Consider the following 229,945-nt stretch of genomic DNA (forward strand, 5'->3'; position numbering starts at 1 on the left):
AGCAGCAGGGAGATAGGAACAAGCATATGGGAGAAAAAACACCTTGTAGGCACCAAGGTCAGTGAAGGGAAGGAAGTGCTTCAGGAACCAGATTAGAGATTACCGTGCAGCCCACGGTGAAAGCCATGGTGAAGTAAGTTGTCCCCCTGCAGCCCATGGAGGTTAAGTGTGGAGCAGGTATCTGCCTGTAGCCCATCAAGAACCCCACACCAGAGCAGGTGGAGGTGCCCAAAGGAAGCTGCAGCCCATGAACAGCCCACAGAGGGGCAGGGTCATGGCAGGACTCTGACCTGTGGAGGGGAGCCCAAGCTGGAACAGGTTTTCTGGCAGGCCCTGTGGCCCATGGGGGCCCTACACTGGAACAGTCCATTCCCAAAGGACTGTATCCCATGGACCCCACACTGGAGCAAGGGGAAGAGTATGAGAAGGAAGGAGCAGTAAAGGCAATGTGTGATGAACTGATCACAACCCCTATCCCCCTGCACTGCTCAGAGGTGGGAAGGTACAAGAGATAGCAGTGAAACTGAGCCTGGAAAGAAGGGAGAAGTTGGGAAAAGTGTTTATAGATTTGCTCTTATTTCTTAACCTCTTAAATTCTTATTTCTTTAATTGCAATAAATTAATTAGCCCAAGTTGAGTCTGCTTTGCCTATGCCTGTAACTGCTGAGTGATCTCCCTTTCTCCTGACCCATGAGCTTTTCTGTTACTTATCCCTCTCCTGCTGAGGAGGGGGAGTGATAAGAGGGGCTGGCAGTTAGCCAGGGTCAGCCTACTAGACAGTATCTCCCACCACTCTCCAAGGGTCAGGGACCAGCACCACAAGAGTTAATCCAGCTAGGATTTCACCAGCATGTTCCTCAAACCAACTGCTTGGATGACTGGAAGTTGAATGTTCATGGAGAACAACACAGAGGAGCTGCTATGCCATGATTTGCTGGCACTGGTAAAACAACAGAAATTTTTTGTCCTTGTTAGATCCAGCTAGTTGTGATGAATGAACAGTAAAAATTTAAACAGTTGAATAATTACAAGTACTCTTACTGGAATCATCTAGGGGGGGTCTACTCACTGTGACCCCTTGGCCTACCCTTTCTTGACAATGAGCATTCTCTCATTAAGCCTAGTTATTCCAGTCATGTGTTCCAATTGCAATGTTCAAGGAAGTACTTCTCTTTCTTTTGGCCAGCCCACTATAAGAAAGCAAGCAATATAACAGGCTTGCAGACAAAACCATCTTGCTCTGCTGGTTTGACAGCAAGGCACATATCCCAGCTATTTCACAGCCAAATGAAACAGCCTGCAGTCACTACCCGAGGGTAGGAGAGCTTCTTCCTGGAGCCCTTATTCCCAGAAGAAACCTTTAGATGCCTTTTCTCTGCCAGGTACATCAAGTTTATTCCAAACATTCAAGTTAGTTGGCCATTTCCACCTCCCTCTTAAAGGCAGCTTTTCAGATCACTGGATCAAAGCAGTTGGTTCTGGTCATGCAAAGAGTAGATCACAGAGCTGAGTTAGAGCAACACTGGTGTCTGGCATATGGTAATTCTGGTCTCATTCCGTCACATGAAAAACAAGCAAGGCAAAAGAAATGCACCCACTGAGCTCTCCAGGGTATTGCTTAATACGTATGAGCCAGGGCATACAGCCCAGGGTTTTAGTAAGGCTGCTCATACCCATTCCATTCAGGGCAAAAGGTTTATTTGCTATATCTATTCTATCTCAAAAGCTGAAGCTCCATGTTCTTGCTGTTGGAAGACAGTCGACTTCCCTTCCTGAACTGGGGCTCTCTCCCAGTAGCAGCACTGTTGCTTACATCTCAGGAAGTGCAGTTGCCTAGAAGAGATTTAACTGGAAAGTAAAATTACTAAAAAGAGAATTGGTTCTGTCCTGATTCAAACCAGAACAAGGTATAACCATCAGGTTGTGCTTTCAATCCCCTGTAATGACAAGGACCAACTTCAAACACATTCTGGCATTACTGTGTATTTGAAGAGAACAGGTCTGCTGGTTCCTTTAAAGGGAAGTATTACCTAACACACAGAACCTCACTGCATATTCCTCAAAGAGCCATGCCATGAGTGGGAAGATACTGCAGCGCTGGCAGATGAAGACTCACTGCACTTGTAAGAACTAATTTGCACCCCTGATTCACTGCAGGAGTTACTCCAGCCTTTCCAAACTTTTCCAATCCTATCTTGAATTTCCAGTCACTTCTTTGTCACCTGGATCTTTCCAGGCTGTTGCAGAGTGGCATCTTATTAAAGGAAGAGGAGCCTTAAGTCAAACTCAACACAAGCTGCATTTCCCACTAACTGCACCTTTCCTCTGGTGTAACAGGTAACAACCTGGTCTGGTCTCACCTCAGAAGAAATACTGTATGTTAGTACAGTATGTTAGTTAGTAGCTTCATTTCTTAAAGATGAAGCTTGATGTTAGGGACTCCTCCTGAACTTTACCTGGACTTTTCACCAAAGCTGCAAGGCTTTCAACATTGTCTTCCACAGCAACCTCACAGCCTAACTTGAGTATGGATTGGATGATTGGACAGTGAGGTGAATTGGAAACTGGCAGAAGGACAGAGCCCAGAGAGTTGTGGTAAGTGGACAGAGCCTAGCTGGAAGCTGTGACTAGTGGAGTTCCCCAGGGGTTGGTACTGGGTCCAACCCTGTTCCATACATTCATCAATGGCCTGGACAAAGGAAGAGAGTGCACCATTAGCAAGTTCACTGATGAACCAAAGTGGGAGGGGTGGCTGACACACCACAGGGCTGTGCTGCCATCCAGCATGACATGGACAAGCTAGAGAATTGGGCAGGGAGAAACTTAATGAAATTCAACATGGGCAAGTGCATCTGGGGAGGAACAATCCCATGGATCAGTACAGGTTGAGGGATGACCTGCTGGAGAGCAGCTCTGGGGAAAAAGACCTCAGGGTCCTGGTGGACAATAGGCTGGCCATGAAGCAACAGTGTGCCCTCATAGCCAAGAAGGCCAATGGCATCCTGGGATGCATTAAGAAGAGTGTGGCCAGTAGGTCAAGGAAAGTTATCCTCCCCTTCTACTCCACTCTGGCAAGTCCACATCTGAAATATACTATAATCAATTCTGGGTTCTGCAGTTCACTTAAAAAACCAAACTACTGGAGAGTCCAGTGCAAAGCCACTAAGATGATTACAGGACTGAGGCATCTACCATATGATAAAAGCCTGACAAGAGTTGGGTCTATTCAGTCTGGAGGAGACTAAGGGGAGATCTCAAACACTTATAGATATACAGGACAGGTGTCAGCAGGATGAGATCAGACTCTTGTCAGTGGTGTGCAGTGACAGAACAAGGGGCAATGGTCATGAACTGGATCACAGGAGATTCAACCTAAACATAAGGAGAAGCTTCTTTACTGTGAGGGTAACAGAGCACTGGCTGCTCATCTGAACATGTTCCTCTGTGATCTACTCCAAGTGATCCTGCTATAGCAGTGCATTTGGACTACAAGATCTTGAAGTCACATCCAACCCCTACCTTTCTGTGGTTAGTGTTTTTTTTAACCTTTCTTGCTCCCAGCAACTGCCTAGAGAAAATACACTAGGCCACCCAGAACTACTTTCAAAAGCAATGTTTGTTTGCAGATAGTGATGTTAATGATGCATTCCTGCTCCAGCTTCATTTTATTCTCTCCCCACAAACCTGTCCATAGCACCACTTGGGGTAGTGGTTTGCCACTCACCTGTGTCAAGTCTGTGTAACACACTCCTCTTGGTGAATTACCCAGAGCTGAAGAGGAAACACTTTGCATGTCCCTCTCATTGCATAATCACAACCCAGATCTTACTTCCAAGATCACTGATGGCTCACCCTCAGCTGAAGGGTGTGGTCACTTCTCAGACTAGATGAATCTTGTTTCCAATAAGGAACACATGCAATAAACTGTTGAAGGCCTCCAGTTGCCAAGAGCCAAAAAATTCATGCATGCTTGTGATATGAGTGTCAGGCTGAGTCACACATGAGCTCCCTACCACAAAGACAAGAGTCTCACTTATTCCACACGGTCTGCACTAGCAGTTGGTTTTTCATCAGTGATATTCAGTGAGCAGCACAGCTAACCTAGCCCTAACCACAACAACATTACGCATAGCTGCTAGCTACAGGTCTGCTTCCTTATTTACTGAATTCTTATCCAGGACAACATCCAAACCAGCAAGAAAGCCATTTTGATATGGTGGAAAAACCTAGCAGTTCTTGGTAACTCTGGGAAGAGTAGTTGAATGGTATACAGAGGCTGGCAAGTCAGCATTAATCTCGACAACCTGATGCAGGTTTGGAGAACTGCAGTCACTTGCTGTCCAGCACAAAGTGTCCTGGGCTCAAGACAAATTTCACCTCCTCAGTCATTTGTTCCAGACTATTTCCTAGTAACAAAGCAGCCCAACTCAAGAGTCTAAACATACTTTGGTACTAACAGGACCAGAAAGTACACCAATGGCAAGGCAAAACTGAAAAGACAAAAAGGAAGCAGCTCCAAGTCTTAACTTACACTTCCATAGCAGGACTGGGTAGTATGTTCTGATTTTTACTACACAGCCAAGTCTTAGCTTTGAAGTCCAAAAATCAAGCTTGAAAAATTTTAAAAGCATCTTCAGCTAAAAAGAGATTAATGAAAGAGTCTATCTCACCCAGTGACCACACTTTTCTACAGCTCCTAAACTTTCTGTATCTGCAAGCCAGACTGCCACTCTTTAGAATATAGTACCTAAGGTAGCAGTAGACTTCTAAAGCAACTGCCATTGCTATCACACACATTGTTCCACCCCCAGCAGTAACCCAGTAATAGATCAGGTTGTATTTGACAAGAATGTTCATATCCAGACAGTACTTCAACATAAAAATTGAAACCATATCACTTCCTCATATTTTCATTCAAACACAGGGCAACATCCAAAGTGAAGAACTCACACTTTATTGTACTCATTTACATGGATTAAGACAATAGTTTCCACTACTTAAACTTGCTAACTTGTTTAGATTTAAGTAGAAAAGTTGCAGCCTATAATGTAGCCGAAGCAGTGACTCTTCAATGTCTCCACAGGTGGAGATTAGACTAGACTTTTAATTGTCTCTTCCAGCTTCTCTTTATTGGCCCCAGAGAACTCCTGCACCTGTAATGAGAGATTAATCTTTAAAACTTTTCCATTCAGTGCTTCATAACATTAGCTGCATACCATCCAGACACATACAACTATTCAATCCTGTTACAGCTGAAGTTTTTTCACACCCAAAACAGTGAGAACTAGGACAAGAGTCTGTCAAGAATCACTTCCAGACTACCCTTGCTGGAGTCTTCTACTTGTAAAACAAAGGAAAATAACTGAACCTGAACCAATGTTGTTTAAGACTCAAATACAGGTTTGAGGAGACTCTGGAGGTCATTGCAGAGCAAAGGTAGCTCAAAGTTACCTTGGCATGCTCAGGACCCTTACTAATAAAATTCTGGAAGGATTGCTCCAAATGACCTGTCCCTGAGCCTGGCTTCTCCTGTGAGAATTGCACTTTCTGTAACTTGCACAACAGAAACACAAAGGCAACATTCATGTCTCAAAAACAGGGGTTCTGCAAGGTACAGAGCAGACCACATTAAAGGCCATGAAACTGCTTGCTTGATACTCATGCATCCAGAGGTCTGTCGAGGTAACCGAAAATAGAAAACCATCCAACAGAGTTAAGCATATCACCTTCACACACTGTCACATCATAATCACAATTCTTGCAGTTATATTATAAAGCTGTAGAAATTTGTCCTGAAAAAACTCCCAAGGTTTAGTTATTATTTGCTCCCGTATTGATGTGAACTAACAGTCACCCAACACCTGACACTTTTCAGGTGCAATTCCATTGCCTTCAGCCATGAAACTTCCATCCAGGCATTGTTTTACTTTAGAAAAGCCTACTGTGTAAACTAAAAACCCAAGATAACATTTAGCTCAGCAGTTCTTCAGTTCAGGTAGACAGCCATTCACAACTACTTCACACAGGCAGACCACTCTGCTGTCAGACTGTGGACCACATCCCCTCTCATGCACCTCTGGGCAGAGCAGCCAGAAGAGGTCTCTTAAGTCCTCTGAGTTGGGACTTCCACAGGTTACACAGCCTTTCTGTAAAGGCACCCAAGCATTTGTTTCTATTGTGTGTATATTCAACCACATTAGATGCTTCTGTTTGTGTGAGATTCCATAGGCACATACAGGAATGTCTCTGCTTGAACATGAGCTGCATCCAGAGAACAAATACTAACCAAAACCAGTAAAAAGCAGGCAGACAGACTGGCAGTCCTAACCCAGACATCTAACCTCATTAATCACTCATGAAGCTCTGCCTGTAAGTCTGACATGTGACACTCAGTTCACTACCTGTAAACAGTGTTTGCTTCATCAGGCACTAAGATGAACTTGTTTTCTCTCGGGAGTGTCTCAATGTCAGTGGTGCCCCAGACACATTATCAAGGAAAAGCAGGCTATGGAATTTAACATTCCCAGATTTCAAGGGTTTAGCTTGACTGCGCCAGTCCCAAAGGAGCAGAGCCTACCTTCTTTCCATTCTTGTAGAACTGGAACGTTGGCATGCACTTCACATCACAGTGGCTAGCAACATCCTGGAAGAGACAGAAAACAATCTCCAGCTGTGCATGTCTGAATGATGGTAAATTCAGAACCTACTGGCTGCCTTTTGTTTACATGATAGGGCACAACTGCTCAAAGGTACTGCAAAGGTACTTTAGGTAGTTCATCACTAGCAAAAACAGTGCAGTATTAACATATCCCTGAAGTAAGCCTGAAAGATCCTCCCTTCAGCATTCACTTACTGCAATAGCAAAGACATTTACTACACAGGTACTCTGTTTGGAAAAAACAGACCTCCACATCGAAACAGAGATGACTATTTGTAAGGCTTAAGAGCCCTGTGACAAATCCTGTGTTTCAGCCTGACACTGTTCAAGTACCTATTTGACATGCTGGACCTGCTACACGAGACACTTCATTGCATTTAATTCAAGTCATGAAAGAGGAAATAGTGTCAAAAGCAGTGTGGAGACCAGACTGATCACCAGCCAGTTGAGCTATTAGTTTTAGGGAAGACTGCATCAGAGCAGCATAGGCCTTAGACTAACACTCCCTGCCAACACAAAGTCAGTGTTCCCAAGTTATCTGACACATGCCATAAGGCTTCAAGTGTGCAGATAACCATGGCAATTTGCTCTGTTAAGGTGTCCTCTAAAATTTTACTTTCCAGGCTAACTGCTAAACCCCTATCTCTGCTTCTCAAAGTTGAAGTAATCTCTCATTTCTTTTCAGTATCTGCATGGACTTTTTAAAAAGAATTCTTCCTTGTCACTTGTATGACTCATTTGCTGCCCTCTCTTAGCATGACTCTGGACCATACCTGGGCATCATCCACATCAATTTCGATGAACACCACATCACTATACTTCTCAACCAAACTCTAGAATGAAATAAGAAACCATGCAGTTAGTGTCCAAGGAAAGCTATATTTTAAAAGACATTAATACAATTTTTAAGTCTGGTGCTGCTACCCATCCGGCCCTGCCCACACCCCTACCCCCACAGTGAAACCTGCCTCATTACCTTAAAGCATTCCAGAAAAATGCTGGAAATGACGTGTGGCAAAGGAAGTTTCCTCTGTGTTATAATCCAACAACACAAAAACATTTGTATATACCTTAATACAGTTGCCAATAAAACAAGAAAGGCTACTTACGTGGAAGAAGGGCTTGATCATTTTGCATGGCCCACACCATGTAGCAGAAAAATCAACCACTATAAGCTTCTCACCAGCAGATTTCAGTTCTGCCTCAAATTCAGTCTACAAAAAAAAAAATTGAACTCATTAATGATTTCCACAGAATCACAGAATGGTTTGAGTTGGAAGGGACCTTAAAGATCATCTAGATCTAAGCCCCCTGAATGGGCAGGGACACCTCCCACAATCTCACCTTGCTCATTAATCAAGTGAAGTTTGCCGTTAAAGCCAAATTTTGTCCTTTCCAAAAGGATTTAGACTAATGCCAAGACTAGCTTTCTCTCACAACTTTAACACACTAACCATTCTGGTAGCTATATAAACACTTTAACTAGCTGGGGTATTTGTACCATCAGTTAAGTCCTTCAGTGTGAATCAGTTTTCATCAGTGCTAGCACCAGCCAGGGTTGTACAACACTTCAATTAGAAAAGGCCACAATGCTCAGTCACCTCAACTCAACTGTAGAAACATTGGCTAGAAATTAATCTAGTCTACAATCCTCAGCTCTGGCAGCTCTGTTTAGTCTTACCCCCGAATGTGATCCTTACGGTTTTTAGTAATCCACTCTCATTTGTCTCGGAAGGAAGACGTCCATTTTATTCTGGGACAGACTTTCCTCTGCAGAATTTGAGAAGGACACAAACCTTCGTACACTCCTCCAGTTTGATGCTACTTCCAATCAATGGCCAACATCAAAATGATGTTGCAGGGACTACTCTACAGCATGTTTTTTAAAGCAACTTCACAGAACAGTTACTTTACTTACTTTGCCAAGTGAATGGACATGGCACATGTCTACCAAAAGCGACACTACACATACAGACTGCGCAAGTAAAACCCAAGACTTTAGAGTGTCAAGTCGGCTTCTTGCACTTAGTCACATCAGTAATTTTTGAACAGTGCTCTTTGGAATATAGAACTCCTTACATGCCTTTAACCATGCCTGCTGATCAAAAAGTGAATCTTTTAGTAGAATTTAAAGACATTAAAAGCATTAAACACTTGTACACTAGCAATAAACAAGTGTCTAAGGCAGAAGAAGAACATGCTAATCAGCTACTTCCTGACAGTTTCTTTTCCAAAGCAAGTACAAGCCACTTCAGCATTCCTCAACTTCACTCTCCAGACAATGCAAGCCTCAGGAGAGCTGTTAATATAAATTTCAATTCAGATTATGCATATAGAAGATGGCTGCTTTGTTCTTCCCAGCTTAATAGACCAAAGCATCAGAGTTCTGTCAGCAACTGCTAACTGAAAGCAGTATGGTTACTGCCACACATTGGCTTTGCAGGGCAGGGGTTAACCAATGCCAGCCTCTGCAACCAGAAACAGTATATTGAGACCTGATTCTAGTAAATTATTCCCCTTCCATTAAAGAATGCCATGCAGGTGAGGAGCTGAGACTGGACACAGTAAAACTGGTAATTGAGTATATTTAACAACAAAGCAGAGAGTCCTGCACCAGCATTCTCATGTATAAACTTAGAGACTTTCACACAACTTTAAAGACACCCAGCATTACATCTCCCTCCCTGTTGATAAGACATTTTCCCTCCCAGTGCAGCCATCTACAGAAGCACAGCCTCCCCATGTTGAGTTCTTCCATCCTTGCATCTTGGATATTCCATGTCTACTGTGCTGCAAGATCAGTAGCTAACCTCCTCTCAGTGTGGAAAACTGTCTCTCCACATTCTCCTACTCAGGCACTGATAGCACACATTCCCACACTCCAGTTGCAGAAGTGCCCCACTCCTGCCAACAAAGCTCCGTGTCCCTGTACATAGCAACCTGTGCTAACCGCTCCCTGAAACTACTTACACCACAAATTCCTCAGTCCTTCTCACACCTCTGCTTTGTACCACTACCAGCTCTTCACTAATTCCACCTCCTGCACCTGCCAGTTAGACCCTCCTCTTCTCACCCTTAAGTCTTCTGTGCAGCTGCATAATTACTGTATTCTGCAAAAGATGTCCAGTCCTGGGATGTCTGTCACATGACCACACACCTCAGATTTGCCATCACACAGAACAAGAGGAAGTGGGAGGGTATGATACCTACAGTTGGTGACATACCACACACCACTGGAGACCTGGTCCTGACTGCAGTCAGTATCACCCTGGGAGTCATCTCTAGTATCAGCTAAAAATTGCTGTGGGAGAGTGAAAAGAGATGCAAGGTCCAAAGGTGCTTACTCTTCCAAGTTAAAAAATACTGAACTAGAGAGAAGTTCAAAATTTTCCATGAGAGCTTAAGTTCCCTGGAGGAAGGAAGACAGTGGGGGCACAAGCTACTCAACTTGTCCAATTTACTTCTCTAGTTGTCTTTAGTGTTAACTGTGAAGTAACAAGCTCCCATATAAAAAAACAGTATTTGTAACAGAGGGAGAACCTCTCACCACAAGACTATGTAGCCACAGTACTAGAGGATCCTGTAACTTTGTTAATCATTATTTTCTTCAGATAGCACCTTACTGGGGGAAACCTCTGACCAGCTGATTTTTTAAATTTTTTTTTTAAACTTAACTACAACCCCCCTGAGCACACATGAGACCTCATTTTGCTTGTATTGTCCTCTAGCAGAAAAGCACATGCTGCATTTAACAGATACACTGGCGCCAGGCTCTGTTACCAAGGGACAAGTAAAAGAACAGGCTCTAGTAATGAAAGCCTCTAGTGCAGCAGGGATTCCCAGGGCCAGGCAATACCTCGAAATAGAGGCTACTGACCACAGTGCTGAAGGGAGTCTATTGCCCTCAGCAATAGATAAGGTAGCTTTAATCAAGTCTGCCAGATGGTGTGCACCTTAGTTGTAAACATGATTTTCAACACATATCAAGTCACCCTTGAACTTGGATTAACTTAGTCATCACCTTACTGCCAATGGTTACTACATAATTTTATTTTTTCAATATAGCAACTAGCATAAACAGACTGAAAGTTCACTTCCTGACCTCCCCAGCAAACAGCACTGCTAAAACTATAATCTGCAGCTGCAAGTCTTCAATATTTGCTTTCACACAAATAAAGAGAGGGACAGCTAGTGTGAAGAGGAAAGCTTTGGCAACACCAAGTTTTCTACAGCATATGTGCACCAGCAGCTTCTCCTATAAAAGGCATTATATGCCCCATAGGCCAAACCCATTGCAAGTTACACAAGTCACCCATCTCAAGACCCACACACTTATAACTGAAGGGCTGCCCCTGGTGCTCACTAGCAGGGGATTTCAGAAGGTCCAGGAAAGCACCCTAAAAGTAGTAATTCTTCAGAAACTAGTCAGTTTTTGAAGAGGTGTTAGGAAAAGGGACACATCTAGCTAGATGTCATCTTCACATTGCTTTACAGCTGTCACTCACATAAGTTTTTGCAGGCAGAAGGAGTTTTCCTCTTTGTATCACAGAAGAATACAAATCTGCTTCACTGAAAAACAGAATTAATCCAGAAATCCCAGTTGCATTGTACTTGAATATTCTGGGTGCTGCCAATGTTAAAATCTTGTTGTCAGCATGACTGTTGACTCCATACTGTGGCTGAGCAGCCAAACAGTGCTTTTATTATAGCATACTATTAATGCTTATAGCTGCGAGGATGGTAGAAGCAAAGTCCACTTTAAGTTAGAGCAGATTCTTTCTTCAAAGCCAGGTTTACTGCCTCTCCATTTTTTTTTATACAGGCTGTTCCAGCCTTCATAAAAAACTTAAAACCTTACTCAAAAAGTCCACTTCTTTTGTCCCTCCATAAATAAAGAAGGGGGAGAAATGCAAATGAGAATAAGAATCTCGGGTTGAATTCACACACTGTACCATCTCCACAACCTGAATAAGGCATTTTGTTCATCTTAACTTTGAGGAGCTTCATCGTTTACAAGTATTTTTGTTCAAGAAAAAGCCAATGTCAACATCTTAGACATACAACAGGCAAGTCTGCCACACTTTATTGACATGCATTTATCCAGTAAACTGACTATAGCAGAGCACAGGCTGCTTGGATACATATATAGCAGAGGACAGACAAACTTGGATGCCATACAGCATCACTCGCAGGCTCCTCACAATCAGATTAAACAGACACTTCAACCAAATTTCAAGTTCAAAACACAAGCCCGCACAACGGGACTTGCCCCAAAATGAAAAACTCACTAAGTTTGCACAGGATATTTTTCAAGATTTGGGTGCACAAGTTACAGCTAACAAACACCCTATTGTTGTCTACCAACCATGTCAGCTGCTGTGCACAAGACCACACGCTATTTCACCACTAGCAGAACATTCTCCACGTGTCGGGTCTAGGCTTTACTGCTATTCTGTGTCACAAAGCCACAGACGTGTTTGTATTCACAGAACCACCCAATTAGGTGCTGCATTAGGGCTCTGAACAAGCCAGAAAGTACAGGAACAAGGCAAGCGCTTCTTACACCAGCAGCTCCTGTTATTCGAACACACAAATGGATCCTAGCCGTTTCTTTCGCGTCAAGAGCACCAGATTGGCGTTCTCCATCACCCCCTCCCCAGCAGCACCCCAGAGGCCAGGCCACCCGCTCCCACCGGAGCCCCCGTGCCGTAAGGCAAGGCAGGACTTTCCGATCAGGGGACCGTGTCGCCCTGTTATCCGCTTGAAAAACGAAACAAGGTATCGCCTTGAGACTTTAAAGGGCGCTGAGCAACACTCTGTCGCGGTACGACATTGCATCATCTCCTGCCCCGTTCCGGCCGCCCGAAGCCCGGTGCCCGCACGCCGCTGCGGGGCCGCCCGCCCCAGCGCGCAAAACGCGCCTGTCGCAGCCCCCTCCCCTTCAGCGGGGCGGGTGGAATTTCACGTTGGAGTATCTGCTCCCTCCCGTGCGGCTGAGCGAGCCCTCCCCTCAGCTCCCCCGCTGCCGCGGGCTCCTGCTGCCCGGCAGCCCGCCCGCCTCACGGCCCTGCGGCGGCAGCCGGGCCGGGCCGGGCCTGCTGCGGGGCGGCCTGAGCGGGGCACCTGCCCGCCTCAGCTCCTGCCAGCGGCCCGGCACGCCCGCTCCTTCGGGGAGGAGACGCTCGCCCCGCCGCCCTCCCCCCCGCACCCCACGCCCAAAGGACGGGAGCGCCACGCCCGAGGCGCGGGAAGAAGCGGCCGCGCCGGCGCCCAAGGGACTCACCAGGCTGCCCACGCTCTTCACCATGGCGGCGGCTCGGCGGTGCGACGGCTGCACGGCAAGAAGGCAGGCGAGGGCCTCGTCTCTGCGCTGCGCTCAGACCGACCGCGCCGCCCCCGCAGCCCCAGCGCTCCTCCCGCCGCCGCGCCGGCCCCGCGCTTTTATCCCCCGCGCCCCGCCGCGCACGCGCAGAGCCCGCCCCGCCCCCCCGGGGGCGGGGGAACGCCACGAGGCCTGCGGAGCGGGGGGGCGGCGGGGCGGGGCGGGGGGAAGGGGGCGGGGGGGCGGGGGAGAGGGGAAGGGGGGCGCGGGAGAGCGCGCCCGGGGGCACCCCCCTCCTCCCGTCTCCCGGGGGTCCCGGGGGCCGCCCCCTCCTCCTGCCTCCCGGGGGCTCCTCCCTCTTCCCGCCATCCCGGGGGTCCCGGGGGCCTCCCCCTCCTCCCGCCATCCCGGGGGTCCCGGGGGCCGCCCCCCAGCCAGTCCCGGGCTGGGCAGAGCCGGGGGGCGGCGGTGTCGGGGGGCGGAGGGCGGGCCCTGCATCCCCGCCGGCCTCCGGGGAGAAGCAAGCGACCAAAAAAAAACCAAACAACCAAGCCCATGGAGTGCGGGAAAAGTGCTGTGTAACGCTGAGCAGGAAGTCTCGCAGAGCCGCCGTCCGCAGGCTGGCTCGCAGGGCTTCCCTCCTCCTTCCCCGCCGCAGGGCCCGGCTCTGCCGCCCCGTCCTGCCCGGGAGGGGAGGAGCCCCGGCCGGGCCGGCAGCGCCGCGGCGCGGGGGTAAACCAGGGCAGCGCTGTTCCCTTCACTTGTTACATTCATTTTTCTCGCCCTGCCTCGTCCCCGAAGCAGGGCACGGGGCGGCGGAGCAGCTCTGAGGCTGCCGCCGGCGGACGAGCGGTGCGGGCCGGGGGGTGAACCCCGCGGTGGGTACCCGGGGGCAGGGACACGGCGAGCGCCTTCGCTAGGTCCGCGCTTGGGGGGAGCCAGCCAGGGCCGGAGCAGCCGTCTCAGAAACGATTCCTGTCAGCTTTCCCGGCCGAGGCACTCTGCCGTGGAAGCGTCAATCTCCATTGATCTCGTGTATTTCTCTGTGTTTTGGAGAGGTCTTTTTTTTTTTCCTGCCAGACGCTGCTGCCCTACTGCCTGTCCCAGGGCGCAGGGTGCAAAGTGGGCCTGCTGCAACCCCCTTTCCTTCTGCTGGGACGGCAGGGTTTCATGTCGGAGTACGGAGTTACCGACTGCAGCTCACACTGCACAGGATGCAGGAAAAGGGATGTTAGGTTTTGGGATACTTGGTGCTGGGTGTGTCATGAGAAGGGTATTGCTGCAGGCTTTAGTAGCGAGGATACCAGCCTGGCTGCAGCACACACCAGGAAGTTTGCTCAGGAATGCAACTGAGCAGAAGACAAAGATTTTGTGGAGATCTTGGATAAAAAGATGCTTCTTAATTAAGAAACAAAACTAAGAAAAAACCACAAAAACCCAAACCAAACAACACACACACAAAAAACCCCAAACAAACAAGAAACGCCCAAATATCCTAACACCAAACACAACAAAAGACAGTTTGGCCCAAGCCACAGGAACCAACCCATCCCAACAGGATGTGCTCTGGTATGTTACTTTGCTTTGTGGTGGACACCAAAAAGCTAGTGACGCCCCCCAGAGCCTCCAAGCTTGCCCCATGAGATTTGTGTTGGAGATATCTTAGGTTGCAAATTTGTACTGCGAGTAAGTCAGGTTTTATTTTGGAAGTTTATTAAGTGTGTGGCTTACTAAAGCAGCAGAAACACTAGTCCCCTGACCCCATGGTTTGGTTTCCCCTGGTCTTCTCCCTGCTCATGGATACAACTTCTGTGTGCTCTACGGTGGGTCACCTCCCACCCAGCCCTTTCCAGACCTGGTTTTGCCTACCCAAGGCACTTCAGGTGATGCTCTCTCTCCATGCTCCTTCCCCTGCCTGTCCCATAACCTGAGCATCCCCTTTTTTCTTCGATCGCAGCACCAGAGGAGCTGGGATGTCTGTGGGTGAGAAGCAGTGCCTCGAGGGCTTGGTAAATCCTGCTCATTTTTGCTTTTTCTCCCAGCTGGTCCCTGCTGCCCTTGTGTCCGGGTGCCCCTGCGGCATGCAGAAGCAGCTGGTGCATGTGCCCTGTGCTGCTGTGGGGGGAGCCCTGCTGCAGCTGGCTCGGGAGAGGGAAAGCAGGAAAGCCTGATCAGCCCAGGCACCTTGCTTTGAAACCCACATCCAGAGAGATAAACCCAGAGTATCTTCAAAACCCTGCTCCCCAAAGTCTCAGCTCAGCATCTTGTGGCTCTCCCAGAACCTAGTGAAAGCAAAGGAAGGAAACAACCCATCCACGTAATAAACTCCTTAGCGCTGTTTCCTGTAGGTGACTGGATGGATGAACCCTCTGTGATCTACAAGGAGAGGTGCCAATGTGCTCTCTGTCCTCGGATCCTACCTGTGGCCATTTGCCTTCTGGTGTGCTTACAGTCAAGTACAAGCTTAGGCATGCAATCTGAAGTCCAAAATGTTGCTGTGGGATTGTTGTAGGAGTGCCTAAAATAACTGGACAATAATACAATGTACATAATCTGTGCTTGATTCTTAGAGTGTACTCGTTACTGTCATGACAGCACGTTATAAAAATCACACAGAGGAATGTGGGTCCTCTGGCTGGAAACAAAACACCCACACACAGAAAACACACCCAGTTTTCTTATTATTTCTGTCTTATTTTCTTTTTAAACCATGGAGTGTCTCATTGTTTAGCTGTTCCACACACACAGTCACTCAGCTGCGGGGGCCTTTGCTTCTCGTGTGCCCTCACTCCCATGCTTCCTCAGGGCAATAAATGCAACACACTTGTCTCCCTTGAGCCATTGGAGAGGGAACACAGCTTTTAAAAATATGCAAGTTGATTATGGGGAAGCTGCAAATTAAGAGATTTTTGTGCTTCAGCAGGTTGCTCTATGCCATGTCATACCTAGGAGTCACTTGATAGGATGATGAACTAATAGATGGGTCTTAGCAAATATAGGGGGGAACCAGGAAGAACTTTTAAAGGCATGTCTTTGCCCTTCAGGAACGTGGTTTTGCTTGCTCCTGGAAGTCAGAGAACATGACTCGAGGAAGGATGGAATGGAAATGCAAATTAAGGCTTAAAAAATTGATCCTTAGACAGTTTTCCTTGCAAAAGCTCTAGAGGCATTGTTAAATGCTTATGCCACCCACGTATGATAAGGATGAATTGCTACACTCCTTTGATATGTGGAAAGACTGGGAGAGAAAGTCGGCATGTCTAAATTTAGGTGCCCTCAAGTGAATTAATCTGCACCACTTAGATGTAGACTGGTAAAAATGGTTTGGAGAACCCATGAACACCATGACACTCACAAACATCCAGGTGGGAATTCAATGACAATTTGACCTCTTTTAATAATCTTTAAAGCTCGTATGACAGAAGGCATCTGTTTTTTAAAACTCTGCCTGAGCTGGTCTCTGTCACCTATTAGCTGAGGGCAACATGTACCAGCAGTAGGGAGGAGCTTTTCCCAGAGCCGGTGGTGAACTGTAGTGTGCTCAGGGTCAGGCCTGTGGGATGTTTGGGAGACTGAATAAATTATTATTATGTGTGTGTATGTATATATATATTTATATAAAATATATATAAATTATGTTTTCAGGCCTTTCTGAGCTGCCAAGCAAGGTGGGAAGCAGGATGGGAAACGTGAGCAGCAGTGATCCCTGACAGGATGGCCAGTTAGGTGGGACTTAAATAGTGGTGTTCATCTGGATGAATAAGATGGAGCTGTGGCCCATGGTCCCAGGGTGATGGTCCACAGCCCCATGTGTGCTTCTGCCAGCAGCTTCCCAGCTGCGTTACACTGTTGGCTCTGGATTCATAGATCTGCTTCCTGGGGCATCTGCTTCGTGAGTCAGTGCATGTTTGTGGATGGAGGAAACACCATGGAGTGGTGAGATGTGAGGTGGGCTGGGTGTCTGCAGCCAGACATCCCTCTGGTGAACTGTAGTCACTCATGTTCCATGTCCCCTTGGGCATGTGACAGTAAGTGAGAAAGCCCAAAAGTGAAAGAAGAAAAACAAACAGGAAGAACAAAGGAAAGGATAAGAGAGCAGGGACCCATACCCAGCAGCTTGTGTTAACTTCTCACAGGTTAACCACTCCAAGCTTTCACGAGCATATCTAAGACAAAGCTCTGTCTTCTAAAACCACTCTTATGTCACCCGACCACTCAAATGTCAGATGCAGTAAAAGAGTTAGCAACAGGGAAAATATGACTATATCCATGGCACGGATGGTCAGTCATGTCCATTGTTGCATTAATCAATGGTGCAGAGAGGTGCAGAAATGAAGAAGCTGCTAGAGGCAACAACTCCAGGCACAGATGCATCAGATTTGTCATAGGAAGGCCAGGTTATTTGCCAGTGCCTTACAATGGAAATCATGAGTATTGCACTTGGCCCTGATGCTGCAACAAAAGCAGCAGCCTTTAATTGTACTTTCCCTTTCCTTCCAGCCTGCTCTTCTGGAGGATTTTGCTTTTGTAACTGACCTATTAAAGGTGCAATAAATATTTCATAATTAGATAAGTGAGCTTGGCGTTGTGCCAGCAAAAGTCACAGAGCAAGCATGCTTCTCTCTCCCAGGATGATGTATTACCAGTTCCTGGAATTACCTGTAATTACCCAGAGTCTTTTGAACACTTGGTGTAGTACATCCAGTTAAAAGAGGACAAGCTGCGAAAAAGAAAGGAGAACAAGGATCTTGGCCACAATTCATCTCCCCTTACCAAGGGGGGAATATTGCTTAACCAGGTACTTCCTCTTGAGAGCCAAGACAAAGTGTGTGTTACTGCCCTGCCACTCCAGTTTTAGTAAGTTCTTTGGAGAAATGAATCTCAAAACACTCCAGAACTGAGGAAGTTGGTACTTTTGTGCCTTGTAGTAGAAGGAACATGTTTGTTTATTTTTAAATAAAGTTTCTGTGAACTCATCTAGGTTTATGGCGTGCTCTGGGTCTCCAGAAAGGAAAGTACTGCTGGCACAATGTTTGCAAACATGGGAATGTTCATTTATGCTCTCTAGTATCAAGGTACTTCAGGTCTCGAGCTGAGAGTCTTAGACTTATGTAGTTGCCCTAAACATCTCAAACTCAGCCTGAGATTTTCAGTCTCCTCCTCCATGTTCACAGCCTCCATTTTTCTCAGGGAGTGGGGTGGGCTGGAACAAGCAGACCTGCATTTTTCCTTGCAGCCACATTTTTTTTTTTTTTCAAGAGGCTCCTGTGTTTTTTCTAGGGGATGCTGCTGTATCTGTCTTCAGTGCTCTCACCTTCTTCTTCGCTGACCTTGGTGTTTACATAGTTGTTCCTCTTACATATTCTCACTCGTCTCTCTTTCTGCAGTTTTTTCCCTTTAGATTCGTTACCACAGAGGCACTACCACTGTTGCTGATGGACTGATGGTGGATCTGCTTTGGAGCTGGCTGGCATTGGCTCTGCCAGAAATGGGGGAAGCTTCTTGCATCTCTTTCATGGAATCCAACCCTGCAGCCTTCCTGATATCCAAACCTTGCCATTTAACCCAAATACTCCAGGGAATCAGTCCAGCACTTTTCATTCAGAGTTTGCTTGTACCTGGGAGTGACTGCTGAAGGTATTTCACCTGAGGCAAGGATGTTCTTTGTCGTGTGGGTAGGACCCTGTTCATCACAGAGTTCCCAGGAAATCAACAAGGCCGAAGGACTGGCAGGTCCCACTCAGCATCTGCCATCACAGTTTGATGAGTCCTCTTGATTTTCTCCATCATAATTGCAAGTTCTGTGAATGAAACACACTGGATTGGTGTGTTATCAATGAAGTAATACTCACATGTCTGTTAAAAGCAGTGTACAGGATCAATGTTATGCCTGGGTGCTTTGTAAAGTCATGTAGTGAAGTCACAAGCTGTAATTATGTTTAGCTGCCTTCTAAAAGCTTGGTAACACACAGAAAAAAATCCATACACACAGGAGCCTGGCTCCTGTGGTTTCACTAAGTGTTTGCTCTGACTGTGACCATTCAGATGTCCTCACATCAAGCTCAAGTCTGATCTCCTGGGCAAACACTGGTCTAATGCCTTTTGTCAGGCTGCTGCGGCAGAGCGTGCTGTGCTGCTTGCGGGAATCAGTGCATGAGAAGGAAGTGGTGTGGGCAAAATGGAAGCTCAGCTCTTCATTTTGCTTTGCATCACATTCAAATTACAAACTGGTACCAATGACGAGCTTTGCTTTTGAGTACCTGATGCCCAAAGCTATTTTCCTTTGTTTCGTGCTCTCTCTTCAAGCTTTCACCTCCCCACACACTCTGCCTTGCTTTTTTTCTTCATTCCTGACCTCCTCTGGGATTTTTCCCCTTCTCGTGATCATGGCATGTTGCTCCTCATCTGGCAGTAAAATACTTCATTTCTGTGTAGCTGTGAATTTCCTTCTCAGATCTCTACCTGAAGGGTGTGGGACCCAGACCCAGGGACTTTAGGCATTTCTTCTGCATAAGCCACAGAGATAACTGGAAACTTTAACTTTCAGCAGTGATGCATTTGCTAGGGATGATCTTAAAATATGCAATGTGGTTTGTCTGCTGAGGCCAGAGAGTTGTCCAGGGCTTTATCAGCAGGATGTGGGGATGTCCCTCCAGTCCTGCACAGTCCCTGGACCACTGCAGAGATGAAATCAGCCCCAGGGTTCCTAGCTTAGAGAACTATTATGGTACTTTCTATGGGAAATGGTGGTCCCAAAAAAACCAGAACAGATGCTGGGCATTGGGTCATTTTTACTAGTTTCAGAAGAGCAAGTATGGTGTCTGTCATAGGATGTTTGTAGAGCTCTTTTGTGCTCCATTTGGAACCCTGCAACGGGCTGAGATGGTGCCCGGGGTGATTTTAGCAAGTGTGGTAAGAAGCTGGCAGCAACAGGGAGGAAAAATGATGGAAAGAGCTGGCTTCAGACCACCATCTCATGATGTCTCAGGCCTTCACATTGCCTTATTCTTGTGGTGGCATCACATTCCTCCTGCAAGGTGCACCTCAGAGCACTACAGAATTGCCTCAGCACTGGTTTCTGACCTTGCACTCACAGTTGTCCCTAGGCTGGGGGGTTGATGAGTCTCTCAAAATGCATTGTTGCCTCTGTCATCCATCTATCCTCTGCCTTCCACATCAGTGATGCATTTCCTTACCCAAAAATGAGCGTGCTCCTCTCTCTCTTCATGCTGGCTTAGGTCAGGGAGTCATTGGGTGTGGGTATGGAGGTAAATTAAAACATAGGCTGTGATTTCCTAAAGTCTCATTAACAGAAATGTAATCACTGTAGGGAGATGTCCACAAGCTCCTGTTTCCCAAAGTACACATGCATTCGCATTTCTGTGTCTGAACTGATGATGCTGAAGAGCCTGTGTTTACACTGCAGAAATGATCCAGCTGACAGTTTTCAAAGCAATTGTATTTTTGTATGGACAAAGTATGCATTCTCCATATGCAAGCATTTTTAAAGTGCAGGGATGGGTGAGAAGATAGTCACCACATCCTGGAAAAACTTAGGCTCCTTGAAGCTACCTGTAATAAAGCAGCTGAAAAATAAGGCAACGAAAATCACTAGCCAGATCAAAACAAGTTGAGGACTTGTCTTGTGCTGAGATGCCCTAAAGCAGACAGGAAGAAACAACACTAGCTGGCTGCCTCATGAGACATGCACCTGCTCACCTGCCTCTTCCTCTCGCTTGGAAGTGGCCGTGATTAATGCAATGACAGGAAGGCTTGAGGAACCATAAGGCCAGAGCCCCAGGATGGGGGAACCTCCACTCTAGTCTGACTTATCCATCAGCCATCTCAAGCCACTGCTAAATCTGGGCAGAAGAGATGCTGTAAGTGGTTTCACATACTTGCTGGTGGCAGGGGTCATCTGTTTCATAAGGCTTTTGCAGCTGCTTGGCCAACATGTATGTGGGGCTTGTGGGTCTGTCCATATGGCCAGGGTGACCATCAGCAGATGGTACCCAAGTGTATGCCTGGCCACAGGTCAGGTAAATGCCAGCAGTCTGTTTCAAGCATCTGTCAGTACTGGGCATCTTGTCTGTCACTGCAGAGAACAGAGGAGGCCTCCTCCTGGGCAGCATGCAGGCTGTGAGCAGAAGACAAAGCCTTGGCTTTCCTCACCAGGTATGAAGCCATGTAGGCTGTCATTCTGTGCTGGGACCCTCAGTAGTTATGGCAGTGCATGATGGAGAGAGGAGCATTGGATCGCTCTCCATCCTCTCTATAACCAGGCTGACCTCAGCCTCTGACTGGCACAGGCTTTCACACCACTGGGCCACACTGCCTGTGGACCATGCGCCTCCCAGTCAAGCTTCTGTCACATGCCTAGCAAAGGTGCAAGAGAACATGTGGACCCTCCATCTTCTGCTCTGTCGGAAAGGTGAGTGCTGCTGCAGCCAGAGCTGTTCTGCCAGCTCCCTGACCTGCTGGACAGTGAAGGATGTAAGAGTGAATAATGATGCAGTAGCTGCTGCTTTTCCTTCCCATGTTGCACATTCAACCCCCCTCGTGGAAGCTGTCTTATCCTAGAGCATGTGTGAGACAGCCCACCTTCAGAAACCTCCAGCTGGGGGGAGCAGGGGGAGGAAAGCATTGAGCTGAGGAGAGGAACATCAACACCTGCATGCATCACATGATTCTCATGGCTAGTTAATGTTTACTACCTTTCTGGCTAATTAACAGGAACCAAACAATTCTGGTTTATTGCCACGCAATTTCTTCTCTTGGCAACGCTGTAATGACATATGAGAAGTTTCTGAGAATTGTGACACTCATGAATAGCCTCCAGGCACCCTTGGCCGGATGAGATTCTTCTGGATGAGGACAATGCTACTGCCACCAGAGAGAAATGAGCTGGACACCCCTACATGGCCTCAGGTGCCCTGCTGAAAGGATGGGCATCGATTTCTCCCATGGCCACCCCATGTTTGGTGTCAGTGGGTGGCTTTAGTTTCTGCAGGGGGGCTGTTGGGGAGTCCACATAGGCCTGGTAGGTTTTGGTTTGGTCATCTGCTTTCTGGCTTTTCCCATCAGTGTTGCAGCCCTGCACCCAGCAAACAACAGTCCACAGGGATAGATGAGGCACCCTCTGCTCCAAGAAACCCCAAGAAGAGCACCCCCCACACCTGCCACCCTTGACCATGTCCTGGGGGAGATCCTGTCTCTGTCACAATTGCAGTAAGATTTGGAGATTTTCTTCATATTTGACCCAAATACAAGCTGTAAACTTAAGCCCTGCTGTGGAGCTCAGCAGGGGCCCTTCACCCATGTACATGTTGCACAACATCAGCATGCCGTGCTGGCAGGAATCCTCTATCCTGGCTTACCTTTTAGCATCAAATTTATGTATTTTCCTTCTAATGCAATCACAGCCCTAGCTTTTTCACAGCAGCTACAAAGGACAGAAACGTAGCAATACAAAAACTAATAGAAAAGAAAAAACTTTCTCTTTTTCTCTTAAGAACTGAAAGAAAAAAAAGGCTGTGGGCAGGAAATAAGGTGGTGCAACTTAAAGAAAGGAAATTCAGAGTTTTTTGTGTGGTCTCATTCTCTAATTTCAGTGTTTGTAAGAGGGGCGGCAATAAAAGCGTCCAGACAAGGAGCTGGTCTAGACAGGTCAATTAATGTTTCTGTGTCTTCTGTGCTCTTAAGATTAAGGGCTCACTTGACTCATTTCTCGTTTCAGTATTGGAGTAAAGGTCCAGTTTTTATCATCAGCCTCTTACAGTGGGCACACTGTCGTTGCAGCAAACTGTTGTATTTTGGGGGAAGTGTTGTGTGCAAAAATAAACTGGCCCAGCAGAGACTCCCTGCTCAAGTCAAGGGAAGCATGGCCCCATTCCCCAGTGCAGTTACTTGGCAGCTTTTCTCCTGATCTCCTGCTGAAAATCAAGTCACTAAACAGGAAGAACCAGGCTCCTCCAGCCCAGCTCTCTGGGTGCTAGGCTTTGCACTGCAAGATCTGGGACACCGGTTTTAGGCTGCACTTCAGCAAAGTGCTGAAACTGGTGGATCCTTGCAAACATTTAGCATCTGGGGGTGCAGGCAAAAAGCAAGGCTGTGGTTTTCTCTTGGGTTCTGGGATCTCTACATTCAGGCTAGATTTGCTTCTCTTAAGAGCAAGGCAGTGGACGGCTGGCTGTGGGGGGATCAAAAGAAGTTTGTGAAAGCAGCAGAAATGGAGAGAACGTGCTTGTGAGGTCTGGGCTGTTACATGTTCAGTGTGAAAACTGCCCTGATGATTGCAGTACCTGGGAGTATTTCCAGCCTTTGGCCATCTCTGGAGCAGCCCTGCCCTCTCAAGGGCAATCAGCACGAATTGCCCAGTGCGTGTTGACTCAAAACAAAGCTGGTGTTTCGAAGAGGACCTCTGGCCTTCATTTACATTGGCTGGTCACTGGCCTTTTGTTTTTCTGAACAGGGCAGAAGGCAATGGCTACTGAATTACACCCTGCCTTTTCTTTTTGTGTGTGTGTAACTCTTCTTGTGTCATGGCTTTTGGCTGCTGTGTAGGTTGGAAATACATTGCTTTGGGTTGAGATGTGCTGGGCAGTCTTCCAACACCTACTTAGAACTCTCATTTTTGCAGCCCTCCCAAAACATAAAGCCATTTAGAACCCTGTAAAAACAACTCAGTCCTCTTCCCCCCCCGCCCCCCCTTTTTTTTCCCTTTTTCTTTTTTTTTTTTTTTCCCCATAGATTGATCCCAAACCACTACTAATTCCTCACATGGTTCAAACCATTAGTACCAAAACTGTATTTCTTGGGGTGTGGTCTGATCAAAAGGTGGATAAGAAAATTCCTAATCTGTTGCCCTTGTCTATTCGGTCACGGAATGAAACACTAACCAGCCTTGGACTAGGACACCCCAAGATTGTGCATGACTGTGAGTGTAAACTTAGAGTTTCTGGCTCACATCCACCCAAAAGGTCCTTTTCTCCCGTGTTCTGTCCTCCTTGAGCCCTCAGGGCTGAAATATTACTAAAAGAGGTATATTTGGCGTGCATGCAGTTTCCTGTCAAGAGAGCCAGCTCTAGGCTTGGAGAAGTGGAGGATCCAATGACTCATTGACACAGGCAGAATTAAGTGCCCACTAAATACAGAGACCATGAAAGGTTTCTGTGAAGCATATTTTTGAGAAAACGCACCACCTTCCCCCAGTACAAGCCATGTCTGCATCTAGTCTTACATAATCTGCTCCCAGAAAGGGACGTGCTTTTTCCTTATTTCTTTTCTATCTTACTTGCTGGGCACAGTTAAGAGATTTGCCCATTATGAGAAGCAACCAGCTCTCCCAGATGTATTCCAAGGTTGAAATTCCAACAGCAATGAAAGGTCAGGGCTCTGAAACAAGAAACGCCCAGCTAATGCTACATTAATTTCCTGGCAGCTGGCCAGAAACCCTCTCCTGTTTTCAATAATGAAACACGATGGTCTGTATTTGGTTTGGATTTGCTCGGCCCTCGTCATTAGCTGATGTGGATCTGGTGACTTTTATTGCTAGGCTCATTTGCTGGGGGACAGACAGTGACTTCAGGAAGGGGAATCAGCCCATGGAACTGCCTCTTTCTTCACCCCCTAACACCTCCTTTATGCCCAAGTTGCTGAATGTTACATGTAGAAGTCAGTTTGCTAATTGGTCTGACCCTTGAAAAGGCAGCCTATTGAGGTCAACGGGACTACTTTACTTAGATGAGTTTGCAAGGTATTAAAATCTTGCAGTTGGGGGACGAGAGCTTAGTTGTTGGGTTTTATGCTTGTGATCAAACATTGACTTGATAAAGATAACTCATTCTCTGTTTTCCACTGTTCTACCACTGCCAAATTTACTTCAAAATTACAGAACATCGTGTCACTCATTCCTTTCGGAGTAAGTAGAATAAATGGATTTGCCACGATGACAATAATAAGCCCAGCAATTGTCAGCACTCTCTCTGCCACACAGAAGCTGTGCTGTTTTATCTGAGCACACTGTCTGCAGCCCGTAAGCAGAGAAGAGCTGTGGGATCTCTCTGACCATGGTGTATTTGGACAGGCTGCTCTGCTGCAATTAAACAACAGCACTTACATGCCAGCCAGCTCCTCTAAAGTGACTTCTCCTGACTTGCTCTGGGCTGAGAGCTGAACCGTATTTGCACCTTTGGAGAGATATGATTGTGACAGGTTATTACTAAAGCCATCTAGCAAGACAGAGTCAGGAAGCCTCTCTAGATACCACTTGCACTATGCTTGCTTAAGACAGAGGATCCTTGCAGGTCTGTGGTGCTGCCAGTAAAGTTTTTTTTCTGTGAGCAATACACTGGGGACCATACAAATCCTTGTCCTTCTTTTGGCTGCAGGGTTATTACTGGTGAAGAAGAGAGGAAAGCCTGAGCCAGACCTCTTGGAGCAATTTTCCCCAAGCTTTGGAGAACTTAGAAGTTTGTTCCTGAATCTAGATGTTGCATTTCACCCTTCATTTTCTGTTAGCTGACCCCAGAAATGGCCTTGCCTGGCCTGAGTGCTCAGGGTTTGGGGTTTGCTCCGTGATCAGAGAAGCTGCCTGTGAGCACAACCCACATGGTGCTGAATGCTGTCTTGGACCAGGGTGGCTTGAAGAGCCAGTGCAATGAGCAGTAAGTCCAACTGCCGCTACCTGGATCTGAGGTACCACATCAAAATTCTCACTGCTGCTGGCATGGGCACTGCAGTACACATAGTGCCCTTTCCCTCACCCCCCAGAGCAGTGTGGGCAGCCAGGATTGCTCTCTGAGGCCAAAGCCGATGATGATAGCTGAACTTCCCTCTCCTGCCCATTTCCTGGAGAGGCAGAATCTCTCAGGGCCCTCCCATCTCAATGCAAGCTGATAGCAAGGAAAAACAAACATTTGCCCCATTGGCTTCCGCTTCTGCTGCTCTAAATACATGACCCCACCTCTTACCTCACCTGCCTGGCAGCAAAAGAGCAACTGCAGGAGAAAAGTCCCCATAACTCCCATGAAATCAGAGATTTCCCACAAAAATTATGCTGCATCCACCTGATCCCACCTTTTTCCAGTTGTTTTCTGTGCATTAACAGACCTCTGCCTGATCCTGCAGCAACAGATCAGCACAACACAGCACCCCAAGGTGCTCCCAGTGGCCCAGGTTGTCTGCCCAGTCCCTTCTACCTGCTGTGAAGTTAGCAGATCCCAGCTAAGGTAGGGCCTAGAGGAGAGCCTCCTTCTTCACAGAGGTGTAACACAGCACAGAGACATCCAGGAACAGAGAAACAAGGATGAAGCAGTTTTATCTGTTCCCTCTGGAGGACCAGTTTTAGGTGACTTCACCTCTCCAGCATGCTATAAAACCATGTGTCCTGAGTTGTCCCTCTTAGAAAGGGCCAGGAGGTATTTTTTGAAAATGTACATGCTTTCCCTTTGTCCTGCTTCCCCAAATTTTTAAATCCTTTATACCTCCTTTGAACCTTAGGTGTGAGCACGATTTGCAGCCAAACCACCCAGAGGGACTTGGTTCATGTGAGATATTTCCTCTCTCAGCATTGTTTTAATTGCTCTGCTGAAAGCCTGTCATTGTGCTTTGAAGCAGGGCTGGAAAAATAACCATTAATGACATTCTTAGCCTAACTGATGGTTATTTTACTATTTTGTAGCATTACTTGTCTTTATTACAGGTGGCTATTAACCCTGCAGAGCTGGGACTTCGCTTGGCTTTCATCCTAAGCAGCAAGAGCAGTGGCTGCCTAATGCCTTGAGGCTGATGGGTTGAGGGTCTCTGCTCCTGGAGGCTGGTGTGCCTGGAGGGGCCCTGCTGGGCACCCCTGTGCTGTGGATCACCTCTCTGCTCCTGCGGTACAAGGCAACAGATAATTTTGTGTCATTTTTGCTGAATTTGGAGTCAGCAACCTTTATGTTTGTGGTGAAATGAGCACCTCCCATGAGGGAAAAAAGGATGCTAAATGCCGATGTAGCTGCTGGCTGAAGATGGTTGGCAAATGCACCCTAGAAAACAAAATGTAGTTGGGGATGCAGACATCCTCGCACATCCATCTTCCTTTCTACACTTGAGGACACAAATCTGTAAGCCCCACCAGAGCAGATGCAGTCCTGGCAGTCACCACAGCCATTGCTTTACTTCCTACAAACCTTGGTGAAATATTATCCCCTGTGACGTGATACCACCTCAAAACCACCCTGTAGCCTGAATAAAGACTCCAGCCCTGGCAGCAATGTGCCTGTTGCTGTCAGGACGAGCGCATGGGGTCACCCCATTTTTTGTTGCGGTGCAGAAGCAAAGCAGGGAAAGAGGAAATGAAATGCATTTTGAGAAAAGATTATGTGAGAGTACTTGATGTGGGCAGGGCTCATCCAAGCTTGCTTAGGGAAACCCATGCTGCTCCTTTGCAGATGTTCATGACACGAACAGGTGCTATTGACTTTGCTCACCTGCCCTCAAGGGACAAAGGAGCCTCCTGGGCGCTGCGCGAGGGTGTGCAGGATGGCTCCCCTGCCCTTACCTGCTTTCCACACCACGAACCCGAGAGTTTTGCTAGGCTACATTGCTGGAAAGTAACTCATAAATTTAGAATTATGTAACTGTTTTGTATAAAATGTACTCTGTATACAGATATAAGAGAAAATTGCAGTCAGAGAGGCACAAAATTGGTACCACAGCCAGCACTGAACAAGGACATCCTGCAGGAACCAGGCCTTAAAGAAGCCAATTAATGTGGAGGTTTTAAGGGTGTCTCATGGAAATCACCAACTTGGCCGAGAAGACTTGAGGTCTATACAGATAATTGGACCTAAGGAATGCAGGAGGTGATAAAGAAGAACCAAAATTAAGAAGACTGACAGCTAAACCAGTCTTGGGCAGTTGAAGCTGTAGAAGTTGAGATATTGTGTCCTTTAGATGAACTTAACTCATTCTAATGTCATTATAATACTAAAAATCACATTTCCAGCTCAAAAAGACCCCTGCCCTGGTGAAAACCCTTCCCCTGAGTATATGTGATAGCAGAAATAATGATGTAACCATATTATAACTATATGTAAATGACTAATCAATTGCCATATGAAGGATGGACTTAGAAGCTTACTAACTTTATGGTTTTGTGTATGAATAGGTAATGCAAAATCTTACTTGGTATGATTGATTTGTGGGAAGGCACTAAGTACCCAGCTTTGTACAAATGTACAATAAATACTGCCTTCTTCCTAAACATAGTCATAGTGTCTTTGTCCACATTTCAGGAGCTATCTTAAAACAGTTACAACACCAACAACTCTGCAGTGTTTGCAGGCTTAATTTGCTTTTACCAAGCAGAAGTGTAATCCTAGGGTGATGCCTCAGGTCTAGAGAAGGTGCCCTGATTCAAAATCTTCTGTGCTACCTGGGCTTTGCAAAATCCCAGATGTCTGGCTCTGATCATACCCCACTTTTATACCAGCTCAGCTTTACAGTCATTGCTCAGCACTCCTCCTTTGCTGCTGAGCAAGATAAGGAGAGCTTGTTTAAATGCACAGGAACAGTGTGCAGCACACACCCCTCTGCCCGGCAGCCAGTGTATTCCCAGCAGCCTTCTCGTGCTTGGCAATCCATACAAACTATTTTCCACTTTAGTCATTCAGAATCAGCAGAGTTAAGAGATAGTAAAAGTATGTGATTTAATAGAATGACTCAAAAGTGGGAGTGTTTCTTCCTTTCAAGCAGCTTTATATCATGCTGACTCAGCAAAACAAGCCCAATTCAACTGGTTTTTGTGGTTTTTTTTTTTTGTTGGTTTGTTTTTTTTTCTTCTTATTTAGCAACTTTCTTGAGGATGTTTGTTTTAATGAAAATCCTGTGCTCCAAATCCTGATGCTTATGCTCAGGTAAGTTCCTGCTGCAGGTGGAGTCATCAACATCAAAAAACAAGTCCCAGTTTCACGAGGCTTGGCACTGAGTTTCTGGGCGTGGAGCTTCCTTGTGCCTGCAGAGCGTGGCCCATGCAGAGGTGATGCCTCCATGCATGTCTGTCTGTGCATGCGAGTTATCCAGACTGTAGTGGTGTGTGCCACAAATACCCACACTGCAGGAAAACCCTGGATTTGTGACACTGGACTCAACTCGGGTTTTTTCAGTGGTCACAGCTAGCCCTCATTTACCAGCAGAAAAAATTTCTTATCTGCAGTGAGATATTCCTTCTTCCTTCTTTACTTTAAAGGCTCCTCAATAACAACCTGTTTGTTACTTGCTTCTTCCCCTGCCTGGTCAATAATAAATTATTCAGACCTTTTTTACATTGTGCTCCACTCGACAAATAGGTCAGGATCAGTAAAATAAGACATGATGAGATAGAGAACCTTGCATCAACCCCAGGAAAGTACAGACCTGCAGGGAAATATGGCTGATCTTTCTTCCCCATGTTCTGGTTTTGGTTGCTTTAGCACCACTGAAATTCTGTGTGACTGTGACAGCCCAAGAAGTAAGCTCAGATATTAAAGAAGCCCTTTTCTGAGGGATTTACATTAAAAAGTTTGCAATGCTGACACATGCATCCATAGGCCATCCTGCAGCTGCTCTGATTTTGGGGAGAGGGTGCACCCCACCAGGGTTCTCAGGCTGGGGGCATCTTGCCCCGTCACCTGGGAGCTAGCTGCACCCAGGGCTTAGCAGGAATAACTCCCAGTTTCTTGGATGGATTTTTTTCCTAGAGTTCCTCTAATTGCAAGAGGGGTGTCCCAAAGACTCTGGGCTTTTGGCACCAGCCTTTCTGGGTCACATGCTCTCACTTGTGCCAAAGCAAGGTGTCCTCCTGACATCCCCCACCAGGCCTGGGACACGGAACTGTGAGGTCTCCGGGTCTGGGGGATCGCTTTCTGCCAAACTGCAGGCATGTAGGCAGGTTGATAGCTCAGGAGGGCTGGGCTCCTTCAGCTGGGGATCTGCCTATGTCCTCTGACCATGCATACGTGTATGTGTGTGTGTTTGTGTGTGCATGGGTGTGTAGATGTCATGATGGTATGAGCTTCAACAAGGCCAAGTGCTGGGTCCTGCACTTGGGCCACAACAGCCCCAGGCAACGCTCCAGGCTTGGGGAAGTGTGGCTGGAAAGTGTCTGGCAGAAAAGGACCTGGGGGTTGTAATTGACAAGGGGCTGAATATGAGCCAGCAGTGTGCCCAGGTGGCCAAGAAAGCCAATGGCACCCTGGCTTGTCTTAGAAATGGTGTGACCAGCAGAAGCAGAGAGGTGATTGTCCCCCTGTCCTCAGCACTGGTGAGGCCACACCTGGAGTGTTGTGTCCAGCTTTGGACACCTCAATTCAAGAGAGATATTGAGGTGCTGGAGCGAGTACAGAGGAGGGCAATGAAGCTGGTGAAGGGCCTAGAGAATAAATCTTATTAAGAACAATTGAAGGAGCTGGGGATGGTTAGTTTGAGGAAGAGGAGGCTGAGGGGAGACCTCATCAGTCTCTAAAACTACCTGAAGGGTCATTGTAGAGAGGTTGGTGCTGGTCTCTTTTCACAGGTGATTAGTGATAGAACAAGAGGGAATGGCTTCAAGCTGCAACACGGGAGGTTTAGTCTGGACATTAGGAAAAAAATTTTTCACAGAAAGCGTGGTTAGACACTGGAATAGGCTGCCCAGGGGGGTGGTTGAGTCACCATCCCTGGATGTGTTTAAGGGTCATTTGGATGTGGTGTTGGTGGATATGGTTTAAGGGAGAACTTTGTAGAGTAGGGATGATGCTTGGACTGGGTGATCCCAAGGGTCTTTTCCAACCTGAATGGTTCTATGATTCTGTGATTCTCTGTAATCACAAGATTAATTTACATAAAGGAAATTATAAAACTAATCATGGTGCTGGATGGAGAGAGGCCAGAAAGGGCTTTTTAGACTCCAGCATCATCTCCAGCACTGGCATTATTGTAAGGGGGCTTCCTTCAGTTTGATTGTAAAAGGGAAAGAAAGCTGAATCCAGTACAAGTCCATTGAAAAGCTGGGATCATTATCTATGAGTGCAGAGCTGGAGTTAAAAAAGCCTGCTCATTGATTAAGGCTGCTGGATGCATGAACAAAATGTCAAGTGAGCATGAGACGAGCAATGAGAAAGACTCCTTAAATTCATCACTTTCTAATGGGTGAGTTGTGAACTAAAGGATGGAAAATTGCTAACTCTGACTTAGAAGGCAGAGATGCTTAGTCAATATTTTTGTTTATATTTGGATCTTCAATGTCTTCTTGAGCATGAAATGGGTATTTTCCATGCCATCGTGCACTAGAGGTATTAAATAGGGGAATACTAAAGGTGAACAACGAATGGACACAAGTTTATCGTTACTAGAAAACTGTTTCTGGCTTCTCCATCTCCAGGTGTTCCTAGAAAGATGCTGAAAAACAGGGATGTTTCAAAGAGAGACATAAGAGTGACTTGATGTCTGCAGTAATCCTTTAACCAAGATAGGAGCACAGAAACAAACCTTGAGGTCTTGCTTCTCGCAGTGGCCAGAGGTGGTTGCAGACAGGTATACATAGTGGACCCTCAGCACGTCAGGGTGGGACTACTCGTGTTGGGAGAGGGGACAGCACCAGCCTTTCAGTTATGGGTATTTCTGTGGGTTTCTGTAGGTCCTTGGTGCTGGTGTTGCAACTGAGTGGCAGCTGTGGAAATAATTGTTTCACTACTCTGCTGGATTGGTTATTGCTGCTTCAGCTGTCACCTGGGAAAAGGCTGGATTCCCGGTACAGCCTAGCCAAGTGCGGGGTGAATCACACACAGAGGCCTCTCCTTGTTTCAGGAGCGTGGAGGCAGATGAAAAATCAGCCCTAGTAAACTTAATAGAATCGCAAAATCATAGAGTCGTAGAATCATAGGGGTTGGAGGAGACCTCTGAAGAGTCCAACCTCCCTGCTGCAGCAGGAACACCTAGGGCAAATCACACAGGAACGTGTCCAGACAGTTCTTGAAAGTCATCAGAGAGAGAAACTCCACAACTTACCTGGGCAGCCTGTTCCAGTGCTCAGTCACCCTCACAGTAAAGAAGTTTTTCCTTATGTTGAGATGGAACTTCCTGTCTTGTAACTTGGTGACATTTCCCCTCATCCTATCACAGGGCACTGTTGACAAGAGACTGGCCCGTTCTTGACACCCACCTTTCAGATATTTATAGAGATTAATTAGGTCCCCTCTTAGTCTTGTCTTCTCCAGACTAAACACCCCCAGGTCTCTCAGCCTTTCCTCATATGACAGATGTTCCAGTCCCTTAATCATCCCTGTAGCCTCCATTGGACTCCTTCCGGCATATCCCTCCCTCTTGAACTGGGGAGCCCAGAATTGGACACAATACTCTGCATGTGGTCTTACTAGGATAGAGTAGAGGGGGCAGAGAACCTTCCTTGGCCTGCTTGTTCTTAATGCATCCCAAGATACTATTTGCAATTTTGGCCACAAGGGCACATTGCTTTCCCATGGATAACTTGTTGTCCACCAGGACCCCAAGGTCCTTCTCCATGGGGCTGCTTTCTAGCAGGTCAATCCATAATCTGTATTGGTGCATGGTGTTTTTTCTCCTCAGGTTTGGTACTCTACACTTACTCGTGTTGAACCATATTAGGTTCCTTTCTGCCCAGCTCTCCAGTCTGTCTGGATCTCACTGGCTACTAAACCTTAAGGTGTATCAGCCAATCCTCCCAGTTTCATATCATCAGAAACTTGCTGAGGATACACTCTGTCCCCTCATCCAGGTCATTGATGAAGATGTTGAACAAGGACTGGACCCAGCACTGATCCCTGGGGGACTCTACTCTTTATAGGTCTCCAGCTGGACTCTGCACCATTCAGCACCTTCTGGCCTTTATTGTGCAGCCAGTTCTTAATCCTTCTCACTGTCACTGTCACTCATTTTTCATCTCCCTCTAGTCTCTTCAGCTCTTGCTCTTTTGCTACCAAAAAAAAAAAAAAAAAAAAAAAAAAAGCAAGCCCCTTCCTTTTCTGTTGTACAAACCTCACTTTGTGCTAACTTTAAAGATACTTGATAGTGCAAGAAACAGCCACCATCACCCACAGTTACACCATCATTATGTTTTCATGTAGTTATCTGATTATGTCTGCCCAATATAGTAACACATCTTTATCCTTCAATGACAAATTCCTTGTAAGCCTGGGTAGCCTTACCCTGTTTGTGCAGGCACAAGGCAACAAGGCAGTGCCTTTGTATGAGTAAAACCAAGTTCTGAGAATATTATTTTACCGCTGGATTTATGTTGTGCTCGCTCCTGAGCAAACTCTTTTTTCTAGCAGAGTGGTGTAAAAAATTGGAAGTCCCAGGAATGAGTTTTCAGGGGTTAAGAGAAGAACAGAGATCACTCACCAAGTACAATCATGGGCAAACAGCCTCAACTTGAGGAAATTATTTTATTTATTGCCTGTCAAAAATGAAAGTAGGATGATGAGAAATACAAACAGACCTTAATATATCTTTCCCCAACCCTCCCTTCTTCCTGGGCTCAGCTTCACTCCTGATTTCTCTACCTGCTCTCCACCAGCAGCATAAGGGGATGGGCAATAGGGGTTGAAGTCAGTTTTTCCTTGTCTGCCTTTCCTTCCTCCTCACACTCTTCCCCTGCTCTATCATGGAGTCCCTCCCATGGGACACAGTCTTTCACAAACTTCTCCAGCATGAGTCCTTCCCATGGGCTGCAGTTCTTCACAAACTGCTCCAGCTTGGAACCTTTCCACAGGGTGAAATTCTTCAGGAACAGACGACTCCAGTGTGCCTCCCCCACAGGGTCACCAGTCTGGTCCGCAAACCTGCTCCTGCCTGGGGTCCTCTCTCCACAGGTCTAGCCAGGAGTTTGCTCTGGTATGGGTTCCCACAGGATCCTGGCTTCCTGTGGGCACATCCACTGTCTCTGGTGTGGGTCCTTCATGGGCTGCAGGTGGGTATCTGCTCCACCATGGAACTCCATGAACTGCAGGGCAATGGCCTGCCTCACTATGGTCTTCTCCAGGGGCTGCAGAGGAGTCTCTGCTCTGGATCCTGGAGCACCTCCTCTCCCTCCTTCTTCACTGTCTTTGCTGACTGCAGAGTTTTTTTCTCTCATATATTCTCACCCCTTTACCAGCTGCTGTTGTGCAGCTTGTGTTTTATCCCCTTCTCAAGTATGTTATTCCCAGAGGAGCTACTACCATCATGGATGGGCTCAGCCTTGGCCAGCCTCGGGTCAGACTTGGAGGGGGCTGGAGCTGGCTTTGTCAGGCATGAGGGGAGCTTCCAGCAGCTTCTCACAGAGGCACCACTGTAGCCTTCGCCCAAAACCAGCAACGACAAACAACACCAACACCAACCTGGCCATACAAACCGAATACAACCTGCCAAGAGACCAAAGGGTGTACAAATCTTTCCTTGCACTCTGGCTAGGGAGGACTTTGCTGAGTGTGGCTGCCAAAAAGACCATTCTGCAAACATCTTACCCATCCCACTCCAGTACCTTGGCAGTACTACACATTTTAACTGCTTTTTTGAGTCCCTGTGTCATCCAGTGAGCCTCTTGTTCATATCCTCTCTGGCTTAATTAAAAACATGTGGCAGGTGATTTCTGGAGCATGCCATGACAATAGCTCATCCTCCAGAAACATGGCAGCACGATGGTTATTCTTTTGGCAGGTTTCTGAGCACCAGTGCAGGAAGGCTAATAAAACTCATGCTGGCAAGTTGTTTGGAGGAAAAAGTACCAGCAGTATATTCATGCACTGAGAGAGTGCTGGTGAACTAGTGCCTCTTCCCAAACACACCTTTTTGGTAACAACTGGGCCTGCATTTCATGGCACCCTGTTCTTCCAGTGTTGCCAGTGTAAGACATAAGGGTGGGCACTCTCATTCTCAATAAACGAAGCCAAGCAGCTGAACTGCACACTAGATTACCTTGTTTGCAGTGGGCTGTTTCAATCAAGCAGGGGCAGATGAAAAGAAATTGGGGGGAAGAGGTGGCTGAAAGATGTCTGGAGTCTGCAGCCTGCACCTTCTCACAAACAGAGTGTGCAAGCCTTCCATAGGAAAATGTGTGTTAAAAGGATATCAACAGGCATTCCTCTTCTAAGGCTGTTTCATTGCAGAATGCCTTGGGCAGGCCCAAAACTTAAATTTGTGCTTTCAGTGCTATTTAGGGATTTATATGCATGCCAAGAAAAAACAGTTTGTGAAAAGTGCATTTTCCATAGAAAAAACCCCACCAAAAACCAATCTTAAAGAAAAGAGTGGAAAGTCTTTTTGTTTCTTCACTTTTTTTTCATCTTTAAGATGTGCGTGGTTTCAACACCACAGCCCAAGCAGATCCACTAGCACTCCCAGTCAATATATTGATAGCCTCCTGTATTTGCACCAGTCTTCATTTTGAGGTCCAAGCTGCATTTTTGAGCTGGGTGTTAAAAAGCAAGAGCAAGAAATGAGACCTCAGCCAAGAGGAGGAGAGGTGGAACCCACAGCTGTTAGACATTTACAGGTTATCATGGCATGACAAAATAAATCTTCAAACAGCACAAGAGTTGTCTCAGTCTATCCCAGAACTATTTTTACATACCACTGAAAATTTGCAGAGGGCAGGTAACTTACCAGAAGACTGAAAAAGTGCATCATGGCACCTGCAGAGCAATAACGGAAGATTGTAGTACGCCATCCCAGTTTTCTCCTGTAATGAGGTAAGAGGGGATGCTGACATGCAAGAGCAGGACACTTGGCACATTACTTGGCAATGCCAATGCTTTTCACATCTCTTTTTACACAGTGCTCCACAGCATGGTTGAAATGAGATTGCTAGATGTTGGGAGCAGACTGTAGTGCATAGTTGCGTCTGGTGCTAATGGTTTGTGGCCACATTGCAGAGATAGTTTAAGCTACATTTAGGGTGTTGTTGGTTGGGTTTTTGTTTATTTGTTTGTTTGTTTGTCATTCTGGTCCCTCTTGGTATTTCTATTACTGACCTGGGTGCTGGAATGTGGCATGTGCTTCTGACCTCTGCAAGTGACATTAAACTGGGAGGCACTGCCCTGGAGCACAGGAGTAGGATTGAAAATATTCTTGGTAAGCTGGAAAGTGGTTTGGAAAATAAAAGGGATTATTCTGAAAAAGGACAGGTGCAAACACTTATCTGTGCAAACAAATCCTTTGCATCCCTACAGCATGTCTGGGAAACTTCTTTCCCTTCTGATGGCTGACAAGCTTCTCCTGGGCACAGGGAGTTGAAAATAAAAAGGATAAAACCCAGCCTTATCAGCACAGGACAGGAAAAAATGTTCCTTCATACTGCTCACATGTGCCGGTTTTAGATGGCCCAGAGGTCTGAGGCAGGTGGCCCAGACATGAGGGTGCCTGTTGGGGATGCTCAGCTGTGAAAAGAGGAAAAAAAAGAACATCTTTGGATGTTGAGTTCTTGGGTGCTGCATGGCCCTGAGACCATCTGCTTCTGGAGAAGTGGCCTTGGAGATGGTTGAACTTGGCAGTAATCACTGGCAACACAATGACCAGAGATGTTTCCCTTCTCCCCATCTCCTTATCTCTCCTCCTTCCTTTCCACTCCTTTTGTTTCTGTGCAATTAAAATGAAGACAAACAGGAACAAAAACACCCCAAGGGACTATGAGCAGATACGGTAAAGAGAAGGAACATAGCATAGATTATGAAAGGCTGGAAAGCAGAGGGAAGGGGCTTGCGGGACTCTTCCTGCTGTGCTACACGGGGCACTGAGGTTTCTAAGTATAAAAGGCTCTTGGCTGCTGCAGAAAGAAAAATAGTAGAAAGTGTAAAAGTGTATATGCAGCTTATAAGGACAAGATGGCATGTCCAAAACAGGGCTTTCATGCTCTGGGCATGGCAGGCATGGAGGGACCCCAGCACTGCAGGCACTGCCAGGTGCAGTTGGGCCTGGACAGAGCTGCAGACTGGGAGTGTGGGTTAGTATTCTGGGGCCCCATTGCTGGTGGGCAATAGTCTTTCCCACAGTGCAAGCCCCTACACAACTCACACTTTGGTGTAGGTCTGTCCATGCCTGCCTGGCAAAGCCAGCTCATGTTCAAAGCCTGCAGGAAAACCAATGGAGGACGAGGGCTTTGGCCAGGTGCACACCACGAGTCCTGGCAGGAGCTTGGGAGCCCCATTCCAGCTCGCTGGGTTGTGGCACAGGCCTGACTATAGGGATGCACAGCTGCTGGTGTCACATGTGGAAAAGGTCTGGCTGCACAGGAGTGGAGGCTCAAGGGGGAAGAAAAGGAGGAGCAGGATGAAGGCAGCAGAAAAGACAAAAAAGCTGTATGAGATGTTACAGAGGTGACGAGAAATGCTATGCTGCAGTTATGCATAGCACAGGGAAAGCCAAACTAGGCCTTGGGCATCCCCTCCTTGGCTGCAAGGGCAGTTCATCTCTGGCATGGACTAATGAGGAGGAGTGGGAAGGGGATTCTGCAGGGAGCAGTGGGACACAGGCAGCAGTTTTGGGCTCTCAGGAGAGTTGCTGCTCTATGGTGAGATTGAAGGTAGATTCAAGGAATGTGACTAGCTCACATAATTTTATTTGGACGTATCAGTCAGACCACATGAAATCCTGGCCAAAACATCACAGGGCTGGCAGGGAAAGGGAGTAACCTTCATCTGACTCTTTTGGCCAAGCTGGAGCAGCGTGCACTTGCTTCGCACTTACGGTAAAAGCACTCCTTCCTCCCAGAGGATATTTTGAAGGAAGAACATTGAGAAGAGCCTGTTCTAGGAGGAAAACAGCAGCTGAATGTTGGAGTGTTTTCACCAAGGCTGGAGCAAAAATCCCTCAGAAAAGGTCCCTCAAAGGACTGTTATATCTAAGGCAGCAAAGCTCCCCAGGGTCCCATTTTGGCCTGGGAGGCCCCAGTCCAGCCCTGATGTCCCTCTTTTGGCCTCTCTGACGTTGACTGCTGGGGCTGCAGGCAGGCTGTTTTACCATCTGCCCTTGGGATACTGCTTTGCTGGTACCCAACCCAAAACTGCAAGCAAAGGGCTCACACTAGGGGACTGATGCAACCCGCTGTAACCACAGCCTGGCAGCTCCCTGGGGAGCCCCTTTGCAAACAGTACTCCTGCTGGACGCCTCCCTCCTCTGCACTGGTGAGGGAGCAGTGTATTGCTCAGTGGGGATGCAGGGTCCAGTTCCCCACTGAACATCTCCATGAGCAGTGTGGGTGGCTCCTCTGGTTGTGCGCCTGCCAGGCTGGTCTGAGGCAGGAGCTGCACCAGCAGGCACAACACAGGCTACTGGGACCTGGTAGGCTGATGTGGGGCTGTGTGGCTACTGGCAGTGGCAGCAGAGCTAGAGGCCTTTTCTCCCATCCTGGTTCTAGCAGGTGGGGGTGAGGGTGCCTCCTCCCAGCAGGTGGGAGTATGCCAGGTTTGACCTGGATCTTTCCAGACAAACCTGAACATCATGAAGTGAACTTCTGACGAAGCTGGCCCCATTTGAGTTTTTTTTAATTTTGTCGTGTGTGTTATGGTGCTTTTCTTTTTCCTCTCCTCTCCTCTCCTCTCCTCTCCTCTCCTCTCCTCTCCTCTCCTCTCCTCTCCTCTCCTCTCCTCTCCTCTCCTCTCCTCTCCTCTCCTCTCCTCTCCTCTCCTCTCCTCTCCTCCCCCTCTCCCTCTCCCTCTCCCTGCTTTGCTTTTTGCTTTTCTTTTTGCTTTCTCTGTTGTAATAGGTGTTTTCTTCAGCAGCAAGCAGATATGCCGTTGCAGGACTTCCCATCTGGCTGCATCAGTCTCTCAGACTGAGTTGGTGGGCAGTGCTGCTGCTGATGCAATGATTAATGAGCAGGAGGGAATCTGAAATCCTGCCACTTCCTGCAAACTTTATGAAGACCAAGCAGCCCAGACTGTCAGTCTGCATAGTTGTGCCAGTGGCGGCTCTACATGCACTTGCAAAATGGGAACAGAAAGCCCAAAACTCACTATATCCCAAGACTCAGGTTTTTTACCCATTGCAGATCTTTTTCATTTCTCCCTGCTTTCAATTACTTGCTACTTTTATGGTCCTGGTGGTCTCCTATCTGACATGAGGCTCTCTCAGGGTTTCTTGCATACTTTCATGTCTGCCTTCAAAGCAGAGGGTACCCTGCTAATCATGACATGTGTGACTCTTCTCCTGCATCCTCTGTCACCGCAGCACATCTCTGATAGCCCCAGCAGCCATCCAGTGCAAGCTGTGCTTGGCTGTCATGGGCTGGAAGGAGTATACCACGGGAGATGAGCTGGAAAGTTGCAGCTTCGGCCTAAACTCTATCTCCCTAACTCCAGTGCATGGCAGGGCAGATTACTCAGTGCCTGTACTTCAGTTTCCCGATCTTTGTAGATGACATCAGGAGCTGCAAGCTTTGCTGTGGAAATAAATTACACATAGCCATGGTCTGCAAACAGACCAAGCTCAAGCCCATCTGCAGAGAATCTGACCTGTAATGCTTGGGGCAGCAGGCTGGCAGGGCAATGAGTGACAGCCAGTCTAGTGCTGGCAGCAGAATGGTGTCAAACTAGACCAGCTGCAGCAATGCACTGGTGTGGGCAGTAACAGAGAGCAGCAGCAGTATCTGTCCCATCTACTCACTACATCCAGAGATGGCAGAGGAGCCAGTGCTTCTGGTATCTCCTCATAAAAGCCTGGGCTGCTGCCCTGGCAGCTCTGCCTTGGAGTACAGGGGGGGACACCGAGTTCTGTTGTTCCATCATGGGACAATGGGATGCTACACAGGACATAGTGTTGCTCTTGGAGGCCAGCTATGGACTTTGATATGATAGCTGCATGCTAGTTCAAGAGACAGGGGCCTGTGTGGCTCTTAAATCAGCCTGCAGAGGACAGCAGCTTTGTTGCCCAGAGGAGTCTTGGGTTTCCCCACTAGACCCATCAGTCTGTCTGCTTGGGATCAGGCTTTTGCTGTTTTCAAACTTTAAGTCACTTTAACCAAGGGCAGCTGACCTGGATGGTCCCCTGTAGCCCACAGCCCATTCATGCCTGAGTACAGAGCAGGGAGATGCGGAGCCAGCACAAGTGCAGGCTCAGCTTCCCCGTGGATGTCAGATGTTGTGTCTCTGTGCACACTCATGTGCATGAGGAAAGTATAGACGTAGTTAATGTGATTGGGAATGTCAGCTGTGAAGGTTTTCTCACATGATTTTCTGGCTTAAGTGATGCCCAAGTCTGATAGAATTTTTTGGGGTGTTGGACAATGTGAAAAATCCAATTGTGCCCTTTGTTGTCCTTTTACAAGTATTCACCTCAGCTGTTATTTCCTGCTCTAGACCACTCATGCCTCAGCTAGATGCTGATCCTTGGTTTGATTTGAGTTTCACTGAACTCTGTAGAAGTGAATTCACCCAACTCTGAACACCGATGGCCAGGGATATCTACAACTGCTTTTGGGTCCAAAGACACCCATCAATGATGAGAACAGTGCTGAGGGAGAAGGTGTGCCCCACCACATCTGAAATGTGACAAGGCCCTAAGCCTGTTTGGGATGGACTGGGAGTCTGAGACTAGCACCAGTGAAGAAGAGCTCTTGTGCAAGCCTGCACCTTCATTTTTCTTGCGCAGCTTTTATCTCTACTGCCCTAAGGCCCATTTAAGGATTTTCTTGGAGATGTGGGTGGAGGGACATGGCTCCTTATTCTAATCCATGATGCTTAAGTGTTTGATGGTTTCCAAAGTGTCAGTGTAGCCTGAGTCATGCATCCCCAGGCAGACTGTCTGTGTTCTTCATGACTTTTGTGTCTTTTCAGGAATATGCTGAGAGACTCAAAAAACCCCAGTAACTTCTTGAGAGCTGGACTATAAGAAATCTGTTGGAGTGAGCTCTCTGGACTGTATATCATATCTGTTTTACACTAACTGAACTGATGAAGTCCAGGATTTTCACAGAGGTAGCTCAGCCCACAGGTATCCCAAAAACCTCATACACTTTTTGGTGCAATGGGATATCTGCTCTGCTTATCTCCAGTCCTGTTTTTTAGATATCCTCAGAGACACACTCAGGAACTCCTCTCTGGGGCATTCTCAGACATGATATTTTTACATTCCAGCCACTTGTGTCTGGTTTACTTATTCCAGCCAGGAGTGAAAGCAGGATCAGCCCATACTTTCAGGACAGTTAGGTTGCAAAATCATACTCTTGATCAGGAAGGAAATGCTAGAGCCAAGGCTCCCAGTAGGAACTGGATTTCCCAGTTGTGCTGCTGGTGGCATGACCAGGGTGTGCTCCCCCTGCCCCATCCCCCCTACTCCCAGTCTGTATTTATCTTTCCTTATTTATCTGCTCTTTCAGATCCCTGCACCTCCAGCCCGTGAGACATTCCTCCTCCTCCCATGTGGGCACCAGCTGCCAGATGCCACTTACTTCATACACCAGCACAGGCAGAAATGGCATCAATATTATTTCACTGGTGCCAGGCAGAGAGAAATCATAACCTTGATGACATCAAAACAGAGATGAACCAAAAATCACACAGGCTCTGTTGCTGCATCACTGCTGTGCTGCAGACTGGTTTTTATTCCACTCTCCGCTTTCATGCCTATGACTCTGGCAGTGTTGCTTCTTCCCCAGCAGGAAACCCACAGACAGTGTGGCTGGGAATAGTCAGGACACCAGTATGTCTTCACACTTCCCTCCCTCCCCAGAGGCACATTCATTTGGGGTTTTTTGCTCAGGAAGCAATGACTTGTCATCTCTAACTTTAATTTCACGTCATTTCCCCTTAATATGATTAACCTTCCTTTATGTAATTTATTCCCACAGGTGCTTACAGCACCTCCCTGATTATTAGCAGCAGGATTAATTAATGAGCTGTTTATCCCTTACCCCAGATCACTAACCTAGCTATTTAAGACAATCGAATCAGACATCTGCCCTAGCAATACCCGACTGGGCAGTCACCTTTTTTATCAACCTTCTGCATTCAGCTGACAGCAAATATCCAGTGCAAGGCACTTAATAACCATCTCAACAGTGTCTGCCCTGCCAGCAGGGCAGGCACAGTTTTTAATATTTATTATAATACCATAATGACTAAAGCTGCAGTTCAGAAAAATGCTTAAGCTTATTTTTAACTGCATGGGTGCAGCTAAGTACCCTTAATGGTTGTATGACATGACCATATACTTAAGTGCTTTCTGAACTGCAGCTTTATTGATGCTTCTGTTCTTGACATACCACACAGCCTTCCATTTTGCCATCCCTTTTTTTCCTGCAAGGAAGAAGGGTACTTGCAGGGTGCTCTCCTTACCAGAACTCCCCAGATTCCCCATGCTGGGTGAGATGGGTGTCAAGAGATGACCTGGGCGTAGCTGCAAGTCTGTGTTACCATCAGTAACAACTGCAGGAATTTTTGTCCCCAGGGGGTGGGAGGTGGCCCCTCCAGCACATCCATGCCTGGTGCTCGGCATTAGTGCTTGGCATTAGTGCCTGGCTGCACCCTTCTTCTCCCAGGGTAGATGAGCAGCAGCAGAGCCAGGAGGACAAGGTCCCACTTTGCAGCGTGTGCTGTGTACCTGCCCTTTGCTTGGGGAATTGACTGACCCTCCCCAGCTCAGCTGCCTGGCTTCAGTGCTCTCAGTGGTGTGGAGGCTCCCAGTTGACATTACAGCCCTGCAGAAACAGCTAAGCACAGTAATTCCCTTGGCACTGAGCAGTATTTGGGACTGGCCTACTGTGCGCACACAAGGCAGATGGGGTCTCTGCTGGACTCCTGTTTCCACTTTACCAGCCCAAGGCCCTGCTCACAGCCCCATCGATCAAGCAGCAGCCTGTGCTCAGGGCTGCACAAATCCATTGTGGGTCACACCAGTGGAGAAGGTGTCAGGGAAAAGGGAGATCCCAGGCTGCTGCAGAGCAGGGGGAGAGGGAAGCAGCATCTTCTTCCCACTGCGAGCTGATCTGGATATGCCCTCTGCTCCATGCTTTACGTGTCTGCCTGGAAGGAGGAGTGCTCAGTTCTGCAGGGATGCAGCTTCATGTTGCAGAGGCTGCCAGCCCTGCCTGCATGAGCAGCCACACAGCTTAACCACCCTTCCCACTGAGCCTTCTCCCCAGCCAGTGAGGCTGCTTTCACATCCAATGAATTCCGGTCACTTACGAGTTAGCTGCAGACATCAGGATGCTCCTCTCTGAACTGCATTTGAAGTACTACAGCCAGGGTATTGAAAACCAGGCAAAATAAAAGGTAGTACTGAGGAAGCAGCTAGGAGGTCAAGGGAGGGGAAAGCGTGACTAAGAGCAGACAGGGAAAGCACTAGATTTTTTTGCAGGGCATGGATGAGCAGGGAGTGGCAACTGCAGCGATTGTTCTTTGCCTAGTGGTTGCATAGGGACAAACTGATTTCCTGAGGCTGTTTGGATAAAGCACAGTAAAATTGTCACCAAGGAGAGGATTGCTGTGTGGAGGCACAGGATCAGTCCATCCCGTGCTCCTGGCCTGCTAGGAGCCAACCTGTCCCTCCCTGGCAGCCTCTTTTTCTGGCCTGTGCCATGTGTGCAGGCTATAGGTGCAATCAGAACTGGTGCTGGGCTAGGCTGGCTGTTACCATCACAGCTTCAACATTTCTGAAGACAAAGAGGAGACTTGAGTTTCCAGGATAGTCTGCTCACCAGCCATTGCTTGCAAATGACAATCTGAAGGAGAAAGATTTACATTCAGCAAAGAGACTAGACTGGAAAGATTCAGGTTCCTTCTGGTCCACTGGGCTAGCAGGGAGGTGTATGGATGACGCCTGGAGGGCTACCATTAATAATGACAATAATAATGCTTAAATCTTATCTCTCTGCCTTCTTCTGAAACACCCTGGTGGAAAAGAAAGGGCTCATCTGGCCTGTAAAGTGGAAAGATCTGAAGTGACTTTTTTTGTGGTGACACAGCCTGACACTGGCTGGGAGAAACACCGTGTCCTATCCACTAGGCCATGTGTGGTGCTTCTGGTAGTGCAAGATGGTCATGCTGGTCCATCCACATGACTAATGTGTGGCAGGATGGGCCAGCCTGCATTGAAGAACCAGAAGAAGAATCAGCTTGTGAAGAGCATCAGTTTTTATAGTGTTTTGAGCTCAGATGGGAGAGGGAACAAGCACATAGACCTTGATATTGGCAGGCACTAGCAACATGCCAGCCTAGAAGGCAATGTAATGGAAATGCAGCTCTGGTCCTGGGAGACTGTCATCATAAATGGGAGGATACATGGAAAAGTGCTCTGATTCATGTGCATGAGTGGAAATCAATTCAGAGAAAGAGGTCAGTGATGGCGCTGCATATTCCAGATACTGCAATGCCTGTCTCACTGCTGGAAATGCGTGGTCAGGGTATGTTCTCCCAGAAATCATTTGCAGTGCTGTAAAAGCAGCAGGAATTCTTTCTGCAGTGAGGATCCAAACTGCTCTAAGACAAGTCTGAGAAGCATGAACTGCTCCTGCACTGAGATGCAAAATAGATCTCTACTCAACCTGTCCTCGAGGTAAAAGAGTAACTCCTCATGGTAATGACTGCTGGCAACACTAGTCCTGTCCAGTGTCTCTGAGATCACAGCCAACACTCATACTTTCTCCACTGCACTTCCAAGAGCTGAAAGATGTAGGTATCAGCAGGCTCCAGTTCGATGTTCATGGCAAAGAGGACAGGACCAGGGAAAGAGCCCCATTCTTACCACTCTTCCTTTAAAATAAGGCAGTGATCAGTATTTCTAAAGCATGCAGAAGATCTGAGTCCAGGTGCAGCCCAGCTATTCCCACTCAGGGTTATGACCAGTATCTGGACAATTGTAAGTATCATATGTAAACCTGCATCTTTTCTATCAGATGCACATCAAGTTTCAGGGTTTCAGTAACAGTACTGTTCATAACCTCATTCCACCTTTTGCCCTGGTGGCTTAGGGGGAGGCTTTGAAGTATTGACCAGCTTTTTGCACTTCAGAGTCTCCACTGATGCCTATGTATCAAAACATTGAAAGGCTTACTAACATTACTTTCGAAAACTTCACATCTTGAATTTTTGACTGCTATCTCATATATACTCCTTTTTTTATGGGTGTGGAATTTGAGTTACAGAGTTTTATTTCTGCTATAGCACATTTTTTACCTCAGCTGTCTTTGAATATGGGTGTCTCCATAGCTTTAAGAACTCCAGTACTGGTGCAGAATAAAACAAGCCATATCTCCATCTGGTCTACGTGGAGAGTGAAGTAGGTTTTAATGTATGTCTTTGTGCCAGTGGCGGATTTGGCTGTTACAGGTTTGAAAACATGCTTTAGCAGCCAAAAGGATTTGAAAAATTAGGTGCTAACTGCATTTTTATCCAAGGATCAAACCTAGACTAATCCAGCACAGATTTTAAGATTATGGACGATTATTTTTTTTCCTTAAGTGGAGTTCCATTTCCCTGATACTCAGGCTTTGCCAGCAGGTCCTAAAGGGTAGGCTGATATTTTCACTGTGAGGCACTAAGAAAAGATTGAAACGTTGCCTCTATATGGGTACTAAACAGGGTGCAACTTTATTTACAGTGTAAAGTGCATCACACAGAAGTCGTTTAAAACACACAACAAGCAGTGACATAAATGACAATACAGTACTGGGTAGAGAGGGAAAGGTGTTTCAGCAAGTATCAAAACATTGTCAACAGCACTAATATAACAGCCTCTAGTTTCAGCTACTCTATCCTACCACCACATCTCCTTAGGAAATGTGTTGACTGGGTTCATCCCAGGACTCTGTGTACCAATCACTAGTGTGAGGCTGGAGTGTTAAAAGCCATTCCACAGCCCTAAAATCTTCATCCATATCCTGCTAGCTCTAAGCACTGTCCTCATCACTGCTGTTCTGCTCCGGAGATTACCAGGGCAGAGTCAGGGCACACACCAGCGAAGCACACTGGAAAAGGGACCAAAACATGAGAGTGACATATAAATAAAGATCTGCTTTTCTCCCCCATACACTCTTTCCCTTGCCAAGTCCTGTGTTGCTTACTACAGCTTCCATTCATATGGTGTTAAGGCAGCAAGAAGGTCAAGGAACGAAGTGTCTACAAATGGTAGTGACTATGGGCTGAAATACAGACATTATTTACTGAACACTAACTTCAGTCAAAGCTGTAAACATCGATGGCTGAGGAGCTGGGAGACATAAGATTGTTGCTACGTGCTAGCAAAGTCCATTAGAAAAAGAAGGTTGCGGAGCTGAAACGACTTTTCAGCTGGTCACAGCTTCCACTGGGAAGAAATCTACATTCACATTAATCTGATCCCCTAATGACTCCTATTATTTACCTATCTGTTTTTAGTTTAATTGGCTGAAAGCTCTTACTGGCTCACAACTTTGTTTCTTTCTTCCCCGTTTCTGGTCTTAGACTAATAGTCATGAGTTATGCGTCAGTATTTACTAGTGTCCTGATACTGCAACTGTGAGCTCGTGTTGGTGCCATATCATTTCCTTGTGTCCAAGTTCATGCATCCATAAAAGGAAAGCAAATCTATAAAGGGGAAGGGGTGGGGCAGGGTTTGCACGCTCTTAAGCCGGAGGGTAACTAAGCAGGAATGCTACAGACAGTAAAATTTACTTCTTCTTCTTTCCCAGTGCTGACTGCAATACATGCTTTTCTGTTATTACTGGGAAAAATGGAACTTCTGATAATTGACTTTCAGGTTCTCACCGTAATATCTGCTTTCAGAGATCAGACTTTTTGCCAACTGATGGTAATTACCAAACATGTGACCTCAAAAAATGCCCCTTGTAATTCCACCACTCTGCTTAACCACAGCTAAATCTTAGCATCTCAATTAATAAGAGCATGACTTAAGGAAGCAGAAGTTTCAGCGGTCCACTTCCTTCCCACTTCTGAATCCTGAATTATTCAGCTTTAGAACTACACCTGAACTGCCCATAAGCCACAAAGCCTCAAAGGCTCTTGTTGGCTAGACTTGATGCATCTTTCTCTGAATGACACAATATTCTCTCATCTCTTTTACATTTTTACTATTTTGACAATAAATCTCAGGTAAAATTCACATCAATGCCTTCCATTAAGCCACTCTTCAATTATGTTAATGCCACACAATAAAAAATACAGAATCTTCTTTCTATGTCCACCAGAAACTGCAGTTATAACATAGACTTTATCACATGGACTTCTAATTTACATCATCATGAGCTCAGAAACAGTCCTAATGCAAAGTTTAGTGGCTCACTTAGCCTTGTGTAACTATTTTTTACTGTTGAGTTGCTGGACAGCAGTATGCTTTGGCAGGTGGTAAGCAGAATTGCCACATTTTGTTTAATCATGTTTGGCAGTATAGTATGGTTTAATTAGCTCATGCAATGTAAGAAATGGGAGGGACTTCACTATACCCAACCACTTCCTCAGTGGACAGTAGGAATCTTTACATTTGTATGTGTATTGTGTGTGTGTAGCAGCTTATATTTGATAATACTTTTGTAAATGAAAAATACAGAGGATTTCTTTAAAAATTGAAAGGTACAGTAAAATTGTATCACAAAATAAAATACAAAACAAGGAAGCTGGGGGAGGGAGGGAAGCAATGGATTTGATTTACAATGCATTAGATTCCAAGACCTGGAGACTAGGCTGAAGAAAGACATCTGAATGTAGAACTGCTGCTTTGACTTTAAAAGGGGTAGAATCCAGCCTTCCGTTTCCTGTGTCAAAAAAACCAAACAAAATAAAATTACTGCTGTACTGAACATACCAAAACAGATCAACAGTGAGGCACAAGAGGATGATGTCTGAAAGTGTATCAGGGATTAGATTGCCACAGCTCAAAATGGCATATTGAGAGAGGAAGAGTGTGGGTAACAGAGATATCTGGTATTTAATGTCAGTAATGACTCATCACAGAGTTGTTCGGAGCTAATCTTTCCCTTGATCTGACCAAACCTTTTTGCTCTTTCAGTTTTGCCTTATAAATCACAAGTTAACCTGCAACAGTGAATCTTTGCTATCATGGCTTCTACTCCTGTTCTGCCTGCATTGTTTTTGAGTCCTCAGCACAGTGTGATACCCTGTAAAGAGGCACCAGCAGCTGAGGCCAAAGCTTAAGAAAATATAAAACATACCTCAGTGCTTGTTTCTGACCCTTTTCCTTCACTTCCCCCTCCAAGTTCTGTGTGGGAAACTTCATCCCAAACAGCTCTTGAAGGGACAAGCTGCTAGACCGTAAGTCTCAAGGGCTAATGATCTACCTTCTCTCAGGCTTCATGATGATGCACAGTGCTGTGGGCGTTGACAAAAACCCAAGAACAGTTCAGTTTGGTTAACAGCCTGAAACTTTGCTTTGCCACAGAAATAAAGTTCACAATTTTTGTCTGCTAAATCCACTGGGTTTGAGCTTTTCTGCTTCAAGTCCTAAATGGAAATACTATCAAGCTTTAGATGTACAGCTTTCAATCTAAAGATGGATAGTGTTTGTTGGCAGTACATTTAAGTTGCTTCACTTAGTCACATAAAATCACAGCTGACAAATGAAAACTATTCATTTTCAACAATGTAATTTCCCAAACAAGCACTTCTTCTGTAGCTTTTAGATAAACAGTGTATCAGAAAGACAGGGAGGAATTCACTACCTGTCCAGAAAGAATATTAAACATGTACAATGTCACAAGTTTTGTCAGTTTCCTGGAGAAAAATATTAATATTCAGGTGTTATTTAATTAGATCTCTGGGATAATGACCAACATGTTCAGCAGGAGCCTCTATGAGTTGAGGTATAAATACTTTTGCTAGCAGGTGTCTCATGGCCCTGATCAATATTCCATGCAGGGAGCAGGAGAACTCATGCTGCAAGTTTTGTTATTGTATCTGATTCCTGACCACAACAACATCATTACCATGCCACCTGCTCTTCAGGGTTGTAAATGGCGCTTAATGGCAGCATGAAATAAAACAGATTTCCAAAGAAAAAGTGAGTCCTGTGCAGACTGTCCTTGATGCTAAACTCCCAGACTTTGCAATTTACCTTTAAAAACAAAGCTACAGTTAAGACTTGTGGATGCTGACCCACAGGGTGAGGCTGCTGTCTGATCTGAAAACCCAGTCTGCTGTTGGCCCCATTAGACATGAATCAGGAAACCGAAACACAAGCATTGGTAATGTTCCCTAAAAGAGAGGACACATGAGCCAGATCTAAGCCCAGTTCTTGAGGCTGTTGATACAGGGACTGCACTGAACTAGGACATGACTCAGAAGCACTGTGTTGCACTTTTTAAATGATTACACCACGCATCAGTAGGTACAATGAGAATTATTACTTTCAACAGCTTATAACATTGTGACCCTAGTCTTGAACCTGCACCCAGATGAGGTATATACAGTTCAAAATGACCACTTGTACACAGTAGGCAACTTATATTTCCTGAAAAACATTCTGTATTATCTAATAACAAGCATTTCCATTTACACCATTAAATTAAGGCTAAACTTTTCAGGTTTTGCCTGTTGGCTTACATGTAATTGTACCATTTACTGAGTTTTCTGTAAGTTTGGCGATCATTTGGCAGAGTACTCTCTCAGGTCCTTCCAGATTGCCCATAAATGATGAGCCATCCCATGACCACCGATGTACAGGATCTATTGATGCTCAACACGTGCAAAATTATTTGCACATTCTTCAGATTCAGAGTTCAGTAGGGCGAGATTCTGCCTAGCTATGGGAGAGCAACACTTACCTAGAGCAGTCATGTCCAGTCCATGATGAGGGACAGTAGCACCGATTTGGTCGTATGCACTTCCCACCATTTAAGCAAGGCATCTGGCACACAGCTGCATACAAATACACATACACAGAATTACATTAATGAGCACACCCACAACCTGGCACTGAAAATCCACAGTCTGCATTATTCTGTTAAGAACAGACTACTCTCAAAATGACAACATTAAGCATTAGCTATGACTCTCTTGTAAAAGATGGCTTGCTCTGGAAAGGACAACCTTAGAAACACATCTATGCTGAATGTGCTTTGACTCTCTCTACTACTTTTGCTACCTGCTGCAGTGTATGAGCTGCATGAAACAGCCAGTGTATTATTCACATTGCCTTAGAAATACTGTGTTTTTTTGCCCCAAGTTGAGGGAAAAAAAAAAAAGAATTCACGTGGAAGCAGGAAGAGCAACTAGAAAACAGACTTTATTCTAGGAAAAAAGTGTGGGTGTTTATTTTTAAAGAAATGTGATAGCTAAACAGTAGTCAGGACAAGCAGCTACCAGATGTGGTAAAAAAGCACGGAAAGAGGCAGTACAGACAGAGAAAGTTAAAGGTCAAAAAGCTATTTACAGATCAACAGCAGGCATGGACTAAGACTTCACACAAGGGCACTTCTGTTGAAAAAAGGAAAGGAAGCAGAGAATGACAGTAAGTTGCTGAAAGACACCAGAGAGCCGTAAGAATTGCAACGAGGTGGTACAGGGCATTTGAGTTAGAGAACAAACACTAGCCTGCCAGACAGGGTTGTGCTGGGCCAGTTGGGCCAGCTGTGAAATGGCTGTACCAGCTTTTGTGCAACTGCCTAACTCAGGGATATCAAATAAACAAACAAAAGTAAAAACTCCAAGTATTGCTATCAGTGTTGAGACTGGAAGATAAAGCACTGTGCAATCTGCAAAACAGATTCAGAGATTCACTTGGGTCCTTCAGAGTGAAGCATTTATATGGTGGGAAAGCTGAAAGATGTGAAGTCTCTTGAGCAGATAATGCCATATCTACACCTAAAGACACCAGTGAGGACAAATGCTGGGTACTATTTCTGCAAGGAATACGCCTCAGGAAACATTAAAATGGAATTACAGGAAATAGAAATGAGTAATCACAGGAATGCAAAAGGATATAGAAATACATTACTCTGAATCCTCAGGGCCAAAAACAGATAAGCAATGGCAGGAGGTTACCGAGATAGACCCCCCCTGTGCAATTAAGTGTTCCAAGTTTGTCATGTTGAAAATAACTTCTGATTCTGGCATGAAGGTTATGAATGAAACATCCTTAGCTTTCAATTTATGCAAGTAGTTAGTTATTCCTGTGAGACCAGCAGTTAATCCAAATATTTTTCATTTCACTTTGTCATGGCAAAAGGTCAAGACCAGGAAGTAAAATGAGAAGTGTTTTCATAACTTCATAAGCAGTTGTTACGAGCTTTTATGAATGGATTTTGGCACAGATGCAGTTGCCCACTAGGATTTTTCCCTTAGCTACGGAAAAGCAAGTTAGCTTCAACAGATTTAATTACTGGCCCAAAAGCGAAAAAGCCACCTAACCTCCTCAGCCCCCTATGCTGTAAAGTTTGTGAAAAAGGAAATGACACATTATATGCTAGGCAAGTGCTCTTTCAAAAGTATTTCTAAGTTTAAAGGTTCACTCAGGGATTTCAGTTTGCTAAGGGATGGTTGTGTTGGCAGTGTATCACACAGCTTATCCCCCCAGACTCATTATTTTTATCAGTTAAACAAATAACATTTATTAACAAAAGCAAGAACTCTTCCTCCAGTTGACCTGATCTGCCACTCCAAAGTCTTGCAGGAAGGCAAAAGTGAGCTTTCATGTAAAGGCCCTATTAACAATCACTTAAAGTGCACTTGGACAATAAAAATACACTGAGAAAACTGTAAAATAATTTATAAAAATAGCTAACATTTATTAGTGACTGAGATTTAATAATGATTTTAAGACATTTCAATGATCACTTAATTGCTACGAGTTTTATTGCCCATTTCTACAGGAACAAGCCTTTCAAAAACTGACATTTGTTAAGTCTTGATGTGGAACCATATTTCCTAAACTTGGGTTCAAATACTACCCCTAATTGCAAATAAGCCTCATCTGATACAAGCTGACTTCCCAGGACAGAGGACTGGAGCCTAGAATCACTCCCCTTACTGCCCCTTCCTAATTTGGTGTGTTACAAACCTTTCAGCCTTGGCTAGATGCAAGTAAGAGATCTGGTAAAACACAGTGCATGTTAAATTTGTTCAGAGAACTTAGATGGTACCTAATGTAAGGTACCCACGTACCATGTAAGGTACTATGTACCCATTGAGCTCAACCATCCTAAGCAAACCCTTGTTTTGCTCTGCCCTCTTGCCTAAGTCAGCACTCAGGCAGTTAACTGGGAGTCCACCAAACCAGACACCTATGTGGTGAAAAACCTCTGTAGTACCTGCAGCTTGCTTGTGAGTTTAACAGTGAACTGCTGTTCTTGGAATGGACAGTCTAGTTTTATTCTTCTCTTTGGAAATCCTCACCTCTGCACTGCTTTTTGCAGAGATCACTCTTGTGAATGCTGTGTCTCTTCCGGCAGCCAGCTTTTCTGAGGATTTTAAAGACTCATCAGGAACTACTCTGAGGATAGTATCTGGGAACAGCAAATCCTCCATGAATATTGTCACAGGCCCTGTGCTTTCCTCTGAGAAGCTCAGTAGTTCTACAGAGTCCTTAGTGAGCTGTGCCAGGTACTGATAGCAGAGTCACAAAAAATGTGAAAAAAAATGCAAGTGAAAGGAGCTTTACCTGTATGGCAGCGTGATCCAGTCCATCCTGGGGGGCAGTCACACTGGTAAGGGGCTACACAGCGACCCCCATTGAGACAAGGCAGAATGCATATTGCTAAGGAGAGAAGAAGAGAACCAATGAAAAGAATTGTCTTCCACGAGGGCAAAGAAAAGCGCGTACAAGAAATGAAATGCTGTTTAATGAAAAACTATTATGCCTCAAAATGTTGGCATGTGAGTTGAGTGGGATCTACCCATGAGGCACGAGCAGCAAATATGACTGGCATGGTGGCCAGAAAGGAGAAGAAATTTTGTCAAATGGACAGGCTGGAGCAATTGCTAGAGTCTTCCAGATGCCTGTAGGCTCTGTGCTCATTGGAAATGAGCAGGGCTGTTTGCTTGCTTCTCACATGTAATATCCACAGACATTGCCCACTTCTGTGATGATAGCTAACAAAATCAGTTCATGCTTTAATAACAAACAATTGGATTGTTTGTGGATTCCCTGGGGTCCCACAATGTAACATGCTAAACCAGTGATCCAGGCATTACCCACAGAATAGCACTTGGTCTGGGTCAGTGAAAACATGCTGAGAGGAGTGGCACCACAAGTCCCCAGTGGAAAGGCATCTTTGACACAAGGCGTTTTGGGTGCAACAGGTTGACTGTGGCTGGAAGTTTTGGGGAAGAAACAAAGCAGATACCAAAGAGCTGATGGCATCCGAACTGAGCACTGATCAAGCTATACTGCTCCTGTGAGCAGATCTTCAGAAGTGTCCAATGTGTATCATGTTTGTGACCTAAGCACCTTCACAAAACTACTATCTGCACTAAACTAACTGAACGCAGCACCTTGTGCAAACAAGAGCTAGAGTTTATTTGGGTCTCAAATTTGGACCCTTAAGTGGCACTTCCAGTAGAGTTTTATACTGGGATGGAGGATAGGAACTTCAGAGGACTGATGCACAGGTTCATCTTCTTTTGCTGCACAGCAGAGGTTAAGCTTAGCAAGAGCAGTCAGTCTGGATAAGAAAAGAATATTGAACTTCTTTGGAGCTCACAGGACTAACCCATATCACCAAGAATGACCTGTCTGTATCATTACACTTTCTAAGTGTATGGTTTTTAGAGTGGTCAGGCCTCTCTCAGGAATATGAATCTATCTTGTTATCTGTGAATTGTACTGTGAGCTACAAGGTGGCTAAATTCTGTCAGAGCTCTGTGACCTCACTTGTGGCCTGATCCTGACAGATCAGTGCCCAATGCTAGCACTCATAAATCCCTTTGACTTTCAGAACAGGCCCTCAAGTCCAAAGACTATACCTATCTTTTCTGTTCACTGGTGCACCTTGCTTGACAAGCAATGTGGCAAAACTGAGATGGCAATAACAAACTGTGGGAATTCTTTTCCCCCTCTCTTCACCATCTATGCCAAAATAAAGGGAAAAAAACCCAAAAAACAAAGAGAGAGCTAGTGCTTTTATCTGCATAAAGTGTGATTTCACTAGTCAGCTGCCTGTTCATTTTTATCACACAGGAAAATGGTCTGAATTGGGATGACAGATCAAAATGACTGGGGGCATAAAATTTGTTCTCTGATCCTGAGGAATGCATTAATATCATTACTAATGGTATGGTAAGGAAATAAATTGTGGCATACCAAACACAGGGGTCAGTCCTCTTCTGCTGAAACTGTGAAGCATACAGGGCTGAGTTTGCATGTCTGGCTATGGTGGTACTGACAGACAAAGGGACTGCAAAAGAGGGGCTGTGTGAACACACCACATAACTGGAGTTTCTGTTTTGTCAGAAGCACAAAACTTGCTGAACCTCTTCTCATTCTGCATTTATGGCTAATTTGTGCCACGTGGAACGGACACTGCCACAAAGAAGACCTGAAAGCTGCAGAGGTAGATTTGGAGGACCAGTTTAAGATGTGATACATCTACCTAACAAAATGCTCAAACCACATTGCCCTCCATGAACTACAGGAAGAGATGACTCATCTTTTCATAAGTCTCTGTGTATATTCAGAGCCAGGGACAGTGATATCACCTCAGCTGCAAATGTTCTTGGACATGCTAAAGCTTTACATCAGGTCCACACTGAGTACTAACTACAGGAAGGGTACTTTCCTTCTCCATCCACATAAGCCCATGCCTAAATATGTGTAGAGTAATAAAGCTTCTCATGCTGCAGATACGCTTGTGTGAAAGGGTTAGTCCTCCACATTCCTTGTGCTAAGAGCACCATGAAGAAAATGGGAAACACGGCACAAACTAGCATCCCCTGTACCACACAGGTAATCTCTGACAAACCCAAGAGACAGATGTAGCTCTTTTCCATCAGAACAGATCCAGTTCACAAAATATTCAGAGACCCAGGCCAGATAAAATCCCGCCCAGAACTTATGGGATAGAGGTACACCGGTCAGGAAGGACAGCACAGAAAAGGTGACACAGTTGTATTATTTGAATACAAACTGATCAGGTTCATAATGTCAGACTGGTAAAAAAGGAAGCCAAGAAACAAATACAGCCACCAGCAGAACACTCAGACCTCTTCTGTTCTAACCCCCGTTCTTTCACCAAAATGATCGTGTATTGCTATTACATACAGACTTCGGAGAACTGAAGCAGGCTGTTCTTAAACCACAATGAAAGAGCAACCACAAACAAAATCACATCAATTAAAAAAAGGCTTGTTTTTGTTTGGAGATGTCAGGGGATGGTAATTTCTCTAGAATCAAGCAATCAGTCCTTTCTGCTCTCTCTAATTCACCAAGTAGAATAAAATAATGATTTTTATGTTTTCAGCTCTTATGTCTTTGATTTTCCCACCCAGTTCACCAAAGTAAATTCACTAGTCTTACCAACAACATCCTTAAAATTACACTTGGGGATGATATACTTACGCTCTTCACAGAGACGACCCATCCAGCCATCTGGACATGAGCAGGCATTTGGTCTCTCACAGATGCCACCATTCTGACATGGGAACCGACAGACAGCTAAAAACAATGAAGTTTCATTATAAACTCAAGATGGTTAATTAGAAGCTTAGTGATTCAGCATCTTGCACAGATCTTTGCAGTTTAAAGTACAGCAAACAAATGTAGTGAAGTTCAAAAACATAACTTGACTTTTTAGTTTCAAGGGCTACATAATTTTCTGGCTCTGTGTGTCTGACTAGATACTGTGGGCAACAGTATGTGAAACCCTTTAAGACAATCACAATTTGTCCATGGCAACAATGAAAACCTAAGACGTTTTTAGGGTAGTTGGTTAAATTATTTGGACAATGGTTTCAAGGCTGATGCTATGCTTTATCAGCTTTTTTATAAAACAAAACAAAAGCCTCCCACCCCCCAAAAAAACTATTCATCTTTTTTTTCCTCCTCCTCTAAATTAAGTCTAAAATAAAATCAAGTTTTCTTCTAACGTTGGTATGAGACACCAAGATAATGCTGTCTGACACAATACAGGGTTTGTTGAAGGTAAGATTAAACACTGTGGTACAACAAGCAATTGTTGTTGCACTATAATGAAGCCTAATAAGGAGGCACCAACAAGGGTGCAGCAGTGGCACAGTGAAGTGTTTACCTGTGGAACCCAAAGTATTACTATAAACCTCACTTAGCATGCATGTGGTCTTGTGCTCCTTGGTTTACACACTTGTTAATAATAAGCACTTGATCATGGAAGTGAGGAATCTGAAGTGGAATCTATCATGCTACCCCAATACGTTGCCTGGACTGGACAGGCTTTGACTTCATTATTGTTTCTATGACATTGCACATATCTTGGCATATACATCCAGGAAAAGCAGGACTACTTTAAAAAATAAGTTGGCAAGCTAAATACAAACATGTTAGACTGAAAGATTATTGGAGGAAGTACAATCCTTGTTATGTTGATGTACACACTATATACAGAAGATCAAAAATTGTAGCTTCAAGGTGATACTATAGAACAAATAAGTAATCAGATTAGTTTCTAATTAGTGGTAGTTATTAGCACATACTAACCTCAGGAAACTCAGTCTGAACTGTAAATTGCATCCTATCTTTAATTAGTTACTAGGTGAGCAAAATAAGAGTTTAGCCTTGAAAGTTAGGCTTTGTTTCAGAACTTGTTCAGTGTTAGTATTAAATAAAAACAGTGGTTTAGAACACTGAAACAATGTTCAGACCTGAGCTCCACATTGGAAAGAATGCAAATCTTCCCCTGCTAGAGCCAAACTTGAGTTACTCTTGCAGCTAAGCCATGCCAAGCTGGAAGCTACAGCTTGGAGTCTGCTAAAATGCAGCCAAAGCTTTTCCTGTTTTATTTTCAATCTCAAGAACCTTCCCATCAAATGTCAGCTGATAATGAGACAGGAAAGAGACCTTAGACCCTGGCAGGTTCACAGAAGTTGCAATATTTAACATGTATTTTGAATAGTTTTTGTTGTAAAGATATGTATGACTGTGTAGACATCTGGTTTCTGGGTGTTGACTAAAGCAGAATAGAGTGCCAAGCAGATTTTCTTTGTGCAAAGAAAAATCATGAAAGCTGAATCAAAAACCATTTAAAGCTTTGTGTGATCCACATCACTTAAAACAACATCCCATGAATGTATACTGGGATGGGAGGCAAAAGGTTTGTGCATAAATGATAGCCCATGTTAAATTCAAAGCCCATGAAAAATGGTCTCTGAGATTTATTTTCTCAGTCAAAGGAGATAATGTGAATATTTCATGAGTTAAGAGAAATAGTTTTGGATGGCAGCTCCAGCCTGCTCAGTGATCCAGGATCTCAGGAAGAGATAGGTTTTTCCTGGATTTCCACCCAGGCTCTGACTGAATGAGTAAGAGTATCACCCATAAGTGTGCACTTGTTATACACCGATTTAGGGAGGCACAGACTGTGTCTGTAGCTGTGGGGATTATTTTTCACTTGATGGACAAGACTAGAGAAAGTCTTTAGGCACTGGGATCTCATTCTCTTTTTTAGCTACTGTAAAAGCAAGAAGGGAAAATGCAGTCCTGATGTACTGGAGAGAGAATGGGAACCACTGGCCATGACTTCAGTTAGTGGTAGCCGATCTCACATCCACATCTTTGAGATTCCCTTGTAAATCTGAGCCTGAGAGTTATCTTCACAGGACACAAAAGCACTACACTGCTGCAAGACAAGCATAGTTAAGAAGGGGAAAAAAATAATTCTGATATCTATTCTCAGCTTTGCCAAAGAGCTTTCCTGTTGTTACAAGTGAACAATTTCCTCCATGCCTTAGCTCCCTCATAATGCTCATTTGCTGTTGGGGTATAAACTTTTTTATCAGCAGCTCCACACTTAACCGCTCCCAGTCACCAAGATGTGGGCGGAGAGCAAACAGGCAACACAGATTTTAGAGCATTTCAGACATTAAAAATTGGAGTCAGACAAGATGTGTGCATCTGTGCAGCCTGCTGAATCCTGCGGGTGTTTATGATGGGTAGATCCAGGCTAATACTTCTCACCCCTGAAACTCAGATCAGAATCTGGCCTGCAACCTCTAACCAGCAGTGATTCAGGCAAGTGCAGCTGTGGTGAGCACTCTCCCAAAGAAGCTTATGAAGTCTGCTTTTTAATTATAATATTTGCGTTAACTAACCTGTTCAACCAGGCCAGAATGTTTTAAGCAGGCTTAAGACACATTAATAATCAACTCACAGAGCTAAAAACAAGAAGTGCAACATGAGTCATTACAAAGAGTGCTTTTATGTTGCTTCTGATGTAGACGACAAAGGCTTGGGTCCTGTAGGCCTTTTGTTAGGCAAATCCCTCAAATGAATTATAAAGCAGTTTTGAAAGATTATTTTGACATGTGTCATGAAAACATAGGTTGGTCCCCTCAGGAACATCTTTAGTCCTTTTTTGTTCCCCTTTAAGATGAAAAGAGGAAGGGGGGAGGGGAGAATTGTTATACCTCTCCCTCAAGACACCAAAAGGCAGGTCATTCTGTTCTGTTTTCCTGCAGTACACCCTGATCATGTGTCTACCTCATCACTTTGTTTTTTGAAATAATTTTCCCTAATATCTATTCCTCTAAACAGCTGCACAGACTCCACAGTATTGCAAACAGGAAATTTTTGACAGTGCTTCACACATCAGCCCTTCCAGGTTGCTAGCAACAGTGGCAAGAACCTCTTTTAGCAGGAAACTACAGCTCTTGGCATAAAGTAAGGTTCTGTGAAACTGATAAATACCAAATAAGAATAAGAAGTAAAGCTGTTGATACTAATGGTGCAGTTGAAGAATTTTAAGTCTTATAATCTGAAGAAATAATATAAAAACAGCTCAGGTAGAGTAGCTATTGTGCACAGATCCCCTGAATTCTGTAGCCACCACAGTTTAGAAAAAGAATTAGGAGATACTTGGCAAACATTTCAGAAAAGGCTTGCTGCCTTGGCAGTATAATTTTGATACCTCTTGACATCTGAAGTAACTCAGGTGCTTTTACTGTAAACCCTCCGTGCTTGGCTAATTGACAGGCGATTCTTCATGACAATGACAAGCCATGGTCACATAACCAGGAGAAACCTGTTTTTCAGGAGCAGCTTCTCTATTCCTGACGTTCAGGAGTTACAAGCCCAGTTCTTTGGTTCTGGGTTCTCCTCAAAATGATCTGCTAATCCATGATTTTTAGGCAAGGCAATTGCAAATGTAAGGTGCAGGGTTTTAACAGAGTGCCTGCTTTCACAGACTGGTGCAATTCAGCTTGTCTAGGTCTTGACATTCATAATATTTTGCTGTCAGAATTAAAAAAAAAACTGGTGAGGAGACCCTGGTAAGTCAGGCTTAGTACAGTGTACAATCCTCCATCTCCAAAGGGCTTCTGACCTAAATAGAAAATGGTCAAGGAGGGAGGAAATACTGAACCTTCGGTTTTCAGCATGGGGACCTGAGACTTGCAGGTTGAGAGACAGACCTAACAACTTTGATGATGGCTCTAGTGTTCCCAGATCAGCATTTTGGTACCTTTCCTCTTCCATGGGAGTTCTTGAGCTTAGGGAATAGGACTGGCCACTGAAGTGTTCTAAGTTTTTTTGTTTTGAATAGTCATGTTTCTACACAAAATATGTACAGCTCAGTGTGTAGTATGGTTGCTGTTATACCATCTGAGATTAAGACTTCAGGGTACATCTAACTCAATGCTTTATAGCTACTTGGTAGAAGGCAGCTAGTCAAGCCTCTGATACGGAAATGGCAGATGGCAAGGTCTCTTTCATCCAAACACTCAGACCCCAGAACTCTTTTGCTACAGCTCATCCTTGGTTTAAGAAGGTCTTTGAAGATACTCATATCTGTTTTAAACTGTTTAGCTAATCATATCTTCTATGTTTTGTGTTGTGTTTTCTCCACTTTTAATTCAAAACATTTCAACTATTTGAATATTCTGTGTGGAAGAGTTAATCCTGTAACTTAAACAAGTGCATTTTTTTGCTCAGTAAACCAAAAAGTTACATTTTCTTGTTGGTAAGCAGAGAATTTGCCTTTGGTATTTTGATAAAACCATGACATTTCTGAAGTATTATTGTGTATTACTTAGTGACTTCTATTAATCTATCCTTAAGTATTTAACTGCAAAACAATTTTCAGGAGCTGCAAAGCCCTAAACTAAATGAGATTAAGCACCTATTGGATGTCTTTTGTTTTCTGCAGTGTGAAAATCTGACTGGCAGTGCCTATATGAAACAGCTCAGCATGTCAGAAAGATCACTGGATCTATCCCTTTCTCCCAAAAAGATGTAAGAAAAGAGGATCTTAGGTATGGAATACAACATTGTAGCAACAGAAACTGTAAGAGTAGCAAGGACTTGAAGAGAAAAAATGTGTAAGCTCTCTCTTCCACCTGAAAATAAAGAAATACCCTTTCCTTTAAATGCCCTGGGTGAAACCATGACTGCACTGAAACTAGCAAAAATTTCACTTTTATTTTTGTTGCAGTTAGGATGACACCTCTGTGCTTATGACAACTTAACATGTTTCTCTTCATAAAAAAGACTTACCTTTGCAGGTAGGTGGTGTTGTCCAGGTTCCATTTTCTAAGCAAACGCTCCTCAGGGGCCCCTCCAGCATATACCCACTGTAGCATGAATAGGTGACCATGTCTCCATACTGATAGAAGCTACCACGAATCAGAGCATTCTCTGTGTGAGCTGGGGGCCCACAAGATATCTCTAAAGAAAAGAAATCACCCAGAGGCTGATGAGCTGCAGTGCCAACACAATAGTTTCTAATCCTGGGCACAGTACTTTGCAAAAAAAAACTGGCAGGTGTCAGAGAGACATCTCTGATAGGAAACCAGTAAGGAGAACTTCTTCATGGTGCAGACATTCACAGGGAGAAATTGTACCTACACTTGTACCTACATACCAGAAACTTCCAGATGGTGCCAGTATATACATGAGACCAGGCTTGTAGGGTGAGGACATGTCACTGTCTGAACTAAACAATACTGCTTGCAAGAAGCCAAAAAGCCTTTAGGCATGCCTGCAAAAAGATACTATGCCTTCTATCAGTGTCAATAAATACAGTAATAGACAGGACCTCTCCCTACAACCCTCATCTTATTACCCATAATCTCACAGGCATAATTCTCAGGGTATTCAGGGTATCCAACAACCAATCCCTACTGCAGTGCTTGCAAAAGGTAAATCAAGAAGAAAATTACAGTAGGGTCTACTAGATAGTTGTTGAGGCATCAATCCACAAAGATATATTCTGGATCCTTTTAAAGAAACAACTCTGTTAGAACAAAGAAAGAAATAGCTCTTCTGTACAGCTTCTTAAGTTGCCTGTATGTGCTTGGATCTCTCAGAGTGACCAGCCTCTCCAAATGACAACAGAAGACAACAGCTCTCCTCTTCCAGAATAACTCTGCAGACACACCTGTGCTATCGTGTGATGCAGCTCTGCTCACCAGCCCTCTGGAAAGTACCAAGCTCCTGCAGAACTCTGTCTCATGTACTTACTTTCACACTTAGCTGTTGCTGGAGTCCAGGTCTCATCAGCATTACAGGTGATCACAGACTGCCCTTTCAGCTGGTAGCCTTCCCTGCACCTGATGGATACGTTCTGACCAACATAAAAATCCACTTCAGACAGAAGGGCGTTCTCTGGGATTATGAAAGGCACAGGACACAGGTTTGCTGTTCATAGAAAGAGCAGGAGGGAAAAGAAGAACGGAGAAAAAAAGGATGGAAGGAAGATAAAACTTTAGAATAGTTTTGGCAAATTTCTAAACAAGAAAAGCAATATAAATGCATGAACACTAGTCCAATTTGTAATTTCAGGTACAGTTATGAGAGTTGAGTCATAAAATAATAATAAAAGGTTTGATTCCCTGCTGTCATGTGGCTTGCTACCATAGTCTACTGAAGCAGAAGACATACTAAGGATTTAAGTGGGGACTATCTTTCTTGTTACTATCAAACCATTCTCTCTTGTCCTTCCTGTTTACCATAACTGTACTACAAAAAAGAGAGAGACCTATCCTACTTCTTGTTCTGAGGGGCTGGACCACTAAAGGGCAGCAAAAATCCAGGTGTTTGAGCAGAGACTTGCAATAACATTCATTAGAGTTCAGAATTTCTCTGAGAATCTTGCTGACTGTAAGCTTGTTGAGCTATTTTTACATGGTCTATTATCTCATCATGAATGTGGAAAACGTTGGGCTCTACATACAGCAGAGTGATGCCAGTTTCCTGAAACTAAAATTCTGTGAGCCCTTTGTAATACAAAAATTAAGTGTCTCAATTAACCACCCCAAGACTACAGTAGATCTTAAATCCAGTTACAGACACATACACCAACAAGGAATGCTACTGTGGCTGTGTGTGTACAGTGCACCTGTGTGAATGGTGCTATTTCACAGAATCACAGAAAAACTGATGCAGCCATTAAGTCCAGCCTCCTTCTCAAAGCAGGGCCAACTAAGTCAGAAGTTTCTCTGGGACTCAACCAGATGAAATCTGAGTATCTCCAAGGATGGAGATTTCACATCCTCTCCAGCCCTGTTTCTGTGTTTGACTGCTATGATGGCAAAAATTTCTTCAATTACTTAATTGGAATTTCCCTTATTGAAACTGTGTCCATTGCCTCTCATCTTACCACCACGCACCTCCAAGAAAAGTTTGGCTATTTTTTCTTTACACCCTCCCAACAGTCAGCTGTAGACAAAAATCTTCCCTTTTGCCTCCAAAGTTTTCTCTCCCCTGCTTCTCATATATCAAATGGTTGACTACAATTTACTCCATTTTATGTCAGCTTTCCAACTAAAGGAAGCTATGCAGAACACAGCTCATTGTTTTACTGTCACAAAAATACACTCAGACATGTTAATGCTTTAACATGGCTCAGTAACTGCTCCCTTTGCTCCTCTGTAAAAACGGGATGCACATCAACACATTTCCCAATGTAGGCTAAACCAATTTTTTGAACAGCAAGTGACAAATTCTGCTTATGGCCACTCCAGAAGAAAATTACAGTACATTTCCACAAAGATCTGCAGAAGTTGCTCTCATCTGCTGTCGGTTTAAATGAAGAGCAGCTTAGACTTTCATGCTTACAAATTGAGATGAACTCTTCATTACAAAACAAACACGCACGTTTACAGAGAGGTAAGGGATTACTCCATCTTCCATCTCTTGTGCACTCTGCCTCTGGTTCCCCTTCCAAGCTGTATCCCCCCTCACAGAAGTATGCTATTGTACTGCCAACTGTATTGTTTTCATAAATTGCCTTCCCATTCAGCAGGGGAACTGGAACTTTGCATCTGGTCTCTGCAAAGGAAGAGCTCTCATTAATTCACTTTTATATTAGACCTGGACTTGCAACAATTCCTGAATTACACAATGTGTATAAAGTAACAGCCACAGAGTAATAAATCATAAAGAGCATTAATGGAGAGTTTAGTAGCCCTGGGAAGGAAATGTAGCAAAACTAGGGAAGGAGCTCCTCCTAGTGATGAAGAAAAGCCAGAGCCACATGTTTTTCAAAATGTGGCAGTGGTGGAGAGGAGAGGACACATTTATGACTTCCTACTGAGGTCAGTAGAACAGAACATGGAAATTATTCTTTCTTGCCACTGAGAGAGAATGCATCAACTGGCACCCTTTGCACCCTACTCTTTACTTGGCAAGAAATATCACATGAGGTGCAGGATGGGTGTGGTGCAAGATGCTGCCACTAATATTACTAATTGCTCCCCTCAAGATTCTCAGCTGTGTTTCTGAAGACAGCAGACAGAGTGTCCAAGCTGAGTTACCATAGCTATACACAAGGCAGTCTGTGTAATGCAATGACTGACAATCAGCCAGTCATAAGGCTATCAGGCAAGAGGAAGACAGGGGTTAAAGAGGTATCTGTGCTCAACCTTGTTCGAGATTGTCTCTTGACAGCTGTTCAGCACTGCTACAGCAACTTTTCTTAGGTTTGTGGCTAGGTACTAGAGATCTCCTGTCTGATGTGACTGAACTCTATCAATTTTTCAGGTTGCTATTATACGGCCTGCAAAGCACTAGGGCACTGTAGTGCACAGTGATCTATGCATTGCGTGGTTGCTCAGCATTTCAACTGATGGTCCCTAGACCTCATGCAGTTTTTATGGCTTTGCTGACAGGAAACCTGCGTTGAGTAGAAGATCATCTTACTTCTGTGAAGTTGTCCCAGCATGCAGGTCCCTCTGAATCTGTGTGTGCAGCTGGGTGTGGAGATATCAACATGGATGCTGGGTCTAGCTTGCAAGGTATATCCAGCAGAGACAAGAACAGCCTCAAAGGAAGTGTGATTGGCAAGAAATGAACTAGTGTGTTTCTAAGAGTAAAGAAAAAGTGTGAGGCACAGACTTTCTGTTTTCATGGCAAAGAGGACAGGCATGGAGAACACTCACACTTAATGGTACTGCAATTTAGTAAGCTTCTATATGCCTTACATTTTGAACAGAGACATCCAACAATATGGGCTAAATGTTCCCACTCGGAATCATAAGTTTTTGTTCTCTTTTTGTGTTGGCAAGCCCGTTTCAACACCCTACTGCTCACTCTGTATGACAGACTGTTCTTGCTCAGTGCTCATTCTGCTGGCACGAGCAACAGGACCTACTAAAAGGAACACCTGAAAGCAGTGATTTGCAAAATGATACATTATCAAGCATTCATGGTGTTTGTTCATATGAGCAGTGTGGCGGCTAAAGGCTGAGCTGCTGGGATTGTCCTTGGGGCTCAAAGTTCAGAAAGACAGTATCAACCTAATAATTGACTACAGAAGGCTGCTGGGAGAACAGTTACTTGTCCTCACAGTCCATCATCTTTTGTTAGAGGTTTGGCTTTCTGAGATGGCAAGTAACCTTATTTCTCACTAAACTAATTAAACTGCTGAATAAAACCTTAGGAAAAATTATGTCTAAGCCCCTTCTAGCTTCATAACAGGCACTGCTCCTTGTGACATATTTAATTTTTGATGCACCAATTTTAATGCACATTATAGAATTGTTCCCTGAAAGCAGCTCAATCCCTGGATCAAATGATGTGCATGCATAAGGGAGGAGCTATTGCGTATCCCACACTGGAATGTGCCAGGCTACAAAAGCAGTTACCTTCACATGATGGAAAGGGTTTGCTCCAGCTCCCATTGGAAAGACATGTGATATTCTGGGGCCCAACAAGATGGTATCCAGAGTTGCACACAAAGCTTACATTACTTCTGTAGGTGCTTCCTGTAGAAATGGCCTCTGCTTTCTCTATTGAGGGATGCAGCCCACAATTAATTCCTAGGAGAGGAGGAAGTTGTTTGGTTTTATACAGACAACAATGGCCATTCTATTTGTTACATGCTGACAGCACTGAATTAACAGAAATATAGAAGAAAGAAGCTGGGAAGTATTATATGGAGAAGGGTTATAAAATGCCTTGGTTGCCCTCTCTCCTCAGGTTCAGGTTGCAGACACCCGAAAGAGAATGTGCCCAAGGGTATCTGATGGTGTTGTAAGCTCTGAGGAGTGTTCAGAGTGATCCAGAATATTTCTTCCAAGCAGGATAGAGGCTGCATTTCCAGTTTCCTTTGCTCCCTGTACAAGCGAAGAAGATCTCAAGATTGTACCCAAGAAAAATAGTTAAGAAGGATCTTGCTTCCTGTTCCACACTTACTGTGGAGACCAGGCAAAATGGTCAAATGTGAGAGAGAAGAATGCAAGGGGTAAGACTATGACATCACCATGAGAAGATGAGAAATGATTTATCAGTAAAGTCTATAAAATCTTGGCATTTTATTTATAAACTGTGTGAGCTAAGTACTGAATACTTCTTTCCAAACCCCCACAATTAGTCACCTTCTGCTGCACAGGGAGCCAAGATTTCATCTCCAGACTAGGGAATGGCTAGGATTATTTGCCTTGGCATGGCAGAGACAAACCATCCCAGCACCTGATGTCTAAGGCCCTGCACACAACAATGCAAGGCAAATCAAATGCAGCAGGTCACACTCTTCCCCTGCTGACCTGAGCACAACTCTATGCCTGTGCCATTTTAATGTGCCAAAAGCAGCTCCCTTCAATTCCAAAAGGAACTAGCTGCCAGTGAGAACTTCTCTGCTGGCTTTTCCTTCGGCTCCTGCTGTTAACAGCCCTCCAGCTGGAGAGGGAGTCTGGGAGGAAGCCAGAAAAAGCACTCTCTCGTTTTGCTCCCCAGCTCTTTTGGAAAACTGCCACCATGTGGCTCTGTTTGCTACTTACGTGTGCATGAAGGGGCGGAGGGGTTCCACTTTTTGTCAACGTGGCAAATCCTTCGGCTTGGTCCCTGTAGCTCAAAGCCAGGGTCACAGCTGTAAAAAACCTCACTGCCAAAGAGGAACTCCTCTCCCTGAAAAGATCCATTTTCTATTGTGTCCGGGGGTCCACACGATACTCCTGTAACAGAAGGAATATGCTCCTATCAGACACAATACACATGGCTTGTCCTGTGCACAGGTCCTCCATAGGTTATACTCTGATGAACAGGGAAAGGACACAGTGTTTATCTGGGCAATCCCAGATACTTGCTCCTAAGTAGCAGAACAGTATCATGCTTGGTGCCTCCAGTTCCTGTTGTAAGACAAAATCTATTAAGGCTGTGCTGGCAGGAAGCCTTGGAAAATTCCACTGTTTACATAACAGCCAACAGCTGAAGTCCACATAAGTACTTGCATAGACAACTCCTATTTTGGCACTGCATCACACATCTCAAAAAAGGCAAGTACATTTGACAATTGAGATTGCTAAGCTGCATTTTAGGATGCTAAGTACCTGCAGCTCCTGGCAATGAACATGTTCAGAAGTCCTCAGTAATGCTGGAAACCACAGTCTCAAGTGTCAGAAGTATTTAAACTTGGAAGCTGTTTGTACAGCTTTTTTAGAGATACAGGAGCAAGGCAGAAAGGTGTAGTGATTTCCTTCACACTGTTACCTGCACACACCAGCAATTCTGAAACTCTTCCAGGCTATCAGTGATACTTACAAAAAAAATTTTTTTATGAGTTATAAAGCAAAATTAGCATTACTGTTTTCTTTGGGTAAAATCACCCTTGACTGACATGAAGTCATTAACTCTTTTGGAACATACTTCTGCATGCCGGCACCGTGCCACTCCAAAACTTGTCTTCTTGGCAAGTCCGCTCTGCATCACCCTGTGGAGCAGAAGGAAATGCTCAAAGTACCACGTTACTCAGACAACTCTTTTCTCTCAACAACTCTAGTATTCAGCAAGGCCAGTACTTTTTCTCTCCATATGTACCCATATAAAGTATTAAATGCTTTAGCCAAAGTCTAGTAGCAGAATTTAGGGCAGAACTCCTTCCTGCAAAGCAATGGGTATTGTTTATAGACCAAAGGTTTGTGAGGCAAGTTAGTTCTCTTGTCCTTCTCCCTGGAGTATCATCTTTCTTGTCAGTTTTACCATTCTTGTTCCAGGAATGTGTTATGATGACAAGTCTCCTTCCAGGACTCTCCTACAGAAAATCCGCTAGCATTTTTTTCAACAACAGTAGAACCTTCTGTTTTATAAACATAACATACTGATTTTGACCACATCCCAAACACTCATTCCTTAAATTTGCTCATAAATAATGCTATTTCTTTCTTAAGTACAGGCTTTACAGCCAGTAAATAGCCTGGGATTTATTTCTTATGTTATTCCAAGATGGGAAGAACATCTAGATTTGTTCCCTGAAGTAATGTACTTTAATTACAAAGCAAGCCCACTGACAAGGGCAGCTGTTTGACATGAGTGTTCTGTGTCATCACACAATGGACTTTGCTTCCCAAAGGAAAAAAGGCAGGACTTCTCTTCAACAGCAGGGAGACTGATTGACGCTGGGTGGCAAAGCTGGCATATAAAGTTTGGAAGGACTTTCTACTGTATGAAAGCACTGGCTTATTACCTCCAAAAATTACTTGAAACAGCCATTCTAGGTATCCATCTAAATTCCTAACTACCTCTCTGTCTCAAGTGATATTACATACACAGCAACATAATGCAAATTAAATTTACTGCTACCTAAGTGTTCTCTAAACTCTCATTTTTATACTGAGTGAATTCAGTTAACTGAGTAAACTAACTCCCAACTGGGTAAATTCATATGCGTGAAGTTCTTAATTTATTTTTCATGTTACAAAAGTACAAAGGAAGCACAATCCTGCATTCTGCTTGGTACTCATAAAACACAGCATTAATAGCCAGCCTCTGTCCTGGAGACACCTTATGCCTTTGGACACAACTTTGCCCTACTCTGCCATCACCTGGGAATGGTGGAGGCCACGTAGTGCCTCAGAAACCTACTTCCTGAATTTACTGGAGCTTTTGAAAACACACCTGAGGCAGCTCTGAATTGGCTTGCTTGAATCCTGATAATGGGACAGCAGAGCTGCTCCAGAGCTCAGGTGGGGATAAGCGCTCAATGCTCTTAATAAAAACAATGGACAGGAAAGAACTTTGATCCTTTCTCCATCATCCAGGAATGAAGCTGCCATGGAACTAACTGGAATCTCCTTGCTTTACTAAAACAAGTGATAGCACTTTCATAGCATCTAGCATTGTCATAGAACTGATGTCAGTGTAGTTTATCAGGAGCTTTGAGTCTGAAAGGCACAACGCAGCAAATCTCATGCTTGGGACATTACAAAACTGAGAGAAGAGTGCAGTCTGACTCTGGCCAGAGCACCAGTTCAAAAAAGCAATACATGAGAAAACTTACTCTTCAATGATTTATGGTAACAAGTATATATAATGCTGTCCTTGTATGAGGCTTAAACAACCTTCAGTTAAAAAACTAAGCAACACTGGAAGATATCTGCTGAACAGTTATCTCTGAACAGGATGGATTTGTTTGCTTAATTATACCCTTAAGTCATTCAAGGTCTATCTCAGATAGACTAGAGGCATTCTACACAATAACAACAACAACAGCTGATATCCAGCTTCTGTGGCAGTTAAGGGAATATATCAATATGGACCAACGTAACACATTCTCACTGTCTTCATGTAAGAACTGAAAATGACAACTAAAGGTATACTGTGCTGGAGATTTGAGCTTGCTTACTTGTAAATCATAGCCAGAATCACATTTATAAAGAACCACGTCATTGTAATTGTATTTACTGCCAACCACAAATCCATGCTCTGGAGTCTCTGGGGTCCCACAGGACACAGGAATGCAGATGTCATCAGAAAACGGTGGCACCCAAATACCACTTTCCTGAAAAATAAACGTGATTAAAAGTGTGAAGGCACCACTTTACAAGCCTAATTAATTTCTAAACAAAAAAGTAAGGAGAATCATAGAAATATTAAATGCCTGTGGGTGCACAGATGTGGTTAATGTAATATTACCTGTGCAGTCCTTTATGAAATTCAGTGATTAAAGTAACACTTTTAAGATGTCAACATAGGCTGGAGCTCAGCTTCGACAGGAATATTCATCTTAGACTTACAAGACAGAAGCAACAAAAAGTAAATGGGAAAACAGAAGCTTGGAAAAGCAAGTTCACTTGTACAAGGTCACCTAATAGCTCAGGGAACACATCAGCAGAAGAGCGAAAACTACAGCTGCCTGATTCTACATTCTTTACATCTTTCCTGGCTGAATGTCTAACACCATGACTAAGTGCTTCAGCTGCCTTTCCAGACCCTCTAAGGGAAGTCTGAAAACTGAAGAGACACTCATCAAATACCTACTCCTAGTTCCACAGACTTCTGAAGCAGCAAAATCAGGGGAAAACCTTTACTTCTGAAGTGCTGATTCTGCAAAAACACATGCTTAGCTTTTCTTATATGTACAGACAAGCTTAAGTCAAGGTTGTCCACAGCTAATGCAACAAGAGGTTGCTAGCACAATTTATGAGGATGTTCGCTCTTTAACATACAGAGGATTCAAATTTCTGCAGCTGCACAGTGGTTTAAAATGTGTGCTGCCCGTTATTCTGGAGAAAAAGAGCTCTGCGCACAATCATTAGAAATCTTTGACATAATTTTAAAAAGTCTAAGGCATGATTTATTCCCTGAAATGTTATAGAAGGAATGCTTTTCTAAAGGGCAGCACTGGTTTTTATTTGAAGAAGAAATACATGATTTATAGTTCTGATAATCTACACATGGAAATCCAGTAACTGCTCTTACTGGAGCAATCATACTGTATTTTGCAGGACACAGAATCACAGAATCATAGAATGGTTTGGGTTGGAAGGGACCTTAAAGATCATCTAGATCCAACCCCCCTGCATGGGCAGGGACACCTTCCACTAGATCAGGTTGCTCTGAGTCCCATCCAACCTGGTCTTGAACATTTCCAGGGAGGGGCCATCCACAACTTCTCTGGCAACCTGTTCCAGTGCCTCACCACCTTCATGGCGAAGAATTTCTGCTAATGTCTAATCTACATCTCCCCTTTTCAAGTTTTAATTCATTACCCCTTGTCCTCTCACTATATGTCCTAGTAAAAAGTCCCTCCTCAGCTTTCTTGTAGGCCCACATCCCACACCCTCCTGTCACATTGTCACCCTAATGCCCCCACTTTGTCCCCTCTACAGCCTATGCTCTTCCATTTGAGTATTCCTTTAAATAAATGGTTCTCTTAAAACAAATTTGGTGTATCTGCCCTCTTTCTGCTGTCCCAGGTACAATGGGGAGGAGGCCCAGTCCACCTTCCTCACCTTCCTATGCCATTTTTGCTGTCTCTTTTTCCAGTGAGTGACTTGTGAATGTGTGGGGTTGGCTTTGACAAGGGAGCTCCACCTCCAAATCTCCATGGATAGTGAGCTGCAGGTGACAGGGTGTGATCCACTCCACTTTCAGACCCTTGGACACATTTCACCACCAGCTCCAACACCTCAGCACGGTAATCCATGAGGGCAGTGCTGTACACAGCTGCGGTGGCAGCTGCTTGCTCATGAGAAGTCGTCTGGGTCTTCACGTGCTGGTAGATACAGCCATGGTTTGTGTGGTTTGGTGTTTTGTTTGTTTGTTTGTGGTTTGTTAGTGGGTTGTGGTTTTTTTTGTTTGTTTGGTTGTTTTTTTTAATCCTTAGCTTAAAGTTGTGGGTGGGCCTTGAGCCGATGCTTTTCCCTTTCCCCTACAGCTGGGGGGCAATTGCTGTTTTGCTGTTAATACTATTCCCAGCTAAAGCTTCACAGTGACAGTCAGTCCTTGGCTCTGCAGATATCTCCCCCCCAGTGTCATGCTTGCCTCCTAGGGACAGGCATTTCTGGATCAGGACTGCCTGACAGCAGTGTGGAAAGGAAGAAGCCAGGCTTGAAGCTGACTCTAAAGGCTAGGAGACAACTGAAAACAAAAGCCCAAAAGCAGGAACCCTGTACCGCTCTCAACCATTGTCAGATAGATCACATAATTTTCATGTCTAGTGGATATAGTGAACATTAATTTTTTGCATTTGAACTCCTTTCAGGAAGGCAATTACAGTAATGCAATGAAATTTTCACAACCACACATTGAAAGGATCAAGACCTTTTAGGAACATGAATCAAAACGCACAGCACAAAAGCTGAAATTCCCCAAGGCTACATGGTCTTCCATTTTAAAAGCTATTCTTTTCATGTCATTATCTTTACTATAAGTGGTAATAGCCATAAGAGCATTACTCTTATGGGTCAGCCATAAAAAGGCTACTCTTATCTGAAGTCCCAGGCAGACAAAGGTCCAGATCCACAAGACACACCTTGGACATGCCTTGGCCCACAATCTCAGAAATCCACCATATATCCTCTCAGAGACCTTCCTCTCCAAGAAGGTTACACACACAGATACAGGAAGCTTACTACCTAACTCAGATTCCAGTCTGAGAGTCAAGAACTGAAGAACTATGCCTTTGGATGCCAAGTGCCCTCATGGGTCCTGCCCTCAAAATTCAAAGTTGCAAAAGAGATGATTTATCTCAGAAGGCCAGTGACAGACTTGGAAAAGTCACAACCCTTCAGCTAATGTACCACTGCAGCTGTTATAATCTGTTTTTTCTCATTATGCTTCTGGATATAAGTTGAGACACATGCAAAATTGAATCAGGTATCCAACTTCACCTTGAAAGCGCAGTGAATATAAATTTAATCCTGAGAGTCATATTTAGAGTGATCACTACAGTTTTCTTCTTACATCAGTACAATCCATGCTATCAAGATTTACTGTCTGTTTCCCATAAAATCAACTTCACACTTTTGCTACCAGATCAATAATTCTTTGGCATGGCAGAATAGGCCAGTGTCCACAATGCTGCTTCAGAGTACAGGGATAACAGCATACCATAAGCTTACACAGCACGTACATCCAAATATTGAGTATTTGCCACTTCATTATTCTAGATACCAGATTACATTTAGCATTCTGAAGCACAACTTCTGAAATTTCACAGTAACAGGACAAGAACTAATATTCTGGTCTTATAGGAAGCTCATTAGTTTTAAATATCTTCCTCAGTCAACAATGAAAATCTGAAGCCAGCATGGACCCAGTTATAGAAGGAACATCATTTACATAAGCATACATAAGTAAGTTGCTGAAGAGAACAACCATCATATTTTCCATTTGCACATTCAAAATAAATGGACACATTCTAGAGCTGCATAAAGTTGATATCTACCCTAAAAAAACCCCATTATACCAAATCCAAGTGTAATCTGCATAGCTGCTTTTACTTCAGATTGGAAAACATCAGTTGTGGGCACATGTACAAACAGAACGTGACAAGATGTGACAGAAATATATGCAGCTGGTGCCATGACTAAGAGAATTACTGTGCTAGGTTTTTTCATTGTGTGCAAAAGGGCCAAAGGCTAAGGAGGAGCACTCTTGAATTCAGCAAAGTGAGCACAATAAAATAGTGCAAATAACTATACCTTGCATGTAGATGTGCTTGCTCCCTCCAGAGTATAGCCTTCTATGCATGACAAAGTAATGTTTGTGTTCATTGTGAAGTTGTCCCCAGGGATGATTACACGGGTGATATTTCCTGGAAGGGGACACTTTTTGGGGCAACATGAAATACTTTGAGGAGACCACTGTCCGTCTTCCTGGCAAATGCATACATCCATCTCTGTCATCATTGTGTATCCTTCCAGGCATCTGCAACACAGCATGAAGATCTGACCATAGAGACACAGCAAGAAATTAAAAAGTCATACAGTCGGTTTTCACTATTAGTTGTTCATAAGCACACCTTAGGCTTTCTCTGCTGTTTCAAGGTAATCCTGTAAGGAGCATGCCTGCACTGAGTTTATTCTGTTGCAAAAGCTAGAAGCTTCAGACTTCATTTCCAGCTGCTTCATGCTGCTGCAGCACCACAGTGGAAAGTCAGTTGGTGACTGTAGTGCTTGGAGGGTACTGAACAAACACTTCAGAGCATTTCCTGCACTGCCCTTCCCTTTGCAAGGAGGGGTTAGGTTACATAAACAGTGCGTGAGTGCCAAGCAATTCTCAAGATGATCTCACCTTCTTCCAAGAACAAGCCAAGCCACAGGCTGACCACAGGCCATTTGCTTAGATATCTAAGGCTGATTCATTCAGTTTCACATGGTGCTTCACCAAGAACAACTCAACTGACTTGCACATGTAGAAAGGCAGACACACATGGAAACGACTGACAGTATTAAATTAATATATGTGCCATTTCCCAGTTCTGTCCCATACTATTATTTGCTTTTACTGACAAAAAATCCATCTACCCTTCTGCCAAGGAACTCCTCACCTTGAAAAAAGACATGTACAGTGTGCATGCATACTTCAGGAAATGAAGAAAAACCCCTCCAATACCTGACAAAGGAGTAACTTTGCATCAGCGACACTTGCTGACAGTGCAGAGCTGCTGTATAGAAAATGGGACAAGAGGGAGATCAGCCCTTCTGTATTACAACAGGCACCTGAAACAGCTGTAAGATGTAAATGGGGTGTCAAAAGGGGAGAAAACTTGCACAGCCTGCTGACTGTTGCTGTCACCTGCTCAGGAAACCTGACTGTCAAGACCAGTGTTTCAGAAGAGGAGAAGACGAATGCAAAAAAAGGAATGGGAACTAAAGGTAGTGGAGAAGTGCAGCCTACCAGGCTGAAATCCCTTGCTGGAGTTTTGACAGTAGTCCAAGTAATACTTTATATGTGTATGGGAATGTGGGCTTTGTCAATCTGAGCATGTGATAGGGTGTAACTTTTCTTCAAGGTCTTTTAAAAACCTGCACTGAGAGTGCATAAACCTTCCATTTTCATTCCTTCAGAGATTTTATGGAAACAGAATGGCAGCAACATTCTTACCTGTACTGGACCTTGCTCCCATAGGTGTAAGTGTTCCCAAGAACCTCTGCATTTGGGACAGAAGGTGGTGGGCCACAGCTTAACAGCTCACAGTTAGGATATGGCTTCTTCCAGACACCAGTCTCCACACAAGTCAGTTCTGGACTCCCTTGCATGACAAAACCTGTCAAGCAGGTATAGATAATGGTGTTCTCATCTGCAGAGCTGCTCCCATTGATAAATGCATTGGAGATGATGGGTGGAGAGCCGCAGGAAATCTGCCCACAGTGAGGAAACCCAGAACTCCACTTGCCTGCTGCCACACAGGAGATTTCAGAAGGCCCTAGCAGTTTGAAGCCCTCCAGGCATTCAAACTGGACACTTTGCCCACAGTTGAAATTTGTACCACGAACCACCCCATTCTGAATCTGTGGTGTAGGACACAGACAGGGTAGGCAAGATGGAAGGCTTCCACTCCAGGAGCCATTGGACAAACATTGCCGTAAAGGATTGCCATGCAGCTCATAACCAGGGAAGCATACATACTGGGCAAATTCCCCATAGGCAAAGCCTGAGCCATTGAGAAAGCCATGGGAGATGTCTTCAGGAGGTCCACAAATGACTGGCTCACAGTGTGGAGCTTCTGAATTCCAGGTACCATCACTCTGACAGGTAAGCGTAGACACTCCTTGCAGGCTATATCCTTTGTCACAGTGATAGTGCACTTCTTTCTTAAAGCCAAAATCTGAGCCACTAATTCTCCCATTGGGAAGAGGCAGTGGCAGAGGGCAGGTCACAGCTTTGCAAACTGGAGCAATTCCACTCCAGCTTCCATTTGCAAGGCACACTCTAGTCCTGTCCCCATCTAACAGGAAACCCTCGTTGCAGCTGTACTCTGTATGTCTCTGGAATGTGTACTCGTCTCCAGTCACTTGACCATTCTCCAAAACTGGTGGCGGGCTGCAGGAAACAGGAATGCAAATTGGTTCACTGCCATCCCATTTCTGGTTCTCTTGGCATCTTCTCTCTGTGGGGCCATTTAACTGGTATCCAGGATCACACTCGTAGTAGACAACACTTCCATATGTGTAGTTTTCCCCTCTTATATTTCCATTCATAAGCCGGGGAGGTGAGTTACACGTTATTGCTACGCAGTATGGAGCTGTGTTACTCCACTGCCGACTTGGCAAACACAGTCGTGTGTCAGAGCCAACAAGTGTGAACCCTGGCTTACAGGTGTACTGGACTATGCTACCCAGTGTGTTCTCAGTGAAATGTAAAAAACCATTCTTGGGGGGTGACAGCAAGGTGCACTCTATTGAAACACAGGCAGGGGCAGTGCCATTCCACACCCCATCTTCTTGGCAAGCTAAAACAGGGTTTCCCATCAGCTCATAGCCTGAATAACATCTGTATAAAATGATAGTTCCAAATAAGAAAGTGGTGAGCTGCATTGCACTGTCCTCCTTCGAGGAACTTTTGAAGTCTTTCAAACTATCAGCCAGTAAAGTATGCGAAAGGGAGGGATGCTCTGTAACACTTTCCTGGTCAGAACGTCTTTCCCCATGTCTCACTTGCAGGTACTCTCCAAAGTCAATGTGAGGAGGCAGGCCACAATCTGTTGGGAGGCAGGCTGGTGTGGAGCTAGACCAGCCCGATTCTTCACAGGTCTGCATGGCAAGGCCAGACAGCTGGAAGCCTGGCACACAGCTGTAAATGACCATGGCCCCATAGCTATAATCTGCACCCTCCACAAAGCCATTCTCGATGGGCTGAGGAGGCTGGCAATTTATGGCTTTGCAGGATGGAACTTCTGTACTCCACTCCCCTGTCTCTAAGCATCTCAGTGTTTCCTCCCCTTGGAGCTCAAAGCCTCTGTCACAGGAATACCTAACAGTCTGACCATAATGGAAGTTTGTGAATGAGTATTTGCCATTGAGGATCTTCTTTGGCCTTTGGCATTGAATAGGTTTGCAAGCTGGCCTTCCTCCAAGCCACTGGCCATCTTCTCCACAGAGGATAGTCGTGTTCCCCACCAATTCGAAGCCTGGTTTACATGTATAGAGGGCTGTGCTAAGGAAGGTGAGGCCTTGCACATCAACAATGCCATTCTGAATTTCTTCTGGTTGGGGGCACTCCACAGGAATACATTCTGGCAAAGGCAAGCTCCATGAGCCATCAGCTTGGCATCTGATGGTAGACTCACCCTTCAGTAAAAACCCATCCACACAGATGTATTTCACAGTGCTACCAAAGTGAAGGGATGAAGTCAAGGGATCACCAAAGGGGATGTATGGAGGTGCAGGACACTGTACAACTTTGCAGAAGGGAAAGGAATCATTCCACTGTTGAGAGGGCAAGCATTTTAGTACAGAGGAGCCATGCAAAACGAAACCCTCCTTGCAGGAGAACTGTACAACACCGACTTGGTAAGTCACTTCTCTCAAGACCAGCTGGTTTTCTGCCAAGGGTGGTTCTGGACATTTGGTTGGCACACACTTTGGGCTTTGCTTTTTGTTCCACTTCCCAGACTTCTGACATGTCCAAGAAACATCTCCAGTCAGCTCGTAGCCTTCATCACAGAAAAACTCAACTTTGGAGCCCATATCAAAAGCTTCTCCCTTGGAGTAGCCATGCTGGATGGGTGGTGGTTTTCCACAGCTGAGAGGAGCACAGTAAGGAGGTGATTCACTGTACCACTGCCGATTGGCTTGGCAGATGAACACTGAGCTCCCAACCAGCTGGTAGCCAGAGTAACACTGATAATTTGCCTGGTCCTCAAAGAAGTGTCCAGTTTCCTGTAAAACAGGTAAGATGGGGACATGAAGTGAAGCTGCAAGATTTGGGTAATAGGAGGTTAGTATAATTTATTGTGCTCCCTTGGTTTAGGTTCTAGCTGAATCCCAGCTACCCACTAATGCAATTAACAGAAACAGAATGTCTTGCCTGAAGCAATGCACTCTGCTGTCAGGAAAGCTGAGAACACCATCAAAACCAGAAAATTCAAGTCTTACAAGGCAAAACTTAGAAAATACTTTCTCTGCTTTACCCCTTACTGACCTGTGTGGCCAAAAAGATGTGTAGACAGGAAGACAGAAAAGAAATAGGTCAGGAGAAGATGCCATGAAATAGCCTATTGTTTTTGTGATTATTTAGCTTACAGGCATATTGAAGGCTGAAGTCTTCAGATGTACTACTGCTAGGAGATGTTTAAGTGCCAGACATGCAGCTGCAGGGCCTTGGGCTGGCAGCTGAGGCGTCCCTCAAAGTTGCAGGCTGAACTCTGAGGAATTAAAAAATGTCTCTAACTGGGAGGAATACCTAGAGGAGTGATCCTACCTAAGGAAGACAACACAGAGTATAACGCATTAATTAGAGGATATATCTGTGTGGGAGTCTGAACAGAAATTGTTGCTATTACTGCTGGAAGCCCATGTTGGAACTTGCATGCGAACCCTGTCCTCACTATTTTTAGCAAATGCAGACTGCTAGTGACTAGATTTAAGAAAGGAGGAGGGGATGTTCAGAAGAAAAATGCTTTAAAAATTTAAAGTTAAATATTTACAAAAGTGTTTTTTAACTTCCTTACCACAATATTACCCTTGTGCATCAAAGCACAACATGAGTTAAATACTTGTTACAGATTTGGGCAGCCACAGGGATATTTTTAACTTCAGACATTGCTTCAACTTGATTTGATAAGGAAACAGAAGTTCTGCTTTTAGTAAAAAGGTATGTTTGCATTGAAAGGAGATAAATTATCCCATGGTGATTTATCTTTTAGAAATCAGGGTTTTTTTTCCTAGCAGTGAAAAAAAAAAGGCTTGTGAACTGTCAACAGTACTACAAATGTCTCCAGATGGCACTGGAAAGCCACCCATGGACCACACAAATGACTAGTAAGACATTAAGGAAATAAATTGATTGTCATATGTCATCTTTAGTCAGAAAACCCACTTTAAGATAGGAAATCCTATGGAAGTGTCCATGTTTTTCCAGACACGATTCTGCTGCAAATTCGCCCGTTTCTGCCTTTGCTTATTACATCCAGTCATGTGCTTCCTTAATTTTAACGGAAGAGCAAAACAGAAGCAAGAAAATCCCAATAGCAGCAATTGTGAAGACATGTTCAGTTTGCTGTGGTACCAGGCAGACGAGAAAACTCATTTTGTACCTTAAAAAAGCCATTCTCAAGCTGCGGTGGTTCTCCACAGGACACTGGGTGGCATGTAGGCAAACTGCCACTCCAGTTGCCAGTGGCCTCACAGGTCCGCTTCTTCTCTCCCTTGATGTAGAATCCCTTGTTGCAGCTGTAAGCCACCACTGCTCCGAAGCTGTAGTTGGCCCCACTGGCATAGCCATTGCTGATGTGGGGAGGCTCTCCACAGCGAACAGGGATGCACTGGATGCTCAAAGGAGAAGGATTCCACTGCCCTCCTCGAAGGCACTCGATCTTGGCTGAAGTGTTCAGAACAAAGCCTTCCATGCACTTGAAGCTCACAATGGAGCCAGCTGCAAACCTGGCTTTACTAATGGACTCCAGTATGCTGTATGAGACGGTGGATGGATTTTCACAGAAATCAGCTACGCAGTGGGGCATTTCCCTGCCCTCTGGAGGCACCCACTTCCCTTCTGCATTGCAAAGCAGCTGAGAGTTATCAGCCAGGCTGTAGCCATCTGAGCAGAAGTAATAAGCTATATCACCAAAGAGGCGGTGGCCACTCTCTGGTGATGCATTTTCCACATGGGGTGGTTCATCACAGGATACTGCCAGGCACTGCTGGTGGCTCACACTCCACTTGCCACTGGCTAAGCACTCTATGGCTGCAGGGCCAACTAATGTGTAGCTGTGGATAAGAAATCACATAGGAAGTCAAACACATAAGCATTGTCAGATGCTACCTACAGTTTTCTCAAGCCCCTGCAGTACAACCTTGCTTGCTAGCACCCTGGAAAAACAGGATTTACAAATGCTATGATTGACTTTGGAAGGAAAATCTTAAAGCCTTCATGCCCATGGGTGAGATATCACATTGAGGGATATACTAGCACACTTTGTGTTTACTGCTTCTCTGTCATCTATCCATCTAATTACCATTTCTGAACTTCCATTTTGGTTGAAACTACAACAAACGTAGTATTGTGCTGCAAGAGTCCATATAATCCTCAAAGAAACTACTCCACTAAAAAATTATTCCCCTTTAGCAGCACTGAATAGAGAAGAAAGAGATTAAAAGCTCATAAAGGCCTTTTACATTCCTATATTGGCCCTATCAATCTATTTTCACACTTGCAAGCAATGATAAACCCTTTAGCGAGCTATACAGAGATGCTCTTGCCAGTAATGCACCTGGCAGTTTTTTAACTTCTTCCTAAAAAGGCAGTGTAAAAATTGTTATAAAATCCAATTAAAAAAAGAATGTTGAGTAGAAAAAAAGAAAAAAAACCCCACAAATAAATTCTAGTACATAATTACTGTTAATGTAGTAGTATTTCTGTAATCTGCCTCTGGGATACAGTAACAGGCACTACTCCATGCTGCTCACCATCCTACTTAAAACCCTGCTGCTTAAACATGCAACTGTATAGTCACAGTACCTGTGACTATCTTCCTCTCATAGAAAGCAAGAAACAGTAACTACTGCAAAGTTCCCAGTGATTCTTTTCAACCGAAGGCTGGACAGTGTTAGTTCAGATTTTGATGCCAACATCTGTTAAAGTGTTTTGTCTTGTTTGCAGGATTTGTTTTCAAAGCCTCAAAACTGCACTCCAGAAAAAGACCTTATTACGTGCCAACATTTAATATGATCCACTCTATTCACTGTTACGGACAGCTGTGACCCTCTTCAAATGCTGCTATCTTATCCCATTTACAATGCTTGCGGTGCTTATAAAGCAGTGCACCAGTTTTACTCTTCTGTTAGTCCAGTAGTGCTTGTCTACATACCCTTCTTTACACTTGTAAGAGACTGTGTTTCCAAAAGTAAAGTTATTTCCATTTATGACGGCATCTTTGATGGTAGGAGGGGATCCACAAGAGACAATGCTGCAAGCTGGAGGTGTGCCGTTCCAGTTCCCTGAAGATGCGCAGACTAGTATGGAAGGTCCCTGAAGACTGAGATACAAAGATCATTATTAAGGTTGTCATTTCAGTCCAGGTGAGGAACTGAGAGGGAAAGAGGTGCTTTGCTTCTCACTGACTTCCTGCCCTAGATGAAACCAAGGGGAGTCTCTCACTGACTTCAGCAGAGACCAGAATCTCACCCTCTGCACTGCTGATACTGCAAAAAAAGCTGCTCTTGAAATTACTTTGGAGAGAGCTGGTGGAATTCATGTGGGGCCTGAACGCATCATGCAGACACACATAACTTCTGCTGTGGCTTTGCCCATCTTTGAGCCACAAAAGAAAGTCATGGGGTGATTAAATATTTATTTAAGCCTAAAGATTTACTTCTATTTCATTAACACCATGCCAATTTTGAGACTAACAACTAGGTCTCAGACTGCGACGTGATGCACTCAAGGATTAATTCACTCAGAAGAATGAAGGAAATGCTCCAGTAAAGGTTTGTTTAGGAAAAGGCATTCCATTCCTCCCGGAGGTAAAGAACTTTGCTTGAGTGAATGACCACATAAAATTGATGATATTTCTTAGTTTCCTTGGCTGAGGAAAGAGCAATGCATTGGCACAAAAGGTGTGACTCAGTTGTCTGAAGAGAGGTATGCAACACCATCCTGAGATGCCCCAGGTGAATCCCCTGGCCTCCAGCTGCTCTGTCAGCTGCTATGGATTCCCAGTAGGGTCCCATATAATATCTGAGAGCCCTACAGAGGTGTGCCTGATATCTTACAGTTTAGTCTCAAATAATATTAGAACCCCATGCTTAGTTGACTGAAATGAGCTCAGGGGCTAATGAAGTGGTGACCAAATGAGAGAGGACTTCTCTCATGAAGCTATGCTAGACAGAGAAAGGGAAAGATGCAGCATTTTCTGCCTATATGACCTAAATCCATGGTAAAAAGCCTCACTGACATTGTTAAAAACCCTGCCTAGTTTACTGGGGTATAGGTAAGCCCACACTGTGGATTTACAACTTAACACTACATCGGACTGCAGCTCAGGTATCAGTTTGTATTATATTGCTTAAAACATTCTTCTCACCAAATGAATATACCTTACCTACCTGACTCCATCTTTACAAGGGAATGCTTGCAGCAGTAAAATACAGAAAAAAAATGGACCTAAATAGGTCCATATGAGCCTGCTTATATCAGAATAAATTTGCTAGAGGTACAAGCTCATAACAGGAGAAGTAGACACTTGCACTTAATGCCACAACCTTGGATACAGGAATACTGTATTACATTTTAATTGAGGCATATTAAAAATGTGTTTTAAATCTTATAGCTTACAAATGTAAAACAGAATAAAAGCCTACAATAAATAAGTACTACACAGAGTTCAAGGAGTAAATTAGTACCTTCCAGCAGGTTCTTTCATCAAAGGCATTGTAAAACGATAGCAAAAATAATACTGGGTATGTGCTAAAGCTGTAAGGGTGTGATAAAATTCAACGATGAATGAGAACTTTAAAACATAATTCTAACTAATTTTCCGAATGTTCAAAGTATGTCTCTCAGTACGTATAGAGCAAATTCTGAATGGTCTTGAACTGCTCCAATTTAGGATGAAATACAGAAAGTACCTTCAAGATTTAAGTAAATTAAAATTCTGTTTTAGCATTTTACCTTTCTGAGCAATGATGCCAGCTTTGTCTCTTTCATATGAAAGTTAGACCTTCTAGCAAACATTGTGCCCACATTTGCATCAGGGAAGTTCCTGCATTTACCTGTATCCATTGTCACAGGCATACGACACAGAGGAAAGGTAGGTTGTGCCAGTGAGTGTGTATTTTCCATTGCTGATATCCTGTGGGGTAGGACAAGTCACCGTTTCACACGAGGGGGGGGGATGATTCCAAACTCCACTAGCAAGGCACACAATTTCCTTTACACCCACTAAGTTGTATCCATCATTGCATCTGAGTTAGAAGAAAAGAAGTGCTATCAAACACAGAGCCTTTGACACACAAGGTAGTCAGTCACCCCTTTTCTCTCTTATTCTACACCAGCATACACCATTTTCTTCTGCAGGGCATAGAGAGGTAATACTGAAGTAAACATTCAGTTCTGCTAGTGAATAGCCACAGCTATAACCAAATATCTTTCCATTAATCTCATCTTGCTCCTTTCCTTCATTTCAAGCACTCTCTCCATTCAGCCATTCTCTCATTTGTTGACAGTTCTCAATCTATCATTAATATAGCACTTTAAACTTACTGAACTCCTACCTGTACATCACTTTACTGCGGTATGTAAAATTTGAACCCAAAATGGCACTGTTCTCTGGAATAACTGGACCACCACAGGATACAGCTTTTAAAAGACAAGATCACAAGAGAGGTTGATAGAACACAAATAAAAAAGAACAGAAAATCAGGATTTGCTTTGCTTTCTCTAAATAGCTTTGAAGAGCTGTAAAGCCCTAGGTAACACTGAGTTCTGGACTAAGCTATAACTGACATTTAGGGCTCTATCTGACTTCGCCTTACTGAGAAACTGGACTAACTGGAAATAGGTAGTTGGACCTGCTCTACAAATCACATGCTCGACTGCCAAGCAGACTCTATATCCACCCCTCCCTGTGGACAAAGTAACTGTTTTTTTTTTTCAATGTCTTTGTCATCCCTTCATTCTACCTTGTTGCTTCACCTCATTAGTTCTGGTTTTCTAAAGAAACAGTTTCTGCAATTATACCATGTATATGTACATGCAATAGCCTGTCCTCTGGTTGCTTTTTATCCACCGAAACACAGTTGCAGATCTTTAAGACATTAAGCTCTCACAAGTTACTTAAAAATGGGAGGCTAGGTTGAGACGAAAGACATTCCTAATGCTTGCATTAAAATGAGTCTACACATTTGACACTTCAGAGAATCTGCCTACGACAGTAGCACTACGAATATGACAGCTGTTGGAGAAGCTTCAACTGTTGCATACAACTCTTTAGACAAGAGAGACTTCAACACTGGACTCAGGTCTGCTAGGACAAGCTTCATTAGCTGTCATGGCCCCTAAAGGCCCCACACTACTTTTCCCCTTCCACCTCTCTAACAACACATACTACAATATGCATTCTCCCCAGGAACAACACCTTCACAATATGGTATTGGATGATTCCACTCCCCGGACTCCATGCACTTAAGTTTAGTCACTCCTGTCAGTTGAAACCCTTCTTCACAGGAGAATGTTACTTCACTGCCAACACTGTAAGTGTTCCCATGTAAGCGGCCATACTCTGGATTTCCTGGGTTACGGCACTTCACCGGTTCTGAGGAGGAACAAAGAAACTACCAGTAACATAACTAAGTACCAGGTTTTATAAACCAGTTGCAGAAGATGCCCTTAAGCATTTACTGAATGTAGGGAGGCAGAGCACCTGGAACACACTCAGAAGAAGTTTACAGCCTTACCAGCTTTTCTCTGTCCTCTGTGTAAGTGACAGGCACTCATGCAGACTCAGGCAATTAAGATAATCTTAATATGAAAGAGCCCTCTGTAGCTGAGTTTGCATTCACTGTCAGAAGCAATCACATCTCACAGTCTTTTTTCCCTCTGTGAGGGAAAAACCATTCCAGCGTGTCCAGCCTGAATATGGCTCATGTACCTTTTATTCCAAACTATGCCAGTGCTACCTTCATGGAAACTTACTTTGCCTAATGTTTCCACAGACAGCTCAAGCCCTACTGATATGCCTGTATTCAAATATTTCTTAACTGCACAGATCTGCTCTGAGAAGTGATGCCTTGTGGCATGCAGCTTTCCCAGTCTTCTGCTGAAGCATGTGCTCCACGTGCATGAGGATTTTGCATTAGTGTCTGCCTTAGAGTAGAATCCGCATGATAGCTGTCTCCACAGGGAGAGACGAGCACTCAGCAAGCAAAAGGAGACACTTCATCACAGCTGCAATCACGCCAAAGTGATCTGGAGATGAGAACATGCCCGCCCTGTACCTCCCTAGACATCCATTACTTGCAATTGTCTTCCACAGTGGGAGGAAGGATACAGACCTGTACAGAACCTTGGAAAGGCTAGCCTTATGCTTTTCTTTCCCATACCTGCACATTTTTTACCATCTCCTGTATAAGGAGGGATGCAAGTACAAACATAGGATCCATTTGTGTTGAGACAAGAGGCATGCCCATCACAATCTGATCCAACAGCGCACTCATCAACATCTACAAAAAAGAAACACAAAATAGATGTCTCCAGGGTGGTATTTCTAATAAGCATCTGCTTTAAATTTCTGTCTCACTAACTGTCAAAAGGAATGGCTTTAAATAGTACAATTAAAAATCACTCCTACTTCAATCACATTTTTGAAGCACTAGTAAAAACATGTAAGTTAATATTTATGATTTCTATATAATAGACTATACAATATTGTGTAACATAAGAAAATCAGAGACAAATCCTATTGACCTCAAATAGTACCTAGTTTTCAACTATTGAATAACAGACATTGTAACTCATGTGATGTTACTACTAGTTTGGACTGACACTTTGAAGAAGGACTTCTGCATCAAGCACTTTCTTGGGAAATGCTCTATATCTCAAACTTCCCACCTATAAGACAGGAAAACTTAGCCAAGAAGGGAAACACTCTGAACACAAATCACTATTAGAGCCTCATCTTTGGTGATCAGAATTACATTACAGCATGAACAAGAAGTGCCTGCAGTTGCCAGAAAAGCAAAAATTTGTTCAAACTATGTCATATTTATATTTTATATGACAGGAGTGCCTAGAAATGCCAACTGATGATTTATACTCCATGTAGCTTGGTACTGAAAAATAAATAATAATTTAAAAAATCCCTCACTCCAGAATACTTCCAATCAGCTTTCAAATCCTGACTGATTTTGAAAAAGTGTTCTTGGTATGTAAATGAGTCATAAATTGCAAAGGGTCAGTGTCAAAGTATCTAATTTAAAAATGCTGGCATCAGGAATTACTCCTTGCATAAATCAGACTGTTAGACAGAAAAAGACAGCTCCATTTAAAAGTCCTGCTACAGGACAGCTGTTGAACTAGGTATACCATACAGACATATAGCTGGAGTTCTTTGCCCATTTCCAGGCAAAAAACCCAACTTGGATAAAAACAATCAACAATTTACTGAATTGGTGTGTTTATTCTTCACTCCTGAATGAGTCTGGCCAGCATGAAAGAAGACAACCATGTTATGAAAAAGAGTTTCTTCCTGACATGTAGGATGAAAACGGCACATTAAAATCAGAACAGCTGCCAAATACACAAGCACCAGGAGAATGTAAAGTGCTACCACAGCAGAACTGGAATGACTGCTGGTCCTGTAATGTCTTGTAAGGCAAGCAGAATGGAAGGATACTATGAATCAGATCCCTAACAGAGCTAAAGGAATGCCCCAAGGCACAGGTGTACCAGGTTTTGTTAGCACCTGCCTGGAGTGTAAACCAGAAAGGTAAAGTGTGGGCAGGGTTTCAAAGCCACTTGTTTTCATCTTCCCCTTGGTCTACTCTGCTTTATGAGAAGGCAAGCAGGAGGGTGAGGTGCCAGGCTTCTCCTTTCTGACATCATGAGTCCTGCTTGACTGACATTGAACTATTTGGACAGCCCTGTGGCATCTACCCTGAGCCTGTTCATCTTCAGATCTTGGTGCAAGTGCAAAGAAGAAAAGCAAAGAGAGGAGCAACAGACTGGTCAGTCTGTTCGGAGGTTCTGAAGGAGTCCTGAGAAATGAGGTAAGCTATGAAACCAGATGTAACCTACTCCAAAGTGAATTTTGGCAGAATTAAAAGACTGTTTGCTTTATTTTTGCTTTTCTTGACTGAAAAAATTATGTGCTACACTTACATAAAATTGTGAGTCACATCAAACAGAAATCTTGCCAGGTTGCTACCCCACAACTTCCATGTTAGGCATGATGAAGACAACAACAATCCAAGTACAAATAATGAGTGGACTACTCCAGCAGAAAGCTCCTGGAGATATTGCCCTACAAGAAGAGTCACATCTAGTACACTGTAGTCAGTACAATGCTGGTCTGTCTCTCCTTTCAGCTCCTGCAGCTGCATCTGGTACATCAGACTCAGCTGATCAGGAAGTAAGTCATGGTGTGGCAACTATGTGAATTGTGTTGATAAGTGCACTCCAAGTCCTCTCAGTGCTGCAGGTACTTGCTGACAGACATGTGTGACTGATAAATAAACCCCCCCCAAATGGAAGAAGGCTCCTGGGAGATGGGCAAAGATGATCTGTCCATGAAGCTCAGTGAAATATGTGGGGAGTGACTGACCGCTGCTATTACAAAGAAGCTGGCTCAACAAAAGGTGACTGGAAGATGGTCTTTGTTTTAGGTAAACCGCTGTTAACAGTCGGATGGATCAACTGGTGTTGTAAACCCTTTTCCAGAGCTCCTTAAAGAGTGTGAATGTCTACCCCAGTTAGCCAGACCAACATGAGGGGAACTGAATACACAGCTCAGGCCAACATAAAAACCAATTAGTGGCTTGAGCTGGCTTGAATCCATGTATTCATGCCCAGCCTCTGGGGATGCCCAGTGTCATGACGGTGAGCGTATTATAGAGACTGGTAAGGGGAAACACATTGGTAGGGTGATTGAACTGTGTATTGCAATCACTGCCTAACAGTAACTTGCTTTTATTTGTATTGTGTTATGCAGTATTTTTGGTATCCCTCTGCTAAAATAGAAATCCTGTGCAGCATCAACCATCTTCAAATAAGTAAATTTGATATTAAACATTTCAATTTCCACGTGTGAAACATGTAAAAAAACCTGGTCAGAGAGTATGGGACACTGACAGCATCCTGGAGCATAAGGAAAAGCACAGGTCAGAAGCAGAGAATGCAAGGACTCCAGACTTCAATGCACCTGGAAGGAAAGAGGCTTCTTATGTATAGGGTGTTGGGCATACAAAAGGACTGACAGAGTAAGGTCCCAGAATGTAGTCTTAGTTTCATATAATGCTGAGCACAGTATTTCAGAAGTTTGAGTATTTTGGAGTGTCATTTCTGAGACTCTGGTCAGCCTTCACAATTTCAGAATGAAATTCCACCTAAACCCAAGGGCACAGGAGAAGCACAAGATTGCCAGCACATCTCACCAAGGCAAGATGGTGAAATGCTGCTCCAGCTCCCATTGTCTAGGCACAACATCCTGGAGTCACCCAACAAATAGTAGCCATTGTTGCAGTGATAGGTAACAATACTGCCAGCAAAAAAGTCCTCAGCTGAATAAAATCCATTTTCTAAAGGTGGAGGCACTCCGCAGCTGATTCCTGCAACATGAGTGAAAAGAAGACACAGACCTTAACAGAGCAGACACAGATCACCTTCAAAATCATTCTACATGAGAGGTACCACTGGAGATTTCTTTGCAACTGTGGAATCCTGTGTGCAAGTGGGCCCACACTTTTCTCCAGGTAGCTAACTGATTCCAGGTCTGGTAGAGGGTCTTGTTTTGTGGATGCCTGTCAATCTGAGACTGGATGGGACTTTCCAGCTCCTGCTATTCTGCTATCTCTGGAAGAGACATCTGTGACCAAGATATGACCAGATGCCCTTCAAGTTACAGAACATTTCTCCTGATAATAAATGATCTGTGGTGAGTTTTAAGGAAAACAGAAAAGTAAGTTTGCCTCCATGGGGCTTTCTGTTATTTTCCTTCACTGAGAAAACTAGCTACCACATTACTCCTCAGAAGTTACAGTATGGGTCTGAGACTAGGTGCTACTGGAAAGCAAAGCCTGGCAAATCGTATTGCTGATCCAAATAGACTAATTTCTGTCATTGGCATTAGAAACTGACTGAAAAAGGTGGCAGAACCCAATTGTGGTGTAGTTCCTGCTCAAAAAAGTATGAGTTTTGTTTTAAGTATATGTGTATATGCTGTGACATGGATGGATTCAAATACTCCATAGCTTCAGGGATAAACAAGCCATGGACAGTGATAGGGTTGCTAGGTTTGCTAATCCTGCCAGACCATTAAGACAACTCACTTTCACAGCGGGGAAAAGGCCGTGTCCACTGTCCGAGGTTAAGGCAGTGTTGAACAGAGTTTCCCACTATCTGGAAGCCTGGGTCACAGGACAGGCTCACTTTTGACCCTGGCTTTACATCAGCAGAAGAAGCTCGTAGATGGGGTATGGATCCTTGCAAAGATGGACAGTCTGTGAACAAAATATATGCATACAGTGAGAGATACAGCTATGTGCTGTGAATATATTTGTTATCTGAGTGTTTGATTGTGTATAAGTTTATCCCGGAGAAATCTTTAGGAAGTGTTATGTATGATACATCCTGTTCAGGTTCAAAGGGTTTTGAGAATCATCAACAAATAACATCAGAAAAGGAATCGCTAGGGGAAGAGATGAGGAAGCAGTAGGTATTTAAATAGAATCCAATTAATTTAATAATAGAAGACAAGAAAAAAAATTCTTTCTGACCCAAGACCATCTTCACTCTTTCCCCATCTCAGTTCAGGAAACAATAAATCTCTGTCAGAGATTCCAATGAACTTTTGTTACAAAACCCTGGAATTTGAGGAATGAAGGACTGAATGTTCTAACTGTCAAATAATCAAAATAATTTATTCAAGGTTAGTAGGGCAAAGGCTGCAAGCTAGCATATTTGACCTTACAAAAGAGTCGTATAATATTGTTCAGAAAAAAAGAGTTCTAGGAAATAAAGTTCTAACCAGCACAAAATATACTCTTGTAATCTATCTTCACTCTTCCAACAACTCCTGGCAGGAAATCTGGCCAGGCTAGTACGTTTCCTTTTTGGAGTTCTTCTGGACAGGATGTAGCCAGAGATTTTACCTGTGGATTTAAAACAGTTGATTAGGTGCTGTTTAAGGATAATGTAGGAAAAGAATAAAAAAATATTCCTTCCATGTGTGCATGCAACAGTAGAACAAATAACTAAGTGATGTTCATCTTCCCTAGCACAAGAGGCTTCTGGCTGAACTACTGATTATTCTGTACCTATAAACCATGTACCTGTGGACAAGCATGTACTTGAGGCGATGCCTGAAGGAATCCCTGTTATACAAGCAAAGTGTAAAACATAGTTTTTGAAACACAGTTGCATTTGCTAGCATGTAAGAAAAATGTATTTATGTCTCAGAAAAAGGCAGGTATGAGAATGCAACCTGAAGAGAAAACTTGCAGAAAAATGACAAATAGGAGGAAAAAGGAACTTAAATGTTGAAGACCTGCATTCCTCCAACTCTGCTAGCCCTGCACCACGTTTAAGGAACAGAAACATAAAAAGGAGAAGTCTTATAAAACAATTTGTTGTTTCCAGGATGAAAGTTTTATGCATTTCATGCACCAGGCTAGTGTGTGGCTCTTGAAAACACTGCAGGTAAGGGCTACCCACGCCAATACTGGCAGGAATATTGTCACTGACTTCAACTAAAGCAGGAGGGGGCCATAACTAACCACATACTGAAACTGGAACTTTACAAGCAAACTAAGGATAGGAAAAAAAAAGGATCATAGTTTTAGATCAACAGCAGATAAGTATCTTGAGAGAAGATCTGGTCAAATATTTTTGATGGAAGTTTCACATTTAAAACATAACTCCTCTATCCGCATGACCAGGGGTTTCTTCTGCATTCTTACTACAAGAAACTGAAGTGCCAGTAGGAATCAATCCTTAAGCTGTTTCAGTACTGCATTTTAATGAAAAAAAAATAAATAAGGAAAAAATATTTCTCTTTCTTCACTGTGACTCTTGAGAATACAATAAACATAGTAACATTGTTTGTCTGTCCGGCAACCAATAGAAGGAACCTGGGGACAAGAACCCCAAATAGCACAGTACTTTCAAGCTATTCAGACTCCAGTGTAAATTACATGCAATAGTAACAATATGCAGTCAGACCCTTAACGATGGGATGTTGCATAAATATTCCATAGGGGACTCCTAGAAGTTGCTTAGATGTCCCAACCCCAGCATTTGTAGAAAAGAAGGCTGTCTAGTTCCATTGGATGCTCAGGGAGACTTCTGCTACATTAAAATGTTTTAAAACTGCAAATGACAGAGCAGGGCTTTAGATTAACTCAGCACTGCCTTTATTAACTGAACTCCAGGAACAGAAAGGCAACATAGTCCCAGAAGGTGACTGGGACTAAGGTGTATTATTGGCACAGTGCTCCCCATTACGTTTCTCCATGTCAGGACAGACACAATCATATCTCAGCCACTGAACTGCTGAAAGCAACATGTGCCCTGAGGAGGACAAAGAAACAGTAAAGGGATAATTAAGGATTGCCTCTTTGTTGAAGATATCAGAGAGTGGAATGGTCTACAGAGAAAAGATGGTTATTCAATTAAGGAATACGTTAGTATTAGGCTACTGAAACTACTTCATAATCTTTGGCTCTTCTGTGCTGGAAGGTAATTCCAGTAATTCCTCGGCAGGGAGAAAGGAATGTTTCCTTCAGCACCATGAAAAAATGAATTAAGAAGAGCAAAGATGAGCAGGCCAGTGGGCTGTGTACCTATCAGCACAGCCAACCTACCTGTACAATACATGGAGCACAGCTTCAGGGCACAGCTAGCTGGTTAGAAAGCACAAGTGTGCCCTGTTCAAGCCAAAGAGATGGAAAACTGCTCTTCTCAGAAGTGTAACTGGCTTCTGTCAAGTCTCCATTGAACTAAATCAGCTACCAAAAACAATGTGCTATACTGTCAGTCTTCATGAGAAGAGGAGGCACATCATGAACCTCAGACTGAATTACTCTTATATTCCCTCTACCCTGATCTTCAGGGAGGTGGATCAGACTCTTCTAGAGTCAGCTTAGCTGGAGAAGAGTCCACCTGTTCTGTTTATTCTGAGGCCATTTCAAAGATGTCAGTTCAACAGTGTGTACTCACAGAATCACAGAATCGTCATGGTTAGAAAGGACCTCTGAGATCACAGAGTCCAACCATCAACACAAAAAACCCCCCAAACAAACACAAACAAGTACACACACTTAATAATAAAACTCCGCAACCTCGGCCACTAGAGCATGCAGTGAAGTGCCACATCTACATGTTTCTTGAATACCGCCAGAGATGGTGACTCAACCACCTCCCTGGGCAGCCTGTTCCAGTGCCTGACCACTCTTACAGTATAGAAGTTCTTCCTAATGTCCAATTTAAACCTTCCTTGGTGCAATGTCAGGCCATTTCCTCTGGTCCTATTGTAATTGACTTTAAAAACAGGCTAACATCCACCTCCCTACAACCCCTTTAAGGTAGTTCTAGAAGGTGATGAGGTCTCCCCTCAGCCTCTTCTTCTCCAAACTTAACACACTCAGTTCCCTCAGCTGCTCCTCATATGACTTCTTCTCTAGACCCTTCATCAGCTTTGTTGCCCTACTCACATAAACTGCTTAATCCATGGGCTGCAAAAAGCCCACAATGAATCTGCAGAGAAAAATTTCCAGTGTGGGAAAGGCAGGTCTGTGAATCAGCCCTTCCAAACCATATGATGGAGAATAGAGGGTCAGGAAGGACCTCACAGTCCCATATAGAGAACTTCTGCTGTCTGTGCAGCAACAAAGCAACCAGATTGTTGGTCTACCTATAAAAAAATTGATGTGCAACCGTATGAGCAGCTAAAGTACACAAAGAAAAATCTTAAAGACTGGACTTCACCTTTACATTATTCACTGGGCAACATGCTTTAGCATCCTGCTTTCCATTATGGCTGAGAATAGGAAGATAAGATTTACTGAATAGTTCCAGCTGGCCACAACAAAACTGATAATAACAGATAATGACAGTGAACTCTGAAATGCATGAGGTAAAAAATTTATAGGAAGCTTACTTTGCTCAGCTCACTGTCTGGTCTCACATCTGTCTTTTCATATTAGTAACATGGGTACCATAAACAAAGGGAAGAATTTTCTTCCTTGTCTCAACTGTGCTGCATTTAAAGCAAATGGGAATGCAATCAAGCCTGTCATTAAAGACAGGTGAGCACTGAGAAAATCACACTTAACCTCTTCACCAGTGTTTCCTGTAAAATCATAGGTATATTTATCAGCTTTAAAATTACTAGTGAACAAAAAATATCTGACTTGGCAAGGCAACAATTGGTGACCTCAAAATCCAGGAACAGCAGAACATCACTGGGTAGTTCTGAACTTAGCAGAAAGCCAAAGTCACAAAGAAGAGGAAGCAGAGGAAACATATGGGTGCTAGAAGCAAAGATTCTGCTTTACTTCTATTTTTTGTTCATTCTATTATTTCTTATTTGAGTCATAGCTAACAGTGATAAACCACTAAAGTGTGCTAAAACCTTAAAAATACACCAGGAGAAGAGCAAAACCTTTTGATCTAAAGACTTTTTCCACAAGAAATGCCTCTAACTTTGAACATCAGTCCTTGTTGTTCAAGTGCTACCACGAGTTTCATCACTTCTGACCTTCAGAACTGAAATAGTAATGACCTGGAAGTGGTGATGGAACACACTGTCATGAGGTTTGCAGATAATAACAAACTGGGAGGCTGAGTCCATATGCTCAAGAACAGATCTGCATCCACAGGGACAGGCTGGGAAAATGGGCTAACACAGACCTCATGAAATAGAATAATTTGTTGTTTGGGTTGGAATGGAACTTAAGAATCATCTAGTTCCAACCCCCCTGCACGGGAAGGAACACTTGCTGCTAGACCAGGTTTCTCAAAGCCCCATTCAGCCTGGCCTTGAACACTTCCAGGGAGGGGGCATCCACCATCCTCAGCTTCCCTGAGCAACCTGTTCTAGTGTTTCACAACCCTCATGCTAAAGAATTTCTTCCTAATGTCTAACCTAAATCTCCCCTCAGTTTAAAACCATTTTATCCCTTGTCCAATCACTACAAGTTCTTGTAAAAAGTCCTGCTGCAGCTTTCCTGTAGGCACTTCCAGTCCCGGAACGCTGCTAAGTCTCCACAGAGCTTTCTCTGCTCCAGGCTGAACAACCCCAACTCTCTCAGCCTGTCTCCACAGCAGAGGTGCTCCAGCCCACTGACCATCTTTGTGGCCCTCCTGTAGACTTGCTCCAAGAGCTCCATGTCTTTCTTGCATTTGGGGCTCCAGAACTGGACACAGTACTGCTGGTGGGGGCTCAGGAGAAGAGAGTGGAGGGGCAGAATCACCTCCCTTAACCTGATGGCCACGCTTCTTTTGATGCAGCCCAGGACATGGATGGCTTTCTGGGCTCCAGCACACATTGCCAGCTCATGTTCAGCTTCTCATGGACCAACATCTCCAAGTCCTTCTCTTTCAGGCTGTACTCAATCTATTCTCCATCCAACGTGTATTGTGCTTGGGATTGCCCTGACCCAGGTGCCAGACCTTCCACATGGTCTTACTGAGTTTCATGAGATTAGCATTAGCCCACTTCTCCAGCCTGTCAAGGTCCCTCTGTATGGCATCCCTTCCTTCCAGCATCTCAACACCACCACGCACGGTGACTAACAAATTTGTTGAGGGCGCACTCAATTCCACTGTCCATGTCTCCAACAAAGATGTTCAACTTGTCCCAGTACTGACCCTTGAGGAAGACCACTTGTCAGTAGTTTCCATTTGGACATCAAGCCATTGACCACAACTCTTACGAGTGCAACCATCCAGCCAATTCCTTATCTACAATGTGGTCTGTCCATTGAATCCACGTCTTTCCAATTTAGAGACCAGGATGTTGTGTGAGACAGTGTCAAATGCTTTCCACAAGTCTAGGTAGATGATATCAGTTGCTCTTTCCTTGTTCACCGATGCTGTGACCCCATCGTAAAAGGCCACCAAATTTTTTAGGCATGATTTACCCTTGGTGAAGCCATGCTTGTTGCCACCAACCACCTCCTCATTTTCCATATGCCTTAGCAGAGACTTCAGGAGGATCTTGCCAGGCACAGAGGTGAGACTGACTGGCCTATAGCTCCCCGAGTCTTCCTTTTTTCCTTTTTTGAAAATGGGGGTCATGTTTCTTCTTTTCTGGTCAGTGGGAACTTCACCAGACTGCCATGACTTCTCAAATATGATGGAAAGCAGCTTTGCAACTTCACCCACAAGTTCCCTCAGGAACCGTGGATGCATCTCATCAGGTCCTGTGGACTTGTGCACTTTCAGGTTCTTTAGATGGTCTTGAACCTGCTCTTCTACAGTGAGGGGATCTTCCTTCTCCCAATCCCTGCCTTTGCATTCTGCAACTTGGGTGGTGTGGCCTGAGGCCACAACGGTGAAGACTGAGGCAAAAAAGTTTTTGAGTACCTCAGCCTTCTCCATATCCTGTATGACAAGGTCTCCTGTTTCCTTCTGGAGACGGACCACATTTTCCCCAGTCTTCCTTTTATCACTGACCAACCTGTAGAAGTTTTTCTTGTTATCCTTGATGTCCCTGGCCAGATTTAATTCTATCTGGGCTTTAGCTTTTCTAACCTGATCCCTGGTTGTTCAGACTTCTTTGTACTTCTCCCAGACTACCTGTTTTTGTTTCCACCTTCTGTAGACAAGAACGAATGGGAAAATGGGAAATCCAACAAGAACAAATGGCAAAGAAAAACTTCTGAATGATACAAGCTGGGAAAAACCTGGAGAGGGAGCAGCTCTGTGGAACAGGACTTAGAGGCTGTGGTTGGCAGCAAGCTGAGTGTCAGTCAGCTGTGCACCCTGGCAATAATAAGGACCAAGAGCATCCTTAGCTGTGTGAAGGCTCACGGCCAGAAAATCAAGGATGGGACTATTCCTGCTTCTCAGTGCTTATTAAACCACATTTGGAGTACTGCATTCCATTTTGGGCTCCTCAGTACAAGAAATATATTGACAAGCTGGAGCAAGCTCAGGGGAGGGCATCAAAAAGGTGATGGGCTGGAGCATTTGCCTTGTGAGAGGAGGCTCTGAGACCAAGGCCGGTTCAGTCCAGTGTTGAGAGAGCTTTGGGGACTCCTAACAGCAGTGGGGAAGTTATTAACTATAGAGTCAGGCTCTTCACAGTAGTGCATGGTGGGAGACAGAAACAGCAGTGATAAACTGAAGTGGGAGGTCCTAACTAGACATAAAGAAAAAAATTCTGAGTATAACTGAGCACTGAAGCTTGTCTCTCAGAAAATTTGAGGGATAACTCTCCTTGGAGATAACTTTTGATCTCTACTAATTTTTTAACTCTGTGAAAGCTTATTGCCTAACCTTTTCTTTTGGTACCTCAATAAAAGTAGCCCAGTTATGCTGCCCATTCAGACTTTTCCTGGGACTATATAGCTCAGATTTTTCAGTGTCTCATGCACTGACAAGACATTCTGATGCCTTCCTTCTGAAGTTTTCCTGGTGCTTCCACACAGTAGGATGAGTGAACTGTAATGTGTAATACCAGCCCTGAGCTCATTTCATTGGGTTTTCTCCCTCTTCTCACAGGACTGCTACCTCTGTGTATGCCTTCTTTTCTCTTTCAAAGCTACATATTAGAGAAAGGCTCAGTCAAAATAGTAGGTGACTTCAGTGTTGATTTTACCACATCTAACTGTAGTTACTATGCTAAACTCACCAATCCTAAGCCAGAGCTTCATCTGGTCTCCACTGACCTCTGTGGGAACAGAGGTCTATCCAATACGCCAACAACATGCCTTTTCAAATGTTCCATCCTACATGCAGCACTGCAGTAAGGACTTACCTGCTGTGGAGACAGAACATGGTCCCAAATGTTAAGCTGGCTAATCGAGCCCACAAAAGATTCAGCTGGGTTGAATCCTTCTCCTTTTTGATCTTGCTCTTGACCCAGTGCAAGTGCACCACCACCTAAACTCAGAACAGGGAAAGGAAACAAAGCCTTACAGCAGGGATCTTCATAGGAAGATTAAAAACTTAACAAAACAAAACTTCTGTTACCCTAAGTTACTAAGATTTTGTAGTGCAAGAGACCAGCCACCTTCAACAAATTCTCCAAGCAAGCTTCTGGGAAACCTTAGGCTAGACTGAGGTAAGTATAACAATTTAGTAGTGACTCTTAAATATGAATTAATGCTACATCAGCTAAATTATGCTGATGAGACAAGAAACTTCACATGGCTGCTTCAGGAATGGGATTGGCTCTAAGAGACAACTTCTAGCTCAGTATTTGAAGCATATTAGAGAACAATGCAAAATGCATCATTGAGCAGGCAGCACATCTTTTACAGTGCTAACTAGCTTTCACTTCCTGCTTTAAACAAAATCTCAGAAAGTCAGGTAGAACAAAGTTGATTCCAAACCCTCAGAAGCACATTGGTGATTAGACAGTCAACATTATGACATGCCATACTAGTTAAATTTCCTTTCCTTGACCAATAATGTAAATGATGTGGACATGCATTTTGTACTTCTCAGGCTGTGTGGACATGGGCAAAAAATAATGGAGACTGCACACCTCCTCAGGTCTTGTCTCTGGACATAACTTCACCATAACTGGGAAAGACAGGGACAAGCACAAAGCACATAAAGTAAAACGCTTCACTTTTTTTTTTTTTTCCCTAATACGGATAGTTCTTTGAAAATCTATGTAAATTTGGGCAGTGGTAATATGAAAACACTGTAAAAACAAAATGTCTTTGCAGCAATCAGGCTTTTCCTGACTCTTCAGTGGCAAAGGTATTCCTTCTCATGCCTTCTGATATTACTGGAAAGACAGCTGATCACAGGAAACAATGAATAGAAAAACCCACCCACCTTGTTAGGAACAAATGCAAACATGACTTTAAAAATATGAAAGCAATAGCAGAAGGCTAATTCAATCAATTCCAAGTATACATTTGTAAAGGAAATGGCAGTTCAACTTAAGTTTGTTGTGTGAGAAACCTATTTCCAAAAAGTCATTCCAAGATCAACTCAGCACAGGCTCCTTTGTGAACTAAGTTCTGCCACCCCCTACCAGTTTACCCTAGAAATGTGCAGCTTGCCTTCACTGAGGCTGAGGGAACATGAGCAAGAACAGCAAACATAAGCCCTACACAAATGTTGGAAATGTGAAAACTAAAATCAGCAAAATAAACACTTCCTTGCAGGCATAGAAAATTCTGCAATAAAAACAAGGCAACAAATCTGGTATAACATAAATAAAGCATACCAGGGATTTTTGAGCCAACGGAGAGCCCACTGCCTCCATCAGACAGTTTTCCATCAATGTACACTTTCCATGCCCCATCTGTGCATGTCCATGTGACTGCAATGTGATGCCAGTTACCATCATTCACTGAAGGGCAGTCTGTGATCCTCTCTTTTCCATTCACATAAAGAACCCAGCTGCAGGGAATTAAGATGAAAGCACACTCACTTGCAGGCAGCACCTTTAAAAGCATGGCCTGTCTCATACGACCCAAATAAATGTTATTTGCCAAATGAGGTAACCCTGTCTACATCATAGAAGAAATCTCTCTTGAAAGATCATCACACAAGATATTTCTCTCTCAGAGAACTGTGAAGTTACAGTCACCATACGCAAAGTGTAGTGAAGTAAGTAATGTCCTTTTGTATCAAAACAGGAAGACTGAAGTCATGGCTGCATAGCAGATTCTTAAACTTGTCTCTTAGGCCCATTTCTGCTTTTGGAGTCACACGACAAGCACTCTGAGTGCTGAGCTCCATTTGATTCAATCATTGTCTAAATGCATAATTTAAATATGATGTAAATATAGTCCAGACAAAAATAACACACTTTCTAAACTTCACTGCTTTCCTGCCTTTACTCTTCTACGTGGCAGAAAATGAAGAAAGCAAAGCAAGGAGAAAAACAAAAAAGAAGCGGCAACTCCAGCTATAGAGTTTGGATGCAAATTTTTCGACCCCAAAGAAGGGTATTCAGACTTATGGTCTACATATGATTTATCAATTCAAAATATCTGTAACACAGAGAAAAGCAGAACTGTGATTTACCCATTGTAATCAGTCAGAAGAAATGCATTATCACTTCCATTCTCCACTGCATAAGATATGGGAGTCCCATAGTTCGTGGTGTCAGTGGATTTCATCCAGAATGTACAGGTGATGTCACCAAGAGATGGGAAGACACCATCAAGCATGACATATCCATAGATACCAGAGACTTCAAAATCAAGATTGAAACCAGAGGACTGTTCTGCAACAAAGACAAAGAGTTTTCAGAAATACACGCCTGAAAACCACGAAAGAGAATCAAATTGAACCTAAGCAAACGCAATAAAACGGAAGGCAATCCATCTACAAAAATTATTCACTTTATCGATCAGAAGTGGAAACAATGTATAGAAGTCTAACATCAGCCAGCATACAGAGCTTTCCAAGACTAGAAAACACACAAGGTTTGAAGAAAAATGACTGGACAAGAATATGATTAGTTACAAACAATAAACATGAACCTCGCTTCTCAGTCCTCTGTCAATGAAATGACATATCCATCTGCCATCCAACAATCCCAAAAAGTGTGATCAACTGGTTCCATTTTATTCACAAGAGTAAAGATTTAAAACTTAAAAAAATCAACAACAACAGACTTATGAAATACACTGTACTGGTATGAAACCATACTTCTGTGCTGCTCTTTAATACAGAGTGACATTCTTTACAAGGATACTACATGTAAATGTACCAAATGGAGCTCTCCTGAAAGCTGGGTGTTATTTAACTCTGACACAGGATGGCAGATCTAAATGACCTGTTCTTTGTAAAATCAATGGTTTCTTCTGTTTAAAGATTCACTACTAGATTAATACTTTAAAATTTTCATGGAGCGGCTAAAAGAGAAATGTATTTGAGCCTCGTGGTTGTGTGGCCTTACTCCAGCATCATACAAGAGGTTGCACTAGGTCTGACCCATTTTGCCCCACCATTGGCAACCTGAGACCCTTTTGCCTGAGAGAAACTTGATGCCTTTAGGACTTCTAAAGGCGATACTACCACATACTAATCTCTTAACTCTGAGATGCAAAGCCCTACATGAAATACAAATAACAGAAAGAGCTAATTAACTCAGATACACTGAACAAACAGAAATTAAACTCCATAGACTGACTAGGTATTAAAAATACAGAACTGTGCCTTAGAAAAGAGAAATTAATATAAATATGACATAGCATGCATGCATGCTTTTATTTGTCTGCAGTTACACTTATTAACAGTGCAGTCACACAGGCTCCACTCAGCCTCTCACAGTCCCACCACCCTAAGCTGCATTCTGGGGATGCTGCATTAAATCAGCTCACCCAGTGCAAATCTTGCCCAGAGACTTAGTCAAGCTGCCCTTTGCTGACACATAGTCCTGTGTACCTGTTTCACACCTGCTGCCTGTAAAGCCAGGGGGACATTTACAAACGTACGAGTTCAAGGCATCCACACAGGTAGCTTGGTTTAAGCAGGGACTGGAGTCACAGTCATTGATGTTCACTTCACAGTTAAGTCCTGTGTACCCTGTCACACACAGACACCTACAGGGGAGAAGATGGCTGCTGTCACAACACAGAATCCTGGCCCTGAAGTCAGGTCTGCCAATGGGAGCAGCACATAATGAAAAAGCAAATCAACAGAAGAGATACTACAGAGCTAACGGAGTTTTATTTCGGTTATTCCTTTGAGTATGCTTGAAATATACTTGCCACATAATATTTCTTCTTGATAGGGACAATACAATATTTCAACACAGTGTATACACTTCTCCATGTGAAACTGGGAGTGGCACTGCTATTGATATTTGTAACTTCTGATCTGAGTTGAGATACCATGAATTACAAAAATAAATATTTGGAAGATTCCACTGGTGTTTGTAATTCAACCTCTATATTCTCAGTATGTACAGTTATCCCTGTCATCCCAGCTATAGAAATGTAATATTATCAGGTACATTGTCATCACCTACTCTTCTAGCAGAAAGCAAGATAAGCCCTTGAAGCATGGGAAAGTGGACTTCTTTTGGAAGACCAGTGTTAAAACTATGCAGTCCTACCATGCTCACAGTTCAAACTCTGCCCATTTTCTTGGAATTTTTTAAGAGTGAAGACACTAGGATTTATTTTTTTGCCTTTAAAAATCTCCTTTAATGTGCATAAGGGGACCATTTATATGGAATCAGGTTGCCTTGCTGAAATCTAAGAAGGCTACAGCACCACAACATATCTGATTTTCCACATTGTATTACATCAATTAATCTGTTTCTTCACCTGAAGTTGTTGATACCATCTCTGCACGTAGCTCCATTTCTACAGGGCCTGCTGAGACACTCATCAATGTTTTTTTCACAGAATAAACCAGTAAAACCTGGGAGGCACTTGCAGGAGAAACCACCAACTCTATCTTCACAAATAGCCCTGTTAAGACACGGGTTCGAAAGGCATTCATTGATCTCCATTTCACAGTGAGCACCTGAGTGGAAAAGAAGAAAGTCAGAGCTCTTCTTTGAAGACTATTACGAACCTATCTCTGCTTTTTTCAGTACTGTTGCCAATCTTCTGGGACACAGCAAACACCAGGGTGGCCATACAGGTCTGGGAGGAGATTAAGTGGCCATAGAAGAATTACAGGAACCATCTTTGCAGTTGTAGAAATTAATGCTTCAAAAACTGTGAGGGGTTTAAACAGATATTGCTCATTATGTGAGTAATTTGAGCCAAACGAGGAAATCACCTGAGAAACTATTCTGAGCAACTAACAAAAAGCTGCTACAAAACACATTTAGCTGGAACCTTAACTCTAAGGAGAAACATGAAAGCCAGGAACACATGATTATGGGATTCCTGCTGTGAAAGAGGCTCTGTGTGACAAGCACAGAAGAATCATAGAAGTGGAGATCTTTGGCAACATGGTAACAGATATGCCTAGCTGTTCCAGAACTCTTCACCAAACTGGGTGGGAGTGTTGATCTGCTTGACGGTTGGAAGGCTCTGCAGAAGGACCTGGACAAGCTGGAACGATGGGCCAAGGCCAGCTGTATGAGGCTGAACATGGCCAAGTGCAGGGTTCTGCACTTTGATCACAACAACCCCATGTAATGCTACAGGCTTGGGGAAGAGTGGCTGGAGAGCTGCCCAGCAGAAAAGGACCTGGGGGTGTTGGCTGACAGCTGGCTTAACATGAGCCAGCAGCGTGCCCAGGTGGTTGAGAAGGCAAACAGGATCTTGGTCTGCATCAGGAATAGTGTGGCCAGCAGGACTAGGGCAGTGATCGTGCCCCTGCAGTTGGCACTGGGGAGGCCTGCACCTCAAATCCTGTGTTCAGTTCTGGGCCCCTCACTATAAGAAGGACATCGAGGTGCTGGAGCATGTCCAGAGCAGAGACACGAAGCTGGTGAAGGGTCTAGAGAACAAGTCATACAAGGAACAGCTGCGGGAATTGGGGTTGTTTAGTTTGAAGAGGAGGCTGAGGGGAGACCTCATCACCCTCTAGAACTACCTGAAAGGAAGCTGTAGGGAGGTGGGTGTTGGACTCTTCTCTGAAGTAAATTACAATAGGACCAGAGGAAATGGCCTGATGTTTGACCAGGGGAGGTTTAAACTGGATATTAGGAGGAACTTTTATACTGTAAGAGTGGGCAGGCACTGAAACAGGCTGCCAAGGGAGGTGGTGGAGTCACCATCCCTGGAGGTATTCAGGAAACATGTAGATGCGGCACTTCACTGCGTGCTCTAGTGGCTGAGGCTCTGGTGGTTTTGTCTGATTTTTGTTTTGTTTGGTTGGTTTGGTTTGCTTTTTTTGTTTCTTTGTTTTTGTGTTGACAGTTGGACTTTGTGATCTCAGAGATCGCTTCCAACCATGATGATTCTGTGATCTATGAAAAGAGTAGAAAGCCAAGTATGGGTATGGGTAGAAGCTTTGATAGAGACGACCTTGTTTAATGTTACGGTACTTTAATTTTTAAATTAAAATTAATTACAGGGACTCTAAGAGATTACATGGATCTAAGGAATTTAGTACATCAATATCAACATATAACACATGCAATATGCTGCAATGAGATGGAAATACTTTGGACAGGTTAGGAAGACATCTTTTTTTGGTCAGAAAGAGTGAAGCTTGACTTAACCATAAAAAGGCATACCTGTGAATCCTTTTGCACAAGTGCAGTGGTAACCACTCTTGCCATCAACACAGTGTGCTCCATTCAAACATGGACTGGAGCTGCATTCATTTATGTCTTCCTCACACAAGAGACCTTTAAACAATAAGGGTTACAAGGCATGGTCAGGACATGGTCAATGCTTGCATGCTGCACTGACTGAATGTGGAAGACAGAATAGCACCATACTGCTTGCATAACAACAGGCTACTGAAATCAGGTGATAAAATCCCATGTTTGACTGCACTACTGTAAACACCTACAGAGATCACCTCTGTTATTTAGATGTTGGGATGTGAAAGATGTGAAAAAGATGGTTTGCCTTTATGAAGTTTAAAAAAAACACAGCAAGTGTTGCTGTTGATACAGACATAGCCATAAGAATGAAGAATGTGAGAGACCATTTCTGGTGGAAAACACCAGGTCCGTTTTTTTTAATCACACAGAATTAACTCCTCAATAGTTTATTCCAACATTTAGAAAACAGGTGCTGTATTGCCAAAGTGCTCAAGCATGTTAGTTTCTTCACAGATTTTAATACCTTCAACATGTATGCGGCTGAGAGATGAAAAGACTGAGAAAAAAAGGTAAGAAAAAGCTGACTCACTTACTCATAGGGCTGCTGTAAAGCAACTGCATGAATTTTCTATCTAGTCAAGTCATATTCAGTCTCACAAGCGTCTTCCCTGTGAGTATTTACTAATTCCCTAAACTTTATTCCTTTTTATTCAGACCAGAATTGTCACAAGACAGGAGCATACATGCACACGCATATGCATACAGACTGTCCTCAACCTTGAATACTCATCCTTTTATTTCAAAACATATTCACATACTGTAGAACCTTACTCTAACCTGTAGATCAGGTTGCTTTCCTGTTATAATCCACAAATGTGGATTTAAATACCACACATGTTTTGTGCTACCTACCTGGCACAGAAACAATTACTGTCTGAAGAGGAGTTACGAAGTGAAACAAATTACCTGAGTAGCCGGGTTGACAATGGCAATCAAAGGTCCCAATGCCATCTTTACACATTCCATTGTTCTGACAAGGAGATGATTTGCACTCATCAACTTCTGTTTCACATTTCAAGCCTAGAATGCAAAATAAAGGAATAGGAACAGGGCGTCAAAATTTGAAATTGTTCAGAAACACAGAAGACATGACTACTTAATGTAAGAAAACATGATTGACTATGTACCTGACCAGGCATTCAGGTTTATTATCTTCTCTTTAGGTTGTGTTTTAACACAGACCTAAAATGCTATTAGAAAGGCATGATGGACACTGGGCAACAGACTGCTCAGTTCCAGATAGTGGTACTTAATACCTATCAGAAGTAACAGACATCAGTTCTTGCTAATAGCTGAGTAATAACTCCTCTGTTTCCTTTGAAGCATCTAGGAAGCTAAAAATGAAGAGGAATACAGGCAGATCCAGTGGAATTAGATGTTTAGAGTGCAAATATCCAGCTTTCACCAATCATAAATATTGCCAAGTGATAGCATTTTCAGATCTGCTCACACCACTGAAAGAAGCCCCATTCAAAATCCTTTTCTATGAAACATGATATAATTCAGAGATAACATGAAGAACTATTTATTTTCTTAATACTTACATATGGTAAACCTGTGATGGCTATTCCAATTAGTTAGGCTATGCTCTTGCACTGAAATATTTTTCTCCTTTATCCTTGCCCATGTTAAGGGTATGGAGACATGTTAGCTCCCCCACCAGCTGCTCATTTTTTTACCTGTATATCCAGGTGGGCATAAGCAAATATATCCACTTCCCAATTGTTTGCATGTCCCATTGTTGTGGCATGGTTCCAGGAAACACTCATGAAAGACCTGCCAGAGGCAAGAATTAAACAAGGTGGAAAGGTAAATGTGGAAATACAGGTAGAACAAAATATTCTAAACTGCACACTCTACAGTCACTTTGAAAAACTGGGAGAAAAATGTTAGTGGTATTAAATTCTAGCTCTTCCTCTTTGTCTCTTCAGCAGATCAACTATTTGTTTTCTCTAGAGAATAAAACCAGAAACCTGAATGACTATTTTAAAATGACCTTATACTTAGTGAAATGTGATCATTACATGTTCCTCCCTTAGAACTTTCTTAGCTACAATTTACAGATGACGTTTTAAATTATGCTATCTTCTCTATCAGAGCTCTGCACTTTGCACCCTTTTACTCTGGCTAATTGCTTTCTGCTACTGGTCATCAGGTGAACTTGTGTGGAACTTCACCATGTGCCATTACTTTTTCTAACATATTAAACCCGAATTCAGCAAAGCCCTTGAGTAAACAGCCAACTAAAACCACAGCAAATAATGTTTTAACCTGTCCTGATGTTACATACTGGGGTTCAGGCCAAATTTACCATCAGTCAACTTTACTCCTGTGTACCCAATATTTAGATTAAAACAAAGCAGTCTTGTCAGAGGCACAGACTGTGGGGGAGATGGTTGTGGTAAGGGGGCATCTCTGGCAAACATTGTCACTGGCGTAGCTTCTACTATATGAGGACTTGCCTGTATTTCAAACAGGGTACTCACAGCAGAAGGGAGTTCTGCTTGCCTCCTCTCTAGTGTATCTCTGTTGCAATAAGTAAAACAAAGATTTTACATCTGGGACTTATAAGCCTGGTAGCGTTTTCTGGAATTCAGCATATAGAAGACATCATATGGGTGAGTGTGGTCAATGTACTTTTTACAGATTGGCTGGACCCTCTCCATGGATGTTACATTTATTTTGCAAGTGCAATAAATATTTCATACATCAAGTGAAGGCCTCAAGTCTAGAATTTAATATTGGCAATAGCTGATGCAGCCTCCTTTGTTCAGCAGAAGTGCTTCTATGATTCCAAAGAGAGTTTGAGTGCTGTTCTCATGATTATCACTCTGATTTCTTCAGCATAACAATTACATTTTAAAAGGCCTTAGTAATTTACTCCTGCATAGGGTACTCTTCCTTTCATTTGAGATAATGTTGGAAAATGTATCTTGTCTTGCCTGACTGCTGACTTTGTACTGCTTGCTGATATTTTCTGGAGAAGCTGGTACCATAACTATGCTTTCCTCAGCTGCTGAAAATGTAGAGCCAAAACCTAAAGAGGAAAAGATATGAAAGAACTGTTAATAATACTGTACGGCTAGGTTCCTCCCTATTTCATGAGGGCACAGTAACTGCATGTTAGCAATGCATCTAAAGATAAGCTGAAAAAAGTGAATTGGTAGGAACAAAACCAAACTTCACAGTAACCATGTAGTATTTTATATGTATTATACATAAATATGTATTTGTTAGCACATGTATTTCTAAAGACATGGATGTGTGTGTACATACAAAATACATTTTATGTGTGTGCACACACATATATACATATATATTTCTATATATGTATATAACTCTATAGTATATACATATAGTATCCTTATACAATGTGTATATATATACACACAAATATATCTATATATACAAACAAAGGTAAATATATATATACACACACACTCTGTATTGTATTCTGTTAGTGAGCCTTGGTATGTATCACAGTCTTTCCTTCTATGTAACACAGAGGCAACACCAGTAGGCAAAACCAGCTGTGAACTTCATTGGCTGAAATGGGAGGTCTACATTTGTTAGGAGAGTGAGATGTTTCAGTTAAGAGTACTGCTGGCCACCCTTTACACGCTCCCTTTATTCACTTTCTCCAGCAGAATTAATTTAACTTACTTGAACAATCTGTGATGGATCTGGCACCAATGACAGTTGTCGTTCCATAAAAGGGACAAGACAAGCAGTAGGACTTCCCTGGGTCTGGCTGATAGTAGTCTCTGGGACAAGGGTAGCAAGGTGTCAAACCTGTACGAGAGAACTCACCTGCGAGACATGGTACTGCAAGAACAAAAGGACTTTTTTTGAGTGATCTGTGGCACCCCCACTATATCTCCCCCACTCATTCCTGGTCAGTCTCTCTCCTTCCCTCATAGTTCCTCCTCAGACTTAAAGGATTAGGGTGAAACCTGCCAGGAATTCACATCTAGGAGATGCTTATTTAACTTGTGCTGTTAGGTGACATAATGGCCAAGGATTATGGAAATATCTGGGAAAAATTTCTACCTATTCCTTTGATGCCTTGGGGACAGCTTTCAAACACAATTTCCTTTCCCTTTTATCTCTCACACCTTTACTTTTTTATATTTTTCCTCCTCTTTCCTCTTCAAGTAAGGGCAAAAGACAAGTTTTTTTGGTAATATTAATCCTTACAGACTATTTCCCCTAGGAATCTTCTGGCAAAGGTTTCCAAAGACAATTGGGATGGGCAATTGACAGAGGCCAATTTCTTGAAAAAACTTAGGGAATAAATTGTGTAAAAATTCAGTATTTTGTATAGAATATCTGGATGCTATTACAGACAGTGTCAAACACCCAGTCATTGCCTTTCTCTTCTGCAAGGTAAAAGCTTTTATTTTCATGTAGGTATCAAATCATATCTCATTTTAGTCATCTTTAGATAAGAATCCATCTAGAAAATCAGAAAGAGAGCATTTGAAACAATCCTGCTATTAGAAAGTTACCTGTCATTTTCCTGGGAAATGCCACTTGTACACACTTAATCAGAAGGGGTATTCAATCTTAGGCAGATTAATTGAATTACATTACTGGATGTTTAAACAACACGTAGAAATTTTTAGAATTTAATTTTTAAAATTTCATAGCCTATTTTCTTACAAACCTCCACAAGCTGAGACATCCACTGCACCTCTTTTTACAGTTGATGTATTTTCTGGGCAAGAGATGCAATTCCTGGATCCAAATGTTGGCTGGTATGTGCCAAGTGGACAGGTTTCGCAGGTCTCAAGACCATTTGGTGAATACGTTCCCTGTTTGCACTGAGCTGAGGTAGAAGAATTGATACAGATTAAGCAATGTTCAACAGGAAACATGGCTCCTAACCTCTGAAAATAATGCTAAAATCACAATATATATCACAGGGACTTCTAGAGTTTGCTACACTCAGAAGAACTGCATGGATACAAAGAGGAAAAAAAAAAAAAAGGAACTGTGCTAAGTTACAGACAGCCATTTGTGAAATCTTAACCAGTTAATTCTCTCCCATTCAGATTCACGTGTGATTTACTGCAACTCAATTACTACTTTTTAATCAACAAAATGGTAAGACAACAGACAGGAAATGAAGCTAACAGCTTCTTTTTCAGAACAAGCCACAAAAAGATAACAGTGCTGTGGTGCACAGTGCCAGAGCACTGTAGTGCAGAATGCTGACATTCCATCCTCCATTAAGGTAGGATGGGGAGGGTCTGGCAAGGATAAGAATGGCATTATCACAAGTGTATTAGTCCCTGCAAAATGGGCACACAATCTCCCAGCATGAAGACAGAAATTAACAAAGCTTCAAAGGCCCGCTCTTCTTAAAGCATCTGCCTAGGCATCCTGCATGCCACAGTAGTGGTGAAAGCCTGGCTTTCCTCTTTACATATGCATCAAGGGGCAGCTAGAGCTGCTCCTCATCTGACAGGCTAAATTCATTCCCATACTTCCACAATGGGGACCAAGATGCTGCCACCAGGCATTCAGAGGTTAGCGCCTGAGGAAGACAAAGTTCTCACCTTTGCATTCAGAGATGCTCCTAGAGTGTAGATACTCTGTATAACTACCAGATGGACAACTTTTGCATTCCAGCTGCCCTTCTTCATCTTGGTAGGATCCAGTCCAGCAGCTTTCACAGGTATGATGCTCCAGGGAGTAATAGGTACCCACAGGGCAGTTGACTGTAACGTATGAAACATAAGGATTCCTTCAGAATACACACACATACTTGTTCCCATTTAGCCAAACCCTGGTTTTATGAAATGTGACTGTTCCTCAGCAAAGGGAGTATCTCTCTGGAGCATTGCAAAGGTCTTAGTACACATAGGAAATGGAATCCAATTCCCTGTCTTAGCTACACATCACTCACAAGACTATTAGGGTTAAAGGACTGCATACCATGCACTGTTTTCCTGTGTATCACCAAGCATGGATATGCCTTATTGCCCCATGGGAGTGGAATCCTGGATACAAAAGTATCCTTTTTTCACAGGCCTTGGTTAGGAACATAAACATTCTCCGGGAGTCAAACCGCACAAAGCGTTTTTGCAGTTTATTGTTCTGGGAGACCACAAGCACTGGACTGTGTCAAACTGTAACGCTCTGCAAAGATTGTCTAAAACTTTGCTTTTCAAAAGGATTCTAAACACATGTAAGCAGCAGTAATCTGGCTTACCACACATTCTTCCCCTCAGCACAGAACCAGGCCTGCAGAAAAGAAAGGCCTTTTCAGTCTCCAGTGAGTCGCCATCAGCTACAATGAGTTCAGATGCAAACTGAAAAGAATACATGGGTTCCTTATTGAGAGTCCTATTCAGCCTGTTTGTGATTGTCTCCAGAGTTTTAAGGAGCCGTCGCTGGTTTTCCAGTTCCAATGTATCATTCCTTTCATCAGGCAGTGGCACGCTAGCTGGGATATAAACAGAAAACACAAAAAGTACACAAATTTTACAGTCAGCACTTCCAGTGTTCTCTGGAGTACATCAAGAGTGCAACAGCCAAACCTGCCAGTGGAAAGTAGGCCATATGCACAATGCCCTCCATGGACAGGAGGCTGGGATCTTTCTCCCCAAGAAGAAAGTCTGTGAAGAAATGGGGCTCTCAATGTCTTCAGAAACTGTCACAGGCATCTCCAGCAGGCTTTGTGAACTGAAGGCTAAGTTTTACTGACTGTATGAGAACTACGTTTTTAAAAAAGAAGGAATAGGAGAAGGATGACATTTTGACTTCTCTCACCCGTGATGTTAAATATTAACTTTATTTTGTGGTCAGTCATTGGAACATTCATCTTATGTCTTTTGACTCGAGCAGGTGCGGCCTTTATAGAGGCAGAGAGATGCTTGGATAAGTCATCTTCTTGTGCTACATCAACAAAATCATCATAGGAATAATCCAGCTGGTTCCTTGTGCCCCAGCCAGCAGGTCCTGCGAGGCATTAAGAAAGAGAAAAACGAGAAGCAACATCATGTAGAAAATCAAGTGCCTGTACTTATTTCTAAAATGCAACCTCAATAGAATTGGATGTTTGAAGTGCTAGATGATGCGTGTTGGCTTTGCCTCCACTGAAGTGCCTATTGTACCAGCATTTTGACTAGAGAAAAAGAAAAAAACAGCCTCAATCCTAACTGGTATCCTAGTGATCCTTAATCTTGCACAGTTAGCCAAAGCTTTAAAGAAATACTGCTATAGAAGGTACAGGTTGCAATTCTTTCTCTTGCTCTGCTTTGCATGGACTCTTTATCTGCCAGTAACAACTTCTTAAACAATGCTGTATTGCGCTCTCTTCCTACTCAATTATAAGCAGCAAGGCCTATGCCACATGTCTTGCATCTTCTCATACCTCCTATAGTTCTACCATTGTCTGTCCTCTCAGAAAAGGCTGGTAGCATTACCTTTTGTATTTGCCCTCCGCAGACAGGCATCTCCTATTACACACAGTGAGTTAAATTCACCCCCTGTGCCATACCCCTCACTTCTGTCATTCTTTGAACCAGAAACAATTGTTTCTGTACATGATCTACCTTTTCATAATGACTAAATCTAGAAGGCCATGGTCTGCTGAATTGATCTAGCTCTGTTTAAAAAAAACACATGAAGATAAAATCTGCCAATTACCTGTAAGCAGTCACCTAGATTATACTTCATTTACAGTGAAAACTAGGATAAGCTAACCCCACAGCTTTGCAGTTAACACCATGTGAGTGTTCCACAAATAATTTTCAAAACTGCTGTCTTATATGACCCAGAGAGTTCTTTCCTGCCCCACCAGTGTAAAATCATGAGCAGCTCCAGAAAAACAGCAACAAGATTATTCTGATAAGAGGCTGACACAAACCAGATGTTCCTGTGTTCTCAACACTGTTTGCTCCAAGTGCCTTTACAAGTTAGCTCCAGCTGTCATCTATATTCATCCTTATCCTGGATGACAACTGCAAACTGAACACCCAGCCCCACTGTGTCTGATTACACACAAATGTGCTCTCCAACTCAGTGAAGCATGTCTGAATGGTGAGAATAAGCAGAAAGCTCTACCAAATAACTCCACTATAAATCTATGAAAGAGCCACAGTCCTATGACAGAGTATGCATTCAAATGTTGATCTACCAAAATGTCTCCTGCTAAGATGGGCAATGTAAGTTACCTATGGTTAGCCTTTGTGCTGAGCACCCCCATGGGACTCAGAAATGCCAAGGACAGCAGCAGTACAACATGGACACTAACCTGTTTGAAAATGGATGGAAGATGACAACTTACTTGGCATAAAGCAGAGTGCAAACAATCACTAGGACTGTCAAAGCTTTCACTCTGATACAGCTACAGTCATCCTTCAACATCTGCCCTTGCATACGGGCAGTCACTTCACAGCTAATGGGCAAACTGTTTGTATGGCTTTACATTGTGAGGGGTCTGTCTTTATCTGAAACAGCATCAAGGATGCACCTCATTTCCCTAACAATCTCCAGAACCATCTATTGTACTTTTTCAGTATTTTGGTTTGAAATGATGTGTTTTTAAAAAGTTGCTTTCTTCCAGGCTAACCAAGCAGGTTTGTATGACTCTGTGTGTGTGTGCTTTTTTCACCTCATCCTGATGCACCTCAGTAAGCTTTTCCTCTACACTATATAGGAAGCAGTATCAAAACTGAACAGCAAACAACTCCATAACATACATCCATAATATACAACCTATTATGTGATTGCTTAGTATCTTAAGACCTCTACAGTTATTAAAAAAAAAATCTTACATAACATGTGGTGCACTTCAGTACAAAAGGAATTATGCTGCATTAAATGAGGATGGCTAAGAATCTATGCAATCAATAATTACCAATGGCAAATCCATTTTCATAATCGTAATTATACTCCAAGCAGTGTTTCTGTGTCTGATCTTCCAATCTGCAGTCAATATCATCAACATCATTACAGAATGATGGGACCTTCCAACATAAAGAAGAATAACATTAAAAAATAAACACACATAGCTTCACTCCCTTGACTTCCAAGAACTTCCAGTTAGAAAGTAAAGCACTGGTTCTGCCAATTACACTAGATTTTTCCCTTTCGTGTCTCTTATAACCCTGGCAAGGTCTGCTGGAAGAAGTATGTTTTATTGATACAGCTGGCATATAAGAGGGCAACTCGTAGGCATACACACTCTTTGTTATAGAAAATCTTTTTTGTAAGAGATGTCTGTTCAGTTAACCGCTCTTGCATGTGAGATCCCGAGATATAGAAATAAATTCAGACTTGTTTCTCCCTGCAGTAGATGACAGGAGAGCTCATACCTTTGAAAAAAAATCTGTTTTTTTCCAGCTATGTAACACGCAATTTTGTCATGTTTACAACAAGGCTGTCACTTTGCTCTTAGCTTCCAAACCTTAGTTCTTCATATCCATCTCTACCTACCCATGGAAAGGGACTCAGGCATTCCACCAAGAGACCTCAGAGGACAGGGAATATCATCTGAGAAGGACAGAAACTACAGAACAGAAAACTTGACAGAAACCTTTCAGATATTGTTGATTCCTTCCCTCCAAAAAAGCACTGGAGATTAGATAGGAACAGATGAATGCATGATTTTTTTATACAATCTGTACTTTGTACTTTTTCCAGAAAGGTTTCGGACAAGTTGGTCTCTAGGTCATGTTTTGGAGTTGCTTTGCTTTTCCATATCAATTTTCATTAAAAATATGGATGCTTCTGATTCCTTCTGCCTTTTCAGATCTCTGCTACAATTTCTTTGGAGTAGGAATAAGTATATTTTTACTTTTTTTTTTTTTTAGATTGTTGTGTTTTGATCCAATTGCTTGGGCAGGTCACTAAGTATTTTTTCCTTCTATTTTCCTTCCTCATACTAATGGTTTAAGCACTAGAGCCTGGTGGCAGTTGGTTCTTAGGAAAAAGGAACAGAAAAGAAGCCAAGATTTCTCTACTGGAAGAGAACAAACCTGAAGCAAGGCAAAATATTAACATGTAGGTTAATCTTTTAATCAGAGATTGCCTGAGGTGTTATTTAAGCTTCTAGTCATTGGCTACTGACCCATATTCAAGAGTTGCAGTTTTCCATTAGCTCTTTGTGTTAATAATGCTTTTTAGTTAGTATAGACGCTGTTAGCCTATGGGTTTTGTCCTGCAAAAGATCTGTAACTGCCCAGTGCTCTGTTCTGGAGCAATGCTACCACACTATGCCTGGACATGCACTCCTGAGACCACAAGTCCTGCTGCTTCTTCTTTGCAGCTGAGGACAAACTCATGGATTGAAAGGGTAAACTGTGATACTGAAGTGGAAAGCAAGAGACATGGTAGAGAAGGAGCATGCCACCCCTTCAAATTTAGTGCCATGCAGTTCTTAATGAGAAGAGTGAGAACTCAGAAATGCAAGAAACTCAGGAAAACTAAGCAAGTTATTTAAATCACTACTACTGGATGTAAGTGCCTGGACCTAGGCACTAAATGTGGGACTTATCTATTTGTATACATGTATATTTGTCTATATTGTATGCAAATACGTTGTGCAAATTGTCTATAACATACATATATTTTACAATCACACTCAACTTTCAAAAACAACACTGAGGCTAGGGGACAACTGACTGGGCTTTTCAAAATTGCACAGGTTCAGTTTGCCTCCTGAAAATCTATGAGAGACAGGTTCCTAAGTTACTTGGACATTTCTATAATTCTGTCCTATATATTTTCGCATTGAAGACTAAATTGAAGGACATGAAAATGCTAGTGAATCATCTTAATTTTTAAAGGAGACTAGTCATCTTCTGAAAAAGCAGAAATTCTATTTCCATGTTTCTGTTGTATTCTCCTTGTATGAAATTAGTTAGACAGGAAAAGTAACAACTAGCTACGTTTTTAAATATGTTAAAGAAAGGAATATTTACTAACCTACCATTTTACCAAGCGCACTCTGGAATGCATCTGTAAAGCTATTTAGAAGATTGTTGTCATCACATCGTGTTGCTTTGTAGAGCATCTCAAAGGATTTGAACCCATGGTTTGCAAAACGATTTACTGAAAAATGTTGGAGAAGCAAATTTTTACTGGTCAGTGCAAGAATTTCAGAGCTAAAAGCAAGACTATTAGAGCTAAAACTGGAATGCATTAAGCTGAGAAGCACTGTCTTTAAATCAGCAATATAAATTCCCAGGGCTGTGTACATGAAAATGAATGCAAATGAAACTGAGTATCACCCTTTGACAGGAATTTTTTGGGGAAGTGAACAGGTATTTTAAAAAGGTTTTCTATGTATCTATTTTAGCATTTTCTTAATGGAAGAAACTTATGAGCTGTCAACTAAACTTCATGCAAGAAGTATTAAAATGCTGCTAGGCTAAACATGAAACATTCTCATCTGGAATTTAAGCAAATCAAAGTTCCTAAGTGTTCAAGTTACCAATTTTGAATTGATAGATGGGTCTGAAAAATAACTCTAATTTGCTCATAGTTGAAACACTGCTGTCATTTGCTGAAACCAAGGAATCCAATGTGATGGAAGTGGGTGCAACATATTGGTTGCATATCCTAGAAAAACTCAAACTGAAGAAGGAAGCTTACAGAGGGTACAAGCTAGGGCAGGTATCCTGGGAGGATTACAGAGAAGTTGTCTGAGCAGCTAGGGATCACATAAGGAAAATCAAATCCCAGATGGAATTAAATCTAGCCAGGGATGTAAAGAGCAATAAGAAAAGCTTCTATAGGTATGCTGGGGATAAAAGGACAACCAAGGAAAACACAGGACCTCTCCTGAATGAAACGGGAGACTTAGCTACAAAGGATATTGAGAAGGCTGAGGTTCCTAATGACTTCTTTGCATCAATCTTTTCTGGCAAGTGCTCCAGCCTCATTGCAAAGGCCACAGCAGGTGAAAGCAGGGACTGGGAGAACAAAGCACCCCTGCTGTAGGAGAAGGAGAGGTTTGGGATCATCTAAAGAACCTGAAGGTGCACAAATCTCTGGGACCTGATGGGGCCCATCCACAGGTCCTGAGGGAGCTGGCGGATGCAGTTGCTAAGCCTCTGTCCATCAAATATGAGGTTACGGCAGTCTGGTGAGGTTCCTGCCAATTGGAAACAAGAGAACATAGCCCCTGTTTTTAAAAAAAGGGGAAAAGGAAGATCATGGAGCAGATCCTTCTGGAAAGTCTGCTAAGGCACATGGAAAATAAAGAGGAGATTGGTGACAACCAACATGGCTTCACTAAGGGCAAATCATGCCTGACCAATCTGGTGGCCTTCTACAACAAGGCTACAGAGATGGTGGATGGTGGCAGAGCAACTGACATATCTACCTGGATTTGTGCAAGGTGTTTGACACTGTCCCACATGACAGCCTGGTCTCCAAACTGACAAGGCATGGATTTGACAGATGGACCACTCAGTGGATAAGGAACTGGCTGGATGGCTGTACCCAGAGAGTTGTGGTCAATGGCTCAATGTCCAAATGGAGGCAGGTGACAAGTGGTGTCCCTCAGGGGTCAGTGCTGGGACCAGTGCTGTTCAACATCTTTGTTGGAGACATGGACAGTGGGATTGAGAGTATCCTCAGCAAGTCTGCTGATGAAAACAAGCTCTGTGAAGTAGCTGACACCCAAGAGGGAAGGGATGTAATCCAGAGAGACCTTGACAGGCTGGAGAGGTGGGTCAATGCCAACCTCATGAAGTTCAACATGGTCAAGTGCAAGGTCCTGCACCTGGGTCGGCACAACCCCAGGCACAAATACAGGCTGGGGGGAGAATGGCTGGAGAGCAGCCCTGAGGAGAAGGACTTGGGGGTAGTAGTTGATGAGAAGCTCAACTTGAGCTGCCAGTGTGAGCTGGAGCCCAGAGAGCCAATTGTGTCCTAGGCTGCAACAAAAGAAGTGTGGCCAGCAGGACCAGGGAGGTGATTCTGCCCCTCTACTCTGCTCTGGTGAGACCCCACCTGGAATACTGGGTACAGCTCTGGTACCCTCAGCACAAGAAAGATATAGTCCTGTTGGAGAGGGTCCAGAGAAGGACCACCAAGATAATCAAAGGGCTGGAGCACCTCTGGCATGAAGAGAGGCTGAGAGTTGGGGCTATTCAGCCTGGGGAAGAGAAGGCTTCAGGGAGACCTTACAGCAGCCTTGCAGCACTTGAAAGGGCTACAGCAGAGCTGGAGAGGTGCTCTTCACCACAAAGAGCAGTAATAGGACAAGGGGTAATGGTTTCAAACTGGAAGAGGCTAGATTTAGGTTAGACATCAGGAAGAAATTCTTCACCATGAGGGTAGTAAGGTGGAATAGGTTACCTAGGTAGGTTGTGGAAGTCCTCTCCCTGGAGGTGTTTAAAGCCAGGTTGGATGAGACTTGTGCAGCCTGGTCTAGTAGGAGGTGTTCCTGCTCATAGCAGGGAGGAACCTGATGATCTTCCAACCTTAACCATTCTATGATTCTATGATTCTATAACATGGTGCAAAGACTGGCTTCATATCTAGCTCTAATACATTTATTATTAAAATGTAGCCAAAGCCGAGAAATTCCACAGCTGAAGTTTTGCATGTGCCAATCTCAAAGAAAATACATACATACTTCTGATTTGGTGATAACTAGATCAGTGTATGTTTGGACCAGTAAGTTGCAAATATTGCTGAAACTCCCACTGAAAACACATTCTTAGTGTTTGTAAAAAGCTGTTCAAATACCATTTCATAATAATGACAGACTCTGTCTACTTTGTCATCTTTGCTATTGTGTGATTCCTAGAATTCAAGTTAATTACTATGTTTGTGCTTTAGACAGCTTTTGAAGCAACACATTTAGGGACTTTCAAACTTTCTTTCACAATATTTGTAACAATTCCGAGACAGAAGAAGGTTTGTTATCATTAAGTACAAGTAATAATTTCTGAAATATTTGTATTTACTGCATCGTTAATCACAATGTCTTATGAGTTGCAGACCCATTTTAATAACAGTCAGACTTACAAGAGCAGGTAGGCCGCTCTGGGGAATAAGGTGGCTTCCAGACACCATCCTCATATGCACAATAGTAGTTTTCACTTAATCCTTCTGAAAAGCTGTACCCTTCTGCACACTGCAATGTGCAATTAAGTCCCACTTCATCTGATTTACATGTAAAATCACCATTCACAGGCTCAAAGGAGATCTCACAGGGGGAACCTAAGAAAAAAACCAAAGATTTATATATTGTTGAATGTGATGAAGTAGGTAAGCACACAGGAAAACAGAAATGATAGGATTCCTGAAGTACCTGGTATCAACCTGATCTTGCCTCTGTGGCAAGTCTGTGAAGAATTATTTGCTACTTCCATAACAGCAGGATCAGGCTACTGCTAAATTATTCTCAAATTCTGCCACTGGAGTTTGAAATCAAGAAAAGTGAAGACTTAAAAAAATTGTAATCTATATGAGAAATTAAAAAACTCAGAAAAGCAAGACCTAACCCTTCTGTACTTCTTCAAGGTGCATGCTCAAGCATGTACTTACTAAAATAATACAAAATATTAATCTAAATTTTTATATGAACTTTCATACAATGAATTATAGCAAAATATATACATCTTGAATTCTGAAACTAAACATTACCCATTCTGCACTAGTGCAACACGACATGAGCTTGTCAGAATTATCTAAGGATAGACTGACAGCACAGCCTCAGTTATGAACTATTTTACAGGCCAATTGTAAAGGAGATTGTGACTGTCAGAGAAATTACGTCACAAGCACTGAACCACAAAAAGTCTGAGGTGGTGTAGAACTTGAAATAATGCCAGTTCTAGGCACTGGCTTGTTCTGGTTAAGATCTACAGCAAATCAGAAATTAGCACATCCATTTGCAGCTTTCCTTGTCTAAAATTCCAGTCAGCATGATTTTAAATTCTCTCTTAATTAACATTTTTTATACAGATGTCCAACTGAGACATATGATGAAGTAGAATTTTAATCTTTAGTACATTACCTGCCAAATTATTGTTTTGCCTTTAAAGAAGGAAGTGAACTGTGGGGAGATCATGTCTATGCTATAAACACAAATGCATCAGTGTATCTTTAAGTAGAGACAGCTCCTAAAGAGTGCAGAGTGTTCTGGTACCTACTACAATATTTGTAGGTGATCATAAAAACACTTCTGTACAGTTTTTCTTTTTAACTACAGATTTGAAGGAACACTTCAATAATACCTTTAAAAAAATTTCATATTATTTATGCCATTGAGAAAAAAATATATGGATCAATTACCCTAAGTTTTACTACTTAAAGAATAATAATCTCATTACTTTTATACCTAATTTGAGTTTATAAGACCAAATTCATTGCTGTGCTGCTTCAGTCTTAGACAATTGATGCGCTAGTACTAACAAGAATCTTGACTGCCTTGGAGTTACTGCAATATAAAATGGGAGTAACTAAAAGAAAAAAGTGGAGACTAAATTAAAAAGTGGAATACCATTGTATCCTTAGTAATATGCAGTCAAAACAATGAGATACACTCTTGACCAAAAGAATAAGACAACAAACCTTTAATGACAATGTGGATCTCACATGTCCTGTTATTGCCAGAGGCGTCTATGGCTAAGTATTGAACTGTTGTCTCTCCTTTGGGAAAGTGATCTCCAGGTGCATGACTCCTGGTGACAGTCAGCGGAGCACCTAGAAGAATTAAAATACAGTCCAGAATATCAGTTAGTAAAAGAGGGTTGCTAACACCCAACCTCAACAAATGGAGAGGGACAGTGGTAGAATGTCTTCCAAATGATGTGTTCTTAAAAATAAGTAAGTAATAAAACCCTCCAAAAAAACTTAAACTCTAAGGGATCAAAGGTGAACAGACTGGAGTCTCCCAGCCTTTCACTGTTGATGGATGTTTTGGGGTGCACTATCTCACCTGAATTATCTGAAAATTGTGGTTCCTCCCACGTTGCTGGGGTCTCATTTCCTGCTGCTTGTATGGGTGGTGGAGATCTGCATCTGTCAATTACAGGAGCTTCTGCATCTGCAGAATTTGAAGGCATGGCATGACATTAGCTTACTGAAATGCCTCCACACTCAAATGAAATCTATAAACAGAAGAAGTGAGGTAAACAGAAGTTTTCAGTTCACATCAGAAGGTACAATAAAATTGGGTGCACGCTTGTAAGGTGCTGCAACTGGTAGATGCTGAGGGAATGGACAAGACTAATTCTTCTGCCAAACTCATGTTTTCTGCATTTTATTTGCTTCCTAGAGAGCAAACCTTATTTAACAGAAGTGCTGAACACTGTCTCACAGAAATAGTTGAACAATTATTTGCATCAGCAGTATGTGAGAACCTTGCAAATTTTGCTGGGGTCTTTCAAGGAGAAAAAAATTAATATATATGATGAAGGCAGTATGTGACAACACATTTAAGTATTCTGTCTGCCAGCATAAGGAAAAAATCTTAACTTTCAGAATGAACAACAGAACAAAACACAACAAAAACTGAACATCTGGGAGCACTGACTGTGTGCTATGCAAACTGTGACCCAAGATCAGCAAAGAATTTACAGAGATTATATTATTCCTGGGCTTATATCTGCACACATTAAGGTCACAGTGACTCACAGTCTCTTTGTTCACAAAGTTTAAAGGTTTCAATCATGACAAACTGTCCCCCAGTTATTTTTACCAGCACTTACCAATAACCTTGACACTGAATGTACAGCTTGCCTCATTGCCTGACTTATCAGCTGCTGTGTAAGTAATGGCAACTTCACCAATTGGGAGAAGAAATGGTGGTATGAAAGCTGGGGTAACGTGAACTGAGACCTTTATAGGAAAACAATTGTTATTTAGAAAACAAAGCTGGTTAATAATCATGACACTCATGTTTCAAGAAATGCTCGCAAAATAGTGTTCTTCAATGTCAAGCCTACTCATTCTTAGTAAAAATAGCCTCTTTGACTAATGAAGGTAGACTGCAACTGTCTGCTCTGCTCCCCTTCTCAAGGCTGCCTTCTTTATAGCAACAGGGATTTACTCAGTTAGGACTTAAGATGCTGACCTGTTGCAGTTTACAGCCCTGTGCATTAAAAAAATTCAAGACTGACTTTTGCCTGCCTGACTGCACTGAGCACACCATATGTCAGCTGAGAACCTGCTTTGTCTGCAGTTTAGTTCTCCAGCTGTAAGGGCAACAGACCTGAGAGACAAATGGGGCAGACAGTGGTGGGCTATAAGTACTTACATATCCAGTTTTAATCTGCCTATATTTATGAGTCAATAGCCCACAGACGCTTCAAAATATTGTGGCATGGCAAAGGAACCCTGTATTAGGAGCAAATGACACTTAAGTGCTGTCCACAGCTCTTTCACATAGGTTAGAACTGTCTTAAGGAACTCTCCTTCAAAAGAACAGCTAAGGCACTTGGTTTCTATAGTTCAATGAAGGACCTGTGTCAGCAGAGCTACAATACCTGACCACGGCTATGCTACAGCAAAAAAAATGTGTGAACTTAAAACCTCTTTTACCGGGATAGCTCACAGTTTCAATGGGCAAAAAACTCCTGTGTTTGTAGCAAATTAAAAACACATTCAAGAGTCACAGCTCCTCTGCTGACTCATGGTAAAGCATTCTGCTGCTGTAACTTGATCACCTCTGAGCCAGTAGGGAATGTTTGTTACTCTTTGTGAAACAGCTCTGGAGCAAGTTTTCTTTGTAACTCCACTTCCAGATCTCTGATACTCGTGATAGCAAAACACCTACATCTGAACCTTGCATGGGATAGCTCACCTGGGAAAATGAAACGAGCTTTTACTTATCACAGTATGTTCTTGTTAGCCTTTTAGATTAATGAACTCGTTTACTTCCTTCTGAGAAGAGTTTACTAAACTTCTTCACATTCTAAAGCAGCTGTGTCCATCTTATAAACAAGGGTACATTCTTTCTTTTGACCACATAAATTAACCATATTGAGATTTTATGCACTTAAACACTGCAGTGGCCTGTGACCACATAACCCTAACTAAGCAAGAAAATGCTGAATTCTCAAGATACAAACTTTTCAGTAGAGTTTTCTTCTAGTCCTGCTTATCCAATGTTGTTCTAGTGGTTCAAAAATAAATTTAAAATAGCTAGCTATAGAAGACTGCCTCCAGTCAAATACATAGATTTTAGCTTGCCTCATCTCCAGAGTTATCCTCAGCTGTTGGCACCTGCCAGCTGATATTAGCAGAGTTATGATGTTCCAGAGTCTCAGTCTCAATATTTTCTGGACAGTGGATCCGAGGAGCTTCAATATCTGATCCAGAAAAAGACAAACTAGTTTTATATGTGGGATTATAGAAATAAAACCTCTGTAATAGTTAGACTGCAAATTGTTACAACCAGTTTTTTGTGCTGCCTGGAATATAAAAGCATGTATTTTTGTAAACCTCCTGTATCTGCCCCTTTTTAATTCTTGCCCACGGGCTCATATATAAACAGTAAATTCTCTTGAGGACAGGACTATTTTTTGCTGTTTTTTGTACATCACAGCACAATGAGGCTCTGGTTTCTACATATAACCATAAAAAAAGGAAAAATAGACAGAGTGAACTTGTTTCTCTTATTATTCATCCATTTGCTACACATATATACTCACTAAGAAGGAATGGCTGGGCTCTATCCTTTCACTGCCCACACACGTAACAAATACAGATGTTAACATTTGTTTCTGATAATCAGTGACTTAAAAAAAAAGAAGTATTTGTGGCATTAAATATGTACTACCAATGAGACAGTAGTGATGCTCAGATTCCCCAGAGAACTGTGTGGAATCAACTTGAAAAAAAAAAAGAAAAGCAAGATTTCTGGCACCAGCTGCTGGAAATGTTCCGTTAATAAATTCCTGGTATGAGGCATTAAGTAGGTCAAATGGAGTCTTTTTGTGACATATGTGACAATGCTGGATGGTTTCAACGGACTGGTGGTACAATATGGGTAACATCACCACCGCCATTTAAGCCTCACATTTCCCTGACAAACCTAAAGTATTTCTTCATTTCCCTGGCACAGGGCCTCCCAAAACATTTGTAGTCAGGTCATATTATTGCTGTAGTGTTGTTTGATAAATGTTCTCTAGACTCATGAGACAAGGACAACAGCTTTCTGCTCTGAACTCATCTGTGCCCAGGAGGCTTTAAAACAACTCAGAACTGATATCACTTATATTTTTATTACTAAACAGTTCCAGTAAAGACATAACTCAGGCAATTAAACCTTTGTAATTAATAGTGCAAAGCAATAAATTTTTTTGCCTTCCTCTGAACTCATTCTATTGAAAATTTTATTAGAAATGCACTCTTTTAAACAACTACCAGTTATGGTTCACATTTCCCTGACCACAGCCTTCAGGCTGGGGTAAATTCCATTTAAAAGTGAAACTCTGTAAAAAGAATAATAAATAAGTCAGAAAGAAAATGGCTATTTTGAACTGGCCAAATATGTTGGCAGCAAAATAGAGACAATAACCACAATGAAAGCAATTGAAATGTAACTGTTCATTTTTACTAGAGTAGAATAATCTTCAGCGTTTCTTGGTGCCTCCTATTTTAGGATTTTATGCACTGGTAATATCTAAAGGTTTGAACTCAAGCCATGCTGCTTTATCTTGATCCAAACACTGTAGCTTGTAGCCTTGTGCTGGAATCCCATCAAATATTAAAAACAGTGGTTTGGCGTAGGTTTATGCACAAAGATTCAGAAAAACAATATGGCACATCACAGAGGGGGAAATAATATGTTTAGAGACACATAAAATCTTCCTAGCCATTTTAGAGAAGAAAGTTCCCACCTCAGTTTCTGAAAGTGACCCGGCATGGTTACTGCTGTAACCATTTTCTGTACTGTTCTTTCAGTCAGTGGCTGGCGAGAGCCCCAGTTTGGGGTGGAAGCATTAGTTCTAGAAGCACAATAATTCATGAAGAGGTGAACTACATATTCCAAGAGAAACTGCCCTTCTGCTTGTATCCTCCTACAATCCCAACTCCTTCCAATTCAGTGTGCATGTGTGTAAAGGAATAAATAATGCTTCTAAAAGAGGTGGGTGAACTTGGCAGAACCATACTCAAATGCACATAATAATCTTCTGCCAATCTGTGCACTTGTGTCAGCCAATTTTGGCCTTCACTCTTGTGCACTGTTGCTCGGAGCATGTCAGCAGCCATAGTCAGTTAACAGATAAATGAAACAAACCAGTCCTCTATGGTCTGCCTATCAGCCACTGTCTACACAGTGTTTACACAGCCTCTGACTTCAGAGCTTACATAAGCTTGCTAAACCAGTAACAGTAGTATTATCATTGCTGTTTTACTAAAGGTGTGGGTTCCACTTTGACCATCTTTAAGCTAAAGCTTTCACTTCTACTTAAAAATTTCAAATTTACCTACACATCAGGCCTTTTAGCAGGCACCTTCCCAGCAACACTAGTGAGATGGACCACAGGGGAGTCACCTGATGATGAGCACTTTAAGATGGCACTCAAGCAACCTCTGTACTCCACATCTTTATTATGAACTACAAGTAAATCTGATGGCCAAGCTACAATGGTACAGGCAGTGCTTCATACAGACAGTTTTAAATAATGATTTCCCCAGTTCAAATTTGTTCTCACTCAGCCATGTGCTTCCCTTCAATCCTGAACACATGTACACAGAAAAGATTTTGTGCGGTTTCTACCTTTACACAGAGCCTTCTGGATGTCTGCACTCCACCTCCCAAATGAAAGGCACCTTAGTTCTTCTGTAGTTCCAACCAACATGAATCCCTGGGGACAGCTGAGCTGGCACACAGTCCCAGAAACAGCAGGCTCCAGCCCACAGCTGAGAGGGAGAACTGTAACACCTGCCAGTTTCTGGAGGATGGGGCAACGCATTTCTAAAAGAGATAGTAGCACACAACTTTTAACTGACATACATGAAGAATACATTCAAACTAATTTGCAAATAAAGTCTTACAACAACTCAAAGTGAACACAAACTGTTAAAAGAGCCTGAATGCGTTATGAGTGCACCAAAACAGCAAGACCTGCTGAAGCTCTGTCCTCCAGTGTGGACTGATGTAAACAGCACCAAGGATTTCAGGTCTTCCTTTTCCTTGCCCATGGTTTTCACTGTGACAGAAACAAGGCATTTTTCATGCAGCTCCACTACAGCTTACTCTGTTTTGTTTTGGGTTTTTTGTTTGTTTGTTTAAATTATTATTTTATTATTATTTTTCTTTACAATTTCACATCTCACAGTTGCTTTGTAGCTGCACTCTCTTGCCTTCTGTGGAAACCAGACCTTTATAGCAGGAGCAAGGTAAAAGTCATGTATCTATTGCTTTCTACAGCAGTTATACTGCCTCTTGAAATAAGAATGAGAGAAAAAAAAGGATACCCTGCCATTGTAGGTTAGGGACATGGCATGTTATTTATTCTACTGCATTCCAAACAATTAAATTGGGACTAGTCTTGACTGTGCTCAAACCCAGATGCAAAGACTCAGAGTGACCATAAGTGGCATCCGACCTTCTCTGTAAAGTCACAAAGGGCTAATGGCTGTTTTATTACAGAATTCACTACAAATTCTGAGGTTCATTTGCTTCCAAGATTCCCAATGTGTGTAAATAGGTTAAATTGCCACAAAAGCTTTGTTTCATTTTGGAGCTGTTGTTTTTACTATGTGAGGCAAGGAATGTTGTTTTTACTTCAAACCTAGAGGCATTAACAGTCAGGGCAAAAAGGGGTATCCCATGGATGCAGTTCATAACTTTCAGTAGTGTTTCTTACAACAGAGATTAGACAAACACACAATAAAAATGTTTAATTATTTACAGCTTATGAGAAGACTTATAATTCTTTACCTAGTGAGTGAAGAAAGTGGACAGGTCTTTACACAAAGGGCACACAAAGAACAACTGAACCCAGCTACAGAGGGAAAAGCACTCTTCATATCTTAGCAATGGTCTAATGACATGATTCACTTTCAGAATGCTTCATATCCCTGTCCTCTCCCAAAATAAGCAGCTAGTAGCTGAAAACTGCTTCTTCTGCATGAAACAAAATTAAAGACTAAGTGCTCTAAGTATTTCCTGCCCTTTAAACTCTCAACACTGAAACCCTGTTTAAAGTCCAAGCAATTAAAAACTGCACTTCTTTTAAACCAATGCAAAGATCACAGTTGTTAACCCCCTTGTTCACTTCAGACTGACACAGCTGGCTATGCAATGTAAAATAATGCCAACAGAAAAAAAAAAACCACAAAAAACCAAACCAAACCCTAAATTGCAGTTGCTCACCACAGAAAGTTAATGGACAAATAGCAGAAATATATGAAATTGTAAAAAAATAGTGTTTGAAAAGACAAGCTAAAAGCATTAAAATGTTTGTTACTTAGGGGACAAGTAGAAGAAAGGCTGTGAAAAGCGTAAGCATGAACACCTGAGAAAAACATTAACTTTTGTGGAAGCAGTAACAGCCTTCCCAGTTGCAACGCTTCCAACTATACCGGCAAAATCCTAATAGAGCACAATCCTGAAACATCTCACAAACATGCAGGATAACCTTTGGTATATCTAGCCCACAGGAATCTCTTCTAGGTAGGGCAGGTTTTTACCAGGACAAAAAATCCTGTAATAGTTTTGTTTGTTTTTTTTCACCGTAGTCAGTTCCAGAGCTTGATCAAGCTGACCCAGGAAGTCTGGACTTCATGAGGAGCAAAGTGATATCCATGATATTAGTCATATGGTTAGGGAAATAATAGAGGAAAAAAACACTTCCAAGGAAAGACAGGAATGTGCTTTCATCTGCAACTGCTTGTGATGAACAGCACCAGTGTATCATACTTGTTAGCATCAAGAGGAACTTCAGATTACCAAGAGATTACCAAGTAAACCATGCTTCTTTCCATCAACTCTTTTGCAAACACAAAGTTTCAAGGTAAGAAACAATTGACAAACTGAAATTAGGAAGTGTGGCACAGCAATTCTTTCAACACTAGGTGGCATCAACACCCTGGATGCCATCTGTGTTTATACCCTCACTAAACCTTGAACAAAGCAAGAACAGTATCCTGCAAAATTCTTTAATTTTACTGTGTTGGACATTAGTTTTTCACCAGTGGGGATGGAAACACAAGAACATGACTGGAAAATATTTTTTCAAATTGGGCAATGACAAAGCTTCCATTTTCAGCAGATGCTTTGTTTCCAAGACATCTGTAATACACATATAATTCTCAAAAGTAACTCATATTTAACAGCATCTTTCATGAAAAATAAAGAAATTAAAACCAGATGTAATAGCAAAACTTTAATTAACTTCCAGTCTCTTGGAAAAAGATGCATATGACAACAAATCTCATAGAAGTGACCGTAAACAATTCAGGCTGTCTTATAAGTACAGTGTCAGATACGGTTACAAATTATTTTAAGTACATCCTTAGTGAGCTATCTTTTAAAAATGGTAAACTATGTACTGAAAAGCATCCAGAAAAAGAGCTAGTAGAGTACCATTAAGTCCAAGCAATCTGCTTCAAGAGACTGAACCCAATTCCACTTATTTTTTCTAACAGAAGGGTAGCAAAGTAATAAATAATAAACTGCAAATGCCTAAGAAACAACACAAACAACTGCTATCTTTTATGTAGCAGATGTTAGAGAATAGTCAGCATTCAAACAAAAAATAATTAGAAAATACCTCCAGGATAATGTCCCAGTTGACTGGAGGTTAGTAAAGGTAACATCCCTCTATAGGAAGGGCCAGATGGAGGATGTGTTAGCCTTATATCAGTGCTGGGGAAGGTTGTGTGCCATCTTGAGTGCCATCGCGCAACATACGCAGGACAAGGCAAGCAAACTGTGGGTCCATGAAAGGGAGATCCTGATTGACTAACCTGATCTCCTTCTTTGTCAAGGTGACTCACTTTGTGGATGAGGGAATGGCTGTGGATGCTATTTACCTGGACCTTAGTAAAGCCTTTGACACCTTTTCCCACAGCATTCTCTTGGAGAAGCTGGCCTGCTCGTGGCTTGCATGAGTGCACTCTTAGCTGAGTAAAAAACTGACTGGATGGGCAGGCCCAAAGAATGGTGGTGAATGGAGTTAAATCCAGCTGGTGGCCAGTCACAGGTGGTGTTGCACAGGGCTCAGTGTTGGGGCCAATGCTACTTCGTATCTTCACAATGATGTGGGTGAGGAGATTGCACTCTCAGTAAGTTTCTAGATGACACCAAGCTGGGTAGCAGTGTTGATCTGTTTGAGAGTAAGAAGGCCCTAGAGGGGGACCTGGACAGGCTGGATCAATGGTCTGAGGCCAATTATATGAGGCTCAACAAGGCTCAGAGTCAGATCCTGAACTTGAGTCACAACTGCCCCGTGCAACATTGCAGGCTTGGGGACGAGTGGCTGGAAGGTGCCCTGAGGAAAAGGTCCTGGGGTGTTGATCAACAGCTGGCTGAATATGAGCCAGGAGTGTGCCCAGGTGGTCAAGAAGGCATCCTGGCTTGTAAGCAGAAGTAGTGTGGGCAGCAGGACCAGGGCAGCAGCTGTCCCCCTGTACTCGGCACTGCGGAGGATACACTTTGAGTACTGTGTTCAGTTCTGGGCTTCTCACTACAAGACAGACACTGAGGTGCTGGAGTGAGTCCAGAGAAGGGCAATGAAGCTGGTGAAGAGTCTGGAGGACAAGTCTTAATGAGAAGCAGCTGAGGGAACTGGGGGTGTTTTGTCTGGAGAAAAGGAGGCTCAGGGGAGACTTTATCACCCTCTACAGCTGCCTGAAAGAAGGCTGAAGCGAAGGGGGGGTTGGTTTCTTCTCCCAAGTACCAAGCAATAGAACAAGAAGCAAAGAAGAAATGGCCTCAAGTTGTGCCAGGGGAGGTTCAGATTGGGTATTAGGAAAAAATTACTGAAAGGATTGTCAAGCACTGGAACAGGGTGCCCAGGGAAGTGGTGGAGTCACCACCCCTAGCGGTATTTATAAGATACATAGATGTAGTGTTTAGGGACATGGTTTAGTGATGAACTAGGTAGTGCTGGGTTAACGGTTGGATTTGATGATCTTAAAGGTCTTTTCCAACCAAAATGATACTATGATTCAGATTCTATAGTAATGAAAATTTGGAAAATGAGTACAAAGGGTAGTTTTTCGGGAGGACACCGTATTAGTCTGATTTGCATCCTTCCCTGAGGAAAACTTCACACATCTATATTGAACAAGAATCTCAGCATGCTTGTTCTGAACACCTGTCACAGGAAGAACCAGCAGAGACATTCTGAAGTTAACAGTCTTCCCTGTGTGACAACCAAAGATATATATACTAGATTTTTTTTTTATACTAGATTTTTAGACTCAGCAAAAATAAGTTATTGCAATGGCTAATTCAAGAATGGAAGCAATATTGCATGGTGTGAAGAAATCTTCTGACACAGAGTAGAGCTGGATTTTAGTAATCAAAATGCTAAGCTAGGAAGGATGAATTAAACTGATTAATATAGTTAATCTTCCAATTATAATCTTTCAACAGGATTTCAGGGTCCTTTCCTTTTGAAGTTAATTGAAGTTTTTCCACTGACTTCAACAGAAGAATGATTAGTATCTCTTAACAAACTCTTTTGATAAATTAATACTTGTGGATTATTCTAATCATTTTAGAGAACATATCTACAGTTAGAAATTTATTCTTGTCCCACACGAAGTCCACATTTTCAAGCCTGTAGTAAACCAGTAAAAAATAGCCAAGTTCAAGCCAAGTCATCCTTCTGGCATCACACTTAACAGGCTTAGGTGACATGTACTTCACTCTGACTTCGGCCAGCAATGGACCAGCTTCTGAATTGCTGGACTTTAAGTTTGTCCTATTTTTTCTTCTTTTTTTGGTCAGTCTACCCTTGGAAATGTTTCAACTTTATCTCTTCCTTTTATCTTTCTGAGTTAATTAAATACCTGACACTAGTGCTAAATGGGTACTTCTGAAATCCTTTATTTCTAGAACAGCAATTTATTCTTACCTATCCCTGCACACCTGGTTTGACCTCTGAATCCTGCCTTAGAGGTGCATGGTCCTGAACTTGCCAAAACTCTTATTTCCTGCTGGGAGGTCAGAAAAAGCGACAACTGCCATCTTTCTACTATGTACTCAAAATGCCTGGCTAACATACCTCAGTCCTTGTCTGGAGTTAATCTTAAAGCTAAAGATGGTAACTCAAAGCTCTGGTTGTTCACATTTAATCCATAGCATAGACCTATAAATTGCATGTTTCCTGCAACACATCGTGTGACAGGGTCTTAACACTCACCAGATGCAACCACCTTTTAGTTATCAGCTGTCTGTGCTGGATTTCAATGTTAATCTGTCCACTTACAAATGCTTTTGCCCCTGTCCAGCTTTTAAGACCTGTATAAAACATTCACAGACAAATTCCCATTCCTATCTTAGTTTCACCAGGTATTGAAATAGAGATAGTTTCTCACTGATGACAGCATGTTAGAAACAGCTGCACTTTGACATGAACCAACAGAGTGTGATCAGATACCTACCCACACACTTTGGCTCCTTGGAATCCCACTGTGAGGTTCCCTGGCAGGTGAGCTTAGTATTTCCTTCTATTTCATAGCCTTCATTGCAGGTCACAAAACATACTGTCTTATAGGAGATATCAGCTGTTGAACAATTGATGTGTCCGTTTTCAGGAGCTCGAAGTTTGGGACATGTTCGAACTGCAAAGGGAAAAAGAAACACCAGTTCACCCCGCAGCACTGAGAATCGGCGGAATTACACTTGTATGCCCAGGTTTTCAGGAGTGGCACAGGTATTAGCTTGTACACTAGTTACAGTGGTCTGTATAAATTTAGGGAATAGGGCTGGAACAGGGCTGATCTTTTTCAAAGGCTCAATACCACCCTCTTCCTGGAACAGAGTCTTACAAAGCATGTGTGAGGTTGCGCATACACCTCCAAGCTCACCTAAGGTCTGATGTAAGTCCAGACTCCCAAACAAACTGCTCAGAAATGTTCCTTGCCACCAAAGGCATCTGGCACACAGTTTGTGGCCTGTGCTAGTAATGTCTATCTGACTCCAGAACAGGACAGCTTCAGGCAAATGGAATCCTGCAGAAAAGTGTGTGTGTTTGAAAATTTCTAATCCCCCACCCATGCATGGAAGTTCTTTGGGGGATTTTCACCTGGCAGTCTGGTACAGGCTGAGTGCATGCCAGAGAGGAGGCTGAGAGCTTATTAATAGGGCAGATGACAGTGTCCCGGTGCTCAGGAACACCTTCAGAAACTCTGGAGTGTATTGACGTAGAGATAGACACATGTCAGCCTCCATGAATCATGGTGAGAGAGACAGAGACTGGAAGAAGACAAGGCATTCAAAGACAGCAGGACAACAAGAGATGAAAAGGAACAAATTAGGCTGTGGCTGAGACAACTCCACTGCCCGATGGAGGCAGTCCTGACTGCTGCTCAGCACAGTGGCCTTTCTCCTGCCCTGTCTCATGAACTGCAAGCAGCATGATGCCAAGCAGAAGGCAGTCCTCAGTGTGACTCTGGCAGAAACCTTTAACTAAGCCCATGTTACCCTAGTTATGGTTCCATGCATTAAACACAAAACCATCCTCCTCTCAATAAGGCATTTTCCATGACCAAGAAATATTTCCATAAAGCCCATGAAACAACAACAACAAAAGTATATTCTGCTTGCTCTGGGTTTCCCCCAAGTACATTTTCTGGATGAAATACATGCTTTGTAGTTTTGGTGTTTTGTTGTGTTTTTGGTTTTGTGTGGTTTTTTGTGTTTTTGTTTTGTTTTGTTTGTGTGGGTTTTTTTGTTTGTTCTTTTTTTTTTTTAATGGGACACTAATAATTACATTACATGACTGCATTAATTACTTTCCAATAGCACAGCAGATTTTAGCTAGCAGAGCAAGCGAGGAGTGTTTAATGTCAAAATACAAAGCAGTGTAAAGGGATTTTCTTTCACTTCTTAATTTATGTGATAAAATACTCCTGGGATTAAGAAACCAGCTATGAACTGTGCCTTTGATCTTGCTCCCTTTCATAGTCTGAGTGAATTGAGACTAGCACTTCCAGCACATGTAAAGGTAAGATTTTTTAAGTTTTATGTTTGTTTTTTTTTAAATTGGAAGTCTTCAACGTGATGGAGAATGGCACAAGAAAAGCAAAAATATGTCCTTTCAAAGCTTCAAAGGATATTAACTCAATATCAAGACAATATTTCAAGGCAGACTGTTCCTTGACCAGTTCCAGACAAATTCCCCTGAAGATCATGCACCAGCTTCCAACAGGGGAATATTTTAAGTGCTCCAGAAAGTTTTCCAAGTACTAGAATCTTCCACTTTTCCATAAATACTGAAGATGAAGGATCCCTTCTTTGTGACTGACTGCAGCTTTCCCCAGATTTTTTGCACTGGAGGCTACTGTGGGACAGAGGCTTTGACAGGCAGATGTTCTTTTCCAGTACCTCAGTCTACCTGAAGCAGCATACATCTTCAGTCTAGGTTTTGATTGCTGGAAAGTCAACAGCTGTAAGCCTAGCTTCTCAAGATACCTTCAGAGTACTGCTATGTGTGTCATGAAGTGCTAAAGCCTCCAAGGATTTATCCCACTTCTTTACCTGAACTCAAGGCCAGGGCAAGAGTTATAGAAGGAGCTGATGAATCCTTATTTTCTGCCTCCCAATACATCCAAGTGCATCCAACTCAAGTTAAACATGTTGAATTACAGCGAGCTTCTGAGATACTGCCAGCTGTTACCTAGAAAAACTCAACTCAAAATTCTTCTGAAGACTAGCTCAAGGGATAAGCTTTCCTATTTTTCATAAGAAGGAACTGTAAGAAAGTGAAATGGAATTATTGGTTAATGTCTCCCAATACCAATACCCGTCTATGCCAGGAGTCTAGTGGATATTCTAAAATATCCATATGGCAAGGTCTTGTTATGTATTTGGCTACTTCATAGACTTGCTGGATTTATATAATCCATAGAAGCCAGCTGGAAAGAGGTTTAAGAAGGAGCATGTAGATTCACTTGCAAAGGCTGTCTGTCTAGTAAATATTGCTCTGTATTTTCTGTTGTAGATGTTGTCCTTCCAGTTTGGCTAGAGAGAAAGGGTAGAGACTGGAGTTGGAGTTTACCTTTGGAACATTCTTTCACCCAAAAGCTAACAGGATCATACCTGCATGTCCAACTAGATACTGAGTAGAGACAACCACTCTTAAGAACAAATTAATGCAACAGAAAAAGACTTTTCAAACACACAATGTCCATACCTCTGCAAGTAGCCTCTGATCCAGACCATTGGCCATTTGGCTGGCAAAGCCGGATACTGCTTCCTACTAGATCAAATCCTGCTTTGCATCGGATCCCACAGGCAGCATTAAAGTAATTGTTGCAGACATTCTGGACAAAGTACCCGTTTTCAGGGGGCTTCAGTTCAGGGCAGTGAACAACTAAATAATGAAACAATCACAACAGAGTTATGACACTAGATGGATTGCAATAGGCTACTGAAAGAAAACAATATTTTTTAATTTCCAACTTGACTTGCATCTTGGTACTTCTCTTGTTTTGGAATGACACAGGAAACCTTGCATGCAATTTAACATATCAGTTACAGTGCAAACACAATAACAAAATTTTCCCAAGACTGTATTGTGCATTCTATGGCTATTCTATTCCAAAATGGAAACACTTACCTTCACAGACTTGTCCTACAGCATGATATCCTTCCCGGCATGTACAATCCTCAATGGAGGTACTTCCTGGTGGAGAAGTATGATTCTCATCAGGACACGAGATGCAAGTGCTGATTCCACCTGGTGAACCTTCAGGTTTGTATGTTCCTGGTGGACAAGCTGTTGAGCAAAAGATGAGATGACAGAAAAGACTTTCACAGCTAGCATACTCCTTTTGGTGTGTTGCTTTACATTTTTACATTATTTTTCCTACACTTGGCCTGGAGTATTCTCCACTTACACTGCTGTGGAGTTCTTAAAGGGGTGAAGTAAAGCACACTGAACTGAGTGGAGATCACCCCAGTGACTGCATGGGGACTTACATTACATCCATGATTCATTTTCTTGAAAGGAAGCCCAATCGCAGAAGAGACACTAGATCTAGATTTAGATTTAAACAGCATCAAACCTATGCTGACCTCACAAAATCATTCTTGATTTAGAAGTGTAAAAAATTAGCTCAGACAAAATCCTTGCCATTCAAAGCTACACCAATGCTTAATACATACAAATTCTTACTAACCAGCTACCACAAGCTACAAAAAAGCCCTGCCCTTGATTTACACATTATGGTTATATATGATCTATGCACTGAACTTCCTAAAATGTATGAAAAACAAACAACGAAGTAATCAGTCAAAGCAACTGCTTCCTGAAGCTTTTGCACTCATTTGTATACCATTTAACATTTTTAACTCTACATCTACATGGACAAGCCATAAAGAGATTTGGCAGATGCCTTCAGAGGCAAGGAAAATGCATAGGGAAAAAGAAAAAAGAACCTCTCACCTGAGAACTTCAGATCAGTGAGGTAAGTCTGAGTCTTTTTCTCTCTCTGTCTTGAATTCTGTTCTCCAGAAAACCACCATAATTATATTTATTTATTTTGCAAGGATGATTTGAGAACTGGGGGTAGACTAATCAATAGCTGCTGCTAACTGCAGTATGGATTATTCAGATTACCACTTGAAAAAGAACTCAAAGACAATTGTGCTGAAAAACATACCTCTTGATGTAAAGTTCAGGAAATATTTTGAGAAGGTTATGTAATATTAACATTGAAACCCAGCAAAAAAAGCTCATTTTATTAATTTTGTCATTTACAAATTTTCCTAATGGCCACACTTCCTCTCACAGAGTTCAAGTCAGCCTCTCCTTTCCACCCCCTCAGTACAGTCACTTTGTACCATCTGATGTAGTGCTGCACGGTATAAAGAACTGCACAAACATAAACACCTTCAAGTGCCTGCCCCCTTACATAGCTAGGTTTGCTCTGCTTCTGGAGCAAATCTTTCTTATTGAGGTGTATTTCCTGGAGCTCAGTGATTCTTGCAGTATCAGTCTGTGGTAGATATTGGACCAGCTGTTTTTTCTATGAGTTAGGTCCTAACATGCTCTTGTCTTATTAATGAAAAAAACTTCCTGCTTCCTAGGCAAGTGGAAGAAAACAAACAAACCCCAAGCCCAGAAAAACAAAACCAAAAGAAAACACAACCACTTTTTTCTTCACCTGTCATGGGAGAATTGACTTTCATAAACCAGATTTTACAAATTATACCTTAAAAAATCAAGTCATATGAACAGTTAGCACTACTTCTTTCCAGAAGGAACACACTCTTTTTAATAGCTTCCAGAGATAACATTTTTTTTCCTTTTCAAAAAACTTTGCAGTGTTATTTTTAAGGCAACCAAGTGGCTTGCAGTTAAAAGGTGATTTTTGGGTGCTGTAAAATGGCTTCCCAATCTGCATTTTAAACACACTTTTAAAAAGACTGTGAAAATCCCTAAGCAGTAAAGGACATTAATTACAAATCAAAGCTCTGCAGGAAGGAAAAAGGGCAGAAAATTCCAATCAGAATTAGAGCTGGGAATTTTTTTTTATTTTTTCTTTTGGGAGTTTCAGAAAAGCATTTGCAAAGAAATCCCTTTTCTGTAGTTCACCTGCTCCTCCCATCCAATACATTGCTCTTGGACTGTTACTGCTTCTTTCCTCTCTTCTGTGCAGAAATCCCCTCCTTGGACATTAGGACTCTGGAATATTCTCTCATGCTTCGTCAATCACCTCCAAACTGGCTAATTATCAGAGGTGTTACTCTGAAATCTCTAAAATACTCTTCTCAGGCATTTTGAGGATGTCTCTGCTTTCTTGTTAAAACTAATCAGTATCCAGCACCAATCGAGGAAGTGCACGCAAAAGGATACAGGGAAGAGTGCATATTAAGCATCACAAAGGACCTGCTGTATGAGAAAGCTGCCCTTCATGTGCCAGCAAAAGCAAATTAAGTCTCTTCTGTTCTATGTGTGGCACATGAAATGACATTTAAAAAAAATTATTTCATTAAAAAACCAAAACAACAAAACAAAAAAGCCCAAATCCAACTTCTCTCTTTCTTGCAACCTCACCTTAGATGAAGAAGCAGCAGCTCTCGTTTTTTTTTGGTTTGGTTTGGTTTTTTTTTCCCCTCTGTTTTAAGAACTATGGAATAAAATAATCACCCATTCTATGATGTGGAAATTTTTAGCAACAAATCCAGTAATTTGCTTTGGGCTTTGAATCAGTCTGGCTTTGACAAAAATGGCTCATTCAGAAATTGCACTTAAAATGTGCTCTTTCAGTGAAGCAGCAGAAGGTAAATTATACTGTTAAAATGGTTATTAACATCTCTGCTGGGAAAGACAAATTCATCCAAATGTCCTGATTATTTTTGTATGCTTCAAATGCTTCCCAACACCTTTCCAAAAACTCAAACTACATCCTGTCTTGGCTTTTCATGCAGAATTTTCTCCAAGTCTGTTCACTAAACTGCTCATTGACCCCACATCTCCCCTAGATGTATTCAGCCATGAAGCTCCAGGCAAGCCATATTCAAACTTTCCACATGGTAACACTTGGTTATGGAGCTATTTCTCAATGTGTGACATCACACAGTCTATCCTGTAATACTAAGAGATGGTTTAAGAAAGGAGCATGAGGATGCTGACCTCTGTGTGCTTCCATCACTGCCATAGAGGCTAGCCTGGCCACAGCTTAGGTTAAAACCATCAAAAATCAGCTGTGGAAAAGGAGAGCTTTGGCCATCTGCTGTAGACCGGACTCTCCATACCTGACCCAGTTTCACAGTTCAACTCAGGTCCGACAACAACGCTCTCAAGCCCCTCCCCCTCCCAGCCAGGTAGGGAAGGAGAGAGAGAAAAAGAGAGAGACAGGGCTGGACTGAAAACTAAACTATGCAGCTTTAATTAAAGCTAATGATATAAGAAAATATATACAATTATATACAAATGTGTTCAGGAAATGTGCAAAACCCTTATTGTCTTCTCCCACCCCCAGCAACTCCCACAGCATCTCCTGAGCTGTGAATAGTCCCGAGAAATCCCGGAGCTGCTGGAGAAAGCAGAGAGTGATGAGGGTCAGGAGAGCTCAGGCCTGGGGGTCAGTGGTGCTGGATGGACAGAGTCCTCCCCGGACACCGGCAATGGAGGGAAGAGAAGGGAAGGAGAAGCAGGAAGAAAGTTGTCTTCTGTGATCTCTGACCTTCCTCTGAGCTTAATTAGATATATGGAATGGAATATCTCTGGCCAGTTTTGCTGTTTGTCTAACTCAGCCTCCTATGGGGGGGTCATAGATCTCCTGGTAACACCTGAGCCAGCAGGGCAAAGATATGACCTTGGAGTCCCAGCAATAACATAAACACTCCAGTGTTATCAGTTCTAGGTGCAAAACTTACTGAAGGAAAAAAAAAAAAAAATCAGTAAAAGGAAAAGTGGCTTCATTCTGGCTCAAACCAGGACACCCAGCTAGACTGAAGACCCATCCCCTCCTGCTCCACACAGCACTAGAGCATGGCACAAATGTACACACAGTGATGCATTCACTGCATCCAAGAGAGCTTTAGAGGTAAGCATATTTGAAGAGCACCCACAACCTCATCTATGACTGACCATACAGTTGTCTCTCTGGGGTCTCTTTCAAGAATCAAGCAGTGCCAAATTTTCATTGCATTCTAGTCACTGGGCTGCACTCACAGACATCCTCTCTATACCCACAAAAAATGAGTGCAGGGAGTGCACCTTCTTGAATGCTAACCTGTAACAAAAAATAGTATTTTTTTCCAGGCTTGCTTCCCTTTGCCAGCTATGTCACAGTATAAAAAGGCTCAAAATAATGTGTATATGAACCACAGTGAAGATAAACATCAATCTGTCACTGTCAAGAATAATGGAAAGACAAGGATTTTAAAATGGGGAACCAATTTTAACAGTATCAGGCCTTAAAAAGAAAGAATAATTACGTGCACATCTGCACGTATTACCTCCTCAGCAAAAGACTTAACTACTGCCTGTATGTGAACCATGTTGTTCTTTGTCCAGAAGCATGGCGAGTAGCAAGGAAATCCTTTTTGTTTAATGTTATTCTCCTCTTGAGATCAGAAGAGCGAATACTGAGTTACACCAGAGGATTACCTCTTTGTTACAGGATTGAAAGGCTATCTGGAAGCAGAGATTAGCATGCTAACTCTAACAAGCACAGGCCCCATACTGCTCAAGCACACAAAGATGGGTCACACTGAAGCTGTCATCAACAACAACCCGCTTGCATAAAATTGTAGGTTCTCACCCATGTTTCACATTCAGATTCTACTGTCCATGGCGATGACAGTGCAATACCCTTCTGATGAGAAATGGAAATAAAATAATACAAAGAAACATCCAGAATCAAAGTTTTCATTGGAAAAGACCTTTAAGATCACCAAGTCCAACTGCTAACCTAGCACTGCCAAGTCCATCACAAAGTCCTTCAGCACCACATCTGCTCATCTTTTAAGCACCTCCAGGGGTGGTGACTCTACCACTTCCCCGGGCAGCCTGTTACAGAGCTTGAAAATCCCTTCAGTAAATAACTTTTTCCGAATACCCAATCTAAACCTCCCCCAGCACAACTTGAGGCCATTTCTTCTCTCCTTCTTCTGTGAACCCACCTCACAGCAACATCCTCTCAGGCAGCTGTAGAGGGTGATAAAGTCTCCCCTGAGCCTCCTTTTCTCCAGACAAAACACCCCCAGTTCCCTCAGCTGCTTCTCATTAAGACTTGTCCTCCAGACTCTTCACCAGCTTCATTGCCCTTCTCTGGACTCACTCCAGCACCTCAGTGTCTGTCTTGTAGTGAGAAGCCCAGAACTGAACACAGTACTCAAAGTGTATCCTCCGCAGTGCCGAGTACAGGGGGACAGCTGCTGCCCTGGTCCTGCTGCCCACACTACTTCTGCTTACAAGCCAGGATGCCTTCTTGACCACCTGGGCACACTCCTGGCTCATATTCAGCCAGCTGTTGATCAACACCCCAGGACCTTTTCCTCAGGGCACCTTCCAGCCACTCGTCCCCAAGCCTGCAATGTTGCACGGGGCAGTTGTGACTCAAGTTCAGGATCTGACTCTGAGCCTTGTTGAGCCTCATATAATTGGCCTCAGACCATTGATCCAGCCTGTCCAGGTCCCCCTCTAGGGCCTTCTTACTCTCAAACAGATCAACACTGCTACCCAGCTTGGTGTCATCTAGAAACTTACTGAGAGTGCAATCTCCTCACCCACATCATTGTGAAGATACGAAGTAGCATTGGCCCCAACACTGAGCCCTGTGCAACACCACCTGTGACTGGCCACCAGCTGGATTTAACTCCATTCACCACCATTCTTTGGGCCTGCCCATCCAGTCAGTTTTTTACTCAGCTAAGAGTGCACTCATGCAAGCCACGAGCAGGCCAGCTTCTCCAAGAGAATGCTGTGGAACATGCTTACTTCAGCATGCCTCCTTAATTTTCCTCCTCAGTTATGATTTCCAAGGGCATACAACTAATGGAAAAAATGTATGCAAATCCAGCATGTCTCTTCTGGTTTTGAACACTGCAAGGCTTGATGACTTCTTAGGTCACCAATGGAACACACTTACTCCTTTATCTAAAAAAAAAATCAACTCCTGCATAGAAAAGAAAACATTAGAAAGGAAATATGTCACATGTTTAATTGAAACAAAGACCGAGAGTTTAGACATAAAAATATTTCAGCCAATATATATGTATTGACAGCATAACTTTATGTGAAGATGCTGCCTGGTATGGAATATTGGACATGACAAGTCAGGGAAGTCCACCAAAAAATTAAAGGATAGATTTTTAAAAATTCAGTCGGAATTCTTCTGTTCTGCCTGCCTACAATAATGACAAATTTGGTATTTTAATCTTCAAGTAAAAAGAGTTAACATTTTAAAACACACAACACAAAGCAAGGTATATTTCTAAGATTCACTAAGCAAAGTGTATTATCAAGTTTGGATGTTTTTTTTTACTGCAAATACTAAAGTCAGTGACAAAGTTAAGCAACTCATACTGAACCCACATGACGGCACAAAGAGTGCAATGTAGATTTAAACAGAAGACAACATGTGTCAAAGGGTTCTTCTTACTTTGTGACTCAGGGTCACGATTCTTCCTCTGAATACAAATTCCTCTGAGTACAAATTTTGGAGATAAACAATTCTAGCGTAAAAACATAAATATTTTAAAATCCTGCAAAAGCAGGCAACCTCTTCAACTACAGTAGCATTTCTCAGTCACTGAAATTGAATTATTCTTCATTTATCCTAGTATAAGAGAGAGGAGAGCAAAACTCCATGTATTTCAAAGATTAAGTATTTAGTATTTCCTTCAATGTGTAATATCTCCCACTATCTACATTTACTAAGTAATGCTTGGAATGAGCTGTTCTTTGATGCTAATGAAAAATTCAATGAAGGGTTTGTCTTTTGTGGGATATACCAAGAATCAGCTCGGAAATACCCTGCTCTCGCCTGCATCAGCCTGAGCTCTATTTGTACACTGCTACTGTGATGACTGCAGTCTCTAATTCTCATTTTCTCCTCCTACGTGTAAAGCCTAAACGAAGTTACACATTGATGCAAGACACAAGTACACAGTCTTTACAACTCAGCCCCCAAACTTCTTAAATGAGGAATGCAAGCCTAGTTTTCCATTTAATCAAAGTGGTTTTATCTTAATTACCTTAGTGACACTGATACTTGGATATGCATTCAACACAATGAAGTGGCAAATCTGTCCCAGAATGAGAGCATACCATGAATATCCATTCTCATTTTGATTTGCTGGTGTCTGCTAAAAATGATGCAATCCATAGGTCACAAAATCTCTGTACAATGATCACTCAATGTTCATATTTAATTCTTTCCCTGTTTCCTCATTTTTTGTTACTGAAAACACATAGGGGATTTCTGGTTATGTGGATCTTTGACATGGAATATGCAGTACTGTACTTTTCTTCATTCATTGGGAGTCATGTGGAAGATTCAGTGTATGTAGAACTACTTCAAATTACGGTCACAAAGTCAGGACAACCAAAACCTCAAATTAACTCACATTTATGACCTTGGAGGAGAACTAGAGGTGGAAGGTGTGGTTTGTCACTCCTATTGCTTTATTTTATCTAGGATTCTTGTGCCTTGGCAACAGCAAAAAAAAAAAGTAATTAGAAAATGTGTCACCCTGATGTCTGTGTGTGTAAAACAAATGCTGTGGTAGCTGTATTTGCCAAGTTATGTTTCAAAATTAGCCACCATGACTGACTGTATTTTACTAAATAGAAGCAAAAATGTTCACAAGGAAGGAAGTACAAAGAAGTTACAGTACCTTCTGGTGTGCTACATCTTCCTACTCTGACATCTGCATCTCTTATCCCGACAAGGTACTACAGGATCAGATTTGCCTAGAGGGCCAGGCGCACCGTCTCTTAGAAGAACTAGGAACAAGCAGTTGTTACATATTCCCTGTGGGAATGGCCTGCCAAATAAAATATACTTTACAAGGATAATCCACACTGTCATGGAAGATATTGAGATCCCTGTTCTATACCAAGTAGCTAAAGACTTTCTGGTGCTTTCCCAATTACTGCTGCAGCAGAGTAAGTCTTTGACATGTCTTGCAGTACTAGCATGCAGTGCTGGCTCAACTTTCCCTCCTGCCTCCAAAAACTATTCTGCCTCCATGAATAACATGGGAAGCACATGCATGGAAGCCACAATTGCATGTAACTCCCCAGTCCCCTGCTCTCTTCATATACTTCATAGTAATATCTTTTGGCTGTCACTGGAACTATGGTATTCTGTGTTTACAAGCCAAAAAATGCTCAGCTTGGGCCAGCAGAAAAGCAGACTACACTGTCCTCTGAAATGTATCTCACCAGACCTGCATACGAAGATCTTTAAGCCTGCTTCTCAGTGACCTTCCACACCATGGCTCTCTACTTTAGAGATTGCCTCCAGAAGTTACAGCTTTTGTTGTCATGTTTACATTATCAAAGAAGGTGGATTTTAAAACATCCTCTATATGGTAGGTTTGCCTAAACAGGCAGTTTGTGCTCATGAAATGCCTTTGGAAAGCTAAGGAGAAAAAAATCTAAACCTTTGGCAGATATTGTAATCCACCTTTCTGCAGTTTGCAACATGTATGGTGCCATTAAAAAATCATGAGCCAGAAGCATGCTAGGGTTACAAAAAATATGCAAGGAAGTGGCTTTAGCTAAACATCTGACATGTATGACTTGTAAAATGACTGCAAAAGAAAAAATTAAGCTTGCCTGTAAGTGTAAGGATCAGGGAAGGATTTCTGATACGTCTCAGCATATTATCCAGCTCTTTAATATCTCCTGTTATCCCCAGCATGTGCTCTGCATTAATTTCAGGCAGCATTGAACCTGCTCATCCATCTGCTCTTTGTCAGTATTCCTTAAGCATCCTTCTCACAGCAACATGATTAGCAACTAAAAAAGCTAGATGTCTTCTCTGTTCATATTTAATGTATTTTGATCCATTTCTTTATTAGACTCAAAAATTTCCTCTCACTGGGACAGCAGGCTGAAATAAGTTAGGAGTTACCAAGTTAGCTACTTCTCTACATGATAGACAGAGAGAGGCTCACTCTAACCTTTTTACTGAGTTTACACACATCAAAACTGCAATACTTCACCACCAAGTAGCCTGCAGCATTTGTAATGACACTTAGAAACGATCTAGCTCTAGATCTTTGGGCACTTCAAACAGTCATAACAAACTTTCAGCAGAAATAACTTGTTCATGGTAAAAATGAGAATCTTGGATCTTCTCTCACGGGGCAGAAGAACCGGAAAGCTCCCTGGAAGAAAATGAAGATCCTTGGGTGAACATCCCATCTCAGTATCCCCCAAGCATACACAGTGTAGGGAAACAATCTGCCTGCTGAAGAATATAAGCCTGAGAACTATCACAGTCTGTAAAAAGTTAGGATCTTCTTTCACAGGGAGGTCTGACCATGAGCCACAGCTGTGCTGAGCATCCCTGGGTATGCTTGGGGCCAGCACATTTAGATAGGATTACTGCGAAGCAATTATTCTGACTGTAGATATCCTCCTCAGTAGTAGCAGCAGTACTCAGAATATATAGAAAATCCATTTATGCCCCTTTCAAAAACTTTTTTAAAAGCAGACAAACTGTTATGTTAAAATCATGGTAAGTGCCTTAAACAGATTCATACTTGAACCACACATGCCCTGCAAGGATACAGAGCCTTTAAAAGTATTTAAAATGTTTTACAATACAAAAGTAAGTATACTATATACACTTTTACAGAGGGTAACTTCTCTCAAAGCCACACTTTGAGACATAAGTGGGTTACTTACGAATAAAAAAAGGAAATCCTGATTCCATGTACCATGTAAAAAAAGTCTACCCATGCTTCATTCATATTACAAGTTTACAAGATAAATCCATAAAAACTGTGCAATTTGTATACACAGAAATGGCATTCAAGTATTGAAATTAAGCTCTTAATTTAAAACTCAGTGGCACATTTCAGACAGTGTTTACAGGTTTGCTGTTTGCAGAGACATCAAATCTAGCCTTGGTGATGTATTTGGACGGCATACCCAAAGCAAACATAAACATGCCATTAGCTATGGATGTTAGCTCTTTCCAGCACTTTTGATTTTTAGAGCTTGGATACTGATTTATGACCTCATGCCCCAGCATATTTCTAAAACTTATAGTGCTATAAGTGTGCAACAAATTCCAAAATTACAAAAAAGTCTACCTGGGAAATTAACTTAGTAAATGCAAATAGAGTTTATTTATGAATTTATTTATGTGCAAGTAAAGGCTTTGTCTCCAAAACTTTGCATAGAATCAGACCCTTACTTAAAAGGGTAAATAAAATAAATTCTGAAAATGCTTTGCTCAGAGCAGAACTACTATCTAGGAGGCTTCTCTGGACATTGTCTTCACCATAATCACAGACATGCATTCCTCAGTAAACCCTGATCACTGTTGATGTAACAGCACATGCTACTCTAAATAGCACTTGTCTTAGTGCTCTGGATCTCTGGATAACTTCCTGCTAATTAAACACATAAATCCTGAAAAAGGTTCCTGAAAAGGAACGTCACCATCCTGTCCCAGGAGCACATATTTGCCTTTTTAATATACTTGATGTGAAGTTAGATTTTTGCTTTGGCTAAAGTAAAGCAAGTTCCGTCAAAAAGAACCCCAACATTTTGTTTAGATTGTGCTTCACGCAGATGAGCAAATACTAGTTTCAGAGATGTAACATCTGTCTTGTCTGAAGGCACTGAAACTCCAGATTTCTCTAGGCCTGGTCCAGCCATTATACCAGGTATCGAATAAACCTCAGCTGGTTGAAAGGGTTCTGGGTCAAGAAGGAAAAGGGAGGGCCAAGAAAAGGGTTCATGGGTAGAGGGGGATCCAAATCAGAAGCCAGGAGCAAATTCACTCCACCTTTTTCTTACTGTATTATTACTGCACGTTGCACCAACAAAGCCATCAATCCACCAACTCCCTAACTGAATGTTCTAATAAGCAGCTTCTAGATTTCCAAGGGGCCCAAATTATCCCCAGATCAAATCCCAAGTGATGGCAGCCAGAAGAACAGAAAAGCTCTATTCTGCTCAGTTAAACTGCATGAGCTAGAAGCACATACAGGAAAACAAAAAATAGTCCTCCTTAATCCACAACTGGAAAGAGGGACTATTTGTAAAGAAAAGAACTTGAGCTGGGACTAAGGAAGAAAAACTGGTTCTTAATGGATGTGCTACACTGTTCCTTAACGTGCTACACTCAGAGGAAGTGGGACAGACGGTGAATCTACTCCACTGCCTGTGACTCTTTGGACATGCTGAAATCCTCACAGCACAGCCAGTGATTGCTCAGCACAGCCCATACTTTCAGAAGAAGGGAGCAAGAGTCTCATGTTAGAAGGCTAACTCAACAGATCACCTTCTCCTGGGATTCCTCAAAGGTAATTTTAACCAAAATAAGGGATTGATGTTTAGAAGTCGACAAAGCAGGCATTCCAAGCTTCACAACACTGATAAGTTTCTGCAGTGAAGAACATGCCTGATGGTTCCAGATCCACTTCCATTGTGTCCACCTACGCAGCAACTTGAACACAGTTTTAAGTTCAATGTTTCTTGAGACTTAAGAGTATAACTAAAAATTACTCACTGGTCAAACTCAGCGAGCAAACTGGCTTTCTTGACAGCAACAAGCTGCATGAGGAATCTACAAGGAGTCAAAAACTCTACATGCTCAGATTTTCTCCTCCAGGCAAAAATTGTTAATTTGCTCTCTGGTAAAATACTGAAAAAAACCCCCTCTATGGCCCTAAATTATTTTGCTAGTCTAATACGAGATGCTCCCTTTCTGGTATTGTCTCTGACACCCACTCCCAGCAGCTGTTGGTACATATGATCGCAAAGGAAAAAAAAAAAAAAGATACCTATTTCTGCCTTCTTTTTCTGCAGATCAGAGTAGTTACAGTTGCCGATTCACAGATGGGGCATGCAGCAAGTAAAAGCTATTATAAACAGGAAAGTGAAGCCTTTTCTGCCAGACCTTCAATAAACTGTCACTACTGCATTCAGGTGCCAAACTTGGCCCCTTTTTCACATCCCTTATTTTTATCATTAAATATACTTTTCAACAACAGTGATTATCCTTCTATTAAGTAACATTTCTGAGCATAGAAGATTTAGCACATGACTGTGCAGATGGAGAACATATGTCACTGTTTTCATGTTTATTTACTTAGCAGCCCAGGGTGAGAGTCAGACAATTTTTGGTTAACTTAGGAGAGCTGAAGCAGTGAGAGGAGAGCTGCAGTGGCTCAGGCCAGTAATCAGACAATAAAAAGTGGTGGGTTTGCCAAATATTTTTTTACATATTGTGAAACTAGCCGTGTGTAGAGTTCAGTAAACTGTTGTAATCTCGATGTTATAGTGATTCCCGGAATCACTATAATCGCTACTGATACTCATTATTTTATGTGAAAAATTCCATAAATCCTATTCTCTATTTCTCATGCAAAACCCTTTTGGAAACTGCTTGGAAACTGGAAAATCTCCTGAATTCTTATAATTTATCTAAATACTTAACTCAAACTAGAGTCTCATTTACAGAAAGCAAGAGCACTGAGAAATGCTAGATCACTAAGCTCACTATTAACTGTTGCTTGCTCCATAAACATTCAGAGAAGGGACTACTTCTCACTTCCTTTCCCCCATTTTCCCTTGTCCTCCTTCCCTCTCATTTTTCTACAAGACATAAAAGAAGTCCTTAATGACGGATCTGACTCTTGCTAAAGCCATGTCAGCTGGAAGCAGAAAGATGACCTTAGATTTGAACCAAGGAACGTGTTTTAAGTACTAAGTCCTGTGCCTACCAACAAAATGAACTTTACTACCACAAAAGCTATGGTAAGAAATATTAAAGATTAAAAAAATGGTGTTGCAGTACCACAGCCAAACATTCAGCCTTAGTCCTTAGTCTAATAAAGCTTCCTCTGTTAAGAACCTCCATTACAACATTTCTGAAAAACACCTTTGCATCCACCACTAGACAGCACTTACCTGGACTCAGTCTCTTAGCCACTCTACAAAGACCCAACCTGCAATGCAGCAGTTCTCCGATAAAGCAGGAATCGCTGGCTAGTGAGTAAGTCATGGGTTCATAAGGCTCCTTCTTGCTATCACTACTGACCAAACATGCTAAAGTAGCAGAATCACTTGTTCTCTTTATAAATGGCAGCAAGTGCCTTGGTATGTTTGGGGAAGAAAATGGTCTGCTACATTTCCAGTCCTACCTCCTTCTCTAAATTTATGCCCTTTTTCTGAGCTATTTTGCCATAAACAAGGCCATCTACATCTGCAGAGATGAAGAATAAGAGAACATTCTTAACAGCAACCTGAAGGAAAACATAAAAGAGGTAAGCAGCAACAATCATTAAAACACCGCTTAATGGACCTAAGCTTTATTATTATTAAACCAATGATTTTTAGCTAGAAAATCTATTCCTAAACTGCACTTGATTCCAATTAGTTAGGTTCAAAAGACAATTAATGCCGTCTAAGAATATCACAGTTTTTCCTGAGTTGGAGCCAAGTTGTTGGCTAATTTCTCGCACTTTTGCAGACTGTGAACCAGTGAGGGATTGTAAGTGACAGATGATAAACTACCTCTCTGATATAGGAATGCATGAGGCTCTGCACTTTCCACTTCAACACAGGAGGTCTCTCAAAAATGACTTTATAAGCAGTGAGAATAAATCAATCTCTAACATCACTAGGAACGAAATTTCAGACTTTACAGTCAACTTTCTGAAGCATCACATTCACAGACCTTGAACTTGTTACCTTTAATAGTTGTCTGTGCTTCAGCCTGGAGGCAAAAACCAGACAAGTAACAGCTGTAACCCATCACCTGCATCTTGAGGGACAGGTAGTTAAAAAGAAGTGAGGGACTTCCCATGTGTTCTCAGAGTGTAAGTTGCCCTCTTGCCTATGACATAACAGAAAGTGCCCAGGCAGTTGCTGAAGTAAGGGTGCAGAGCTACCCGGAGAGGGAAGACAGCAGAATCCTGAAGGCTGGCAGAGCATGAGACCTCATTTGTTAACTGAAATTGAGGGCCATGCAAATTGTGCTCTTGGAGCCACAGTATAGTTTAGCACTGCTTCTAGGCCAAGCTCCTCTGGTACCTGGGCTAGGAGAGCCATTATTGTGGATTAAGTACTGAAAAGGAGCATCACTGCTAAGTAGTGTTAAAAGTAGGAAAGATGGTAACTCTCAGCTACAGTTACATTGAAGACATACTGGCAGAAGGTGTCTCAGTGTCTGAGCCTGCTACGCTCCTTCTGAACCCCATTTTTTGTGATCACATTACTTTTGTTCTCATGGGGTTGGACTGTGGCACAAGGTGGGCTACTGGTCCACCTAAAAAACCCATACATGAATACAATTTGGATGCTCTCCTTGCTGAAATCAAATCACTAATGAAGACCAAGTGTCCACGTCTCTATGTACTCCTGTGCCATGACCTAACCACCATGCCTGCACTACCAACGGGAACAGTTTTGTGAAATGTTTTTGGCCAACCTGGAAGAATACATATGCTTACAGAAGTGGCATGTTTTAAAAATGATGCTGTATTTTGTAAGGCATTGTATTTTTAATTTCTATTCAGAAATAGGAGAGACCAAAATGTATATATGCGTGTTTTTCTCCTCTACAATTCACAATACCATAAAGATGGAAGTGAAAAGATTTGCAAGTGACTGCATATTTTGATCTCACTATGGTAAGGAAAAGACTTAGATTCTGAAAAGAGGAAAATTCAGTATTTACTTTTCAGGTGATTCTCTTTTCCAAATTGAAAACAGAAACAGGGCTAGAGGACCAGAGTATACTGAGGTAGTGGTGAGACAGATTAACAATGGAAGTCCAAAAGAAACACCAGCTCAACTACACAGATTTTCTGGTGCATAACCATGAGGTTTCACAAGCATTCCTTACATTGTGTGTTGACTCTAAGACTTCTCAGAATAAGGCCACTCAGCCTCCCACTCTCCTTGTACTTTGAAAAACCTATTCCTGTGAACTGAATTACTCGTAACAGTAACTTCTGCATCATTTCATATCTATGCAGGCAGAACCCTTTTCCATGTCCTGTCTTGACAGCTATGGCATTTGTAAAAGGTAAAAAAGGTGCAGAAGACTTAAATTAGTTAGCTGCTGTGTTTAAAGCAGCTCTACACTGGTGTGGGCTCCCCAGAGCACTGTCACTGCTGTAAGACACACTAGCCTTGTCTCCTATAATGATAAAGTTACTGCAGCAGGCTTTAGCACATTTCTGTTCCCAGGTCTCTGTAGACTTCATGGGATGTTGTAAGGAGCAGACAGTCAAAATGAAGGACAGAAAGAGAAAACAGAGTAAGAGGCCAACATTTTTTTCCAAAGCTCCAGGAGTTTTTAAGCAGACATTGAACTCAGAATACAAATATTGGTCTTTAAATTAATGTGACTGAGAGTATTTCTAGCCCATTTAGATGTAGATGTTTCTGAGTTCCACCAGAACACTGATGTTTCCTGCCTCTGTCACTATAGAGCTTTTAATACCACCTACGTGTATTTCCAGGTAAGAGTTTTTCTAGGGGAATGTGGCCAAAAAGTAGCAAGAACTTTCCTGTCACAAAACAATAAAACCTGGAGCTGAAGCAAAGCTGAGCAATCGTAATAGGAATGTTATACTCTGGGCTATTCTGCAAAGCCCTGACCAACAAAGCTGAAATTAATAGCAATAATTTATGAAAAAAAACCCAACAAAACAAATCGTGCAGCACTAGCAGTCACAATGTACTTGTACTTTATCTTCTGGAATTCTTGTTTAAAAACAAACTGCATGCTAAAGGAGACAGAAACTTTGCATGGGTATTTACTGTGGCATTTACAAGGGAACGAGCTTTGTTTAAACTCTTTGGGTCAAAAATCCATTTATTTTTTTTTTAGCTATCCTCAAAATGTTTCTTTTACTCTCATGTAGGAAACCCCACAGATTTGTCTTATGGCTAGGAGAAGGAGCCAGATCTTATGTTGTTACAATAGGATGCAGCTCTGTGTAAAATCAGTGCAGCTGCAAACACCTACACAGATGGAGGTTTTACCATTCCTTAATGCTTTAGACTAATGAAAAACTGCAACTTAATGTTACTGGGTTTTGTTTCAAACCTGCCAGGTCCAAATTGTAACTAAATTACATGACTGAAACTAGACTATATAATTAACTATATTACGAACACTTGCGTAAAACTAATCCTTCTCAACTCTGCTGCCCCACCCCATCCACTGTCCATTCATTCCTCTCATTCTTGTGGAGGTAAGTAAACACTTGAATACATTTCAGACTAAGATAAAAAACTCAGCTCCTCAAACTACCTTCAGATGTCAGCCCTACTAAAACCTCTGCATTGGAAGTGTAAGTTGTTGGTCTAGCTTTGTTTTGCACGGTAACAAATTAAACCCTAGTGTTTTGGCCTGAAGAGGTTCCCAGTTCTGCACAGAGTCCTCATTTCTGTTTTCATCATAACACCAACAAAACCAGAACCAATTTCCTGTTTGATGAAACTTATTTGTGTTGCTGCTTCCAGATTCTCAATGGGTCCAGTCCACATTCCAACATCCAGTCAGCACTCTTTCTGGGTGGGTGAGAAGACTGGGTCACCTGCAGTAGATTTTACAGTGACAGAAGAAAACAATGCTGCTTACAAGGCAGCAGACCAAACTGCTCTCCTCCATTCTGGCTGTTGAGTACCTGGCAAATAGATTAAACTTGTCCTAAAATGCTTGCAACCTAGTTGCCAAATTCTGCTCCAAGTTGAGTGGGTTTTTGCCCCCTTTCCATCATGGTGTTTTTTCCACCATACTCTTCTTGCTGAATGCTGCCTTTGATGGAGTGGTACTAGAGTCTGAAGTACTTCCGAACCCCTGTGGCTGAAGAAAGGAAGAATGTCAACAGCAGGAGGAAGGGAGAGCTGCAGAGGACAGAGAGAGAGGACTTCTTCCCCAGAAGTGACTGTGAAATGACCTGAGGAACCTGCCAATTTTCCACAGAGAGCACAGAGAACTCAGCTGGACAGGACTGAACAGGGGTGGTAACAGAAAATCCATCCCATCCTTTCTTGCTACAATCTTTCCTCTCTAATGATTGTGGTAGGGAACTGGACAGGAGGTAGTGGAAGGAATGTCTATATTGCCTTTTGGGCAAGTATCCAGTGAAATACTTTGTTTAGGTAAAAACCTGGAATGAAATTACTTAATCAGCTGTGGGTTATGACCTGACGAACCTTTGTGCCCCTTTACTTCTATATTTTCTTCTCCCACTCAGCAAACCCTAGGCAATTAATGTATCACCATCTCTGAATACTTGGAAAATGATACAAACTGCATTTTATACAAAATGCTTCATTCATATTGGAAGATAAGTAAACAATATTGTTTAAGATGTTGAAAGGGATAGTACTCATTCTTACAGAGAGCACACTTTGCAATATTCACTGGCCTGGGCTGAGTGAATATCACTGCTAAGTCAAGATAAGGATGTAAAAATAAAATTAAAATATTCCTATAATCTGTGTTCAATTGGAAGCTGATTCTCAAAGCTAGATGTCAAATTTGTTAGACCAACTGACAAACACACCATGTACAATCCATCAAACTCCAAATGCAGAGACACAGTGACTGCCTGATTTTGTCACATTAAGAGCGCTGTCCTCCAGTATAGTTAAATTAATTAGCTTTGACCAGACCTTGGGAGAAACTTAATGATGCTAAGAATCCTGATACCTATTTACAATTTCGCAGGCTGAGGCACTAAGGCTAGACCTTATGAGTTAATTGTAGCACAAATTACAACATGGGAATTTCTTAAGTACTTAAAGGTGATGTTTTGGAGCCTTAGAGAGACACTAGAGACAAAACAGTTAATTAAAACAAGCTCTAAGTCTCTTAATCTCTCTCATTTCAATAATTAACACCCTTTGCTGGATACTGCCATCTTATTTTATCCCCTATGCACTCTTTAAGAATTTTAGTTGTTTTCTTCTCTAAGACAAAAGCTACTTAATGGCTCACAGAATGCGAAGAGGTCTGTTTTTAATTTGTAAGACTGGCACAAGTTCAGGAATAATATGTGTGTTCACATGTCTGTGAAAACAGCCTGGTTATGTGTTTCTGAAAAGGTAGAGAAGGTAAGATGACACCATGTCATCTGTAGGGCCACCCAAAGAATGTTGCAGTAAAAAACTTTTAATTAAGGGATTCAATAACTATTTCAGTAAGTACATGGTATAATGCAAGTCCCAATCCTGAAAATAATTCTCAGATCTGCAACACCAAAGGCTTATCAAAGGTCTGTGCTAAAACGGTATGAATCTAAACCGTTTAAAACTCTGTGACAACTGGTTGATGAATGTTTCAGGCAGTTCAGGAAGACATGTTCAGCACAAATTTGTAAACTACCACTTCACCCAGGATTGCACCACTGGAAAAGGATGTTTTTAAGCCATGAAAAATCTCAACAAAGGTAAGACAGCCTGCTTTTTATTCCATCTAGAGACACAGGGAAAGTCCAGGCTTAACAGTAATGTTTTTTCAGCCGTTTAACTAAAGGCTAATCCTCTCTGGTGTTGTATTTACACTTGGAGCCTTCTTCACTGTGACAGCCACCTGCAATGGTTATACTGTGGCCAAAGGACAGCTTGAGCACTCCAGGGAGCGCCCAAGTCTGATCAGCAGAGAAAGCTGGAGGCTATTTCAGTGTTTTGTCTATTTCTATTCTGAGCAGTTTCTGCTCCTCTCAGGCTCTCCATCTGGTTGATTTTTCTCCTTTAGTTGCACAAATGAACTTTGGCAATAAGCTTTACTTTCATCATATTCTGAGGTGACCAGCAGAAGCCACTTCTGAGATAAGGAAAAAATGGCAATTAGTGCATCACTTTCCAACTTTCCATCAAATTATTTCAGAAATAGCTCTGGACTTAATACAAAACAAAGAGTCTGCTTTGGCACAGAAACTTATTTTCTAAAGACTCAGATGACATCTAGTCAAAAAGGATGAGATGTTTTTCAATCCTGTGTACAGATTATGTACAGTTACACATCTGCTTTTCTGGTCTGCACACACCAAAACTGAAGCTGGGTTTTCACCTTCACCATATAACTTCATTTTACAAGAATTTCCTCAGAAATGGTGCTAGTATACACAGAAAACTTTTCAGTTGGTGATTTTAGGTTAATCTGAGGGTTTTCCACCAGTTTGTTTTAAAATGCAAAGGAAACAAGCTACATGGTCCAGTTAAAAAAATTCTGTACCTATGAAACATCATTATCCCTATTAGCTATCACATTACTTATTTTTTTTACTTTTGCAACAGAGATGTATATAGGTTGATACTTAAGGCCTAGAGAAGAGAGAAAAATGAGTCACTGGGTTACAAGGCCTTGATCCAAAACTCATTCACACAACTGGAAAAACTGCTATTCATTTCAAAAAGCTTACAAAAACTATGGATATGGTTAAAATACACCAGTACCTACACACGTAATTTGTTTAGGTGAAAAAAAACTGGTATTGAAATGACAAAGAAAAGCTCCTTTTTTACAATTTTGCAAGCAAAGCCACTGGTTAGATGCTCAAATTTTCACATTTCTATGACGGTTTGGGATGCTCACTGTTTCACTCTGTGTTAGAGTTTTTCTAATACATTGAATCTGGATTAAAATTCCACTTTGGAAATTATGAGGTTCACATAATCTTAAACCAACAATCATCCACCAAAACAAAGGAAAACTCCCAAGCAAGTCTGCATCATCTGCCCTACCTGAGTTGTGAATACTTAGATCCCAAAAGAAAGAAAATAAAATCCGAAGCTCATCAGCTTTTTTTCCTACATAAATTTATAAAATGTATACTTAAAAATAATGTTTTGTTACTCTTTCCCTTCAAAGGCTTCACATGGGGAAAGCAGATCATAGAGGCTTTACATTATTGTAAGAAACACTTCAGTAATTTACACAACTTGTTATAACTTCATAGACATTGTGCCTTAGGAACCTTTTCGGGATCACTCTGTGGGTGCAGGGCCATAAGGCTTCAAGAAGTAAACTTAGCAAAAGATGCTTCCATTGCTGGAAATGTCCCATTTTCATAAAGCAGGTTGTACAGTCAGGAAATACTCTTCTTAGGTGCCAGAAGCCACTTAAAATGCAAGCAGAACTACCATAATTTCATGCAAGCTAACATTCGTCTGTCAGAGTCATTTGTACAAAAAAAAACCCTCCTGATTTGAAGAATTTACTGATATGATGCACTTAAATTAAAAAGTAAAGGAAACTGTAATTTTGAAAAATCTTGCAGCATCCAAATCCTGAATTTCCACAAGCAAAGCAGGGCAATTTTTTCAGAAAGCAGGTTTGAATGTAAAAAATCTGGAAAAGCATGACTGCATGCTTCCAGATGTATTTATTTTCCACACCAAGTATTGGTAAAAGAAATTTTTTTCAGTCTTCATGCAAACCATAATTATGAATGTTTTTACATTATTTTTTAAAGTCTTAAGAAGATCTTTATTTTTCAATATTTTAAAAAATCTGGAGACCTTACAGTGGCCTTCCAGCACCTTAAGGGGACCTACAGGAAAGCTGGGGAAGGACTTCTAACAAGGGCATATAGCGATAGGACAAGGGGTAATGGTTTTAAGCTGAAAGAGGGGAGATTTAGATTAGACATTAGGAAGAAATTCTTTAATGTGAGGGTGGTGAGACACTGGCACAGGTTGCCCAGGGAAGCTGTGGAAGCTTCATTCCTGGAAGTGTTCAAGGCCAGGTTGGATGGGGCCTGGGGCAACTCGGTCTAGTGAGAGGTGTCCCTGCCCATGTAGGGGGGCTGGAACTAGATGATCTTTAAGGTCCCTTCCAACTCAAACCATTCTATAATTGTATTATAATTAACCTACTAAAATTCAATAGCCTTGTCTATAGCACTTGCGTCCTATATCCACCTTCCTCATCCACTTGTCTTCCAGTATTCCTACTAGAAAAACAGATGAATTTACATTTCTCTTGTACTTCCCCATCACGATGTTAACACACCCTCACTAGAAAAACACACTCATCTGCATTTCTTCTGTATTCAACCATCACGATGTTATGCTCAAATTGTTATCCATAACGAGTCAAACAAGATGTATAAGAAGAAAAAATACACACAATGAATGTTTTTGCAAATAATGTTTTTGCCAGTATTAATTAGGCATCGATTCACTGTTGCTTAGTCATGGGTATTTTGCATCCTTTCTCAGTTTATATCCCTGCTTTCTTGTTTTCTCTTCTCCTCACTTGACAGGCAGTCATTTTAACACAGTATATTCACAATAGAACCTCTGTGTATTATCACAGACAAAAAGCCACTGAAGAGAGGCTTAACAGAAAGAGCCTCCACTCAGGAGAAGCCTTTTTTTAAATGAGTAAATTACAAATAAAAAAGTATATTATACAAAGGTATCTTATCCCCCAAAAGCGTTACAGGAAGGGGTTCATTATTAGAGAGATGTAAAGCAAAACAGGAGATCCAAATCTTTTTGATTATCAAGATCTTCAGGTTTATGGGGTACAAGCAAACACACTAGTAGCCATTTGACAGTTTCCTCAAGGAGATGCACCTTCATCCATTTTCCATTTTCAATGGCTACAGGTCTCAGGAGAAGCTTTCTTTTAAAGAGAGCTAAACTAAAACTGAAGAGTATTTTGTGATTTAAAAATTAAAAACAAAGGAAAGAAGAGGTACCAAAACAAACTCCTGTCATTTTAAGGTGCAGATTCAGAAGATGAAAGCATCAAATGGCACTGTCTTGTGAGATAGCCTAAGTTCTGAGAGCTTGAAAATCTGTATTTCTGTGAACTAACTAAAACTTTCAGAGTCAAGAGGCAAATTTAGCCTGAGATTTTACTGTAGCTGGAGACATTTTATACATTCTCATTTTCACACTCTCTTTCTTGCTCTCTTTTCCCTCCTTGCCTGTCACTTACTAGTGGAATCTCAGAGTACTGCTGGTGGTTCTCCTCCAGATTTCTGACAGGCACCACTGAAGAGTATAGTATAAGATCACAGAATGGTAGGGACTGGAAGGGACCTCTGCAGATCACCTAGTCCAACCCCCCTGACAGAGCAGGTTCCCCTAGAGCAGGTTGCACAGGATGGCATGTATGGTTAACTCCGGGTGCTTTGGACTTCATTGCATTCTTGTAAACTTAAGAGAAAATTTCCATGTATAGTATGGTAAGTTCAAGATTGTTGGCAAAGCTTCATTAGGCCAGCAACTCCTGCAAGGTAGCTACAGAAACACATACTGAAAAGGAATATTGAGAAAAGGTGACCCAGCCTCCACGGGATAGAAGCTCCTATCAGAAGGAAGGAAGGAAGGACACAGCATGGCAGAACAGATGTTTTCTTTGACTAGACCTTTGGAATCATCACTGGAATTAAAGTTCTTCCTGTTTGACTAAGACAAGAACTGCTAATAATACATTAAACACAAAAATATTATTTTTATTTCTAACTAGAAAACTATCCAACTCATCAACATCATGGTTTCTTTTGCATTCTCAACAAGAACAATCTTGAAAATCTCATGGAAAAAAAGGCTCAGCTGAAATCTGGATCCAAAATCCAAGAAACCACAAAATGTAAATCTTCCCTGCCTCGCTGGACCTACATTTCATTGAAGTTTAAAGTCTTTTTAGTGAATCTGTAATGTATTAAAATTTGTAAAAATAGTGAAAGTTTTCACATTATTTCAGGTTCTCTACAGATCTAATTCATGTGCTGTTTTGTTGCCCTAGTGGCTGTTCAGATGATAACTGGTACACTGCATGCTCCAAAATCACAGCCTAGACAACCTATTCACTACTCATACATATGGTGAAATTCTACACTTTGATAATTATACAGAATCACAGAATTGCTGGAGTTGGAAGGGACCTCTAGAGATCATCTAGTCCAACTCTCCTGCTGAAGTAGGATAACCTAGAGCACTTTACACAGGACTGTATCTGGGTGGGTTTTGAATACCTCCAGAGATGCAGACTTCACAACCTCCCTAGGCAGCCTGTTTCAGTGCTCTTTCACCCTCACTGTAAAGAAGTTTTTCCTCATATTTAAATGGAACTTCCGGTGTTCCAATTTGTACCCGTTGCCCTTTGTCTGACACTGGGAACTACTGAGAAGAGCCTGCCTCCATCTTCCTTGCACCCATCCCTTAGACACTTCTACACATTGATAAGGTCTCTCCTCAGCCTTCTCAACTCCAGGCTAAAGTGTCCCAGCTCCTTCAACCTTTCCTCATAAGAGAGATGCTCCAATCCCACTATCATCTTCTTCGCCCTCCTCTGGACTCTCTCCAGTAGTTCCCTGTCTCTCTTGAAATGTGGAACTGGAACTGGACGCAGTATTCCAGCTGTGGCCTCACCAGGGCAGAGTAGAGGGGGAGAAAGACCTCCCTCGACCTGCTGGCCATGCTCTTCTTTATGCAACCATTGGCCTTCTTGGCAGCAAGGGCACACTGCTGGCTCACAGATAATTTACTGTCTATACCCAAGTAGCCAACCAAAATGACAAAAGAAAGAATAACTAGGATAAACCACAAGAATTTAATTTACTAGTTCTGCCCCACCAACTACACATCATCTTCATGGATACATCCATGCTGCAAAAAATGGGGTCCATATGTTACATAAAATAAACTACTGGTTGTAAGACAAGTTTCCTGACTTCCCCAATAATTGTGGTTCTGCCTAGGAGGTAACTGATGGATCTAAAAGGTCATCCAACACAAGAGCCCACCTGAAGAACTTCCTCTAGAGAGCTTGCTGAAAAAACTGTGTGGAAAGGCTCTGCTAAAGACATATCCCCTAGCTTCCTAAGACAGAAAAGAAGAAATAAATTGAGATCTGGACATCTGTTTTACTTTTCTGTGGAACAAGGAGTTGAATTGAACAGCCTATCTTTTATTGATGGAATGAATGACACAGTCTTAGATAGTGGAAATCACAGATACATTTTTGTTGATCTCTGTGGTTTTTCTGGGTTGTCTGTAGTTTGAAATTCAACATTTGTAATCAAGGAGAGGAAGGAGAAAAAAAAAAGTGAAGTGTTATTGAAGATGCAGGGTTTTTGTCCTCTAGAACACTTAGGACTGGTTATTATACCTTCTTCTTCCTCTTCCTCCCTTTGTCACAACTGTCACAGATGTCTCTGGCTACATGAGGCTCCTAGTGTGGGCCAAGAAGCTTTTGTTTGGTTTGCTTTTTAAAGTAGAGAACAGCCAGTCTGTTCTTCTTTCTGTGGCACATCATCAACAATATTACAAACAGGAGGGGGACATTGAAGCCAACTTCTGCCCTTCAGCACAAAGCATGCGGCTCCCATTTTATTTCATGGAAGCTTTCTAGATAGCGTTTTCAGATAATTAATAAACAACTGTTACAATTTTTACATAGTTATTCTTATGCCTCACATTTAAAAACATAAACAGTAAGGTGCTATAATGCATAAACACAAGAGCATACAGAAAAAAACCCACAGAAAATAACTAAAATAGCAAAAAGAACAGATACGTCATAGAACCATTTCCTACCTTAATGAAAACTCTTTAAATAAAACTTTACTGCATTAAGTAAACATAGGCTAGCAGAGTATCTGCAAGCTTAACCAGTCAAAAGCTAAAAGTACTCCAATTAAAATGTAAGTCCTGTCATTGTAAGCTTGCCAAAGGTCCTCTTTCACATCATACAGTGAAGGAAAGTTAAGATACATTCTTAAGTTTCCTTATGCTTTACAAATCCACAGCTACACTCAGCTGGGAAACATTTTTAAAAAAATATGTTGGAATCCTTTTCAGAATAAAAGATTTCAAAATATGCTGTTTCTCCTTTAAATAACGTGTTGCCTTTTATTTCTGTCTGTCTCAATGAAGAAATGAAGATGGAAATAGTTGAGCAGAGCAGACATATTTTAAAGAACACACTTGAGTTACTCAGGTAAAATTCTCCCTAAAATATATCTATGCATCTTCAGTTATTTTCACATATACAGCAGACGGCTGCAAACATCAGCTTATTTGCAATGTATCTAATACCAGCCCCTTTTACAAACTTATTTTACAAGCACTTGCTGCTGATGTGAAAATGCACATTTCCTCTGCAGTTGCAAAGTACCCACTCAAATAAATCTGACTTTCATAATTTCTGGGAACACTCAAAAGTTATGTTCACCCAATCAAAAGATCCTTTCATGTAGAATGGTTAACTCCAAAATGATAGGCCTACTATATTTAGAAATAGCTCAAGACAATATTAAATAATACAAGCTATTGATAGAGGCAGAAATGCTATGTTTGTTTTGTTCAATAGTTTACTAGAGCACTCAAGGTGGAGGAAATTGACTTACAAAATAGTCTGATTTTGTCCGAAATAAATTAAAACTACAACTGAAAATAAGCAAACTGGAATAATGTATAATTGTTTAGAGTTAACTAAGCACCCAAGAAGCTGTACCCACTTACATAAAATCAGATTCTGGTCCACTATGGCAGTGCGCAGAGCCCTGAAGGAATTCTTTCACTTCTAGTCACAAACCTGCCTGTGTCTATTCTCTAACCAGAATTACCAGCTCTTACAAGTTACATCTAGAGACTTTCTACACATCATGAAAATCACATTAAAAAAAGCAGCATGGCCGTCATAAACAGCTATACAACTATGATCCCTATATCCACCACACTTGGTTCACATCTCATGAAGAAACACCTCACCAGAACTGTGATTACATATGCATAACATAAGTGAGAATATAAGAATGCAAACAAGATACAGAAAAATACTGTATTTTGTTTCTGGTTGAGAAATGTTTGCCCATAAGTACTTCTTTTGTCTAGCTCATAAAACAAATACAACAAGAGTTCATGTATACTCTGATGATGATTTGAAACTTTTGTCCTAGAAAGATCAATGGAGTTGAATAAAACTTGTTTATCTTCCCTGACAATTAAGTAAATTGTTGTTATTTCAACTGTAGACTTCGAATGGATACTAGTAAAAAGACCTGTCCAAAAAGCAGTAACAGTAACAACAATCTTGGAAAATACAATGGCAAGTTTCTGTTTAGTGACCCAAATGCCTTCATCCCCCTTCGTAAATGCATGTTAACATGAGACAATTAAAGAGCATTTAAATGACTGTAACTTTCATCAATTATTTATCCTGCAAAGCTATATATATACCGCTCCTCTCCAAACCTGAACATTTACGAAAGTTTAAAAAGTGAGCAGCAAAATTCCTGAAGGAAAAATGTACTAAGAGCACTGGAGTGCAAAAGACATTATCTCAGAATTCGTAAAGTCTAGCCACAGATTGTTGATGAGCTGAATTTTAGGGAAGTTTTACTGTGTCAGAACATTTGCCCTATTACCTCTTTCCTGTGCACCTCTTTGTGGTATTGCTGCAGACAAGGTACAAGGTGAGTTCAAGTGCTAGAGCTAATCTGTCTTCAGCCAGAGAGTCTTCCAGCAGCCTCAAATGTGTTCTAATCATGTGTTCTTCATAGCCATAATCCCAAATAGAGCTTTTCACTCTCAGCTAGATTAGCCATGTATTCAGTACATGCAGAAAAACCCCAGCACTGAGAGATGAGACTCACCTGTGCATTCATGTTGTAGTCCTTTCCCATAGTACCCTTTTTCACAGATGCACTCAAACTGACCCGTGTGAGTGCCACATTTACAGCTTGCCATGATGTCGCAGCAGTTTTCATTCGCCTCGCAGAGATATGAACAATGTGATATATCTTCTTGGATATAGCTGCCAGAGGGCAGATCTGAAATATTATTAATTTATTAACAAAAAATCCAAACAAAAGTCCCCCATGGCCTCACATGATGTCGTTAGTGAAATGTTTCTCAAAAATGCTAGGTTCGATTTCTGAGCAGTAGCAAAGGCAGCATGAGACAGAGCCTTGCTACACTCAACATGTTAAAAAAAAATTAAAGTGGTGCTCTTATTCTGGAAAAACGCTCACTGAAAGCTACGGTGCATAGAACTTAAAATATTCTCACTCAGCTTCATTTGAGCCTAACACTTCCAGAATGCAGCCTCACTCCCAATAGAGGATGCTGAGACAACTTCTCCCAGCTTTGGTAGATGTCATCTTTAGCACCCGGAGAGCTTGTCATTGTGACATGTATAAGAAGTTGGCTATATTTAAAAAAAAAAAAATTCCTTTGGTACATTCACACAGACCAATTAAACTGTACTTGGAAAAAAAACAGATGGGAGTAAAGCACACTATTTGTGTAAAAGTAGCATGCTTTTAAAAATTAATGGTAGCAAATAAATGCTGCCAGCTAGTCTGATGTACATTCTAAGCCCCGATCAAGGACCTCTGCCTTGAAAATGAAGGTCTAGTTGTGTTCTCACTTGCTAGTCTAAACATACTCTATTTTTCAAAAACTTATTTTTAGAGTAAGATCTAAATCAGTTCTGAACAACGTTAGATTTTGTTGCTGTGTAAAATACCAACAGCTATTCCATTCCTAAGGTGTGTACCAGTTGCCTCTTTGGACAAACATGTATCTGACTACAAGGTTCATTTATCCAAGCAAAAGTTACGCTGGCCCAAGACCATAGTCTGTTTGTAGTGGCAGTAAGCATGTTTATACCAAGGAGGAGAATTTGGCTCGCATTTTGTTCATGATGAGTTAGTCAAATAGTTTAAACAGTTTATAATTTACCTGAGGAATGAACACCTGTGCTAGAAAGAAAAAAAAAAAAAAAATCACCACTACATGAAATGTAATTACAAGACAGTGCTGGAGATCTCTCTGCTCAGACTTCCCTGCTCTCTGTAGAATTCTGAGGTTAGTACAGTAATACCTTCATGAAGAGCCCTGCGTGCCAGAGCTTCAAACTCTGTAAAACTGTGAAGAAGGTAACAGTGATCTTCTTTTGGATGGGATGCCATGTCATTCAGTTCTCGAATATTCCCCTGCCATATCCCAAAGGTGAAGATCTCCACTCCAAATTCACGCAAGGATGCTGCAATGGGTCTTGGGTCTCCGCCATTAGAATATCCATCAGTAATGAGAAATATCACCTTTGTGGCATTTCCACGGGCATGCCGTAATATTTGCTGGAGGAGAAAAAGAAATAGCACACCTCAGCAAGGGGTTAGCAGTGGCTGATCTGTAGACTACTTCTTCCATGACATGGCTCCTTTTATTTGGATTGTACTGCCTGATTAAGTCCTTGCAAGACCACTCGCTGTAACAAATACCAGCCATCTACAAGCAGAGCTTATGGTTAGACAAGGCCAAACACTGACTCACCCATTCGATGGTCAGTCTGCACAAACACAGAAATCATGAAATGATCTCAAATGAGATACTTTTCACACTGACTGATGAAAGTCACCCATGCATCACACAACAACGATCTTGACCACTGATTTAGCAATTTGTTCAGAGTGCAGCTTGAATTGGTAATAAGAACATGGAAAATCTAGTGCAAGACCCATGGGACCAAAGTTCAGATGCTGCCAGTTGTCCCAGTGCCACGGCAGTAATGTGAATGCGTAACAGCTGCTGTTTGTTCCATGTTGCTTTTCTGTTCAAGAACATGAATGCCATTTGGTTCCAAACTTGCTTGATCATTTAGGTGGGTGAAAACAGATCTACTGGAAAAACTATAGGGACTGATAGATCAACAACAGGAGAAGAATCAGTCAAAACCAGAGCCAGAAATGTGAAAACATCTCTTGCACTCAGTATCAACTTTATACGAAGAATCTATGAGTGTTTAAAGCTTCCATTGTGATTATCTGGATACAGGCCTGGGGATTTTTTATTTCCACATATTCCTTCCCACGTTCTCCCTATCATTTGCTTGTCTAAAAGGTGAAATCTACTGAGCTAGAAGACAGAGCAGAAGCTGTGTCATTCTCTTCCCATGAAAGGCAAATGGAAAAGAGCTATTTACCCAGTAAGTCCACAAGAAATTCAATAATGTTTGCACAGACAGAGAACATGCCACAAAACCTGTGCATGCATGTGCATAGGCACAAAGGAAAAGGTAGTGAGAGAGAAGACATTCTGTCAGGAACTGCAGTCTTACAAAAGACCATGTCAGATACCTGATGTAGAATGTAAAAATATACCTGTGCCTACAAGGCTGCTCTATGAAGGGAATCTGACAGTGTTAGAAACAGGTAAGACCATGTGATTAGTTAGAAATTATTAGTTAGACACAAGTTACTACTCATTGTCAGGCTAGTAAATTATAAATTAAAGCAAAGAATTTGTATATCTCCTCTTAAACAAACTTAAAAAGAGCGACCATGCACAGATTGACTTGCTTCCCTAAATGCACTCTCAGCATCCCTCCTGCCATCAGCTACTGAATATTCAATACCAGCACAACTGCACTAGGAAACTGGAACCTGGAAAAATACGCAGTCCTCAAAACTGTAATGCTATACATGGAAAAAAACCCTTAAACCGTGACAACAATCATTACAGTTTCCAATGGCATCATGCATTCATGGATTGAATGTGAAGTCAAAGACAAAAGTTACAAAGTTTAACCAAGTAACCAGTTTAAGAGAGAGAAACAGGCGATTGAAAGAACACTCAGTTTTCTTTGCTGTGTGCAAACTGTTTGCTCCTAAGAGATCAAAATCCTTCTGTCTGTATTTCCCACCACGGTGAATGCCCTTCTGTCAGTGATACATTACTGTTTTTCTTGCAAGTCTGGTAACAAATACGATTACATCTAAACATACCTTAATATAATCTCATGTTTTGATCCACTAAATCATAAGACCCACTTCTCATTTATTGATAGTCTTCTCCAACAAGCATTTGGATTGTTGGTGATTTTAACCCCAGTACAGCGATCTCCATTTGTCCCTGTTGAATTGTGCTTTTCTCCCTCAGAATAGTTTGCTACAATCACTTTAGCTTATCTGTCATGGCGTAAGAAACGGCCTTGCAGTCCTTTCCACTGTTGCCATCTACAGATCTAAGGATCATTCCTTCAAATACTTCACACAGAATATTTGTGACAATAACCAGTAGTGCCTGAGTCAGGACATGCCCCAGAGATTCCTGCTCATTTCATCCTTCCAGTCTCACAGTGCACTAGTGCTAATCACTCTGCAAGTACATTTGTTCTTGGACAACTAGCAAAGCACCTGAAAATATGCAAAGTTAATATGCTATGACTAGAAACCACCCTACGGAGTTACTACTCTCATCATTAGCCGCAGTTTGTCAGAGTGTGAGTAAGTAAGGGACCACCACCAGTCTGCTCTTGGTGGTAGGGGACTGTGAAGGTGTACTTTCTCCTTTCTCTGTGAACTTACGCAGAAATACTTAGATGCAGATTTTTCAACTTGGTAGCATGCAAGTTACTACCATGTTTACTTCAACAATAGATTGTACTATGCTACAGGCAATAAAATAGACCATCAATTTGACACACCTTCAAATGATACTGTAAAAATAGTATCATTGCATGATGAGTATTAAGTGTATTTAATTCACCATTAACAAACACAAATTCCAAACCCAGAGATGAACTGAGTTGAGAAGTTTTATTACAACAACTTAAAGTAAGACTTACAAAGTAAAATTGGCTTTCCACTCAATCAAAAGCTTACAAGTTAGGCTGGTCCAAAGAAGCTGAAGAGATTTTATAACCTTTCTTAGTAAGCCAGGCCACATTTCAGGACAATTTGATTTTGTTTTGGCAATTCATTGAATTCAGGTAGATGCTAAAGAAAAACAAGCATGCACACCATAAATCAAAGCACAGAATATTGGCAGGGTAGTCTGAAAGACTGCCAAGCAATGTGCTGCTGTTAGGCTTGGCTTTTATTACTACTGGTAAGCAAAACCCAAAGGGAGCGAAACCAAATTCTCTTGAAGACAATCGCCCTTTGCAAACTAAATCTATTGTTCTTCATGTGGCTTAAAGCATAAGTGGAAAACCAGAATTAAGTGGAAAACTAGAATGAAAGCAATCAGGAAGCTTAAGACAAGGCAAATCAATATGAAGACAAACTGTAGGAAAAAAAAATGCTTCATTTGAAAAAGCATTTTGAAATGGATACTCTAAGACAAGTAGCATTGCAGGTGGAAAAGGTAGTGCTATTTATTATTAACACATATAATTACCATGTTTAGTATTAACTGTGCTATTTTAAAATAGAATGTAAGCAACTTAAACTTATACCCAACCTTCTAAGTACTCAGGCTGAAATGTTCCACTTGGGATGTTTGTCTCAAGCAGCTTCAGTGAAAATGTCTTTTATTTTGAAAAACAAGATGAGGAAAAACATGTGTTCCATTCATAGTTACTTGTTTTTTGCAACCGTAGCATCTCTGAGCTTTGCAGAAGGAACTTTTAAGATGGGTATCACATTTATAATAAAGGTGGAAAAGTAGGCTTCAAACATACACAAATTGTGGAACCTGTGTAACAGAGGAAGAAACTACTACTTGCACAGGTTTGACAGACATAATGGAGATTGCCTATGCAATTCTCTGAAGATCCCACCTGCATGCAGCTTGCTCTAACAGAGTATGATTTCAATACATGATTATGTCATAAGAGCTACAGAGGGGGAAACAAAGCATAATTTTGGCAGGATATGGCTTTGCAATTACAGTAATATCCTTTTAAGAACAACTTACCCCTGTGCATAGCACAAAGCTGCAAACTTTGCAGGTGAAGGTAGTGGACAGCATGACACACTGCCCTGGTTTTTCAGCAGTATAATAAGAAGCAATAAAACTTCTGTATTTTCTCTAAATACAGGGACAAATACGTCTGTATGGTCAATGAACAAACTAGCTTGTGTCCCAGTACCTTAGCCAGGACACCATGAATCTCAGAAAGGACTATTTAATTCTGATTAGTAAACTAGCAGAAATCTCTGCTTTACAAAACTGGACTGCCACCAGTGCTCTCTGATCTGCTATGTAGAGTACACAAATCCTCCATGTCCTTCTGCGTGATCAAGAAAGGTTCCCTGGATGTAGGTCCTGTGAACCACAGTTTACTAAACCCTCTTGAAAAACACAGGTCATCAAAGTGGGAAGTGTCAGGAGAAGACCATTTTTAAGGGGCAAATAACTCCTTAGGCACATAAGCCAGAAATAAGGCAGCAGCTAATAGCTTTTCTCTTCTCTGCATCTGAAAGGGGCAGCACTGTCTTTGGGGCAGCACTTCTGCCACACACACAGGCACAAATTGAGTTAACAGGTAAGAAAGCATGAAGCTGTCTTTGCTCTGCCTGATGGACTTGAATATTCAGACACAAGTGGATCTGAGTAGAGAAGCAGACAGATGAACAGACAGGATTGCTACATATTGCCCCTAGAAATCAAAACAAAACAAAGCCACTGAAGAGCTTGGCCCTCATGTCTTGCAGCTGTAACTCTAGAAACAGAATCCCTGCTGTATAACAGTAGAGGAAAAAAAAAGGGAAAGGAAAATGAATTCAACATTCATTTGAGGGAGAAAAAATAAGTCATAGATGTATTTTTCAATCATCTGTATATGTCTGGTGGTCTAGAGTTTTGTTTCTTTCTGTGAAAGCAGTGACATAAGGGACAGGCCACCATCCAGAGTGGCTGACAATCCAACTAGCAGTTTGCATTGCTGTGCCTCTTCTCTCCAATATTTGTATGGCATTTCACGTAATTTTTGTTTCCTTTAACCCTGACTTGCATTCCTCTATTCCCACCTCTCCAGAAAGTCCTTTAAAAAGCTTCTTTTCCCAGCAGAAATTTAATCTATTTTAAAATGCCTGTTCACTTAATCACTAAACTTGTAAGCACACACAGTGCTTAAACAAGTATTTAACCAGTCCCCATCAACTTTATGGTCTCTGTCTACATAAAGATAACTTTTTTTCATTACAAAGCCTCGCAGAAGTTTCATAAATTGCCAGGTTCTTCAATAAATAAAGCTTAAAAGCCTACTACACAGTTCTCAGAAGTTAAAAGGACACTAAAAACTTTTTTATCGGCATGAATATCCACATCTGCTTCTGATTTTACCATAAAATAAAACTGAGCAGCAGCCATAACACAAAATAAGGTGCTGTATGACCTGTATAACTGAGAACACAGCCCGTTTGGTCACTACTATAAATTAGTAAGTGATAAGTACAAACCTAGCAAAATAATTAATACTCTTGATTATTGCAAAGAAATCCATGGGTCCACCAGAAACACCTTGTCTTTGACAATTTTAGTATCTATTTTCTTGTCTACATTTTTTTGACAGGAGTAATAGATCAGTCAGTTTCAGCAATCCTTCCAGATCTAAAATAAAACATTCCTTTTGCATTAGCAAAAAGTTATTACCATCTGTATTGTATTCATTCTCTGCTTAGTGTGTACAAATATCTGGCAGACTCGCCATTTCTTTCTGCCAGTAACAGTCCTTAGAACTAAAAAATGAAGTCTTGTGCAACAAAAAGGTTGTCGTACAAAATCCTGCTCTAGAAATTCACTACTGCAAGGCAAAATGAAATCCTGTCAGTACAGACATGAAATCAGCTGAATGTCTAACTTGTCTTTTCAATATTTACTTTGTAATATAAATTAGTAGAACTCAAGACTAAAGACTTCTTCAGCCATTTGACAGCCACAGCAATGATGTTGTCAAAGGTCCTTGGTTACTGTCTCAATTACATGTTCTGCATCTAACCCACAAAGATTTGATCTTGGGCCTAATCTCTGTCCTTACTCAGTGTTTTGCTTTTACAGAAGATTCTGACCATACAGTATTAGCTATTAATATATCTGTCTACAGGGGAAAAAAAAAACCCTAAACCCAACAAACACTAAAATGGGTTAATCTGTCTCATTTTACAAACTAAGCCTTAGATAATATCAGGCAGCCCCAGGATCCTTGCCAGAAGCTTGCCTAAAAAGGTGCAAGCCAGAACATAATTTTCAGTATGACATTATCCAAGCATTCATCACAAACATTACATTACTACTTATATATCTCATAGTGAATGCGCTACCTAAAGCTACTAAGGGAATATTATTTTTTTATAGGTCAAGAAGAACCATCAGAACTGAAACAGAAAGCTCTCCATTAAAAGAGCCATTCACTTCTACTATACCGCTATTCCACTTACACTGAATTTTTTTTCACCCTAGAAATTACACAAAACATGCACATCATGGGATGAGTTCTGAATGGAACAACATTATTGTTTTTCCCAGAGGATCACTTATTCGTTATAAAATAACTAATTACCATTTTATAATATTACAGAATAAATAACCACTTAAAAAACAATCACTTTAGTTTATGAATAAACTAAAAATGAATAAACAATATTTTATTACAGAAAACACTGCACAGATTTGATCTATAAATTCATCAGAATATTAAAATGGTATGTCTTCATTTCTCACTGATGGCTTCAGAAAGGGATCTGCATGTCATTAACAAAGGGAAACGGCAATGCTAAACCCTTTTGTGATCCTCATCCTTTGTTTCAAGGTTGCTTTGCTTTAATCCTTCCTGCAGGTAAAATAGTCCAAATCTGCTGGGAAATTTTAGGTAAATAAATATTTTGGAAAGAAAAAAAATCAGTACTGGGATGAACCAGACCTTTTGGTGGAAACGACGTTAACTTATCACTGAATTCTGAGCCATCCCAAAGAAGTTGGTCATCTCACAAGAGTAATGCAAAGCTAGGGGGTCACAACGATTGTTCTCCTTAATCATGATACAAATTGTTACTCCTCTACACAAAAGAGCAAGTTATACTTCCTCTGCCCCATCTCTAAAACAACAAAGGTCTCATTTCACCACCTTTCTTTTGGTCACTGAACACTGCTAGTTTCGCTGACCCACTCAAGTAAATCTTATTCCCTCTTTAGGTTTTGTAGGTTCTCCTTTCAGGAGAGGAACTAAGAGATATTCCACATTTCAGAGTGTTTGTCTTCTAAATGTCACCTTTCACCAATTTCTTCTGCAGAGCTAAACAAGCTCTAGAGAAGATGCTGTTACCTATATGGAAGAAAGTAACTAATCTAAAAGCTTTCCTTGAATATGCCCCTGGCAGAAGCTGCACTTAGAATTCAGGGAAAAGATGCACCTTGGGGATCAATCTGAATATTTAAAAAGTGCTACAAACAATAGGCTGTTGAAGATAACAACTTAAAAAAATAAAAATTAATTACTTGAAATACAGTGTTTTCATGGTGGTCTAGACTTGCATTATAATGATTTTCACTTCAGTTAAATAATGTACTAGCTCTACAAATTATGTTCTCATGGTTAATTTATGCAACACTGGGAGTGTCAGCAAAATACTGTGCTTCATCTGTGCTTGTATCTTTTAATCTTTTCTATCCTTTTCACCCCCTTAATCTTCAACCTTCATCTTCTCTTTCCACAGTGTCACCCTTGCTGCATGTAAGTCATCTGTCACTTGTCTTTTACCTTTTTCCTTTTACCTTTTACCCTTTTCTATGTGCTTTTTGCATAACTGGGAATGAACTTTCCAATTTCTTGACTCACTCTTTCACAAAAGCATTAGGACTGTTGGATCTGGTGAGCTGAAATCAGGTGGCTTGCAGTTCTGAGCTCTGAATTAAAATCAACACAATGCACCTAGTTTCCAGGAAACAACTAATAAACATATTCTTCATCTTCCACCATTCGGAGGTCTTCTAAACGGGACACTGAAAGACAAGGCACATCATGTACATATCCATTTCCTCAGCTCTTGGTACTGTACAACCTTTTAACAAGTTTATCAGGATTTTTAGAAGTTGCTGGAGGCCTTACATGCTGCTATGCCGTAGGCTATACTCAAAGTATCATCTTGCTAACAGATCTCAGTTTGATTTGAAAAATGAAAAATCCTAGTTTTCTTTGGGTGTGAGCAATTTCCATCTTAATATAACCAAGATGTTACTTGATTTCTCTAGTACTACTCTGGTCTTTTGCTAGTAATAAAAAAGGGACTCAAAAATATTTTACTGAATATGTAACTATTCTTCATGGATTTTCAGACCAAGAATTCACACCCCTATTGACTAGTGCATCTGCCAAATAAATTTTCTTTTGTGTTCATTTTAGACAGTCATTACTTTAAAAAAAGCAGGGAAAAAAGCTGAATAGAATCATTAATTCCAAAAGGACAAACACAATTCATGACCTGGCCCATCTATTGCCAGATGTCATGGCTCAGTTATCTTCTGAATATCTTATTTTGCTCCAGGACTGCTAGAATGGAGAAACATGAACACACAGTTAACCCTGATAAGAGCTGTCCCAGCCTGACTGGGTGTGGGGGAGTGTTTGGGAGAGAAACATGACAGTCAGTTGGACTCCTTGCATCACTGTTTATACTGCATTTGCTTAGCAGAGCACCACAGCTCTGAATGCCAAAGCTTTTTACAGACTCCCTGTCAGATTCAAGGAGGTTCTTCATCTTCCTGGTTGAGGTTACCAGAGAGACCCCGAACCAGAGGAGACATCATAATTTTAACAGAAGCTATTGTTTTGAATTGTGTTAACATCACAGAGAAGTAAGTAGCTGAAAGATTTGAACAGGGATCTGGTCACCCGTAGAGCCTAGCTGTTGCAAGAGGCAATAGCACTTTTAATTTCTGCTCCCTAGGACAGTCAGAAAATTCTGAGCACCACAAACATTGTCTCATTTGCAAAATCTAACTTTAATATTCCAGTAACAAGTGGATCTGGAGGATAAAGGCTAAAAATGTGTCACAGCACATGCAAAATATATTACATACAGAATATTCATGCTGAGATTTGTGTCAGGAAATACTGCTACATATTATATATTTTACTAGAAAGGGCTCTCCTAAGTCTAGGAAATTAATTAAAAAAAATAATAAATTATTTTGTCCTGACTTCTTCAAAATTTAATGCCTGGAATTTTTTTTCTACTCTCAGAACAAACCCCTTAGTGGCTTTCCTGGTTTGTCTTTGTATCTCTGGCATAAAATACATGGCAAGACAGATTTTTCTGTGAAGGTGCTAACTATTAAGGACTGGGGATCTGAAGGTACTTAACTGTTAGATCCTTCCAGCAAAGGCTCTGAGACAAAAGGATAAAAAATGGTTTTATCATGAAAAGTAATCTCCTGAAACATTTATGAAAACATCATCCAGATACCATAGGGATGAAAGGTTTCATTTGCTGTGCTGTTAGTTCTGCTATTGTATCAGTAAGACTTGCATTAATTCCTGCAGCATTGGCACGTGTTCCTCACCTTTCCTCTGCCTGTGTACGTCACACTGGGAAATGGCTAAAGGCTTTGTGGTACTATGCTGTAAATAAAGAGTCTGCCTTCTGAGGGATGCCTGTCTGGGCAGATACGCAACACGTGGATACTGTCATACCTCTTTCACTTTGTATCCCTAGAAATTCTTGCTTCACACATGTCTGGTTGACAGAACACAGGTCAGGAGGGCCACTGTACACCATACAGTGGAGATCCCTTCAGGCAGGAACATGCCTCTCAGTTCTTATGGCTAGAAGTTATGAAAAATGTCAGATGTGCTCTGATCATATGACCTTGTACGGCTTTGGATTAGACCATCTTCCTGCAGCCCTAGGAAACAGATAGGTACCAAGACAAGGAGCTGCTAGCCAATAGTAAGTGTTTTCTTGCTGGTGTTGCACAACTCAGCAATGACAGTCACAGAACACCCTTCTTTGTGCTGAAAGGAGAATGTTCTACAGTTTCCCATTTTTCCAGAAAGTTATAGTTCTTTGCCTTTGTCTGTTAAATGCTTAGCACTTAGCAACAACTCAAAACATCATCAAGGCTAGAATATGTTAACAGTGGTGGAATGGATCAAAATGAAAGGGTCTTTCATAAAAACACAAAGTAAACTTCAGATGTCTTATTTCCAAAACTTCTGTAAAATCCACCCCATTACTATAATACACTGGCCATTTGCACAGTTCCTTGGGATCTCTCGCTGTAATAGTCTATCTGCTCCTGAAAAGCCCCCAATGCACACATGGCATGTCCTATTCAAAGCAGATGAGAAAGTCTGAAAATGTCAGCTCATCACTGTATCATTCAACAATATCCCACACAGCATCACTAACAGGTACTCCTTATGCGTGGTGGTCACAAAGCACTCTATGCAGTTATGTGAGGCATCAAACAGTACACCCATAACAACCATTTCAGTCTTAAGACTTGATGAAGGATGTTTAGAAAACAGAGACAGTCAACTGGAAACTAGTAACACTTGATGCACTTCCACGGAACTACAAGATCTTCATGAAGACCCAGCTTTAGATTTAATCTATCATGTCTTCAAATTTCTTCCTTCTGCTGTCTAGAACCACAAACACCTTTGAATACCATGGATCAATCTCACAGTACTGCAACAAGCAATAAACAATATGCCATAAGGAGTACCTCAAAAATTAAAGAACAAAAAGAGAACTGTAACTTCAAGTTCTCAAGCTTAAGAATGGATTTGCCATTCTCCGGGCCACTAAGCTGCCTGAACAAACTCCTTGGGCAGAATTTGTACAAAAATGTAAGCTTACATGGTAACATGAATGCCTTTGAGCCAGGTTTTAGTAAGCCATAAACTTTGCATGAAAATATTGTAAACCATTCAATCTGACAACAATTCTTTACATAAAACATTTTGCATTGCTGCTACTTATTCTTAGTACTAGTATGAACTTATTGTTGGAGCATATTCAAAGGTATAAAAACTGTGGTTTGGGAGGGCATGCAGTCCCAAGTGTTAAAGAAAAGTGACAATTCATTAAAAAGCAACAAAGATCAGAATACTCGCTAGTACTTTCTGCCTTTTTTTTATCAGCACCACCAAGTATATTGCTTTTAGGGATACTGCAGAATGAAGAAAATGGAGAGTGATGGAGTCAGAACAGGTGTTCAAATCAGGGTCTACAGCTATCTATGCATCTGCAGCTTCCTACATACTCAATGGAGAGAGAGACATAGGAATAAAGGGCTTCAGCACACCTAATGAAGAACTGTCATACTGAAGAGCTGAACATGGGGACAGCCCTACCAAGGGTCACTACTGGTATAAAGACTCGCAGGATGAGGCACTTCAGTCTGTGTCTGAAGCCACTGTACCTCACACTGATGAACCCAGTTAACCTCAATCAACTGGCGAGGCAAAAGGGTGCGCAGCTGAGAGCTGGGCAGAAAGGAATCTAATATGGTTCAACACGAGTAAGTGTAGAGTACCAAACCTGAGGAGAAAAAACACCATGCACCAATACAGATTATGGACTGACCTGCTAGAAAGCAGCCCCATGGAGAAGGACCTTGGGGTCCTGGTGGACAACAAGTTATCCATGGGACAGCAATGTGCCCTGGTGGCCAAGAGTGCAAATAGTATCTTGGGATGCATTAAGAACAAGCAGGTCAAGGGAGGTTCTCGTCCCCCTCTACTCTGTCCTAGTAAGTCCACATGTGGAGTATTGTGTCCAGTTCTGGGCTCCCTAGTTCAAGGGGGCAGGTATATACTGAAAAGGGTCCAACTGAGGCTAGAAGGATGATTAAGGGACTGGAACATCTGTCATTTGAGGAAAGGCTAAGAGATCTGGGGCTGTTTAGTCTGGAGAAGAGAAGATTGAGAGGGGACCTTATTAATGTCTATAAATATCCAAACGGCAGTTGTCAGGAACAGGCCAGTTTCTTCTCAGTGGTGCTGTCTGATAGGACGAGGGGAAACGGTACCCAGTTACAACATAGGAAGTTCCACCTCAACATGAGGAAAAACTTAATTACTGTGAGTGTCTGAGCACTGGAACAGGCTGCCCAGAGAGGTGGTGGAGTCTCCTTCTCTGGAGCCTTTCAAGACCCATCTGGATGTGTTCCTGCTGTAGCAGAGGGGTTGGACTCAATGATCTTCAGAGGTGCCTTCCAACCCTTGTGATACTATGAATCTATGAATTTTCGGAGCACAAACAGACCAATTTCCAAATAAAAGGCATTCAATCAAAGACAATCTTAATGCTCTTTAGCCCTGTATATGATGCTAAACAGAGCACTTTTCGCCTAAGCCATCCAAGAAAGGAACTACTTAGTAACTTCTTAAGGTAGTCCCATTTCAGGCTAGAATTAAAGGCAATGAACAATGTACAGATGTGTATTTTGCCTCTGACCCTGCTGTATTAATCTTGTGAGCAAATTCTACACAAGACCGCAGCACAAACATTTCCACAAACATTACACTGATTAAAAATGGTTATTTCGAGCTGACACTAATGATAGCTGACAGGAACTCCACTTTCAATTTGGTCAGTAATCGCTAACTACCAGCTCTGTGATTTCAAAGCGACCATGGAACTAAACAGGGTTGACTCCAGGTTTTTTTTTCACTGTAACCTTTAATACAGATTCCTAGGCCATCTCATAATTTAAGAGAGGCCCTCTGCTGCCAACTAGTCAGTTAGCTCCAGCTGACATAAGCCATCATCAGATTTTTAGAACACAATGCCAGAGACAGGCTAGAATCTGCTGCTCTCATTATTAGCTGCTGATTTTGCTGAGGTGATAAGAATAAAAATTTACAAGCACATTCTTGCTAAACAGACCACATACATGACTCTAAATGCCCATATTCTCAGTGAGTGGGTACTACTGTTTTCAAATAAAAAATATATATAAGCCACTTACATGGTAAGAGAAGACTTTAAGATTCCTTTGATTCAACTATTTTTTTAATTTCAAAAAGAGATTCTGAATCTGAAAATGCATTGACAAAAAAAGCCCATTATCCTAGAGGGTAACAATGCTGCATCTTGTACTGTTGTGCTTTTGACATACACAAAACCTCCATTACTTATTTAAACAAGCATTAAATAAGCATTAGAACTGTTTATCTTAAATTGATATGTGCTTACATTCTTTTGAGGGCCGTTTTTTTTTCATATTTGTTAATTGGATGACAACAGAACACTGAATTTGACATGCTGGTTGGCCATTTGTCATGCTCTCTCAACACCAGGTTAGATACAAAAGCCAGACTTTAAAGACCAGATATTCAGAAAATGTGTCACCTTACTCTCTAGGTGCTGTGACAAACCTTCCACTTACATACACCACTGACTGTAATGCAGTGAAGATGTACTACAAAAGCAAAAAAGCCCAACTTTTTAGTGCAACAATTGTTGAAACAACACAGAGAAGTTCTCAAAGCCTCCCTCAGCTACTTCTTTGCCAAGTCTTTTAGAACAACTGACCTGTCAGTTTAAGGTTGGGCACCACCTCTGACTTCAGCTCAAGAGCTGTGCACACCTACAACTTCCATGTTCAGTTTTGCAGAGAAATACTTCCCTTTTTACTTTCCCTTGAAGACAGAAAGAAGCCTGTTGTCTTAGAGGCAGTTCCTATTATTTTGTCAAGAGGCTGCCACAAGGAGTACTTTAAATAATCTGCATTTTCACCTTGGTCCACAATGATCAGTGTGGCTTCCGGATGTGTAAACTGTTCATCAATAAAGATGGCAAAACAATGCTGGCACATACGCAACTGTGATTCTTGAATGCTAAGACAAGAACACACCATTAAACTTCCACCACTGTACAATGATCCCTCATTTCTGTTTCATTATGGATCTGGCAACAAATGTATGTCTGACATTAGCAGTGGTTTTCTGTCAGGATCAGAGGCTCCAATCCAGGTGCCTGCAGCTATGAAAGTCAGCATGTCACTCTAGTGAGCTTTATGAGCTTTAGACGTATTCCTTAATCAGCAGCAACAGTGCTTGCTCAAACCTGTTTGTACTTCCTTCAGTTTTGCTTGAGTTCTTCCACTTGGTCACAACAGCTCTGCAGTTCTCCCATAATGCATTAAGAAATCTGCTTAACATAAACTGTATGTTGCTTGTGCCATCCCACCAACCCTGTGTGAAAAACTGAAATCAAAGAGTTTTGAATGAGTAAGCTTAATTTCCTCCCCTTCCTTAGACTGTTTGCATGTGCCTTAAAATAAAGACAGCTGAACAAAAGCACTTGTTGGCTCATGTGTGGCAGAAAATCCCAAACAGAGAATGCTTGGGCTGGAAGGGACCTTTAAAGGTCATCTAGACCAACCTCCCTTGCAGTAAGCCTCTTCAAATAGATCAGGTTGCTTAGAGCCCCATCAGGTGTGACCTTGAACATCTCCAGGGATGGCATCTTCATCCCCTGTCTGGTCAACCTGTTTCAGTGTTTCACCACCCTCACAATAAAAATGGATTGCAAAAATGAACACTGATGGAAGTGCAGCCTTCTTCCTTTCTCATCAGGGCAACGTCTCTTGCTGCTGTCTTTGGTGGTGCATCCTTCATATTTCTGTGTACCTCACAGAATTTATCTTTAATCTGCTGGATAGGAATGTCAAAGTGTGGTCCACATAGCGAAGATAAGCATGGACAGCTCTGACAAAACACAGAAACTCTGCAGTAAACCTCTTTATGAAGCACCTTTAGAGAGGATGCAAAACTGCAGTGTCAAGGAGAAACCCCCTGTGTTTTCAAAGATGGACATTACAAGAATGTGCAGCCGCTTGTAAAACGGAGTCACTCTGTTTTTATGATGATGTTACATCAACTGTTTTGCTGCCACAGGTTCTGAGACAGCAATGGCTGATTAAGCCTTGCTCCTGTTCACTCATGCTCCCAGGTCAGCCACTGGCTGGCCTGATGACCTTGCAGAATTCACTTATCTCTCTGCCTCTTTGGTTTCTGTAAGAACTGCTACAGACCTCAATTAATAACTTCAAGATCTACCAATGAAGAGTGCTGCAGGATGACTTAAGTGCTGGGATTATTCTAACAAATCCTTTTCCTTCATTTTCTGCTACGACAACACATAACTGATAGTATTTCTAGGAGTTTGTCATGCTTAGCAGGCACTTTTGGTTTCGGAAAAGAAGCACAGAATTCTGGTTAGCAGCACAAGAAAGCCCACATTAAAGTGTAAAAAGAAAAAAGAGACATTTTAGGAAAGTGGAAGAAGAAATAATTATGGTTGTACCAAAAGACAGTTAAAAATAAAGGATGGCAGTGTAACAGTCCAGCGTGAACAATTTAGTTATACTTAAAATACTTCACTAGATTATTTCCGATAGTATTATATCAAACTTAGAACAGTAATTTTCTGCAGAGTCCTTAGAAAGGACAATAATCCTCAAAGCTGCAATATGTCTTACATGAAGAAGACTTACCAAAGAAAACCACAGTACAGTATCTTTAACCAAGAAAAAGCAAGCAGACCAAAATGTAACCTTGTCATTCTATGACAATTCTCCTTCCACCCTGCAGATATTTTTATTTCCACATTCTTATGAGACCACATTGTAAAATAACACTGACACTTTTGCAGACACAAGATTTAGATGGGCTCATAAAACTAAATTATAGGTTTCTGAAGGGAATTTTTGGTATTTCATTCAAATTTCCATTTCAAATATAGGATTAGTCAAGATGCCATATCAAGAGAACAGATGGTATTTCTTAAGCTTGTTTTATTTGTAATGGTTATTATTAACTCGTATCATTAAGTTTTACACACAGCACCCTGGGATCGATCAATATTGAAACCTGACTTCACAGTGCAAGACCTAACATAGGGATGTCTTTTCCTAAAGCTGGCTTTCCACCTGAAACCCTAAGCCCACTAGACAATGGTCTTGCTTTCTTCTGCCAAATGTATAGAGAACAAATGTTGCCAATTTCATTCGCCCAGCACTGATTGATGCACCTCTTGCAGTTTCATTCATCAGCTCCAAATGAGAGCACCTAAGATGCTTCAAGTACACCCAATGCGTAGATACATGACACTACCAGAAATTAGACTTAAAACTAACATAAAATTAGACTTCATTTGGGTATGTTTCTGCACACCGAGGCCAAATGGCAAGAAACAGCCCAGTCTAGCCTTGTAAAAAAGCTTCTAGAGTAGACCAGCTGTCCATATGCCATCTACTGGTAAACCTTACCAGCATTTTCAAGTGCCAACGCATGCCCAGGAACTGCCTAGACCAAATTTGTGCTGTGTAACAACTTAACACCACAGATGATTGTGTTCCAGTGTCTAGAAAGACTCCTGGATGTTTCTATTTATTGGTATACTACACACAGCATAGGGGCACCTATGTCTGTCATCAGCAATTAAAATAGTCACCTGGTGACAGTATATAGATATCTCTGACTGCTGATAGCTATTGGGTACCCAAGTCCTGCTGCCAAGAAACAAGGCAGACGTTGCAGGATGCCAGACTTGACTCATATTTATCACTCTGAAATCGAGACATCGACTCCATGCTCTTTCAAAGAGTGAATTTCACACATTTGTTTGCAAGGGCAACAGAAAACATAGGAGCTGCAGGCAGAGACAGCACAGGAAGATGCTTACTAGTTGCCCTAACCAGACTATTCTGTGTCCCACACCACTCCGTTCCACATCCCACTAAACAGCCCTACACGCCTCGACACCGAACAGCACGCAGAGCCACACACCCACACCACGGGCTATGCACCACACCGCACACCAAGTCACCCAGCCTCAGCACCACACACTGCTGTGCCCCACGCTTCGCCGCCCCTCGCCTCACCTGCCCAGCTTGCCACAGCGCACCCCGAGCCCACCGCACTGCACCCCACCACCCCCGGCACCTCACGGCACCACCGCGCCCCTCGCCAGCAACCTCAGGCAACCATCGGACACCCCACCTCACACCCACACGCGCTCTTTACCGCACACCCCTCACGGAACCACCACCTCCCTCACCGCACACCTCACGGAAACAACACACGCCTGAGCTCCCAGCTAGATGCACTCTTCACCACACGCCCTACCACACCCCTCACGGAAACACTACTTCCCTCACCACACACCCCGTGGAACCCCTGCCTCTCTCGCCACACACCTCCCAGTGCCCCTCACCACAACCCTCCCCCCACCCGACGGCCCGCACCCCCCGCACCGCCCGGCGCGGCACCACCCCCGCGCTCACCGCCGCCTGCTGGAAGGCGCCCTTGGTGTAGGTGCCGCCGCCGCGGTAGGTGATGGCGGGGATCTCGCGTCCCAGCAGGGCGCACTTGTGCTGCTGCGGCCGCCGCCGCGAGATGTAATCCACGCGTGGCACCACGTTGCTGCGGGAGGAGAAGGTGACAATGGCCACGCGCGTGGCGGCGGGCACCACGGGGAAGTCGGAGAGCAGCTTCTTGACGAACCGCAGCTCGCTGAGGAAGTTGGCCGGACCCACGCTCGACGACTCGTCCACGAGGAAGACCAGCTCCAGCCTCCCGCTGCGCGCCCGCAGCCGCCGCACCTGGCGCTTGAAAGCCCGGCCCAGCTTCTCCACTTTGCTCTCCGTCGTGTCGGGCAGCGGCGGCGGCGCCGCCAGGGCAGGCGAGGCGAAGGTGGGGCCGCGGGAGAGGGCGCCCGGCGGGACACCCGCCCGGCCCTGCGGCGCCGACGGCGACAGCGACAACGACAGCGACAGCCCCCCAAAGCAGCAGAGAGCCACCAGGGGCCACATCGCGGGGTGGCGGGCGCGGACGCCGGCAGCCGCGGTAGGAGAGCGGCTGGTCGCCCCTGGACGCCCCACCTCCTCTTTCCTCGGAGGGGCGGCCTGCTTCCCTGCCTGCCTCCCCGCCGGCTCCCGCAGGTATCCGCGCCCTTTAATCCCCCCGCGGGCCTCCCCCGCGGCTGAGGCGCTGCCCCTCGCACGCCCCCGTCTCAGCTGCCCCCCCCACGGCCCCTCGCCTTTCGGTAATCAGCTTCTCCCCCCAGTCCCTCCCCGCCCCTCTGCCGCCCCGTCCCGCCCCGATGGGTCCCACACGGCTGGCGGGGGCCAGCCCGGCAGCAGGGGGGCGGCTGTCACTGGAAACCGCCGAGCCCAAGCGGCGCGGTGCTGCGCTCCGGAGAAAAGGCGGAAAAGCCCTCAAAACCGAGGAGCGCCTTTTCGGCTCCTCCGCCGCGGGACCTGGAGCTGCCGCTGGCAGGGACGGAGGAAGGTTTTGCACTAACACGCGCTGAATTAATCGTGATTAATTTAGCCCTTTGTTTTGCGGGGAGGATGCGCTCGCGGCTGGGAGGTTTGGCAGGGGGAAGGCTCTGTTCCCACTTCTGGCCCTGTCACAGTCTCCTTCTCATGTTCAAGGGGACCCTTCACCTGTGGACTCAGTTTTCCAACTTAAAATATGCAGCAATACCTGAGTGATGAGCGTCTCACTGAAGTGATGTTGAGATGTCTGGATATGTGGGGTGAGTGTGCTCAAGGGTATGTGCATGAAGGGCTGGGTCACCATCTCCATCAGTACATCTATGTGTGTTTGTAAGTATGTATGTGCACGGATGTACCAACATTGACAATAGTTTTCCATGGTTGTTATGAAAAATGCCTGGTAGCCAAGTTTGAGATTACAAGCTACTGCTTGGGAGGGTTCCGGCAGTGTCCTGCTGTAACTGAATCACACTGGGAGACAGAAGCACTCCCAAAGAGACCTCCTGCCTGAATTCAGAACCCACTCCCCCTTCAACCAACCTTTGTACAGATTTCGTTCTCTATACTGTTATGAGGCAATAACTTGGGTTAATTTTATTCACTAGTTTAGCATTAAACAGTTTTCTGTCTATTCAACTCAATTTCTAGGAGTAAGTCTTGGAAAAATTCCATTGGGATAGATTAGCCATGTAAACCTATTGATTGCAACTTTCTGCCTTTCATTGGTATTTTTCCTTCCTTTATTAATTTTCTAGTCCTCCTCTCTGCTTGAGTTTTCTTTTGATGACATTTCACAGTGCCACAAAATACACAGGTACATTGGTGTGTTTGCAAGTCAACCCCCATGCTTGCATTTAATTGAATTATTTACTCTTTCTTCACCAGGGTGTCAGTTGATGGAAAACTGATCCAATACTGTCCCTTTGACTTTCCAGCAATACTCAGATTCCACTGCAAATGACAAGAGACTAACTGACAGAAAATATAATTTAATTCGGAAAATGATGCATCTTATAGATGTTTCCAACATGTTTTTACATTTATGTAGTAGTCTGAGTGCTTCACAAAAGTATGTTTCTTAGGTATACTTTTGCCACTTAGCACTTGAAGATAGCAACCAGACACTCTTTACAGAGACTTACGTATAGAGTCATTTTGGTACTGAAGTATGTGCAGCATGGGCTGGATCAGTTAATCTGTTTGTTCTCACATGACAGCACAAGTTTAGGCTGCAACATCATGCCAGGACTGTTCTGCTTTTCCTTTACAGAATCAGAATTACTGAAGCTGGAAAAGACCTCTGAGATCATCAAGTCCAGCCTATGACCTAACACCACCACATCAGCTAGACCATGGCACTAAGTGCCACAACCCATCTGTCCTTAAACACCTCCAAGGATGGTGACGCCACCACTTCCCTGGACAGCCCATTCCAATGTCTAATCACCCTCTCCGTAGGAAGTTCTTCCTAATATCCAACCTAAACCTCCCCTGGAGCAGCTTCAGGCCATGCCCTCTTGTCTTGTTGCTAGTTGCCTGGAAAAAGAGCCCAGCCCCCTCCTGACTACAACCTCCCTTCAGGTAGTTGAAGAGAGTGATAAGGTTCCCCCTGAGTCTCCCCCAGGCTAAACAACCCCAGCTCCCTCAGCCTATCCCTATAAGACTTTCCTTCTAGTCCTTTTACCAGCCTTGTTGCTCTCCTCTGGACCTGCTCCAGCACCTCATTATCCTTCTTGAAGTGAGGGGCCCAGAACTGGACACAGTACTCAAGTTGAGGCCTCACCAGTGCAGTGTACAGGGGGAGAATCACATCCCTACTCCTGCTGGCCACATTATTCCTGATACAAGCCAGGATGCCATTGGCCTTCCAGGCCACCTGGGCACACTGCTGGCTCATGTTCAGCTGGTTGTCAACCATCCATTAGGTGGGTCACCCAGTCATAGAAGGAGATGAGATGGGTCAGGCAGGACCTTCCTTTCCTAAACCCGTGTTGGCTGGGCCTGATTCCCTGATTGTCTTATAGATGCCACTTGATGGCACTAAAGATGATCTGCTCCACAACCTTGCCAGGCACTGAGGTCAGGCTGACAGGCCTATAGTTCCCCGGATTCTCCTTCTGACCCTTTGCGGATGGGCATCACATTGGCCAACCTCCAGTCATCTGGGACCTCCCCGGATCATTGGTGATGGCTTTGTATCAGCTGGCAACTTTCTTGTCTTGAAAGGGGTAGCTGACCACCAAAATCTCCAGCAAGTTATTTGCACTGTTGGTCTTTGGGGGATTAAATAAGTGATGCTGCAATTGCACTCAGAGTGGTCTGAGTTACACCACTAATACAGCTTACAGTGCTCTTCATCTGTGTTTTACTGGGTTAGAGATCATGTCAGTCTTTGCACAGACCAGAGTGAAAGAACATAAAAAGGCAGCCAAGAAGAGGACCTGCAAATGAAGGAAATGCCTGGTTTCTTCAAGGTACTCCTAATCGAAGTGGATTGCGACAGTTAGAATGTGCTGCTTTTAGTCCTGAGTGCTCAGGTCATAACAAGTAATTTTCTCTAGGGGGTTTTGTTTGTTGGAAAGCTGAATGTTCATTTGTTTTTCCCATGTTTTTGTAACACCAGATTTAAATTTATAATTGCGACACATTTTAGGACTCAGAAGCAAAGGGAAGGAGGATGAATCGGAAACATTTTTAGCAAAGGAAGAACAATTCTTCTCCATGGCCAGTTTTCATATGCAGGTCCTGTACTGCCAGTGTGGAAGACTGCAATCAGGTATGACTAGTATGACTAACTGTGTGAATACAGCAATTAAATTCAATCTTAGCCATCTCATCAGAATTATGAATGCAAAAAGTAACAGGGCAAATTTAAATTAGTCTTTGATACACGCACAGTATGTGAAAATGCATCTCTCCCCCTAGGTCTCGCAGGCCCCACAGTCATGCTGTACAGAAGCTCTCACTAGTTCAGTAGAAAGCTGTACTTGTATGTGTAAAGGCAACAGAGTGAAGTCATCAATTCAGGATATATATGTATTTGTTACACAGGAGGATCACAGTAGAAACGGAGTAAATAGGTGAACAGCTAAGCTCTGACTGGGTGCAAGACTGAGACCCTAGCATTGGACAGATGTGAAGCAAAGTCCACAAAAACTAAGTGGTGATGGGAAATTTCATTTCAATCCATGGATAATTAGAGTGCAAAAGACTTCAAAAAGAATGACCTCTTAAGTGGTGAGTCTCTTAATATGTTTGCTATTGTGTATAACACAGGTAACTTTCTTTAAAATCAGTGGCATTCAACCTTTTTGTGCAGAGGAGACACTAAATTCAGCTTGACAAGATACTGTGAGAACTTAGCATCTAATAAACATGATCTAATGGTAAGAGGGAAAGAGTGATCCTAAGTATTCCAGTGTGTTCCTGACATTATTTGATTAAACTATAGAATAATTTATGGAATAAACCGAAACTTTAAAAAGTTTGGGTTCAGCCTGTAAAATCACCAGGAAGGTATTTTATCCATGGGGTTATGCTTGCAAGAGAAAAAGTAATCTTGCAGATGGTGGAGGAGGTCGTGTGTGTGCGTATAAGCAGCAAGCATTATGTTCACTATATGTTCACTAAGCTTTTCTGAAAGCACCAGTTCCAGGGGAAATCTCTGTTCTAATGAAATTGCCTTCTTCAAGCCTGCCTGCCAGCTCTTTACAAATCCTTTCCATGTTGATGAGCTTAAGCCCTCTGCTTTTGATGGTCTTTTCCCTGTTGTATTCATGCCTATTATTTGTGCTTTGGTTCCTACTGATTTGTAGCAGATGGGGAAGTGAAGAGCAGAAGTTTTTCCCACTTTAAGCATCTCTGAAGGTCAAAATATCTGCCCTGGGCTTCACTACATGAACAGAAAATGCAGGTTTTCGTCTGATGGTAATTCGCACAAGAAGGTGGTGCTGGACTGTGACTATTCCATTACAAAACAGCAGGTAACAAAAACCAGTAGATCTTGTGAGTAATCTGCCTTTGTCATGTGACAGAGAGGGCTGGCTGGTCCTGAAAAGGAAAGCTTAAGAGCAGCATTTCAGCTGCTTTGACAGTCACATTCCTGTATCTCTTTAATTGTCTTAATAAAGTCCACAATCTTCAAGAATACCAATAATTCTATACTGTCTCCCCGCAAGATCATATGGTCATTTGACGCTACCCTGCTTACTAAACAAAAGGGAAATCTTTACTCCTGGATAAAATCCTTCTGCAAACAAAACAGACTGAGGATTGCTGTCCTTCAGCCAAATAGCTTCTTGGTTGAATTACTTAATGAAACATGGCCAAGCATCTTTCCAAATATGGAGAAGAAAATAATTCTGTTCCTCCCCCTTTGTATTCCCTCAAATACAGCTGGACAGAAGATACCCTTGTACTCAAGTCACATGATATTTGTGTCTGCAGGGACAATGCTGCAGTATCTCATACCCTACAATTTTTGGAGGAATGCAGGTAATTTTTGTCTTTACAGTAAAAATGTTCTGTTAGCAACTTTGTGCTACAGGGGAAACACAGCCACAACTGGAACGTTGTGTCTTATGCAGGAATCTTGCAGCATTCTAAATTTTATCAAAACCAGAGATAAAATGACAGCTAAAGAACAGAAATGAGAACCTGATGTTACTTAAGCTTGTTCTAAGCCTCCCTGCTCAAGCACAGTGTCCATCTGGGAGAAATCTCACACAATACGGAGCTAGCAGAGCCAGACTTCTTTCTTCCGTTTCAGCCACTGGCAGGGTACAGGACTGCTCTGTGCTGTCCACTTCCCTTTGCAGATGTCAGGCAGTATTTCAACTGGGAGTGTTTAGGACTCTGTATGAGGAGTAAAGCTTGCAGGAATAGTATTTATAGAGTGAGAGGAGAAATACTTGCATTCTCAGAAAATGTTTTCTGAAATCTGCCACTAGGGAGCTGTATATGGTATTGGGGGAGGAGTGCCAGTCCTTGGTAGGTGACATCCAAAGTCTTCACGATTTAAATGAAAGCAGCAGAACTGTTCTAGGAGGTGGGAAGAGGAAGAAGGGGCTTTGGGAAATTGCTTCTTTCTCTTTCCTGCTGCACCTTTTAGGGAGAAGAGATAACAGGTCCAGCTCCTGAGTTCTGGAAAGGAAGTTCTCTCCTAACCTCTGAGAACCTTCACCTCACAGCACTGCCTTTACCTGCCTACACCTCTAGCTACAGTTTTCATTCCCTGCCCTCATTTTGTCATTCCAATGACAAAAAAACAGGCCAAAATGCAACGTTGCTGCAGAGCAGAGTCTGTCCTTGAGAGCTCACTACAATAGGATGTGTTGCCGGGACATGCTACCTCAGCAGTTTTTTACTTTCTTACTTTTTTTTTTTTTTAGTGGCAGTAGTGAAAGGAGCATGGGGGAGAGATCAGGATGTATTTTTCAGTACTAAGGTACCACAGCTAGGCAATCAAGATCTTAGGAATGAAAAATGAGTGGCTTTTTTTTTTTTTTTTTTTTAATGTTTTGGTCCTCAGCCCTTGGCTTAAACAATACATGAAGTAACATGCCTGGAAGAAATAGCGAAAAATTCTCTGCAAAAATAAAAGTACTTTCAAAAAGGAGAAGAAAAAAGAGACTGATATCCTAAATTATCACCTCTTTTATCACTAAAAAGCTAGGATAGATACTTTGCCATGCTTTCAAATGGCAGTAATTCACTGGTTTTGATTATTATAAGATTAATTGTTTGGGGCTAGAAACTTGAAGTTCAGACTTCCCACGTAAATTGTTTAAACACACACAAATTGAGGGCAGTCAGTTTTGATTTATACATGAAAATCCCATTGACACCTCTGGGATTTCTGACACAGACTGAAGAGAGTACGTGGCCCTTAAATGAGGGCAAAATGTCTGTCCACATGACTTCGGAAAAAGTTTATTATGTAGGAGGAAAAGAGTCAGTCTGCCAAAAGTTTCTCCTTTCAGGCAGAGGTCTGGGTGTTCTAGCCTTCAGCAGAGCAAACAAGTAGTTGAATGATCCAAGCTATGGGTTATTAGTTCAAGCTATAAAAAAAAAGAAAAACAAGATTCATATTGCTCTGCGGTATTCAGACAATGACAAAGTTTAGTTATAGGAATTTCATCTTCACTTGTGGACAAAGCCAGTACACACTAAGAATATCATATGGCTAGCTTCCAACCTGTAAAAAAAAATAAGGATAGGCAAAATCAACATCTGCTTGTCTCTGTCTGCACAGCAGATGTTGAATATACTTTTAATTTAAGCTTATAAGAATTCATGAAACATGAGCACAAAATCTGTCTGTTGTTGACTTAGTACATTCATGCTAAAGTGAGTGTATTTTGCCATATTCTACACCCCAAAGTATGTGCTATATGATTTTTGGTAAGATCTAGGTGGACATCAGATGTGAGAAAACTGTGAAAAGCTTCTTTGGTCATAAAGGGCAGGTTGAAATGTAGGAGAATGGGAGACTGAAAGCTCTGATGTGGCAGGACAGAAGATAAAGGCAAGGTCTGTCAGGTGAAGTCTGTTCAGGGCATTTTTTGCTCCTAAATAGGCTGAAAGAATTTAAAAAATGAGTTAGGTAGACAGCGTATTCTAGGTTGCTTTTTCAAAACTTGCTGTCTGTTGTAACCTTGAAACACAAAAGTACTGGCAGTCTTTGTTTGCAAGCAGTACACAGGTACTGCTTGTTGTGAGTATCTGCTTTGCAGGATGTCCTGCAGTAACCCAGCAAAGTAGAACTGTGCTTTGGAAAAATGAGAATAAATTTCTAAACTCTTCCCTATATCATGAAGTCCCTGAAGAACCTAAGAAATGGACTTGAAAAGCATATTTGGAGAGTGCTTTTCTGAAAGAGGACTTTTGTTCTGTCACTTGCAGAGGTACCAAAGTTAAGGTTTGGGCCATGTGCAACAGAAACTCATGAGCAGAAGTTTGACTTTTCTCTGTGGATAAGAAAGGACTCCAGTCTCCAGGGATATAGCTTCCTCATTAAAATTCACACAACTTTTAGTATTGCCCATGAAAATCAAATATGTTAAATTTACACTTTGGATACTATGATGAAAATACTGCTTTCAGACAAGAAACTATCTTCAGTTGGTAAAAGAGATAACTGAAAAGGGATGCGATAGACAAAATAATATGATAGCTAGTAAGTTATGAGGAAGAACAGAGGCAATGACTAGGGAGTAACTGCACTATGGTTTTCAATGCAAAGATTGCATGATATAATTTGAAATAAATCCTTTCTTCCTCCTTTCAAAAGGCGATGCTTCACACAACTCTATACCTAAGCAATTGCACTCCAGGCATATAATAACACAGTGGATACTAAGAGTTTGCATGCAGAAAAACTGTGGAATAACAATCTGTCCAATGCTTTAAAAGACTACAAAGGTACTTCTTCCATCTCTGAACTCATGGGGTTGCATATCCCAGATTTTAAGAGAGTGTTAACCACACCTACCTAGCTTTAAATGGCTCTCTAAAATGTAGGAGCAAAAAGAAGATTAAAAAATAGACAGATCCTTAGTCTAGTCTGGTATGGCTCATATTATATTCATATAACCTCACACTCTGTATGAGAGTTCATATTCACATTACTCAAAATATTATTTTTAAATTAACCCAACCCAGGACTGAAGACAGGAGAAATATAAACACTTGTGATACTCACACAGGACAAAGACCTTGAGTGCCAAGTGAAGGAAAATATACAAGGCTGGTGAGGAAACATGCTTTCTTGTCTCCTACAGAAAAAAATACAAGTTCTGTCAGTAACTTCAGGGGCAGCAGGAATGATTAAAGTATGCTAAAACAGGAGCAGGAAAAAACCTAAATGAGAGCCAGAGTGGTAGGGAGGTCCAATTACCTGTTCCTTTACACATTAATGAGGACAGCATTAGCACATCCTAGCCAACAGTCATGTCACCATACTGGGACAGCTGGAGAGTGTCAGTCTACATCCTCTCCTTTTCCAGACATCTGCTTCATCTTTCCTGTCCTAACAGCAGGTACAATCAGCACTTCAAGAGCATACAAACCCTTGTTTCAGGTCATGCACACAACCCTGCCATGTTCACTTCAGCAGCCTATCAGAAGTTAAGACAAGCAGGAAGGAGGACGTGTCTCACTCGACCACTTAAAATCACACTAGAGGTATATGTGTGTGCAGCACTTAAACCAAGAAAATGTTTGCAGTAAACTTTCTACTTCTTCTAGCAGTCTGATCTATTTCATTCATGTGACTTTGTTTCTGGTTGATGTGACATTCAGATTATATTCTCTTTTTGTTAATAGTGCAAAATGTCTCATTTCCTATCAGGTGAACAAAAGCTAGATAATAGTAAAACTTCAGCAAAACAGAAATAAGTATCAGGAAACTCAAAATGAGACTGAATGTTCTGGGTGCGATCCTTCCATGAACATTCAGGTATAATTCCCATTTATTACTGACGGAAACTTTGCCAAAGTAAGAGCTAAGGAAGACCCCAAAATTTGGACTAATCTGGAAATCAGTGAAACCAATGGAGTCACAGAATCACTTAGGTTGGAAAAGACCTGTAAGATCATCAACTCATGGCAGCTGACACCATTTCAGAATCCCAGATTTGGGTCTGAAGCAAATAATCTAAATGCTATACATGTATTCTGTTGTATAGAGAAAAGAACTGTCTTTTTCTATTCACATCCACATCCATGTAGGTAATGGCCCTATGATTGTCTGCCTGGTGCCTGAAGACACAACAGCACCACCATTAACTGTATGCTTTTGTTTATTTCCTACTCTCAGTGTTTGGACTCTGTACAGTAACCTTGTCTGGCCCTAAATCCTGCTTTTTACCTTTTCTGTGGTCTTGTATTTTGTTTACTTGTTGCAAAGATTTTCTTGTGGGTGTGCCAGCAGGTCAGTATTGCATGACCACAAAGAAAGAGGGAATTAGATTAACCTAGTTGATATATACTCTTAATTCTGTTGCTTTTGCTGTTTACCATTAGATGAACTTTCTCAAGAAGTAATGCATAACTCTCAACTGAAATGCAAGAATAAATTGACCATTAAAAAAGTTAGTTTCTGTGTCTTTGTATTCTATTACAAATACCTGGAGTTTTTTTAGATACTACGTAGTCATTTTTCATGAACTCTTGTGTAACTTGGAAATTAATTTGTAAGATTTTATCACTTTTACAGTTTAATAAAAACATATGGGGAAAACGTCTTTGAAAGGGTTGCACAGTGATTTTCTCGCACATTGCCTGTATTCTGGTTCTTCAGGGCCATATACTAATCAATATTATGATTAGTGAACCTGCCTACCTCTGCTTCTTGTAATTTCCATTAATGGACATTCAGGTTGTTCTTTTTCTTCATGATTCAAATTTTTCTAATCAAAGAACTAGCCTTCATCCTTCCTCTTTCTTATAGGGAATTAAGTAAGGTTGATTCTGAACAGAAAAGCAAACAATTAAGTTAATTACTACATCTTACAGAGTGTATGGTAGAAGTGTAGCAGTGCAGTTTTTGTACTGCACCAAAACGGACAAGTTCCACTAAAGCACTTTAAAAAATTGGCATGTACTTCAGCTCTATCACTACTCATAGACAAAACTTGGGAAAAAGGCATAGGATAAATTTGGTAGGTGTATTTTACTGTATCTTGTACAAAGCCTGTTTCTGTCATAAACAGGAGTAAATAGTTTTCCCCACTTAAATTACTAGAGGTGTGCAAGAATTAAGTCATGTTGGAGAGTAATTTCAAGTCAACTCAGCTCTAGTACTCTTCCATTTTATAAAAATGTTCTACTTATGTGTACCTGGATGTTCTATTCTTGTTCTAGACAGACTTCATAGAATCATAGAATGATTTAGGTTGGAAGAGACCTTTGAGATCAGGGACACCTCCTATCTCCTGTGTTGTTCAAAGCCTCATCCAACCTGGCCTAGAACACTTCCAGGGATGGGGCATCCACAACTTCCATGGGCAACCTGTGCCAGTGTCTCACCACCCTCACAGAAAATAATTTATTCCAAGTATCGAATCTAAATCTACCGTATTTTGATTTGAAGCAATTACCCCCATTCTGTCGGTCCATCCCCTTGCAGAAAGTCCTTGCTTAACTCCACTGGACTGAAGCTGTGTTTTAAATAAATTATTATTTAATTTTGGCATCTGTCATCTGTTCACTTGTGTTGGTGTGACTTCAACCACTGATTAGACACCAGGATTTTGGTTAGATTTGGTTTAAGGGTCTCCATTCTTCTGTGATGTAGTCTTGGTCATCAGTGAAGACTAAGGCTGCCTCTGTACCAAGTGTAGTCAGGAAGGAAAGAGGCTTTGGGAGGCAAAAGCTTTGGCTGAGGGTAGCCAGCAGAGTGAACTTAATACTGCTTCAGCCATGTCTCATTCTCAGACATTCCAGGTTACAGAGCTGTTATCAGGGCCATGCACTAAATATGACTGCATGACCGAGCTTGGCTTAATCTAGAATCTACTGCTGTTTGCAGCTTTGCAGTCTTCATAATCAGGGATGTTACAGCCCTATTTCCTACATGAGTTACAAGAGCCTGGTGGATCCTGATAAATCTCATGGCTCATGGACTTCTAATGTAAGCAGTCAACTTCAAGTTGCCTTAGATCAAGCCCCTTAAAATCATAGGAGTGAAGATTTAAGCATGTGTTTCTACCAGAAACTTGGGGCAGTGTGGAGAATCATTTATATCCAATGGGACATAAATACCTGATCACATGTTGCGAAGGAAATACCAGGGTTTTTTAGTAGCCATCCCTATAATGTCTTCCTTGACATCAGCAGAAATGCCATTAGAACATAATTGGTTTGAAACCTTTCTTTGTGACTGAAATTAGTGGCTAATTTCACCTCTACTTAAACTAGCTTTTACATTCAAAGCTTCTTGTTCATAAAGTTCACCTATTTATTTATAATTACTTGCACATACTTGCAAAATTATTCCACAAGAAACATATTTCTTTGCCCCAGAAATACAATAATTGCTTCCCTTTTCATTGCTGTTATTTTGCTTGTGCTTCTGCAAGTGCCAGCCCATGGGTCACCCTTGTTTGATACAAAAGTATCTGCCATTTAAGGTGTTTACAGGTTGTATCACATGACAACATTTCAAAAGGAGAGACATTTTTATAAGCAATTGTTTTATTACTTAATAAAAGTAATGGGGGCATACACAGTCTTTGATGACGTCGTTTTCAATAATGGGCAGACTCACAGCAGTGACCATTCCAGCCCTTCCAAATAAACACAGCGTATGTAAACTCTTTAAAGATAATTGACAGAGTTGGTACCCATAGCAGCTAGCCATTTATGTAAATTAATCAACTTGAAGCACACCAGCTTCACTAGGACCCAGCCATAAAATGGTGCTTTTTGCTGAGGATAAGATGGCTTTTTCCCTCAGCTTCTAAGTGCTAGGGACATGCTAGCAGAAGTTTACTTTCTTTCTTGTTCCCTCTTTTATCACTGTTGATGAGAATTTTAACTTCCAAGAAGACTTAATGATTCAGATAAAAACATTCAGAACAAATCCCACCTGTTTAAAATTAGAGGAGTGAAGACATGGCAGTTGGGTGCCAAGCATATTTCCAGACCTCTTACCCCAATTCCTGAAAAAAAGTCTATCACTGGAGATTTCCTCTCATTAGGTGATAAGCCCTTCAAGAATGATAAAAAGTCTCATTTTTTTGTTCCCTCTAAGAATTTTCCAGATTCCATGACCAGGAACTTTTGCACAAACTGATTAGCAGTGTACTGTTATTGTATTTAAATAAGACAAAGGAACACAGTATATCAGAAATCTACATTGTTTCTTACAACTCGGGATAGTTTTAATGTTAAAAAATGAAGTGTAAAGTACATTTACATGCATTGTTTTCCAGGATCCCTGAATTTGTCAAACACTGAAAGAAAAAGCTATGTAACCAAGAGGGAAGAGGAAGCCTAATGCTGTCTGAATTCTAAAAGTGACTCTTACTACTGGGGTGTCCTTAAAAAAAAGAATTATAGTACCTCACATGTTTCTTAAACTCTCATAGATTTCTGAACACCAAACTCATCAATTTCTCTTATTTCCTTTGTTCTGTCCTCTGCAATCTTGGGTTCACAGCTGCAGGGCTTGCCAGCATGCCTACCAAAAGTAATGAAGAAACTGATATGCGTGCACACAGTTAATGTCCCAGTTCAGGTATCTAACCTTGCTCAGTGAAGAGAGGCAAGATAAAAAGCTCAAAATCAAAGCCAAGTTCAGTGGCAGCTCAAACTCACACTGAAGTAGTTAAGTAGTTGGATTTAGAAAAAGAGTGGAATGTTTCAACTCCTGAAATAAAGTTTGCAGAATTGAAAGAAAGGTAATAATGGAAATTGCTTTTTCTCCTTAATGAAAGGGTAAATTAATACAAAATGGTTCATTTGCACAAAATAGTAGTGTGAGGTTTAAAACTTGCTAATTTGATGTACTAAATATTACAGACCAGCAAGCAAGACACTTTTAAAGTAATAAATATAGCTAGGACCTACTTGGGCATTAGGTTTTTTCCCCTTTGTTGAACAGAAAGAGGAATGTGTCCCATCTTTGTTTTATCCTTTCTGCTTCATAATTTACTTCTGCTTCTTTCTCCTGCAAGTACATTTAAAAGTCTAAGAAAATATCTTTCTTTAGAATTAAAACTTCATGGACCCACCCCCCACACTCAGAGAAGAGCTCAGAGAGATCCAGAGCAGAAGGATTACAAACTCTTGGACAACTGTGAGGGTTAAGGAAACAGTTGCCCTTAGGTATGGAAGCTAGTGTTTTTTCACTCCAGATGATGGGGAAAAAGGTGCTTTTCCAGTTTTAAAGGCCAACCATCCTTTTTGGTGTTGAATCTACCATTATGAGTGGATATGATTACTACTCATGAACTGTCCCATAGAAAGCAGTGGGTCAGGATATACTTTCTAATGTAAATACTGGAAAGGACGAACATGAACTGAAGTATCTATTACAAAAATAGGAGTGTTTCATCCTCTTCCTATGTCTTTGGCACAACTGCCTGTATCAAGTCATCTTCCCAGTGCACAGCTGGAGTCAAGTGGACTGTCCACTGCCATACCTATGTGAAAAGTGTTGTTTCCCTGCCATCTAACCATTGCCTCACCTTTAAGAATTATAGAATCATTTTGGTTGGAAAAGACCTTTGAGATCGTCAAGTCCAACCATTAACCTAGCACACTGTCAAATCCACCACTAAACTGTGTCCCTCAGCACCACACCTACACATCTTTTAAACATCTCCAGGGATGATGACTTCACCACTTCACTGGGCAGCCTGTTCAGGTGCCTGACAACCCTTTCAGTGAACATGTTCTTTCTAATATCCAATCTAGAGCTCATCTGGCAGAACTTGAGGCCATTTACTCTTGTAACTTGGAAGAAGAGACCAACCTCCACCTCACTCCAACCTCCTTTCAGGTAGTCTCCCTAAACCTCCTTTTCTCCAGGCTAAACAAGCCCGGTTCCCTCAGCCACTCCTCATAAAACTTGTTCTCCAGACCCTTCACCAGCTTTGTTGCTCTTCTCTGGATTTGTTCCAGCACCTCGATGCCTTTCTTGAAGGGAGGGGCCCAGAACTGAACACAGGATTTGAGGTGCAACTTCACCAGTGCCAAGTACAGGGGGACAATCACTGCCATAGTCCTGCTGGCCACACTATTCCTGATAAAAGCCAGGATGCTGTTGGCTTTTTTGACCACTTGGGCACACTGCTGACTCATGGGGTGAAGAAGGACCTGTTGATTGGTCTTTGGATTGTGCTTCCTAAGGATGGCCAAATAGAGAGGTTTATAATGTCACTTAGAAAGGTTAAGATAAAGATTGTGAGGGCAGCTGGAAAACAGAAGAGGCAAAGGATTCCCTTATTTTCAGTCATGGAAGCTACAAAGCCTAATCATGGAGGCTACAGAACCAAAAAAACCCAACCCACTACACTAAGCTTAAGCAAAGCCAGGTCAATTGTAAATAAAGACAGATGAACTTTTATCTGACAAAACAAGGAGACATTTTAAGCTTATCTAGATAAATGGGATTTTGATGATAGATCATGGCTTTTCCCATGGGCATAATTTATTTTAATTATCCTACACATAGAAAAAGAGGATGTTTTGGACAGAAGGAATTTTGCTCAGACATCTTGACCTAATTAAGAGTGCATTGACATTTTATATTTGAATTCTGTCACTAACATGCACATGACCTTGGAAAGTTGCATTGGTTATTGTTTCATAAAACAATCTGAAACAGTCACATGGACCAAAGTGGGAAAGCTCATTTATTTTTCTGGGCTTTGGATATGGAAGGATTTGACCACTTACACTTTAAAATGCTAAGAACACTGCGCTAGGAACTTTAACTTTCTGGCCCTGGTTTGTTAAATAGTCTGCATAGTTGTGGCAAAAGGTTAATTGGCAAGATGCTTAGCTCACCAGTAAATGTTCTGGCATAGCATTGATAGAACATACAAAATGCATGTGTTATTCACTGTGCTTCTACACTTTGAGAACAAATATAAGAAACATGAAGAACACGTGTCTTTCTGAAAAGCTTATGGCTCTCCATTTCTGACATGATTTTTTTACATGTACTTCTCACCACAGGATTTGTTTTGTGTTGTTTTTTTATTTGGCAAGAGAAACAGTAAGAATTTTATTCAGGCAATACATGTAGGACTAAGAAAATAATGTAACAAAATATTTCTTAGCCTAGAAAAATTACTGAGTGTTTCAACTGTCACCTTGGCCTTTTGTGTGGGGTCTTGTGTGGTGGAGCATTCAGCTTCTGTCAGATCTTCAAGGTGTCACATGGTTTATAGCTCATAGACACACAAGGTTTACCCAAAAGCTTTCAAAATAAGAAAAAAAAAGTCCTCCTGTAACAAAACATATTTTTGATAGTCTTACCTACAATTCAAGGTGATTTTTGAACCAAGCTTCACAGACTTGCTGTAGAGAGGAGGAAAGTGTGTACTGTGGACTCCTGTGTCTGGGGAGAGCCATTTTGTCATGGTTCCACTTCCTGAAAGGATTGGATTAGGTTTGTTTTCCCTCTAGCACACACTGAAAACAAGTTTTGAAACCTTGAGAGCTGTTGTGAAACAGTCAACTTCTGGCAAGCTTGGCTACTGTTGCCTTCCAAATATTTTAAAATTTATATTGTGTCTAGAACACCATTTTTCCAGAGAGCCATGGGAAATGGGCAGTCTGTCTGCTACCTTAATCCTGTATTTAAGACCACTTAAAAACTTTGAGGGTTGAAAAAGCAGTTACTTCTGAGGCTGTGAAATAGTACAGCTAGGTTGACTTTTTGACCCTTTGGACATAACTGCTTACACTGAGCAAGGCAGCATTATGATGAATGAGTGCTGACATAATTAGTCTTGCTAAATGCATGCACCCGAATGAGTCTGAATGAAAGCTCTGCCTCCTACATGGCCAGCTACTCAATACAAATATTACTGGATTCTTTAAATGGACCAACAACTGTTCTTGGTAGCTTAATAAACACTTTAACCAGCCTAACAGGATCAAGGGGCTTGCAGGTCTTCAGCCCCAAATTGGAGAAGGGGTCAGCTTTTTTTTCTTATGTGATTGTTTTGAAAAGAAAGTCCAACAGGAATAGAAGAGACATAGGGAGGAAGCCTATGTCATTGTCATTTCACAAATCCATTAATTTTGTGATAGTTGGTGCAAACAGGTGCATATACAATGCTCTAGCTACTCAGATAAGCTCCAGCATGGAAAGTAACTCACCCAGCACTGCAGCTCTCCTTGTCTTCTGTAGAAACAGGGCAGTAAAACATTTGAGGATCTGGCCTCCACTTCCCTTTGTTCATGCCAAATTAAATGTTGGCGTGCACCTGAAAAGTAGGTTTTCGTTATGTGCTGTCCACAATGTATTTACAGAAGAAATGCTAATGCCAAAATTAGAAGTGCTATTTCTAAGCATGATCTGAAACCCACATCCATCAAACTTCCTGGACTGCTGTTTTTTCCTAGTAATCTCAATTTTGATCACAGGTTGAAAAGGTGGAATAACACCCACTGCGGCTCACACAGCTCTTGCAGATTTTTTTATGGCAACACCTTTTTTTTGGCTAAGTTTGTTGTATTTTTCTTGCTCACTTGGGAGGACTCCAAAGAGACAATCCAGGAAATTGCATGGATCAGTTTATTATTCTGAGCTGTTTGTTTAGCTATGTGGGGCTTTCACTATCTCTGGCATTCCAGAGCAGCCTTACTTTGAGGACTGTGCTGATGTTTGTTAGCAAGTAGGTGAATTAAGCTGTCTGTTCTGCTCTTTCTCTTTTGCCTGAAATATATCTGAAAGCATCAAGTCATGGTGAAGCAGTTGCACTCCAGGTTAGGAGTCCAAGTATTCATTATAGCTGAGTTTCAAAAGCTAGTGAACCAGTAAGTTTATGACATCTTTATTTACAGGGTGCAGGCAGTTTAGCAGGATGGTTGCAGAACTAGAATGGCTGCAACCTCTGTTATAGACAGCATTCCTGAATAGAGGAGTGAAGAAATAAGCCTGTGCTGCAGAAGAAATGAAAGTCCAAGCAGGCACCAAATACGTAGTTTCAACTAAGTCTAATTCCCATTTGCCTTCTGTGGTTGTGATGCAGGTTGAATTTCGGTCCAAAAACCAGAGTCCCCTCCGCATTATATTCTGACAGTATTCTTGCACTTCATGAATTTCAAGTCTCTGTATATGTTTGATTGTTGTTTGTTTTGAAATAATAATCCTTTCAGCTTTCTCTTATAGATACAGAGAACAAAATAAAAAAACTTGTATCCCTATATAAACCTGTCAAGTTGCCACATCAATATTATTGTAAGATTGTTCTCTTGTCTCATAGAAGTAAAACTAGAGAACAGAAAAACAATGAAATGTGTGAAGTAACTTGCTCTCCTGGGAATGCGATTGAGAATACCACTAGGCGCAGAGGACGGAAAATTACTGCTGTTAATAATTCAAGGGATAAAGACAACAGACTTGAAATACAAGGCAGCCAATTCAAATTAACAAAAATAAGTTATTTCCCTTTTTTTTTTAATGTCCATTAGACACATTGCACATGTTAGACTCTGAAACTCACATAGGATGGAATATTGTAGAGAACAGCGATATGAATGTTAAAGTAGGATCAGTAGATTCAAGGAAGAGAACTATGTAATGGCTCTACTCTATTGAACTCAGTACTGCAAGTCTAAACTCAGTAGCTGCCATTGCAGAAGATGTTTACAGTGTTAGACACTGGAAGCTGAGACTTCTGACAAGAAGAAGAAGAAGAAAAAGAAGAGGTTTTAATATGTCCTGTTCTATGGTTTTCTTAAGCTGTTACTTGGAGGCAGCTTTGGAAATTAATGCAGCTCAAAGCAGCATTTGGCTTCACCCAGCAAGGCAGTTTTAACATCTTTTTGGAAATGCATTTTAGAGCTGCTTATTCAGTGTCTTTTCAAAATCTTTTGATGACTTTTACAAGAACACATTGAAACCCCTGTTTCAGTGGCCAACAGCCTGTGGTTCTAAAGAAAACAATTTATATGTGTGGAGGCAGCAAAGGGAACAGCACACACAGAAATGAAGTTATGGACTAAGCTAAAGCCAGCTTACTCTAGGAATGCAGAAAGAAAAAAAGAAAAAAAAAAAAGTAAATAAAGAAGAAGTACTTCTCTGCTGTATACATAACTGGAATGTTTCCCCACTTGTAAGCAGGTCAATACTTTTAACATGGCTGTTCAACAGTGCCAGGATGGAAAATCTTGTTTCCTTCAGGTACCTCAAAGTACAATAAACATGTGATAGAGCAGCTTTACAGCTTATCAGAGAACAAGACACTTACTAATGCAGCAGGACATGTTCTGTTGTAAGTCATATCTAACTTGTCACTGCTGGAGTTGTGTTCTTGATTGTGTTTGTGCATCCTGCTAACCTGGACAGGGTCAGCAAGAGCAGAGTATGGTGCATATCTGAGAGCTGAAAGTCTGTTTCCTACCCATATTAAAGACAGACAGAGAGGGAAGTCTCACTCCCAGAGGTGTTGTTTAAACTTAACAATTTTTAGGTCAGAGCCTTGGAATAACAGACAGACCTAGAGATACCACCCAAGAGATGCGATAGCCTGAGAGTCATGTACAGAGAGCAGAAGAGATTTGGAAATGTCTGACAGAGGAGGAACCCCACCCAGCTTCCAAAAATGATGGAGAACGAGCCTCATTATGCCAACTTAAGAAAGGTTTGTGCAGACTGTGTACAAGTTCACAGTAACTTGAAACTGTGCGTATTCATTCATATTTGCAGGGGCATTTCTTAATCTGTTTCCTTTTCTCCTACCTCCATGATGGCAAAGAATTTTTTAAAGCTTTCTGTTCAAGGTGAGGAACAATGAAAAGTACATACAAGGGGGATAATCAACATGCATTTTGAAGAGACAAACACTTATATATGCAATCCAGAGAACATTTCTGTTATGATGGCTCTTAACTATGCTAGTGCCTGCATCTGATAAGACATGCTCAGTGCACATTCGTATGAAAGGCTTGGCTGGATCACAGCCACAATACTTGGCTTAGAGATTTTGAGGTGCCAGAGAACAAACAGATTTTTACCATACTAGTGTCAGTTAAATCATCCAAAGTCTTTGCATAGAATTAGCTCTTTCTGTCAAACTGACAAGGATTTCTTAGACAAAATATTAGCAGTGCTAAAGCAGAGGATGGCATGTAAAATCCTCTAAATTTCTAAGACCATGATATAGTTAATCCCCATGATGAGAACCAAGGGCTACTGCACTGCAATCTATTCAGCCCCTTTCATTTGCAACCCAAGTGAGGGAGCTCTTGGGCCAGTCACTTTCTTTGGCAGTAAAAATGACCCAGCATCTATTGCAAGCCTCTTCTTGAATCATACTAATTTTTTTTTTTCAACTTCAGACAGTGAAACTTCAGATACAGTGCAGTTGCAAACCTGAAATCAGGGCCTTATGTTAAAAGAACTCACTAGTAGTCAGTTGATTAGGTTTCTGTCCGTGCACATATGTAGAACACTAGTTCCACCTTGGGCCACAACATTGATAACCAGCTCCCCTGACTAACTTCTGTTTTCAAATACATACATCTTACAGCTTTGGGAACTGAACTGTAAGCACTCTAGTTACAAACTAGACAATAATAAATTCTAGTATGTTGTTTATCACCTTTTCAACATAAGGAAACTAAGTGCATGTGAACATGTCAGGTGTGCATCCCACATAGTCTTAGAACCTGAGGACAGCCCTTCATTACAGAGTAGTAGAGAGTCTCAAAGACACTAACAGATACTGAGTTACTGTAAGCTTCATGGGAACAAACAGGCATTAGGAAGAGAAACAACTTAAGAAGGAAAGACAGCTGTACAAGCTTAACCTTTACTAGACATCAGGGAAGCCAGACTACACAAAGGGAACCTGAAGCAACACTAAGTGCATGGTGTGTGAAGCACAGGCATTTCTTAGGTACTGACGGATCCCTCCAGAGAACACAGAGCATGAGGACATGAATTCATGGAGTGACTTGTTATATGCACTGTTGCAGTACTGCTACCACCAAATCCCTGATATGTAAAAGCAACAGCATCAATGGTATGATATAATTCATTGCAGGTAGACACATGCTGATATTTCCCTTCTGTTTGCTCTGTCTCACAGGAATTCCTTTTTGACCAGATACTCAGGAGTCTTTTTTACAGGTTTGCATGATCTTGCTAACTGTAAGGACAAACCTGGTGGAGGGGCAGTATTTCCGGTTTGGCATGTTGGTTGTGAAGTATCATAATTCCTTTTTCTTAAAGAAAGGAGCCAGGCAGGTAAGGAAGGGACAGCACAGAGACAGGAATGTCCTCATCATGGGGGTCAGGTGGAGAGAGAGAAGCTGGCACAGAACTTTTACCTCCTATCATTCATCTTGCTACAGACCTCTGTCCTGAAGAAAGTGCACGGGAGAAATAAAAAGTGATGGTGGTTGACTAGCACATTTGTAACTCACTGGGGAGAGACCAAGGGCTTTCTGAGCACTGCTTTGGCTGTTAATGTGAAAGCATCTGACATCGCTCAAACACACTCATCTTCTGTTATGTTCACAGTTCAAAAATACTACTTCTTCTCATTTGTCAACAGTTTATCCAGGAATGGATAGCTCAAAGAAGGTGGTTCACTTTCACTTAAGTCCTTCACTTTTTGCAACCATGTGAATCGGAGCACCAAGAAGTCAAGTATTTTGGTCAAGATTAGAAAGAGTTTGTACATCTTGTCAGCCAAGATCTTCACAGCTATAACCAGACTCCAAAAGTTACATTACTGACTGTGTGACTTGACCAAATAGGGATTTAACTACTCCCTGTGAAATACCTGGAAGGCCAAGGACAAATCAGACATCTTAACTTCAGTGTAAACAGATTTGACTTAGTCCAGACATTTGAGAATAAAAGATGAAAGAGTCTGTATTTCAGAGGGCAGTTGTGATGAAAGTGAAAGTCAGTGTGGTAAGAATTCCTTAATCAATCTGTAAAGGCAGAATAAAATCCCCCAATATATGCTGAACAGATCACTGTAGAAAAAGAAGGTAAGCAGAGGATGAGACACTGAGGACTGCTTCTTCAAGAGCCCAGCTACCCCATGAATACACTGCATTAAAACCTGTAACAGTTTTTGTAATGCTTGAAATGAGCACAATTAATTTAATCTAGTTTACCACTCCCTCATATTTTTCTAGTCCAGCAGTCTGGGTTCACATACTCTTCTAAATTCTTTATCTATTGTACTCCAGGCTTGATTTCCCTCAGTCCTAAGCTCTGTGTGGCCAGTCCAGGCTGAAGTAAGACTTTTTTTCCTTATTTCTCCTTTGAATATGCTGGCAGTGCAAGACCTGCTCCACAGATGAGAATTCTGAGGAGCAAAGCCTTCTCCTTACCATGGCAATGTAATGTATCCACACGAGGCCAGTAGGAGAGACCATAAGCTAAGATGGAGACTTGGCAAGTTATCTTTTATTTTTCAGATGTTGTACTGAAGCAGGCTGCCTGATGGAGCCATTGGCAGGCTGTTTCTCACACTTGGTCTGTATGTCACTCAGCAAACAGAGGAGAACAAATCTCACTTTTAAGTCGAATTGGTTGTTATTAATTCAGACAGATCTGACAGCAAAAAGTAAACAGCATTTGGCAAAAGTCACTCTTAATGAGAGTGTCATTAAGAAAGTCACTCCGCAAAGGATGTGTGCACAACTTCCTCCCTCTCATTTTTCTCCCAAACACTACAACATGAAAGATGAAAATTTGGGTTTTATTTCCTAAAATTATGATCCTCATAGCTATCACATCACAGATTTACCAGAAGAGTAGTTTCAGCTTCCAGCTAAATAAGGCAGGAATTTTGGATGTCTTTCCTGCTTGGCTGCTGCAGATGTATGCTGGGAATACACCACTAAGCTCTGATGTTAGGATACCCTAGATAATGTCCCATGTGGAAGAAAGGAGGAGAGAGATAGAAGAGAGCTGAAATTGCAGGCTAGCACTGGATGTCTGCTGCCACCCAGGCTTGATTATCTTCAATATTGAGTAGCTGGGTGGTCATCTGGGCTGAAACCTCTGTTGTCATATATGCCAGATTTCTAGTGTGGAGTACCCTGAGGATAAGATTGAAGAGCAGGTTTTGAGGGTGAATTGATGAGCAGAAAGAGTGCTTCAGATAAATTTGTAGTTAAAATTAACAGTGTGGGTTTTTCTCCTCATAACAGCAACAGCCTCTATTCCCTGATGTGGCTACAGCATTATCTAGTGGAAATTGATAAAAACTATTTAATGTCATAGTTTTATGATCCAGCTGTCAAACATCAATTCATGCCCATACAATTTTTTACATGGGGCAGAAAATATTATCCCATTTCCTTCAGGAAGAAAAGGTCACCTAGGAAGAACAGCAGGAACAAGAACTTGTTTCAGCCAAGTCAGACACAGCCTGGTATAGTAGCTGCTAGACCAGAAGAGTATCTCCAACCAGGCTCATCCTCTGTTCCTAGACACTCCCACATTAAACCCGAAAACACAGCAGTGAAGAAAACCGTACAAGTGCACCTATGGACACTGTGTTTCTCTATCTCTGTGCCAATGAGTGGAAAGTGTTTTAAGTGCATGGAGGGTCTTGGGGCATAAATAAGATTTTTTTTTTTTTTTTTTTTTTCTCAATTTCTTACTATCTTGAAAAGAACCACTTTGGTCCTAGCTGGAAAGCCCCCAAAGACCATCAATGCCTAGTAGAAAACAAGTCTGTAGTGTTGTGAAGAACCCCTTCAGTGTTGCCACTATGGAAAGCAGTTGCTAAAATTATAGAATCATCAAGGTTGGAAAAGAACTTCAAGGTCACCAAGTCTAACTGTCCACCCTACTCCCTCATACCATTAAACCATCTCCCAAAACACCACGTCTACCCCTTTTTTGAACACCTCCAGGGATGGTGCCTGTACCACCTCTCTGGGCAGCCTGTTTCAGTCTCTCACCACTCTTTCTGTGAAGAATTTTTTTCCAGGATGCACCTTGCCACAGCTTTGTAGAGTTGCTGTTAAGTTGTGAGTTCTTGCAAGAACATGTGTAGAAGACAGTGTCCTATTTCAGTGATTTTGCTTCTGAAGGTAGAATTTGGAGAACTTTAACTGCTATTGCTAGTGCCTGAGAGAAGTGAGTCCAGACTTCCCATTAAATCTGATCAGTGTTGCACAACTGCCATGGAAGAGCGACACCTAAGGCTCTTCTGGTGGGAATTTCAGTCCCATTTTTTCGTGTTGTCGTTCGAAAGAATAACAACGTTTACTCTTTCAGGAAATTACCATCTCTTACGGGTGAAGGGAATAAATACAGGGCAAGGAGGGTCTGGGCAAGATCAGCGCTGCAAAAGCTGCCTCAAACCCCAGGGACACCGGCTGCAGCAAAGCGTCCTGCTACCCTCTGGTGATGCTTTGGTGAAACTGCAGGCAGCTCACAGGAAGTTTCTTGAACGGTCACAAACACAACCGCTCAGTTAAAACGTGCTCCAAACCTGAAAAGAGGCCAATTTCTGTGATTGTCCATCTAGTTAATTTGAAAAGACCGTGCTTGAAACTGCTGGGTGAAGACTGATCAAAACTAAGGAGAAAGTCAGAGCTCTGCTTTGCAATATACATGGGGGGGGGGGGGGGGGGGGGGGGGGGGGCGCGGGGGCAAAGAAAATAAGGCATTTTTAAAGATATTGCTTCAAGCTGTATAGTCTTTTTGCATAAGCAGGACTTAGGGTGTCAAGATGGATACAGTAAGGTCTTAAAATTTTGCAAACTACATGTATTTACATACTATAGACCTAATGACATTTGGAACTGCTCTAGTGCCCAAGGGCTCTGAGCACCCACAAGCTACTGAGATTTTCAAGCATTTTTATTCCACTCATGAGTGGTTTGAAATAAGTAGCACAAATGAGGAAAGGGAAGTCAATAAACCAGGCAGACAGACAATTCTGCCTGCAGGCCTAATGTCATGTCTCCTCATCCTTTGGGAGGCAGGGAAAAGCCCTGCGCTGCAGAATAAGCAACAATAAGTGGCAGTTTCCTGATGAAGTCCTTTCCAGAAATTGCCTGTTTTGAGGCTGAAAAAAAATAGATGGTTTAAAGCAACTTCCTCAGAAATTAATGTTGTTTGAAGTGTCAAACTGTGACATTTCAACACTTTAAAAATTACTTCTATCCAGAGGGATAAATACTCAGTGTAATATAAAGATCAGTATTTTTTTTCCTGCTTCAGCCTAAAATTGCTCTTTTTCAGAAGTTCAAGATTTTTTTCTCACCATTCCAGCAATGATAGAAGAATAAACCATCTTAACAGATGAAGAGGCAGAAAAGTAATGTTTTGTTCCTCTGTTTTTCTCATCCCGTCTTCTGTCTGCCTGGTTGTAGCATCCATGATCATCTGCATCAAAACTGAGCCACAGGAGGTGGCCCTGCAGTTGCAGCTCTGGCAGATGCATGGGCAGAGATATCCATCAGAAATGTTATCTCACATCATTTTAGGTGCAGGGACAGAGAATAATGTTGAAAGAGATCAGGACAAAATCCACATATGAATTGCTTTGAAGGGCTGATCCAAAATACATTGAAGCAGGTAAGATCTTTTTCCCAGTCCCAATTTTGAGTGACTTCTATTTGCTGCTCTAATTTTCCCCTTGTCAGGGACACTTTATGAATTGAAAAAACATTTTATAGTGATTTTCCTTTGATCCCTCTGCCCCTCTGGCCTTTGAGATCACCTAGGGAAGCATGAGAAACTACAGAGCTGGAGAGAGCACCTCAGAGATCTGAGAGCAGGGTAGCCAATCCACCCGGCTAACACTCCCCTCCCCACAAGGCTTACTTCTGGCCAGAGCTGACAGCTTGACATTTGCTTGTTGCTCCCACTGTCACAAAGTCTGCCCTCCATCCAGATCAAAGGAGCCCACACATGGTAATCTTTGCCGTGGGTGGCCAAGCACCCTACCAGAGCCTCTCATTGTGGGCATCATTAAGGTTCAGCCAAGCTGGGAAGAAAAGCCAGGAGGAGGGGCTGGCAGGGATTTTATGACATGTTATAAATGCAGATTGTAAACAGTGGAGTCTCACACGTTTTTAAGGGAAACCTCCCCATCATCTAAAGGCAGCTTACATCTCTCCCAACCTGCAAGTTCTTGTGCTCTTAGGAAAACCTGTCCAAAATAACTAAAATCAGCAGATCCAAGGTGATCTGAGGCACTACCCAGATCTTGCTGAGGACTGCAGCATGGGCCTTCCTTGCAGTTAAACACTCTTCACAGCTTCTGAAAGGCTGGCATTAAGAGCAATACACCCTAAGCATCAAGAGGAATAACCAGAGGTACAATCTCAAGCCTTTTCCTCTGGGATAGATACCTTGAGCTTTCCAGCCTTGAGTAGTTAATTTTAACTCTGCCTGACTGGAATACAATTTTCATGTCCTCTGGCTAATGAACGATGTAACTACTATGCAATGCAATATCACCCATGAGCTCACTTGAAAACTGGAATAGTCTCCTCCGGAAGATCTCTGTGGTGGTTTTTATTTTTATTTTTTTAAATTTTTATTCCCAACCCCCCTCTTCTTTTTCAAGAGGCATGAATTGAGCAAGCAGCAGTTCTTCCCCTGTTGCACAACACTGTACAGTTTGCCTTCTGCACCATGTCCCCTACAGTAGCAATGGCCTCTCCGAGGGAATTTAAGTTGCACTGTAACAGGGGGCTACTAACAGGGACTTGGATGGCAGTTACAGCCAGAGTCCCACACTTTTCCTCACCTCTATCTTTCTGCAAAGGCCACCTTGGCTTTAGGTAGGACATTTCTGCATGTTTTAATGAGCAGGGTTGAATATTGTGCCTGCTCCCCAGCATACGGACTGGTTGCATTGCCTCCAGGTTACCTTCCTCTTGTTTCAAGCAGAGAGAGGTGTTTAGAAATGTTAACCCATGCCTAGATGAGCACTTTTTGGCCTTATATGTTTTGGATGCTACTTCCTGGGGGCCAGCAATGCAGCCACAAGCTACACATGTGGACAGAGCAGCTGTTGATACATGATGCTTGCATGCATTATGTATGACTGTTTTGTGAACACCTGATCCACTTTTTACTGCTAGACAGAGCTAGGATTTGGTCACGTCATCTCTGCTTGTTTGAAGAGCATCCCTTTTTCTTATTTCCTCCTCTCCCTATGAGTACTACTCCCAAGGGGACAAAGGTCTTTTTCTATGAACCCTCAAAAGAGACAACTTGCATTGCTGAGCTGGAGTAGCTCCATGGGAAATCAACAGCATGTGAACTATCTGCAGAAACCCAGCGTTGTATCTGCTGGTGTACCTCTTCACAACTTCCACTGATGATGTGTTGGCTCTTCTGATCAGTGTGGGAGTCCAAGTCCTGCAAAAAGGTGAGGAAAGGGAAGCCTGTCTGTTGCCATGGGACTCCCCTCTGGGGTCACTGCTCAGTAGGACTGCTCCCCTAGTTTTAGAGGGTCAGCAATAAGGCCAAATGTGTCAGATCCCAGGCTTGCTTCTTGCAAAGCCTCTTAGCCTGGTCTTCCTTTTCAGGTCTTTGATGAAACAGCACTCACTGAGCTGCCAGCATAAAAATTACTTTTACCACACTCCTCAGCCCTCCACAGAATCTCTGCTCTGCCTATTTCTGATTTTGTGGAGGGAGCAGATATGGCTGTCTTGGTTTTCCCTCATTCTCCACAAGCCTCCAGCACCACTGGGACCCTAAGAGGGATAGCACTCCCTCCTAAGATACATAGGAGATGATTAGAAACCAGCTCCTAGGGTTAAATTTGCTTGAGACAGGCTAATTAGCTGAAGTTAGACGCAAGAAGAGTTTCCAGCGTCCTTCACCAAGCAGGTGGTGAATAAGTCTTGGTGAGTCCAGACTCAGCCTCCACTCTTGGTTTTTTATATCTTATGTAGAATGGATGGGAACTAGCGGCATGAATGTCACTTACCCACTTACCCCTATATGCATGGGGTGTGTTGTTCGGTGGGGTGATTTTTTGTTGTTCGTTTTTTGTTTTGTTTTGTTTTAGTGACAGTTCTCTCTTTCTTCTCAATTGCAGTATAACTGTTGCAGAACAGATTTTAATTGACTAGAATCACAGAAAATTCAACCATGTTAGTGACAGTTAGAAGGTTTATCCCTAAGCAATGCTTTACTAAGAAGCTGAGTATATTTGCTGATCAAATAAATCAATATTAAAAAACAGCTGAAAAGTCTGGATAAAGTCTTATCATAAAAGCAGTTAAGTTAAAGGTCAGTAAGAGTTCTGCTGTAAGGAATGCAGAAATAAAAGGAAAGACTAAAAGTCTTCTTTCATTATTTTTTAATAAAACGTTTCAGGTCTTCACACTCAGAAGTATTTTTTTTCCCTTGGAACACCATGAAACCAAAACAACAGTAAAAATTTCATCTACATATGGAACATAGACTTTGTTAAAGCTCCTTGTCTGGAGAAGTGGATATTTTTAGTTGCAAAAATGATAATTTGTGGACTCAGTACTAGGTATCTCTCAACCATCCTTTGTCTTGGTTTAGCCAACTTTTTGGAAATACTCTCTGGCATGAACAGAACTGATCTAGGCATGCATGATCACACCAGTGGTCTGGATTAGTGCCATGTGAGTGCACCTGCAAGGGTCTAGGGAGAAGGACCAGGCTGTGTCACATTGAGTCAGCAACCCCCAAACAATCACTTCACCTGTCTGCATCTAGAGACAGGGCAGTGAACAGTGGGAATAGATATGAGTCTTGCCGTTGGTGGCTCTGCCAGGACTCCTAAGTACTTGGACTGCAGTGCTCCAGCCTTCAGACTTTGTTCTCACACTTTGGAAACATCTGGCTTAAAAAAACTAAAACACTTTCTGCTTTTCAAGTTTCACATTTAATTTTTCCCCCGCTCAGTGGTCTGCCTTCCCGGAATGAGGCAAAACAATACAATTTCTGTATAACATTAGAATATCCTTTGGAGAAATTAATCTTTTGTACATGGGCTGCTCACGGTTCCAGATGCAACCAGGAGGTGTCAGTACGCTCACAAAGAACAAACCGCTGGAAGTGGCCTTAAGGAGTACAGAAGGCACTCTAAGGAACAGATGCTTAGTCTCCCTTGAGAAGTTAGTATTTGGATTATATCTTCTATGTATAACATATCTTAGAAGGATTTTTCACGGGGAATCAATATTCACATGGGACACCTACTATCAGACCTGCACCTCTGTTTTACTCAGACAAGGTCAGGCAGTAGCCATCCTATTTTTAATATATGACAGTTTCTTCCCCCCCATAGTTCATACTCCATGAATGGGCTGCAAGTTAAGACAAACTATAAGAAGAGCTGGTCTTTACTAAAATGCTCCTAAACTCTAGGCTGCTGGCTCACAGCCAGGAGTGTGGGGGAAACAGCAGCTCTGCTTGACAGGTGAGCCCTACTGGTGGTTGTCAGCCCCTTAGAAAGACATCTGCTGCGGTCTCCACCCGGCAGAAGGCCATGCGCTCAGGTTGTACGTGGGAACCCAGAGAACCTACAGAAACATGAAGCTGTGTGCGCCTTAAAGATTCAAAAACAGAACAAGGCGGGGTTCGAGTGGTTAACCCCTCGCCCTTAGGCTTGACTTGATACCTCTTGAAACCCCCCGACGGGTGGTACGCGCTACCGCTCAAAACGGGAATGAGGACACTGAGTGGGGGGTTTATATGTGCCGAGATTTTATGAACAAAACAGAGGTGTACAAATATGTAACTATAATACAAGCCACTGACGGGGTGCAAAGGATAGGAAGAGTGTTATGATAAACGGAGGTGATTTAGTGCGCGTCGCAGCTCCCCCCGTTGGGGTCGCCGTGGTGCGTGTGAGAATGGGGCGCGAACTCTAGAGAGAGACAGAGCAGGGAAGATTTGTGGATGCGGTTCACACACTCCGGACGTGTTAAAGGTAACAGAAGGCAGCAGCAGTGACGGCTCCCGGGCTGGACGGCAGCACCGCGTGTGCGGCAGCGCTCGGGCGCTCCCCGGCTCCTCCGGGGCGGCAGCTCCGGCCTCTGCTGGGCTGGGCTGGGCTGGGCTGGGCTGGCTCCTGCTGCTGCGGCAGCGCCCGGTTCGGCTGGGCTGGGCTGGGCTGGGCTGGCTCCTGCTGCTGCGGCAGCGCCCGGTTCGGCTGGGCTGGTTTGGCTCCTGCTGTCGCGGCAGCGCCCGGTTCGGCTGGGCTGGGCTGGGCTGGCTCCTGCTGCTGCGGCAGCGCCCGGTTCGGCTGGGCTGGGAGAGAGACGCGGTTCGGCAGCGGCCCCAGCTCGGCTCCGGGCAGAGGCGCGGTGCTGCTCCTGGCTGGGCTGGCGCCGGCTCTTCCCTTTTTCTTTAGAAGCAGGCAGGGGTCCCGGCTCTCTATTCTTAAAAGAACAGTTGTATTTCAGCCTTTATTTCGCCCCTCGGGTCCCACGCAGACCTGGCGGGCCGCAGCAGAGTCGCGTGCCCGAAGGCTGCCAGGGATTTCCTGTCTCATTCCAAGAGAGGCAGGAGCTCCCCCGTGCTGTCCGGTGATTTCTCTTCAGGTGGCCCAGCTTCAGGTGCCTCAATGCATTATCCCACCTGCACGCCAGCCCTGGCTCAGCCCAGCTGGAGTCCCGAGGCAGAACAGCACCCACAGGCAGGCAGAGCCGCAAAGAAGCCAGGGCCTCAGATCTTGAACGGTGCCTGGTGCCACGGGCACTGTGCAAGAGCAGTGTTCATGTGAGTAAATAGTTGTATGAGAGACATACTTTTTGTGGTAAGGGACATAACCCTTACGGGGCTGCAGGGAGTGTCGGAGCCTTTTGCTGGCAACAAGTGGCAGTAATGACAACTGCTTGTGGGTGCTGTGAGCAGGTGGATAATCTCTTGCTGAGTGGCAGAGCTGCAAGAAGTTGAAAGGCTAAGGAGCATCAGGGAAGCTGAGAAGGAGATAGACTGGTGGATCCAGGCTCTGCCATCTTGGAAACAGAAATGGGAGGTCAGAAAGACCTACCACCTGCATAACATCCAGAGGGAAGAAAAGAAGGGTTATAGTTGTAAGCGACTCTCTTCTGAAGGGAACAGAGAGTCTGGATATGCTGGGTAGATCCCCCTAGCAGAGAAGTCTGTGGTCTCCCCAGAGCCTATGTTAAGGACATCACTAGGAAACTTCCTAGGTTAGTAAAATCCTTAGATTTTTACCTACTATTGATCTTCCATGACAGTGGAGAGCAAAATGAGACTTGCAGTCTAAGATCAATCAAAACAGACTTTAGAGCACTGGGATGGGTGGTGAGGGATTCTGGGGCACAGGTTATCACTGTCTCTTCTTCCAGTTGCAGGTAATGACACTGGAATGAACAAATAAATATAGTCTGTTAATAGGTGGCTTTGTAGTTGGTGTCATTGCAATAATTCTGGCTTTTTTTACGAGTAGGATGGCCTATACAGCACCAGGCTTTCTGGCACCTCATGGAAAACATCTTTTTTTTAAAGGGAGAAAAGAGTCTGTGCAAGTGATTGTGGGGCTGATTGACAGGACTTTAAACTAGGTTTGAGGAGGGAAGAGGGATGTAACTGAACATGCTAGTGAGGCCCCTCAGTGGAGTAGCCCAGCATCTGTGGTGCAGTGTGCTAGCATTTTTGAGAATCAGAAGGCCTACCATCCCTCAAGAGGGAAACTAAGTGCTCAATTCCCTCCCTGAAATGCTTATGCACCAATGCACATAGTATGGGGAATAAGCAGGAGGGGCTGGAGATCTGCATTAGGTCACAGAGCTATGATATAACTGCAATTACAGAGACATGGTGGGACAGCTCCCATGACTGAAATGTTGTCATGGATTGCTATGTACTCTGTAGGAAGGATAGACCAACAAAGCAAGGTGGTTGAGTTGCTCTTTACGTGTGAGAGCAACTGGAATGCATTGAACTGTACCCAGGGGGTGGGAAGAACATGTTGAAAGCTTGTGGGTAAGAATTAAGGGACACACAAATGTGGGTGAAGCTGTTGTGAGTGTCTGCTATAGATCACCAAACGAGGAAGAAGGCATTGATGGGGCCTTCTGCAGTCAACTAGAAGTAGCCTCTAGATCACATCTGTTGGTGCTCAAAGGTGACTTCAGTCACCCTGATATTTGTTGGAAAGGCCACACAGCTAGGCATGCTCAGTCCAGAAGGTTCTTGAAGTGCATTGATGATAACTTCCTGAGGCAGGTAGTGGAGGAACCAACGAGGAGAGGTGCACTGCTGGACCTTGTATTAACAAATAAAGAAGGTCTGGTTGGGGATGTTAAGGTTGGCAACAGCCTTGGCAACAGTTACCATAACATGGTAGAGTTTAGTATTTTACAAGGAAGAAGCTGGGCAATAAGTAGGATTACAAGCCTGGACTTCCTGAGGGCTAACTTTGTAGTCTTCAAAGATCTACTTGGAGGAATCCCATGGGCTAAGACTCTGGAAGGTAAGGGCAGCCCAAGAGAATTCATTAATTTTCAAATATCACTTCCTCTGAGCTCAAGATAGGTCCATTCCTTTGAGTAAAAAATTGGGTAGAGGAGGAAGGAGACCCGCATAGATGAGCAAGGAGCTCCTGAAGAAAGACTCGTGGAAGAAAGAAATTTACGTTTTGTGGAAGAAGGGACTTGTCGCTCGGGAGAACTACATTGTTGGTATGTAGGAAGGCAACAAGGAAGGCTAAAGCCCTCTTAGAACTAAACCTGCTAAGGAAGTAAAAGAGTACAAGAAGAGCTTCTTCAAATACTTCGGTGCTAAAAAGAAGAATAGGGAAAATGTGGGGTCACTGCTGAATGAAGTGGAAGCTCTGGTAACAGAGGATGCAGAGGAGGCAGAGTTACTGAGAACTTCTTTGCTTCAGTCTTTACTCCTAAGACCAGTCCTCATGAATCCCAGACCCTGGGTATAGGTGTAGGCCTGGAGCAAGGATGACTCTCCACTGATCAATGGGGACTGGGTTAGAGCTGGGTAAATTGAATATACACAAGTCCGTGGGCCTTGATGGGATGCACCCAAGAGTGTTGAGAGAGCTGGTTGATGTTGTTTCTTTACCACTCTCTGTCATTTTTGAAAGATCATGGCAAACAAGAGAGGTGCCGAGGGCTGGAGGAAAGCCAGTGTCACTCCAGTCTTTAAAAAGGGCAAGAAGGAAGATCCAGGAAACTACAGACCAGTCAGGCTCTCCTCCATTCCTGGAAAAATCATGGAGTGGCTCATTCTGGAGGTCATCTTTATGCACATGGAAGAGAAGAAGGCTGTCAGGAGTATCCAGCATGGACTTACCAAAGGGAAAATAATGTTTGACTAATCTGATAGCCTTCTATGATCTTCAGTTGTTGACTGAATGGGTGGATGCAGGGAGACCAGTGGATGTAGTCTACCTTGACCTTAGCAAGGCTTTTGACACTGTCTTCCATAACATCCTCGTGAGCAAGCTCAGGAAGTGTGGGATAGAAGAGTGGACAGTGAGAAGGATTAAGAACTAGCTGCACAATAGAGACCAAAGGGTGCTGAATGGTGCAGAGTCCAGCTGGAGACCTATAACTAGTGGAGTCAGTGGGTCAGTGCTGGGTCCAGTCCTGTTCAACATCTTTATCAACGACCTGGATGAGGGGACAGAGTGCCTTCTCGCTCTGATGAGAGTATCTTGCTGATGACACGAAGCTGGGAGGATTGGCTGATTTACCTGAAGGCTGTGCAGCCATTCAGCAAGATTTGGACAGGCTGGAGAGCTGGGCAAAGAGGAACTTAATGAGTTTTAATGAGAATAATGTAGAGTCCTGCATCTGGGAAGGAGCAACAACATGCACCAGTACAGGTTAGGAGATGATCTGCTAGAGAGCAGCTCTGTGGAGAGGGACCTTGGAGTCCTGGTAGACAACAAGTTATCCATGGGACAGCAATGTGTCCCTGTGGCCAAGAAGGCAAATGGTACCTTGGGGTGCATTAAGAAGAGAGTGTCCACAGGACGAGGGAGGTTCTCCTCCCCCTCTACTCTGCCCTAGTGAGACCTCACTTGGAGTATTGTGTCCAGTTCTGGGCTCCCCAGTTCAAGAGGGACAGGGATTTACTTGAGAGAGTCCAACAGAGGCTATGAGGGTGATTAAAGGACTGGAATACCTGCCTTACGAGGAAAGGCTGAGAGACCTGGGGCTGTTTAGTCTAGAGAAGAGAAGACTGAGAGGGGACTCTTAATGTATATAAATATCTGAAGGGTGGGTGTCAAGAAGGAAGGACCAATGTGTTTTCACTTGTGCCCTGTGATAGGTCAAAGGGCAATGGATGCAAACTTGAGCACAGTAAGTTCCACCTCAACATGAGGAAGAACTTCTTTACTGTAAGGGCTATAGAGCACTGGAGTGCTTCTCTGGAGACTTCCAAGACTGATCTGGATGTGTTTCTGAGGGACCTGTCCTAGATTCTGTGGTGGTCCTGCTCTGTCAGGGGGTTGGACTTGATGATCTCCAGAGTTCCTTCCAACCCCTAACATTCTCTGATTCTGTGATTCTGTAACAAATATAACATAGTTATTTTCCTAGTCAAACTTGGAAGAGTGCTCTCATTAACTTGAACCATGCACTGGACAGCTTTCCAACTGCTGTACTTCCAAGAGCTTTAGGAGCTATCTCAGACTGAATGTGCTCAACTCTACTGTTTTGGTCTGTAGGAGTGGCTAAACCTCTCTGAATTTTTAGGAGGCAAGATGATGTCTTCCTGAATAATCCATTGGGAGCCAAATCCTTTTTGTTTTAAAGCTCTTTGTTTCAGTCTGTGCCAAGTCAACATAAATATTCTGTGATTTACAACAAGAATCCAGGTTTTGTCATTTGACTTACTTAAGCAAATATTCCTGTGTTTATGGAGGGACACTGTTCTTATCCGTTGGCACTGGGGCATAGCACTTGGCCTGTAATGAGTCCAGATACTAAAATGCAACATCTACTGAAATATATTTGTAGCTTTCCTCCACTTCTGCTATGTGTTGTTTTGCTAAATGGTGAGATCCATTCATTAGAAAAAGTTGTGTCGGTGTATGCTGTAAAAATCATGGATCAAGAGACCCAAGATCTGAGAGATGGAGTAAGAGATAAGAAAAAGCCAGGATATGACACCTTTTCAAGTTTGTCGCTGTTTGGTACCTTGTTTAGTCGATCTGAGAAAATGCCCTTCATGATTAACTTGTGGCTCTTTGAAAGCTGTAGGTAAGATACTGATAGACATTGTGGTCACTCTTTTCTCAGGCAAGTGGTTATAGAAATTTTGTGTAGTTTTGGGAACAAACACCCAGCCCCACACATCTTCCAATAGAACTTAATTAAATGAAACTGCTATTGGGCTAGAAAGAAGTCATGTTAACCTCTTCTAACCCTCAAGATGAGCCACTGTGTTTGACATGTTCTAGCCTGCATTGCCCTCCTGTAGTTCTTCTCTGATAGGACTACTCTGCCTGATGTGAGAGAAAGCCTCTTTGTTGCCCAAGATACTATGCTGCCTATCAGTGTTCTGGTTTTCACTCAAGTCTTAAATATGCATTTGTGTTGCTGCTGTTCTAAAAACCAGACACCCATGGTGAAATAAGGAAAATGGTGTAGTTTACGTGTGTTGTGAGAGGGGGTATTGTTTCAGAACTTACAGACTATGCATCAGGCTCACAGAAAGCCCTTTGGAAGTAGTCTTACAATAGGATCTGGTTACAAGAGCTGAAATTTCACCTGAAAAATGTAGTTTGCAGATGGAAAGCCCACTGTTATTTTCTCTATGTATTGTGAAAGCACATCCTGGTGGGATGAAACATTTAAGTGTTAAACTACACATCTGAAGCAATGAAAAGAAGCCTGGAATGTCTTATGTCTACAGGTCCTTTCCTGGGTGGATGCCTATGCCCTACATGCAATCTGCTGGGAGGGTATAACATGGTGCTAAAGTGAATGACTATCTTCAGAGATGCCCAGGCCACAGAGTAGTGCACCAGCCTGGATGAAGGGAGCAAGTGGATGTGAATGCAGGTCTTACCCTAGAAGTACAAGGCAGGAAGGCTATCAGCTATGGTCAGCCACAGAAAGTAGACATACTTTTCCAGGGACAAAGCTGGATTCCTGCACATGTGGATGAGAGCCTCGGGCTTCCTCAGGCCTCGCTGCTGGAGTTTGTTTTCAAGAAAAGTTGCTTTTCATCATAAGTCTAATTTCTTCCAGGTTTTCTGACTGTGTCACTTTCAGACATTAAAACATTACAAAACCCTCCGAAGTATGCTCCTCCAACTGCAACCAATACAAGTTTCAGTAAAGGCTAAATCTAATATATAAAAGAAGATCCCTTAACTACAGAGAAAGGCTTCTTTGAGCTCTGAAAAGGAGAAGATCCTCAGTAGAAACAGTTTAGTATTGGCACTCACACTTAGTCACTCTTCTGAAAGAGAGTTTGGAAGCAGATCTGGAGAGTGCCAGATGAAGTCAGCAGAGTTTGCAGCTGTCTCAGTGATAATCTGTACTGGGAAATGCAGGTTATGACACTGGCTAAAGACTGAACATGCTGCTTAAGTCTGGGTGTACTGCAGAAACAGCTGAACATACCCACAGACAATGGCAAAATGGATGCACAAATAGAACAAATTCCTGTTTTAACAGGCAAAGGAAGAGTATTTCCTCTTTAAATATTTTGTCTGTATTCTATCTAGCTATAGATAGATACGTATATTCTCCTGTTGGATTTTTTAGAATAAAAAACCCTTATATGGAAAGCTTGTCAAAGATTTTTTTTGAAACACTGTGAGTTTTCTAAATCCAAGGCAGAGAAACTAAACAGGGATTACAAGCCTATTTTTCATGCAAAGAAACAAACCAACAAATCTTCCAAAGAATTAACTCACTGAATAACTGAGGATGCAAGGCACCTCCGACTGTTCAACCTCCTTCATGAGTTAGACCCTGTTAGAGCAGGTTGCTCTGTGCCCTGGGCAGTCAAAATTTTTTTCCAAGGCTGGGGATCCCACAACCCACAGGGATCTCCAAGCCCCTCTTCCAATGACTGCTCACCATCATGGTGAAAACTCTTCTTAATAGGCAAACCAGGATGAGCCTTTTTCTAAATTGCATTCTCTTTCTTGTGCACCACTGAATGGGTGGACATGAGGTCTGCCCTTCCCCTCCTCTTCTCCAGGCTGAGCCAGTCCAGCACCCTCTGCCTTCATGTGTCCTATGCTTCCCAACCTTTACAAGGACCGCCTGTGGTCACCAGGTAGACTATGCATATCCTTGCTTCTTGCCTATTTTTTATATATTCTTTCTGTATTTTAGTTTATTATCAATAATCCTTTGAATCACAAGAAGGCAGCATCCTGAAAAGGAGAAGAACCACTGCAGGCTGCCAAAGGGACCACGTGGGCTCCATGCAGCGCCTTGCTGGCAGGTGAGTTTGGGCATGGGACAGCTGTATTTGCTGTGAGTTGATAAAAAATTAGTTCCACTTTTGTTGAGGCACAACTTCTGTACCACAAAATCCTCAGAAGCAAATTTATTTGCAAAGACTGTAAAAATATACCTGAAAGAGTCCAGAGCCTTTCTCTGAATTTCAGAGATGCCTTCTCCAGGGCCTCAGTTTTCACACAACTGTTCCATTACCTAAGCAAAATGACATTCAAAATGCCTTGGCCGTAGAGAAGACAGCATGTACAAAGATGTTCAAGCGTGGTTTTGGTTTATTAGTTATATTACAGACACTCAAGCAGATGAATGTAAGAGGAGAAACTGACTTTATAGTAAAGAAAGAGACCTACAGCAGTGACAAATTAATTTCCATCCTGTCATGACTCATGAGACAGTGCTGCAGTAACATTAACAAAACGTCAGTTAAAGAGGTAGTAATTATTTCCATTGCTAATACCAACTCTGGCTTAACATTTACAGGCTTTGTTTCACTTCATAAAATAAACAGTAATATAGAAACAAACCAGATTCTCTGCTTTTGAAAGAATGGACTTTTCCCCAATCTGTGCCCATGACAGAATCACGGTTTGTGAAGGAAATCAGAGATGGATGCATGAAAGGAGCTCATGAAAGATCCCAGTAAGGACTTGTGCGAGGTTTTCAGCAGCATTCTATTCAGTGTCAAAAAAGCCATGGTCTTGTTTTGCCAGGCAAACTGCAGATGGAAACTGCAGGGGTAGGACCCAAACAAAGTCCCACCCAGTCCATGTCAACTCTGCATTTTTTCCTTTATGTGGTTATAATGGCAGGATGGGAGGAACTGGTACCCCAGCAGCCAAGATTTTCTTTCTCCTGTTAAGATTTGTCAAATCATGTTAAATTCTGTCAGTTTCACATGCTATCTGTGCCCTGGGTCTTCAGCCATAAGGAACAGCATTATCTGCCACAGCCTGCAGATGGATTTTCATGTGATTTCATACCAGAATATTAATGTATTCAGAGTATAATATGCCCTGACAAGTTGTCATAGGAAAATACTTTCATAATGAAATTTCATAATAATAATGCCCAATTCTGAGACAAAAGGGGCCCAGACCAATTATGTTAATAGTTCTGATTTAATCCTTGTATTGTGGATGCCAAATATTTTCTAGTTGTTTCTAGGACAACTGGAGGGTCCCAGGACTGCATGTTCAAAACAGAGATCTATAACACCTCCAAACTCTATGTAATTTCACATCACAGAACAGCATTTTTTAAGGCATGTGATCCTCAGTACAGGTCAAAAACGTGACCAAGCCTGAGTATTCCCCATGAAATATCTTCAGCCAGCTTGGCTCTTCTGGAAATGGGTGTCTTGCTGTCTGGGAATTTACTGAAAATTAACCAACATCCAAGGGTTATTCCTGTTCTTTTAGTGGAGGTTATGTGCAGAGGAAACAGATTATTCTGTCTTTAGCCAGCACATGGGCAAAGGAGAGACCTTACACAGCAAAGGCTCTTCTTAGATATAGACAGAATTTTCCTTCCAAAATGACCTTATTGCACAACTGAGCTTCTCACTTGCTTTTCACTTGGTAGTAACCTGCCAAGCTCATCCTCAAAGTTTCTTAAAATGGTCTTTAGTTAAGTATCTTGCACATCTCCAATACAGCAGCCATTATGAGCTTCCATCCCTAACATTCAGATACCATCACAGAACCACAGAATGTTAGGGGTCAGAAGGGACCTTCAAAGAATGAGTCCAACCCCAGAAGGACCAAAGCTAGGGCAGATCACTCAGAAGTGCATCCAGACAGGTCTTGAGAGTCTCCAAAGAAGGAGACTCCACAGCCTCTCTGGGGATCCTCTTCCAATGTTCTGCAACCCTCACAGTAAAGAAGTTCTTCCTCATGTTGAGGTGGAACCTCCTGTGCTCGAGTTTAAATCCATTGCCCTTCATCCTATCACAGGGCACAACTGAAAAGAGCTTGTCTCTGCCTTCTTGACACCCAGCCCTTGTCTATTTATATACATGAATTAGATCCCCTCTCAGTCTTCTCCTCTCTAGACTGAAAAGCCCCAGGTCTCTCAGCCTTTCCTCGTAAGGCAGGTATTTCGGTCCCTTAATCACCCTCATAGCCTCTGTTGGACTCTCTCAAGTAAATCCCTGTCCCTCTTGAACTGGGGAGCTCAGAACTGGACACAATACTCCAAGTGAGGTCTCACCAGGGCAGAGTAGAGGGGGGAGGAGAACCTCCCTCGTCCTGTGGACACACTCTTCTTAATGCACCCCAAGGTACCATTTGCCTTCTTGGCCACAGGGACACATTGCTGTCCCATGGATAACTTGTTGTCTACCAGGACTCCAAGGTCCCTCTCCACAGAGCTGCTCTCTAGCAGATCATCTCCTAACCTGTACTGGTGCATGTTGTTCCTTCCCAGATGCAGGACTCTGCAGTTGCCCTTGTGGAACCACAGAAGAACGACAGAAGTTTCTTGCGGAAAAGCAAGCTTACTGGTGGTAAATAGGTGCACAATTTCAGATACGTGCTTGAAGTGTTGCCTCGTTGTTGTGTTCAGAATGAGCCACTTCAGTCTTTGCACTTGCCATTGCCAGGGACTAAGCTCTAAACCCAAAAGCCACAGGGGTTGTTGCATTTTGTAACAAGTGAGGGTATTATTCATTGCAGCAAATGGACACAGCACCACAGAATCCCATTCATGTTGCCTTTCCTCAAACCAGAAACCCCCCTGCAGGATGTTTTAGTAGTCCAAACTCAGTTAGGTTTGAACTACCATGAATCAGACTGTAATTAAATAAAATTAAGATTATCCATGGCCGGTTGCTATGAATTATTAGCACTTTGAATGTAACAGAGGCTTTGTATGGCAAAAATCTCCTGGGAATTATTCCCAGACTGCATTTTCTTTTTAAGGCCTCACATATTTTTCCTAGTATTTGGGAGATTTTAACTTGGCTATCTTCAATGATCCCTGTTAACTGACTTGAAAAAAGTAATAGCTTTTAGATAAAAGCAGACACTTCATACAGTATTAAAGAATTATTATCTGATGATTGGATAAGAAGCAAACTAGAAATCAGGAGATTTTCCTTAAATTTTCATTCTTTGCCTGTTCTTTATATGAGGAGCTATAGGACCAATGTTTAATACACAGAAAAACTTATGTAGGAAAAGCTTCTGTAGATTACTCCCAGTTGTAATCCTAAACTTTTTGAAGTTAATGTATATCTCAGCAAAAGAAGTGGAGCAGATCTTTGTAATCTACTCCTGAATAACAACTTATATTTAAAAAAAATAAATTATTACAGTTGTTACAGACAGGAACTGCAGCCTCAGAGAGAACAGCAGGCTTATTGGCACAACACAGTAAGTCGTCATCAGCTCTCGTACCAACTTCTCTTACCTAAATGAACTTTAGGTACTGAATGTGACAACCTAAATTCTGCTATGCTGTAGAACAGGATTGGAGGGTGTAAGTTCTTGGCTGGCACAAAAGAAGGGCAACAGGTCTTTTTAATGAAGCCTTGTAGGAGCCTGAACTGAGGCAAAATGTATGTCAGTGGTGTGTCTGAGCTCCACTGAGCACATAAGAGAGGGGAGAGTCTAGATGTTACCGCAGTTGCTCAAATACCAGTTGCACAAAAAGAGTTTTGCAATTTTGTGCTTCTGAAAGGCAAGAAGCAGCAGATGGGGATGGCTTCAGCACAGAGTGCTACACTGAAAGCACCTTTGCTGTTAAAGGCAAAGTCTGTTGAGGTAGAGCCACATCCGTTCTCTTAGCAGATGAGTATGGTACTCTGCCTTTGGTAACAAGAACCGTGGCCAGATGCAGCATCCCTTGGTAAAGAAAGTGTAATTAAGTCCACACGCTGGAAATGTGGATACACACTTTCTGAAAAACAACTCTGTACATTTGATCACTGTCTGGCATACGGTAAACTGGAGGTGGGTGGATCCCAGGGTGGGACAAAAGGTCTGGTAGAGGATTATAGTTATCTAAGTTCCTGAAAAAAAAACACATGTAGAGGATGTGACATTCAGAGTAACTTCATGCTTCTGGAATTATTTTTAAGTATTGAATTGTCCCTAGTCAAATATAGGAATTGTTTCTTCCTGTTCAAAGTGCATGGTGACATCCTTAAAGACTGGAAATTCAAGCCAGGTCCATCCTCGGTGTGGTGGTAGAGACCTAGGACTTCCAGAGCACCTCACAGCATGAGGGGCTGGTTGATAGAAAGGGCTCTGACCTGTGCTAGGAAAAAACAGACATCTGCAAGGACTTGTAGAAGTGTTAGAAGCTGAGACTTTTTCTTGCTTTTGAAACAAACTTTAGGTCCCCTTAAAAGCCAAGTTATTAGCAAATAAATACATTTTAGCCAAACCTCATGCTACACATAAATGTCACAATGTGATCCACAGGGAAATGTTTTAGAGGAACCTGGTGCATCCATTGAAATACAATGGGACTCATTCTCTCTGAGTAAAGTCCCTAAACCCCTCAGAAGGTCCTTTGAAACTCTACACTTTGTTGTGCTAGTTAATTTGTCACTGCAGAAGTCTATCCCTCAGGGGATTTTCTTTTCTTCTATTCAGAGAGCCTTTTTCCATTGACTGGAACAGGGCTAGCATGTAATTTCTGACAGCCACAATCTGAAAACTGCAGCCTGGAAAAATTATGTCTGTGAATCACTTCACCAAAGCACACTGTTCCTGTGGATGTGGGTTCTGAAGCCAAGTCCCAAACCTAATGCCAGGGCTGCACAAGTTACTTTTGCTCCAGAGTTTCCAGCCCTTGGGATTTTATCACATTACCTGGTGTTCTGCTTAATGCCTTAGGCCCCAGGGCTATAAGATTATGTAAGAATCTCTGCATTTATTAAAAAATAAAGTTAATTTTCTAGTTTTTCTTACTAACTTAGAAATGTGACCCTTAATAGTGCAGGCAAAGCAAGATTACTGACCCTTCTCCACCCCCAGCTATTACGTTTAAGCCCACTGTGATTTTTCTAAGACCTGACTCATGATTTTTGAATGCCTGAGGGACACTAGTGTATTTTCAAAAATAAAATTATTGTTTGGCTTTTCAGCTTGATTTCTTATTTCCTCAGCCTGACAGCATTGCCTAATTCAGGGATTTTTGTTTCCCTGAATGTTTTTAACACTGTAGCTCTGTAGTGCATTTCTGACATTCCAGAAACAAGCCCTCAGGAGCCTCTGTCATGCATCTGTCATTGGAGGTGCCTTTACAAATGTCCTACAGCACATTTACAGTTTCAAAACCATGCTTGTCAGAAAAAAAAAAAAAAAAAAAAAAAAAGGGTTGCTATATAGACCACTTTTGGCACCATTTCCATGAAAAAACTTTAAAATTAGAGATGCAGATTCCATCAAGAATAGTGGGGATCTTTCTTTTTCCAGTGTGTGAAAGCACAGAAGCAGTGAAGAGCCTGTGTGTGCACCTTGACTCCATGTGCAGCCATCCCACATGCTTTTGTGACTTTACAGATGCAGTTGATTCTTCTTTTTGCTGGCCCAATATCTAGGGAGATGAAGTTGTCTATTACCCCAGTAACATGTCTTCCTCCCCCGGAGGTGACTCCTGGAAGAAAAAGAATCGCCTGTTGTCTGACTCCTGGCAGTGTTGGTGGGTGGTTTTGCTACTTGCAATCACTGATGGACTGTGCAATGGTTGCCCCTGCTTGTATGAGGCAAAGGAGAGATCTGAGTGGGAAGAAGACAATGCCTCCATTGAAGTGTGACACCACAAATTACTGTTCTACGGCTCTGGGCTAAAGCGAGTAAGCAGCAGTGTTTGGGAGGGGTTTCCTGGGACAAGCGCATGGCGTGGGACGAGCATTGCCAGCTGGCACTGGTGATAACTGCCCCAAGAGCAAGGGCTAGGCTCTCTACAGAGCTGTAGACAGTTGCCTAGTACTGAACCTACTCTGCTGGGTGTAGAAAGGAAAGTGACTGCTGTTTGTGAAAGGCTGTCCAGAATGCTCCTGCTGGTGTGAAAAGCAAGCTGCCATGAGCAGGGAGAGCAGCAATGTGGTCCATGTACATCAGAGAAGAGCCAAATACCCAGGTACCCCAAAGACATATTTTTTTTGTCTGGACTAAGATGCCAGGCTCTCCTTGCTGCACTAAAAGGGGATCCTTGGCTTCAATTGCACATTGTAGCCCCATGTATACCTATAGATTGCACAGGAGCAGGAAACACTCCCAGCACTGGAAGCTCAAGGCTCAGTAGTTTATGAGCTTTTTGGCAAAGTTTTTGGCCATGTTAAAACAATTCTCAGGGGTGGCTCAGGTCTGAGGATGGGCCCTTGCCAACAGGTTATTGATAGGTTGTCCACCTCATGGGGCACAACAGCATAAATGTAGGCTGGTGGGTGGTGATTTCTGCTGTAGACAGAGCCTTCTAGTTCCTTCTAGGCCTGGTGAAAAGAAACTGCATTTTGCCTCATATATGGAATGACCATGATACAAAAGATTCAGACTTTTATCAGAAAATTCACATTAATAATGCAGAATCTGGCTTCTGATATGATTTGGTTGAAGTAGGAAGATACATCCACTGAAGTTGTAATTTAGATGCTACACTACTTCTGCGGCACGAGTCTTCACAGAGGCTTAATTTAAAATGTCTCCACAGGCTAAACCAATTCTTTTTTCAGCTAGATGTAAGCCAAAGGAGGGCAGAGCAGCTTAAAGAGCATAGCAGCTGCAGAGGGAACCTTTGATGAGCAGATAAGACAAACAGCTGAAGTCTCAGTGCTGCTAATGGAACATGGAGTACAAGACCACATTTTACAGCAAGGGCAAACTGGCATAGCTCAACTATCGCCAAGGGAATGGTAACAGTTTACACCAGCTGAAAGTCTGCAGGTGTTTTCTGGAAATTCAAGTACATCCTGTGTTTTCTGTCTTGCATCTTCAGCTATCTTACACTAGTAGGAACTGGGCTCCTGGTGCCAGACAAAAAGGGTTTTCTGGGGAAGAGAGGAGTGGGTCTTTACACATCCCTCATGTATCTGTGTCCCCAGATGACTGGGGAGAGTAATGGATTTGGAATGGGGTGATCCATCCCTTGGTGTGGGGCTGGAAATTCCCTGGGGCACAGCTGATGGCAGCCTGTGGAGCTGCATGGCCTGTCTGAGCACGTGGACAGGACTGCAGCGGACCCAGCCTGCATCCAGATGAGGAGTCTGCCCTGGGAAAGCCCCTGCTTGCTCCAGACGTGCTGTCTGGTACAGTTTGACAGCTGCAGCACATGAAGTGTGGCACTGGGGAGGGAGAAATCTAGCTCTGCTGCATGCCTGCTGTGGGGAGAGGAGACACCTTCAAGAACAATTTGGCCCAGTGCATTTTTCATTCATTCAAATGCCCTAGAGCTGCCACTGGTACTTATGGGAAAAAAAAGTCAAATACTATGAATATGCCCCAGGAAAAATCTTTCCCTGGAAGCACTGAAAAATACAACCATTGCAAGCCATTCTGGGGACTGGAGCCTGGGACCTCTTGCCGAGTGGGATGTCTGGGACAGGGTGAAGCCTCAGCCACTGTGCAAAGGTGCTCAGGTATCTTACCACTCCTGGGCAACATCTGCATCACTAAAGCCATACGGGTTTCTCTAATGTGACCTCCTCTCCCAGAGACCACCTGTGCACAGCAAATCTGCCACTGGTGGCCGAAGAAGGTCCAAGATGGAAATGTGCTGAAGCAGAGACCAGCAATCCCCTCTCCTTCTTGAGTGGGATGGAGGAAGTGGAGGGGATAAAGAACCCTCCCCAGGCAAACATCCCACTCTAGCTGCCTTCTGGGGACAGCATGCAACGGCAGGCATGTGTAGGAGGAGTCACTCACCTCGTCCTTCAGCAGCAGCAGCCGTGGCTCTTAGGAAGGGCTCTAAGCTCATCTTCTGAGTCTGAGCCTCTCGCAGATTTAACCAGAGTGGCTTCTGCCCTGTATGGTTTTTGAGTCAAAAGTGGTTTGATTTATGACCATCTTCTCAGGGCATAAGGAGGATTTTGTTCTTTCCAGCTCCCTCCCAACACATGGGCAGTGAATGGTGAAGAGTTAGCCACAAGGAAATTTCAGTTTAGGTTTTGGTGCAGTTCCTTGACCCCCATTTGTATTATCTCCTGACCCAATGTACTGCTGACTCACTGTTCACTAATTATTCACAGTACCTTAAGTAGCAGAAGCACATCATGATGGACAAATACTTGGGCTGTAGGACAAGGCCCACAGACTGTGGACCTTACCCTTGCTTTTAATAGGTTTAATGATGCTGTATCAACAACAGGCAGGGACAGGACCCTCAGGCCAAGTCCCCTGACATTAGAGGACTAATCCTGTGGATGTGCCAGCATTTTAGATCAGCTCTTCTATGCTCTAGCCCTTTTTTCAGGACTAAACCAACTCCTAAGCAAAGATACTGGACAGTGTTTCTAAATATGGGGCAGGAGAGCATAATATCTCATGGATGGTCATAAATGTAACCTGCTATGCAGGGCCTGTGGAAGTTTCTTCTCACTGTCTACTCTTCTTCCCTAGGCTTATCAGGCATGTGTAAAATCCCATACCTATCCCTCTTTTGTAGCATCCAAACTCACTCTGCACCCTCTTTATTCCCCTCAGACTTTTTTGCAGGGCTTCAAAAGCTGTGGAGGAACATGTGAGCATGGCTGTGGTGCTGGGGTGCAGAACCCCGCTGTGTCACAGCTGCAGTCCCCCCACAGCTGGTACAGGGGCCTATCATGCGTGGGGAGCCGTGCATTGTTAAGGACATTTTCCTGAAGCTTAGGTCTTTGCTTCTGTTCTTATTTCTTGCCTCACATTTTTTATCAAATGTGCTTAATGCATTAGACTTGTCTGTCAGCTGAAGACCCACCATTTGACCTTATAAGGAGACTTAACCACACATACTGCCATGCTAATTGTGGAGCTTCCAAATAATAGGCATCAGAGTTTAAATAACAACACTGAGACTGCTGTAGCAGGTAGCTATTGGGATGGTCCAAAACAGTATAGTGAGTGAGAAAACCCCACTGAGTGAAGTTTACACTGGGACCTGATCTCTGCAGTGGAAGCCCTTCTCCCATAGAAATGACTGGGATGTCACCAAGGATTATGGCTTCAAATGAGCAGCAGGTGAACTCTTAAGAAATAGAGATCACAGGCAACCTTCTGCTCTCAGTTACACTCCATTGACGTCAGTGGGGTTGCCTGGGGTTAACTCAGAGCAGAATTTAGGCCCTTGTTTTTAATGCATACAGCTGAAGCCCCCCAAAATGCTTCTCAGAGGATGGTACAGTATCTAAAAATGTCACTAGTTACTCCTGGGCTACACATGCTGCAAAGTTCTTCCTATCACAGCAACAGAAAAAAGCTGTTTCGTTCAGAACCAGCTTGTGGAGCTATTTTGTGAATTGCAGCACGCTGAGCATGGTTCAGTGAAACGGGATAGGATGCCCGTGGGACTTGTGTGTTGTACACCTCCTGCAGCCAGTGGTGGCAGCCTGCCATCAGCTGGCAGGACGTGGCAGCTCCATTTCAGGTGTCTTGTTCCACTGGCAGACACGCGATTGCATGGGTGCAGGTACTTTTGGAACTTTAGCGTTTCCTCATGTGTGTTGTAACACCTCCCAGATTCTTTTTGGCTCTAGAAAGATGCTGCAGTGTTTCAAAGATGCCACAGTAGTGGGTGGGAAAGGTGTTTACAGGCCTATCAATACAAATAACTTCAGAAAGCTAATTACTACACTGTGTACAGGGCCAAAATCTCCCACTCAGAGCAGGTTGTGTTAGAGGCTGTGTACTTGAAATTGAACTGGTTGATTGCTTGTGACACATCCATAAACGCCTGCTTCTTGTTGTTCAAGAACAGTAAGTAATGACAGTCAAAACCTGAAAATCCAACATTTTTCAATCTGACATGTGAGGCATCCAAGTACATAGATTTGATTGAAAAAGGTTGAGATAATAATTAAAATATGACTCACAGTAGTTCTGGTACAAAATAGCCAACTCTATTTTATAGTGCCTGTATTAATGTAGTAACTGCTAATTCTACCATCAGATCAAGCTGAAGTTGAATTAGAGAGTTTGATTTTACAAGGTGCACTTTTCTGGGATCTAAGTCAATGTGATGTGTTATATCTCTAATGGATTCCTGTTCTGAAGCATGTCTTCCTTTCTGCAAGGGATTCTGCAGAGAGATGTTCTGGCCTGGAAATCCTTCCTTCCCCCTCTCCCCTGGGGGAAAGCTCTCAGGGCTGTTATAACTATTTCTAAATGTAGGTCATGTTTCTTGCTTGCTGGGTTGTGGTACCATGTGATGGAGAGCAGGTTTTGTGTGTCAGCAGCCACCTTGACCCCACAGACTGCAGTGTCCTGATGGCAGCCAGAGGGTGAAGGACTGAAATCAGAGGCTGGGGAACATGGGCTGTGCTTGCCTCTGGCATCCCCATTTGGGGAATTACGGGCATCTCTGACTCCGAGAGAAGTGGGTTATTGAGGGTGGGAGCTGGCAGCTGTGAGCAGTGAGGGGAAGCAGGGGGCAGGTCTCCCAGCAGAGAAATTCTTTTCACGTATTACGAAAAACTTGCATTCAGCTCATCCTCTGTGCTATATACACCAGTGCAGTTAGCTAGCTGCGTGACAAGGGACTTCCTCTTTAATGACAATATTTACAGTAATTCACTACAGTAATTACACCTCAAAACACTACATAATTTTGCCCCACCACAAAACATAGGACAGCATATTAGATTTACCTTAGTACTGGCAGATCCTGTGAGCAGAAAAATTATAGTAAAGTTTTATAGCAGGACAATAGCAAGAAATTAATACAAATCTTAGGTTTCCCAATACCCACATCATCTCAAGAGAAGAAAAGGGGACAATTTTGGATTCAGGCACCAGAGCTCAGTAAGTTTTGCAATATTAATAGGAGATCAAAGATTAGTTCAGATGGCTGAGGGCAGAGGCCAGCCAAGCGTGCCTGAAACCCGGCAACTTAAACACAATAAATGGGGCTTTGTGATGGCTCTGTGTTTCTTAAAGGACTTTAGGGAAAATCTTCCCTTCATTTTGACAATTGAAAAAAACCCAAACCTCAGACAAAAAACCCACAAGTGCAGGGCACAGAACAGAAGCAGCATAGCTTATTCCCTCACTAATAACACTAGTACAGCATTTGCAATTGCTGACACAAGCAACGACACCTTACTGGCCAGGTGGCAGGTATGGCAGGCTGGGTGAGATCTCTTGGAGCTGGTGGCTGTAACAGCTGCTTCCACTCAGGATCACTGAAACAAAGAGTCTTGCAGTGTATAATACAAGAGCTAAGCTGATATTTATATCCTCTCCAAACAATGGCATGAATTGTCAGAGATTCCCTTTCCATGCCATACACCCAGGAGTGTGTGCTGCATGCTACTAGCAGCATTGGCTGGGTGGACTTAGAGGTCTGGTATGACCATAACAGCAGTTTTTCTGTCAATGTGACCTTGATTAATCTCTGTGTAGGAAGGCACATGTGCAGGCTAACATGGTCTGATGGGTTTCACTGTTGAATGTTTTGTGAGGACACTGGTATCTGAGAGGGCAGGAGTTTTGAGGAGTGTTCCAGTGTCCCAGCACTCCAGGAGTGCTCCAGGCCCAGAGTTAGTGTAGGCAGGGACATGTATATGTGTGCATCTCAGGAGAGGACCACACAGTATACATCCTTCTGGGCTCTATGCTGACTGGAAGAGGCTTGGAGCTGTGACATGGGAGCTTTGGTCTTGAAGATCACTTGCCTTTTGTGTCTGTACTCATCTGTTACCTGGGCAGGTGAAAGCTCCCTCTGTTTCTGTCTTGATTTTTACATATATCCGAGGCATAAATACAGGCTGGGTGGAAAATGGATCAAGAACAGTACTGAGGAGAAGGGCTTGGGAATTTTGCTTGGTGAGAAGCTCAACATGAGCTGGCAATGTGTGCTGGCTGCCCAGAAAGCCACCTGTGTCCTGGGCTTTGTCAAAGAAGCATGGCCAGCAGGTCAAGGGAGGTGATTCTGCCCTTCTGCTCTACTCTTGTGAGACCCCACCTGGAGTACTGTGTCCAGTTCTGGAGTCCCCAGCACAAGAAGGACATGGAGATTTTGGAGTGAGTTTCAGAGAAGGGCCACAAAAATGATCAAAGTGCTGGAGCACCTCTGCTATGAAGACAGGCTGAGAGGGTTGGGGCTGTTCAGCCTAGAGAAAAGAAGGCTCCGAGGAGACCTTATAGCATAGGAAAGCTGGGGAGGGGCTTTTTACTAGGCACATCGTGATAGGACAAGGGGTAATGGTTCCAAACTGAGAGATGGTAGATTTAGGTGAGATTTTAGGATGAAATTATTTTCTGTGAAGGTGGTGAGACAGTGGAACACGTTGCCCAGGGAAGTTGTGGATGTCCCAACCCTGAAAGTGTTCAAGGGCAGGCTGGATGGGGCTTTGAGCAATGTAGTCTAATGGAAGGTGTCCCTGCCCATGCAGGGGGGTTGGAACTAGATGATCTTTAAGGTCCTTTCCAACCTCAGCCATTCTGTGATTCTGTGATTCTATGACATATAAATTGAATGGCATACTTGAGACCTAGAATTTTTTAGGCACTCTTGTTACTGTTGAAAAGCAAGTAAAAATAGCCTGGCTTGTTGTGTAAGGCCCTAGATCTGGTCTCATGCTTCAGAAACTACATCTGTGTTGTATTCAAAAGGCTGACTGCAGACCACCAGCACCAAAACTGAAGACCGGTATCTACTCAGGAATGTTGCCAGCACAAATATTCACAACATTGCATTAGAATGGATGCTGGTCAGGCTGGGTTAGTGCTAATTTGGATATTTCTGTGTGAGTCATCAGATGCTGGGTGACTGGGACCATTGCCAAAGCAACATCACTGGGTCACTCTGCAGAAGGAGTTTGTTCCCTGGCTGGACATTTTCTGCTGGAAATGTCTGCTTTAGCCTGTCTACTTGGATGAAAATCTGGAACCATCTAGGGAGAAGACATTGCAGATGATGATACAGGGCAAAAGGCAGTTTTCAAAGTATCCTGTGATGACATCATATTGCATTAGTGTGTAAAACTGTCAGCTTCTAGCAGATCATTTTGAAGAAGGAGAGAAAGAGGATGTGTACAGCAAGAAGTGTCCAGCATGGTCCCATCCTGCACAGTGAAGAACAAATTTCCCCTTATCATGGTGGGGAGATTCCAAGCAACTAGTTAACTGGAAGAGAGTTATCTGAACATTTCAGCTTATTCTCAAAAATTCTGCCTTTGTATTTATGCATTTATTTTAAAATATTGTGTTTATTAAAAAGTCACATATCAAACAATTTGCAAAGGGAAAAAAAGTAGCTGGATTGAATGAATGTTTCAGCACAGCTTGTCTTTTGCAGTGAAGTTCATGAACCAACTTCTGTGGAGGTGTTTGCAGTGCAGAGTTAAGCTGCTGTGCAAATCTTTGTAGGAACAAAGTTTCTTCTGCATGAAAGCCAGGGACTGCTTCTCCTCACTAGTTGTGTAGGCTGCTGGGAAATCATCTTGCCAGAGGCCTTGGGGCATGACTACAAATAACAACAGCTGTAAACAACAATTAGCTGTAAACTGTATGCATCTCAGCTTTCTTAGGAAAAAAAAAAACCCAAACACCAAAAACCAGAAAACAGCAAACTCATATTTAATGGGAGTAAAAATTGAAGAAGTGTTTTGCTTTTATAAGGGAAGCCTGGAAAAAGCTTAGAATCAAAGAAAATTTGGTGTCATCGGTATTTCATTTCCACTGACATCACTCTATACAGAAGCATCTTTCCATGATAGACACAGACAATCACCAGCTTCCTGTATGTATTGTTTGTTAGCTGTATGGCATGTGTAGCTGGAGAATAAAGGAACTCCATCTCATGCACTTTTTTCTTTTCTACTCCTGTCATAATTGAAATGTACATCCTCTCAGTTTAGAGCAGCATAGCTCACTGTGGTCCTTAATAAAAGTTTATAAAGTGGAGGAAATGAAAGGTTAGGAACAGTTTTGTAATCCTAAAAATGCAAAGGCATTATTAACATTTAACAGCCATTGCTGTCAATGTAATTTCTAAATGCTGTAACTGGCAAATAAAAGGGAGATGTTTTTATTAGGACTTGTATGGGATTGTGCAGTTTCAAAGTCCGTGTAACATGGCTGAGCCCAGGAATCCAGTGATGCAGGAGTCTTTGGTCAAGTCCCCTCTATGGAGAGAATTTTACCTTAAAAGACAAAGTTGCATTTCTATGGAGCAGATTAATTGGATATGATTTACTTAAAACAAAACAAATATTTATAAGTTCAGCCACAAGTCAGGATTTCTCTGTTCTCTGGTAAAATAATTGTTGTTTTGTTGTTGTCTTGTTGTTTTCCTTTGTTGTTGTTGCTAGCTCCAGAATTCCTGGAAGATCTCTAACACATGTTCAGCAAGTGGTCCTGCCTTTATTCATCTGCAGGGGAGCACTTTTCCAGGGATCTTTTATCTTAATCAGCCTTTGCATGCCCCCATAGTAACACTGCCATCATCACACCATGCCAAACCACAGGGATTCACGTGTGTAGCTCTGCCCAGCTCTACTCCATTTGTTTCTCAGAGGAAGCACTGCTGAAATATGTATGCTCATTGCAGAAATGACTGCTAAGAAATGGTCTAAACTGAGAGGTTCATAAAATAAAGAAAATGCCAGAGAACTCAAAGTACCTTTTAGTGTGCTATGTTGTGATGGCATGTTTCCCAAGCCATGCCTGTTAGTGCAAAGCTCACATCTGCTCTGCTGATAACATGATAAAAATTATATGGAATCATGTTCCCAGGGCATCATTATCAATTAGATTCTTCTCAGTCTGATTATTAAACTGTTTCTCTTCTGATCATGCAGATACTGTCCCCACATCAGCCTTTCAATATTGGTAAGATTGATTGCAAAAGCTTTTCATATGACTATTATGGAATATGACTATTACTCTGGAAAAACAGGGAGTACAAATAATACAAATTACTTGTTATTTTTGAAAAAGATGATGTCATGTAGACTGCTTTGTTCAGATGGGGCAAGACAGGAGATCATCTCAAGTCTGATGCTTCTCTAAGCTTCATAGAAAATAAGTCCTGATTTTTAGCTTTTCACTTTAGGCAGAGACCTGGTGGATCATAGAATCATAGAATCATAGTATTATAGATATCATGGATAATAAGGTATTTCTGAGGGATTAATAATGCCAGTACACAACAGTCATATTTCCCTACAGCAGTGACTCTACCCATCCCCATATCCTCTGGACTGCTGGTGATGTTGAAACAAAACGTTCCTTTTCTCCCAGGGTATAACTGTCACTCCCACTGTGGATAGTAATGTTTTTTGAGATCTGCTTCCAGGACAAGGCTCTGCTTTCTCAGCATGCTACAGCGGTTCTCAAACACCAGTAACCTCCTTGGCAAAGAAGGGCACTTTCAGCTCCCAGTGCCAACCTCCCCTGCTC

At 42.5% G+C, this 229,945-nt stretch overlaps 2 protein-coding genes across 2 annotated transcripts; both read right to left on the minus strand.

Moving 5' to 3' along the window:
- Nucleotides 1-4,933: 4,933 nt before the first annotated feature.
- LOC127395887 (thioredoxin) lies at nucleotides 4,934-13,086 on the minus strand. The gene is made up of 5 exons (XM_051643365.1): nucleotides 12,942-13,086; nucleotides 7,768-7,872; nucleotides 7,432-7,491; nucleotides 6,578-6,643; nucleotides 4,934-5,153 (listed from the first exon to the last, which is right to left on the minus strand). Exons 1-5 carry the CDS (start codon nucleotides 12,963-12,965, stop codon nucleotides 5,091-5,093), a joined length of 318 nt encoding a protein of 105 aa, XP_051499325.1. The 5' UTR covers nucleotides 12,966-13,086; the 3' UTR covers nucleotides 4,934-5,090.
- Nucleotides 13,087-45,497: 32,411 nt separating this feature from the next.
- Nucleotides 45,498-177,882, minus strand: SVEP1 (sushi, von Willebrand factor type A, EGF and pentraxin domain containing 1). The gene is made up of 50 exons (XM_051643182.1): nucleotides 177,309-177,882; nucleotides 160,165-160,420; nucleotides 158,933-159,109; nucleotides 132,261-132,419; nucleotides 131,835-132,014; nucleotides 129,082-129,261; nucleotides 123,239-123,436; nucleotides 120,703-120,821; nucleotides 119,220-119,349; nucleotides 118,448-118,555; nucleotides 118,081-118,212; nucleotides 116,530-116,724; nucleotides 113,477-113,598; nucleotides 111,404-111,512; nucleotides 109,312-109,500; nucleotides 108,752-108,985; nucleotides 108,096-108,257; nucleotides 107,201-107,362; nucleotides 106,198-106,359; nucleotides 105,477-105,571; nucleotides 104,214-104,310; nucleotides 103,441-103,554; nucleotides 102,439-102,552; nucleotides 100,565-100,766; nucleotides 99,678-99,835; nucleotides 98,310-98,511; nucleotides 97,504-97,679; nucleotides 96,076-96,200; nucleotides 89,122-89,245; nucleotides 88,424-88,594; nucleotides 87,530-87,703; nucleotides 84,482-84,601; nucleotides 83,518-83,694; nucleotides 82,655-82,739; nucleotides 82,154-82,345; nucleotides 80,251-80,418; nucleotides 78,478-79,150; nucleotides 74,325-77,101; nucleotides 72,920-73,145; nucleotides 69,118-69,273; nucleotides 67,143-67,206; nucleotides 66,278-66,451; nucleotides 65,144-65,317; nucleotides 63,156-63,329; nucleotides 61,521-61,697; nucleotides 60,555-60,725; nucleotides 55,434-55,529; nucleotides 52,539-52,634; nucleotides 49,705-49,798; nucleotides 45,498-47,679 (listed from the first exon to the last, which is right to left on the minus strand). Exons 1-50 carry the CDS (start codon nucleotides 177,834-177,836, stop codon nucleotides 47,649-47,651), a joined length of 11,079 nt encoding a protein of 3,692 aa, XP_051499142.1. The 5' UTR covers nucleotides 177,837-177,882; the 3' UTR covers nucleotides 45,498-47,648.
- Nucleotides 177,883-229,945: the final 52,063 nt, after the last annotated feature.

This window comes from Apus apus, chromosome Z, assembly GCF_020740795.1.
Source record: "Apus apus isolate bApuApu2 chromosome Z, bApuApu2.pri.cur, whole genome shotgun sequence".
Classification (NCBI taxonomy): domain Eukaryota; kingdom Metazoa; phylum Chordata; class Aves; order Apodiformes; family Apodidae; genus Apus; species Apus apus.

Excerpts from the sequence above, each read along its gene's own strand:
- SVEP1 (XM_051643182.1), bottom strand. The coding sequence starts at position 177,836 with ATGTGGCCCCTGGTGGCTCTCTGCTGCTTTGGGGGGCTGTCGCTGTCG. Across the intron at positions 118,556-119,219 it reads ATTCAGTGTCAAGGTTATTG|ATGCAGAAGCTCCTGTAATT; the intron begins GTAAGTGCTGGT and ends CAAATTCTGCAG. Across the intron at positions 84,602-87,529 it reads CATTTCACCATCTTGCCTTG|ATGTTGATGAGTGCGCTGTT; the intron begins GTGAGATGTGCT and ends TCTTTTTTGTAG.
- LOC127395887 (XM_051643365.1), bottom strand. The coding sequence starts at position 12,965 with ATGGTGAAGAGCGTGGGCAGCCTG. Across the intron at positions 7,492-7,767 it reads TGATCAAGCCCTTCTTCCAC|AGTTTGGTTGAGAAGTATAG; the intron begins GTAAGTAGCCTT and ends ATTTCATTCTAG. Across the intron at positions 5,154-6,577 it reads TCTACAAGAATGGAAAGAAG|GTGCAGGAGTTCTCTGGGGC; the intron begins GTAGGCTCTGCT and ends CTCTCATTACAG.